The sequence below is a fragment of the Spermophilus citellus genome (assembly GCF_964194105.1).
Source record: "Spermophilus citellus genome assembly, chromosome: 13".
NCBI classification, from domain to species: Eukaryota; Metazoa; Chordata; class Mammalia; order Rodentia; family Sciuridae; genus Spermophilus; species Spermophilus citellus.
In genome coordinates, this window is record NC_138193.1 from 108,957,746 (window position 1) to 109,246,103 (window position 288,358).

Sequence of the window (288,358 nt, forward strand, 5' to 3'; positions counted from 1 at the left end):
GGCAAGCTGGAAGTGGAGGGGCAGCTGCCTTACAGTAACACTCAGGGCTGGACTGCTGAAGACAGCATTGAGGAAAATCCTCCCAGTGGTGGACATTCAAGTGCATCTGGTCATGAATTTTGTTTGAAAAAAAATTTGCCAAAGATGAGAAAAATAATCATAGCAGTGGCAAATGGCCTGGCAGGCCTGGCAGGCCAGGAGACAGAATCATCAGAGGCAGGGAGGGCTGGGGGACAGGCATGTTTGTAGAGTATATGGAAATGAATAAAGATCTTTGCATATATGTCCATTACCAGGAAGCATTGCTCATGAGAAGGGCACAAAACAACCAAATAAGCAAAATTGCTCAGCCCTTGGGTGCCATGAGCCTGTGAGCTGGCCCAGTGGGCACACGAGCAGGACGTGTCTGTGGGCCACACAGTGGCAGAGGATGGAGACGGGTGGACAACATGGTTCCCACTGACCACGCCCAGCTCGCCATGGAGGACTGTGGCTGTCACAGAGGTGCACTGCTCAGATGTTCCTTCAAGAAAGAACCTGCTGGTCAGCTGCAAGGAATTCATCAGCAGATGGCTTCCAGCTGAAGACCTGCATGATCCCCTGAAGTGCGTCCCCGCAGCCTGCGAGTGACGGGGCCACTCAGGCATTTCTGCCCAAGCAGGACCCCCTCCAAGGGCCGTCTTAGCTCTGGAACTGCCTTTTGGGTTGACCACAACTTCATAAGATCTACCTGACCATGTCGGGCATCCCATACCCACTTCTGCTCCCTCCCTTCTGCCTTGGCAGGTCTCAGATCAGCTTTTTGGTCTGAAGGCTTCCCCTGACCAATCCTAATTCATCCTCTTTATCTTTGACAAACATGTGACTCCCCAGTGGACCTCTGGCATCTCTGTCTCCATTTCAGAAGACTTGAAATAATACACTGGACCCACCTGACCTGGGAGTCCTTGACAGTGACATTGATGGTACAGCAGGGACTTCCAGGGCCTCTGCCCAGATATCTTCCTGAAGCCTAGCTTGCACTCGGGTGCTCAGACCCATAGGCCTGGGGAGAAGCCAAAATGGCTGTTTGCACGGGAACAGTACATCTTGGACATGGGCCTGGAGAACACTCCTCATAGGTCCAAAGACAAGGCCTCTTTTGCAGGAGAAGGAGATAGCAGCAAGCCAGGGTTAGGAGCCAGCCTTTCCCACATGACACATCCTAGTGGGGAATTCTGAGAATTCTAAATTTGAATCTGGCCTTTCAAATTGTTAGGGTAGGAGGCTGTAACATTATATAACAGTTTTTTCTCTTGATTGATAACTTTCAAGTGTTTATTTTAAAAGTAAGGGGCATTCATTTATGAACTTGTTCTGGGCTATGCCACTGGTAGGTGACTCTAGAGATTCATCTTATCTGGGTTAGTGGGATATGGTGACATGTTTCAAAATCATTTCTGCTAAGTTACTGCTAACCATCCCAGAGGGGGAATGGCTTCTAGGAATCTTTCTAAGGCCTTCTTTGCCCACTCACCAGGCATCATGACAGAAAGTGCAGGACGAAATGTCACACTGTGAAATGAATGTGTTCTGGCTGCAACAGTGGAGATGCAGAGACAAAGCAAGTAAAAATGAGTTCATGGAAAATTCTTCCAATCAGATGGAATTGCAATTGCAAGCAGAGAATTTGTTTCTCATTGACACACGGTCAAAACTATCAGAGCTAGGGGTACAGCTTACTGGTTTGGTCCCCAGCACTGAAAAACAGGAAAAAAAACCCACAAAACTACTGATAATGAAAAACATATTTTGATCAACCATACTAAGAAAGAGATTGAATTAACTTTATAATCTCTATAGAAAATTTTTCCACAGGAATGAAATTGATCAAATTATGTTGTGCACGTGTACAAATATATAACAAAAATTCCACTATTATGTATAATTATAATGCATTAATAAAAAATTTTAAATTCCTAGAATAATAAAAAATGCTTTCACAACATCATCGTCATATAAAGAAGCTATCAAAGTAAACGTCCAAAAATACGTAGGAAAAAACTATTATAGAAGCATATAATATAGCTAGTTAACAAAATGTAATATGTTGTTTTTCTATGTTTGTAACATTTGTCCTTTTTCTGTTTAGTTACAATTTGATGCAATACCTCCTAATTAAATATTCCCTTGTATATTGAACATTGTATTTGTAAACTTATACTCTTCTTTTTTAAAAAGGGCCCTCTAAAATGATCAAGCTTCAAGCCCCACAAAACCCGGATTCATTCCTGAATGAATATTAATGAATATCCTGTCTTCACATCTGCAGGTGGAGGGGATGCTCCTGTTTCGTAGAAAAGAAAAACAAAGACCCAGTCGTGTGGCTGCTCCCTCGTTCTGACTCTGGCTGCTTTTTCGTAGATTCTGGCCTCGTCAAGCTCCCTGCTCTTAGTCTGTGTGCAGATCCTCCTATGGCTTCTACCGCCACCCCCAGCCCCAAGAGGAAGACTTGGGAGAAGAGGCCTCTGGCAGTAGGCCTCTGCCAAGAGGGGTCTGTAAGGTCCAGCTCCACAGCAGCCCACATCGGGGAGATGGGGTGGCCCTGCAGCAACTAGGTGCCCAAACAGCCAGCTTTTGCAGGATAAAACAGGGAAGACCTCGTGCCTGGGCTTCCTGAAGAGTCCAGCCCTGCACAGAAAGGGTTATGCTGTGCTAAGCCACAGCCCCACCCAGGTCAGCATGGCCACAGAGAGCACCTGATTGTCAATCTTTGGCCATGAACACAGGGACACTCCCTTTGCTAGTCAGGGCCATTAACAATCACAAAAGCATTGCCTCTTGGAGCAGAAAGAACCTAAATATCACTGAATGCAGATTCTTGTCTACTACTTTGATAAAACAAAGAATCAGTGAGGACAAGATAGTTACTTTTTCAAAACTGCCCTAGGGTGTAACTCAGGAATAGAGTGCTTGCCTAGCATGTGTGAGGCCCTGGTCTGTAATGTCCAGCAGGGGGTGGGGTGGGGAGAGATAGTGACTTTTCCCAAAACTAAATGGATACAATTTAAATATTTCCATCTTGGCTGAGATTGTGGGGTATTTTTTTGTTTTGTATTAAACTTTTTTTGTTGATAAAATATTTTTTCTTTTGCAAAATGTTGGTGATAATGCTAATATTTGTATTAAATAAACACAATAAAGAATTTATTGGGTGTTACCATGTTCTGGCATCATGCTAAATGCTTTGCACAGTGTCTAATTTAATCACCACAAGAACTGTGAGAAAGAAAAAATAGACACTCCTATGAACCCAGTTTGACTTCTGAAGACGGTGACTCAGGGAGTTGGAGGAGGGAGGTCCTGTCCCACCGCAGCCCTTGGAGCCAGGACCTGAGCCTGGCACACTCTTAACCATTGCAGCGTCTGTGATTAAATGTGCTTTTTTTTTTTTTTAGAATATTTTATTTTTTAGCTTTTGGCGGACACAATATCTTTGTTGGTATGTGGTGCTGAGGATCGAACCCGGGCCCCACGCATGCCAAGCGAGTGTGCTACTGCTTGAGCCACATCTCCAGCCCTTAAATGTGCTTTTAGAATTCCCTTTCCTTATCTCTCAAAATAAATGTCTGGCAACACTTGTATTTCCTCCATGAACTTGACTGGCCTACAAGGGTGGAGGCCTGAAAACCACTGATGCAGCCCATACATGTCACTGGATGGTTGCCCAGGAGACACGCTTGAGTCTCCAATGTCATCCCGCAAGTTGGAAGCAAAGTTAGACAAAGGGAAAACTTTCAGCACCTGTGAGATGCAGGCATGTGGGGATTTCCTTTGGTTTGGACAATGGCTGACTCAAGGAAAGGCAGCCTCTAGGAGTAAATTAAAAAAACAAAACAAAACAGTTCTTCTGACCTTTTTCCCCCCGGGGACATCCTGGTTTTGACAATGCACTTCTGTGCAGCCCCAGGAATGCCTCCACCTTCCTCCAGGAGTGGGAATTTCCAGGCCCAAGGCCTACTGGGTGCTGCCTCTGGGCCACACAGGAATCTGGAGGCTCATGCTCACCTCTCTTGGGCTCCCCCACCTCCCACTCAAGGAACTTCTCTCGGAGTGGCTGTCTCCATGGTGAAGGTGAGAGAAAGGGAGAGGATATATGGTTTCCATGACGACTGCAAAGGAGAGAATGTTCCCTTGGAGACTGTGGGAAGGTAGAGGTAGCTGGGCTCAGAGAATCAGCTCCCTCTGCACAGGTCACACCCTGAGCTTCTGGATCAGGACCTCACATGGCAATAATGACAAGGGCTTACACATGGTTGACACTCTCCTGGCCAATAAAACAGTGCTGTATTTGGGTTCTGGTTCTGGGCAGATTCAGTTTGGGGCACATTATTTGACCATTTGGGCTCTGAGCTCACCTGCAAAATGGGCCTAATCATAGGTTCAGCCTATTTTGATGGTAAGGAAAGTAAATGAGAAGGGCTGCGCTTGTGTTGGTCAATGTGAACGGTTGTTATTATATGGTAGTTGTAACTATTAGACAGTAACAGCCATTGTTATCTCAATGCAAAGAGGGAGGCAGGTGGGATTTCATAAGAGCATTTTAGAGGTAAGGAAGCTGAAGGTCAGGGACAGAAGTGAGTCTTCCTGAGTCCTCCATTGTCAAGAGCTGGTGCTCAGGCTAGATCAAGTCCACACAAGCATCTAGATGGCTCTCAGAACAACTATTAAACACAAGAAGGGTCAAGTGAATCAGTTTAGTGAAGTCTTCCATCCCATAAATTGCTGGGAATCATTTGGGACTGAAGTCTGAACTGCTGGATGACAGACAGATGTTTCGCTGTGTCAGTGATGGCTTGAACGTCATGCAGCCTCTCATGGCTTCCTTAATCATGCGATTTATAAATGATTACGGTGTCACTTGTGTCACCTATTCATTGTTTAGAAGGTGAGACATCATTCTGGAAAAACTACCTGATTTAAGACTAAACTGATACTTGGAATCAAATTCTAAATTCCACTACAGACTAGCAGTGTGATTCTGGATGAGTTAATTAACCTCCTTGAACAATGATGTTCCGATCTATAAAATACTATCCCTCAACAGACTTGTGAGCCTTAGAGATAATGCACCAAACACCTTGTAGGAGAAGCCATTCAACAGCTGGCTACCTGCCTTATCATTGTTCTAGTTAGTCCCCCCAGAGCTGGATGGCAAAGGCAGGACTGTGCCTCACAGGTTCTGGACCAAGGTGAACCCAGGGAAGTTTTGCTGATGCCAGCATAAGCTCTTGGTTGCCTCCTGCTCAGTGCAGGGAAGCGCTGGGGCGTGATGATTCTGGTTGACAGCAGAGCCGGGGCTCTCCAGGTCAGATAGCAAGGTGAGCTGCAGGCTGAAATCTCCAAGGCTGGCTGGGAGCACGCATCCTGGGGCTGTTGATCAAATTCACAGGGTTGTGTTCCTGGCAGCAGGTTTGGACTATGTGATCCCCACCACCCGGGCTTAATAGCATCAGAAGTTAATATCCCTTCAAGACCATCAATAAATGAGTATCTCCCAGGAATTTGGGATTGGATCCAAGAACAAGTTCAGTTAGTGTCTTGAAGTGGTTAAAATGGAAAGGAGAATTGGCCACTTGCCACCATAAGGTACTTAATCTGGGGAAAGCCACTCACCAAAACACATGCAGAATCCAGGGACAGAGATCCCAGATCAAGTGCCTGATCCCTTCAGAGTCTAAGTGATGCACTCCCTTCATCAGAGAGGCGGAGGAGGAAGGCAGGCAAGCGCAGTGCTACCTGAATTCGGTTAACCAAGGTAGATGCTGCTGCTCAGACTTCGGTTTGCTGAGCAAAAAGGATTGTCAGGACCTTTTCTCATCTCCTCAGCACAAGGACCTCTCCTAAGGCAGGCTGACTTCAGTTTTCTGCATTTACTTACTGTCTTTCTCTGATGCCCGATAAGCTCACTCCCCTCAGGGCTCAGGAGCAACCTGGAAAGCCAAAGAGGAAGTGCAGCTACAACCTGCCACCCTAGGTCCAAATTAGGAACCAAATTAGCTCCTGTGAAGCAGGGAGCAGTGTCCCTCCACGCTGGAAGCCCTCTGGTGACAGTCACCTAATCTATGAGAAAGTCTAGAAAACCATTCGGCCGTCCCTACTAGCCACCCGGTTGTGATTCAGAAGCCACGGAGGGAATGGCGGAAACCCAGAGGCCCGAGGAGGCCAAGGGTGCAAGGCCACCCTGCCAGTCTCTGAAGGACTGTCTGGAGGAAGGAGGGGCAGGTGAGATTTCATGCGGGTGGTTCACAGCAGGATGTTTGTCAAGGAGTGTGGTGGAGCCTTCCCTGGGAGGAAGGGAGCAGCACTGGGTGGAGGGAGCCACAGAAGGTGCACAGAGGCTGGGAGGGCTTTCCCAGTGGTATATTTGTGTGTTCCCACTTGGGGCAGGCTGCCCTGAACCCCCATGGCCTTGGACGAGCCAGCTCTCTGCAACTGAAGCAAGCCCTGCAGAGGCTGACAGTTTACCAGCAGCTAGATAAGCAAGTCCATTAACCAAGACACAGGTAGGTGGCCCAACAAGGAGTCCACCAGGGATCATCCCCTGGCAGAAGGAAAAGCAGAAACCAGTCAGAGGAAGCTCCAGGAAGCCAGATGCTAGTGCAGCAGTCAACAGTGACCCTCAGCTGCTCATGCTGTTGTTAAAATAATTGACTGGGACCCGGACATGGGGCGCATGGCTATCATCCCAGAGAATTTTGAGGCTGAAGCAAGAGGATAGCAAGTTTGAGGTTAGCCTCCGCATTTTATTTAAGATCCTGTCTCAAAATCAAAACTAACAAGGGCTGGGGGTGTAGCTCGGAGATAAAGCACCCCTGGGCTTAATCCCTGTACTAACTAAATAAAATAAACCAAGAGATGGTTAAGCTGAGTTGGCTCCTATCCCTTGGTTTCCTGTGGAAGCAAACTGACTCCCAACTCAATGCAAACAGTGAAACGAAACTTAAGCTTCACCCATCAGAAAACTCCAACTGGCCTCCAAGTAGAGACATTCCACTTTAACCAACCAAACTTTCTTATTTTTATTTTTTGTCTTGCTTCTGTGAACACCTTATAAAAGTCTCTCCCTCACCACCTCGGCATAGCCCTGACCCACCTACATCCTGGTACAGCCTGATTTGTGGATTGCTGAAGGTTCACATAAACTCTTTTTAACATTTTAATGTGCCCAAGTTTATTTTTTAACACTTGGAACCCACGCTTAAGGAGCACCTATGGATTCCAGCCCTTGGCCCAACATGTGATGAAGGCTGTTTCTGTCCTCAGAGTAGAAGGCCTGGCAGTTCAAACACAGAAGCAGTTTTCTGCTCACCATTATGTGAGTTTCACAGAGTGAAACTGCACTGAGAAATTTAAATTTCAACAAAACTGTCACCAAAATTGCCTAGGTAACACTAAAAAAATAAAAAAGAATCCTTGTCTAGTAATCAAAAAACCTGGACTCCAGGCTCCCCAGGCTCTGTGATCTTGATAATGTCTCCAAGCCTCTCTGAGTCAAATTTGAAAGTGAAATTCATAATACCTACCTAACAGGGTGGATGAGAAATTAAAAAGTAAACACATACGGCTGGCACAGTCCATGACAAAGGACGAGAAGCAGAGAATGTCAGCCGCCATCTGGCTTTCTTCCTCTGATAACCACTCAGTCACTGTGGATATTGTAAAAGGTATTGTTCCAACCAGAAGGGCTATAAACTGTTTTTTTATGGCCTAATGAAGGCCAGATGCCCAGCAGAGAACCAGAGAACCAGTGTGCAATCCTGAAACCTTCAGGACACCTTGGTGGCTCAGTGTCTGACATTCCCACTGCCCTTGGTCTAGGGAAAACCTAACTACGTGACTTTGGGCTTTGGTTCAAATCTTGCCAAGGTCTGTCTGAGTGACCTTGCCAGCCAGCATGCTTGTGAATCCACCAAACGCATGCATAGATAGACACACAGACACACATGCACACACGGGAAAACCCAGTCTTACAACAGTCAGCTCAGTGGATAACTATCTGCAACACAGACTCAGATTAAAAAAAAAAAAAGCCTCATCTTGGGGATGAGCTGCAGTCAGGCATGGCTCAGATAATTAAGAGAATTGAAGTCATCTTTGCCACCCAAGTTTGCTGAAAGTGGGAGGCAAGCAGAATATATTTTTATTCCTGGTAACCTAAAAATGCTGTTATAAACAGAACAGTTGAAAGATTCCAAACAACAGCCTTATTTTACAGCTGAGAAAATGAAACCCCAGAGAGGGTCAGTGACTTGTCAAAGACACACAGGCCATCTGTGGCTGGTTGAAGACACAACTCAGGCCCTCCCTCGGAGTCTCCGTCCATGGCATTGTTTTGTGCTTTCTGTCAATCATGGGCTAGAGGAACAGGGTGCGATGGGCAGTGCTCCCAGCAGAGCCACCCAGTCTACAGGCACCTGTCCTAACTCACCATCCTACGCTATTTCTGGCTTTGCAAGCAGTGAAGAGAGACGGGGATGGAGGAGCACACGCAGAGTGGAGGTGACATTGCTTGCTAAGGCTACTACAACAGAGAACCACAACTTGGATGACTTAGTGACAGGAATGAACTTCCTTGCACTCCCGGAGGCTGGAATCTGAAGGCTTCCTTGGTGTTATCAAGTTGCTTTGCCAAGGGCGGAGGGCAGGGTCTGTTCAGACCCCTCTCCTTGGCTTGCAGAGGGGGTCTTCGTCTTCCTGGGATGTACTCCTGGTGTGTGTCTGCGTCCAAACTTCACCCTTTTATTAGGACACCAAGCACACTGGCCAAGGAGCCCCTCTACTTGAGGATGACCTCATCTTCACTAATTACATTCCCAGAAACCCTGCTTCCAAATAAGGTGACATTCTGAGCACTGGAGGTTAGGACTGCAGTGCACGAATTTAGGAGCCGGTGGGGACACAATTCAACCTGTAACAGAGGCCCCCTCCTTTGTAGAATTCATCCTGAGAGACAAATAGACCCACAGGCTGGTGAGCACAGGCATGGACCCATGTGTGCTTAGCCACTCCTCGCCTGACCCTGTGGGAGAAAAGGACAGAATAGCCAGTTAACAGCCCTGATGGCCCAGCACGCTGTTCCATCCGAGGTAGATTCAGTTGACTCTAGTTAGGAAGTGTGACATGGAATTGTGCGTGAGAATATTTGTTGCAGTGTTGTTCATAATACAGAAAAAAAAAAGAAAGAAAGAATGAAAAGAAAATCTGACTACAGCAGAATCAGCACATAGGAGGTCGTGAGGAACTGAATCGTGGTCCCTAAAGCTCACGTTTGAAATCCTTCCCCCAGTACCTCAGCAATGACTATATTTAGAGATGGGGCCTTTAAAGAGATAATCAAGTTAAAATGAGGTCATGAGGGGGGGACTAACCCAATAAGGGTAGTGTCCTTATAAACAGACGAGATTTGGACCCACACAAGCTCAGTGGGAAGGTTCTGTGTAGACACAGGGAGAAGACAGCCCTGGGCAAGGTGAGGAGGGAGAAGCCAGTCCTGCCGACACTGATCTTACCTGCGAGCCTCCAGATCCATTTGAAACCAAGCTTCTGTGGCCTAAGCCCCGCAGCCTGCTGAACTGTGTTCTTGTGGCCCTAACAATCCAAAGCAATGGTCTAAGTGTGAAAACATGCATAGAGAAGTTCAACATCAAATTCAAGACAGTGGTTACCTCTATCAGGAAGGAGATGGGGTGTGAGAAGAAAGGGGTCCTTAGAAGGTTCAGAGTAAGCTTGTAATATTTTATTTGGGGAAGGGTGGGCATGCTGGGAATGGAACCCAGTACCTCCTGTTGGCTAGGCATGCTCTACCACTGACTTATGCTCTCAGACCCCTGTAATATTTACTTTTTAAGCAAAGCAGTGGGCATACTCTTTTCTCTGTTTTTTATTGCAAACACACAAGAATAGTCATGAGTGTAACCACTGCCTGAGTGATCCCTCCTTCCAAGGCAGCCCAGCCTAGAGAGGCTCTGACTATCATTCACTGTGTGACCTTGGACTAGTCACTTCTCTCCTTTGGCCTCAGTTTTTCTAACTGTAAAATAAAAAGAAAAAAGTAATTCAGTGTTTCCCAAAGTGTGTTCCACAGAACACTGATTCCTTGAGATTTTTTATATATATTCCACACCAAAAAAAAAAAAAAATGTTACCTGGTCAATGAATTTTAGAAGTATTGAATCGCCAAAGCAATCATCACATTTCCCAACCGTGGAAATGTCCAAGACTTTTAATGAATAGCCAACAGGGGCTTTGATATGGGTAAGACCAAGTCTTCCCTTCAAGGAACTGTGTCAGCTTCTATTCACTCATATAAGAACCCTTGTCCCCAGTGGTTTGGAAGGAACATGAGTAATTTTCTGCATGGGCTACTTTGTGTAAGTGAAAATATTTGAAAAGTTAAAATGACAAGACTAAACCCAATAGAGACTGATTTTGGGCTTCTCACCTTTAGACAATAAGAGGCACCTCTCACATCAGCACACTGGGGACCAAGCCTCCGATGCATGAATTTTAGGGGGACAAACACATCCAGACCATAGAAAATACATTTTATCCAAGTGCATTTCTCAGAATAGCACTTCTATATAAGATCTGCAGAAAAAGGCCCCGGAGGTAAATACCTGTGGGGGACATTGCAGCCCTGTCCCTATGTTGGAAATGTACGCCCATGTTACAATACCAAAGGCTCCAAGAAGCCCTGGAAGAAGAGAAAAATAACAGTTGAACCTAGCACTTTTGAAACATATGTGCAAGTGTGTATACCTGTGTGTATATGCATGTGCCCTGGTGTGTGTGTGTGTGTGTGTGTGTGTGTGTGTGTGTGTGTGTGTGTGTGTGTTCTCAAAATGTCAGCCATCCTCAGGCCACTAATGGAGATCCTGGATCCTACAGTAAAGCTCCTCGGAGATGACACTGAGGTCCTGAGATACAGGTGAAGCAATGTTCTCCTTAGATTCTTCCTGTACTTGTCCCAAGAGTGCAGGGACATCAAAGGTAGAAATGCCAGTCCCGAGTTAGGCTGTTCCCTGAGGCCTCTGCCTTTTTAGAAATACCTTTCTAGAATCACATGTTTGAACAGTGAGCATCTGTGGGGTTTTTGTAACACTGTGGAGGAAGCCACAGGCCACTCCAAAACCCAGGGTCTCTTTTACAGGGACACTCAGAGGAAGTTTTGGCAGGAGCTTCATTCCAGGAAAATGCCTAGATCCTGCGAATCAATTTGTATGCGTTCTTTTGTCAGAAGAAGAAAACTATGTAACCCAATATGTTCCTCCCTTGGTTCTAGTGTGGAGACCCACACTTGGGATCCCTTTTAGTGACAGAGCCAGAAGACCCCTTACCCTACATGTGACTCCTGCATTCACACAGTGATCAAGGCCCTCCATATGAGCTGGGCCTTCTCAGGTGACCCTACTTCCTTGAAATCGGTCCCACCCAGTTTATTTCCACGGGTCTTACTTGGCATAGCCGATCTTTGGAAGCTTCTAGAAATCCTGCGAGGAGTGCTTCCACTCACAGTGACTTGGACTGGTCCTGCCATACCTCAGAGCTGCACTGGCAGGAGGTCTTCTGGAGAGTCTCAGCTAAGGTGAGTACTTCTGCATAACTAAGGACAGAGCTCAGGGACTTTGAGGGAGCAGGCCCCTGAATGGAGGCAGGTGGCAGTTCCTTTGAGTCACCATGTATTTGACCCAGGAAGACACAAGACCGAAAAGCAAGCTACGTATCCACAAGTGTGGTCCTGGGCTTCCGTGTTATATCACTTCTGAAACTTGTAAGCCACCGTCTGGCCTCTAACCCATGACCCAAAGGCCAGTGTAATGGGTAGGATCAGGATGTAAAAATAGTTTTTTGATCTGAAACATAGTAAGAAGAATAAAGAGGATGTAGTGAGTTTTTAAAAAAACCAAACTCATGCACCTTTTTGTTTTATAAAAACGTCCTATATTTTATGAAATGGTGATACTAGAAATTGTTTTATTGTTCTTTCAAGGCAAAATAAAATGTTCTCAATCCCACATCAGAGCCCTCAATTTAAAAAAGGAAACGCTTGATGATGTGTGAAATCCAGAAGTGTGTGAGTCCTTGTTCTAATGGCCCTGACCAGGCCAGCCAGTCAGATGTGCTGGGTGGGAAGGCAGGACCCCACACACCTGTTAAAACCAGCAGTGACCCAGGTCTTTGCCCCAGGCCCCCACAGTCCCCTTTCCTGCTAGGCCTGCCTCTCCTCCACTGCGTGCTGCCCTCTGGCCATGCTGGTCCACTCACTCCAGGCTGGCCCCTCCTCCCAGCCAGCTGGTAGAGCTCTTCCAGTCCCCAGGGTGGCTCTTCCCTCTTCTCCCTGAGTCGCAGCTTCATGACAGCTTCTGATAGACAAGGTGGCTGATTGTCCATGTTTGCACCTGGGCTGTCAGTGAAGGAGCTCCACAGCCTCTGGAGAACCTGGCAACCAGCTTTACTCACATAAAGCCTTTCCAAAAGCTTCTGATAGAAGTCAGCCCCCTCTCTCCAGCCCACAGCATTTTGAACTCACAGCCTGTCCAGATCTGTTAGGGCCACTTGTGTCCTGTGGAGACCTGGGCCCTTGGGGGCAGGGACCGTGTCTTACTCATCTTTACATTCCCCACGGCCTCCTGCAGCCTCTTGGGCAGAGCATTTAGCCAAGGAGAGTGGGTAGAGGCCATGAACCCAGCTCAGGAAGCAAGCCCCAGCAGGACCCGGGTGGCGGTCCATATCACTGCACTTTCCTCCCAGAGCTCAGTCACAAGGCAGGGGCAGGGGGCGCTGTGGGCCAGAGGACCCAGGCTGTGAGAGTGGGTAAGAAGCCTGGGGCTGTGCCTGGGCACTGCGGCTAATAACAATGACCTAGCACTTATTAAAGGCCGGGTCAAGCCCACGCCCCTTTCATATATCACCTCATTTAGTCTTCACCCCAAAATGGTTAGAAGACCAAGGACTCAGAAGGAAACAGCTTGTCCTGGTTGCACAAGTTTTACAAGCAGCACTGCAGGCCCCATCCGACTCTACAGCCTGCCCTCCCGACTCCTCCAGAGAAAGAGCCAGCCTGGGGCTGAGCAGTGTCTGCCCAGAGCCCACAGGCTAGGGCCCACAGGTTAGGGCCCACGGGTCTGCCTGAGACTTCTCCCTTATTAGGGGACTGAAAAGAACATTCTCGGAAGGTGCAGTGGCCATTTGGGGCCAAGGGGCCATTTGTCACAGCAGACAACGTTACCACGTGCCGCTACAACAAACACAGCTATTTCAGACTCTGCGAGGCTTGAAAACACCAAGGGAGGGCGGCGGTTAGTACAGCCGGGGTGTATTTTTGTGAATTGGAGAGTGTCAGCCAGAGATATATTACCAAGAGTTCAGAGGATGTTGGAAAGAGAAATATTTGTGCTCTGTCACCAGATCCAGAAACTCCGGCAGAGTTTTAATCTCTGATGGATTGTGTCTGTTTAACAGGCAAAATAATAACAAAAATGAGGGGGGTGGGGAGCAATTTCAACACATGACACATCAAACACCCACCCCCGAGGCGACACCCGAGCCAGGGTAAGGCCTTGCTGGGTGGCTTCGAAGGCTGAGCACAATTTAATGGGTCATAAATGTTTGTAACCTGGCAGCAGAGGAGGGGAACATACAGTTCTCCAGGGAAGTCAGCGGCGAGGCTCCTAATCAGAAAACAAATTTAGCTTTCAACAGGCCAAGGTTTCATACCTTACCAAATGTTCTCATGTCCTTAAATGTTCTTTTTCTAATAATTCTAAGTGTGAGCAACAGTCATGTGTTCAAGGAATATCACTGAGCCTTGGCAGAGGGACCAGGGGACTAGAAATCGCCTGGGAGGTCAGAGAAAATAATAGCTGTATCAGGTGAGGCTGAGAGGCTGGGAATTCCCCGGGATGTCAAGAGAGCTACTGGGTTCTAGGATCTCAGTGAGGAGACCATTTTTCTAAAAGCATTTTTGAAAAGGGGTTCTTTAAAAATGAATGACCCACAAGATCCAGCACGCTACAGTTAGCACTGTAAAGAAATGCAAGATTTACGTGCTTCTCCCCGAAATGATCCAGTTGCCCAAGGAAGATGTAGCAGTTCTGACCAAGGCAAGGCAGGGAGTAAAAACAGCTGAAGGATTGCCTTTGACCCTGACCCCAGCTTTGATGTCTCACTCATTCCTTTGCAAATCAGTTTCAACCCATGGTGCCCTCTGAGCTTTGGAAGAGCCCAGGGAAGAGAGACCCTGAGATTCAGAACAAAGGAAGGGCTTTCTGTACAGAAGCCAGAGGTCAATGAGATAAAACAGAACCCAATTTTACTGAAGTTTATTGTTTCTCAACTTCAATTTCTGTTCCATTGTTTTAAAATAACAGCTTCATGGAGAGAGAATGCGCATAGCATAAAATGTACCCTTTCAAGGGTACAATTCAGTGGTTTTTAGTAGTCACCGATTGTATGACCATCATGACTGTCTAATTCCAGAATATTTTCATTACCCTAAAAAGAAATCCCATACCTATTAGCACTCACTCCCTGCCACAACCTTTCCTGGGCCATCTTTTTGAAGGAAACAGCTGATCCCGGAGCAGGTTAGAATGAGGAGGTCTTCCTGTTGTTTAAAGAGGTCAGCGGGAGCCCAGAAGGGTTGAGAACTTTGGCTAGCTAGAGTCATATCAGGAGCTGGTGGCAGGGGTGAGATCTTCAGCTCAGAGCTGCAGGGATTTGTTGTCTTTGTTTTTGTTTTTTGGTACTGGGAATTGAATCCTGGGGCACTTAACCGCCGAGCCACAACCCAGCCAGGGTCTCACTGAGTTGCTTAGAGCCTCGATAAATTGCTGAGGCTGGCTTTGAACTTGCGATCCTTCTGCCTCAGCCTCTCGAGCCGCTGGATTTCAGGCGTGCACCACCTTGCCTTCCCATGCATAAACTGATGGTCCAGAGGGTACCTGGGACCTCTTAGAAACTGCCTGTGCTTAGGACATCTCTCCTACAGACACACCGGACATCAGTGGCCTCTCTGGCCTTCTCCAACAATGGTGTTGGTGGGGACATCCTGGTTGGCCTCGATAACTATTCCTGTCTCTGAATATCAGGGAGAGGGGCTGGAACAGAGGCCCTTTCCCTTGCAGAAGATTCCTGAGTTACTCTACTGATGGCTCCCCTTCCCAGAGCTCTGCAGACCCTTGGAGGCAGGGCTGGCTTCGCCCACTCAAAGCTTGCCTGCGTTCACTAAGTATACAAGACCACTCAGGATCTGGCCCACAGTGGTCTTTTGTCATTGGCTCTCTAGATAGCAGCTGGCAGATTTTTCCAAATTCTAATATGGTATTGTGTTACATAAATTAAAATCCTAAGAGAACATTCTGTTATAAACAGATAGCAGTATTTCAGGGACCAAAGGGCCTCGAGAGTGACTGAAACTAGAAACAGGAAGCTGTCAAGACCGACTCTCTGGGGTTTTGGGGGTCACCGTGTGCTCCACACACAGGCTTCCATTGCTTCTGTTCCATCCACAGGCTCAGCTGCCCAGGCCTGGCTTAACCCGCCTCCTGGTTCCAGCGCCCAGCACAAGCTGAGAAGCAAGACATGAATCAAAATTCAATAGAGTATCTGATTGGCAGCTTGGTTCTTTGGTTCATCTCTGGTCCCATTCACCAAAGCTGGGGTAAGACAAGGTCACACTGCAAGAGCAAGGCAGTGGGTGGGCTGGTTCTCAAAGTAAAGAGATGCCTTAAGCAAACAGTTGTGTTGGAAATATTGCTGTGTTTAAAATGCGGATAGAAGCACCCACCCCTGTGTTTCAGTGAGTTGAGACTCACTCACAGTGAGTTGTGTACTCAGCCCTCCATCGCCCCTTAGGGGCTGTTTACCTAGTCGCCATCTCTAGGCGGGAGCTCTTCAGGGCCTGATGCTGGGAAGGAGAGGTGAGCTCTGCAGGCTGCTGTGCCCAGGACAGCTCTGCCTGCCAGAGCCAACTGCACAGGGGGTGCCAACTCCACGTCCACAAGTTGGAGGGGCGCCAGGCAATTCACTGGTTGTCTCTGAAACACTAACAGTCGTAAATACTCAGCTATGAGATGCGCTGGCCTTGGCCCAGGCCAACATAAGTAGGCCTCTTCACTTCCTGCCTTGTGCTAAGGAGACAGCAGAGCAGAGTGGGGAGGAAGGACATTCCACAAATGCCACAGGGACTCGGGAGCCTGCCTGTGTCCACTGGAGGAAGAGAGAGGCTGGGGGCTCCACCAGCAGCCAGGGGGGGAGGACCTGTCCACACTCTGGGAGGGAGCCCCAGGGTGAGGGCAGGGCCAGGTCCTCTCACCCAGGCCAGTTTTCTTTCCACTACGTCACGTCTTCTCCAATTTACAACCGTGGAATGTGGCCACAGTGTGTCATTCTGAGTAAATTCCAGAGATGTTGGACTGGCCAAAGATCCGCGGGGAAAGGGTCTGGTATTAGTTTTAAACTGAATTGTTTTCAAACAGAGTCTCCATCCAAGTATATCAAGAATGAAGTCCTGCTTCTAACCGTACTCTTGTTTACTCAATGGAGAAAAACACTACTTTTTCAATCCTGCGGCTGTTGAGGCTCAGACTGGGGCCGCCACACTATGAAAGAGGAAGGAGAAGCCCCTCCACCCAGGGGCTGGCCCTCTGGGGCAGTGGGCAGGTCCTCCCAACCGACTGGCATCTTAATGTGATCTCTTTAGGTTTGGGAGAAATCAAAGGGAAAACCTCTACAGATAAGTGTTTCCTGGTTTGGAGGAACTAAACACACACACACACACACACACACACACACACAGCCCCTCCACTGTGAGTCCTAGTGAGTTCTATTTTTAGAACTTAATCTCTGGGTGATTTGTGCCCGCCAACAGTTTGGTCGTGAGGTTCAGTGGGAAACAGCTCTTTCCTATGCCTCTTCTTTGCTCCTTCTTGATCATAGATGAGAGGGTCTGAAGTTTGGGTTCCTTGTTAGGAGGTCAAAGAAGGGGTCCATTTGCTCCTTCTTGATCATAGATGAGAGGGTCTGAAGTTTGGGTTCCTTGTTAGAAGGTCAAAGAAGGGGTCCATGGCTTGTTTGGCCGATGTTGCCTATTTTGGAAATGGGACTTCTGAGTCACCACCTAAATTCAACACCAGGGTTCTCAGCAGCCCAGTGTGCTGAGAGATGTCATTGAGGGCCCGGTCCACCGCCCCCACTGAGGAGAGGAGAGAAGGCGTAGGGAGAAAGGCGGTAGGACTGGAAGAAAAGCACATGGACTCCTAAAATTAGACCTCCAAAGTGACATTGTGGTAAAGAATAAGTTGTCAACAGTCCTTGGCAAACTCTGTTTTCAAATCCCAATTCTAGATCCTTCTACCTTCTGACATGTGGGGCCATTTACTTATCTCCGTTTCATAGTCTATAAAATAGTTAATCAATTCACAGGCTGCAAGGTCATTACCCAGAGGAAAGATACTGACTGTTCAGTGCCCTCGTAAAGTGAGCGCTTGGCAAATGCACATCCTGCTGTCGTTGATGCTCTTCCTCAAATTGCCCATTTATGTCAGTTGTGTTTTCCATCCTCAGACCCTCAAGCTAAGCTCTGAGAGGGCAAGGACTTATTTATTCATCTTAGGAATTCTCCAAGGACAAGAAGGTGGGTAGGTAACTGTCAGTAAGTTCTTACAGAGCAACCCACCAGTACTTGGGGCTCCTTCTTCACCCTGATCCTATCTTGACATACACACCTCTTGGGCCTGCACTTCCAGATGTCCTAAATGCACATCACTGTCATCAGAGAAAGAGACAGATGAGAGGCTAGCACTGTGATTTCAGCTTATGTCCAAGTCATCAATGAAGAAGAGAGCATGGGACAGTAGAATTTCCAGGAAGGGATCAGAAGTGAGAGCTGGAGAGGCTCCTGCTGGGTGGGTTCTAATTCAAGGCCAGGGGTGAAGGATGCAAATGTGTCTGCAGGTATGGAAGTACCTGTTCACTGATTAAGTACTGTGGAGGATTTACTGTGTGCTAAGCTCTGGGCTAGGGGCTGCAGTTGTACTGGAGAATGCAACATGGCCCAGTGGGGATTGAGACAGCAGAGCTTATCACAAGGGTCTGTGTGGCACTCAGAAAAATGCGAATACCTTGAAAGCAAGAGGGAGAATGGGAAAGGGTGCAGCGTGGAGACAGCCCAGCTGGCTCTGAAGGCTGAGCACTGGAAGTAGCCTGGCCAGAGAGGAAGAACATTCTCAACCAAGGGAACAGAACTCAGAAGACCCAGCGGTACTTGGAGTGACCCATGGGAGTTGAAGCTTGCAGAAGCCTGGGGCCGCGGGGGCAGTATGGGGACAGTATGGGGCAGGCCTGCTGCGTCCAGCACTGGGTGCCTTTTAAGGGAGGTCCTTCCTGGGGGTGACAGACACTCAGCACTCAGCCAGGGGTGGAGAAGGGAAGTGAGAAAGCCCCCCGAGGAGGACAGTAGGGAGACACATAAGAACAGCTTTAGCCAAGACACGTTTGGGGCCAACCAGGTTCTGCTTCTGATTCTGGGGCTCCTGGATAATGAAGAAGGAAGTTGAGCCTTTGGCTCCGCTGTCCCCTTGGGCAGACGGTGGCAGACAGCAGATCAGATTACGTTTCAAAGGTTAACTGCATTACCACAGGCTGGCACCTCGTCCAGAGCCTGGAGTGCTCAGATTCAGGGTCAGCCCAGCCATGGTTGGAAATACCCTCATTCCTCTGTGACATCTCCCTGGCACCATCCAAGAGGCTGTACCTCCACAGGGCTGCACACAGGGCCTGGAAGAGGACCACGCGCAGTATGGATTTGCACTTGAAAGTAAAGGGAGCATGCAGGTGCACCCTCTGTCTGATCCTCTCCCCACACCCTCTCAGGGCTTACTCTTAGTCAGATGACACAGTGTGTCACTGTGGGAAGAGAATCAGGCTTCCCAGTCTGAGCCTCTGATGGTCTACATGACCCTTAGCATGTCACATTCTCACTTGGAGCCTCTGTTTTTTATGTGAGACAGCAAGGTTGGGGACTTCCCATATGGCTCATGAGGTGCCATGTGGTGGTCAGTGGATATGCAGTTGATGTATCTGCAGGACCATAAAGAACAGGAATAGATCCGTTTGCTCCACAGAAGGATTTCCAAATGTCTTCTGTCTCTGGTTCAGGATGATTGTTCCTGTCACTCCTGTGGGTGGGTTGGGGAGGAGATGACAGTTTTCTTCCCAGAGAGAAGCAGCCTCCTTTGCTGATGGAGTTGCTGGCTCAGGCACCTGTGAGCATCTCAGGGAATTCAGGGCCCTGTCCCCCATTCTCTGCTAGTACAGGGAGCTGGGGAAGAGGAGGCCGGGAAGTGGGGGAAGTCGCTGCAGGTGCCTAGAGCAAGGGCGGGGCTCCCTGGGGTCAAAGTCAGACAGAAACAGGGAACCCTGGAATGCCCGGGCTGGGAGGGTCCTGCCATGAGATTGAACAAACATTTGTGTAGTGCCTCCAGTATGTTCTGGGCACCGGGCCAGGTGACTTACATACGTTAAGTGAAGCTCCATGGCGACCTGGGCTGAGGCACTAGGTTAACTCCGTTTCACAACTTCCCGTGGCTTACACAGCAGCCACAAGCGCATGCCCTGGCCCTCATTCTGCCTACGGGGGATCCTCTCGTTGCCGAGGTCCCACCTGAACCATCGCCTTCCCAGAGGTTCCTGGGGGCTTTCTCCAGCCCAGCACCAGGATCCTTCACTCTACGCGATGCCTCTGTGGCCACAGGCTCACGGCGGGCTGCCTTGGCTCCTGGCGACCTCTCCAGCCAGACTGTGAGCACAAGGCCAGCACCCAGTCGATTTTGCCACCACTATCTTCCTAGTGCTCTAGGAGGCTTTTGAGAAAACACTTGTCTAATATAGGAAGACATGCCGGTATTAAGGTCTCACAGGTGGTCTAGTTTCAAAAAATTCTCTCTCTTGTTCATAGCTTTTCTTTTGAGATGTGGGAGGAGAAATGATGTTTTGGGTGAAATTTTTCAATAAGGCCACTTGCCGCAGTCTGGCTGGGCACAAATCACGAGCCACTCAAGCAGGAACAAACTTTATTTCTGAACTCCACCAGCACACTCCACACACGCTCCCCGGGACTCTCCAGAACACCACGGGGCTCCTCCAGGAACCACCAACTGGAAATCCCTCCTCTGGCACTTCCCCAACCAATGGGAACTCTTCAGGAATTCCCGCAAGAGCTCAACCGGAACTCAACGGGAACTCCGAGAGAACTCAAAAGTCATCATCTTCATGGCTCGCTGGCGTCACCTCTCAACCACTACTTCTGGCAAAAATGCCATGCGTCATCCCGACTCGGCTGTGGCCCTCAACAGCCACTAAACTTCCCATAATCTTTCTCACCTTAAAATCATGGAGACTTTGGCAGGGAAATAAGACCAAGACTCCACAATGGTCTCTTGCCACTTCCTAATGAACTCAGTACCTGAAGCATTGCAGGTGCTCAGGGATTCATCGTGGCTGTAAAACAAGCCATTGAAACTGGCTCCTCAGCTATCAAACACATGTGGACCATGGCTATTTATGTCCCGTCAGAGAAGCATGTTTTGTCTACACAAGCCTCCAACTTGAATAGATTCCTCTGTCGCTCAGACCGTGCTGCCCATACTTCAAGTGCACCATTTCCTGGCTTGAAATGCCCTCTTCCCGTCTCCTTCCCAACTTCAGTTGTAGGAATTACCAGAGACAACCAACTGATGTTCTTACTCTATGGCTGGTTCACAGTAGGTTCCTGGTCACTGATGCCTCCCTTCTTTCCCCCATCTGTCCAAGGTGGACCTGAGTCACACATCCTCTCCACCCCAGCCCCCTGGACAGATGTCCCTTCCTCCGAATCCTTACATCACTCACTTCTTTCCCCACTCATTGGCCACTATCCCAGCAGACCCTACTCTCTTCCCCCATCCTGGGGATCAAACCCAGGAGCACTTTCCCATTGAGCTATGTCCCCAGCCCTTTTTATTTTTCAACAGGGTCTCTCTAAATTACTAAGGCTGGCCTTAAAGTTGTGATCCTTCTGCCTCCCAAGCAAGATTTGGCCAATCCTTGGCCTCCCAAGCAAGATTTGCTTGTGTGTATCACCGTACCTGACATATCCTAGATAACTGAGACATTTCTTCCCTGGGTATGTGGTCTCCAATCCCAGTCTGTGGGCTCCATGACAACAGGGCTTCTAACACCTCAAGGCCTTACTATTCTTTTCCTCCAACATTGTTAGTTTCAGGTCTGGCCTTGACTGTGGTAGCTGTTCCACAAATCATCACTAGAACCTATTAAAGGCAGGACCTAATGGGACGTAAGGCCAGTCAGGACAGTGGACACCGAAATGTGAACTGGTTTTCCCTCTTCTAGTTCCAAATGGAGTTCTGTTGCAGACTGAGCCTTTGACCCCATTACTGGGATGTCCAATCCCCCAGCCTGAGCCCAGGAGGCTGGAGAGAGTTTTAGGACCTGCGCTGGGTCGGAGTGGGAAAACCTATGGCATCAAGACATAGGCTACGTTAGGAGGTGATGAGGATCGAACCAGGAAAGCAGAATTCTATCCACGGGGTTATCACGGGGCCAAAAGTGGGTATAAAAGTCAGAAGGTGAGAGGTCAGGCCCTCCCTGAATTCAGAGCAGACAGAACAAGAGAGCAGGAGGTGCTGGGAGAACTGCTGAGGACCTGGGCCCCCTGCGGCCCATTCATAGGGATGCAGCCACAGTGTCCAGATGGACAGCTCCTAGTCGGAAGGACACCCCGACCCCAGCTGCCCTCAGCTCACTGATGTCCAGACAAAAGAAAACAAAGCAGCAGCAGGAGAGTCCTTCTTCCTGGCTCCTTACAACCTGGGAGGGCCTTCTCTCCCGGGGCCCTGGCGTGTTCTGGCCAACTTGCAGGATTCTGTTGCAGTCTGGGGTTAGACATCTGCCAGGCTTTGACGTTTAGGTCAAATGGCTGGGGAGCCCTCCTGTCCAGAATCCACAAGTCTGCATTTTGCAAAACTGCCCCCTCTTCACAAGCTACATCCTCACTTTTTGTTGGGCATGGCTGAGGAGAACAAGGAGAACCTTCAGTCCACACACGGCCTGGTTTCTCCCGCCACTGCTGCCCCGGGCTGCAGACACAGGAACCCATTCATCACTCTCCCCCAAGGCTGCAGATGTGTTCCTCACTGCTTCTGCTCACTGGCAAACTCTTTAATGAGCTTTTTGTTTTCCCATCAGATATGCAAATGAGCTGATAACAATTTTTTTTTTAATGCAAAACAAAAATCTCTCATGTGGGAGCCAAGCCTTTGGCTTGTGAGCTCCTGCCTCACTAAGGAAATGAGTTTGAAATGGCTAGGAGGAAATGAGAAGGCAAACTTTCCTGTCTATTTTAGTTTTCCAGTAAAGTCCTGTTTCCTTTTGGCTGGTGTACATAAGGAAAGGACAGTTGTTAGTTTGGTTATTACAGATAACCTATGTCCTTAAAGTAAATGTAGTTTATCTAAGTGGGGCTCTAGAAAATGACTAAGTTTTCTAAAATAGAACTTGCCAGCTAATAGTGAGGATAATACCAGACATCACTTTATTGAGCAATTACTATACATTTGCCACACGCTTACATACACTACAAGTAGGGCTGAGGGTTTAGCTCAGTCAGAGTGCACACTTTGCATTCGTGGAGTCCTGTGTTGAATCTCTAGCACCACACACACACACATACACACACACACAAAAAAAAAAAAAGGTCAGGAGAGGAATGTTGTTGGCTGGCTAGACCTATTTCACCCAGAAGTCTCATTCCTGAAAATCTGTTGGGGAGAAATGAGACCAGATACAACAAAGGAATGTATGGATGTGTATGCGTGTGCCCATGTGTGTCTTGCTGTATTGTTCACAATGGCAAAAACCAGAAATAAGCAGATGAAATATCATCCTATTTCCAAATCATGGAATATTATGCAGTCATTAAAATCAGAGTTTTTTCTCAGGTGACCAGGAATGGAGTTCCAAAAAGTATTGCTGAGTTAGAAAAGTGGGATGCATGAAATTGTGCATAATGATCTCTTTCTAAAAATCACCCCAATTTAAAAAAAATTTTTTTGTTTAGTTTTATATCGGCTCAATGCCTTTGTTTTTATGTGGTGCTAGGATCTAACCCAGTGACTCACACTTGAGAGGCAAGTACTCTACCACTGAGCTACAACTCCAGCCCTCACCCCAAAATCTTTTAGATGATTATGTATATTCACTGAAAGGCATGTGTTTATAGGTGTTTATGATTGTATTATTTGTGAAATATGGATGGTACGGTCTTGGTTGTCAGCGTGGTAAGGTAGGAGGCATCCTGGCCTGGGTTTGGCAGGGAGTGTGCGGGGTGGGTGAGCCAGAATAGGGGAAGGGCTCAAGACAAAGTGAAGGAGAAAGGACTCTAAGATCTGCGTGGTAGACATCATCACAGTTGTGTATGTATGTGAAATTATGACAGTTATAAGTAATACAAGTTTTATAAAAATTAAAATGACAATGAATTTTGCTCAATGACATCATGAAATACTATTTTTCTCATTTTCCAGGTGAGGACCCTGATGATCTGGCTCATCAAAGGCTGTCTGATAGGTCAAGGCTGTCTGACTCCAAAGCCCAAATTCTTTTCCTAAAAGTACAGTTCATGGTTATGGGGAAAGCAACTACAACAAAAAATCTGATACCATGCTAAATTTCAAAGAAGATTGTGAAAACTCTTGAGACCCAGAGAGACTGCCACCAAAACTCGGGGAGACAGCCCGGAAGCCATTTCTCTATGCATGTCTAGCCATTTATTATACCTTGTAAAATACCAGTCTGCTGCTGAGGCTGTGGGGAGGCCCCGCACTCCTGAAGGAAGTGGGTGTTTCCACAGTCACTCATTCTGCAAAGTGGAGCCTCTTGGAAGGGAAAGATGGGTGGTCTGAGGGCTGAGGGAGCGGGGGCAGGTCCATGAGCCACCTTGGAAAGCTCAGTGAGGTACTTGTGGCGGAACCACGGAGCCCCAGCTCATCAGAATGCCAGGGTCCTTGAGTGCTGTGTAGTGGCCTTTACTTCCACAAGAGCCGTCCCCCAGGCAGCCGGACTGACCGGGCAGGTGGCCAGTGCACCCCCACCCTGGGCTCAGAGAGGGCTGTTTCTGGGTAGAGTCTGTGGCTGATCCTCCAGCTCCCCACATGGCCACACACTGCTCTGGTCGTGGGGTCTGCTAAATGTCCTCTGCTTCTGTGCCTGGAAGGGGCTGACCCACAAGAGTTGTCACAGTTACACAGAGTCGCTCTAGGAGGCCTCTTCTGAAGGTGACACTGGCTGGGAGGTCCTGCCTTTTCTCTGGAGGTACAAACCTGTGCCATCTACCACAGGGACAGCCAGGCAGGTCCTAAAGATGCTCATGCAGCTGCAGAAGGGGCCAGATATGTCTTCCAGGTCCTCACTGCTCTGGGAAGACAGCGAGCCCCGGCCCTAGGGACTGCAGTGAGCCACCCCGAGGCAGCCTGGTGACTGCCTGGTGACGTTGGCTATCCAGGGAGGGACTCAGCTTAGAGGGTTACCCTCAAAGGGCACAGCCAAGTTCATGGTCTTCAGGAGATGGCAGCAGGGTTTACTTTGCAGACGAGTCCAGGAGTATCTTGGAGATAGATTCTTCCTTCTAATCTGGGTAGATGGGAACTCCTGGGGTTATGATTTGAATATTAAGGAAGGGTGACTCTGTTTTGTACACCACACTGGGGAGGTGGGTCGTGTTAACTACATGGGTGTAGATACAGGTACAGATACCCAAACCATAAAACATGTTTTGTTGTTTCCCTGATTAAAACTCAGCCCAAACTCCTCACTGAGTGCCCCACCATGTCCCCTTGTGGGTCCTAGTGTGTGCCCTGGCACCGCTGCACTGGAGGCTTCTGGTTCCTTCTTCAAGTGTCCAGGCCTTCTAACACGCCTCTGCTTCCTGTCCCAGGCACCCGGACAGTTCACTGACATGTTTTGTTCAGACACAGGAATTCTGCCCTGTTCCCACATGTGTCCCCAGGGTTTAGTCTGGAGTTGACACCTGCCAGTACTGTTGAATGTTTGAATGCTGAGGGCACATACTTTTACACAAAGGGATCAGGATCTGTGATCTTCTTTGGGACATTCATCAGTCCCATAAGCCTGTGCCCTTAACTATGATTCCTAACGGTGGCATTTGAGTGCGGGCAGTGGGACCCTCCGCAGCTCCATCCTGTCTGCTTCTATTCCCTGAATACGGCCCTTTCTCCCACACAGTTCTGAGCACATGATAGGTACACAATAAAACCTTATTAAACTACTCAAATGAAAGGCTTTAGGGCCTCCCTCCCTTCTCTCCCTACTTTATTTCTCCTCTTCTCTGACATCAGAAATGTTATCTCTGGGCAAAGTCGAATCTTTCTCAGCAGAGGGAGTGAGGCTTCCTCTGTGACCCCTGCACCTTGCTCCTGACCTGGGGGACAGCTATGTCAACCTGCTCTCGGGCTCAGCTCTGATTGCTTATGGTTCTGGACCGTGCCTTCTTGCACTTGTTAGCTCCAGCATCTAGTCCAGCCTCTGCCACCCAACCAAAGTTCAGTATTTGTTGAATAAATGAATGAGTAAATGAAGAAAGTTTAAAGTTTCACTCCTAGAAAACTACTAAGCTCAAGACTGACTGGAATCCACCCCCACTTACTGCCTCAGACCTACAGACCCTGGCAGTTTTGATGGAAGTTGGTCAAATTATCCCAGCACCATGGGCTAGGTAAAAGATTTTCCTTTTTCTTTTTGTACATGGTGAAATTGAGGTCCTGACTGGGAAGGTTACTCAGCAAATTACATAACATTGAAGTTGACCGAGATATCAAGATTGATACCAAGCATTTTAAGACTTGTGAGTCATCAAGATCTCACTCCTATTTCTGGTGCCACATAATGTACTTTTCACTTCTCAACAAAATTATGATTATTCCTTAAGATGGTATAGCACTTTAGAGTTGACAAAGTTCTCTAAAAAGACATCCGAACTAGCTATTTGTGGTCAAGTCACTTGCCAGAGTCATTCAGCTCTTAAATGATGGTTCTGGGGCGAGCTTTCTGGCTGCAGGTCCAGTATACTTTCCAGGATCCAATATCTGCCTTTAGCATCACATGTTGATGGTTGGTAAAATAAAAGGTGGTTGAATATTGATTCTAGGCTTGCTCGTGGGAAAAAGATATTATTTCTGATTAGTATCATCATTTCCTACTTCTAAGAATTTTCTAAAGAAGACCTAGACCAGACTTGCTGAACCTTTGCATAAGATCTAAACGAGGTTACAGGGAGGAACCAGGATGCCGTGTCTGTGTGTGAACACACACACGTGAAGTGTATCAGTGACTGCACGTGAAATTCTTGGTGCTTCAGGGCACTCAAAAGTGACAGTGAACAAAATAAGGAAATCCCCAATGCGTGGTGTCTGCAGAGAGTCTGTCTTTAATATGTATTTGCCAATACATATTCATATGCCTGAGGTTAAAAATCATGATTTGTTTTTTCTTCTTTTAGCCAGTGTTTCCATAGAATGACTTTTTAAATTTAAATATGTCTTCCAGATAACCCGATCTGTTCATGAATGCTTTCATTCCATGAGGAAGGCTCACATGTGCCTAATCCATAGTTTCCCATCACCCAGCAATGAATAAAACAGACAGACACCCACTGCCCTCAAGGGGTTTACATCTGGGGGGAATGGGAGACATGGATAATAACCAAACATTAAGTTATGTATTTCATCAAGTGGCAATAAGAAAAGGGGTGCTGGCAATAGGAGGGGTTGGTTGCAATATTAATCCCGGTGTTTGGGAAGGTGACTTTGGAGCCAGGACCTGGGGTTGAAAGGTGTGAGCTGTGAGGATGCCCTGGGGCAGTCTTCATCCTGTGAACACTTTTAATTTTATTTATTTATTTATTTTTTAAGAGAGAGAGAGAGAGAGAGAGAGAGAGAGAGAGAGAATTTTTTAATATTTATTTTTTAGTTCTCGGCGGACACAACATCTTTGTTGGTATGTGGTGCTGAGGATCCAACACAGGCTGCGCGCATGCCAGGCAAGCGCGCTACCGCTTGAGCCACATCCCCAGCCCCAACACTTTTAATTTTAAAAAGATTTTTCCCAAATAGCTTATACACACTGTGCCGCCTTCTGAGCAGGGATGGAGCCCTAGGCTGTGTTATCTGATAACTCAGGCATCTCTAGGCTGGACCACAGTGTAGCAGTGTCCATAGCAGCTGAGTGTGACCTCTCACTCAACGTCTCCTTTTATCTTCTGTATTGATTTTTATCATATCCGGTCATGTTAATGACCTGTGGCGGCTTCTAGTAGTTTCTCTGCCTCACAATCCCTCAGTTTTCGGTCCTTCCTAATGCTTTGTTGTTTTGTTAGAAGTGGGTCCAGAGGAGAAAGAGTCAATCGGAAGCCTGCAGCGTGATGCACAGGCTCCTCGGTATCTGTTCTGCTTGTTCAGATGGGACTTTTCGTGCCAATTTCCTTGCTCTTAATTTCCTTCCTGACTCTCCGAATGCCAAGTGATGGAACCCCTAATTTGGGAAGTATTGCTAATGAATGCCATGCTTGCTTTCCTTTTAGGGCTCAGAACTATTTCTTTCTGGCCACAGTGCTTGATCTCAGAGGAGGCAAGCAAAGCACAGAGTCCCACCTACGTGGCCAAGCCAGACTTGGAGGAAGCAGTGTGAGGAGCAGGTTTGAAGATGTGCCCCAGGGTCCCAGCAAGGGCAGGGACCTAGCTGCACAAGGAAAGGTGCTGTCTTTATTTCTTAACCTTGCCTCCAACCCATGCTGGCACAGGGGGGTGCCAGCAGATGACAGCTCTGACACACAGGGAAGGCAGAAGGCAATGCCTTGGGAACAAGCAATGACAATGCTTCCTGTGTGAAATTCGGGGAGGGCCTGCAGAAGAGGTGACAGTTAAGTAGAGCTTGGAAGACAGCAGGCAATATGGAGGGAATGGCATGAGCAAGGGCCCAGGGAGGCAGTGACAGGCTTATTGACAAAAACCTGAGCAATTCATGGGTATAACTTAACTTTTCTAGTGCCTTTGACCTGAAACTGAGGATCCTTCAGGTAATGTTCTTGATTAAGGCACTCTTCTCTTCCCTCGTTCCTTCTCTCCCTTTCCCTTTCTTATATTCACACCCAATCACCGTCATCCTCACCCTCATCATCACCCTCCTCCTCCTCCTCCTCTGCCAAGTCAACTCAATGGCACTGGAATCTGGGATGCACGGTGGAAGAGAGGGGCAGCAGGGCGGGAGTCACCGGCCAAGCCTTCTCTAAACACTAGGAAAAACTGCTGCAGCTCAACAGGGAGCATTGCCGGGTTTGGGGCTGGAGAACAGAATCACTGCAGCCGAGCATTCTGGAATGATCACTGTGAGAGCTCTGCAGGTGGACCAGAGGCTGGAGGAGTGTCCAGGGGCCCCTCGGCCAGCCTGCTTGACAGAGGCTGAGCCCTGTCCCTGCAGTAGAAAGACAGCAGTCAAGATGGAGGGAATGGCACATTCCCTGACACATGCCTAGGTGACCTCTACCCGGAGGCCCTCGCTGGGTCCTTTCATCTCAGGCCACAGTGAGACAGAGTGCCAGCCGAGTCGCTGCTTCAGTTCTCTGCTCCTGAGTCCCGAAAGGCCACAGAGGGGAAAGAGATCAGCGGAGCTGAACCCAGAGTGGTTCAGGTTCTCTGTGGCCTCCCAAGAATGTCGTTCTCAACAAGGGGTCAGAGCCGTGAGTGGGAGCCGCTGGCCCTGTCCGGCCACCATTGCTCTCCTTTATTTGACATATGGGGAAACTGAGGCCCAGAAGGGATGGGACCTGCCTAAACTCCCTCACATAGCCCCCTTTGACAAGAGCCTCCATGTATCTCTCAGTGGCTTTGCCTTATTATTCTTACTGTTAATTTTAACTATTTTTTTTCCAAGTGCTTTTACTTACTATCTAGTACCCTCCAGGGTTAAGATTCTTGCTGGAGGAGCACTAGAACAATTTTTTTCTGGATTCCTATTTTTGCAGTAATTTAAAAAAAATCATTTTCTTTTGATGATCTTGCCTTCAACTTTGCTACAAACCAACAGACTTATAAGCAGGATAATGATAGGAAGAAGTCCTTTGCCAAGTGTGAACAGTGCCCAAAATATCCTGTACCAAATGGTTTCCTCACCCAATGAATTTTCCCCCATCCCTAATTTGACAAGTGACCTTCAAAGAAAGGAATCACAAAGGGATAGGGCAGCTACCCTTGGGAGCTGAAGAGAGAACCTGGCAACACGTCAGTGGGTTGAGCCTAACAAACTGGGCCCTCGCTCTCCACTGGCTTAGGGGCCCTGAGGAAGGCAGACTCCTTCTGTTTATGGTGTTAGTTCCTCTACCTGATGGCCAAGGCCCTACAGGTGACCTTTTCCCCAGAGTTCCCCCCATGGGCAACTTCTGTTCCAGCCAGATGCTTCTTCTGATCACCAGAACTGAATGGGCCCCTCCCACCCTTCCTCCTCTCCAGTCTTCCTCACTCTGAATGTCCTTCTACTGTCCTAGCTTTATTCTTTGGGCTTCTGCTCTTCCCAGAGCCCTTCTGTAATGGTTCTGATTCAAATTGTTGCATGATTCTGTTGAATGCTTAGCACTTGGTAGGATGTCCAAGAAGGATGGGCTCTTGCAGGTTGACCCCAGCTCCTTTGTTTTATAGGACAGGAAATAGAGGCACAGAGTGAGAAAATAATTTGCCAGAGATCCAACAACTAATGAATGGTAAAATTGGGACTCAGTTTTCCCGATTCTTGACTAGCATAGACCCTTATCAAAAGAGTTAATACTATTACATTCATTTTCTACTAAATAAGAATCAACCAGTATTTTCACACCTGATACATTAGCACTATGTCATTGATTCTCATAGGCATTCATTCATTCACTGATTTCAGCAATTAACATTTATGGAGGCCAATGTTTAGGCACTGTGCTAGAGGCTAAGTATTGGTATTATTTCCATTTTGTAGTTGAGGAACCCAACAATTCAGTTCCATGACTTGCTTTAATTGACAGAGGGAGTTGGGTCAGCGCAGGAAATGAAGTTGATTCAGGTGGCTTCCATGCAACAACTCTTTCCAGAGGCACAGACAGGATTAAGACATGAATGAATGTTGAGGCACCCTGACCTGAGTGATACTGAGAAGCCAGGGCCAAGAAGGTGGGGAGAGGGAGATGCTGTGTTCCTGGGCCCCAGGAGAAGTGGAGTGCAGGAGGTGTGGAGGGGCAGAGCTGCTGCAGTTGGGAAGAAACCTGGTCCTCACCCCAGTCTCTCTCCAGGGACTTCCCTTGAGTGAGCCCAACCTGAACACAGACCGCAAGGCAACCCAGTGGAAGCTGACTGGGAAGGCAGTGCCTAGGCAGGAGCAGGTGGACAACCGGTCTAGAAGCAAGTGGAACTGTCCAGCTCTGCCTCCGTCTCCAAATCCTGTGCTCTTTCTTTGTACCAAGAGGCTGCATTTAGGTCCTTGTGTTCATTCATTCAGACAGCGCTTTGTTTAGGCAATAAATATCCTGGGCACACATTTGCTTCATGCCAGGCCCTGTGTGCCTCATTTCCCTCAAGTCACAAACTCCTGTGAAAGACCTAGCCCTTCTTATCTCTGAGCTCCCTTTGTTGCCAGACATGGTCCTACCTGCATAGTGGAGGACCTCCGTTTTGCTGATTAAACTGTAGCTCCTCCAAAGACCATGACACCTGTGCTAAAGGGTGCGAAAAGGTATCACGTTATCGTGGGCTAAAGGGTGCTGCCACAGAGTAGCTCCCAGAGGCGCTGGGAGGGAGGGTGAGTGCCACTTGACGTCTTTCTCATTGTCTTGGAGTGAGAGTGGGTTTTATGTGAGGCTGATGCCTCTGGGGCTCTGGGCCTTGGACCATTTCCAGCCACACAAAGCTCTGGTCTTGATGCCGGAGCATCTCTGCTCTGCTGAGCTCTTCCTAGCTCTTGGCTTTCAACTCTGCATGGAGAGGTCCTAAGCCTACTTCGAGTCTGTGGGGGCAGAGCTGATGAAAGCAGTTACCCCTTTCCTTCAAAAGTGTGGCTCCCACCTTCTCTGCAGGAAGTGATAAATGTTGGAGTCTCGAGGGCCTTCCTTGTAGGTCCTGCCGCGCTGTGGCAAAGAATGACAGTGTCTAACAGCCCAGACTGTCTAAACACATCAGCAAGAATGTCAGTAAGAAAGCCCAAGGCTTCAAGGTTGTGATCACTAGCTTTCAGCCTGAGTAGTTTCCACAATATATTTCCCTCCCTCCCTTCCTTTCTTTCTTGGTTTCTTCTGAAAAGGGGCAAAAGAATCACCAAGAACTAACTTATTACATCATTTGGATGTGATAGTCAATCTTTGTTACTTTCCTGATAGATGGGGGTTATTTCTCTGTTGCTCGCCACTTGTTACCATTCCCCAAATGCCTTTGTTGAAAGACTAAGTAAGTGAAGGAAACAATACCTGGCATCCTGTCAACTTTGGACAGGTGAGAAGGGACTAGACTTTATGGAGTACATAGTCAGTATGTTGCATGCTGTCTGAGCTTTCTTTTCTTTGTTCCTAACAAAAATCCTAAGAGAAACTGAAGCTCAGGGAAGTGAGTTAGAGCTGGCCCTGCAGTGAGGTTTCTCTGACTCTACTGCAAGTGCCCTGGTCCCCTCGGCTCACTGTTTGTCCCCAGATGTGAGCCTTGACCTGCCCAGCCCCTGGTCTCAGGGCTCTGCCTCTCAGCAGACTGGCTTCCTCCATAAGCCCCAACGTTGCTTAGAGGACAGATCAGCAAATGGAATGTTATAAGGGCAACCTTAGCCATCAAAGTGCCACTCCCAAGGCCGGGAAGTTCAAAGCGGCTTCTCATTTCACAACAGGCTTTTATGGAAACTAAGTGTGCCTTTGCATTCTAATGAACTGCAACTTTAATTACATTTTTTCTTCTTTGTATGCTTTGTAAGGTCGCCACTAATCGTTAGCTTAAAAGCCTTCTAATTACAAATGGTGGCCTATGGATTAGTAAAATATCCCTCAAAGTGGCTTCTCTCCACTCTGCATTGTCACCTTGCTGCCAAAGACCCATTCCCAAGCCCCACCCCATCGTGCCCAGCACCGCTGGTGCACACGGGGCAGCAGAATTGCAGGGCAGTGCAGCTGGACACCCTGGATGGTGTCCTGTGCCGCTGTCTTCCATGGCCTTGGGTCCTGGATGGCAGAAGCTCACTGGACATCACTGCGAGTCTGCCACCCCCGGCCTTCTCTGCTCACTTCACGCACTCTCTCCATGCTCTCGCCCCTTGTGTACCCCATCATCTTGTCATTACACTTCTGTCATCGTTTGGCTGGAGGACGGTTCTCTCTTTCTGTTTCCAAATCCTGCTGAATCCTGGGGTCACATGCCACATCTTCTTCTTTTTTTTTTTTTTAAAGAGAGAGTGAGAGAGGGAATTTTCAATATTTATTTTTTAGTTCTCGGCGGACACAACATCTTTGTTGGTATGTGGTGCTGAGTATCGAACCTGGGTCGCACGCATGCCAGGCGAGCGCGCTACCGCTTGAGCCACATCCCCAGCCCGCCACATCTTCTTCCTGATCCCTTTGCTAGAAGACACTTCTTGTTTCAGGGCCCTTTGTGTTCTCGTAGCTTGTTACCTGTGAATCTCTTCAGTTACAATTATTCGTGTTTTTCGTATGCAATTAATTCAATTATTCAGTCATTAAACACTGAGTACCTATCCAAACAACTATTGTTAATTTATTTTTATTTTTTGGTGCCGCAGATGGAACCCAGGGCCTCATGATGCTAGGCAAGTGCTCTATCATTGAGCTACATCACCAGCCCTCAATCAACAAGTCTTGACTGCAAACTCTATATTGAAAGAACCCACACTCAGTTACTACCAAAGAACCAGCCCAATGCTCACATTGCATGAGATATAGGGAACTGGAATGGAAGGAGTGTACCTTCGAGGGCAGGCAGGGAGGGAAGGAATGGAAGGGAGAGAATAAGAGGGTGGAACAGCATCAACAAAGACACAGATGGTGTGGCATGGTCTCACCTGTGAATAGTGCATTCTACACAGTTTATAGTTTTGTTGGACCAAAGTGTTGGAGCGTGAAATAGGAGGGAATTACATTTTACATGATGGATGGTAAATTATTAGAAATTACTAATTCACTAGGACTACCTAAGAGATCCCATTTTTGGATGTCAAAAACACTGAAAGAAAAACAAAGAAAATATTGCTTTCTTGATGTATGAAAGGCAAGTACCTTGCTAACTATTTTGAAAACTACAGAGGAGTCACAACTCAGGTAGACTGTGTACGGTGGAGCTCGCCTGTAATCCCAACAACTCAGGAGGCCGAGTCAGGAGGATCCCAAGTTCAAAGTCAGCCTCAGCAACTTATGAAAGCCTTAAGTAATTGAGCAAGACCCTGTCTTGAAATAAAATATAAAATTGGCTGGGTATGTGACTCAGTGGTTAAGAGCCCCTGGGTTCCATCCCTGGTTCCAAAAAAAAAAAAAAAGATCATTTGATCAAAGAATAGGAGGTCATAGTGGAAGATGGGAAGGAGCTTGATGGGTGGAGCAGGAAAGGAAGAATGGCATTCTGCTTGGGTGGACCAGGCAGGGGAGAGCCAAGCATCATCCATTTTGGAAAAAAGCAAAGAGCGAAACTAAAAGAAAAGTAAGTATATAAAGGGAGGTCGTGCATACCTCGTAGAAAATCCTAGTGCCGGGATGAGGATTTCACGCGTGATCACAGACGATCCAATGTTGGTTTTAGAACAGAGAAATCACATAAATCACCCTGGAGCCATTTCTATCTCACTAATGGGGAAAGTGAGATTACCAGGTATGACATCAAGATCTCCTGCCAGACTGGCAGAACCAGAATCAAGCTTAGCTTTCCAGGATCCCAGACATTTCTTGGGACCATTCTCCTCAAACATATACAAGTATATATTTTTTGAATGACCCACTATTTACTTCTAAGTACATATTTGAGCCATGACCAGATCTCTTTGAATTGTTCATAGTGTAGTGGTGAATAATTTGTCTTGGATGAATTCAGTATCTTTCATCTAGAGATCTTAAGGAGCCTTAATGACAACCAAGCTTCATTATTTCTGCTTTGTGTATGAGGAAACTGACTCATAGAGGGTTCAGTGATTGTTCTCATTCATCCTGGGAGTTATTATCAGAACCATGAATGAAACTTAGGATGAAACTTCTCTTTCATAGACCTTTAAATCCTGTACCCCTTTATAGTAGTAGAGTTTACAAAAATAATGACACCTTTGCATGGAGAGGCCATTCCTTTATTCTGTTATTAAATCTGGCTCATGTGGGGGAAATTATCTCACAACAACTCAAGCTTGTGCTCTTCTGTGTTTTGTTGGTGGTGCCCCGACCATCACTGTCCATAGATCTCATCCATCCTGTCATCCAGCCATTCATTAATTCATTCTGTCAACACGTATCTGAGTCCCTATTACATCACCTGGAAGATGGACATAGCGTAATATTACCATTGTCAAAGGTAATATTTGGAGAATTAAGATAATTTCTATAAAGCATACTGCCTAGCACATGGTAACTCCTTGTAATAATTATTATCATTAAATAAGTCCTCAGAAAAGCCCATTGAAAGACAAAAAAAAAAAAAAAAGCCCTCTATAAATAGAGAGGGCAAAGTTGCATCTAAAGGGTGAACTATTCCTGGGGAAAAGATGGATTCCTTAAATTAAAAACTGGAACTGAGGACATGGCCCTCACCTAGATAACAGGAAGCCCTGGTCTCTTAGTTTGGACCATGAAGTGTCAGAAAAGCCAGGGAGGTATTGCTTGGTAGAAGATGTTAAATTGACACCTATCACTTAGAAATGGCTGGGAATGTGGAGTCAGATAAAAGAGATGCAGACACAATTTAAAGGAAATGGGGTGGAGCTTTTAAGTCTTGGGAATAAGATAGTTATAATAGAATCAAAATTCTTGTCCCTTGTAGGCCAGGCTGATTAAATGTATTTTCTGTGTTTATTTCCCCATTGTCCTCCTTAGCATTGAATAAAAGTTTTGTGCCGCTCTTACATGACTAGACTGCACTCAGAACTCATCAGGAACAGTGCTAAATAAGGAGTAGCCAGGCAGAACAAAGCCAGGCAGGAGCAGGAACCAGAGCAGTAGATTCCCCAGAGAAGAACAAGCACCAGGAGACGCTTCCTAAGGCTAATCTGGGAGAAGCTGGGCTGATATCTGTAGGAAACTGCCAATTCCTTACAACCTGCTGCACTTCCAATCTGTGTGACCTAAAACTGGGTTTTAAATCCTTTCTAGCCCAGACACAAACCCCAAAAAACTGTACAGGAAAATATTGACTGATTTGACTGTATAAAAGGTAAAAAAATATTTGTATAACGAAAGATACCAAATTCAGTTGGGTGTGGTGGTGCATGTCTGTAATCCTTGGGGTTTACAGGCAGGAGGATCTCAAGTTCAAAACCAGCCTCAGCAATTTATCGAGGCCCTAAGCAACTCAGTGACACCCTGTCTCTAAATAAAATACCAAAAAGGGATGGGGATGTTGCTCAATGGTTAAGTGCCCCCAATCCCAGGTACCAAACAAAACAAAAACAAACAAACAAACAAACAAAACCCCAAAACTGAATTACTAGCAAAGGAGTGGAAGAAAGTATTCATAAATTTTAATGTTTTAACATTATATTATAACAGGGAAGAACATCTCTAATGCATAAGGAGCTCCTATCATTCACCAAAAAAGATGAAAAAGCCAATGAACAAAAAATACAAATAATTTCAGCAGAAATAGATACGCAAAATGTCCATCTGCAGTTGTAATTAATGGGATGCAAGTTAAAACAAGATGTCATTTTTTTTGCCCACAAAACGTAAAGGGAAGTGGGCAGTTCCTTTCATGGATGGCGACAATGAAAATGGGTATGCTTTTTAAAAGGAATTTTGCTGTATCTGTAATATTTAAAGTATGCCTACCCCAGGCTGGGGTTGTGGCTCAAGCGGTAGCGCACTCGCCTGGCATGCGTGCGGCCCGGGTTCGATCCTCAGCACCACATACCAACAAAGACGTTGTGTCCTCCGAGAACTAAAAAATAAATATTAAAAATTCTCTCTCTCTTTCCTCTCTCACTCTCTCTTTAAAAAAAAAAAAAAGTATGCCTACCCCTTGTTACAATTCACTTTCAGGAATCTATACTGTCCAAATATCTCCACATGAAAGCAAAACTAGAAGGATGTCAAGGGCAACATAAAACACTATAAAGGGCAGGCGCTCATTTAAACAGAAGGATACTGAGACACAGAGAGAATTAGATAATTTGCTCAGGATCAAACAGCTAGTGTGTAGTAGCGGCAAGATTTTAACCCAGGCAATCTTCTCTAGTCTTTCCTCAACCACTATGCTCCTGAATAGAGAGTAAACACAATATTGGTAAAGCCCTATTTACCAAAGGATCCAGCGAAGCAATTAAAGACAATGAGAAAGATTTGTCTACTAATGTGGACATATCTCTAGGAAACAATAATTTAGGGGAAAAATTTAGGCTGCAAAATACTATTGGTATACATGTATGTATAAGCAAATATATATATTTGAGAATAAAGACCTTGAATGATAAAATAATGTATGTGGAAGAAGAGTTGGAAGTACAATTTCTGGTTTATTTGAACTTTTACAAGTATATATTCTTTCTTTTCTTTTTCTTTTTTTCTTTTTTTGATACCGAGGATTGAACCCAGTGGCACTTTACCACTGAGCTACATCCTTGGCCCTTTTTGAGACAGGGTCTTGTAAAATTGTTCAAGGTTTGGCCAAGTTGCTGAGGCTTGCTGCTGGCCTTGAAAGTTTGATCCTCCTACATCAGCCTCCTGAGTCTCTGGGATTTCAGTCATGTGCCACCATATCCTATTTGTGTATTCTTTTTATGAGACAGGAATTGTCATACTAGATAGCCAGAAGAAGGAAGGGGGTGGGGAGAAGGAGAGAGAGAGAATGTTTTCACTCCAACCAAGAGATTAGTTTTTTCTTCTTCCAGGTAGACACAATGGTGTAAATGGGTAAATATCTTTTATGCTTTTATGACTTTTTCTTAGTCTATATAAATGGCCATACATAGAAGTTTCCCAGTATATGTAATATGTTGATCACTACTCCTCTTTTAAAATGAAGTTCCCTGGGGCTGGGGATGTGGCTCAAGCGGTAGCGCGCTCGCCTGGCATGCGTGGGGCCCAGGTTCAATCCCCAGCACCACATACAAAACAAAGATGTTGTGTCGGCCGATAACTAAAAAATAAATATTAAAAAGATTCTCTCTCTCTCTCTCTCTCTCTTTAAAAAATAAATAAATAAATAAATAAAATGAAGTTCCATGTATAATGCTTGGGACCACGGCTTCCCAATCAGGCCCAATAAAAATATATAGCTGATCATTGCAAAATTAATTTGTAACCTGAGAACCACATAGTGTTCTTTCTGCCTTGCATATTATTGTTACCAGGAAAAAGAATCCATAGTTGTAATTATCTAATTATTTTGCTTCAATGCATAAGTAGGGGGAGTGTCTAGCTCACTCTTTGTGGTGGGATCTCTGAAGATATAAATAACTCAACTTACAGACTTAGAAGTCTTACCTTTTAACTTATAGTCAATGTGAGATTATCTGAGATGAAAAAGCTGTATTGGATCATCTGGGGCCTTTTCCTGCATTAACCCAAGTAAGAGTGGCTCCACTCCAAAAGGAGGGCAGTTCCAGAAACCACTTGCTGATTAAAAGATTGCTTAACATGGGCAGGGTTTAGTCCATCTGTGGACTTATCTTTGACCTGCTAGTGAGAAGGTTCTTAAGATTCTTACTACTTATGGATATCAGGTTGCAGCTTTTTAGGGGGAGTGGCCCACGTACAGTATAGTTTTTAAATTTCTTAAGTTTTAATATGCTCTTAAACATCTTCACAGAAAAAATCTTACTTAAGTACAATCGTATTATCTTCCCTTTCTCACAGCTGCTTATTTCATGTAGTTTTAATTAGCGTGCACAATTTATTTTGCATTTTAAAATTTTATTTCCCAGTACACATTTTCATGCACGTGCCAAAAATTTCACAGGTTCCTCACAGTCTGCATACTTGCCAGGATTCTTTCTGTTAATGTGACAGAGCTTGTTTGGATCATTCAATCGCTGGACAGTTGGGTCCCTTCCCAGGTCTTCGTCATTACGAACGTTCTGAATAACCCTGCTGTAAACATTTTATGCAAGCGCTCCCCCACTTCCCCTTTGGGTCATTTCCTTAGAAATGTACTTCCTTAAATGGGTTTACTGGGTCAAAGGGGCTCTATGAACAGTTTTATAGCTGTTGGCACATATTGTTCAGATTGAGCCCTGGGAGAGTGGACCAATGGCACCGGCCGCGAGCCGCCAGGAATGCGCAGGAGCGGTCCCTATAGCCTCCCCTCTCTCGCCTCCCCGCAAAAAAGGCCGCGGGTGGAAAGTGTTTTGCAGTCGCTCTCCCGTTCTCTCGACGTGGCTGGCGAAGCCCGGCCGTCAGGGAGGTGCAGGAAGGCTCCGCGAGCCCAGGCTTTCTGCCCCGGGGGCGGAAGCAACTCTTCCCAGCCCTCGCGCCCCAGGACTCGGATTCCAGCCGCCTCCGCTCTTTCCGAATTCCGGGCTCCAGCGCGCGGCGCCCCCGCCCGCCCGCCCGCCCGCCCGCCCGCGGCCTGGGAGCCGAGCTCGGCGGGCGAGGCCGCGACCCGCGCGCGCTGTTATTTTGGCGCGGGCGATGCAGGGCCCGCATAGCTGCGCGCTGAGTCAGCGGGGCCCGGGGACCCACGATGGGCCCCTCCCGGCGGCGCAGGGACAGGGACAGGGCGGTGGGGCGGGGGCTCCGCCACGGAGGCCTCAGGGTCCGCCCGCCTGGAGGGGAGCCCCAGACAGCAGTCCCACCCCCGGCTCGGCGGTGACCACGCGCCGGCCATTGAGAACCCCCAAAAAGGCGGAGGAGGGAGGCGCAAAAGAGAAGCGAAGTCGCTCGCGCAGGCAGGAGGGAAGAAAAGGCAGAGCGGACGGCGAGCACGGGCCGGCCGGCCGGCGGGAGCGCGCGCGGCGGTGTGGGCGGGCCGCGGACGCGCGCGGGGGCGGGGCTTGCAGGCCCGCGGGCACGCGCGCCGGCAGCCGCGGGCGGAGGGGCTTGTGGGTAGCGGCTGCGCGCGGCCGGGACGGGCCGGGGCGCGGGAGTGCGTGAGAGCAGAGCGGGCTCGTGGGAGGGAGAGGCTGCGGCGACATGGGCGCGGGCCGTCGGCGGCCGTAGCTGACCGCGCCTGGGCTTCTGCCTCCCGGGCCCCGAGGGCGGGGCGGTCCAGGCGGCGGCTGCGGCGCCACTTCCCCGCTCCGCCCGCGGAGTCCTGCGGGAGCTCGCCGCGGACCACTGGACCCGGCGGCGCGAGGCTGCCTGAGGGGCGGGGACGCCGTCTGCCCCTCGCCGCGCCCGGCCGTGCCGGGCCGGGCTGAGCGGACTCCGAGAGCAGTGCCCGGGCCCACGCCGGGTGCGGAGCACCGGAGCCGGAGGCGGGCGGTGGGCCCGGCGGAGCCCCGCCCGGGGCCGACGGTTCGGGGGCGGCGCTAGGCCCGGAGGCGGCGGGACCGGAGCGCGAGGAGCCGGACTGCGGGCCGGGCGGCGGCGGCATGAGCCGGCTCCCGCCGACGGGGAAAATGCCCGGCGCCCCCGAGGCCGTGCCGGGGGACGGGGCCGGCGCGGGCCGCCAGAGGAAGCTGGAGGCGCTGATCCGAGACCCTCGCTCCCCTATCAACGTGGAGAGCTTGCTGGTAGGTGGCCGGGAGCCCTGCCCGCTCCAGCCCCGGAGTCAGACCCCTGTGTCCACCCGTCGGTGGGGAGCGCCGAGGTCTCGCCCCACCCGCCCAGCTTCCGGCTGCGGGATCGGAGACCAGACGCTCCAGACTGAGCTCCTAGAGTAGGGACCCACCTCGGGTCCCTCCTTCCACCGCCTTGGGGCGGGTGTCATCCCGGCTGCCCCTTTCTTGGAGTGCAGGGAGGAAACACCTCTCCGCTCTTTCCCGCCCACCCACTGGGTTTGGGGAGGAAAGGTGGAGGGTTGGCTGTCCCTTGCACCCAGACTAGCCGATTTGAAAGTGTCATGCTGCGTGGGGCCTCGGGTTTTAGCCAGGGAGAAGGAAACCTGATGCTGGCTCTCTGTTGGCAGTACCAACCTGGGTACATGACAAAGAACTGCTCCCACTTCTTTTACTAGGAAATCTTGGAACACATAGCTGAAGTTTTCCCGTTTTCAGTTGTTTTTGAACATTCCATAGTAGCTATTTGGTGTATTTTAATTTATGTAAATGTAATTTCCTCAGAGGCCCCCCCCCAAAAAAAAAATCAGTCTGAATTGTAGAATAGAATAAATCTTGCCCCTTTATTGTATCTTTCCTGAGATGGCCTTTGAATCCAAATTTATATCTATATAAAGGCTACTAGTTGGCTCTTGATTAAGGAACACGTTTTAGAAATAAATGCATGGTAGAGTGCTGGTGTATTTCTGATTTCTCAGTCTGGATTAGTTTGCGGTAGAGATGCATTTATGGCATAAGATGGTGTGGACTTCTCTGGGAGAAGAAAGCGAAAAAGAAACTCTGACTATTAAGATAGCTCTGGAAGACTAGCCTTAGGATGGGCAATCTGACATTTTGGGCCAGAACGCAGAAGTTCAGTTCTGGGCCTGCTGGGAGAAACCTAGTGAGTATATATGATCTCCTCCCTTCCCACTGATTTTTTGACTTTTCTTCCAAGGCCCTCAGTTGTCCTTTGAGGTTTCTGGACTCATTTGCAAAGTGACTCCGTTCAGTTTGGCCAAAATGCAGCAACTGATTGGAGAGTGTGTATCTTTCTGTACATTATGTAGAATGTAGTGATGTACTATATTTTGTCAGAATGTAGTGATGTTATATCAGATATTTTTTATTTTTTTTAACTGATTTTTTGAGTTTGTGTGTTGTTCCTGTGTTCTCAGGGGAGCATGATACTCTGGACAGTCTTTGGAAGTCTTAAATTGGTAGTGGGATTGGTTGCCTAGAGGTCCTAGCCTTTCTTTAGCTGAGGCAGTCTCTGGGCTTCTCTCCCAGCATTCTCGCTTTGGTATTTTGCTAACAAAACTTTGACCTAAGGCCAGAAAGTTCAGTTAAAAATAGTACCTGTAAACCTCAAGCATTCATCAGGTTCAAACTCAATCCCAGATAGAAGTTTTTTACACTTTCATCTCTTGAGTCTTTAGTGATGTTAATTATTAGTGTTATTCAGAGGTTGGAACTAAGTTGTTTATATGTTTGATATGAATATACATTTTTTAATTAAAGTATTTTCTAAATTACTAAAAGGAAGGCTGTTTTAAAAATGAAACATTTCACATTCTCAGTAAATTTAGTCTGTTCGTTTATTGAGTGCTCAGTACCACTAAGACACATTTGCTAAGATGACACATTACTGGTATGGGCTGCACTTCAGATGCTGCTGACCTGATGGCACTGTTCCTGCTGCTTTTAGTTGATTAAGTCTTTCTGAATATGAATATGAATGGGATTCTGAAGAGCAATAAATATTACCAAGCCAAAAATTGTTCCTTACTCTTTGGACCAAGATTCCTCGTGCTTCTGTTGCCAATTGACAAAATTGGGAAAAAAAAAATCTCAAAGTTATAGCAAATTAATTTCAAATTATGTAAGTGCTAGGGCCAAATTATATTGTCATATTGTGTGCATGTATGAATATGTAACAACAAATCCCATCATTATGTACAACTAACTATAACAGTAAAAAATGTGGGAAAAAATTAAATTATACATTTCATCCTATTAAATATTAGAATAAATCAATGTTTTAATTGTGACAGCACACACATAACATAAAGTTTATGATTTTATCTTTTTTTGGGGGGGGGGTACCAGGGACTGAATCCAGAAGTACTTAACCATTGAGGCACCTTCCCATCTCTTTTATATCTTATTTTGAGACAGGGTCTCACTGAGTTGCTGAGGGTCTAGCTAAGTTGCTGGGGCTGGCTTTGACTTGCAGTCCTCCTGCTTCAGCCTCTGAGCCTCTGAGGTTATACCTGTGTGCTACCACTATGCCCAGCATTTTAAACATCTTCAAGTGTTCAGTTGAGTGGCATTACGTCCATTTACACTGTTGATCAACCTTTTCATCTTTCCATACCAACACTCTGTAAATTATAAGAACTTCTGTGTTCTGAAATAATGGCTCTTGTCACTTTAAAGATTTGAAACTTTCCATCTAGACTGTATTTCACAATTGATAAGTATTTTACTGCCATCACATTTCTTTGGTTTTGCTCTAGGAAAATAAATATTTCGTCTTTAGGGGCTGGAGATGTGGCTCAAGCAGTAGCGCACTCGCCTGGCATGCGTGCGGCCCGGGTTCGATCCTCAGCACCACATACAAACAAAGATGTTGTGTCCACCGAAAAAACTAAAAAATAAAATTCTCTCTCTCTCTATCTCTCTCTCTCCCTCTCTCTTTCTTTAAAAAAAAAAAAATTCGTCTTTAATAGAGAAAGCTTAAAGGAAAATAGTCTAATACAAACCCAGGCATGGAACTTAATACCGCATTCAGGAGTTCAGAAAGTACCATTGAAAATTGTTTATTGCAGAACATGACAGAAGTGAGAAGACAGAGTATGCCAGAAGTAAATGTATCCTGCCTGCAGTAGTCTAGGCCTAGAAGACAGACCACAGGTGGGGGAAAAGTTACAAGATGACCTGTAAAATGCTTACTGTGCTCAGTGCTTGTTACATAGTAAGTAGTGCTCATTGAATGCAGTTCCCTTCTGTGTGCATTTAGCATATTTTTAGTTAATAGCTTTAAGTTTTCTTTTTTTTTTTTTTGTTAATATTTATTTTTTAGTTTTAGGTGGACACAATATCTTTATTTTCTTTTATGTGGTGCTGAGGATTGAACCCAGTGCCCCACGCATGCCAGGCGAGTGCGCTACCACTTAAGCCACATCCCGAGCCCGCTTTAAGTTTTCTTTGAAAAAATAATTTTATTTACAACTGTTTCTTGTTACATAATTTTGAGTGGATATCGTCATTTGAATTTACCATCATAAAACTGTGAGAAAGAATAGATAAGAGCTGAATTCCAAGACTATCTTTGTAGAGACTAAGCTATCTTGTTTCTTTGCAGAAATCTAGTTGCTTTACATGGGTTCTTAAATTAATCCAAAGAAAGTATATCTCTTTAGTGGTTACAGCTTGGGAACTACTTTCAGGTGGGGAGGGCTTCAGTGATACACATTTTTCAGTTGAACCTTTGGTTAATACTTGTGTTTTGTCCAGACTCGGGTTCTCCTACTGCTTGCCTATGATGATAAAAAGAATTGTGTCATGCTGGAGCGATGTCTTTCTAAAGTCTTTACTTTTGGATTTTGATTTATTTTACTCTTTCAAGGTGTTAGTAAATAGTCAAAACAACCTGTAGAACACTGTTACTTAAGACTGTGTATCGGCAAAAGTGGTTAAAAGTTTATTTGCAATTTTCAGTGACTTAGAAAACAAAACAATTAGATTGATATCAGTATACTGTATCTGTACTGATACAGTATCTGATACTGTAAACTGTATAAAAATATTTCTTATTATAGTAGCTAGATTCTTTCAGCTTAATGCTGTTTTTTTTCTAATTAAAATAAGATCATGTGGTGTTTTTCCCACTACATAGAGAGAATATTATGAAGATATAATAACAAAGAAATAGAAAAGAGGATGAAAAATGTTTTGTTTGTTTTTTTTAAAGTTGGACACAGTATCTTTATTTTATTTATTTATTATTTTTTATGTGGTGCTGAGAATTGAACCCAGTGCCTCACAGGTGCAAGGCAAGTGCTCTATGGCTGAGCTATAACCTCCCAGCCTCTGAAAAATGTTTTTATACATGTTTTTCTTTGTGAAATAAGGGATGGACATTTGCAGCATATAGAGTAGTTTGTTTTTTGTAAAACTGTATTTTGATGATTAGGAAATCTTTAAAGAAAATGAATTAGTTCAAGTGATGCATGCAATTTACTATTTAGGTGAAGTTGAACCTCTTTTCAGGTCCACAGTCCCTTATCCACAAGACTGATACATAAAAATAAATTTTGCTAATATTTATTTGATAGTAACATCTGGCCTATCTGATGCTTGAATGTTTGTAGTCCGTTCACGCCTCTTGAGAAGCTAATAATGGCTTTCAATGGAGAAATATTAATATGTTTGATTTCAGGATGCTCCCCCATATTCCCAAAGGGCTTTAGGGAATATACAGTATATATTCTGTATTATTCTAAAAATCCAAAAAAATTGTAGTTTGAAACATCTTGGCCCCAAGGTAAGGTCAGTGTAGACTAAGGAAATGTAGGTTTGTGTAAATAGTTGTAAAGAATAGTGAATAATTATCTTAAAGTATAAGTTTTTTGTTTGTTTTTGCTTAGTCTTGACCAGATAGTTCTTTTTTCCCGTTTTGAATTCTAAGATATTAAAACAATATAACTTGTAAGTATAAGTTTTTTTTAATATTTATTGAGTTGTAGATGAATACACAGTATCTTCATTTTTTTATGTGGTGCTGAACATTGAACCCAGTGCCTCAAACATGCGAGGTAAGCGCTTTACCTCTGAGCTGCACACCCAGCCCCGCAAATATAAGCTTTTTTTTTTTTTTTTTTTTTTTTTAAAGAGAGAGTGAGAGAGGAGAGGGAGAGAGAGAGAGAGAATTTTTTTTTAATATTTATTTTTTAGTTCTCGGCGGACACAACATCTTTGTTGGTATGTGGTGCTGAGGATCGAACCCGGGCCGCACGCATGCCAGGCGAGCGCGCTACCGCTTGAGCCACATCCCCAGCCCGCAAATATAAGCTTTGAAGCATGAAAAATTCATGAAATCACTACACAAGTTAGTAAATACATCACCAGTTCATTAAAGTATCTGTGTGCTGCTGCTGCTTAATTCAGTGTTTGTGCCTCCTTTCCTATCTGCTACCCTGAAAGTTTTATTGTTTCTTTATTTCATAAATTACTACATTTGTGCATATCCCTAGAGGATATTGTTTTGTTTTATTTTTTCTTAACTTTCTAAAATGTTAACATTTGTATCTATTCTTTTGTGACTTGCTTCTTAAACTTGTATAGCTCTCAATAATGTAACATAATGCAATTTAATAGTTTAAAATTTTTACTAACATTTTATTATAGAAAAATTATAGTAGAGGTGAAAGAATTTATAAGGAATGTTTTTATGCTAACCACCAAATTACTATTTTGCTCTACTTTCTTTATTATATCAATCCATCTTTTATCCCTCTAATCCTCCATTTTTATTTTGATTCATTTTAAAGAAGTTAGAGGTATTTGTACATTTTAAACATTTCAGCAAGCATTTAATTAAGTAGAATTACTCCTCACACTTCAGATAGAGCCCTAATATCCAGAGTATACAAAGAACTCAAAAAATTAGACAATAAGATAACAAATAACCCAATCAACAAATGGGCCAAGGACCTAAACAGACACTTCTCAGAGGAAGACATACAATCAATCAACAAGTACATGAAAAAATGCTCACCATCTCTAGCAGTCAGAGAAATGCAAATCAAAACCACCCTAAGATACCATCTCACTCCAGTAAGATTGGCAGCCATTATGAAGTCAAACAACAACAAGTGCTGGCGAGGATGTGGGGAAAAGGGTACTCTTGTACATTGCTGGTGGGACTGCAAATTGGTGCGGCCAATTTGGAAAGCAGTATGGAGATTCCTTGGAAAGCTGGGATTGGAACCACCATTTGACCCAGCTATTGCCCTTCTCGGACTATTCCCTGAAGACCTTAAAAGAGCGTACTACAGGGATACTGCCACATCGATGTTCATAGCAGCACAATTCACAATAACTAGACTGTGGAACCAACCCAGATGCCCTTCAGTGGATGAATGGATAAAAAAATGTGGCATTTATACACCATGGAGTATTACGCAGCACTAAAAAATGACAAAATCATGGATTTCGCAGGGAAATGGATGGCACTAGAGCAGATTTATGCTTAGTGGAGCTAGCCAATCCCTAAAAAACAAGTACCAAATGTCTTCTTTGATATAATGAGAGCAACTAAGAACAGAGCAGGGAGGAAGAGCAGGAAGAAAAGATTAACATTAAACAGAGACATGAGGTGGGAGGGAAAGGGAGAGAAAGGGGGAATTGCATGGAAATGGAGGGAGACCCTCATTGTTATACAAAATTACATATAAGAGGTTGTGAGGGGAATGGGAAAATAAACAAGTAGAGAAATGAATTACAGTAGATGGGGTAGAGAGAGAAGATGGGAGGGGAGGGGAGGGGAGGGGGGATAGTAGAGGATAGGAAAGGTAGCAGAATACAACAGTTACTAATATGGCATTATGTAAAAATGTGGATGTGTAACCGATGTGATTCTGCAATCTGTATTTGGGGTAAAAATGGGAGTTCATAACTCACTTGAATCTAATGTATGAAATATGATATGTCAAGAGCTTTGTAATGTTTTGAACAACCAATAAAAAAAAAAGAAAAAATAATTAAGTAGAATTCAGTATTTGTTTAGTTGTTTTTTTTTAGGAGGGGTACTGGGATTGAAATTGGGGCACTCAACAACTGAGCCACATCCCAGCCCTATTTAAAATATTTTTTAAAATATTTTTTTTGTCAACAGACTTTATTTTGTTTATTTACATGTGGTGCTGAGAATCGAACCCAGTGCCTTACTCCTGCTAGGCAGGCACTCTAACAGTGAGCCACAATCCCAGCCACCCCAGCCTTATTTAATATTTTATTTAGAGACAGGGTCTTGCTGAGTTGCTTAGCACCTCACCTTTGCTGAGGCTGGCTTTGAATTGGAGAGCCTCCTGCCTCAGCGTCCCCAGCGCTGAGATTACAGGCATGTCCCATTGCACCCAGTCTTTGTTTAGGTTTTTAAAAAGATTAAATTTATGCACCGAAATGCATAAATCTTAAATGTAGGATTGATGAATTTTGACAAATGTTATATGTACAGTGCAAATTTTTATCAAAATCACTATTACCCCAAAGTCTTCCTCAGGTTTTTTCAACTAATCCCACATTCTATTCTCTTAGAGGCAATTACTCTTTGTTTTTGTTACTTATGCATTAAAGATTACTTTTGCCTTTTTCAGAACTTCATAAAATCATGTAGTGTGTCTGGATTTTTTAGCTCAGCAAAGTGTTTGAGACTTGTTATTGCATCAGTATAATACATTTTTATTGCTGAATTGTATTCTGTTATATAAACCAGTTTATATCCCCCACTGATGAACACTGGGGCTGTTTCAGGTTTTTGTTTTCAGAATGTATTATATACTCTGGCTCTTAATAAAGCTGCTAGAAACAATTGGTATTAAGTCTTTGTGAAGATAGTTTTTATTTCTCCTAGTGGAATTGCTATGTCATAGGGTAGATGTATGTTTACTTTTTAGGAAGCTGCCGGATCTTTCTTGGTGTGGTTATATCATTTTATACTCCTGTGCACAATGTTCTGGTTGTTCCATATCTCCCTTACACTTTGTCTTTTAAATTTTTGCTACTCTGTGGTGGGTAGTGATATTGCATTGTGATTTTAATTTGCATATCACTGATGACTAATGATGTACTTTTTTGTGCACTTACTCGCCATTTTTTTTTAGAGAGAGAGGAGAGAGATAATTTTTTTTAATATTTATTTTTTAGTAATTTTAATATTTATTTTTTAGTTCTCGGCGGACACAACATCTTTGTATGTGGTGCTGAGGATCGAACCCGGGTCGCACACATGCCAGGCCAGCGCGCTACCGCTTGAGCCACATCCCCAGCCCCTCGCCATTTTTATATATCTTCTTTTGTCAATCTGTTCGTGGTTTTGTCCTTTAAAAAAATTGGGTTGTTTGATGAGTTGTACAAGTTCTTTAATGTCTTGGATATATAATTAGTTTTATATGTAAAGAGAAAAATCTTTGTCAAATTTATATTTTACAAATGGTTTCTCTGATTCTGGCCTTTTTTTTTTTTTTTTTTCCTTTGGCACTGTGGATTTAATTCAGGGGTACTTTTACCACTGAGCTGCATCTCCAGCCTTGTTTTTGAGAGGTGTCATTAAATTGCTGAATTGCTGAGACTTGCCCAGAACTTGTGATCCTTCTGTCTTAGCCTCCCCAGCTGCTGGGATTATAGGCATGTGCCGCTGTGCCTAGCACATGTATATTCTTAATAAAAAATTTTAATACTTATTGTTTTTTCTGTCCAAGCTATCTGTTGCCTGTTCCTATATCACAAAGATATTCCAGCTTTTTGGTTTCAACTTTTGGGTTTAGGTCTAGAGTACCATTTCAAGTTAGAATTGGTGTGTAGTGTGAGTTAGGGGCCAAGTCTAATATAGACATATCTTCCCATATGACTGTAAAGTTATTCAGACTACCCAGCACCAATTTTTCAAAAAAAATTTTTTTTCTCTTTGAATTGCTTTGGCAACTTTGTTAAAAATCATTTTACAGATAGGTGGACTTTTGTTTCCTTAGTAGCTACATCAAATTCTCATAGTTCTGTTATTTAACTGAAGCTCTATTCAAAAGCCTTTTTTTTTTTTGTAAGTTTTATCCATACCTGAAGGAAATGGTCAGCTAACCATGGCTGATACAGGAGAAGATAGATTTTATATTTTGAAGTAAAAAACTTTCATTTTTAAATTATAAAAATATGTTCTGATTGTAGACAATTTAGGGAGTATAGAAAGTATAAATGGGGCTGGGGATGTGGCTCAAGCGGCAGCACGCTCGCCTGGCATGCGTGCGGCCTGGGTTCGATCCTCAGCACCACATACAAACAAAGATGTTGTGTCTGCCGAGAACTAAAAAATAAATATTAAAAATTCTCTCTCTCTCTCTCTCTCTCTCTCTCTCTCTCTCTCTCTCTCTCTCCTCTCTCTCTCTAAAAAAAAAAAAAAGAAAGAAAGAAAGAGGGTCCTATATACCTTCCACTTTAAAAAAAAAAAAGAAAGTATAAATGGTAGTGGCACTTATGTACAGTATTCTTATCTAGAGATAGCCACTGTTTAAATTAATATTTTGGTCTATATATTTGGTACATAAACATAACTTGGCCTAAAATATAAATATGAAAATAATTGCACTGTATATGAGCTTTGTCATTTTTTTGTAGTCACATTTATGACTTATTACTGTAGCATAATTTCTGGCTTAGGCTTCAGTGTTAGGAAATTCATTACCAACATTATAATATATAACTGAATTTTAGTACTTTGCTGACTTTTATTAATGTTTTGATTCCATTTGGAGTTTTTATGTAAAGTATGAATTAGAGGAGCAAGTATCGTATCGGGAGATTAGTCTGAATATCAGAATTCCCAAGATATTAATTGGAATCCTCTGTTTAGATCTCTGTATTACATTTTCTATTCAGATAGTGGTGGCTGGGGTGAGAGAGAGCATAATGATATAAATTTGGTTTCCATTTGAGCCTCTTGAGTTGCTTCATTGAAATCCTATTTTACAACACTGTAAGATTCTTCTTGACTTTCAGTGGGGTTTTGCCCCAGTAAACCCATTGTAAGTTGAAAAGACTGTTGAAAACTCATTTAATGCACCTAACCTATAGAACATATCTCAGCAGCACTCTATGGTTGTTGTGGTTGTATACGTGCTTGATTTGGTGGTGGACAGAGAGCTGCAGTCTGGTGCTATCCATACTGCATATCATTAACCTGGGAAAAGAACAGAATTCAAAATTTGAAATATGATTTCTACTGAGTTTGATTGTTTTTGTGCCATTGGAAAGTCAAAAACTTATATTGAACCTTAATAAATTGGGAACCATCTGTATACTTAAAACTACTTTGTGCTGATATTTAAAATATACACGGGCTGTCAGTGATAAGGGTCACTGATAAAGAGAATGTGGATGATTGAAGTGCAATTTCTAGTTTTAAAAAGTAACACAACAGAACATTTACCATTGATGGGCTAGCTTATTATACAAAACTTAACATTTAAATTGATATAAATCATGGTGGCCTTTTGGCTCCACTAAAACTACCTGTTCTTGTTTTATCCTTGATTTGATTCATTCTCCTTTCTTCTCATCTATAGCCCCCCTTTTTAAAAGTGTGATTAAATTATGTAGGTATTCTTGTAAACTCTGTAGTTGGCTGTTCTAAATAATCATTATCTTCTTGGAAAGCATTTAATTCATAATGGTTAGCATTTCTGTGTCTATGAGTGACAAAGGAAAAATATTAGGATTCTTTTTTGGTTCATTGTTGATAATCTTTTAGGGAATGTTCCTAAGTCCAAGAATTATTTTTATAGCTTGCTGCTTCCTTTGGGTAAGAGGTTGTTCTTTCAGATATCTAAAATGCTTTATAATTGTTGCTATAGTTGAATAATCACTTTGTATTCAATGTCCAATTTTCTTTATTCTTTGAAAAACATTTAGATTTCTGAAAGCCAGGCACCGTGGCACACGCCTGTAATCCCAGTGGCTCGGGAGGCTGAGACAAGAGAATCCAGAGTTCAAAGCTAGTCTCAGCAAAATAGAGGCACTAAGCAACTCGGTGAGACCCTGTCTCTAAATAAAATACAAAATAGGGCTGGGGATGGGGCTCAGTTGTTGAATGCCCCTGAGTTCAATCCCCAGAATCCCCTCTCCCGGCAAAAAGAGATTCAGACTTCTTTAGCTAAAGCAAATGATAGAAGTTTTATTTTTAAAGGATTATAGATTTGGAACTAATTTCTACCGCTTCATTATTGGGGCTGTTTTTTTTATGTTATGAAAATGAATAGGAAAGCCTTCTCTAGCACAGCAGGGTAAGTAGTACTTTAATTACTTAGAATATTTTGTTGAGGAATGCTAAACATACTAACATTTCAATTTGTGTTCATATCACTTAGTTCTTGTCTGTCTTTTGGAAGGAAGATTAAGTATATGCAGAGAGGATGGGTTTGGATAGTAGAATTAGTTGAGGTTATTTAGGAAAAGCAACTTCTAATTTGGACACTTTCTGGGTCATGTCAAAACAGTGTGTCTTGGAAAAGATTTAAGCTAATTTTATTTTCTGTTTTAGGTGAAGTAAAGACACCTTGTGTGGGTTGTACAGTCTTTATCATTTGTGCGTCATCTCTTGTGTTGTCTCCTGCCCCCCCCCCCCCCCAGTTCATCTTTTCTCTAGTTAATCCAGTTCCTCCTTATAACCTAGCTGATTCTTGTGTTGGATTAGCAATTTCATGTATAAGGACAGATGAGATGCTGGTAGTGTGTTTAAGGATGAAATCCTTTAAAATGTCATCTTGGCTCTGTTATATTAGTAATAAAGCATTTGTTTACTAATAAAATTAAAAACAAAGTTGAAGGATGTGAGAGATTTTGATCAGGAATCAAGGGTGTCATTATAAGTCATGCTGAACAACTGTTTAAAATTTTCAAATATTATCAGGCATTCTGGTTACTAACATAGTTATTTGGCTTTAGATTGTTTAGTACTTGTAATATGTTACTTTTTCTAATAAGTGTAAATGTAGTTTTTCATGTTCTTTTTGCATTATATTTAGAAAATTATAGAAAGGAATTTAGAGTTTCGATATTCTATATCTACTGGAAGTGTTCAATTAGACAAACAGTAGTAAGTCCTTGATAATCGTGGGTTGAGTGAATAAATGTAGCTTGCAGATGTTGTGCAATTGGCAAGTGTGTTTCTGTCTCTTATTTGCTGTTAGAATCAGCTCTGAAATAAAAGTGTCTGAGAGAAAGCAGGTGTTGAAAACAGGTATCATTGTTTACCAGCTTTGCTAGTTCTTTTTAATTATTATTTGAGGTATACCTTAAGTACTATAAATTTATCCAATTTAAGTGTATAATTTATTGATTTTCATTATATTTTTAGAGTTCTGTAACCATCATCACAATCCATTTTGATTACCCCCTAATATTCCCTTCAAGTGTGTTTGTAGTCATTCCCAACTTTCAACCTCAGCAAACCACTTATCTGCTTTCTGTCTATAAAATTTTTCTTTTCTGTAGATTTTGTATACGTTTAATCATACAGTATGTGGCCATTTGCATCTGGCTTTTTTCGGCTAGCATTTTTTTAGTTTAATGTTTTTAAGGTTCATCTGTGTTGTAGCATGTGTCAATGTTTTCTTCTTTTTTATGGTTGACTACTGTTCTGTTATATGAATATGTTATATTTTGTTAATGAATTTACCATATGTGAGGATGTTTTTCATTTCTGTTGGTAGATTCTAGGGGTGAGATTGCAGGATCATGTTAAACTCATGCTTAACTGCCAGTATTCTCCACAATGGCTGGACCATTTTGCCTTCCCACGAGCCATATGTGAGGGGTTCCAGTTGCTGTACATCCTCACAGAACTTTTGGTATTGTCTGTCTTTGTGATGATAGCCTTTATGGTTCATTTTACTAATGACACATGATGTTGAGAACTGTCTCATTTGCTTGTAATTTATTTATTTACTTGTTGTTTATTTGAGATAGTGTCTCACTGTGTACCTAGGCTGACCTTGAGCTGCAGTGATCCATCCTCCTGCCTTAGTCTCCTGAGTAGATAGGACTACAGACATGCCACACTGTGCTGTGCATGGTTCTTTTAATATTTACTAATGTGTCATGAGTGTGGTCTAGTTTGAATCAATGTTTAAAATGTTTTTGTGAAAGGATATGGTAATCAGCTGGTAAAGTTTATTTTATAGATTACAGACCATGTCCAGTGTTTCAAAATAGAATATAAATACTAATTAGAGCCCTCTGTATGTGGAATTATCCTACTAACTTTGTTTTTATCCTACACTTTGTTTTTAGTAAGAATTTTTGTGTTAAACTGTATTATGGTACCTTTTGCTTCTGAGTCATGAATGACTCTTGTTCAACTTAGTAGGCCCAGGTAATAACCATAGAGTCTCCTAGTAGGCTTATTTCTAAGCTGTAGATATTAAGGACTTTTCACTTAAGCATGGCCTTTCTATGTTTTTTTTTCCCCCCAATTCTGCTTTGTATTCATCTTTTGTTTTTAAGCATGTTAGGAGTAAATTTATAAACATTTCTCTCATTGACCCAGATTTTATTTTTCACTTTTCTATTCTATATGAAAGATTAAAAAACAGTTCTTAGTATGTGGTTCGTATAAAAGGTAGGTAATTATTGGTGTTTTAAACACTATTGCACTTAGCTTTATATTTATATGTTTATATTTAAATAAACGTCTGAATTTAGTCTATAGATATAAATGTTGCCTTGGTTGTACACAGGTAGCATTGGATATTGATTTGTAGGATTATGATATGCATATTTGGGGCTCTTATCAAGATAAAGTGTTCTTTTCACATGTAAAATTAGCTGCTTTAGCACATTGTATCAGGAGGTGACTGTACCATTTTACCTGTATTTAACCATGATTCCTCAGAAGTCATTCTCAAATATACTTATTGAAATTAAAATTTTCTCTTTAGATTTTGTTTATATGATTATAATTACTTTTAGTTTTTATTAAAGATAACTAACTACATGTGGACTTTTCCCCTTTTTTGACACGTGGAGGACAATTTTAGAAAAGAATTCTTTTAGTATTTTAGATGTTTCTTTGATGTAATAAAGGTGAGTGTAAACCATTTTTTGGTTGTAGTGATAGGTATTATTTTTTTAAACGAAAGTGCATTAGCACAGTTGTCAGGAACTTTTTGATTTTTGTTTTTAATTAGAACTTTATGGTTGTATATAGTAGTTAAATTCATCCTGAGGTACTCATACATACATGGTAATCAATTTCAGTTCATAATCTCCCCCTTTTACCCTCTCCGAAAATGCATTTTGATATATGAAATCCCTGCAAAAATATTTAAAATATTAAATGTGAAAGTATTAGGATGATTTTGAAAAAATGTTTCACTGTTTTTGAGATAACTTTGTTATTGTAGTTTGTGGCACTTTGGGCTCTTACACATTTAAATATGTATGGTCATGTTTTATCCTGTTGCATGGTGAAAAAAAATGAAGTCAAACAGCTGAAACCAAACTAAAATAAAACTTAAACTAAACTAAAATGTTTTTAAGTTGATTGATCTGCCTTTCATGAAAGAATAAAGATTAAAAAATGTTTCTTTGTGAATTAAATTTTATCTAGTGCTGCTAACAGGACAACAGCATCTATGGAATTAGTAAACTTGAGAGGAAAAACTATCAGAAGTTTTCTTTCAGAGAAATGAGATAGTCACGAGTTAGGGGAAGAGATAATGTGAAATATAAAGTTAATTTTCATACCAGCATTGCAACTATTTTAAATTTAGAATAAAAATCCTTTGGAGTTATCAGTATTTGGAGTTGCTTTTAAATATCTAAAACATGAACTTTGAATTTTTGTATAAGCTTTGTGATTATGTTTCTTCATCTATAATCACTGAAATGAATGTGCCTTTACATGGAATGATGTATCTGAACTTAAGATACGTGGTATGATCCTATATTTTTTTTTTTTTTGAGAGAGAGAGAGAGAGAGGGAGAGAGAGAGAATTTTTTTAGTATTTATTCTTTTTTAGATTTTGGCGGACACAACATCTTTGTATGTGGTGCTGAGGATTGAACCCAGGCGGCATGCATGCCAGGCGAGTGCACTACTGTTTGAGCCACATCCCCAGCCCAGTATGATCCTATATTATGTTCATTGGGAAACAATTTTTTTTGTCATTTTTTTTAACAAAAAGGTAATCTTAAAACTTTAATAAGTGCATTGCAAAAATTTTCCTGTAGGAATAAGAATATAGAAATATATGCTCATCTAGAAATTTCAAAACTTAATACCTATGGCTTAATACCTGACACAAAGATCATTTGAAGCTAAAATTTTCTTTTGTCTACTAAAGGCAATGATTTCCAACTACAGTATATGGAAGTCACTATGGATCATTAGAAATATTTAAGCTTGGCTTCCACCCCCAGATGTTCTAATGTAGTATGACTTGAGTACCAGTTTTTTTTTTTTTTTTTTTTTTGGTACTGGGAATTTAACCCAGGGAGAGTTAACCATTGAGCCACGTCCTCAGCCCCTTTTATTTATTTATTTATTTATTAATATTTATTTTTTAGTTGTAGTTGGACACAATACCTTTATTTTATTTGTATGTGGTGCTGAAGATAGAACCCAGGGCCTTGCATGTGCTAGGCAAGCGCTCTACTGCTGAGCCAAAACCCCAGCCTCTTATTTTTTATTTTGAGACAGGGTCTCACTAAGTTGCTCAGGTCTCACTAATTTGCTGAGACTGGCCTCAAACTTGGGATCCTCCTGCCTCAGTCTCCCAAGTTTGCTGCAATTACAGGTTTGTGCCCAGCTCCAGTACCAGTTTTAAAAAACATTCCAGGTGAACTAAGGATTACATTGTTGTAATTCAGAGATGGCCAGAAGTGGCCTTGGGTCTAGAATATATCTGAGAAAAGGAGAATACTTCTTTATTCTTTCTTTCCTTTAATTATTTGGCCCACTGAGGCTTGGACAAAACCTGAAAGTCAGAATCATCCAATGTAAACCAGAATCCTGCCTTATGATACTTGGTGGAAGTGATATCAGATCCTTTGATTTAGGTGAACTGAGGTGGGTCAGGAGTTTACATTTTAACAGATATCCCTGGTGATTCTGATGCCGGTAATGTGCAGGTCAAAATATATAATTTTGGTGTTTCACAATTAATGAAGGATGATGGGGAAAATAGTGACAGTCTTAAGTCATTAAGAGTCAATTCAGGAGGGAGAATTTCACTAGAAATATTGAATTGAATGTATGTATGGTCCTTCAGGGCATAGCACCTGAAAAGCAAGATGTTATGATTGTGCCTGTGTTAAAAAATAATAGAAAAATTCAAAAATTACTTCGAGGTGTCTTTAAAAATGAGCAAAAATAAAATAACTTTTATTTTAAAACCATTACGAAACTTTATTTATAAAACAGCTTTCAAGTTATTGGTTACATTAAGTAGTAGTCATCTTTATGATACTGTTTAGATTTTTAAAAATGTATTCTTTCAATTATTTCTCTTCACATCATTTAAAATGAGAGAAAGCTGGGTTTGATGGTGCATGCCTTGAATCCCAGTGACTTGAAGGCTGAGGCAGGAGGATCACAAGTTAGAGGCCAGCATGGGCAACTTAGTGAGATTCGATCTCAAAATAAAAAATAAAAAAGACTGGGATGTACCTCAGTGGTAAAGCACCTCTGAGTTCAATCCCCAGTTCCAGTAAAATAAAAAATAAGAGTAAACCAGACAGTTCAGCAGTCCATATGTTTCTTTCTTAAAAGTGTTTTGTGTACCTTTTCTGCTGCTTGGTCATTTGATTTTTGGTTGTTAAAGGATATGAATGTATTTAGAAGTTTGAAAGTTAAAATTTGTATTTATTGATTTTTGAGATTATACTTAACTACTAGAGGAATGACAGTCATGCTATTTATCTTCCACTTCTTATGAAGTGGTATAAACATCTTTGTGAAGGTTTTTGTATAGACATAAGTTTTTAGCTCCTTTGTGTAATACCAAGGTGCTTTATGGCTGGATTGTATATTAAGAGTATAATGTCAACATTATCACATTTTGAAAAAGGCAGGAGTATGGAGACATTAGAAAGACTAATGGTTTGGGGCTGGGGTCGTAGCTCAGTGGCAGAGTGCTTGCCTATCATGTATGAGGCACTGGATTCGATCTTCAGCACAACATATAAATAAATAAATAATAAAGATATATCAACAACTAAAATAATACTTAAAAAAAAGATTAGTTTTTGGAGATGGGGAATGAGTAGGTAGAGCCCAGAAGATTAAGATACTGTCATACCATGTATGACACTGTAATGGTAGATAAATGTCTTTATACTTTGTGTAATGTACAAATGAAGCATGTGCAACATTCTTAGAAAAATGTATACCACCAAGTGTGAATCCTAATGTGAACTATGGACTTTGGGTGATAATGTGTTAATGTAGGTTTACCAGTTTGTGACAAATGAACCATTCTGGTGGGAGATGTTGGTAAGATAACAAGGGAGGCCATGTTCATCGGGGAGCAAGTGGTATATAGGAAAACGACCATCCTCTCAATTTTGCTGAGCCCAAACTGCTCTTCAAAAAAAAAAGTTTATTAAATCAACAATCTGTCCATTAAAATATATTCTATACTTAGAAATGCTTATGAATTCAAATATGGTGGCTATATTTCTAAAAAAATCTTGAACGCTTTTCAGTAGAATAGTTAGTTGTGTACATTTTGCAAACTTCAAGAGCAGTACATGATCACTTTTATTTATAAGTCTTTAAAGGGTTTGAGTGGAACATTTAAGGGTATGAGTTGGATTCTGCAGTTTAATTAATTTACAGTAATGAAGTTGCATCTGAATCCTGGACTAGTTTCTGAATCTGCTTAGTTTCCCTTTGTTGTTGTCTCTGCCCCTCTCTCCCACTTTTGTTTTAATTGCTAGTGATGAACAATATTTTTTCATATTATTGCAGAGGATTAGATTAAGGAGGACTGCTGTTACTTTTCTTTTCAAATTGGTTGCTGTCAGCTTAGAGGATAGCTCTGGTGCTTTGAAATTGAAATATCTTAGGTCTTCTCTTACAGGTTTGGATGGGATACAAATGAAAATGGTAATAATGTCATAGAAACTTCTGTGCTTGACAATGTTTGGATAGCAACATTAAGGAGAGACTGGAGGTGATGATTAAGAATTCCTGATATAGCCAGGTGGGGTGGTGCATTCCTGTAATTGCAGCAGCTCCGGGAGACTGAGGCAGGAGAATTGTTGAGTTCAGAGCCAGCCTTAGCAATGGCAAGGTTCAAAGCAACTTAGTGAGACCCCGTCTCTAAATAAAATACAAAATTGGGCTGGGGATGTGGCTCAGTGGTCGAGTGTCCCTCAGTTAAATCCCTGGTACCAAAAAAAAAAAAAAAAAAAAGAAAGAAAGAAAAAAGAATTCCTGTTACATCCTACCTCCTGGTATTTCTGTTTTTTCTGATCTCCATTTATAAGGACACTAATCATTGCTGAGAGCGACAGCCGAGTCGGAATGGCCCCTGGCATTTTGCCAACAGTATTGGTTGACAGGTGAGGCATTACTATCTGCCTCCACCACTACTTGGGAGTTTTCGCGCTACTTTGGAGTTCTCCTTACTATCTGCCTCGGCCGCTACTACTTTGGAGTTCTCCTGGGGATTCCCGGGGGATTCCCGCAGAGTTCCCATTGGTTGGGGAAGTGCAGGAGGAGGGATTTCGGGAGGAGATATTTCCTCCTGGTTGCTGGTTCCTGGAGGAGCCGGGTGGTGGTTGGCAGATTTCCCGGGAGCGTGTGTGGAGTGTGCTGGTAGAGTTCAGAAATAAAGTTTGTTCCTGCTTCAGTGGCTCGTGATTTGTGCCCAGCCAGACTGTGGCAAATCATATTGGATTAGTGACTGCTGACTTCATTTTAATTTAGTCATCTCTTTAAAGACTTTGTCTTCAAATGCCAGTACTGGGGTTAGAATTTCAACTTGTGAATTAGGGTATGTGTGTGTGGGAGGGCGTACCAATTTCGTCCATAATTATCCAGCCATTTATGTTTCTATATCTGCCTGTCTTATCTAGTTTTAAAGCCTGTCATTTTAAAACTATAAAATCAAGAATTAATTGTTTAAAAAGTAAAATGAATACATATATAGAAGCTTCTGAGAGTTTTCATTGTGATCTGTCCTTCCAGCAATAAAAATTAGTCACTTTCCCATCTGTAATAAAGTTTTCAACTCATAGTTTCTGTGATTATTGTGAGTTAGTTGACAGTTTTTGTTTTTCTTTTCTAAAAATGTTGCACCCCCTCCAGTGTAGAGGTCTTTTATTTTTTAACACCTGTCTTGCCATGAATTCATAGGAAATCGGTTTTAGTAGCTGAGGGTTTTTTATTTCCATTGGTTCTCAGAATGTGCTTCTCTAGGTGGGTCTAGGATGGTATTTCATTGAAACCATGTCTCTTTCTCTTCAAATTCCTCCTTTTTTTAAAAATTTTTGATTTTTGGTGCTGGGGATTGAACCCAGGACCTTGTGCTTGTGAGACCAGCACTGTACCAATTGAGATATATCCTTAGCCCCTGAATTCCTCCTCTTTCTGATTATTTTGTTTTGTACATTTTAGGAAGCTGTCTCAGCTCTTAGAGTATTTAACATACTCAATATGAGTATTGCCCTTGTTTAGAGCTCACAATACCAAGCAGGTAACAGTGCAGACTCTTCTGCTTTGCCATGGTAATATTTATGGGACATTTATTCCTTGTTGAACAGTGCCCATTCTCTTAGTGTTTCTAATATCAGCTTTCTTGTGGATTTTCGTGTGATTGGCGGAAAGCATGTTCATGTTTGCTGAAAGGTCTGGGGAACATCTGGCAGGTGCCTCTCCACTTTTTCTTTGTGTGGAACATATTGGAGAATTACTGGAGGATGGTGGTTCTGATCTTCATTGTATTCTGGTTTGTGTTATTCTTCCATTTTTAATGATGTCCTTTTTTCTTTGACTTTTCTAAGAGTTTCTTTTTCTGATTGTTTTGCACCAATGTGATTATGATGTGCCTTGCTACTGTTTTCTTCATATTTCTTATTTGGGGCATTCATTGAGCATCTTGATTGTATAGTTTTTGTCAAATATGGGAATTTTGAGTCCTTCAAAAAAATTCTTTGTTCTCTTTTTTCCCTTCCCAGTGACTCCAGTTTTATGTATATTAGATTGTTTCATGGTAGTCCAATAGATTACAGAATCTTTTCATTTTATTTTGTCCCCTGTCCCCCATGCTTCATTTCGATAATTTCTTTTGCTGTTTCTTAGGTTCCCTTGTTTTTTCTTCTGCACTTTCTAGTCTCCTGTCAGTGTATTTTTTTTTCTGACACATGGCATTTTTTTTTAATCTCTAGAATTTTGATCTGAGTCCTTTTTATGTATTATGTATCCCTAGATGACATTTTCAGAGCCTCTCATTTATTGTGGTAAAATATATAAAATATGGAGTTTACAGGAGTTTAGATCCTAAGCAACTTAGAGAGACCCTGCCTCAAAAGAAAAAAGGGCTGGGGGTGTGGCTCAATGGTTAAGTGTCCCTAGGCTCATCCCCCTGTCCCCCTCTGCAGAGAGAGAGAGAGAGAGAGAGAGAGAGAGAGAGAGAGAGAAGAACATTGTTGTTTTTACTTGTTTTTTTTTCTTTTCCCCCTGGTTACTTACCTTTTTTTAGGTTAGGATGGTTTAGGTGGCTAAAAACCCTTTATCAGACTAGAATAAGACCTATATGAAACAATTTTAATATGTGCCATAATTTACATAAAGTATTTATCACATTGCTGACACATGACAGAAAATGTTGCTATCGTTGTCCTTATTGTCTCATCAAAGAACCCAGTGTTGAAGTCTTCCTTACATTTAAATGTTAAATTATTTAAATGAGATACAATCCAGTTATTTACACCTACACCATGAGATGGTGCTATTGGAGAAACCTGGTACTAGTAAGGAAAAATGGGAAAAAATAGACACATACACTAGGACAGAATCTCCTAATTGCCTAAATATCTATTATCTTCTACTTCTGTGCTAGGAGAACTCTTGGATTTAGTTCGGTTTGGGCTGAGTAGAATAAATACTGTCTGTGTCACAGTTTTTACTGCTGTCTGTGATTGGCCACATGACTAAGCTGTGGCTTCCAGAATGTGAATACCAGGGCTTGGTAAGTAGCTTTGAAAAAGACTACATTCATTTGTAGGAAGTGAATGTGCCCTTTTCTTGCCATTTCCTTTTAGTGACAGATGTTGGCACTTGCTACCTAACATCATTCAGTGGAAGCAGTGCATTCAGGTTGACAGTAACAAAGCTGAGGAACCTGGGACCTTTGTCATCATTGGGACTGCTGCATCAACACTTAACTGTTTTAACAATGGACATAAAGGCACTGATTGGTTTGGTGTTTTTCTGTCTCTTGCAGCTGAACTAATAAGATACTTTAATATGACCATCTTTTCTTTAATTTTGCCAAGAAAATAGGTGTTCAGAAATATGTAGAGAATGACCATTAAAAAATAGTTTTAAATTAATATTTAAATTAATATTTACCCGTTATAGAGTGTGTGTGTGTGTGTGTGTGTGCGTGTACATGCTGTGTTTTACAGACATTTTATTTCTTTTCAGTAACCATACTGCAAAAAAAAAATTGTATTATATTTTACTGATGCTATTGAGGTTTAGAGAAGGTATGTAACTTGGTGAAAGTTGGTAGAGCTCATATATCATTTTAAGTCTTTTTGATTAAAAAAATCACATACTTTAAAAAATTTTTTTTGTTAAAATCAGGCTTTTCTAACTCCCCTTTATTTTAAACCTTTATTCTTGAGATCCTTCTGGTTAGTAAACTAATCTCTTGTTCTAGGGATGACGTATAAATATAGCTAAATTCATTTTTTAAATTAATATATTAACATAACATAAATTATATGTCTTTTAGTTAGTGTGCATCATTGTTCCTGGGAGAAGTTAAAACAAAATGAGCTTTCCCAAATGTGCAAAATTGAGTCCCACCATAAATACTGGACAAATAGTAATTTAATCTTAAGGTACATACTGTAGATGAGGGTTAGGCTCAAACTAGCCTTTGCTTACACCTCTTTAACTATGTTAGTATCCCTCATCAGCAGAAGATTTGGTTTTATATATGGGTTGCTGTACTTAATGATCTGAGGAAAGAGGCTTGAGAAACTTTAATACATTTTTTTGGTTTTCATTCTCTTAGAATGTTTTTAATTGTTCTGGAATAGCATGATATCAGTCACAGGACAGACACAGCACATCCAAGGAACCAGAGCATGCCAAGAATTACTTAAAATGTCCATTTCTTAAAGAAATTTGAGTTTTATTATCTGTTATGGCAAAATATTTTTAAGGCCTTGGGTACACCTAAGAACCTGTTTTACCTGTTGTCTCTTATATGAGCTGAAGACTGCAGACCTGAAGGAGAAATTCATCATAACAGAGAGATGCCAGAACTACTGAGAATAAGTTTTTGTTTTTGTAACCTTTTAGTTTGTTGAGTCTTTCCTTTTTTGGAGTACAGGAAATTAGATACTGTGGAAGAATTTGTCTTTCCCAGCTACTTACATGTTCTCTATCCTATAGAATTTTTTAATGCTACCTTTATTATTTTATAAACTTGACATTTTTCTTCTTTACTAATTGACAAAGAATGGATATAATTTATTAAGTATTTGAGATTGATAAATATAAATGTTGTATACAATTTGAATTTTCTTGGGCTCTAAGACCTATGTGTTGCCTCCTTTTTCACATAACTCTGATATTTGCCTCTTTTGTTTTTTCCAAACATACCTCTTTTTCAACTTCTCAAGTTTTACTACTACTGATTGTAATTGAGGGTGGTTGTACTGAGTAATTCTTTTCAAGGGAACTGTCTTGGGATATCCAAATTCTTTGGTTCTTAATATGGTAATCATTAGCTACTGGAGATTAAGTTGATTAAACTAGTTAACATAATTTCAGTTCCTCAGTTGCACAAGCCTTATTTCAAGTGCTTAAGAACAAGGTATGTCTATTGGCTACCATATTGTACAGCACAGATATATGGAGTAATTCCAGTGTCCTATGGGGACCTGAAGTATTTATCATGTGAACTGAAGAAGGCTCCTGGTGAAACTTTTAGATTATATGTCATTTAAAACGTACTTACTTGTTTTAATTTCTGGTTGATGTTTCAAAAAAAGTGAGGTCTTCCATCTTTTTCAAACCTGCTTTCCTTACTGTAAGTTTTCATTTTGATGAATTTTCTCACTATATATGTAGAGTTCTTTTACGCTACCCAGCTTGACAGAAAAAAATTATGGGTATCTGTTTAGAGGTGTTTTAGTCATCTTTTTTTTTTTTTTTTTTTTTTTTGCTGGTGTGACTAAAAGACGTGACAAAAATAATTTTTAAAAAAATTTTTATTGTTGGTTGTTCAAAACATTACATAGTTCTTGACATATCATATTTCACACTTTGATTCAAGTGGGTTATGAACTCCCATTTTTACCCCGTATACAGATTGCAGAATCACATCGGTTACACATCCATTGATTTACATATTGCCATACTAGTGTCTGTTGTATTCTGCTGCCTTTCCTATCCTCTGCTATCCTCCCTCCCCTCCCCTCCCCTCCAAAAATAATTTTAAGGAGGAAAAGTTTATTTGGGGTTCATGGTCCTCAGGGGTCTCAATCCATAGATGGCCGACTTCATTACTTTGTGCTGAAGGTGAGGCAGAACTAAGACAGGACATGACAGGAAAGTAGCTCAGGACATGACAATTAGGAAAGAGAGAACTCACACAGCAGGGACAAAGTATGACCCCCAGAGGCACACCCATAGTGATCTATTGCCTTCAGCCACATCTTACCTGCATACAGTTATCACCCCATTAATCCATTCAAGTGGAATATTTTTAATGCCCTGATTAGGTTAAAGTCTCTCATAACCCAGTCATTTCACCTCTATACTTTCTGCATAGTCTCACACATGAGCTTTTCGGGATATACCTTGTATCTAAACTATAAGAGGTTTATTGCATTCCTTAAGAGCAGTAGATGGTCAGAGGAAATTAGAAAATGTAAAGAGAAAAAATAAAAACTTATTATGATCACCCAGTGATAATTACTCATATGGGGGTCCCCCCAAGTTTCCTCAATTTAATTAAAAATATTTAAATTGTTGGGAATGTGTTCATATTCAGTTTTATTACCTTAACATTGTAGCTTAAGAATTTCTCTATATTAACTTTTTCAACTTTAAATACTAAATTAATTGGTTATAATAATTTGTGTAACCATTTTTTTCTTGAACATTGTTCTGTATAATGGTGCTCTTTCGTAATTTAGATTATAGGATATGTCTTACTTGAAAATAATACTTTTAATAAAATATTTGTACTTTTTATTGTAATTATAGACTATAAACCATTTAAATGCAAGGACAATGCCTTTGTTACCTGTCTTAATCACTTTATGAGACAGGATAAATGAAAGTGTTTTAGTTATATTTTTATTACCAATTTATAGCACTGTTTTGATAGACACTCAGTGAATTTACTTGAGATAATTGGATTGTTCATTTTAATAAATTTTTGCTTGTGGATGGTATATGAGATTGTATGAAAAGAAAAATTCAGTTTTTTTGGACACATTTCCTGCCTTTAAGGTACAGTCTTATTTGAAAATGTACATTTTTTTTCCTTTTTTTTTTTTTCTTTTTTTCAGCTCTTTTCATAGAAGACTGTTTTTGGATATGCCATTTAAATAGATGAGTACTTTTTCAAGGATATCCATATTAAGCATCTTATTTGTCTGATTTTATCACATGCCACAATATGGTTTAGCTATTTGAAGAATGTCTTTAGTAGCAAGTACAAAACATTGAGTTGTGGGTGTTGGGATACTGGCCAAATTTAATTATTATATGACTTTGTAATTTTTATAAGTTGATTTCATCAATGTTCTGTTACAGGGATCCATAAGAAACAAAATTAATGATATGTATATAGTTTGCAGTTTTTCCTAAACTTACTGGATTTGAAAGTATATAAAATACAATAGATATGAAAACTTATTTTACTTATGTAAATAGAACATACTATATGTTGGAATTTGTAATGGGTTGGTCCCAACAAATACACTGGTAAATGAAGCCTGAAACCATTCATGTATACATTTAATAGTACTGTTTCAGTGAATAATAGTAATTGAAAAGATAGTACATGCAAAGTCTGAATCAGTTTCACTGTAACATGTAGACAAAGCATATATATCATTCAAAATAGGTATAAAGTAAACCTCAAATCAGAAAACATTTGTAGTGGTGTTTTAGTTGGACTTTGAAGAACATTATTGTTTCTGTGAGCTGCAAATTATTGACTGAGTAGTTTTTCCAGGTTATTGTGTATATGGGTGGGTGGTTACCAGTTGGATCAATTAGGTATTAAGAACAATAAAAAAAAAGAACAATAAAGATTATTTAACTTCATTTAATCTGATGTTTTTGTTTACTGCATGTAGATCAAACCTTCTAACCTATATTATTTTCCTTCTCTTTCAAGAGCTTCCTTTTGTTCAGCTTTATTGTTATAATTGACAAATTGCATGCTTAAGGTGTGCAACCTGTGTGTGAGAAAAAAAGAGAGAATGCTTTTTACTCAACAGTATATTACCCTTTTTATATTTGTCTATTAATGCATTTAAATCTTAATAGTTTTCAGTATTTCATTGCTTGGATAAATTGTTTAGCCATTAGCCCTACTAAAGGAGTTTTGAGTTATAATTACTTATATCTGGTTATCAAAGGATGCTGTTAAAAATATGTATTTGGGGGCTGGGGATGTGGCTCAAGCGGTAGCGCGCTCGCCTGGCATGCGTGCGGCCCAGGTTCGATCCTCAGCACCACATACCAACAAAGATGTTGTGTCCGCCGAGAACTAAAACAAATAAATAAATAAATTCTCTCTCTTTCTCTCTCTCTCTCTCTCTCTCTCTCCCCCCCCCTTTCCTCTCTCTTAAAAAAAAAAAGTATTTGTGTAGATTCTAGAAAAAAATGCTAAAATCTATTTTCTATTTCCTATATTTCTTTGATTAGCATTACATATTTTTATAACAAAATAATAGAATTTTATGTTTGTATTGAAAACACTTGCCTTAAAAAGTTGTTTTGGTGTTTAAGGGGGAAAGTGAGTTTTTTTTCTCACACCATAACATGCACTAAAACTCCAAGTAGTTACAGGAGATAAAGATAAAATGAAAAACCATAAAAAAAATGAAACTGCAAATTCTAACCTAATCTAAATATAGTTGAAATGAAAACAATTGTAAAGAAAAAAATAATTTTTATTTGCTGAAAGAGAAATCTAAAGAAAAAGGTAAAAGAGAACAAACTGAAAAACCATATGTCCCAAAAGACAGCTTTTAAAAAATATTTTTAAAACTAAAAAGAGCTTTTGTTTTTTTAACTAATGTTTTTAATATAAAGAGCTTACACAAATTCACCATAAACTTTGAATATCTATAAAATAATTGTTAAAAGATTTAGATCATTAAACATGCAAATGACAAATACAAATAATGCTTAGAATTTTAAAAAACTGAAAATAAAATGTCAAGGAGAGATCTTTTTCTCCTATAAAACCAAAAAATATTTAGGCTGTGGTAGCATCTGCTACAGAGGAGAATAAATTTGGCATTTGTTCCCTGCAGGTCAGAATATTTCTTATTAGTTAAAAAAGAAACAATGGACTGTTTTTTTAGAGCAGTTTTAGGTTTGCAGAAAATTGAACACACAGTACAGAGTTCCTTCTCCCTTCTGTGTTTCCACTGTGGCTAACATTCTACATTAGTGTGGTCCACTTGTTACAGTTGATGAACCAATGATACTTTATTGTTAACTGAAGTCCATAGTTGCTTTAAGGTTTGCTTTTTGAGTCAGTTATACATTTTGTGGGTTTTGTCAAATGCTTAAGGGATCATGTACCTATCATTACAGTACCATACTAAATTAAGAGTTTCTGTGTCCTAAAAATCATCTGTGTTCTCTTTCCTCTCTTTGCCCATCCACCATCCCTCAAGCACAGATCTCCATATCTCTATAGCTTTGTATTTTCCAGAGTGTCTTACTAATGGAATTACACAGTGTAGAGTCTTTTCAGACTGGCTGCTTTCATTTCACATAGATATGCATTTAAGATTTTGTCATGTTTTTTGTGGCTTGATATCTCATTTCTTTTTATTTCTGAATAATATTCACTTACAACAGTTTATTACTCATTTACCTATTCAAGGATACCTTGGTTTCCTCCAGTTTTTGGCCATCATAAAACTGCTGTAGACATCTGTGTACAGGTTTTTGTGCGACATAAGTTTTCAGCTCATTTGGAAAATACCTAGGAGTATGAATGTCAGATCACATGATATGATTATCTTTAACTTTGTAAGAAACTGTGAAATAGTGTCCATACCTTTGGAATTTCTACCAGTAATGGATGAGAGTTCCTGTTGTCATATATCCTTGTCTATAAGTAGTATTGTTGGTTTTTTGGATTTTAGCCATTCTGATAGGTATATAGTGGCATTTCACTTTTTTTTTTTAATTGCAGTTCCCTAATGACATGCACATACTTTGTAAAAAATAAATTTTATTGCGATAATTTGCATGCAGTAATATCACATTTTTAAATGTACAGATTGATGGGGTTATGACAATATTATCTATGTACTCACCACCAAAATTAATGTATAGAATACTTTTTTTCTGATTTTGTAAAAATAAAACAAGGCAAAATTGGGAAAAAAGACAATAAAAATAAACAAGAATATTTTTATCACCCTAGAAAGTTCCCTCATGGCCTTTTGTACTCTGTCATGTCCCCCCCACCCCAATGGCAACCATTGATCTTTTCTGTCACTGTAGATTTATTTTGTCTGTTCTATAATTGCATAGAAATTATGAATGCATACTGTTTTTGTGTCTGGCTTCTTTTACACAGTAGATTCACCCACATTGTTGTGTGTATGCATATCTACCAAGACTTGTGCTTGGAGGGAAATCTTACTTTGACAAGCTGGTTAGTTAGTTTGTTACCATTTCATAGATTCTGAAAGGAGGGACTATATTACTCTGGGAAACACTCGCTAGAGTTGCATGTTAGGGTTGGTTCCCTGTGCTCCAAGGATCATAGGACACCCTGAGGATGCTTTTGCATGTGCCGGACATTATGTTACAGGAACAGGGTATTGAGCTCCAGAAACCTGCCATTTATAAAAGTATGTAAAGTAAGTAGAAACAAGTCTGTTCTTTGCCTTTGGTCTTGAGTGTAATTTTACTACAGTAAGGAAATAAACTGTATGAATTTAGTCATTTGAATTTTGAGATGGCTCAGCTTATGATCTTTTTTTTTTTAGTTATAGATGAACACAATACTTTTATTTTATTTATTAATTTTTATGTGGTGCTGAGGATCCAACCCAGATGCCTTACTTGTGCTAGGCAAGCGTTCTGCCACTGAGCTACAACCCCAGCCCCTTATGATTAATTTTGATACAATTCTTTGGGGTTGTTTTGTTCTTTTTTGTTTTCTTTTCCTTTTTTTTTTAGACAGGGACTCCTGTGTCCCCCAACGTGTGTGCTGTCCTCCTGCTCAGCCTCCCAAGTAGCTAAGAGTACAGGTCCGTGCCACCATATTTGTCTATTTTGGGAGTTTATGCAATATAAAAAAAATGACACTCTTAACTGTTTTTGAAGGCAGCATTGTAAATGTCAATTAAATCAAGTTTGATACTGTTGATAACTTTTTTATTTATTGTCAGTTACTGAGAAATTTGCTAAATTTATCCACTGTGGTTTGAATTTTTGTGTTTTTCCTTTTCTGACCATTTTGCTTGATGTATTTGGGAAGCATTTTTTAATATAATTATTGAATTGTTGTAGAATGATGTCCTTTTTTCTGTTTCCTTAAGGTATGCTTTATTTGGTGTTTCTTCTGATTTTAAATAATTTGTTCATGCATTTATAACTACTATAATTATTGCCATGTTTGGGTTTAACTGTTTTAAAATTTGTCCCACTTGTCACATGTTTCTATTTCTCTTCTCATTGCATTCCAGATTATTTATTTATTATTATCATTTTATCCCTTCCCTTATTAACATGTTTATTACATCTTTTTTTCTCTTAGGGTGGTTTCCTTAGAGATTTTTTTACCAGACAACCTTGATTTATTACAGTCAGATACAGTGGTTCTCAAATTGTTACACTCTTAAAAAACACACACATACTCTTGGCCAGGCTTGGTTGCCCCAGTGACTCAGGAGGCTGAGGCAGGAGGATCACAAGCTCAAGGCCAGCCTCAGTAACTTAGTGAGGCCCTAAGCAACTTAGCAAGACCCTGTCTCAAATAAAAAGGGCTGAAATGTGGCTCAGGAGTTAAGCACCCTTGGTTTCAATCCCTGTTACCAAAACAAAGCAAAACAACAACAACAACAAACCTCTTTATACTTAAAAAAAGGGGGGGATGGTGGTTGATGTTTGGTCTTGCCCCCTTCTGTATAGCATCTTGCTGTCATGAACTCCTGGACTCAAGTGATCATCCTATTTCAGCCTCTCAAGTAAATGGGACTACTGTGTGTACTCTTGTGCCCAGCTTGGGATAATGTCTTCTGTCATAATGCTGACAATTATGCAAGAAAGAAAAGTCAACATTATTACCTGGTGACTTAGGAGAATAAAAACCTTATAAAATGAGATACTACTTATTAACCATTTTGTGTATAGAAACCATATGTTTTCAGATTTTTGGATTATATTTTTTCTTCAACAGTTTTATTTTATAACACTGTATACTAATTGAAAACATTGTGGTTATTTTAGTATAGCCTTGATAGTTTTTCAAGGAAATGTGGTAATAAAATACCAGAAATCTCAGTTGTATTTGTCTTGTTTCATACCACTTCATTTTAATGAGTTAGATGCCATTGGTTTTTTTTCCCCCAAGAAAACTCAAATTTCTGGCTGGTCAAGGTAGTACATGCCTTTAATCCCAGCATTTTGGGAGGTTGATGCAGGAGGATCACAAGTTCAAAGCCAGCCTCAGCAATTTAGGCCCTAAGGAACTCATCGAGACTCTGTGTGTGTATATATATATATATATATATGTATATATGTATGTGTATGTGTGTATATATGTATATGTGTGTATATATGTGTGTGTGTGTGTGTGTGTGTGTGTGTGTGTGTGTAATATATCTCCTGGGGATGTGTTTCGATTACTTTGTATTTTTCAGTCAAGTCTATACAGTTAATTGTTGTCTATCAGTATTTGGATGGTTTATACTGTACTTTCCACATGATATTGGTAGGTATTTCCTTGCTGTATTAACTGACTGTAGTATTACAGCTTTGCTTGCAGATGGAATCGGTTTGCTCACTAAGCTCCTTAGAGCAAGGATATTAGGTTGTTCATTTATGTTGTAGACAGATTTGTTGAAATGGTATCCCAGATCTCTCAAGTTAATAGTGGAGTTATTTTATCTTTTTCAGTATTTGTTTTGTTGGTTGAGAAGGTAAACTTATTTTATGATTGTATCTAAGTTCTTTGTGTTCAAAGAATTTTATGTACATTTTTTTAATTTTTTATTTTTTAAAAAATATTATTTTAGGTGTAGATGGACACAACACAATGCTTTTATTTTTTTATGTGGTGCTGACGATCGAACCCGGGTCCTGCCTGTGCTAGGCGAGTGCTCTACCACTGAGCCACAATCCCAGCCCCGAATTTTATGTACATTTAATCATTTAATAAGTTTATATTTATTAAGTAACTACCCCGTAGTTTTGGTCTTGGATTAGCCCTTGGAGAAATAGCAGTGAACAAACCAGATTTGTTGCTTGTTAATTTGCACATTAATGAGCAGCCAGATAATAATGATTGGGCTAAGTGTAGGTGAGATATTGCTAGGTGGTAAGGAGAAAGTGAAATAAGGAAAAGCATACAAAACAGTATTAAAAGTGTACGAAGTACCATCTTACTGAAAAGATGACTTCCAAGGAAAGATCTGGTTAAGTAGGAGAACTAGCCATGAAGATACAAGGATCTCAGTATTCTGGACTGAGGAAAATAAAGTGTTTTGAGTCCATAACTAGCCTGGTATTTTTTTTTTTTTTAAGATTCTTATTTTGAAACAGTTTTGGGGAGGGGAACTAGGGATTGAATCCAGAGCCTTGTGCTTGCTAGGCAAATGCTCTTTTCATTTGTTGACAGAGTCTCCCTTAGCTGTGCAGGATGGCCTTGAACTTGCTGTCCTTCTGCATCGACCTCTTGAACAGCTGGTATTATAGGCATGTGCCATCACGGCTAGCTTGAAACAATTAAAAACTTCTGTATGTGCTTTACATAGAGTCTCCATTCAAGTCTGTGCATAATTAATTAATTAATTTCACTTCCTTCCCAGGGCTGCCTTTTCCATTGAGATACATCCCTAGCCCCATTTTTAAATTTTTTTTTTTTTTTTTTTTTTTTAAATTTTAAGACAGGGTCTTGGTAAGTGGCTTAGGGCCTCATTAAATTGTTGAGACAGGTCTTAAACTTGTGATCCTCATGCCTTAGCCTCTTAAGTCACTGAGATACCAGGCATGTGCCACCATGCCTGGCTCTAAATAATTTCTTCATAGAAAAGAGTGGAATCCAGCATTGTGCATCTCATCCTGCTCTCATATCTCTAATCTCCTTCTATCTGGAACATTTTTGGAAAATACTTTTTTGACCTGCATGCCCTTGACAGTTTTGAACATTAAAAGTCATTATCCCTGAATTTGAGTTTGTCCAGTTTCCTGATGATTAGATATCCAGGATATGTATTCTTGCCTGAACTGTCAAAGAAACGATGTTTTGGATGGCATATAATTTATCCCATTATTGATGGTGTTAACTTTGATCACTTGGTTAAAGATGGTATCTGCCAGATTTCTAGTTAGTTCTTTCCCTTTGTAAATTATAGTAAGTAGTATTTTGTGGGGAGACACTTTTTTACCCATTAGTTTTAGCATGCATTGATGTTTCCCACCAAATTTTGGCTTTAATGGTTGCCAAATGTCATATTCTGACTGAATTATTCCTTCTACATTTGTTAGTTAGCTGTAATAAAAAGAACACTGTAATAAAAAGAACATATTTATAATTTATAGCATTCTTTTTACATCAAGAATTTCTGTTTTATTCAATGGGTTATACTCCATTATTGTCACTTATTGTTATGCTTAAGTTCTAGATTTGGGGCTGGGGATGTGGCTCAAGCCATAGCGCGCTCGCCTGGCATGCCTGCGGCCCGGGTTCGATCCTCAGCATCACATACAAAAAAAAAAAAAAAAAAAAAAAAACCAAAGATGTTGTGTCTGCCGAAAACTAAAAAATAAATATTAAAAAAAACCTCTCTCTCTCTCTTTAAAAAAAATAGTGTATAGGAACACACTTTTTAAAAAAAAGTTCTAGATTTGCCACTAGGAGGCTTTTCAAGCTGGTTTTTATGTCCTTTTGCATGCCACCATCAGCCTGTCTACTTAAAATAAACAACTTTTATCTTGAAATAATTAAAATCACAGGATGTTGCCTCAAATAGTAAAGTCCTGTGTACTTTTCACCCTATTTCCCCTAATCTTACATTACTATAGTATATTCTTAAAACCAGGATATTGGGATAATCCATGTATGTATAATTCTGTGTCATTTAATCCCCTCTGTGCTCTCTTTTTAACACGAAATGCTGCTGGCCCGTCTGGTTATTTTTGTGCTTCAGCCTTTGAAACACCCATTTCTCTAAGGAGCCCTAGCTCCTTCTAGTGGAGAGTAGTATTTTAAAACAAAGATGTGAATGCTAGGTAGGCTCATTGCTGTTGGTATATCTCTGTACCCAGGACCTTTCCAGTGGTAGTATACACTAAATCTGTATTTTTGTAGCTGTCTTTATATATTGAAATCCACGAGTTCACGCTGGTATTTCCCAATATACCCTAATACTATGTCATCGTTCTAACCTATGCCCTCATATTTGTGCTTCTTTTGCAACAATATGAGTTGATCACTGTTATTCTGTAGTTAACTGATTTGCTCTGTTCCTCCATGTGTAACTAGTCTCTCAGCCCCGACAGGGCTGTGGTGATGCTCTAGGTGTTTCTTCTTGTTAAGGCCTTGGCTGCTATTGAGCTACTGTCTCCAGTTTTACTCATTCCCTGTACAGGGTCCCTGTTGTGATTTTGAAACCTTTACAAGGTCATTGTGGCTGTATCAAAATAATTTAGAGGGAAAGCAGTAGTAAATGAGGTTAGATAGTCCAATGCTAGGGATTTGACTATTATTTTTCAATGAATTGGGAAGCTGTTGGAGATTCTCAGAGCAGAGGAGTGATGGAATCATTTTCTTGCGTTCCATTGAAAATAATCACCTTTTTTGCTACTGTGACCAAAAGACCTGATAAGAACAATTTTAGAGGAGGAAGAGACTATTTACGGCTCACAGTTTCAGAGGTCTCTTCATAGATTGTCAACTCCACTGCTCTGGGCTTGAGGTGAGGCAGTACATTATGATGGAAGGGTGTAGATGAGGAAATCACCTCAGGACATGGCAATCAGGAAGCAGAAAAACCTCTCCTTACCAAGGACAAAATATAAACCCCAAAGGTATACTCCTAGAGACTTTCCTCCTCCAACCACACCCTACCTGCCTATAGTTGCCACCCCATTCATCTACTAATTAGGTGACAGCGCTCATAATCTGATCATTTCACATCTGAACATTCTTGCATTGTCTTACACTTGAGCTTTTGGGGGGACACATCATCTAAACCATAACATAGGGCACAACTGGAAATAGGGAGACCTGACAGTAGCTATTTGCAGTAATTCAACCAAAATGGTGATTTGTCGGGGAGGTGAAAACTCTTGGAATTCTGGATTCATTTTGAAGACAGTGCAAATAGGATTTGTAGGTGTTTGAATTTGGGCTTTAGAGAGAAAGAGAAATTAAGCTTTTGATACCCAAGTTGTTGGTCTTTGGATTTGGAAGGATAGAATTGCCACTAATGGATGTGAAAGACTGAAGGAGAAAATGGTTGTAGTGAGAAGGGGTAGGGCATAGTTTGGGTCGTTGAGAGTCATGGGTCTTGAATTCAGGATTTTGAGTGGAATAGAAGGTATGAATTTATAAGTCATTAACACATAAATAGTATTTGAAGACATGAGGGAAAAAATGAGCTCCATGGATTTCCTTGGATTTAGAAGAAAAGAGTCCCAAAGTCAGAGGAGAAAGCCATTAAAGGAAACTGAGACAAGGCAACCAGAAAGATATGTGGAAAACTGCATTTTCAGCAAAGCCAAGTGGAGAAATTTTTTTAAAGAAGTAGATAGTGAAGGACTGTCCAAAGATGTTTATGGGTCAAATAGTATGTTAATTGAAGAAGGATCATTGGGTTAGCAATGTGTAGGTTATTGAGATGTAGTTGGTGGGGAAGGAGCTGACTTCTAACGAGAATGGAAGGAGAAAAGATAAAGATAGGTAATTTTTTTTGAAGGAATTTTCCTGTAAAGAGGAAGGAATGGAATGATGGCTGTATGGAAAGTGATTTCAAGAGATTTTATCAAGGATTAGAAAAATATGTTTCCATGTCACTGGCAATAATCAAGAAAGGAAGAATAAAGAGATGAAATGAGGGTGAGGAACTAGAAAAATTGTTATAGTATTGTTAGTAGGCAAGAGGAGAAGGGAGATTTTAATGCATAGATGGAAGCATTGCCTATAGCCAGGACTGTGTGTTCATAATAGCCTGAAAGTAGAAAATATGGGCACAGACGCAGGAATCTGGATAGGTTTAGTGATGAGGGCAGATTTAGCTTCAGAGGGGCATGTATTGAGCAGAGAAAGAATTGGATAACCAGGAATATTTTTTTTCTGGGAGAGTGTGAGAGGGGTGAAGGTGTAAGAGACTGTGAAATTCAAATTATGTAAAACTGAGCGTGAGAATGGAGAGAATGAAGTAGAGTAGAAAATGATAGGATCTGGATAGAAGGTCCCTGTTGGGTTGAAGGTTGTCGGAGTTGTGGTATTAGTGAGCTGGAAAGATGGGAGATGGTGTAAAAGAGGAGGATATTTAAAATTGAGACTATGGAGGTGGGTGTTGCAGTTATTGGTCATGATAAGATTGAGGACACCACCAGAGTAAATGTCTTAAGATATTGGGAAGGTACCTACAGATACAGTGGTGTCATAAGAATCATGATAGAATTGGTGCTGGAGAGAGTGACAGTGAGCAAGGAGCCAAAAGACTGAGGGTAGTGAGTCCAGGGGATGGGATCCTAGATGACTTAACAAAAAGTGGAGTGAGTCACTGACAATTCAGGAAAGTAGGAAGAAGAATGGTTTAAGAGTAATCTGGAGGAGCAAGAAGACCTACCCCCCTGTAGACTCCATCATTTGAGAGGGTTGTAGAGCAAGGCAAGTGGAGTCATCAAGGGAGAGAAAATGGTATGAAGCTGAAAGTTTTCATGATCATATTTTACCTCATCACAAAGGATTGAAAATATTTCACTACATTTTAGCAATTTATTATCACTTTTCCAGTATTGATGAGATGACAGATGATGGCATTTTGGGATGTTTAGGATTTAATTTCTTAGTTCTGAAAGTTTGTGTAGTGAATGAATTTCATGTGTAGTATATATAGTTCCAAGACAGTTTTGCATTTCAAAGCACCAGATCTATCAGTGGTGACTGTTTCAAAGGTTTTCCTTAAATATTGTTATTACAGAAGTAATTTGTCATTGAAAATCTATTATATTTTCTTTAGTTATTTCTTCATTTTAACAACTTCTAATACATATTTAAACTGATGAGCTTAGAAAATGTGTGTACTTCCTTTCAGTTGGATAGTAAACCTTTCTTACTGCACAATTATTTTCCTCATTTGTTTATTTTTTTAATTATTTTTTTGTATACCTTTCAAAGGTGTTTGCCATCAAGGAAATTTACATTTTTCTACCATATTGTCATATATTTCATTTTTTTTTAAAGAGAGAGTGAGAGAGAGAGAATTTTTAATATTTATTTATTTATTTTTTTTAGTTCTCATCGGACACAACATCTTTGTTGGTATGTGGTGCTGAGGATCGAACCCGGGCCGCACGCATGCCAGGCGAGTGTGCTACCGCTTGAGCCACATCCCCAGCCCTGTCATATATTTCAGTCACTTAAAAACAGTATAGTAATGGGCTGGGGATGTGGCTCAAGCGGTAGCGCGCTCGCCTGTGGCATGCGTGCGGCCCGGGTTCGATCCTCAGCACCACATACAAACAAAGATGTTGTGTCCGCCGAGAACTAAAAAATAAATATTAAAAATTCTCTCTCTCTCTCTCTCTCTCGCTCTCTCTTAAAAAAAAAAAAACAGTATAGTAAGAAGAACTAATATTTCCCAGTGCTGTCTTCATTATTTTTAAAGGATCTTTTGATGTTAAAGAAGTAAAATAATATAAAAACTAAAACAAAAGAATTATTTAGAATATTTATCATTAAATTTAATGAAAATTAGTAAAGTACTTGATGGAATACAGGACATTAGATGTCTTCAAAAATTATTGAGATTTGTTTTCATGATTCTATTGTCTAGGTTTTAAATGCCTTGCTAATTGTGGCAGTTTGGGCTTTGTTTGATCTTAACATGAAATATGAATTCTTAAAAAGTTTTGTATTCTGCAAAAGTCATGTATCATAAGTAACAGGGCTTATTGGAAAAAAAAGGCTAGTATCACACTGTGTAAAAAACTGCAAAGGTTTTAGCCAGAAGAGTAACAGAATAATAATAGTTCAAATAAAAATCCTAGCACAGTTATATCTATTAGCATTTGTACTCAGCTTCACAGACATGTCAGTGACTGTAGCCTTAATTAAACCCTGAGGATGGAGCTTTTTTTTTTGAGATTTAACCCTGTGGAGGTCTTTATTTCCATAGTGTTCAGTTACCTTTGTTTGTTTGTTTTTTAAACAAAGAAGAAATGTCTTCTTGTTATCTTCATCTGCATTTAATGTCTTAATGTCATGAACTCTGTATAGGGGTTTTGAAGTCACTGTTTGTGCTATAGGTTGGCACTTCTGCATGGTTTCTGACTTTTAAAAAAAAAATTTTTAGTTGTGGTTGGACACAGTATCTTTTTTTTTTTTTTAAGAGAGTGAGAGAGAGAGAATTTTAATATTTATTTTTTAGTTATCAGCAGACACAACATCTTTGTTTGTATGTGGTGCTGAGGATCGAACCCGGGCTGCACGCATGCCAGGTGAGCGCGCTACCACTTGAACCACATCCCCAGCCCCAAGGACACAGTATCTTTATTTATTTATTTTTATGTGGTGCTGAGGATCGAATCCAGTGCCTCGCACATGCTAGGTGAGCACTCTACCACAGAGCCAGGACCCCAGCCCCAATTTCTGACTTTTTAATGCCTTCCTATCTTAGGTTACTAAAGTTTTTTCTTTTATAAGAATGTATTTTATGTTAGTAGTGATTATGGATGCAATTCCTTATTGCAAATAGAGAGCATTTGTTTTAGTCAGCTTTTGTATCACTGTGACCAATACCCTACAAGAACAAGTTAGAGGTGGAAAAGTTTATTAGGGGCTCATGGTTTTGGAGGTCTCAGTCTATATAGAGGTCTGACTCCATTGCTCTGGGCCCAAGATGAGGCAATATACATTACAAGGGAAGGACCCAGTGGAAAGTTGCTGAGCTCATGGTGGGGTCAGGAAGGAAGGGGTGGGGGTGACTTAAATACATACTTTAATGATTACATACTTTATATTCATTTTTAAATGGCTTTGTTGAAGTGTAATTAACATAATAATTGTATTAGATTGCCTTTCTAATGTAAGGGACCGGTGAAAGGAAGAGACCACAAGAGACCGGCTTCATGCAATAAGCATAAGGGGATTTTTATTGAGGATCCTAATTCAGCGGGCTGAAGCTCCAGGCTCACTCAGGAAGACCAGGCTCACTCAGAAAGATAGAGCAGCCCAGAGCCCAGAGCAGGGGTTGAGCAATGCTTAAGTACACTTTTTGGGGAGGGCGGAAGCTTTGCATACATCAGGACAAATCATCATGAGGCGCGGGAAAATCAAACAACAACTCTTAGACATGATTAGTACATTCATTGGCGGGAACAGGCTGGGCAGGGGTGATTGGTCACTTCTAAGTGGGGTACACATTCAAACTGATTGGTTCTGGGGACTGGATGCCTACGTGCCAGGCTACACAGGGTCCTAAGTTATTAAACAGCCAGAGGATTAGGAGGAATATTTACTGGGCAGTTCGGGTTTTGTCCTAACAGAGGAATTTAACAATATCTGGTCCTTCACTTTTTAACTCGGGCCTTGCAGCTTGGAAACTTTACAATGCCGGGTCGTTTACACTTTAACTTCAATTTCTTTTACTCTTACACTAAGACTCATCATTTTTTTATTTCTAGGGGAGTGGAGAGAGGTTGGACAGACATTTTCAAAAGGCTTTACATTTATTTGTTTATTTGTTTAGGTACCAGGAATTGAACCCAGGGGCGCTTAGCCACTGAACCACATCTCCAGTTCTCCCCACCCCCTTGTTTTTGAGACAGGTCCTTACTAAATTGCTCAGGGCCACCCTAAATTGCTGAGGCCATCTTTGAACTTGTGATCCTCCTGCCTCAGCTGCTGGGATTATAGGCATGTGCCAGTGCACCTGGCCTTTTTTTCTAGTGTTTGAAGTGTTTAAAAAAAAAATCCTGCAATATATGGAAGAGCTGTTGTCTCCTGGGTAAGGATGAGGGGTACCTTGCTTTTATGTTTTCTTTTGAGTATGGAATAATTTATGACTATTTTTGAATTCTATAGTTGTATGTGTTTAACAACCAGGCTGGGGTTGTGGCTCAGTGGCAGAGCGCTTGTCTCGCACATGTGAGGCATTGGGTTCAATCCTCAGCACTACATAAAACTAAATAAACAAAGATATTGTGTTCGTGTATATCTAAAAAACAATAAAAATAAACAACAAAGAACCCAAACAACCACAACTGTTTCTTCCTGGTGAAGCATTCTTCATGGTTCTTAGTGGTAGTTGTATGGATGATGAAAGAGCCCCTTCTGGTTACTAGTTATTGCCACAGTCTGGTTGGGCACAAAATAACGGAGCCACCACACAGCCTTGTAGGTTCAAACAGCAACCTTTATTCCGGAACTCTCACCGGCACTCTACACATACACACACTTCCCGGGAACACCCTGCCTCCACCGGACTCCGTCTGCCAATTTTCTCAGAACCCCGTGAGAACTCAATGAGAACTCCAAAGTAGTGGGCCCTGGAGGCAGCAGGATCCGCCTTAATCCTGGAGCTGCCCTAATCCAGGGGAGCAGGGTCACCTTTCAACCATTCCCTCTGGCAAAAATGCCAGGCGTCATTCTGACTAAACTGTGGCCCTCAACAAGTTATGCTGCTTTTTTATTTCTAACTTTCCTGTTCTAGTGGAGTTTTTATGAGAATTAAGAGAAAAAGTGGCCTCTTGCTCATTACAGTATGTGCTCTATAAATGTTAATTTCCCATTTTAATCTGTGGTCACACATTTTTAACCTTTGATTATCATGTAAACTTGATTTGTAAAAGTTCTAGACGTACTTTAATAAATTCATTGATTAGATTTACTGTTTGACAAGAAAATTGAGGATTATATCTCTGGGTATAAAGTGATGTTGGAATATTACCAGTGAGTTTTTATGTGGGACAGAAAATGAAAAATTAATCTCTAGTTTTCAAAAATGTTAATAACTCTAGAGATATATTAGATTTTAATAATTGGGAGAGAGAGTTTGTGTGTTTGAAATTCCTTTAATTCCATTTCAGATTCCCGAGTAGAGCAACTGTGCACTTCTTATTCACAATTGCTGAAGTATATTAAGGGTTGTAAGAAACATTTTCTTTACCTGAAAGATGTGAACCAAAGTTATAAGGTATGTGAGTCCACACTACTGTCCCAGCACTTCAGACACAAATGAGGATTTTTAGAAGTATTGGAATAGTAAGTCTCTGTAATAAAAACCTTCACTGAAATTAGCAAACTCAAGGGTGAGTTGTTTATTAATTTTTATCTCATACTTTTCATATTAAGGAGACAACTTATTAGATAAAGTGTGTAAAGATACCTAAGCACAGTGATGGCATACATGTTTTAAAATACTTTCCTGTTATTTGCTCTTTGATGTTTTTATCTTGTCAGTCAATTCATTGTTATTCAGTGTATCTCAAACAGTCTTTACTAATAAATCATGTCTGTATATGAATACATAAAAGTAAATTATATGTATAAATTTGTGGGGAGGGGTGGGGTGGGGTTCTGGGAGTGGAACCTAGGCCTTGTGTATGCTAAGCAAGTACTTGACCACTGAGCTACATCCCTACCACTTACGTGTACAACTGAACACCCGCAGCCAGGTCAAGAAACAGGACTTCACCACTACTCCAGAATACCCCTTTTCTTGAACTATTCACCACCCATTGTATTTTTCATGAATTTTATATTCAGATTTTTAACAGGTTAAGAAAATCACATTTGCTCTTAATCACCTATGTTTGAATATCATTAATTAGTAAGAAATGGGATATGTCAGCCATTTCTTTTAAGAACTTTAAAGTTTTTCACATGGTGAACCCAACATGATGTGACAGTAGTCCAAAAGTTAAAAAATAGACTTAACAAAAATATGTGGACTATATATGAATAATATTGTGTTAAAGGAAGCAGAAAATTTAAATGGATGGAGAGATCTACCTTGTTCTTGGATGGGGAAAAGGTCACTTCTCAAACTAATCAAATAATTTTTTGTAAAGATCCCAATTCAAATGATAGATTTTCTTGAATTTCAAAGAGGAAAGAGAGAGGGAAAGAGTAGGGAGGAGGGAGCATGTGACTTGGAGGCAAAATATAATGAAATGTATTTGAGGGTAAAACACGATGTGGTTTCAATAGAAATGGAGAGCTGAATAATTTTTTCAAAAGTCTAAATTTATCAAAGCTGTGTTCCATAATACCTTAGATCTTGTTCACTTTGATTTTACTACTTTGAACTACAAAATTAACAATAAGAAATAGTGGAATAAAGGGATAAATAAAAACATTACCCCATCATATTATTATAATCGTTATATTCAGTTTTGCTGCATTTCTGTTAACATTTTTTCATAATAAGTGTTTTTCCCTTAAGTGTATGTGTGTATGTATGTGTGTGTGTGCATATATATATATATATTTTGAGGGGGGGTACTGGTGATTGAACGCAGGGGCGCTTAACTACCAAGCAATATCCTAGCCCTTTTTTTCATATTTTATTTTGAGACAGGGTCTCACTAAGTTGCTTAGGGCCTCACTAAGTTGCTGGGTGGCTTTGAACTTGTGATTCTCCTGCCTCAGCTTCCTGAGTTGCTGGATTATAGGTGTGTGCCACCTTAAGTATAATTTTTTTTCTATACTTTTCTTTTAGCGTATCAAACTTGAAAGATATTACTTCCTACATAGTCTTTATATTAATTATCATTGTTAATGTTTAAACATAGCTATCATAAGCTTTGGTAAAATTTATGTTCTAGATTTTGGGTTTCTCAAGATTATAAATAATGTTGCTGTATGTGTTGTATACAATATCTTAGATTTTTTAAAAAATATATATTTTTAGAAGTAGTTGGATATAATACCTTTATTTTATTTATTTATTTTTATGTGGTGCTGAGGATCGAACCCAGGGTCTCACACATGCTAGACGAGTGCTCTACTGCTGAGCCACAATCCCAGCCCCTACAATCTCCTAGATTTTAATTGGCTGAAATAAAATTTCAAGCTGTATCAAGTTGAATTAAGATTGAAAATTACTTGGGAATGAAAGAGTTATTTAAATTGATTAAAATATAAGTACATTTGTTAAAAAATAAACCAACCTATGTTTTATTCAGCTTTAGAAATAGTACTTGACTAGTGTTGTGCTAGCTCTGTGATTTAAATATTATATTACATACATGTTGAAGATGAAATTTAAGGGAGGAAAATCATTTCCTTTATGAAACATGAAATTACGGGACTGCTTTTGGTTTCATCTATTAGTATAAAAATGTTTAATTAGTGTAGATGTTAAAATAAAATTTAAATATCTTTTAACTCTCTTAAATTCAAATCTCTTAAATTATATAGTCTTTAATTTCAAAGTGTTTAGGTGATTCTGAAAATAATAAAATAACAATAGTAATAATAATAATAATAGCATTGAGTGAGTGATAGCTGTGAGGCACTGATTTTTCTATATTTAGATTCTTGGAGATAGAAACTACATGGGCAGACTTCTTGTTATAAAATGAAACAGAATATTTTATTGGTCTAACTAGTTAAATAATTGACTAGAAACAAAGTTTTGGAGGACTGTTTGTTGTCATTTAGTGTGAATGTGACTAAATTGGTACACTAGTTAGTAAAGCCAGTCAGGAAAGCTTTGTTTATCTATTTGTCTTATCTTTTCAAAATTAAAAATATGCTGGAGTAGCTGTGTTGCCAAAGTGGCTTGCCTATTGGCTGCCTCCTGCTGATCCCACAGAGATCCAGCAGACACTGTTGCTTTGCATTTAGTTGGCCATAATCAACTCTAGCATTCTTAGTTATACTAAATACACTTTGCAGGAAAAGCTTCAGTATGTCCATAAAGTGTAGGTTGTTCTGCTGTGAAGTAATCTTGTCCTCCCAGGACCCCTTCTCTGGTATAAAGAGATCCTGCTACCATTGTACTTAGAGTACTGCTATTGAATCCTTTGGCATAAGAGAAAGATGTTGCCAAACTATATTATTATTACTGTAACCTAAAAATATGGAGGCGTACAACTTTACTGTTTTTTTGTGTGCTTTGAATGAAAACATACAATAAAAGTAGGAAAACTAATAAGACCAGATTTTCTTAAGTATCTGTATTTTTTTATATATATATTCGTTATATTTTGCTGGGTGCAGTGGCACATGTTGGGGAAAAAGTATAACGGCAGCCGCACCCCAGGAAAAAAACCCCAACATGGCGACTAAGGACCTTCTCTTCCTATTTTCCCCTTTCTTTCACTGGCGCAAAAAGTTCCTGCCAGCGCCAATTTCAAATCTCACTGGCAGGAAACCTTAGCCCCAATAAGAACTAATTTCGTGGGTTTCGGAACTGACATCTGGAGGAACTTACCAATAAATGAGTGACCCGTCATTTACCTAAGCCCTGCCATCTCTCCTTAGATCTATATTAGCCCACAGCCTTTTGTAATAAAGTGGAACTCTCCCCAGCGACGTGTCTTGCATGGAGGAATTCTTTCAGCACACACCTGTGATCCCAGCAACTGAGGTAGAAAGGTTGTGAGTTCAAAGCTACCCTCAGCAACTTGGCAAGACTCTATCTCTAAAATATATAGAGGGCTGGGGGTGTGGCTCAGTGGTTAAATGCCTCTGAGTTCAATCCCTGGTACCAAAAAAAAAAAAAAAAAAAAGTTATTATATTTTGAATGAGCAGATTTTTTTAACCCCAAAGTCTATCTATGTGTGATATTTAATTTTTTAAAAATATTTTTTTAGTTGTCAATGTACCTTTATTTTTTTATTTATTGACACGTGATGCTGAGAATTGAACCTAGTGCCTCACACATTGTAGGCTAGCGCTTTGCCACTGAGCCACAACCCCAGCCCTAATTTTATAATTATAAACATGAAAAATACTTTTTAAAAGTTTGATTCACTATAAGTATTAGGATAGCAATTCTAATTTTATCTGGCCAACAGTTTCTCAGTTGAATACTAATGCTATATTAGGAATAAGACTGAGGCCCGGCACAGTGGTGCACGCCTATAATCCCAGCAGCTCAGCAAGCTGAGACAGGAGGATGGCAAGTTCAAAGCCAGCCTCAGCAAAAGCGAGGTGCTAAGCAACTCTGAGTGAGACCCTGTCTCTAAATAAAATACAAAATAAGATTAAGACAAATACAATTTGATCTTAATTCATGTGTATCTAAATATACTAGATTGTGAATGGTACTTTGATATTTTCCCATTGGCTTAATATTTTAGAATAAATAAGTTAGAACTTAATTAAAATATTAGAAGTACCACTGATTACTTGAAGCAGCATGGAGCCTAACTCTGCTGCTTTTTAGCTGTGTAGTTCTGGAAAACTAAGTTTTCCAAGCTTGATTTCTACAATTAAAAAATGATGATCATAACACCTACTTCCACAGACTGCTGGGAAAATTAATTAAGTTGATGTTATGTAAAGGCCCTGGCATCATTCTGATACCAGGCACTTTGTGTAAACAGCAGCTGCTTTGGTGTTACCATCAATACAGCAGCACTATCACCATTAGAACTGTAATTAACTTACCTTTAATTCTTCTAATTCTCCTTCTAAAACTTTGATCAAATCAAGAATGTGATTCTTTGCACATCTTTAAAATGTGTTGTAGTTAATGACTCGCATTGTAGAGGTGAATTCTATAAGGAAAGTATTTTAATGCAATGTTAAAAATTAATATAAAAATCCATGGTGAACAAAATATCAAATTTTTAAGTAAAGCAGGATCAGGAAGAATACTTGCTGAACCATACTGACATGTCAGGCAAAAAGGAAGCAGCAGTAATGCTGGTCCCGATTTGCCACACTGAGCCTTGTTAGAACCTGAGGCACAAGGAAAGGCCCCAGGACTTTTCCTGTGCCACCTCTTGCTGCCCCATGAAAGTGCCTCCCAAACTTCCTTCTCCTGTTTCATCCTACTCCACACCTTGCTTAACTATTTAAATAGTCAGGAGAACTGTTCACCAGAATGATTGTGTAGGTTAGTATATCTTGCTTTGCAAATGGGGATGCCAGAAATCAGGTGAAGTTACTTGCCTAGGGCCATACTGTTGAGAGCCACAGCCGAGTGGGAATGGCCCCTGGCATTTTGCCAGAAGTAATGGTTGAGAGGCGAGCCATTAAGATGATGATAATTAAGTTAAGCTGTGTATAATTGCTGTGACTAGATGATCCTGGATTGAAACAGGCTGTGTATTCAATTGTATATAGACCTCTGCTGTCCGGCCTGGGGCGCCTGCTACTTTGGAGTTCTCTCGGGGATTCCTGGGGAGTTCGCTTGGTTGGTGAGGTTCCGGGGGAGGGAGTTCCGGTGTTTGGTGGTGTTCCTGGAAGGGCCTTGTGGGTGGCGTTTGGGGGAGTTCGGAAATCAAGTTTGTTCCTGCTTGAGTGGCTCTTGATTTGTGCCCAGCCAGACTGCGGCACCATACAGCCAAGTAAGTGGCAAAACCAAGATGCTATAACCCAGGTTTCTCAGTTACTGTACTTCTTTTTTTACTTTATTATTACTGAATAGAACATCTCTGTGTTAATTTATTTATTTTTACATTCATTTGATTTTTTATGGCTACCATGTACTTGCTAAATACAGTGTTGAAAAAATGAAAATACTTATTTGAGGCAGCTCAGAAAAGGGACATTAATCTAAGGTGAGAAAAATGGAGAAAGCTTTCTAATGGTTGTTAAAAAAATAAGAAATAATTAGCCAGGCAAAGGAGGAGGAAGAGTGTTCTCTGTAGAATAATAAAGTACATAGAGGTTTTAAAAAGATTAAAGAGAAGTTGAAAGTGTAAATCTTTCAAGGAGGTTCTACCTCCCCTGCAATTCAGAGTTCAGGTTTTAAGCAAGGTTTTAATATAATTTCCTTTATGGACATTTCTCTATTTCCTGTTACTTTATTACTTACATTCTTTGGAGGTAATAGGGAGTCTTCTGTGTGTTTGAGATAGTAAGTTGCCCACACTGACCTTGAACTTGAGATCCTCCTGCCTCAGCCTCTCAAATATCTGGGAATAGAGTGTCTTGGGAGCTGATTTTCCTAAAGCTGCAGGTAGCTAAAAACTTATAATTAAACAGGAAGATTGTTCTTACACTTCTTTAAATTAGTTTCTCAGATTTAAAATTGAGTTATTCTCCATAATACAAAATATATGAGACACTTGGACCTAATATTTTAAAAATTTCTTATGTTCTTGCAACTTTTTTTCTTCTTCAAGTAAAGATCATCTTTTGTTAATAAATATATTATTTTTTGCTAACAACAGGATAAATTTAGTTTTTCATTTAATTTGACCCACAGATCTTAGACCAGTGTACTTACAAAGTGATTTAGTATTATAAAATAAGCATTCAAGCTTTTATTCAACTGAGATTCAACTGAGATTCAACTGCTAGCAGGTCAGTTAATGTAATTCAGAGTTTTTCAGGTGAAATATACTATTTAAAAATAATGTAGAGTAAAAATTCAGGTTCAGAATTTACTATATGAGCAGGTAAGTAATAGTTTTAAGATTGGATTGAGCATCCCTAATCTGAAAATCTAAAACTTTAAATACCAACATGACCCACAAGTGGAAAATTCTACACCTGACCTTATTCGATGAGAGTTCTAGCCGATACCCAGGCACATTAAAAATATTCAGGCCATATGTATAAAATGCATATGACATTTTAAATGAATTTTGTGTTTAGACTTGGGTCCCATCTCCAAGATATTTCATTATATATATTAAATATTCCAAAATTTGAAATACAACACTTCTCTGCTCTCATGGATTTCAGATAAGGAATGCTTAACTGTATTCTATTTGCTGATGATGGATTTGTTTGGATTGACTCTTTTTAGTTTGTATTTGTATTTGGAGTTGTAATAACGAGAAAATGTATTACAAATTAATTTGCCAGCCTGGCACCATGGCACATGCCGGGCACCGTGGCAGTAGCTTTCCCATCTACTTGTGAGACTCAGGCAGGAGAATCTCAAGTTCAAGGAAAGCCTGGGCAACTGAGCAAGACCTTGTCTGAAAGCGAAAAACAGAAGGGACTGGGGCTGTAGCTTAGTGGTAGAGTGCCCCAGGTTCAATTCTGAGTGCTGCAAACAAAACAAAACAAAAACCTGCATTGTTTCCCATTTCCTGGTTTCTTATCTGTATAGCAGATACATAGAAATATTTCTTATGGGGCTGGGGATGTGGCTCAAGCGGTAGTGCGCTTGCCTCGCATGCGTGGGGCCTGGGTTCGATCCTCAGCACCACATACCAACAAAGATGTTGTGTCCGCCGAGAACTAAAAAATAAATATTAAAAATTCTCTCTCTCTCTCTCTCTCTCTCTCTCTCTCTCTCTCCCCCCCCTCCCCTCTCTCACTCTCTTTAAAAAAAAAAAAAAGAAATATTTCTTATGTTTTTTTTTTTTTACTGTTTTATTGGCTCAACTTTAAAACCTGTATTTTGTTTACTGTTCTATTACATGAATAATTTATTAACTTAAGTTCAGTAATACATAAAGTAAAATCACCAGAAAATGCCAATTCTGTTATGGGTAAATTTGGGGAAGTTTTATAACTTCTGAGCTTCAGTTTCAATGCTCTGGGTGTAACAACAGTATCTAGTAGGTATGTTGTGAGGATTAAAATGTTTATGTAAAGTAGGGCTTTGCTCAGTACCTGGTTTCTGTTATTAATCATAAGTGCTATATTAACCCATTTAATTTAATTGCAGTTTCTGATACATATACTGTAAAGCACAAGATACATAATTGATGGTCACATTGAATGCTAGGTGTTATTATGGTCTCTTAATGTGAATTCATAGTAACATCTTAAAAAGGTTTTTAAAATAAAAGTGCAGCAATTAAATTAAAATCATAGTGCTATGAAGATGGTGATTAGTAATTTGGAAATAATAAATTTGTTATCTAAATCATCCTTAGAAAAGTCACTGGTACATTCTGAACTGCTGAGTTCCTGTGCTGGGTTTCGTAGGTGTGCCAGATATAACTGATTTTGTTGTTCCCTCTTGCCAGGCTGTCTTCAGATGTCACACAGCAGTCTTCATTTGCTGCCTACTGGTTGCTCCTTTTTAGCACCTTCTTTTCATCAGTATTTTAATATTAGTGTTTCCTAAAATGTGGTTCTTGGTTCTTTTCTATTGGTCTGTAATCACTCCTTTGGCGATTTTGTTTGTCTTCTGCATGCTGGGGACAGAGCTCAGGCCTTGAGCTTACTAGGAAATGCTCTCCCAGTAAGCTACATCCCCAGACCACACTTTTCATGACGTTATCCATTTTGTAGCTTTAAATACTACCCATATGCTGACAAATTCACAAATTTATGGAATTTTTAGCTAAAGGATAATTTGTACTGAATTTAACAATTTGAAAGCTGTGTCTGGCCCATCTACATACACAGTTTGATAATAAAGACTTGGGTGATAAGTTTTGTTTTTTTTTTTTTTTCTAGAGCCTTTTTTTTTTTTTTTTTTTTTAGGAGCTGAGATTTTTTTATTCCAGATACTGGTTTTCCAGCAGTCAGATGGTGGTCACTCATCTCATAGAGGTCCTTTTAACCCTTGCTGCTGTCTAACTGGAAATCCAGTAGATCCATGTGACTTTTAGTTCTTGGCATTTTTTATTCTGATCCTTGAATGTTTTCTGATGGATGGTTTTGTTTTGTTTTAGTAGGGCCATGACTTCTAAATATTCTCATCACTTCAGTACAGTTGGAAGTTTGGAAAGGGCAAATAATATTAATTTTCCTTTTGCTTTGAAATTTTGAAGGCTTTTCCTGAGGTATTTTTATTTTTTTAAGGTTTTGTTTATCTCACATTTTTAGCATCACATTTTAAGCAATTACAGTTGAAATCCTATACACAGAAACCACTTATTGCCTAGGGTTTATGTGATACTGCATAGCAAAGGAAGGGCGCTGGCTACAAGGCTTCCAAGCAAGGCCTGCTGAATCGAATCTGCCCAGGGTGGATCTCACTGTTAGCTGTATATATTGAAAACCGTGCTGTGGGACTGCAAATTGGTGCAACCAATATGGAAAGCAATATAGAGATTTCTTGGAAATTTTGGAATGGAACCACCATTTGACCCAGCTATCCCTCTCCTCGGTCTATACCCAAAGGATTTAAAAACAGAATACTACAGGGACACAGCCACATTAGTGTTTATTTATAGCAGCACAACTCACAATAGCTAAACTGTGGAACCAACCTAGATGCCCTTCCAGTAGATGAATGGATTAATAAAAATGTGGCATATATACACAATGGAATATTACTCAGCAATAAAAGAGAATAAAATCATGGCATTTGCAGGTAATGGATGGAGTTAGAGAAGATAATGCTAATTGAGGTTAGCCAATCCCAAAAAACCAAATGCCAAATGTTTTGTTTGATATAAGGAGGCTGATTCATAGTGGGATAGGGAGAGGGAGCATGGGAGGAATAGACAAACCCTAGATAGGGCAGAGGGGTTGGAGGAGAATGGAGTGGGCATGGGGTTAAAGAATATATCACAGGAATTTTGGCACATTAATTGAACATAAATTTTCTCTAATTTTTTTCTACATTCAAATAAATTAAGTTCAGATAATGCTTTCCATCTTTAAATAAAATATTTTAATTAAAAAATGAAAACTGAAGAGTTTGCTTCTTTAAAAGTAAAGTCTAAGTAGAATAAATGTGAATTGTAAAAATTAATAAACAAAATGTCTCAAGTAAAAATTGAATTTATAGTCGGGTTTGGTGGTACACGTCTGTAATCCCAGCAGCTCAGAGGCTGAGGCAGGAGGATTGTGGGTTCAAAGCCAGCCTCAGCAAAGGATAGGCGCTAAGCAACTCAATGAGACCCTGTCTCTAAATAAAATACAAAATAGGGCTAGGGATGTGTCTCAGTGGTCGAGTGCCTCTGAATTCAATTCCTGGTAGCTGCCCACTTCCAAATTTATAATTGTATGTGCCATCATCTGTATTATTGTCCTAATACCTAAAGTGAATACTACATACATAATACACAATTGAAATAGTATTTGATCTTTAAAAAATGGTTTAGAAAACAAAATGAGCAGTTAACTCTAATATTCCAGCTGATGAAACAAGTTCTCTGACTCTACATCAGTGGGGATATTATGGGAAAATATTAACTATTTCAAATTTTTCTTGGTTAGTTAATCTTCACATAATCCCATCTCTTTGAGATGTGGGGGAAAGAAGGATTCAGTCTCTTATTAATGTCAAGCTGAAGTGTTGTTTCAAAGAAAGTTTTCCTTTGTCTTCATTATATGCAAGAGAAGATTTTATTTATAATAGAGTTACTTACTTTTATTATTTTAATATTGTTCATAGTTCATTTCTAGAAAGTCTTTGAGGAATATTTATACTTGCAATAGAAGATTTTTGCCTTGTTAATTTAAGTTTTTCTTCCTGTGGAGGTTAATAGAGGGTGTACCTTTCTTTGATTTGAAATTGTAATACAGAATATAAATTTGGATACATTTATAATATAAATAACTGAAATTTTACATATAAACTTACTAAAATAGTATAATTATACCAGTAAAGATACGTTGAGTTGGGTGTGGTGATGTATACCTGTAATCCCAGTGACTCAGGAGGCTGAAACAGGAGGATCACAAGTTCAAGGCCAGCAATCCGCAATTTAGCTAGGCCCTAAGTAACTCAATAAGACCCTGTCTTAAAATTTAAAAAATTGCTGAGAATGTAACCTAGTGGTAAAGCACCTCTGGGTTCAGTCCCCAGTAGACACCTCCCCTCCAACTCCTACCCTCACACCACACACATACCAGGTTGATATTTTGGCACTTAAAAATAGCCCAGTGTGCTCAATGCTGGAATCCTCCAATGGTCTTGTCCTGGGGAGGCGGGAATTGTCTAGCACCAGGAGGGAGAGTGGGTCTCAAAGTGTGAATTTAATAATCCTGATTTGACTGGAAATTGGATATTTATTTTAAGTGTATTTTTTTTTCATTTCAGGAAAATCAAGATTATTCTGTGTGTCTGCATAAAATATCAATAGGATATAAATGATTTTATTATGATTAAAAATGATAATAGTTTTAGCACTTTTTTCTTTGTTATTACATTATATTTTCATAAAGTATTGGCATTTTTTAGTGAATGAAAATTAAAAATATGAAATGTAATGTAGTAATAAACATAGTGTGTGGAACTCTTCTAGAATTAGTAAATTAAAATCTCAAATTACCTTTCTGAATTTTACAGGTAGCAGTCCCCACATTTCTTCCTATCCTGGTCCCCCAAAGTTTTGTTTTCTTTGTTATTTTGTCTCCTGCAATCCTCCAGCTTCCTCCTTTACCCCACTAAGCTCCCATTATTTCTTTGAAAATTGAGCTTAGGGGGGTGTGAGTTGAATAGAGTAGACCTCTAAGATTTAGGTCTCATTCTACTGCTGCCTGTTTCCTGGGGGTGTGACCTTGGGCATATTAGTCATTTAATTTTTCTGAGCCTTAGTTTCTTTTATCTCTAAAAACGAGGATTTTTTCCTCCTGCCCATTTCAGAGTTATTTGGGGATAAGATAACGTATGAAGTAGTGTTTTAGAAATACCATTACCTCCTTAAGCACATCCACTGGGTAACTTGGGCCTTTTACTCTTTCACCTTTTTCATGCTCACCAAGTTACACGTATGTGCATTTTCCTATTTTGATGATTTAATGCATGCTCAATGTAAAATGTCTAGAAAAACAAAGAAAATAGAAATTCAGATAGCATATCATCCTTTTCTCTTGTTTTTAGCAGAAATTAATTTTGAGACTAAGCTCCCCAAAGTAAAGATACTATCTTACTATTTTTGGATTTTCTGTTCTTAGTGTATAGTAGGCCTCAAATTAATGTTTTTTAAATGAGTGGAAACTTGATGCAATTGTTCTTCTTTTTCTTTCAATTATAATCCCTTCAAACCCCCTACCCATCACAGTAATTGGGCATCAAGCCCAAGGCCTTGTGCATGATGGCAAGTGCCCTGCCACTGTGCTACTCCCCAACCCCTTAATCTTGGATATTCTCTGGCAGAGGCTAGAAAAACAGCTAACGGTTGGATATGGAGCTTTTGGGCAATATATCTAAGTGGGTTACCATTTATTTGTTGAGGACAATAAAATTCAAAGATTTTTTTTCAATGCTTGGAAATTATAAAAACTGTCCTTTTACTCTTTTTATTTATTTTTTTAACAGGATGGCTTAAATTCCTTGGTCCTTGATTTGGATTTTCCTGCTTTGAGGAAAAATAAGAATATAGATAATTTCTTAAATAGATGTAAGTGTTTATTACATATCTGTATTTTTGATGGGATTTGTGTTTGATTAATATTTTAGCCCATAAATTTATTAACTTAGTTAACCTGGGAACTCATTAACTTATTAAATTTTTTTCTTAGTTTACCATTTATTCTATTTAAAAATAAGTACTCTTTGTTTTCAGAACAAAACTGTAGAACTAAATTGCAATATGTAATAAGTTCAAAATTTTGTATGTGTTAAGACTCTATTGTAGGACATGTTCCAAGAGAAGTTTTAAGATAAATTTCCAACTCTAAGAAGATTTTGATTTAAATTACACAGAAGGCTTAATAAGCTTTTTGTTTCTATAAATTTGGATATTTTGGTCTAATTAAGGAAAAATAATATAATGACATTTATTACCATATATGTAGTAACCCTTGATATTTGCCAATATTGATGTTGTGGTGAAGAAGTAAGTGAACTTGAATTCTTAGAATAAGAAATTCTCAATGATTGATACATACTTGATATCACTATAGTAAACTTTTTAATTTGGAATTGTTAGACACTGGGGTATTTCCCTAATTAAATAATCTGGTCTCTAGTTACTGTTTTTGTAGTATGATCACTACATTTTAATGAAATAGACTATCATAATTCAACAGAAAGATTTGAAAATTAGAAATTAATTTTGGCATTAAAAATATTTGTTTAATGAATTGAGATGCATTTAAATATATGGAAAATTCTACAAAGAAATTTTAATAACTGAAAATAATCATCTTTATAGGTCAAAGTGGTATCTACTGGAATGTTGACAGTAAATATTATATTTACATTCAATGAGGAACTAGAATATTCCTATTTTCATCACTGGAGTGTCTAAGATTAGCCTTGCTAAGTAATCATGAGGCAATTTTCTGCCAGGATTTATAATGTGCACCAGGAGTGGTGGGGTTATCACTGTGTCAGCTGAATCAAACTTGCCAATCAACAGAGTTAGAAACAGAATAGCTTTTAACTATTGCTTTTTGGCATTTGATAGTGCTCATATGTATGTTTACAAACCATAAAGAGTTTTGGTTCTTTGATATACAGATGGATAATGTACATCTTAGTTTTTTTTTTAAACAGAAGTTTGTAAACACCAAACAAGTTTAGCCAAAAACTAAGTCCAGCTTCTTGAAATAAAAATTTGTTTACAAATATGGTGATTATTTTAAAATACTGCTAATGAATATGATGATTGATATTATAAATATGGTGGTTCTTTTTATTGTAGATGAGAAAATTGTGAAAAAAATCAGAGGTCTACAGATGAAAGCAGAAGATTATGATGTTGTAAAAGTTATTGGAAGAGGAGCATTTGGGGAAGTCCAGTTGGTAAGAAAGTATTTGTTTTGTTCTCATTACTTTTTTTGACATATGGGTTTGTGAAACATTATCAGTAGTAGTTGAATAGTTCTAATTTCTATGTCCCAGCATGATGGGAGTAAATTTTATGACTTGGGTCAAGTCACTCTGTATCTCTGAGAACCTCAGTAACCTCATCTGTAACAGGAGCCAGTTGTTTTATTAAAACTGGCTCTCTTCTAGCTCTGAAAAACTGTGATTTGGAATAACGTCAGCATGGCTTCACATATGAACTGCCTAACAGTTAATATTCTACCAGATCAACTGTGTTTTTATTAAGAATCTTGAAATTAACAACATTTCTGTTAAATGAATTGAGATTTATTTAAATATACAAGAAATCCAACAAAGAAATTTTAATAACTCAAAGTAAATCTAAAATGTATCTTTATAGACCAAAGTGGTACCAACTAAAAGTATTATAAATGTTGAAAATAAATACAGCATTATGGTATTAAATGAGGAACTATAATAATATTCCTATTTCTATCATGTAAGCATCTGAGACTAATTTTTGTCCTTATAGTTAAGTTAGAGTCAAATTCTGTTCCTTGAATACAAGTGTTTTACTCTTGTTGATGGAACACTGAGAAGAGAATGATTGTAAATCAGCATGGGTTTCTAGAAGAACAGGTTATGATAGACTAACCTTTTTCTTTTTCCTCTGTTTCATTGCTAGGCTCATTGGACTTATAGTTTAGGGTACTTCCATAAAATATGAAGAAGTCTGACCTAACTTGATGGTGTTGCAGAGAAGTGTCAACTGAATGCCTGAGAAGGCAGCATTATAACTCATTTAATAGTTATATTTTTAGGAGGCTGATGAAAGCATGGATGGATGGTACTTTGGACAGAGATTCTTAAGGGGTTTCAGGGTGTTAATGATTTTGGGGGGCTATGATTGCATATTGAATGATTTTGCAAAACTGAAGTGTATTGTGAATGATTTTAGATGATGAGCCCAAATCCAGAAGAAATGAAATTTAACCAGAATAAATGTACTTGGATCTGAAGAACATTAGGAATTCATTATTTAACAATATTGAATTAGTTATAGAATAATTTTTCCTGAATATAAGCTATGCAAGAGTCACTAGTGATGAGGTTGCCCCAGATAGTTTTTTTAAAAAAAATTGGGCTGCTTTAATATAATATCTAAGAGATTTTCTTTGACATGATTATATTATTTCCAGAAAAGTTAATTCATTCTAGCTTCTTTGTTTTTGTTTTTTCTTGCTTACTAAAAACTATTTTTGTGTGTCCAGGAATTAAACCCCAGGGCACTTAACAACCCTGAGCCATATCTCCAGCCTTTTTTTCTATTTTATTTAGAAACAGGGTCTTGCTGAGTTGCTTAGAGTCTCACTAGGTTGCTGAGGCTGGCTTTGAACTCGAGATCCTCTTGTATCAGCCTCCTGAGCTGCTGCATGTGCCACTGTACCTTGCTTTTAAAAACTTTTTAAAGAGCAGTTTTAGGTTCACAACAGTACTGTTTGGGTTTCATAATTTCCATTTCACATTGTACATGCTAGTGAATATAATTTATTTTTGAGTGTTGACTTTGTGTCTTGTTATTTTGCTTAATTTAGTCTAACAGGTCTTTTTGGTGAAATCTTCTAGATTTTCTATGTGTAAGGGCATACAAAGACATTTAGATAGAGACTTTTATTCATTTATTTCTTCCTTCCTTCCTTTCTTTTTTTTCTGATTGCTCTGACTATAACTTTGTTGAATAAAAGTGGCTCAAGTAGACTTCTTTGCCTTGTCTCTGGATTTAGAGGAAAAGCTTTAGATTTTCATTCATGTGTGTGGTGTTTGCTGTTGATATTTCACACATGAAATTTAAGATAGTTTTTTCCTATTCTGGTTTGTTGAGTGTTCTTTTTAATAATGAAAGGATGATGAATATTAAATGCTTTGTTATGTTTATTTTTTTAGTTGTAGATGAACACCATACCTTTATTTTATTTACTTATACGTGGTACTGAGGATTGAACCCAGGGTCTCAAATGTGCTAGGCGAGCACTCTACCGCTGAGCCACAACCCCAGCCCCAGTTAAATGCTTTTTCTGCCTCAGGATAATGTGTTTCTTCCCTGTGTTCTATTAATATTGTATGTTACCATCAATTGCTTTTCACTTGTTTAGCTATCTTTGCATTCCAGGAATAAATCCCATTTGGGAGTGGTATATCTTTTAATATACTACTGAGTTACATTAGCTAATAATCTGTTGAGAATTTTGGGTCAGTTTCCATAAGCAGTATTGGTTTGGAATTTTCTTTTCATCTAGTGTCTTTATATTTGGTATCGGAGTAAGATGAGTTAGAAAATGTTCCTTTTCAGTTTTTTTTTGGAAAAGTTTGAGAACAGAGAACACTCAGAAATGAAAGTGGAGACATTACTGCTGATTCTAAGAGCAACAAATTGGGTAACCTAAATAAAATAGACAAGTTCCTAGACACAAAACCCTCCAAGACTAAATCACAAAAGAATAGAAAATTGAAATAGATCTTTATAAATTAGGGGGATTGAGTCAGTAATTTTCCCAACAAAGAAGAGCCCTGGATCTAATGACTTAATTGGAGACTTCTACCAAACTGTCAATCTATTTGTGTCTTTGGATCTAAAGAGAGTCTCTTGTAGACAGAATATAGGTAGATCAAACATATGTGTTTATATGGTCAGAGCAGAGATTTCTTGTTTAGCAGGGTTCTTTTTTGCCTACCCTGGCTCCCCTATACTTGGTATAGATTCTTCTGGAAACCTAGCTACCAAGGGGCTGGGGACTACAGATAGGTACCTGCTACTGTGCCGAGAGCTGAAATTTATCCAAACTAATCATCACTTATAGTTCAAGCCTTCCCCTTTATGATGCAAGCCAGATTCTTTGTTTTTGTATCAGTAAAGTATTCTTTCTCTTCTCACCTTCTTTCAAGAATATTTATATTTGCATTTTATAGTTTGAAAATGATTTGCCTAAATATAGTGTTGTTGTTGCTGCTGTTCATGTATCCTGCTTGGATATTTGAGCTTTCTGTATCTGTGATTTTGTGTGCCAATCACAGATAATTACTTTGGAAAATTTCCAGTCATTATTGTTTCAAATATTTCTTCTGTTGTTTTTCCTCTTTATCTTCTTATATTCCCATTATGCATATATTATATCTTTTGCAGTTGTCCTGTAAATGCCTGTGTTCTGATTTTTTTTTAAGTCTTCCCTGTTTCCTTTCAGTTTTAGAGGTATATATTGAGGTATCCTAAAACTCAAGCAGTTACTCATCTATATCAAAATCTTCTAATAAACCCATCAAAGGCATTCTTTCTTTATTTATTTTTCATACTTATTTTTTCCTGTCTTGCATTTCAATTAATTAATTAATTTTAATTAGGTATATATGATAGCAGAGTGCATTAAAATTGTACACAATTGCAGCACAACTTTTCATTTCTCTGGTTCTACACAATATAGTGTTGCACCATATGAGCAGTCATGCATTTACCTAGGGTAATGATGTCCATGTCATTCCATCATCTTTCCTGCTCCCATGCCCCTTTCCCATCCTTCCCTCCCCTTTGCCCCATCAAAGTTCTTCCATTTTTCCCATGTCCCCTCGCCCCCCCCTCCCCCCATTATGGATCAGCATCCACTTAATAGAGGACATTCGGCCTTTGGTTTTGCGATTTGGCTTACTTCACTTAGCTTGATATTCTCCAACTCCATCCATTTACCTGAAAATGCCATAATTTTATTCTCTTTTAATGCTGAGTAATATTCCATTGTGTTTATATACCACAGTTTCTTTATCCATTCATCTATTGAAGGGCATCTAGGTTGCTTCCACAGTTTACCTATTGTGAATTGAGCTGCTATAAACATTGATGTTGCTGCATTACTATAGGATGCTGATTTTAAGTCCTTTGGGTATAGACCAAGGAGTGGGATAGCTGGGTCCAATGGTGGTTCAATTCCAAGTTTTTTGAGGAATCTCCATACTGTTTTCCAGATTGGTTGCACCAATTTGCAGTCCCACCAACAAAGTATGAGTGTGACTTTTCCCTCACATCCTCGCCAACATTTATTGTTTCTGTATTCTTGATAACTGCCATTCTGACTGGTGTGAGATGAAATCTTAGAGTGGTTTTGATTTTCATTTCTCTGATTACTACAGATATTGAACATTTTTTCGTATATTTATTGATTGAATATATATCTTCTGAGAAGTGTCTTTTCAGTTCCTTAGCCCATTTATTGATTGAATTTTTTAAAAAGTGTTCTATGACGTGTGTGGCAAATTTTCCTCCCAAAATGTGGGCTCTCTCTTCACCTCACTGATTATTGTCTTTTGCTAAGAAGAAGCTTTTTAGTTTCAGTCCATCCCATTTATTAATTCTTGATTTTATTTCTGTGCTTTAGGAGTCTTGTTAAGGAAGTCAGGGCCTAATCCGACATGATGAAGATTTGGGCCTACTTTTTTCTCTGTTAGGCTCAGGGTCTCTGGACTAATTTCTAGGTCCTTGATTCACTTTGAGTTGAGTTTTGTACATTATGAGATACAGGGGTCCATTTTAACTTTGCTGCATATGGATTTCCAGTTCTCCCTGCATCATTTTTTGAAGAGGCTGTCTTTTCTTCAATGTATGTTTTTGGCACCTTTTATTCATGTGGTTTTATCTCTGTGTCTTCTGTACCATTGGTCTACATGTCTATTTTGGCCTTTATTTATTTTAAAATATTTTTGATCTCTAGGATGTCATTTTAGTTTCTTAGAATTTGTCTGTTTGCTTGCATTAGCCCTCTATTCTTGAATGATGCCTACTTTATCCTTTAGAACCCCTACCGTATTAATCAGTTCTTTTAAATTCATATAATAATTCCATCATTTCTGTCATGTCTGGTTCTGATGCTTGCTATCTCTTCAAACTGTTTTTGCCTTTTGATATGCCTTGAAGTTTTTTCTTGATAGCTGGACATGATACACAGGGTAAAAAGAACTGTTGTAAATAGACCATTAGATAAGTTGTGTACAGTGTGGAGGGAGGGGAAGCATCTCTAGTCCTGTGATCAGATCCAGTCTGTTATAGTGAACCTTTCTCTGAACTGATAAACTCAGAAGTGTTTCTCATCACCCTACCACCTTTTTAGGTGGGAGAGAATGATTATAGTGGGTAGGGTCATGTATTTTCTTTTCCCAAGGCTCTGGTTAAATACTTTTTCCTGAGAGCAGACCTTGTTAAAAGAGCAGAGGATTCTGGCATATTTCCTTCTTCACTTTTTCTGCTGGAAGCATAAGGAGATTTTTCTCCAATATTTAGTATGAGAACCCAGTTGACTCCCTGAGATAAAAACTCACAAAACTATATGGGCTCCCCATGACTGGGTCCCCTCTAGTTTTTAATTCTCAGATTTGACAACATTTAGCTTCTGGCAATTTGTCAGTTACAGTTCAGATTTCCTCCTCCTCCTCAGGTTGTTTCTGCAGAATCTCTGATTCTGTTAGTCATGACTCCTCTTCAGTCTTGGGAGCAGTGCCATATCACTCTTTCAGATGCAAAAAGAGATGCTGATTTTCAATCTGTTGAACTTTTTAATTGTTATGATGGAGTGGTGGTGACTTCCAAGCTATGTGTGTAACCAGAGGCTTTTTTAAAAAATTATATTTTATTGCTTCTTTTTAAAAGTTATACATGACAGTTGAGTATTTTGATGTATTTATACAATCATGAAATATATCTTATTCTAATTATGATCCCAGTCTTGTAGATGTACATGATGCTGAGATTCACTGTGGTATATTCATATATGTACATAGGAAGGTTATGTCTTCCACCATGTGGCCAGCGCAATGGTTTCACTAATGAGGTTCTTGGCATAAAAGTTAGCTAGCGAGATCGAAATAAAACACACAGACTCAGTTACCTTATTCTATGACCAGGTCCCAGATGGCTCCCCTCTCTGGTTCCCACCACTAACCGCCTGGTAGGGCAACAAGGATTATTCAGGGCTAGCAGGAGAGAGAGAGAGAGAACGAGCATGCCAGGGAGTAGCCTTTTATTGGGGAACAAGAAATTCATGGGAGAATTCCATCCAATGAAGGTTGGGGGGGGGGCGCAATCCAAGGTCAGGGTCAGTGATTGGGCCCCCAGGGTCAGTGGTCAGTCACACCCCCACACAGACGGGTTCTCTCATCAGGAGAGGGCCGGGAAAGTTCCCACACAGCCAGAACGCCTCAGACCCAAACCGGGAGTCGCCCAGTCACGTGTGAGAATGGCTCCCCACAATGTCTGATTCATTTCTCTGTCTTTCCAATTTCTGTTGCCCTTTCTTCTCTAAATTCCCTTTGTCTAATCCACTGAACTTCTATCCCCGCCTCTCCTATTGTGAGTTACCATCCACATCTCAGAGAAAACATTTGACCTTTGGATTTGGGGGATTGCTTATTTCATTTAGCATGATTCATCATGCTAAGTGAAATAAGCCAACCATTCTTTCCCACCTAAATCTCCACATCCATCCATTTACTGGCGTATGTCATAAAGTCATTCTTCTTTATGGCTGAATAATATTCTATCACATATATATACCACAATTTCTATTGATGGGCATTTGGGTTTTGGAACCAGAAGCCTTAAAGGGCATATTCTTAAGAATGTACTCAAGGGATGGAGTACTTAGGAGACTTGAAACTATACCATGTGAAGTATGGCTAAAAAAATTGAGGGTTAGTTTAGTGTAGACTTAAGGAAAGGACTACGTTGGAAAGTGATATTTTATTATTGTTTATTTGGTTTTGTTTTTGTGTGTTGGTTGATTTTCAGTGAAAATGCAGAAACCTCAGATTTTGGATGTTCTAGTAGGATAACATGACAGTGGAGATATGAAAGATTCTATAAGATAGGGAAAATATAAAGTAAATGAACTTAGGCCCTCCCATTTTCTTTTCCTTTTTTTTTTTTTTTTTTTTTTTTGACTATTGAACCTAGGGGCACTTTACTACTGAGGTATATCCATAGATAGTCCTTTTTATTTTTTATTGTGAGATAGGGTCTCACTAAGTTCCTGAGGATCTTGCCAAGTTTCCCAGGCTAGCCCCCAACTTATGATCCTCCTGTTTCAGCCTCCCAAGTTGCTGGGATTATAGGCTGTAGCTCTGCCGTTTTCTAACTCAAAGATAATGGTCACCATAAGCATAAATCTCTCTCTGAGCTCTAGTCAATAGAATAGAGAAAATAATACCTATTTTATGAGGGTCATTAAGTGGATTTATAAAATAAGCCTGGTTATATTCCCGTAGTGTTAACTTTAGTTATTGATGCCTATTTGATATATAAAATCATGCTACATATATTTTACAAAAATACATTGTTTTTGCATACTTAAGATTCATTGTAGTATCTAGAGATACAATAATTTTGGAGTTGAATTTTGAAAGGAAATGTGACAGACCTTTTCATGTTTAAAGTCATTGTATTTACTCTCCTATGTTAATTTGGTCATTATAATTCAATATGTCAAAGACAAGGAAAATATATAGATACAGAAAGCTTTTATGTTTGTTTTTGTTAATTTTCCATCCTAGAATTTGTTTTGTCCACAAAAAAATGCAGAAACAAAATTATGTTTTTAAAAATAAAAAATATTTTAACATTCCATTAATCTGATGACCGACCCAAGAGCCTGTGGCATGTCTGTTTGCGCTTTACTTCTTGGCCCTATTACCTTAGTTAGGAACTTTTTGAAAGAAGGATAAGATTGTAAAGGAAAAGTCCAAATTCTTAAGCCATCCATAGCCTTTTGAAGTTTATTTTTATATAGTAGATAAATTAGCATGGTGGACACGTAGGGAATGCTCCACATAGGGTACATCTTTATGTTTATGTTTTTCTAATTATTTGAAGGCAGTTTCATGATAATTAGTGCAAATTTGTCTTTCCATGTGAAATGCTTTTTTTCCAGTCAAGTTAAAAGTAAATTTCCACAGAGGGTTCAGTAATCAATTTTTACAAATAAAATTCTGACTGTTAAAGTAACTTTGGTTCAGCACCAATAAGCCATAATCTATAAGATCATTGATTCTAGAGTCAAAATATTTGTAATTGAAATCTCCTTCCACCACTAATTAGTATGATTTTAGCCAAGTTACTTAATCTCTGTCCTTTCCTTCTTATCTATTAAATGAAGGTAACAGTAGCATTTATCTCTTGTAGGATTTCTTTCAGAATTGGTTGTGATATTTCATATATAAAGCCTGTGGAACAGTCTGAGGATCATAGTAGTGTTCAGTAAATGTTAGCATTTAATTGTCAGACATTTAATGGTTCATTTGTTCCATCTACTCATGAAATATTCAGTGTCCATGTGTCCTAGGAGCTGTGCATGTTTCTAAGCATATAACCTTTTTCAAAGTGGAGATTCTAGGAGGAGGTGAAGATTAAGTAAGTAAAATTGTTTCATACTGTGGTAAATACTATGAAAGGAAAGATCTGGATGCTATGAGAAAGAACAATGGAAGGATGTCCCTAATTGAGATTGAGGACATAGTGAAGGTCTTACTGTGAGAAAGTGACATCTGAGTTAAGACAGAAAGGAGTTAGCTACTTGAAGACATGAGGTTGAGGTGGGAGTTGAAACTCAAGAACAGCATGTGAAATTGTAAGCCAGGGAAGTGCCAAATCATTTAACTTCTTTGGTGGTAAATTTTCTCATCTGAAAAGGCATTTTTTTTTTTTAACAGATTGAAAAGTTCTATAATTCCAAGATGGCAAAATTTGCTTAACTTACTTTCTCCCTCACCTAGAAAGAAGGTGTAAATTTATTTTTTAATAAAAAATCTATCAAATGAATCATTTTTATATGATATTATTTTTGCTCTTGGATCCTGTTCTGTTTGGATCTTTTCCACATCTCATTTTTACGGAAAAAAATAGAATTCAGTATATTATTCTGATTAAGAGTGAACTGTATAGTTAGACTTCTTGATTAACTATCAGCATATGGCCTTAGGCAACTATTTAGTCCCCGTGACTCAGTTTCCTCATTTTTAAGATAAAGATACTAATATGAATATAGTTCATGGGTTGTTATGACCATTAATGAGTTAAATATGGGAAAAAAATCTAGAATAGTATTTGACACAAAGAAAATATATATTATAAGCTTGTTGAGTTTAATTAAACACTAAAAGTAGTAATCCAACTTGTTGGTTTAAATAAACTCTTTTTTTTTGTAGTTAAGGTAATAATGATAAATTTTTAATAGACATTTTTGATTAAAATACTCTGGTTCTGTGGAAAGGAGCCAGAGTCAACTACTTATTTTTCTTGTTTCCATTCCATGATATATTGATTTGCTGTCATCAAAGCTGCACTTTTCTCATCTTGAAGTGGCATTAGTAATAGAATTTACTTTATAACATTTTTTTGTGAGGACTAAATTAGGTCATACATATGTGGTTCTTAGTATAGACCTAGTGCTGTGTGGTGACTGACAGCTCAGGAAATACTAGCTTTTAATACTGATGTCAGTTTCTTTGTCATGGATTTAGGTGGGTTTTAAATAGTCAGAAGTCTTATTCTAACTTTCAGATGTATACCTATGTATTAGTGTACATCTAGGGCTGCCATAACACTACTTCAGGCTGCAAGGCTAAAACAAGAGGGATTTGTTTTCTCACAAACTCTAGAAGCTGAAGGCCAAAATTAAAGTCTTGTCAGTTTTCAGTAACCAGCCTGTTGGTATTTATCCTTTTACTGCTTTGATGACTAGAAGCAATTGGAGGCTGTCTCAAAATTAGTGTCAAATTATTTAGTGTCAAATTATTTTATCCTAGTTATTTTCCTTCTAAGAAAGTAAAAAATCTTTCCCTGTGGAGTTAGAAAAATCAGATCAGTGCTAATTCTCCTCTAAAGTTAGTAATTTTTTATGTATTGTTCATAGTTGAATAATGAGAGAGTAAGTCAATATTATATATTTTTAAATAAACCTATAGACCCATCGCTGAGATATCTATCGTTTATTAGTTTGATGCATAGTTTGCTAACTTTTCCATTTCTAAGGATATGTGTAATATATGTGTTTGTTAAGTATATCTATATAAAAGAATCATATACATGGTTATGGTTTTTTTTAGTTGTAGTTGTACATTTATTTATTTATTTATTTATTTATATGTCGTGCTGAGGATTGAAGCCAGTGCCTTGCACATGGGTAGATGAGTGCTCTACTACTGAGCTGCAACCCCAGCCCTGTAAGTTATGGTTTTTACGTCCACAATAAATGGTAGCACATGTTTTTGTAGTAGTTTCAACATTGGGGGCATTTTGTATACAGTTACCAATTTTCACAAGTCTTTCTAGATAAAAATTATTATCATTACCATGATGCCCATTTTGCAAAAGGGGTAATTCAGTTCCACAGATAGCATAAATAATCTTCAGAAGTTCATGTAATTACTGAATGGCAGAGTTGAGATTTGAATTTAGGCAGAGGATTCCAGTGCATAGTCTCTTGTATGTGGTCACAACCGTCTTTTTCTCTTTTCTTGAAGCATCACTTTTCCCTATTTCACCTATTCTGACTTGTCAGTTTCCTTTCTGGTTTGTTCTTCAGCTTACCTTAAAATATTGTAGTTCTCAGTGGCCATTCTTACTTCTTTTAGTTGCATACTCTTTCATGGTGGGCTTCTGTATTCCTGTGACTTTAACTAGAATATATAGGCTGCATTTATAACTATTACTCAGAACTTTCTACTTCACTCTTGAGTTCATACTCACAGTGACTTATTTGACATCCTTATTAAGATGTGTCATAGATGCTTAAAACATGAAATTAAAGTGCTCAATCTCCTCTGTTCTTCCTCCTATTCCTTTTCTTACTCCCCAACTTAGTAAATGGCTGCAGCATCAAACTAGTTGCTGAAGCCAAACAAGCAAGCAAACAAAAGCCAGAGGGGAATCAGAATTGATTTCTTTCCTTTATCCCTTATATGTAATTTTTTTAGTAAGTCCTGTTTTTGCCTTATTCAGTGTCTCCACTTTTGTTTTATTTTTTTTTTCAGCATTCAGGGCTGCCCTCTCATTATGCTGCATTTTTGTGTTTGCCATGTTTTTCACTTTTGCTAAATAAAAAATTTCCATCATTGTTACTGTTGATCTCAAGCTGTGAAGTGCTGATGGAGAAAATAATCAAGACCAGGCTTATTAAATTTTCTGCAAATTCATGCAGTCTAAACTCAGCTGGACCCATGTTACTGTTTGGTAGACTGTTCCCTCATACATTATGTCCTTACATTGTCATGGACCGTGAACCATGAACCATTTCTACTCCCATTCCTGATGTGGATATAGTGGAATCTATTGTGAGGCTTTCCTAGCATACTTGTTTTGTTTTCATTATTTCTGTACCTCCCTATATTAACTAAAAGAATGGGAATTTTAGATCTCATCTGACTAATGTAACGGCTACCAAATTGACCCTTCTAAAATACATTCATTATCTCCCCTCTGCGTATAATGGATCCCTTCCCTACCAATATTAAATCTCCGTCCTTATCTTGTAGGCCCTCTTTTAAGACATCACTGATTTTATCTTTTAGTCCTTAAGTTCCCCTTGTGCTCTATTATCATTTCTCATGCTTTTTGTTTTTTCCCGTTTTTTCAATCATATAGTTTTGCTCTATCAATACTCTTTTTAAAAGAAAACTTTTACTCTTTTTTTCTTTTACTCTTCTACCTTTGATCTGAATGTGGTTTCTCCCTGTGTTCTTTAATTGTTTTATTTTCATTTATCATATTATGCTTTTTAGTTTATATGTAAGCTTCTTTGATTGCTTCTTTTGTATTATAAACTTTCTGAGGGCAAGAACTGTGTCTTTCAAGTACTTTTGGTGTTCCCACCAGGAATCAATAACTCCTCATTATATCTGGGAATATTATCTTCTTTAGTCAAGTACACAATTTAAGAAGAATATTTGTAAGGCAGTGTAGAGAAAAGGGCAACCCTTAACTATGTAACCATTTGTCAGTTCAGCCCTGTGGATTGGTAACGTGTGTGTGTGTGTGTGTGTGTATGTGTATGTGTATACACCAGGTGCATCTCTGGGATTGGATTCATCTCATCCTTTTATATCCTTTATAGCACAAAACCTTGAATGTAGAGAGTCTTCATTGAAAGGAAATTGACTGTTCCTTCTTGATCCCTGGGCTCAGGTTGCATCCCTGGACACCTATTGACTTGCTTTTAATGAATTTTAAACCTACCTTTTAAGTAGAATCAACTAAAGGCTAGAATATAGGGCATGATTACCCAATCCTTCTCATATGAATTCAGCCTTTTGATTTTTTCTTTTCTTTGGGGATACAACTGGCCCTTAACTGCTTATAGGGTTATTTCTGAATTGCAAAAAGGAACTCCCTCCATGTTTTTAAATTCTTGTATCTGCTATTTAATCATGGCTGCCACAAACAGTAAAAGTGACATTTTTTTCTTGCATGTGTAGTGTAAGTTTCATTAGCAGAAGAAAGTAACCCCTCTGGGTCTATCAAATGGATGCACTGCATCTTCTTATAAAAAATCAAAAATATTTTTTTATAAAAACAATAAACTTGAAAGCCTCAAATGAGGTGCTTTGGTTAGAATGGTTTTAAATTGTTTTTGTCCCTGAGTGTTCCAGCAGGTCCGTTTTAGGATCATCTAAGCATGTCTGTATTTACACATAGGACTGTCTCATCTATGTAAGTTTCGTTTCTCTTTCTTTCTTTCTCTCTTTCTTTCTTTTAAAGAAATCAGTGTATATAAGCTACAGAAAATACAAACAAACAAGTAAAATGATGAACATTTTTCTCATATTCAAAACTCTAATCAGCTGGGAATCCTCCCCTTTCTTTTTTCTTTTCCCCCTTTTATAAATAGTCTAAAATTAGATAGTGGGTGTTTTTTTTTTTCACTCATTCACTTTAACATTTAACGTGAGGAATATGACAAGTCTTTTCTGTAACAATTATAAGACTTGGAACATTGTTTTTGTCCTTCAGGTAGATTAGTGACAGGGAAACATGTTTAACTTTGTAAGGGAACAAACTATCTTCCATTTGTCAGTGGTGAAACTAGCTGACATTTTCATAGAAAGTATTCTGTATGCTAAGTCTGTATAGTCGTTATCTCATTTTATATTTGCAGCGACTGCATGAATTCTTACATAGATGAAGTCACTGAAATTTAGAGATTAAATAAAGTGACCATATAGTTAAAAAATATCTAGGACTCTGCCTAGGTTTGTTGACATCTGTTTTTAAACGTGACTCTGCATAGTATGATAATGAATAGCTACTATATCTGACTGTTTGTTCATGTATCTATCCATCTATATTGAATAGAGGAGAAGGAGTTGGAGAATAAAGGGGAATCTAAAGAGTTGCTGAGGGAGATTATAATAGAATAACTCAGAGACATCCTCAGAGGAAGATCAATGGAAACCAGCTTTCCTAAAGTAACAGCACTTATTGTGGTACTTTATAACATTACTGCTAATGAATTTTAAAGGTATGGTGTAGACATTTGGCATGAATAAGAAGAGTATTGCCTCTTAATGTTTTCTCCATAAATTAGAGTTGTAAGAAAGACCACAAGCTGGTGTGGTTCCCACATTTTGTTTTTTGAGCTGATTACTGTCCTGTCCAAGCAATTTAAGTGAAATTCAGGTCTGATGAATCATACCATCTAGCCAAAACATTCTTTTCATATTCAAAGTTTTATAGATATCATATGGATATAGACAATGATTTACTGAATGGAAAGTTCAATACTGGACAGTTGAATCAGACTATTTAGCACTGTACAAACCTCTAGGCAGTCCACAGTGAATGCTTTCTGTTCCTGAAGGAACTTGTGAGGCAAATATCACATATCTCGTATGTTAGACAATGGTGAGGGCTGAGCAAGTACAGAGTGGAGAGTATTTTCACATCACCAAAAGTGAAATGATGAACATTTTTCTCATATTCAGAACTCATCTTTTGACTGTTATGTCTAACTTTTTGTTTATTTGAATGAAACAGCTGTTTCCTTCTAGGTTTTTTGTTTGTTAAAGTTATCTTATATGTAAATGTTGCTATTTAAAATTTTAACTTTTCTACCAGCTTACCTTCTGTTCACAGCCATTCATTATAGCAAGATTCTTCGTGCCATTTTTGTCATCCACAAATAATAATATTGTATAAATTGACTTGTGTTTTATGATTTGCTTTTTGTAATAAAATTAGGAAACAATTCAAAATTTGATTTGTTAGAATAAGTGAAAGTTTGAAGAATGGTGTGTGTGTGTGTATATATATATATATAAGAGGGATTACCTCAACATTTATTGTTAGTAGTAAATTTTTAGTAATATTGTTAACATTTATCTTCACTTTTTAATAATATCATTGGAATATTCATTTGCTTTGAGATAATCTAATTCAATAAAAAGCAATTAAAAATCTCATCTAGGGCTGGGGCTGTAGCTCAGTGACACCACTTGCCTAGCATGCGTAAGGCACTGGGTTTGATCCTTAGTGCCACATAAAAATAAATAAGACATTCTTCTCATCTACAACTACAAAATTTTTTTTTTAAATCTAATCTATCTGCTGTGGCAGAGATTTCTAGTTTAAAGACTAGGATCTTCCCTAATCTACTCCCCTACTGGGTTTTCATATTGCTTTCCATTGCATTTATTTTCACATTCTATAAATTTGATGACCCTACAAATCAAGGGAGCCGCTATTCCAGCCTACTACTTTAATATAGAAGATGACTGTAATCTGTTATATTGTTATCACTTAATTGGCCCTTTGCATTTAGGCCTCTTTTCACATGAAGTTATAGTGTATCAAAATACTTCTGGTTTCAAAATATCTAAAAATGAGAAATGATAACACTTTAATGTATTATAATAACCTTTGTAATTAAATCCAGTAACCCTTGTAATTAAAATTTGATTAAGCACTTTTCATTTTGGAGTATATTTTCTTTATATCATTATGGATATTTTATCTTTTTGTTCTTTCAAGTACTGACATGGAAAGATTAAACTTTTTAACTGAAAATGGGATCTCCCTCCCTCCCTCCGTCCCTCCCTCCCTCCCACTTCTGTTAGTGTTTGCTTCATGAATTGTCAAGGTTATTTATTAAAGATGTACACATTTAGAATTGTTAGGCCTTCCTGATGAATTACCTATTTTGTCCAAATTACCCTCCTTGTTTCTTTATTACTTATATTTCAAAGCCAACTTATTCTTGCTGTTTTCATGGTATATTTTCTTCCATTCTTTTATTTTTTGGCCTTTCTAGTTTTAAAGTTAAACTGTATAAACTTGGAGCCAGGTGTGGTGATCCTGAAATCCTAGCTGTAGGGAGACTGAAGCTGGAAGACAACAAGTTGGGGGCACAGCCTGGACACCTTAACTGAGTGAGACCCTGTCCCAATATAAAAATGTGAAGAGAAGAGTTGGGAAGTAGCTTAGTAGAACAGCACTTGCCTAGCATATCGAAGGTGGTGGGTTCAATCTCTAATAATATGAAAGGGGGAAAAATTTAGGACTTTTTTTTAAAAATGTTGATAATTTCTGGTTTTTAATTGTATTGTTTACTCCATTCATTTATGCACATATTTTAGACTGTTTAAAATTGTCTTGAGCCCCCCAAGTCTGCTTATTTCCATTTATTTATTTTGTCTTTGTTCTTCAGATTGCTTTGTGCTCAAGTTCACTGATATCCAGTCTGCTTGATGGTTATGCCCTTCTGGTGAATATTTCATTTCAGTTATTGTAGTTTTCATGTAGAAAATTTCATGTTGTTTTTTTAATAGTCCTTTATTTCTTTAACAATTTTTTCTTTATTTCTTTGAGCATTTTCTTTTTTTTGAAGAGTATTGGTTTTCATCCTAATATTCATTTACTTGCTGATTACCCTTAACTTGTGCAGGCTTAGTTTTATACTTTATAAAAGTATATGTGTAGAAAGATGATGGTATTTACCAAGTTCTTTTAACTCAGTAGGACTGAGCCTCCAAATTGTATCTTTTTAATTTTTTTTTTAATATTTATGTTTTAGTTATAGTTGGACACAAAGGTACTCTACCTTTATTTTTTTAATTTATTTTTTTAACGTGATGCTGAGGATCAAACCCAGGGCCTTACACATGCTAGGCTAGTGTTCTGCTGAGCCACAACCACAGCCCCCCCCCCCAAATTGTATCTTTTTGATCTTCAGAAGTTTACAATTAGCCTTTTTAGGTAGTCCTACTTTAGAGCATTGTTCTTTCTTTAGCTGTGTCACCTAGATGCCCAGGTAATTACCAGGGTTTCTTCAATTTTGTTTGACTGGAAATCCAGTATTTTTCCAGTGTTGCTTAACTTGCAGTGTTTCTATTCTGCTGTCAACCCCATAGCAGTTGGGGTATCCTCTGGGATACTTTGTCTCTCTAGGTAGCTGATCCTTTCTAGGGATCTGATCTCCCTCTTTTACAGCTCTTAACTTTACTTTATTTCCTCCCCGGCATAATCCAGATTCCTCATTTGTTCTGAACTCTGTTTCCTTGACTCAGCAGGATTGCTGTGCTTTGCTGTTCGCTGGTTGGGATATTTCAAGTAGTTTCTGGGACATTATAGGGTGGTTGACTTGTCGATATTCTCTTCTCTTAGGGACCAAAGTCTGTGCTGTTTATTTTACAAAGCCTGGAAACTGTTGTTTCATATTTCATGTTTGATGGTTGTTTACAATGAAAGAGCTCACTAGTACCAGTCATTCCATCACAGCCAGAAATGCATGACTCTGGGTGATAAATAGTGGTGTATATTGTGCCTTGCTAGGATTATCTGTGTTTTCCATTAGTGATTTGTTATTTCCATGTAACAAAATTTCTTATCTGTTCTTAGAGGGAAAACTTTATCTATTAAACATAATTTAACTATTATCTATTAAACTGGATTTATTAAACAATGATTCTCTAAAATTTTATTCATTTTATGTAGCATTTGATCTGTAAGTAAAATGGTTCTTCCTTGTCTCCTCTAGGGAAGAGAAGTGTTCCATTTATTTTTATCAATAATGTTGATTCTAGATGTGAATAGTGTTTGACAAGCAGTAAATAGAAACATTACTTACTGAATCTTTATTTAAACTGGAAATTTAGTCTTACCTGTCACATCAAGTTACTAATTAATTCACCAAATATTTAGTGAGTGTCTTTTATTGCTGATGCTGACACTGAACTTGGCACTGAGGAGACATTGAAGAACAAAACATTATGAAATAATCCCTGCCCTTGGTGAGTTGACATTGTCATATGGTAGATAGGGAATAAGTACAAAGAAACAAATTATAATTTTGGATATACTAGGAAGAAAACAAATGGAGTTCTGAAGTAGAGAACACTGAGCTCCTACTTTGGGTTTTGTGGTCAGAAAACCATTTGAGGAGTTCTGTTTCAACAAGGTGATTAAGGAGCTAGTATACTTGGGAGAGAGGTGGAGGCCAGGACTGATGGGTTTTCTAATGCTTTCTATAGTACATGTAAAGATCCTGAGAGAAAGTTTGTTATATTACAGTAGTTGAAAGAAGGTGTATGAAATAGCAACAAAATGAAAATAGCAAGATGTAAATTGGGAAGTTGGGCATAAGTAGATCCTTTAGGACCCTGAAGACTATGGTCAGAGGCTTAATTTCTTCCTAGCTTCCCCCCCCCCCCGCAAAAAAAAAAAGTAGGGTGATCAAAACCTGGCATACTTCTGAGGGAAAAGGAGCACAAAGTGAATGGAATACTGTGTTGGCAGATGTAATCTGGCCGTGTTTGGGGGAAATCATCCTAAATGTGGGCTTACATATGTAGAAATAGCATATAGATTCTTAATGCTTCATTCTTCATGCCATCAGGCAAGTTAACTTCTCTGTGCCTTATATTTGTCACTTGAAACTGGGGAATATTACCTCATTGGGTCTATTAAGATGAAATAAGAAAATACATGTTTCAGAATATATAGTGAGCTGGTCATGGTGTCACATATGCTTGTAATTAATTCTACCTACTTGAGGATGAGGCAAGAGGATTGCAAGTTCAGGGTCAGCCTGGGCATTTAGTAAGTCCCTATCAGAAAATAAAATTTTAAAAAGGAAGGGTATGTACTTCATTGTTAGAGTGCTTGTCTAGCACGTGTGAATCCCTGAATTCAACCCCGAATTCAATCTTCAGAACTGCCCCGAAAAAGAAAAACCACGGTGCCTGCCACCTACTAAGTACTCAATAAGTTCCTTCTTTCAGAAAATATTTATTAAAAGGTTGTTATGTGCCAGGCATTAACTAGGCATGGGGGATTAAACAGTGAAAAAACATAAAAGCCCTTGCTTTTATTGGGTTAAATTCTATTGCTGTGAGATAGGTGCAAATTATTATTATTATTATTATTTTAAGAAAAGGATGTAAGATGATTAATAAGTGCAAGGGAGCAAAAGCAAGGGAGAATGAAATAGGAAGCAGTGCTGGCAGCAGAGGGAAACAGCAAGTTGAAAGTTTCAGAAGCTCCATCAGATCATGTGTTTCTGAGAGGGCAGCATTTGAATGGGGATTTGAGGGAAGTAAGGAACCGAGTGTGACTAGAGGATGGTTGCAGGCAGAAGGAATAGCACATGGAAAGATGACAGGGAAAGCCTCTTAGGGGGTTTTAAGCAGAGGAGGGTTCAGAGGAGGTTTATGTTTCAGAGGGATCATTAGGTTGTAGGTTTGAGTGACAGCAGGGAACCTAGCTGAGACTTGCTGATAAGTGAAATAAAAGATGTTGGGCCAGGGTTGTAGCAATGGAAGTCATTAGTAGATTCTGAAACTAGTGGGTGGTTGGATTTTGAAACAATTTGAGGTAGAATTGAAATGATTGACTGATAGAATTTTTTAGTCCAAGCTAAAAGATGGAAGCTGCCATTTATCAAAATTGGGGGGGTTGGGAGGTATTATGGGAGGAATACATTCAAAGGTGAAGTTTGAGATTTTCCGTTTTGGATGTCCTGTTAGACACTGCGTTATAACTGCTAGCAATTATTTATCATTAATTTTCCAATAAAGGTTAACTATTATAATCTTTACTAAGTATTTGTTGACTCTGTAATAGATAATTTGCTCTCTACTACAGTGGCAAGGAAGTTTGGAAAATTAAAAGAGCAGTCCAAAGTAGAGACCATTCTTGCCCTTGTGGAACTTAAAGTTTAATATGGAAGATAGAAATTGATTTAATAACCATATTTTAACCTTTTAAATAGGGTACCTAGAAAGAAATAAGGATGGATTAATAAAATCACAGCTATTCTTAGATATCTAAATCTATTAGATTCACTTAAGTTCTGATAGTGAAGGATGTACACATGGATGTTTCAAAAAAAAATAAATAAATGTTTTCCCCAGTGACTTATCTTGGATGTTTTTATTTAACAATATCTTATTCTTGAAATTGGCTGATTGGTGGGCACAGTGGCTCATGCCTATAATCCCAGAGGCTTGAGAGGCTGAGACAGGAGGATCACAAGTTCAAAGCCAGCCTCAGTAATGGCAAGGCGCTAAGCAACTCAGTGAGACCCTGTCTCTAAATAAAATACAGAAAAAAATAGGGATGGGGATGTGGCTCAATGCTTAAGTGCCCCTAAGTTCAATCCCGGTAACCCTCCCTCCCCCACCAAAAATTGACTGATTAACACAAGAGAATTAAAGTTCATGAATTTAGCTTTATTTAGAAGAAATGAGATACTGCTATATTGAACTCAATGTTGAAAATTATCTGTTTCATGAAATATTTAGGCTGTTGTAAATTTTCTCCTTTATGTTGAGTATGCTTTTACTTTTTAATAGTTAAGGATCCAAAAAAAAAAAAAAAGAAAAAGTTAAGGATCAATTTATTTTGCAGCAGAAGTCACTAACAGTAGGATTATAGTATAATCTATTTACTCTCCTCATAAAATTATTTATAATTTTTATGATTAAAAATTCCACAGGTTCGTCATAAGGCATCACAGAAGGTTTATGCTATGAAGCTTCTTAGTAAGTTTGAAATGATAAAAAGATCAGATTCTGCTTTCTTCTGGGAAGAAAGAGATATTATGGCCTTTGCCAATAGTCCCTGGGTGGTTCAGGTAAGCATACTAACTTTTTACAGTTTATTTTATTTTTTTAAGTGCTATTATTCATAAGAGTTCATGTGCTGAAAGTCCTTGGTCTCACTTACATAGTAATAATGCAGTTGTTTTCAGTGAGTCAATGTGCTTGTTTAATGTTCCTGAACAGTATCTGTATAGACACATGTAATAATCACTTAAAACTGATGAATGAATGAAAGTATTACTTGCAACTTTTTCCTTTTTAACTTTCTTCTGTAAAAAATTTAGCTTGATCATCAACATGTCATTACTCCTGCCTACCTTTTCTTGTGGTTTACATCATAGAAATATAGTAAATTCATTGAATCATTTGGAAGGATATATACATATTAATATCATTTAGAACTTGTTATTACATTAATTAGCCTATCTCAGGAAAAAAATTACTTAAACAATTGGAAATTCTCCTACAGTCCTTTGTATATTGCCTATAATTTAAGATAGTATTAGCATTCCTGATTCTGCATCTTATTTGAACGTGGGTTAAGAAATTTTTGGTTCTGTTTTGCACCAGTTTTACTTCTCTTAAAGATTTTGTAATACATATCTAAATCCACACACATTTTTGAACAAGTGCCATGAGTAAGATTAGGTACATGCCACTGCATGTTCAGAAAATTTAAATGATCTTGGGAGTTTGATACCTTGCTTGTGGAAGGCACTGTGGAGGTTTAAAAAAAAATTGCCATATTAGTGACTTTGTCTTTTTATTTTTATTTTTTTATGGTACTGGGGATTAAGCACAGGGATGCTGAGCTATATCTCCAGTCCTTTCTATATTTTATTTTATTTTATTGTTTTTAAAGAGAGAGTGAGAGAGGGGAGAGAGAGAGAGAGGGAATTTTTAATATTTATTTTTTAGTTCTCGGTGGACACAACATCTTTGTTGGTATGTGGTGCTAAGGATCGAACCCGGGCCACACGCATGCCAGGCGAGCGCGCTACCACTTGAGCCACATCCCCAGCCCTCTATATTTTATTTTGAGACAAAGTCTTACTAAGTTGCGTAGGGCCTCACTAAGTTTCTGAGGCTTGGCTTTAAACCTGTGGTCCTCCTACTTCAGCCTTCTGAGTTCCTGGGATTTCAGGTGTGTGCCACCTCACCTGGCTTGTGACTATGGCATTTGAAACCTCATTACTCTTGTTTTTTTAATATTTAGTCTTAATCTCCCCCTCCTCTTTATTTTGTCGATTATATGTATCCAGTTATTAGAAATTCTAGTAAAACTAAAAATTTTGTTTCAAATTATGTATCACAATAATTTACTTGACTAAAGAATGAGTATAAAATATTATTTGTTCCATGTTCAGCTTTAAATTGCTTTTATAGTCATATATTCATTGCTATTTCCAGATATTATTTCATATATTGCTATCTTTTGATCTTTAATTCTGTTAGGTGGATCCTTATGAAGTGTTAATTGAGAAAGAAAGGATCTGTCAATAGTTGAAATAATCTGCAAAAGCAAATCAACAGTAAAAACATAGTGCAATTGAAAAAGTAATTCAGATTATGACTGTGGTATTCATGTGTTTCTCTTTTTAACTAATATGCCATGCAACATTACACTTACATGTATGAAGTGTTTTAATTTGGGGGGAAACTTGCCAAAGGGACTGACCTATTTTTATTTATTAATTTCATTACTCACATTTTCAAAAATATATTCACAGAGTTGTTTAATCACTACCACTGCCTATTTCTAGAATGTTGTTGTTATCCTCAAAGGAAACTCTGAATCATTTGGCAGTTATTTCTCAATTCTCTCTGCCCCAGCCCTTGTCAACTACTAATGTCTCTATGGATTTACCTTTTCTGGATATTTTATTTGCTAGTTAACTTTCCATTGCTGTGACAAATACCTGATAAAATTAACTTAAAAGGAGGAAAATTTTAATGCATCAAAGGTTTCAATCCATGGTCAGTTGACTCTGTTTTTTTCTGGGCTTGTGATAAGGCAGAACATCATGATGGGGAGTGTGTTGTGGGGCAGAGCTGCTCACTTTATGGCAACCAGGAAGCAGAGACAGAAAGAGAATGGGTCTGGGGACCCTTAAGTAGGTCCCTACTGATTTATTTCCTTTAACTAGGCCCGCCTTCTTAAAAGTTCCTACTTCCTCCTGCCAGATAGCCCACTAAGCTATTCATCATTAGTGGATTAATGCATTGATGATATCAGAGCCCTCATGATCCAAGTACCTACCTGAAGCCCCTCCTTTAAACAGTGCTGCATTGGGGATCAAGCCTTCAACACATGAGCCTTTGGGGGACATTTGAGACCCAAACCATAACATTATATAAATGGGATCATATGATATGGTATTTGTGACATCTTTAAACATTCATTCATATTATAACATATATTAGCACTTCGTTCCTTTCTGGCTGAGTTATGTACTGTTGTCTGGTTATACCACATTTTCTTCATTCATCACTTAATGGACATTTGAATTATTTTTATTTTGGGTTTTTTTTTTTTTTGGACTGTTTTGAATAATGCTGCTATGAATTTTCTTTCATGTGGCTTTTGGTGACTAAGTTCACACATTCCTTTTAGGTGATCTACCTTGCAGAGAAATTGATGGATCAGAGAGTGTGCATATAATCAGTTTCAATGGATTATTTCAAATAGCTTTCCAAATCTCGGCTCTTATTTTTTAATGACTATTCAGTATTTAATTGTACAAATGGTCCCATGATTTGTTGGTGTACTATGTTTGCTGAAAGTAGCTCTTTTCATTTTTCTTACATAAATTATGCTGCCATATAACTCTTTGGTCCATCTATATTTCTTACATATATGTTTTTAGTGTGATTTTTAAAAATTCAACAGATGTATATTGGCACATTTAAAAATCTTATTCTTTTGCTGGTAGAGAGTACTTTTTATTCTTTAAACTGTTTATCTAGTTTGTTCTGTTTTTCTAAGGATACTAGTATTTTTCTAGTGTCCTTATTTTGTCGTAACTCTTTTTATGGTAAGCTCTTCCTTGCTTTCTTTTCCAGTTTTATCTCCCAAATGTGTACTCTAAGTACAATATTTTAGTTTTTGTCTTTTTTTTTTTTTTTGCAGTGCTGGGGGAAATAAAATCTAGGATCTCAGACATGTAAGGCAAGCACTCTACTACTGAGCTAAATCCCCACCCAGTTTTTGGTATTTAAAAAACTTTTTTTTTTTAATTGGTTGTTCAAAACATTACAAAGCTCTTGACATATCATATTTCATACATTTGATTCAAGTGGTTTATATACTCCCATTTTTACCCCGTATACAGATTGCAGAATCACATCGGTTACACTTCCACATTTTTACATATTGCCATACTAGTGACTGTTGTATTCTGCTATCTTTCTTATCTTCTACTATCCCCTCCTCCCCTCCCCTCCCATCTTCTCTCTCTACCCCATCTACTGTAATTCATTTCTCTCCCTTGATTTTTTTTTCCCTTTAAAAAACTTTTTAAATTTAGGTATATCTTTTACCTTTTGTCTCTCAAGCTATAGTATTCCTGTTCTTTGATAGTTTTTTTGTCCCCAGGTTGAAAACCTGGATTTTGATAATTTTGTCCTTGTGATATAGTTCAACATGGTTCTCTCTCATTTGCATTTTTGTAAATTGATAAAGGGTTTGATTGGATTCAGATTTTATTTTTTAGGAGGCTATTTCATAGGCAGTATTTTTCTTCTTTCAGGAGGCCAATGTCTGATTATCCTGTGTTATCATAACTATTTTTATCAGTGTCTTGATCTTTTAAGGATTGTAAAATGGTGATGTTTCAATTTCATCATTCCTCCTTAATTGTAGTGACTGGAATGTTTCTATAAAGAAAGATATTCCCCCATTTACTAGTTGGTTACTCCATGATATAATTCACATTGGAAGGACAAAAACTTTATTATTTCCCTATATTTACCAGTTTCCAAAAAGGAAGGACATAGTTTTCTTTTTATCTCTTAAGGGTGACCAGTTTGGGGGGGAGGGTGGAATCAGTATGAATGCATGGACCTAAAAAATGTAGTTAATATATTTTAGTCCTCTGAACACCTTGTTTAAGCTTATGTTATGACATGTTTGGCCAGTGTAATCATATTTAAATTGGTTCCTGAGACCTTTTGACAGAGCCTTAGGTGTTTTTAATAGTTTGCTTTTCTGTCTGGTAAAACAGGGTGTTCCAGACTTATGAATTTTGCCCATGATATGGAATTAGCTGTGCTTGTCCATCTGTCTGTATATAAATATTTCATGACTATTTCTTTAGAATAGGGTCCTGGCAGAAGCTGGGTGCGGTGGTGTATGCCTGTAATCCCAGTGGCTGGGGAGGCTGAGATAGAATGGTGAGTTCAAAGCCAGCCTCAGCAAAAGCAAGCTGCTAAGCAAATCAGTGAGACCTTGTCCCTAAATAAAAATACAAAATGGGGTTGGAGATGTGGCTCAGTGGTTGAGTGCTCCCTGAGTTCAATCCTTGGTGCCCCTTTCACACACACACACACACACACACACACACACACACACACACACAAATAGGGCCCTAGCATTGGAATTCATGGGTCACATAGTATGCACCTTTGACATTTGATTGAAAGGACCAGATTACTTCGTAAAGAAAGCAAGTTGTTTTATGTTTGTTGTTGTTGTTGTTGTTGTGTTACTTCAGATTGAACCCAGGGGTGCTTACCCACCAACGTCCCTTTTTATTTTTTATTTTGAGACAAGATTCTTTCTAAGTTGCTTAGGGCTTTGCTGAGTTGCTGAGATTGGCTTTGAATTTATGATCCTTCTACCTCAGCCTCCTTAGTCTCTGGGATTACAGGCATATGCCACTTTGCCTAGCTAAAAAATTTTTTTAGTAAGCTTATATTACCGCTAATTGCGTAGAAAGTTTTCTTCTACCACATTTTAAGCAAATATTAAATATTGTACTTGTTTTAAACTGTCAGTTGCTTGCTTGAAAAAAAGATGTTATTGTGTTCATTACATTGCCTTGTTACTTGCAAGATTCAGCATATTTACTATTATTAGTAACTTATACTCCTTACACATTGCATGTCACATTTTTCTAACATTAGAAAATTAACTTGTTTTTAATTCATTTGCTAATGTTAATAGATCCTAGGTATTAATCCTTTGTTATATATGTTGGAAATACACTCTCTTGACTATTACTTGTCTGTTGCTTATGGAAGTTTTAAATTTAGATGTAGTAAAATCTGTAGATTTTACATTTCAATTGTTGAGCAATACCTTCCCCATGCCCAGGATTATAAAAATAATGTTCTATACTTTCTTTCCTTCTACTTTTTTTTTTTTTTTTTTTTTTTTTTTGGTACTGGGGATAGAACACAGGTGAACTTTAACACTGGGCTATGTTCCCAAGCCCTTTTAATTTTGAGATAAGGCATATTCTTTAATTTTTTTATATTTTAATTTTTGGAGAGAAATCTATTTCTGTGTTATCAGAAAATAATTTTTATATGAAATATGATTTGTTGTTTTCTAAATGGTTAGCCAGTTTTTCCATCATCATTTATTGAAAAGTTCCTTTTCCCCAAGAAATGAATGAAATAGTTTGTATGTTACAGATTAAATCACCATATATACATGAATTTCTCTTTGAAGCTCTGTTTTATTATATCGATATGTTAATTGTTCCTGTGCTAAAATCACATTATTTTAATTTCTGTAGTTTTTCAAATAGTTTGATATCTGATAGGATAAGTCTCAATGTTTTACTTTAAAAATATTTTTCCAGAGGGCTGCAGGCGGCTTAGTGGTATAGCACTCGCCAAGCATGCATGAGGCCCTGGGTTTGATCCCCAGCACTGCCAAAAAGAGGGGGAAATTTTTTTTTCAGCAGCAATTTTTTCATACGCTTAACCATATCACTCTTTAGCAGGAATCCAGAAGTAATAGATTGAATGGGAAAGCACTTCATATTTTTGGGTGGGGAGTAAAAAATTGAAATGCCTCCCATGTATTGCATATTGTGGAAGTAGGAAGTTTCCTTATTCACCCTTCATTTGCTGCTGTTTGACAATTTCCTTTCCCCATTAACATTTACTTACACCTCCCAAAACAACAAATAATATGTAGCAATTCTTAAAAAATTTCTCTGTGAAGTTAGAATTAGCTGAACAAAATGGATTTTGACTTACATTGTTTTAATTGGTACTTTTTTATTGCTTTGATTATTTTGGATTTGTCTTCTTTTAACAATATAGTATATCTCTTCATATAAAACCTGATCTTCAGTGAAGCCACATTTTTTACCTTTCTAAGTAGGTTTAGAAGAATTTATACATAAGAAAGCTCTTTATTTTAATAAGTAGTTATTACAAAATGGCATTGGCTAATTGTTTCAAGGTAGTGTTGAACAATAGTTCTTTTTTCCCCCCATCCTTGTCCTTTTTTATTGTTTTAAATTTTATTTGGGTTTACTGCTCAGGTCTTTCTGATATTTAAAGCTTTCTAAGATGGGTAAATGATTAGGCCTGGTCAGGTCTTTCCTAGATTACCATTGTTTTCTTAAAGTATTTAAAATGTTTCCTTCAGTGTCTTTTAAGATTTACTGTTGTTGTTTATCTGTGATTATAATTCACTAAAAGTAAAAAGACTTTAACGTAGTATAAATTCTAAAGTAAATGCTATCTACTATAATGTGATATTTTCTTAATAGGCTATTAAATTTTATTACTAATATTTTGTTAAGCAATTTTTTATCTGTATGCATAAAGGAGACTGGACATTTAATTTTTCAAACAATGGATCATGGTGCTTTTCATATCAGAGCAAAACTACTCAAATAGACGTAGTTGGGAAACACACCTTTTTTTTTTTTTTTAATTTTTAGTTGTAGATAGACACAGTATCTTTATTTTTATGTGGTGCTGAGTATCGAACCCAGTGCCTCACATGTATGAAGCAGGTGCTCTACCACTGAACTACAGCCTCAGCCCCAACAAACCATTTTTTTCCCTGTTCTTTTTGGTACTGTTTATATAAAATGTAGACTGTTCATTCCCTAAGGTTTGACTGAACTTGTTTGCGAAGAAAACAATGTAAATATATTTAATATTGTCAATTTTAGGATTTTTTTTTTGGGGGGGGCATGCAGGGACTGGGGATTGAACCCAGGGGCACTTAACCCCTGAGCCACATCCCCAGCCTTTTTTATATTTTATTTAGAGATAAGGTTTTCCTGAGTTGCTTAGAGCCTTGCTAAGTTGTTGAGATTGGCTTTGAACCTCCTGCCTCCGCCTCCTGAGTCCTGGGATTATAGGCGTACACCGCCATGCCTGGCCATTTTTAGTTTAAAAACTTATTATGATAGGTTTAAGGACATAGCTGAATGATAGAGTGCTTGGCCTAGTCCTTGGGTTTAATCCCTTTCACCGTGAAAAAAAATTATAATAAATTTTAAAACATTTCTTAAAGTAGAAACATTTCTTCTACCAGGAATTGGCAAATATTTTTGTAAGAGACCAGATGGCAAATATTTTAGGCTTTGCAGCCCAAGAGGCAAGATCGAAGACATTATATGAATTCTTCTACAATAAGAAAACAAAGTTTTATAGATTTTTTTAAATTCAAGAAATAATAATAAATATAATTTTTAAAAATAGAGGTACACTAATGATTAGAATGGAATTTTTTCCTGGGAATGAGAACATTTCCTTAATTGAGGTTCACAATTGGTGTTTTTTGTCATCAAAATTGATTGTATATGTTCATTGTTAAGGTTTACGTATAAGAAGGTCTTATGCATTTGTCTTTGAAAATATCTTTTCATCAGGGTGTGGTGGCACATACCTGTAATCCCAGAGACTTGGGAGGCTGAGGTAGGAGGATCACAAGTTTGACACCAGGCTTGACAACTTAGCAAGAACCTGTCTCAAAATAAAAAATTAAAAAAAAAAAAAATAGGGCTTGGGACATGGCTTTAGTAGTAAAGTTCCTCTTGGTTCAGTCCCCATTACCAAAAAAAGAAAAGTCTTTTCATAACCACCATGTGGTTATTTTTTATACTAGGTTTTATTCCAAAGACACTTTTGTAGAAAAATATTTTTTTCATTGTAGATGGACACAATGCCTTTATTTATTTTTATGTGGTGCTGAGAATCAAACCCAGTGCCTCACACATGCTAGGCGAATCATACTGAGTCACCACTGAACAACAATCCCAGCCCTTTTTGATTTACAGAAAAATTGAGCAGATAATATAAGAGTTCACATCTACCCCCTGTGTAGTTAGTTGCCTTTGTCCTCTTACAAATGTATAAACCAGTAGTGGTACATTATTATTTACTAAGGACTATAATTTATTCAGATTTTCTTACTTTTTAACTAATGTGCTTTTTCTGTTCCAGTACCCATCCAGAATAACCATGTTACTTTTAGTTGTCATATCTTACTTAGCCTCTTAGCTGTGACAGTCTCTCATACATTTCTTATTTTTGATGACCTTGATAGTTTTGAAGAGTATTTGTCAGGTATATTGTAGGGAGTGAATATTTCTCTATTTAAATTTGTCTGATGTTTTTCTTATTATTTAGACTAAATGTATATGTTTTTGAAGGAACACAATAATAAAGTATCATTTTAATGATATCATTATTTATGACTGTTAATGTTGACCTTGAGCATATGATTTTTTTTTTTTTTTTTTTGGATCAGGAATTGATCTCACGGGCATTCAACCACTGAATCACATCCCCAGCCCTATTTTGTATTTTACTTATTTAAAGACAAGGGTCTCACTGAGTTTTTTAGTGCCTCGCTAAGTTGCTGAGTCTGGCTTTTGAACTCCAAATCCTCCTGTCTCAGCCTCCGGAGCAGCTGGGATTATAGGCATGTGTCACTGCACTCGACTGAGCATGTGATTTTGATTAAACATATTTGTCACTTGAAGAAGTCATTTTTAGAATTCTTTTAAATACCTTTCTTGATCTCTGCCATTTGGCAAGGTCATTACATTACAGATGAAGCACTTCTACTTGTACTAGTCTGAGCTCAGAAAGTGCATCAGTGGATTTTATATAGAAATGGAGATGTTGTTTTTAACTTTTGATAGCAGGAAAAGTATATAAAGCAGCTTGAGGTTAATTACCATCAAAATGACTATATACAGTATAAGTTTTATGTATAAGCATAATTTTAGGTCACATTATGAAACCTTATTAGTTTGTAGCAAAGACTAATTTCCAACACTTTTTAGTGTTGGATACAGTGGTTGTTCAAATTTCAGTCTCAACTCTGAGCTCAAATAATTGCAGTAAAATTTCACCACTGCTATATGGAATTGAGGATGTTCACTTCTAATTCTGACAAAAATTTATAGAACTGATGAAGTCCAGGAGAGCAATTGACACCAATCATTTATTAACAAGAGACTTAAAGTTTTCCATTGGGTGCCTATTAATAAATATTACAGACTTTAAACATCTTACATTATCACAGACTTTTAAAATTTGTCCAACTAAATCTTTTTCTGTGCCACATACATTTTTATCACCATCTGTTCAGGTTGTATTGAATCAGTGTTTTCTTAGATTCTTTGAAAATATTCTTTCTGTGCAGACTATTCAGAGGTGCAAATTATTTACTCCAGCATTTGCCCTGATTCCTCAAATAGATACTATGCAGTAGTTAGTGTTTATCAGTAACCTCTGTGGCTCCTCAAGAGTCAAGGAAAACCATTCAAATTCTTTGCCTTATTTTTAAACTGACTTGATACTGCTCTCAGTATCCTTAAATCTTTTAAAGGAACTATTGACTAATAGTTCTTAAGATAGTTTTCTCTAGATATTTTTCTTTGTGTAGTCAAACACAATTTAATTAATTAATCATTGGTAGATGGCTTTCCCTGCTTGCTGTTGGATTTGACAAATTTAAAACATTTTCTCATAATTCATTTTACTCTTTTAATTTTAAAGTAGTAAATTAAATACTTTTGTTCTTCTACCTGTTTTTTTCTCTTCTCCATTCTTTTTGAGAGATTGCTGCTGTCCTGAAATTAGTATTTCTCCTTGTACCATCTCCATTTCTCCCTTCCTCCTCTACTAGCTTTTTAATTTCTATTGTGATTGACTGATTCAGAGTTTTGATTTCTTGAGTCTTTTTGTACTTTATGTGACTGTATCTGTCTTTCACTTTTCTATTAAATAAGCTTGCAAATTATGTGAATTATCTTAACAATTTTTTTGGTTCTGTTTACAAAATATGTGCAACCAGAACAGGTTTTTTAAATAAAGTTTTTCTGCTTTTTTTTTCATTTTTCTTCCCTTTCATTTTCTTTATTTTTCTAGTTTCTTTAGTTATCTGCCTAACTTACTGTCAGTTTTTGATTTCCAGTTCAAATACCTCTTTTTGCTTAAATATTGAAAAGGGAAAAGATAATGAGAAATATATGTAAACTCATTTGAAGTTATAAATTTCCCTTTGAGCTCTGCTTTAATCTTATTACAACTTAAAAAAAAAAAGCTTTGTGAGATCAATTCACAGAAGTGCATCAAACAAATGTCAGAGTGGCTTTTCACAAAAATAAATACCTGAGTCTTAACTGCCATGTCCAGAAATACACATTTCCAGCACCCAGAAGTCCAGAGTGTTCTCTTCCGGTTACCACCTCCACTTGTCCTCCTGGGAGCCACTCTTCTTGTTCCTACCAGTTTGCCCCCTAATTTAACCAGCCACAGTAGCTGTACTTTCTCTGTTCATTGAACTTTATATCAGTGAAATCATTGAATAGATCTTTTTTGGTTCAGCTCCACATATATCATTTTCCGTCAATGTTACAGTATATTAATTGCATTACTATATTTTATTCTGCTCCATGCATATGCCATAATTTGGTCATTTATTTTCAAAATTTTGTTTACTAAAATAATGTAATCATCCATGTTCTTATGGCTTATTTCTGTTAGGTATATTCTTAGAATGGCATTCCTAAACGCTTTCCATTAGTCTTAGTCTGTGGGGCCAAGTATTCTTTAGTATGTTTGTGGCAATTTCAGTTTTAAGTTTCCTTTGCCACATTCTTTTGTCAACCCTTTTGACAACTCTTTTGGTCTCGTCCATTTTAAAATTGTTTGTCATTTTGTACATGAGACATAGCATAACACAGTGGTTTAAGTTTCCCTTTCACTAATAAAATAAAAAGCCTTTTAATATTTGACTGTCCTCTTGTGGGAAATGCCATTTAAGTCTCTTGCTTGTTTTCTCATGAGGACATCTGTCATTTAAGAAAATTTTTTTTAGTAGAAATTCTTATTTATTTGGGGTATGAATCCTTTACTGTGTATGTGGTAAAAATATCTTCTCCCTAACTGTGACTGTTTTCTTTGGGGAGGGTTTACAGTCAGACTTATAGAAAGGCTGAAAGTATGAAGGAACTGTTTTTCTGAAGCATTCATACTTAGGTTGCTGACTTCCTACTTCATCATCCTTTCTCAGGCTGCTATAACACATTCCCATTGACTGGGTGGCTTCAACAACAACAGCAACAAGAAACATTCATTTTTTGCAGTTCTGCAGACTGAAAGTCCAAGATCAGGTGCCAGGACGGTCTGGTTCTTGGTGAAGCCCTCTTCCTAATTACAGACAGCTACCCTACCCTGTCTTTGAGTCTTTACTTGGCAGAGAGTAGAGAAGGAAGCAAACTCTTTTTTTTTTTTTTTTTTTTTTTTTTTTTTGTAATAAGAGCACTAGTCGGGCTGGGGATGTGGCTCAAGTGGTAGTGCGCTCGCCTGGCATGCGTGTGGCCCGGGTTCGATCCTCAGCACCACATACCAACAAAGATGTTGTGTCCGCCGAGAACTAAAAAATAAATATTAAAAAAAAAATCTCTCTCTCTCCCCCTTTAAAAAAAAAAAAAAAAAAAAAAAGCACTAGTCTTGTTATGAGGCTTCCACTCACAATGTAATTACCTCCCAAAGGCTCCATCTCTACCCACATACCATCACATTGGGATTTAGGGTTTCAGCATACACATTTGGGGGACTGAACATAAACATTCAGTCCATGGCACTCTCAATACTTTACTGTTATTTCCAATAAGCATGGACAGTCTCCTTTATAGCCACAACATTCCTTGAAATGAGGAAATTAACATTAGTACATTAATAATTAATACTCAGATCTCACTCAAATTTACCACTTGTTGCAATAATGTCTTTCCTAGAAGAATCTGATTCCAAATTACATCGCATGTATTTTCTTTCAGTTTTGAACATTTTCTGTCTTCCCTCAACTCATCTCTTTTGGGCTCTATATGCCCCACTAGACTGCCACTTACCTGGGTGCCCTTCTCACCACTTGAGCCTTGATATTTGATATCCATGGCAGCCATCCTTATGTACAAATGCTCCTCCTTCACCTTTTGAGCTTTGATACCTTATGAGTAGCTTGCCATTGGCTCCTTTTATAGTGTATTTTTATAAATAGAAATATAATTCTTAATGCAGTACAGTGCAATTTAATAAAACTTTTATGATTAAAGGTATTTTATATTCATTTAAGAAATTATTTTCCTACCATGACATCATGAAGATATTCTGATACATTTTTTGGCTTTTTATTTTTTGCCTACTGGTCTGTCATGTCTGAGTCCTTTAAGACTACTAAATAGAATATTGTAAAGTAGGTAGTTTACAAACAACATAAATTTATTTCTCAAAGTTCTAGAGACTGGGAGGTCCACAATCAAGGAATTGGCAGAGTTGATCATGGATCAGGGCCCATTTTCTCATAGATGGCATGTTCCTGCTGTGTTCTCACAAAAGAAGCCTGAAAGGGGTCAATGAGCTCCCTGGGGGTATTTTATAGGGGAAGGGGAACTAATCTCCTTCCTTAGAGCTGAATTCTCAGGACCTAATCACCACCCAGAGGGCCCTCCTCCTAAAACCATAACTTTTAAGATGCTGGTCTTATGATATCAGTAATTATTAAACTATTGTTAAGGTATTACCATACCTTAGTGTTAGGATTGCATATGATTTGGGAGCAATACAGACTTTCAGACTGTAGCACCTGGAACCAATTTTTTAAGAGGATGTTGTTACTTGGTTAAATTTAATTTGTTTTCATGTGGCTATCCAGTTGTTCCAACATCAAATATTGAACCACCCTCCCTCTCACTGGTATGCATTGCCTCCTTGTGTTGCAATTCAATTGTCCAGATGTGTATGGGTCTATTTGGGGGTTTTCTTTTTCATTCATTTGTTTTGTCTAGTCCTGCCTCCACCAGTACCATAGTGTTTTAATTAACTTGTTTAACTTACTTAGTATTGATAGAATTTTTCTTTTTTAAATGGTGCTAGGGATCATACTCAGACTCCTTTGTGCCAGGCAAACATTCTACCACTTAGTTACATTTCCAGCCCATGGTTGAGCTTCGTTAAATTATGGGTTTATAGATTTCATCAAATTTGGGAACATTTGGGCCATCATTTCTTCAAATATTTTTTTCTCTCTCCTGAAACTTCTGCCCTATGGCCCCCTTTTGAGACTGGTTACACATATATGATCTGCTTGATTTTGTTCCATGATAACTAATTCTTTTTCCTTCCATGCTTCATTTTGAATAGTTATATTTTGTTTCTCAGGTCACTGATTGCTTCTCATCTTTTTTCTTTTACTCACAAATTGTTTTGAGATTTTGTAATATGTAATGTAATGTAACATAATGTAATGTAATATCAATGGCTCATTCCTGGTAATTACTGAATAGTACTTCATTGTAAGGCTAAATGACAATTTGTTTATTCCTTTAGTTGTTGATGGACATTTAGTTGACTCCAGTTTTGTTCCCTTATATATAAAGCAATATTGTTAACTTACTTGTGGGTCGGCCTGACTTTTTGAAGGATTGTTTTTAAGCTGTATTAGGGTAGATTTAGAATTGCCTTTACTCTGATGGAATATATGTGATTCTTTTATGTTGTTGTAGTAGCCATGTTTTCCATCTTAACATGTATATTTAAGTTTTTTAGAATAATTTTATTAAACTTATTAAGGCATAATTTGATACCATAAAATTCACCTAAGTAAACTATTCAGTTTTTTTTTTTTTTTTTAATTTTAGAGTGGTACAACTATCACTACAATCTGGTTATAGAACATTTCTACCTTCTCAAATGATTTCATGCCCATTTACCCTATTACCCGCTCATCCCAGGCAACCTTTTCTAGACATATACCATCTAGATGTTTTAAATGAATAGAATTGTAAATATGCTACCTTTTGCAACTGATATCTTTAGTATACTTTTCATTGTTGTTGTTGTTCTTTTGTTGTTATTGTTGTTTAGTACTGAGGATTGAATCTAGAGGTGCTTTGTCACTGAGCTACATTCCCAGCACTTTTTACTTTTTGAGATGGAGTCTCAGTAAGTTGCTGAGGCCCTTGTTAAGTTGCTGAGGCTGGCCTTGAACTTGCATTTCTCCTGTCTCAGCCTACAGAGTAGCTGGGATTATAGGCATGCACCACTGTGCCCACCTAGTCCATCATTTTTAAATTTAGCCTCACATAAAGTCTTAGTACATGTGTAAAGTCTTTGCAGAATATAATATGAGTGACTTCTTGGCCAATTCCCAGGAAAGTCCTCATTTCCCTTAAAAATCTCATGAGCACAGTCTGCATTCCTGCGGGCATTCTGGTCATCTGAGGTCCCACCAGAATCACCATAAAGCTCCTTTTACAACATTCTAAAGCTTTTCCAGTCTGTATCTCTAAACTTGTGAAAATTCTTCCCACAAACCAGCTCCAAAGATTTTTTAAAAATATTTTTTAGATGTTGATGAACCTTTATTTTATTCATTTATTTATATGCAGTGCTGAGAATCAAACCCTCACACATGCTAGGCAAGTACTTTTACCACTGAGCCACAACTCCAGTCCTCCAAAGATTTTTTAACCACACGGTCAGGTTAGTCACATCAGTGACCCTAGTTCTGAGTACCAATTTCTGTTGTCATTTTTTTGTGTTTCTGTGACCAGAACATCTAACAAGAACAACTTACAGGAGGAAATTTTTATTTGGGGCTCATGGTTTTAGAGGTCTCGGCCCATAGAGGGCTGATTTCATTGCTTCAGGCCCAAAGTGAGGCAACACATGATGGGGTAAGGACCCTGTGGGTAAGCTGATGAGCTCAAGGCAAGGTCAGGCAAGGTTGGAGAGAGAGGATGAGGAAGGGATCCCATGGAAGAAGCAATTTTCCAGGGCATACCCCCAGTGATCCACCTTCTCTAGCTGCACCTTGCCTTCTTGCAGTCACCACCCAGTTTACTCAAACTAGGATGGGTTAACTGGGTTACAGCTCTCACAGTCCAATCATTTCACCTCCAAACATTGCTACATTAACAGGAGCTTTTGGGGGACACCTCATATTCCAAACCATAACTCTCTTTTACCACTAAACTGCCTCTGTCACCTTTGTCAGAAAATCTTAATTAACCATAAATTATAGGGATTTACTTCTGGACTGTTTTGTTTTATTGGTCTATATCTTGATTCTTACATCAGTACTAATACTGTCTTTATTACTGTAGTTTTGTAGTGAGTTTTGAAATTGGAAACTGTAAGTCCTCCTATTTAGTTCTGACTCAGGATTGTTTTGGCTTTTCTGGGTTCTGTGTATTTCCAGGTAAATTTTAGGATTAGCTTTCTGGGATTGGGGGGAACCCTAGGATTTAGATAGCGAATACATTGATCAATTTGGGGATACTTGTTATTTTGATAATATTGAGACTTCTAATCCATGAACATGGGATATCTCTCCATTTATTTACATCTTTCCTTCAACCATTTGGAGTAAAACACATTATACACAGCTACTGACAGACAGACATATACACACTTTTTCTCAATTCAGTAAGCAGCATTATAATGCTTTTTCATCTCTTCTTTCCGTACATCCCACTGCCTTCCATTTAAAAATTACTGTGACTTAGTAAGATTTTCTATACTCTTTATGTTGCCCTTTCCTATGCCTCACATAATCATTTTCTTGGGTTTATTCTTCATTTTGTCAAACTATCCTTAGACAGTTCTTTTAGAAATGATTTGTCACATATGAAATTTTATTTTGCCATCTCATTTGTTTTCTAGCCTGCCATATTGTAACATAAAAATTATTTTCCCTCAAAACTTTGAAAATATAGCTGTGCTGTCTTTTGTATTTAGTATGTTGAATGAGAGATTTGTTGTTGATGGTATTTATTTTGTATTTCTGCATATAAGGCATCTTTTTGGTAACTTTGGGTATTTCTTTTTGGTTATTTGAAAATTCAACACTAGCTGTCTAAGGTCTTTATTTAATTTAAAAGTCAAAACTTTCAGTTTAGTTTTTAAATTAATACATATCTAGAAAATTTTTACTTTCTTTTTCTTCTGTTTTCTATTTTTAGAACTTTTAGATGTGTGTTGAACTGTTGCTAACCGTGGTCTATATTTTACCTCTTAATCTTTCAGTGTGTTCAGAGAAAGCTTCTTTGCTCAGTTTTCTGGGTCTGTAATTTGTTCTTAATTCTTTGGCTTCAGGATTTTTTCTTTCATATCAGCCCACTATTTAACTGATGCAACATCTGTTACACTTTTGTGGTTATTGATCTTGCATGCTTAAAGCTGTCCTTAGTTTGTCTCACCAAGTATTTTCTTGAAGATTAATTTTGTTTTAATTACTTTGCTTCTTTTTCATGTTGCTAATTTTTCTCAAATGTTGATTCTTAGTTTTTTTTTTCTCATCTTTTTGTAAGTAGAAATCTTTTCTGTCAGCATTGCTTGTTTCCTGAAGGGGTTGGACATGTTATTTGGTGGGATATATAGATAACTTTTGAATTTGTGGTTTTTCTGTCCCTTCTGGGGACCAGCAGTAACCTTGTACCACTCCTTAGATAACAGTGCTACTTGCTGCTTATCATGAACAAGAGAATGGGGAAAGGAAGAGAGGAGCTAGCTAGTCCTGTTCCAAGTATGGCCACTATTTACTCATTCTGTCCCTGGGAATGAGGCTTACTCCTTCTCATATCTGTTGAATCTGGTACCTTTTAGATGTTTCTAAATTGCTTCTATTTTCTCAGCTCTTCTATGTGAAGTGTGTGCAGTAGTTTGTTTAATTTTCAGAAAGCTGTTTTTAAACTGTAGTGAATTATTTTATCATTCCTTTGCCTTTTATATTCCTCATTCCTGTTCTGTGTCTAATTTTAAACGTTTCTACTTAGTTTCTTGTATTATATTTTCCAAGAGAGAAATTGTGCATTATTTTGTGCATATTTTATAGTATGCTTTATATAGTATCCATATAAAAATTTTGTTGGCTACTGTTTTTCCATTGGATATGTCCAAGTCTAAAATAAGAGTTAATAAATTTTAACTCTATTTTATATTTAATAGTTTTTGGATTTTTTTTTCTATTTATGATTTTGGTTTTTAGGCTTAAAAACTTTTTTTTTCCCTTTCCTTTTGTTTTCCAGCTCTTTTGTGCCTTTCAAGATGATAGATATCTGTACATGGTAATGGAATACATGCCTGGTGGAGACCTTGTAAACCTTATGAGTAATTATGATGTGCCTGAAAAGTGGGCCAAATTTTACACTGCTGAAGTTGTTCTTGCTCTGGATGCAATACACTCCATGGGTTTAATACACAGAGATGTGAAGCCTGACAACATGCTTTTGGATAAACATGGACATCTAAAATTAGCAGATTTTGGCACATGTATGAAGATGGATGAAGTAAGTAAGCAGTTTTTTTAAAAAGCAAGTTTTTTGGGAAACAGAAGGTATTGTAATACCTCATCAGGATGCCACCACACCCAGCAGGTCTTTGTAGTTTTAAATAAAGATAAATTTAGTTTTGCTTATTGTGTAACAAACAAGATAAAACAAAACAAAACCAAATTAAAATACTTCCTTTACTAATAATTCATCTAGATTTTTTAGAATATAAGAGAAATAAAAACTCAGTTATCTTCCCCATAGAATATTGACAAGCATTTGTTACCAATCAAAACTGGTTCATGTGTATAGTGACCTAGATGTAGGCTGAGGACACATAATCTAAATTAAGGCATGTGGGTATTTCTCCAACCATTGTTATTTCTATGTTTTAGGAAAGGAGATAAGGAAAGAAATTTTATGTTACCACCTTCTACCTGCCCCTCTACATTAACCATATAGAATAAATATGGGGACATCAACCGTTGTGATACTTTACCTATTGAACAATCCATATTATGAAGATAGATTCAGTGACATTTATTTTTGCATTTCTTTGCTGAATATAAAAGATGACTTCTAAGTGTTAGTACATATTGATAACAAGTGTGTATATTATCTTTGGCATGGTTTTCATAACCTTTCAATATGCTCATATAACTAATTTTTTTTCCTGTTATTTATCTAGCAAAGACATATATTTGGAAGTAAATTTCTTCTTTACCTCTTCGTTATTTATGCTAACCAGGTGATATTTTTATTGATTATCTTACCTTTATAAGTAATCATCTTTTCTCAAAATCAGCCCAGATTTTAGTTCATCTAGAAAGTTCTCCTTGATAATCCTAATCTAACTGATTATTCTTTTAATGTTATATTCAAAATTTATGGTATATTTCTAGGCCATTTCTGTTTTAGTTTAAGCTAAAACTTAACATCCATCTTAACATTTTGTTGTGCTTTACAGAATCTGTTACTGTGTCCTATAGCCATTTATTAATGTTTAATAGGGGGAATTTTTGATTGCTCCCAAAGCTCCCTTTTGTGGAATTTACCATAAAATAGTACGAAATGATTAATAGTGAAAATTAATCTATAATGAAAATCAAATACAAAATAGTTTTCTGATAGAATACTAAACCTTTCTGTGTCTGGGATATATAATTTATGATATTTATGTACTGCACTTCCATGAGTGTATTCTGATTTTAATTAAATCAAAATCTTTTGTGGATGGGGAGGGATGCAGGAAAATGAATCATACCATGTTTATAGAGGAAGGTTAAAGGTACTTTGCAAAATAGAAATATGTTACAAGGCACAGTGGTGCACAGCTGGAATTCCAGCACCTGGGGAGGCAGAAATAGGAGGTTTGCAAGTTTGGGGCAGCCAGAGCTATTTAGCAAGATGTTGTCTCAAAATAAAAAGGACTGTGATGTAGCTAAGTGGTAGTGAGCATGACGTGTAAGTCCCTGAGTTCAGTCCCTAGTATACAAAAGAAAAAAAGTGGCATAGAGTACTAGAGTATGGGGAACAGGAGAAATATGGTAATTATAAAATAATTATACAAGCATGCAAGCAAATACTGAAATAAGCTATTGAAATATCTTAAATTGTTTAAAAACAAAATGTGGCTTAATTTTGTTTATATATTTTTTTAATTCACATAAAGAAAGTCATGTTACTTATACCCCTTGGCTTATAGTTTATTGTCATGAGAAGTCTACACATGTTACCATTTTATTTTTATTACACTTTTCTTCTTTCAGTTTCTAGTTTGCCTTTACTCTCCCTATAAACAACCAATGTAATGTGTTTACCATATGCTTTTTGAGTATTAGTACGATATAAATATACTTAGTTTGTATAAATAGTATTAGAATTGGTATCATTTTGTTTACTCCTGTCACTTAGCCTTGTTTTTATAACTATCCCTGATTAATATAAGTGAGTTCATTGCTTCTTTTTTTTTTCCTTTGGTATCAGGGATTGAACTTAGGGACACTCAACCACTGAGCCCTATTTTGTATTTTATTGAGAGGCAGGGTCTCACTGAGTTGCTAAGCATCTTGATGTTTTTGAGCCATCTTTGAACTCATGATCCTCCTGATTTAGCCTCCTGAGCCACTCGCATTACAGGCATGCACCACCACAGCTGGCTAGTTCATTGCCTCCTACTGCTGCATTCCATGGTACCTTATCGTTTGTCTTATTCCCCTGGCATTGTTTCCTAGGTCATCCCCAGCTCCCTCTCATCAACAAAACAACTGCTTCTCTGAGTATAAACTTAGAAGTGATATCACCATACCAGAGGGCTCATTAATAAAATATTGCCTGATCTCCTTAAAGCTATAAATGTTCATAACCTGTTCCTAGTAGTGCGTGACAGATCTTGTCTCTTCATATCCTCAGGAACTTTTCCCATTATTCAGCTAAGGTTACCATTTCCATTGGTATAAAGTAGTGTCTTTTAAAAATTGTGTTTGTTTCTTTTTAAAATTATATTTATTTATTTTTATGTGGTGTTGAGGATCAAACCCAGTGCCTCACATGCTAGGCAAGTGCTCTACCCCTCAGCCACAGCCCCAGGCCCCTAAATTGTGTTTCTTAACAACTTATGATGACAAACCTCTCTTTATATACTTGTCATTGACTTCTCTTTTGTGAATCACCTGTGTATCTTTTGACTCTTTTAAAACTGACTTCTTGCTGACAGAACCTGTTGTGATCCAGAAAACTTGAGATAATTTATAATCTAGCCTTTTGGAGAATAAATTTGAAATCCCCTTATCTATAAGAAGACCAGATGCTCAGATCATTCTTCAGTTATGTTGGCTTTCTATAAAACATTATGTCATGATTAAAGACAAAAATAAAACACAACTGTGAGATTATAATTTAGGAGGACTAAAGTAAGTTGGTTCTATCACAATTAAGAGTTGGTATTTCTCTGATTTCTGACATAGATAAATAAATAAAGGGTTAATCACCATTTTCTGGATACCATTCTGATATTCTCTCTCTCTCTCAGAGGAAAAAAAAAAAAGAAAAAAACTTAGCACTTGGGGTGTAGCTCAGTGGTAAAACCCTTGCTTAGAATGCGTAAGCTCCTGAGTTTAGCACCCCCACAGCACTGCAAAACACACACACACACACACACACACACACACACACACACACACACACACCCCACCCACCCTCTACCTGGGTGTGAGAGTCATATTGTATATTGCAGTGGAGGTTTCTAACAGCTGAGAACAATTGTTTTAAATGACTTAAATTAATTGGATGTGTTGGCCTCATTCATTGTCTGAACTCCCTTTCAAAACCTTTACCACCTTTTATGACATGTTCTAATGTGTACCATTTGATTAAGTTGCTATATTTTTTCTTTTTTTTAAGTCTATTAATATGATGAATTGTGTTTATTGATCTCCATATATTGAACCAACCTTGCATCCCTGGAATAAATCCCACTTGATCGTGGTGCACTATCTTCTTGACATAAATTACTGTATGTTTTAAAAAGCTAATTAATAAATTGTTCATGTCTTAACTCTTCTACAAGTGACATCAATTTGTAAAATATAGGTGTGGCTACTCATGTTTCTGAAAAAAAAACTTTTTTCTGAAAAATGTATATTAAAAAAAGAACAGAAATTGGAATTGCTGAATTATTGGAGCAGTGCAGGTAGATTATTCAGAAGCCATTCCTCTTTGTAACCAGAGCTCTGATGAAAACAATAGGTGATAACCCAGCAGGGGGACTGGGATAATCCAGGCAGGCAGCTTTGTGTGGCTGTGGGTACTACAGCAGTAGAAGTGGAAGTGGATTCTAAGCCATTTGGACTACTGTGCAAGGCATAACAGGTGTATATCTCTGAAAAGAATGCAAGTGCTCATTTTTAAAATTTTAAAATTAAAAAAAAAAGTTAAAACAGACTGAAAAGCCCCTGCCTATTCAACCATTCACCTAAGGCTTTTAATGCTTCTGATGAAGAACTCCACATACAATGTTTCTTTTCCACCTTCATGGGAAGCATTTTGAGTGGTTTCTGAGACCAGCTCTTTAATATCTCTGATTGGCCAATTTATGTTTTCATAAACTCTCGTTTTATGAAATTTTGTCAGTTATAAATACCAGATATACTTAGCAAATAAACATTTAGTCAGATGCATTTAAAATAATTTTGAGGAACCTTCTTGAAAATCTTGCTCTCTAGCTTAAAACCCTTCAGTAGATTTCTGACACCTGCTGGATAAAGTCTCCACTCCATAGCTTGTCTCTGAAACCTCTTATGATGACATGGCCCTGCCTACTTTCACCTTCTTTCTGTATCAGCACAGAGTTCAAGAGTTACCATACAGTTCTTTTTTTTCTGTGGCATTATTTCCTGATTCCTAGTCTTCAGATATGCTGTTTAATAGTCTGCCTGGAAAATTCCTGCTCATACATTGAAACTTGGTCCAGAGTTTGCTACCTTGTAAAGCTTGTTAGGTTGGTTCCACATGTTGGTTTCTTTTTAGAGCATTATCCTTTTCTTTCTGTTCTTTTTGTTTTTGACACTACAAAACATATAAGACTTGACTTACACTTTCTCTGCCTCAGCCCTGGAATCAGCCACTTCTTTATATTCTCATTTCTTTTATTAGAGAAGAGAGTTTTAAGTCAGTGTTAGGGGCCCACATGCTCATTGCTCCTGGAGTATCATCACTTCTAGGCTGTCAGTACACAAACTTAGGTGTTACATACACTTGATGTGCTAAATCACATTCCCACATGTGTTTATACTTAATTTTGCAGCTCTGTTTGTGCATTATATATTCATTGTGGTTCATATAGACACCTTTGACTCATGTCCAATACCACAGGGTTCAGTCTAGTCTTCTTTCTTTTTTGTAATTTCTTAGATATCAAAAAACTGCTGAGCTGGGGGGGTCATGGCTCAGTGGTAGAGCGCTCAACTGGCATACATGAGGCACTGGGTTTGATCCTTGGCACCACATAAAAATAAAGTAAATGTTCTGTGTTCATCTACAACTAAAGAAAAAATATTAAAAAAAAAAAAACTCTGCTGGGTTTTTTGGGGATGTGGATGTGGCTCAATGGTTGAGTACCCCTGAGTTCAATCCCCAGTGGCTCACACTTATAATCCCAATAGCTCAGGAGGCTGAGGCAGATGGATTTTGAATCTAGAGCCGTCTCAGCATCTTAGTGAGGCCCCAGGAAACTCGGTGAGACCCTGTCTCTAAATAAAATACAAATAAGGTCTGGGGATGTGCCTCAGTGGTTAAGTGCCCGAGTTCAATCCTCGATACCAAAATACAAAACACCTGGTTCACATTATCTGTCATGTATTTTCTTCTACAACCCTAGTATACACCTAAAATTATTTCATAACTGCCAAACCCAACTGTTGTAGCTAACAGATTTGCTAACATTGTTATGTATTTCTTTTGTTTTTAGCCTTAGAGTATCCTATTAAAATGATGTTTTCTTTGGGAGGCTGACAGGAGGATCATGAGTTCAAAGACAGCCTCAGCAAAAGCGAGGTGCTAAGCAATTCAGTGAGACCTATCTCTAAATAAAATAAAATAAAATGGGCTAGGGATGTGGCTCAGTGGTTGAGTGCCCCTGAGTTCAATCCCCAGTACTACCACCCCTCCCCAATGATGTTTTCCAGAGTTACTTGGGGCTGCTCTTCCAGTTCCCATACAGTGAAGTTATGTGATTCATTTATAAAACAGGTTCAGTTTTTACAGTTTTGTATGTGAATTTTTCCCTGATTTTAAGAATTAAAGCTGTATAAGATGTATGCTCAGAGTAGGGTCTCTTGCTCTTTATCCTTATTACCTTATTCCTATTACTTCTTCTTTCTACCCCTTTCCCACATACTCCCTGCAGGTATAAATCAATCTCTTTAGTTTCTGATTTATCCTTCCCATATTTCTTTTAAGCAGAATCTGACTTGTCATAAATGTACATTCCATATCCATATAATTTGAGAACTTTTCCCATGTGATAGTTCCTAAATATCTTAAATATCTTTTTCAAATATTTATTTAAAAAACCTTAATGTGTTATCCAAATATTCTGGGGGTAGAACATTAATTTTCCAAAAGGAGAGTGCTATTTGCATAGTTTACTCAAAAGTGTTTATTCTGCAGGCAGGTAGTTATTGAAACTGATATTCAACTTTCCCTTCTGACCTTCATCACATGGAATTTTCCATTTAACTGATTTGAACTTTATTGCACTTTATGAACATGCTTTATATAAGGTCATTCTTGTTCTTTTTTTAAAATGCTCTTTTTCTGTTCAAGCCATAATATATCTCCATTCCTTTAAAACCTAAATTTTCCATCTGTCGCAGTCTAACTTTATATCATTTCTTTCTTATATTTTGCCCTTTCTCTCCTGCCTTTGAACCTTTTAGGCTAAATAGGCTTTTGTGTGTGTGTGTGTGCGCGCGCGCACATGTGTGTGTATGTTTAGTAAGAGTTTAGCTCTGAAGTCTCATATTTTAAATTCTAATTTCTATGAAGCCGTGCAAGTTCAGAGGTTTTCTTTAACCTAATAAGTCCCTATTAAATTTTTCTGCAAAGTATAAAATATAGGATAGTCCTTGGTAAAAATGAATTGTATTGGCTCCCATAATCCAGACATTTTTATGCATTTCATAATACATTTCAATTCCCTGTACCCAAAGCCATGTTGGCAGTGAAGCTCTGTTAGTGGCAGTGTGTAGTCACTCTCTACCTAAGAGTAAACAAATAAGTTTCATTGATATTTCTGTATATTCACAATGGTCTCTTTCTCTGCTGTTTGTAGACGGGCATGGTACATTGTGATACAGCAGTTGGAACACCTGATTATATATCACCCGAGGTTCTGAAATCACAAGGGGGTGATGGTTATTATGGGAGAGAATGTGATTGGTGGTCTGTTGGTGTTTTCCTTTTTGAGATGCTAGTAGGTGAGTAAATATTTTAAGTTGTTCTTTTTTCAAAACTCTTTCATAACACTTTAGTTCAATCAAGGATTTGGAAATATAAGGAAATGGCATGTGTCCTAGGGAAGACTGAAATTTCTGGAAATTTTGATATAGTAGTAAATAACATGAACCTGGCACAGTGATTAAGTGGAATAAGTAGAGCATGAAAGGAATTAAAAGTATGTTGTTAGAAAATATTTCTTCAGTAGACCCTTTTGAGTTAAGAAAATGGTAGAGCAAGAACAAGTTTACAGCTACTCAATTCTAAGATTTTTGGGGGGTAATTAAATATAAGATTTTACTGTTTGTTATAACAAACAGTAACAGAGAACTAAAAGTAACTTTTTTTCCTGTGGTGCTGGGAATTGAACCCAGGGCCTTGTGCATACTAAGCCAGTCTACCACTGAGCTACAACCCCAGCACTAACAGTACTTATTGGTTTATGTAGTTTTGTTTTGTATTGATTTTGTAAAATGTATTCCTTTTATTTACTACTTGTATTTTTTGATTTGTAATTCAGTGGAATGAATTTTTTTTTGATATTTCAGATTTAGAAAACTCAAGCGAATTCAGTCATTTCTTTTACTTTGACCAAATCAAAATTTGAAAAACTTAAGTGTTTCAAAACTTTTTTTTATGTGTCATAGACTTCATTTCTAACATTTTCTATTCCTAAGCACTGGGGTCACAAAACCTGGATGAGGACAATTATGATTGCTTTACTTGTCTTGGGATGAGGGAAAATATAACTAAGATTTAATTACATTTAGTACTTTTGTAAGTATGATAAGGCTAATAACATTACATGGAGTTTTTTGGATAATCTTATTTGTTATAAATATTTTAAACATAAGGCTGATAGAAATATGTTTTTGGAATTACAGAATTTATTTTCTAGATGAGGACCCTAAAAGAAATTGATAGTATAAGAAATTGATAGTATAAAATCTATAAGAGTATGATTATTGCTTAAAAAATTAGAAATGTTTAGTAAATCCCAAATTTAAATGAATACTATGGAGCTTTTTTTGGTATAAATTGGCTTGTTTTAGTGATGATCCAATATATGTGTCATTGATCTTCTTATACTTGGTTTCATATTGTAGTATGACCTACTTTGTTTTGGGGCCTTTGTTGTTGTATTAAGTCTCTTTTTACATACCATCTGGTACCAGTAGCTGTCTGTTCTCCCTCCTCCGGTATGTGATCTGATGAAGCATGAAGATGTATCTTGCAATCTTTTGAAAGTAGAATATATTCTCTTACTTGCTTTGCCTCTTCCAGGGCTTTAGAAAATAGGTACCTTTGAACAAGTAAATTGGCTCATTTGAATAGGCCATTTAGATTTCCACTACTATTTTCAAGTCAGAACTAAATTAGAGTTTAATGGCAGTGATTTACAGTATTCTGAGCCTACTGCAGTGCTTGCTTATGTTAGTTGGCAGTGATCTTCATTTAGAAGATTCTACCACACTAGAAAAAATTACACTAGAAAACTCTTGAATTCAGTGCTCTCCACCCCAAACCCACCTTTGAATTCAAACAACAATCTGAATATACCTTTTGAAGTTTTGCATTGGCTGACTTAGAATAGTTGGCCAGCACTCAAGTTACTTGGCCTATAGACATATAGGGCAGGGCCTTTACCTGCTGTGGTTTTTGATGGGTAGTGACCAGAACTGTTCCTTTAGGATTTTCTGTCTTTACACTTGCTTCAGGGGCTCTTTATGATAATCAGTAGTTGGCGACAACACTACGTTGGGAGATAATTTCTGTCCCTTTCTGGCTCTAGCTATTTGTCATTTTAGGCAGGTCACATGCAGTCACTCTGGGCCCTGCTCCCTCTTATGTGGAAGAATAGACATGCTCTGACTCTCAGAGCAGCACTGTCCAGTTTGTCATGATAAAGACAATTTACATCTACACCAGCCAGTGTGGTTGCCACTGAACTGTGGCTGATATATGTAACTAGGGGGCTGCATTTTTCACTTTTTTTCAATTTTAGTTTAACTTTAAATTGCCACATATCACTAGTGGCTGCTATATTGTATAACAGCTCTAGAGACCCATCTCAAGATGCCGATCCAGCTCCGGCATCAAAATACTCTGGTCTCATCCCACTTCAAGACCCTTTCTTTTCTTAAGTTAAGAACAAATTCTAGGGCTGGGGATGTGGTTCAAGCGGTAGCGCGCTCGCCTGGCATGCATGCGGCCCGGGTTCGAGCCTCAGCACCACATACAAAGAACAAATTCTAGGCAGGCACAATGGCGCACACCTGTAATCTCATCAGCTTGGGTGGCCGAGGCAGGAGGGATTGCAGGTTCAAAGTCAACCTCAGCAAAGGCAAGGTGCTAAGCAACTCAGTGAGAGCCTATCTCTAAATAAAATACAAAATAGGGCTGGGGAGTGTCCCTGAGTTCAATGATGCATGAAGATGTATCTTGCAATCTTTTGAAAGTAGACTATATTCTCTTACTTGCTTTGCCTCTTCTTCTAGGGCTTTAGAAAATAGGTACCTTTGAACAAGTAAATTGAAAAACATAGAAAACACCAAATTTTAGAGTTAGCATTGATTTTATTTTGTTTTTAAGGGTAGAAGGATCATCATGAGTCTAGTTAAAATTTAAATGTTTTCTTTGTACATTTCTGTATTAATTGGGACTCCTGTCTTTGTTTTCCATGCATGTGGCAAATTTAAAGTTAACATTTAAAAATTAGGTGAAAAGTGTTTAATTTGCATCCACTATTACATTCAGCATCTTCTTTCTTGGAATTTTAGGGGACACTCCATTTTATGCAGATTCACTTGTAGGAACTTATAGCAAAATTATGGATCATAAAAATTCACTATGTTTCCCTGAAGATGCAGAAATTTCTAAACATGCGAAGAGTCTCATCTGTGCCTTCCTGACAGATAGGTAATGTACAATGGATTTCTCTGTAGAGAAGCCCCATTACTTTTAAATTTGTAGAAATGAAAGCATGTCTAATTTAGTTACATATGAAAAACATCTCTCTCATTAACCAAATTGCATTTAATTCTGGGTTATCCTTTTCCTACTGTTTAGCCTTGTGTTAGGTTACCTTTAGCATTTTGGTTGGGCAGCCCAGTTGTAATTTAACCTCAATCCTCATGCCTAAAACCATTAAAAAAAAAAAAAAAAAAAAAAAAAGCGTAGTAAGCTTTAAACACATTTGAAAGAAATAAAACCTTTGTCTTCTTCCCATTTTACCTTTTTTTTTTTTTTTTTTAGTTAGAAACAATGCCTTTATTTGTTTTTATTTTTATGTGGTGTCGGGGATCAAACCCAGTGCCTCATACATACTAGACAAGAGCATTTAACAATTTATAATCTTAAAAACTGTTTGTGTTTGATATGAGAGTACCTCCTTCCCAACTCTCTTATTCGCATTTGAATATGAACAAGTCTATTCTGAAAATTTTATATTTTTTAAAACAAATAGATGAACAAAGGTGAAAACCTGCTTCAAAAAGAAAAGCTAGCCCAGCAGCAGTGATGTGCCTGAAATCCCAGTGACTCGAGATACTCAAGCAGGAAGATTGCAAGTTCAAGGCCAGCCTCAGCAACTTAGTGAGGTCCTAACCAGCTGAGTGAAATCCTGTCTCAAAAATAAAAAGAGTTGGAGATGTGGCTCGGTGGTTAAGTGCCCTTGAGTTAAGTCTCAAGTACCAAAAAAAAAAAAAAAAAAAAAAAACTAGAAAGCTATTTTATTCCTTCATTTCTCTTCTGATGTCCTCTTCTATATTTTATACTTGTGATAGAGGTCATCCTAGCAAAGGTCATCCGCACTCCAGTCCAAACTCATTCATCAGCTTTGTAATCATGGGGAAATTATGTTCTTTCCTTGGGAAATAATTTTGCTCATCAATAAAATGATGGGCTTAGATTAGGTAACTAATATTACCTAGCTTTTCTAGCTCTAATATACAACATGCACACCTTATTGTTTATAAGCTAGTTGCTGTTAGTGCTGCAATAATGATGCTTATACATTCATCATTACACATTTTTTGTGGGATAAAATCTTGAAGGTAGAATCCTGGGATATACATTTTCAAATTGAATGATTTTATAAAATTGACACCACCACCTGCCCCCACCTGAAGCTTTATTGGCACATTTTTTTAAAAAACAATAACTGTTTTTTCTCATCAAATTTAATGTTGTTGTTATTGTATTGCAGTACTGAGGATTGAACCCAGGGCCTCATATATGCTAGACAAACTTTCTACTACTGGTCTCCATACCCTTTTTAATTTTGGGACAGAGTCTTGATATGTCGCCCAGGATGGCCTCAAACTTGAGATCCTCCTGCTTGAACAAGTAGTTGTGATTACAAGCATGCATTATCACATCCAGCTAGTATATAATTTTTTTCATCAAATACAATTATAAGTTATTTTATCTTTATTCTTTAGGCAAATAATTTTTGAGTTAGTCATTTGTATAATAAAATTTTAAAACTTGTTTATATGAATAATGAAGAATCAATGCTGATAAACTCAAATAAACTTGTATAATGTTAGATTTGGGGATTCAATAGGGTGGGTGGGGATTGCATTGTAAAGTAGGTACAGCATATATTAATGAATGGATTACGATTTGTAGATTTGCTTTAGCAACTTGTTGGGAGAGGAAACATTCTAAGGATGATTATATGTGAATATTTTGAACTATTTTGAAAATAATATAATGTCATAAGTTTGGCTAAGAGTATGTCCTTTAAAATGCACAATTTTTCTTGTTCATGTTAAACTTAGCTCCAGGAATACACTTAAAGCAAATGCTTTTTATTTCCATCCAGTCTTTTTTTTTTTTGGTCTTTTTTTTCCTTACTGTGCTTGGGCTCAAATACAGGGCCTTGTGTGTGCTAGAAAAGCCCTCTACTACTGAGCTACATTCCCATCCTATACAGTCTTCATTGAACAGTCAAAAGAATGAAATCCTTAATCATATTTTTCTTATAGAGTGATAATTTAATATAAATGAAGAGATAATTTATCAGAATAAATATGTATAGCTCTAAACTTAATATGTGAATTTTTTTTTAAGTTTGAAACATGTAGGTGAATCTTTTTACTTGACAGTCTCACATATTTCCATTTTTCATAAACAACAGAAGGAAGTATATTTTACTTCCATATTGTTTGCTTTATGTCAAGTCTTTTTAATATATCTAGAGCAATCAATTGCTATAAAACTCAGATTATTTTAGAGAAACACTTAGGCTGAAGCTGTTTTTTAAAAATCTTATTCATTTTTTATCCTTATTTTGGTTAAACTGTTGAGATGAGTTAATATTTTTTTATTATTTTATTGTAATACAGTCTTTAACTGCATTGTTTAGGGAGGTACGACTTGGGAGAAATGGGGTAGAAGAAATCAAACAGCATCCTTTCTTTAAGAATGATCAATGGAATTGGGATAACATAAGAGAGAGTAAGTCAATAAATCTAATATTTCCATTCCATTTAAAAATCTCATAAATTAATTCCACTTTTTGCATAACAGGCATGTTTGATACACTTTATGCTAACTCATTTTTAAATTAAGATTACATTCCAAATTTTTCCTGTGGCAGCATTTATAAATAAATTACTATTTCCTCAATATCTTAGCAAACCAATGTGTACTTATTAGTATTTCCCAATTCTTTTATAATAAGTATTGTATGTTTCTTTACTTGCCAAAGAAAATTCTTATATGATTTTATTTGGACTAACAAATCAAATAATTATTTATGGAGACTGTACTCTGGTAAAGCATAAAATAATAATTTATTTTTACTTTGTGTACCTATGGCATTGATTCATTTTAAGGGTAAGAAATATTTCTATTTATGCCCTTCAATAAATGAATGGATAAAAAAAATGTGGCATCTATACACAATGGAGTACTATGCAGCAATAAAAAATGACAAAATCATAGAATTTGCAGGGAAATGGATGGCACTAGAGCAGATTATGCTTAGTGAAGCTAGCCAATCCCTAAAAAATAAATACCAAATGTCTTCTTTGATATAATGAGAGCAACTATGAACAGAGCAGGGAGGAAGAGCAGGAAGAAAAGATTAACATTAAACAGAGACATGAGATGGGAGGGAAAGGGAGAGAAAAGGGAAATTGCATGGAAATGAAGGGAGACCCTCATTGCTATACAAAATTACATATAAGAGGTTGTGAGGGGAATGGGAAAATAAACAAGGAGAGAAATGAATTACAGTAGATGGGGTAGAGAGAGAAGATGGGAGGGGAGGGGACGGGGGATAGTAGGGGATAGGAAAGGTAGCAGAATACAACAATTACTAATAGGGCATTATGTAAAATTGTGGATGTGTAACCGACGTGATTCTGCAATCTGCATTTGGGGTAAAATTGGGGGTTCATAACCCACTTCAGTCTAATGTATGAAATATATGTCAAGAGCTTTGTAATGTTGTGAACAACCAATAAAAAAAAAGGAAAAAAAAAGAAATATTTCTATTTAAAGAATGTAGAAAACTGAGGACCTTAAGGAATATATGTGCAGGTTATTACTTACTACTTAAAATTTTTGACACCTAGAATAATATCATATACCTTTCCTTATATAACTGATTAATTGTATTAACTTGTATAACTAATTAATCTATTACTGGTCTTTAGTAACAAATTATTCACAAAATCTTAATTTTGTGAAATGATAAAATGGAAGATGTGTTGCTAAGATTTTGTGTAAAACATGATTTAATCATATTAATAATATGTCACAAACATAGAGGTGGCTTGTTTCTTACATTTTGCTTATGAATAATTCTTTTCTTTTAATAGCGGCAGCTCCTGTAGTACCTGAACTCAGCAGTGACATAGACAGCAGCAATTTTGATGACATCGAAGATGATAAAGGAGATGTAGAAACCTTCCCAATTCCTAAAGCTTTTGTGGGAAATCAGCTGCCTTTCATAGGATTTACCTACTATAGGGAAAATCTGTATGTGGATTATTAAATGTTATTATTTTCCTAATCTAGCTATAAAGTGACATTTTGAGAACTATAGGAGATTAAATGTTAATTTGTTTTAAATTCCTAAATTTAAATTTAAATTCCTAAACTCTCAATTATTTTTAATTTTACTATATGATTTTTTAATGTTATACTCATTTACACATTATTGCAAGGCACTGTTGTATATGAAGTAAGAACAAATACCAGTTTTTGAAAGGAGTTTGTCATTTCATGAAGGATACAAGAGAATTGTATAGTCATAATGGAGGGTAGAATGTGATGTTGCCATAAGGAAAGGATGCCAAGAGAATCTGAGATGGACTGGTTGTGGTGACACACTCCAGTAATCCTGTTGACTGGGGAGGCTGAGGCAGAAGGATCCCAAATTCAAAGCCATCCTCAGCAATTTTAGAGAGAGAGACCCTAAGCAACTTAATCACATTTCTTTTGAGTGGGTTAAGGGGGGAAGGTCACATGAGAACTCGGGGAAAAGGTAGCATTTTAAAAGCTGGTAGGAAAGGGATTTGAGTGGCCAAGATATGGGAAACTTAGGAGAGGATTGTGCCAAGCCAGGTAGCTAAAGAAAAGTTGAGAATGTAAGCCTATCTTGAGCAGAGTAGTGTGGTTCAGTGCACCTCATACAGAGGGTGTGTGAGCTGTATTGTGACTGGAGGACTTGTTGAGACTGAGATTTTCTTACCTATAATCTCTGCACAAATCCTGGCCAAAACAAAAATCAATAATTGTTGACTGCAGTGAGTATTGGATGTAAGATTAGAAAATAAAATTGGCACTTGGGATGAGCAGTGGAGATGATTGCTGTGTGCTCTACAAAGAGACTTTTGACTGAAGTTGTTTCTTTCTAGAAGATGGAATAGAAGAAAAATTTAATAGTTAAAGAAATTAAAATGAGTTGATTAAGAGGAAAATGGATTGCATGTAATGACTCCATGTCCCTATAAAATTAAAGACTTGGTCACCCGATAAGAAGGAGCGGCAGGAAAGTTTGCATTTTAAATTGCTGGGAAAAGTGTTCAGAGGCAAAAATACTGCTTTATCTAAAATAAAGTGAAAAGAAAGAGAAATCTTTGTGGTTAATATTTAATTCTGAGAATAACTTGGTTGAATAAGACAAAATGGATTAAAATGAAATGCAAAAGATTTTATTTTTCTCCTCCCTTCTAGGTTATTAAGTGACTCTCCATCTTGTAGAGAAAATGATTTGGTGCAATCAAGGAAAAATGAAGTACGTATACATGTTTACTACTCTAGTTAAGTCACATGTTCAAATATACATATTTTTTCCTCATATTTATTGGTACTGGGAATTGAAGCAAGGGAGTTTTTACCACTAAGCTACACTCCAGCCCTTTTTAATTTGATTTTGGGGGGTGGGCGGTACTAGGGCTTGAACTCAGAACCTCATATAAGCTAGACAGATACCCTACCACTGTGCTACATTTCAGTCTGCCCTTTTATTTTGAGACAGTCTTGCTGAGTTCTGAGCCTAGCCTTGAACTTGAATCCTCCTGCCGTGGCCTCCAGAGTAGCTGGTATTACAGATATATGCCACCACGCCCAGCACTCCCGTGGCTTTTTAAAAGTTCATTTGATGCTACTTTTTAAATCATGAGATGGTATTCCTTATATAATACAGTTCACCTTAACATTACAGTGCTTAATTAAATGAAGAGTATCATTGTTCCACACAGGATGGCTAGTAAGAAGGTGAATTATACATTGGTTTAGGCTTAGTTTTAGTAACAAGTGATAGAATAGGTTTGTAAACAGCTCTGATGCCAGTTAGATAATTTTATGACCTTAGTGCTTAAAAGTGTACAAATATTAACCTATCAGGTACAGAAGAAGGAGGAGAGAGATTCAAATTCTGAATTCCTTTTAGGATTGTGTTTATATAAAAGATTTTCTATCAAACTGTATTTTGTGACTGCTGTAATTTCTAACTGCATACAAAACTAAGCCATACATGTACATCCACATACATGTAAATCAAAATCATTTTCTTCAAATTATGAAAAGTAAAAAATCAGGTTGGATAATTTGGGTATGACTTTTATTAGGAATTTTATAAAGTATAACACACATTTTATTCTTTTTTCTTTTAATAGGAAAGCCAAGAGGTATGTTGTCAACTACATTGAAAAATGAGCGGAAAAAACATCACTCTAGCAGTGTTTTAATATAGTCACAGTCCAGCTCCCGTTTGGAGCACTTCATCGACCAAAGAGATGTTTCCAACCTTTTCCCTACCAAGTATTTCTTTTAATATTCGTACTGTGAATCTGTTATTTAAAATATACATCGTGTAATTTTCTGATTACTTATTAAGGGTATGTAACTGGTAGAAAGAACATGTAAAGTGTGATAACTAGTGTGCTCAAATAAATGCAGTGGCAGCCCAAAACACTTAAACTTGATTAGTTCATTAGCCTGTTTATTCTTATAGAGATTTTAAGATAAATGATTAAGAAACCATGGAGAATATAATCACTGGGAAGAATAATGAAAAGAATAGTGGCATTGGAATCTAATAGTTCTGGGTTAATTTTTACATTACCACTTACTAACTGTGATGTCTTGACCTGGGTTACCTGTTTTGAATTTCATTTTCTTGACCAAGTGGATGTAATGCTACCATTTTCTTAGGGTTTTTGTTAGAATTAACAAGACAACATTTGTAAATACCTGTCATTGTATCCAAGACACCACAGGAACTTAAAAATCAAATCCTTAAAAAGGAAATAATATTGTAATTTTGTTTGCTTGAAGACCAGCATAGCTAGGGAAAGCTACTGAGGAGAAAACTTGGAAGAGGAAGATATGAAAGAAGAGCTTATATTCTCATTTTATAGTATTTTTTAGTATATATATTCAATTAAATATTCTGAATATTTGTTTCAGATGTAGATCTTTTATCTTTATCTCATAAACACAAAAAAGTAACCATATTTTCAAATGATAATCTATAGAAGTGTGTTAGAAGAAAGTGTGTTCAGACAGATGTGTAGTATGACAGAAAAAAGAATGGGGAGAGTTTTTTTCTTTATCAGTAAGGGTCATACTAACCAGGCACAATTATACCATTATAGTGAAGATTGCAGAAAAACAAAATAAGCTTCTCATTGTTGTCTTTTAGTCTGTTGTCTTTAAATATAACCAAAACAAAGTTTCTTGTTTTTTGACAGATTCAGAAGAAACTATATACGTTAGAAGAACACCTCAACACTGAGATACAAGCCAAAGAAGAGTTAGAACAGAAGTGCAAGTATGATTTGTAGCTAAATATTTTATTTGTTTTTTTATTTATTGTTTGTACTGGGACTAGGACCCAGTGGCACTCAATCACTGAGCCACATCCTCCATGCTTTTTATATTTTTATTTAATGACAGGGTCTTGATAAGCTGCTTAGGGCCTTCCTAAGTTGCTGAGGCTAGCTTTGAACTCAAGATCCTCCTACCTTAGCCTCCCAAGTCACTGGGATTACAGGCATGTGCCACTGTGATTACAGACATGTGTCACTGTTTAGTAAATGTTCAAGCATTTACTAAAGAATAGAATAAATAAATAGTATTTATGTAATTATTTTTAACTTTATAATTATTTTATTTATTGTTTCTTCTTGAAATTATTTAGATCTATTAATACTCGTCTAGAGAAAACAGCAAAGGAACTAGAAGAAGAGGTAAAGTTGCCCTATACTTTTTATTAACTTTTCCACCCCCTGTGCGAGAGATTGTACCCTGAGCCTCATGGATGCTAGGCAAGCGCTCTACCAGTAAGCACATTCCCAGCCTTTATTAATATTTGTTGATAAAAATCCTTGATGTCTGTCTGGCTTACAGAGTTCTGTTAATACCATGGTAATATGTATCTTGATACAAGATAGTAAAACCTACTTTGTACCACTGGAGGACAAGACTGAAATTATAGGGTAACTTCTGTTTAGGCTTCATTCTATTGTTTTTGCAAACTTGATTTTTTGCAAGCTTGATATTTCAAGTTTAAAAAAATGCATTTCTATTTGTGGTTAAAGGCATGGTTTAAAAACAGAAAGGGACTATCGTTTAATTGCTATTTATAATACTTTAGACCCATAGTTAGTATAAAATAATGATGGCTAAGTAGTGATGGAAGGTTACAGGAAGTTTGACATTCAATACTAAAGAAAACATTTATGATCTTGATTGTTTAAGAGTAGTGTGATATTTTCCAAACAAGGAATATATTTTATAGTTTTTCAAAAACAGTGGTAGTTTGTTTGTTTGTTTCTTTCTTTCTTTCTTTATTTCTTTGGTTTCTTGCCTGTGTGAAATAGCTGAAGTATTTTGTTTTGTTTTAGTTTTTATACATATTTCTTTTTGATAATAATGTTAATTATTATTTCAGATTACCTTAAGGAAAAATGTGGAATCAGCATTAAGACAATTAGAAAGAGAAAAGGCACTTCTTCAGCACAAAAATGCAGAATATCAGCGGAAAGCTGATCATGAAGCGGACAGAAAACGAAATTTGGAAAATGATGGTTTGTGGAGTATAACATTAAATACTTATCAGGAAAATAATTGGAGTGTGTGTGTGTGTGTGTGTGTGTGTGTGTGTGTGAGAGAGAGAGAGAGAGAGAGAGAGAGAGAGAGAAAGAGAGAGAGAGAAAGAAAGAGAGAATGTTATTGTAGCTTGCTACTGAAATGCCTTTTATATAGTTAACAGCTTAAAAGATCAACTTGAAGATTTGAAAAAAAGAAATCAGAACTCTCAAATATCTACCGAGAAAGTGAATCAACTTCAGAGACAGGTAAGTTGATCTCCGTTTGTAAAAAGAGATTTGAGTTTTATTTATGACTGACTGTTAATATTAATTTTAATTGGCAGTGTTTCAAAAGGCCTGTGCCTCTAATTTTAGAAGGAAATCCTTTAACATTTTTAGTAAATGAATGTATTTTCATCTTACACCTCTGTTTTTTTGTTTTTGAATGAAATAACAGCTGGATGAAACCAATGCTTTGCTGCGAACAGAATCTGATACTGCGGCTCGATTAAGAAAAACCCAGGCAGAAAGTTCCAAACAGATTCAGCAGCTAGAGTCCAACAATAGAGATCTACAAGATAAAAACTGCCTGCTGGAAACTGCTAAGTTAAAACTTGAAAAAGAATTTATCAATCTTCAGTCAGCTCTAGAATCTGAAAGAAGGGACCGAACCCATGGATCTGAGATAATTAATGATTTACAAGGTATATAGATTGTACCTGAATTACTCTTAATGATTTGCATTTTGGAAATAACTTGAAATGATGGATAATGTTCTAGAGTAGCACATTTCTGAAGGAAGCACTTTGTTGTAGAAATATGTTGATAAAAAACTTATAAAATTTGAATTTATTTATAAATTATTTCATTTAATTTATGAACTTTTTCATATACTTTCAAATATTATAAGTGTTGAATTCCTTAGGTGGTAAATTCTGGTTGTAGGAAAACTGTAAAGCACTATGCCAGCAAGTATAAAACTCTTGCTCACAAAAACGGCTTCAAAATATGAAGCAGTGGGGCTGGGGTTGTAGCTCAGTGGTAAAGCACTCACCTCCATGTGTGAGGCACTGGGTTCAATACTCAGCATCACATAAAAATAAATGAAATAAAGGTATTGTGTGCCACAGTCTTGGCTGGGCACAGAATCACGAGCCACTTACAGCTTTGTAGATTCAAACAGCAGTTCTTTATTCCCGAACTCACACCGGCCTCTACACACACGTTCTGGGGAAATCCAAGTTCTGCCGCACAATTCACGCCCCCAAAATACTTTCTCAATTCCACGAGAACGGGAACTCAGGCAGCAGGATACGCCCTATTCCCAGCAGGAATAACCTTAAACCTGGAACTGCCTTAAATCCAGATTGTCCTAAACCGGGACGCCCTAAACCCAAATTATCCTAAACCGGGATACTTCCTAAAACTTGCAGGATACACCCTAAACCTGGATCCACCCTCGTCCTTGAGCAGGGTCACCTTTCTCAAACACACATGCAATGTCACAGTGAATTTCCAAGGCAAGTCCATTTAACATGAGGTATGCTGGCAAGGAAATTTCGATGCGTCATTCCTGCTTGGCAATGGCCCTCAGCAGTTGTGTCCATCTATAACTAAAAAAGATTTTTTTAAAAATGCAGCAGGTTCCAAATTTTTTACTCTTAATTGAATATGTATAACTTTCTAGGTATGTTGTTTTTTAAAATGTTGCAATTTTTAGGTAGAATATCTGGTCTAGAAGAAGATTTAAAGAGTGGCAAAATCTTACTAGCAAAAATAGAGCTGGAAAAGAGACAACTGCAGGAGAAATTTACTGATTTGGAGAAGGTAAGATATGCTGAGCATCTTTTTGTGTAAGAAAATCACAGTAGAGTTTGAGAAGAGTTATTTGAAAGTAAGGGAAATCACTAACTGGAATATTTTCATATGCTTACTTCCATTTCAATGTGGTTCTGTAGACAAGGTGGTCTGCCGAATGATAGCGATATGGCAGGGATGTGTATTGAGGGAATAGGCTGAGTCTTCAGTCTGAGAAGATCAGACAGGTTGGCAAGGTAAAGGTACACTGATTGGAGAAGATACTGTGAACAGAGGCAGGGAGGAAAATTAACAAGGCACCCTTTGTTTATTTAAGTACAGATTATTCAGTATTTATGGAGAACAAAGTAGGGATCAGCAAATTTTAACATTTTAAGGGGGGAAATGGTAAATATTTTGGGTTTTGTAGGCCATATACTTTCTGTTGCAACTGGTCAACCCTGCTACACTTTCTAGAGTAAAGGATGTGGCTGTGTGCCAGTGAAATTTAAAAAGAAAAATAAACATCAAGCCAAAATTGGTCTAAAGGTCACTAGTATGCTCCTCATGTAAGACTATGGGGAATTCAGAGGCCAGAGTGAGGGTACAGGGCTAGGCATAAGCTAGATTAGGTAAGATATTAAAAACTCTATTAAGAAATTTAGAAGGGGTTGGGGCTGTGGCTCAGCATTAAAGTGTTCACCTAGTATGTGTGAGGCACTGGGTTAGATCCTTGGCACATAAAAATAAATAAATAAAATAAAGGTGTTGTGTCTGACTACAACTTAAAAAAAAAAGAAAAGAAACTTAGAATAGAAACTCTTAAGGGTTAGCCACACAACGACATAACATCGTATGATCTTACTAGAGGTATAGGTAAAGTAGATCATTAGTTAAGTGTACTATGCAGAGAATAGATTTGAGAAGGATAAAACTAGAGGCCAGGAGGCTAGTCAGAAGCCTTTTTCACTAATTCAGATAAGGGATAATAGAAACTTAATTAGGGCAATGGCTTAAAAAATAGAAATGTCTCAAAAATTTGAGAAAGGAATATTTGACAGCACTTAGTAATTGATGAGATGTGGTATGAGAATAGTAGTTAAGGATGAGTCCTGACATGTTATTTAGTGATGTCATTAATCAATAAAGAATAAAGGAAAATCACATGCAGAGGAGATAATGATAAATCCATTTTAGTCCTCTTAAGTTCTTTGGAGATACCACCTTAGAATGTCTACAAGGCAGTAAACTCTGGTAAAAGCTAGGAGTATTTGAGTCATTGGTATATGTAAGTAGCTGAAACCACATGAGTGAAAGAGCGCACCTGGGAAAAGACTGGGTAGAGTTGTGATTATTCAGAGCAGAGTAGATTATTCTGTTGGTAGATTATGTAGTTGGAAAAGTCATTTTAGTATTAAAGATTTTATTTTTAAAAAAACTACCTGCATCATATTTGTGATATGAACAATAGAGCTCAAAGAATTAGAAAATATTGACAGTATATATAGGAAATAGACTGCTGTTATCAAAATTCTCAAGTTAAAATAGACTTCTCTGTGGGGATTATAAGTGTATGGTAGAAGATCTTAAGGGTTTTTCCCTTTTTTCTCCTTTTAATATAGAAGAGGGAAACATTAGATATGTTTTTAAAAGTTGCAGAAATAATGCTGTAGGACAAGAAGCATTGTGGCTGAAGAACACCAGCAGCTGAGGGCAGCTGGAGGAACTGCAGGAAAGACAAGAGCCTGATGGGAGCCAGGTGAACACAGCATCACCAGTGCCAAGGGACAGCGTCAGGGCTGCAATGAGTTCAAATAAGAGAAGTGTCTTGAATTTGGTATTGAGAATAGTGCTGGTCACTTTGATATTCAACAGTCTTAATGCAGATCTCCAAGCAGTAGAGGGGAGGTGTGGCAGAGGGAGTGAAGGAGTAGAGGGAACAAAAGTTTTGATGAAGAGGGGAGGGAAGATGCTCAGCATTTTTGTTAAGCCTGATTCAGTTTTGAAAGTTTTTAGAATTGTGAGCCTTTTTTTTTTTTTTGTTTATAGCTGTTCGTTTAAATCTTTAATAGGAAAAGAGCAACATGGAAATAGATATGACATACCAACTAAAAGTTATGCAACAGAGCTTGGAACAAGAAGAGGCTGAACACAAGACTACAAAAGCACGGCTAGCAGATAAAAATAAGATCTATGAATCCATCGAAGAAGCTAAATCAGAAGCCATGAAAGGTATGCACATTTAAAAGTTTTCCTGCAACATCTTCCCCCAAAAAAAGATTTGAAAATGATACTGGTCTAACTAGCATATAAGTTAATGAGTATTTTGGACCCAGGTATGATGAAGATGTTACCTGAAATTGCTCTGAGCCATTTGATGCTAATAGATAACAGAGTTAACTTTCCTGCAAACCAATTTTTATCTTGGAATTAGGGTAATTTTTAAGGTAATTTAGGTTTCCCAGCTGACCATTTATAATTATTATGGATTTTTTAAAAAGTTCTTTTTTCTTGTGAAAGGCTTAAAACTCAACAAAAATTGCATTTCATATTTAACAACTTAGCAAAAAGTAGTCTTTTAATTTTTACATGTAACTGAATTGTAGATTAAGTTTTTGTTTAAAGCATTAATTCAGGATCATAAGAAATAAAATGAGTACTTTATTTAGAAGTATCTAATTAGAAGGAAATTAATGAACAATGTTTCCTTGTCCATGGCTTAGTAAAGAGAATTGAATTTTTTTATTACAGTGTAATTTATGCACAATAAAATATGTATTTATGTAATTATCATCCAACACAAGATATAGAATATTTGTCACCTCAGTATATTCCTTTTTGTCTTTCTATTCTGTGCCCACATTATGTGATTGTTTTTCTAAAATGAGTACATTGATTTATTGGTTACACTCTGAACTGATGAAAGTGAACCAATCCAATGTAATATAAGTACCATTTTTCAAACTGTTCCAACACTAATAGAAGATACTTGATGACTTCTGTATGTTACGCATGAGTGTACAAAAATTAGATGGTATTCAAATCGGGGTCTGAAGCATTTGGTCTTTTTGCTGCATGTCATTGCCTTCTTGGATTAAGAACATACTAACCAAATAATTATTAGCAGCATGATCTTGTCTAGTTAAACTTTGTATGCTTTGTTTTCTGTAAAGGAACAGTAATGGTGTTGTTAGGTTACTGTGAAAATCAAGTGTAGTTACATGTATTATTAATGATACATGAAGAATTTTCATTTTTCCTCACTTCCAAATACTGTTCATTAACTGAAAATTCATAGGTTTAATTTTAAACTAATAAAACTTTAGATGATAATTATAGGTATGAAGGAGTGGAGGAACCTTAACTGAATTTGAACTAAAATTCTAATCAGTACATCAAAAGGTGATCCTTTAATGACTTGCAATTCATATTGAAATCACTTTTTTAGGTATAAACTTTGCTTTTCACTTGAAGATTAAAGAACTTTAAAAGCTTTTTTTATTTATGAAACAAATTAGGAGCTTACAGCTAATCATTTACAAAAATAAAAGAAGGTATAAAGAAAAATGCAAAAGATGACCCATAATCCTACTATTCATGATAATATTTTGTGTATTTTCTACACTTTTACTGTAAAAAAAAAAATGATGAATATTAACGAGTGCTACACATGTATTATCTCACTAGGAAAGTAGATATTGTTCTTTTCCTAGAGATAAGAAACCTGAGTCCCAGAGAGGTTAACTTGCATGATAAATAGAATCTACCCTGGAGTGTTTCAAAGTAAAAATAGTAACACTGAGAGACATACTAGCAGAAAGTAGTAAAAAAGTATTTATTTAAAGACATAAGCATTTTATAGAATTACAAAATGAAAATATTTTGTTTCTGTGAGAATTGGTGTAATATTGCGAACTGTGATATATTTTAAACCCTGCAAATAAAACTTTATTTTCAAGCATAAAATTTTTGCTATTTCAAATGTATTGAGAGGAGTGATAAATATTCTAGAAATGAATAAAAATATAATAATGAAGTAGCATCATTTACTTTCGTTTTTATTGGCACTGTATCATATCTTTGATACGCTCTTTTATTTGTAAATTCATGATCATGTTTTCTCACTGTAATAGAAATGGAGAAGAAGCTTTTGGAAGAAAGGACTTTAAAACAGAAAGTAGAGAACCTATTGCTGGAGGCTGAGAAAAGATGCTCTTTATTGGATTGTGACCTCAAACAATCACAGCAGAAACTAAATGAGCTCCTTAAACAGAAAGATGTGCTAAATGAGGATGTAAGTATGAATTTTACTAATGAATAATAAGCTAGTTAATGAATCAATAATAAACTAGGTTTATTTGTAAAGGTCTAATGGTGAGTTCTTAATATTTTATAATTTTTAAAATTTCCCTATTGCTGGGTATGGTTGCTCATACCTGTAATCCCAGCAAATTGGGAGGTTGAGGCAGAAGGATGGCAAGTTATGAGGCCAGCCTCAGCATCTTAGCCCTGTCTCAAAATAACAAACTGTAAGAGCTGGAGATATAGTTCAGTATTAAAGTGCCCCTGGGTTCAATCCCTAGTACCGAAACAAACAATAACAACAAAAAAACCCCACAAATTTTTCTTTAAATGTTTTATGCAATCTGTAGGATACATATATAAAATATTCTGTATAATACACTTGTTGCTTTTATTAGATTTTGATAACATAATAAATGAGTCATAATTTAATAATTTTAAGTTATTTTTACTTCTAAACTGTGGGGGTCTTGTTTTTTGTTTCGGTTTGATTTTTGTTTGTTTTGATACTAGGTTCAGCTGAACCTTGGGGTATTTTATCACAGAGAGACATCCCCAGCCCTTTTTTTATTTTGAGACAGGGTCTCACTAAGTTGCTTAGAGCCTTGCTGAGGCTAGTCATAAACTTGTGATCCTCCTGTCTCAGTCTCCCACATTACTGGAATTAAAGACATATGTATAAATTTCTTAGAAATATTTTACTGTGAAATGAATGGGCTACCTGAGGGCAGAAATCTATTTTTCATCACCATATTTGCTGCCAACTTCATTGATAAGAAAAATCAAAACAATTTACTTATATACCAAGTATTCAATCTATTTTTTTAGGTTAGAAACTTGACATTAAAAATAGAGCAGGAAACTCAGAAGCGCTGTCTTACACAAAATGACCTGAAGATGCAAACACAGCAAGTTAACACACTAAAAATGTCAGAAAAGCAGTTAAAACAAGAGAATAATCATCTCATGGAAATGAAAATGAGCTTGGAAAAACAAAATTCGGAACTTCGAAAGTAAGTTAATTGAGACAAAGTTTTAATACGCATAATTATGCACATGTAAATCATATTAATTTTAGTTTATCTGGGGATTTTCTTTTGACTATTCTACTTTCTTGATCACATTTTCTCTTTATTTTTATACAAGTATTATGTTGAGTGCTACTGTTGTCTTTCGAGAAGATTTTGTTTGCCCACCAATTTTTATTTTATTTTATTTTACTGCCACCTAATCAAGGTACAGTGGTAGGGAAAGTATACAATTCATAAAGGTAAATCTCAGTATATTTGTAAAAGTGTCATTTTCCTGATTTAGATCTAAAAACAGGATTTTCATCCTCCTGGGCATTCTTTACTCACCCTGAGAAACCTAGTTTTCAGATACTATGAATCATAGTTGCTTGACATAAATGGCAGATCACAGCTCACATATGTGTTCATTAAAACTGACAACAATTGGCTGGCCACAGTGGTACACATCTGTAATTTTAGCAGCTTTGGGGGCTGAGGCAGGAGGATTGCAATTTCAAAGCCAGCCTCAGCAACTTGGCAAGACGAGACTCTGTTTCAAAGCAAAAAATGAAAAAAAAAAATTGCCTGGTATGTGGCTCAGTGGTTAAGCATCCCTGGGTTCAATCCCAAATTGCACCCCGTCCCCCAAATGACAGTTTAAAATACAAGCATACATTTCATTTAGCTCGTGTATTGATGACATCATCAAATTTCATCTCCTCTCAGGGAAAGGAGTAGCAACCATGAGCTTAGAATTAGCATGAAAATGATTTGATTTCATGGATTCTCTGAAAGGGCTTCAGGGGTTTCCTACACCTTAATTTCAGAGTAAATGATTTAAAATGTGTTATTACTTATTTAAGCCTTTGTTTTGATGTCTTCACAGAGAACGTCAGGATGCCGATGGGCAGATGAAAGAGCTCCAAGATCAACTTGAAGCTGAACAGTATTTCTCAGTAAGTTCCAGATATATTAATTTGAAGTTGCTGTATTTATAGGTCTTTTTTATTTCTTGTTTTAGAACCAGGAGAATGATTTTGTATAAACTAGAATTAAATTAGATTTTTAGATGGGATGTGTAATATCCCATAACTCATTAAAAATACTGAGTAAAAAGAAATGTAGATAATTTAACAGAACTCTGTTGTCATTGCTAGAAAACTAATTCTAAGCACATGCTATACAACACCTATAAAACTAATTAAAGGCATTGCTTTTTGAATAATACACTTTTATTGTAAAATTGTCATTTTAACATTTGAACTTTTTAAAAAAATTATTCTGGGTATTGAACCCAGAGGTGTTTAATCACTGAGCAACATCCATAGTTCTTTTTATATTTTAATTAGAGACAGGGTCTTGCTGAGTTGCTTAGGGCCTCAATAAGTTGTTGAGGCAGGCTTTGATCCTCCTGCCTCAGCCTCCCGAGCCTCTGAGACATTTGTACTTTTTTGAGATCAGTTTTAAAATATGAAATGACAATTATCACCCCTGCTCCATTGATTTAAATCAACAAAATTTATGTTTACAAATTAGTAATATTTTTCCTTGCTTTTTCATCCTACCAATCTATACCATTCGGTAAGAAATATCACTATATTATTCAGTTGGAAATCATGCTTTTAAATTATTAACTGACTTTTGGGGGGAAGGTGATGGGTACTGAACCTGGGGTCTAATGCATGTCAACTGTGCTCTACCAGAGCTACGCTTCCAGCCCCAAGTGAACTTTATCATATCAGTTGATAACTAGAAAATAGGAAAACGTATTAAACTATTAATTTTCTCAGGAGCACAACATTACTCAACATTAAGAAAATATTTGTATGTGGTCAGTGATTTCTCTGGGTAGGTGTTAGATGTAGACATAATATTTCTGATGATCATGATACACATTTCTTTGTGTTTTGCTTCTTAGACCCTGTATAAAACACAAGTTAGGGAACTTAAAGAAGAATGTGAAGAAAAGACCAAACTTTGTAAAGAATTACAGCAGAAGAAGCAGGAATTACAGGATGAAAGGTAAGGACAAGACTTTTGTCCCTTGTTCATAGATACATGTATTGCTGCTAGAACAGTGCTCTGTATTCACCAAGTAAAAATGTGTTGATAAAGTGAGACAAAAATATGGACTTCTAAAGTAAAAATTGAACACTAAAATGACATATCTTTAGGAGGGGTGGAGGTATGTTTAGCATGCACAAAAACTGTGGGTTCAATCCCCAGCACTACCCCCTGAATTTTTTAATGATACATTCCTAAATTATAGGGATTCCTTGGCTGCCCAGCTGGAGATCACCTTAACCAAAGCAGATTCTGAGCAGCTGGCTCGTTCAATTGCTGAAGAACAGTATTCAGATTTGGAGAAAGAGAAAATCATGAAAGAACTGGAGATCAAAGAGATGATGGCTAGACACAAACAGGAGCTTACTGAAAAAGATGCTACAATTGCATCTGTAAGTAAAATTCTTGGGGTTTTATAATAAGTAAATTGCTAATGTCATAAATTACTTAGTAGCACTAGTACAGTATTACAGATGTACATGAAAAATTGTTATGTTCTAGCTGTTAAGATTTTTAGTTCAGTTAATCGCTTACTTCTCCCCTTGTTTCACACAGAGTCTAGCTAAAGAAAATTTCCAAGAAAAGTAAAATATCAAGTAGTTGGGTTTCCCCTATCAATTATGCAGGCATGTCAAAATGATACAGTAAATTGCAAAGTGTGACATTAGAACAGGTCTGTCCAGTCCTGCTAGAAATGAATAGTGATGCTAAAGGAAATTTTATGATCTATAAAGGAACTTGTATATGATGGAAATAGCAATATACAAACCAGTAGGAAAGGACACAAATTTAATAAATGGTTGTAGAATAACTATATTTTTATGTGGAAAGGAATAAAATTAGAACCTTACCATTTCACACACAAAAGTAAATTCTAGCTATCTTAATAATCTAAATATGAAAAATAAAAATTTTGAGCTATTAGAAATGAATCCAAATATAACAAAAGACAACATAAATAAATGACAGGGACAAGATACATGTAATGTATTTATTAAACAAGGAACCAGTAGTATCTAGAATATACAGAGAATTCCTGCAGTTCAATAAGAAAAGGTTAAACAGTGCAGTAGAAAATTTGGTCAAAAAGGAAAACTTATATATGTAAGAAAATGCTTTGCCTCCTGCTCTCCTAGAAAGGGCTAGATAAAGCAGCTTTGAAATGCCAGTTCACACCCATCAAATGACAGAAATTCAGCACCTCACAATGGCAGTTGTTTGAAAGATGTCTGGAAAACAGTATTCTCTTTCACTGCTATGGGAACTTAAATTCAGTATGTGATTGTATAGTCAGGTATATAGCATGGCAGTGTCCAGCAAATTTTAACCATACATAGAATGCAATTCAGAGAAAGTCCACATTAAGATAAGTATGCTAATGAAACTTTAGCACAATGCTTATAGCAGCATAAATATTTATAAATAGCCAAAACTGATCTCTTATTAATTGAATGAATGGATTTATTAAGTGTGGTAGAGGGAATTACTGTATCTGTTAAAATGAATTAGATCTTTTTATTAGCCATTTAATTTTTAAATATGATGCTGAGTAAAAACAATTGCAAAAGCTGGGCCCGGTGGCGCACTCCTGTAATCCCAGCGACTCAGGTGGTTGAAGACAGGAGGATCACGAGTTCAAAGCCAGCCTCAGAAAAAAGCAAGTTGCTAAACAACTCAGTGAGACCCTGTCTTTAAATAAAATACAAAATAGAACTGGGGATGGAGCTCAGGGGTTGAGTGTCCCTGAGTTCAATCCCCAGTACGCCCTCCCCCACCCCCCGCCAAAAAAAAAAAAAAAAAAAAAAAAAAGGAGAAAGATAAATACAGCGTGTCTTTAAAAAATCACTAAATGTTCTTCAGGAAGGAAGAATAGAAATAGAATTTGGAAGGAATACAAAAGGCCATCAACATCTTCAGTACTATTTCATCTTCTGTTTCAAAGTAATGTTCTGAAAAAATATTAGTTTTTATATTCATTTATTCTGCATGATGAGAATGCAGAGTTTGTATTTCCTTTTCTTAGTTTTTAAAATGTTTTTCTCATTTTAAAAAATGCTAAGGATTTGTGAAAGAACAGCAAATTTTTGGCTTCCTTGGGTGGTATATATAAAATTTGCTAACAAAATTTTCATCAATAATAAAGTTTAGTAAGGTAGCACATGGGCAAGAATGTAAAGATGGATAAGCTTAGAAAAGCAAGAGATTTAGTAACTTTCTGGGGTTTTCAATTTGAATTACTGTTTTATGACTTACATTTTGTGTTTTTTTTTTTATTTCCCCCACTTTCGTTTCTTAGCTTGAAGAAACTAATAGGACACTTACTAGTGACGTTGCCAATCTTGCGAATGAAAAAGAAGAATTAAATAACAAACTGAAAGAAGCTCAAGAGCGTATGTACTTACAAAGAATATAGTTTAATATATCTGATGTCTACCACTTGCTATAGTCACTAGTGTAATTTTCACATTTTCCTATGTTTCAGAACTATCAAGGTTGAAAGATGAAGAGATAAGTGCAGCAGCCATCAAGGCACAGTTTGAGAAACAGCTATTAACAGAGAGAACACTCAAGACTCAAGTATGGAATCTTGAATCTTATTTTCATTTTTCTTTTACTTCCAGCATTACAGATTGGAAGCAGTCATTGAATGTATGAATATTTGTGAACAGTGACCTGAATTTTCTCAGATTGGGAGAAGTTAGATTTCATTAACATTGTCCAATTCAATGTCTGTTAAAGTTTTTCCTAATTTTCCAATATGGAATCACAGTTATTCCTAATCTTTTATTGTAATCTAATAAGTTGTTCTGCCTTTTAGGAAACTGTAGGGCATGACTGTTTGCTAATAGCCTGACAAAATTTTTAAAAGAAACCTATGATCATTAACCACCCCTCTGCCAGTTCCTCCGGTTATGTATACAGCTCAAATGAGTGTAGGTAGTAGGTTCTTTTCTCTGTTGTTGAGCAAAGTATATTTTACTAATGTGATGCCAATGCTGAATTCTGTTCCTCCAGATAGAAGAAAAAAAATCTTACTATTAAAGTCTTCCTTGGAACAAAAGTTGAAATGGTAGACAATGACATGAAATCAAAACGATTATTATTTATTTATTGACTTTTATGATGCTGAGGGTCAGACTTAGGACCTAATGCATCTAGGCAAGTGCTCTACCTCTGAGTCACACTTCCAGGCTCCTATAAATATTTTAAATTACAGTTCTCAGAAACCATGAGAGTAAAAACCAAGTATGAGTTAGGATAAAGAAGGACAATGAGTAATAAAGTGTAGCGTTCAAATAGTGTAAGGAGTGTTTCTTTGTAATCCTGTGCTTAAAGAAGGACATTATTAATGGTTATATTACCTGGAATTGGTGAATTACCAAGAAGTGATCAACGTAATTTATTTCATTTGCATACTTATTTTTACATTTTTAAGGCTGTGAATAAATTGGCCGAGATCATGAATCGAAAAGAACCTGTCAAGCGTGGGAATGACACAGATGTGCGAAGAAAAGAGAAGGAGAATAGAAAGCTACATATGGAACTTAAATCTGAACGTGAAAAGTTGACCCAACAGATGATCAAGTATCAGAAAGAACTAAATGAAATGCAGGCTGTAAGAATACTATTTGGACTCTAAATTGAAGATTTCTTTTTAAGAAATAGAATTACTCTAATGTCTGTGTGTTTGACTACTTATAGAACATTTCTATTAATAGTTATTAAGATAAGAATAAGAAAGACAGTAGAATGAATTGGACATCACTTTCCTGTGTTCTTACATGTATACATGACAAGTGTAACTCCACATCATGTACAACCACAAAAATGGGAAGTTTATTCTATGTATGTATGGTATGAAAATACATTCTACTGTCATGTGTAACTAAAAAGGACAAATAACCTTTAAAAAATCATTAATAGTTATTATTGAACAAGATGGAAAATATGAGATGTATTCTACCTCGTTAATTTAATCTAATTTCTTACAGCAAATAGCTGAAGAGAGCCAAATTCGAATTGAACTGCAGATGACACTGGACAGTAAAGACAGTGACATTGAGCAGCTACGATCACAGCTGCAGGCCTTGCATATTGGTCTGGATAGTTCCAGTATAGGCAGTGGACCAGGGGAGGCTGAGGCAGATGATGGATTTCCAGGTACAGATTTGCTTTCAGCCCTTAAGTTTGTCTTAATTATAAATTGTTTGATTGTTTTAAATCCTGCGCCTAACTTCCTTCTTGAGGAAAAATGTTTATCCTGTCTTTAAGGGGAAACCTACTTCTCGGAGTGGTAGTTCAAATAACATTTTGGACTTTTATTGATTTTTTTTTTTTTACAATATTTTTCATAAAGAAGCAAACATGCAAAAGAAACCTCTACATGTTTAGATATTTAATTCGTTATACATTATATTGTAGCTCTCTTTTAAAGCTTTCATTTTATTTTCTCTTCTCTCTGCATTCTTACTTCTCATATGTTGGGTGTTTAGTTCATATCACTCAGTCACATACTATGGAATCCATGTCATTCACCTACCAACGTTCCTCTACTTCTCTCAATATTGCCACTAAGCCTTCCAGTTCTCACATGCTCCTTGACTCTGATTCTGACTCAGAAGAAGACTCTTTGCCTAACTTACCCATATCATCGGAACCTAATGGTACAGGTGATATCCTAAAAAATTTTTGTCTTTGGAGTTTTCCCCACTGCCCTTAATTTTAGTCTCTTTGAAATTTTTTTATAATATTAACTGATATTCACTAACTCTGACTAACTGTAGACTCAGTTAATAATGAACTGCTGCATGAACAAAGTATTTTTAAGGCATTTTTATAATGAATTGCTATTTTAATAGATCGTTTATTGTGCTGACATAATTATAAGAACATTATATTACATAAGAGTGTATGGAACCAGGGATAGTGGTTCATGCCTGTAAATCCCTGTGGCTCAGGAGGCTGAAGCCTGAAGATCTCAAGTTCAAAAACCAATCTCAGCAACTTAGCAAGGTCCTGAAGCAACTTAGCGAGACCTTGTCTCTAAAGGGCTAGGGATGTGGCTCACTGGTTAAGCACCACTGGATTCAATCTCTGGTACCCAAAAAAAGAGTGCATGGTTTTATTGCCTATTTCATCCATTTTTAACTAAGAAATTCTTCCTGAAGTTTCATGTCAGAAGTGACAGAGCAAAAATACCTGTAGGCTATTGGAGAGAATGTGTTTAGGTTTGTCATTGAGCACTTAAAACCTATTGGACACTCCACTGGGCCTTTAAAGAACATGAAAAAATCTGACTGAGCCTTGCCCTAGAGGGGCTTGTAGTTAAGCCTCTAACACAGTTGACACATAATGGATGTTAAATAATTGACAGTTACATCTATTGTTAGAATAACCTCCCAAAATAGTATTTCACTTACTTCAATAAAAGATACTGATCAAGCTGAGTGGGTGGCTCATACCTGTAATCCTAGCAGCTTGGGAGGCCAAGGCAGTAGGATCAGGAGTTCAAAGCCAGCCTCAGCAGCAGCAAGGCACTAAGCAACTCAGTGAGACCCTGTCTCTAAATAAAATACAAAATAGGGTTGGGGATGTGACTCAGTAATTGAGTGCCCCTGAGTCAATCTCTGGTACCCCCCCTCCAAAGAAGAGATATTGATCAAATGTACTAGAACAAATTCCAAGGACTTAAGACACTTTCTTTGTGGAACTAGAATTTTACTCATTTTGTTATTTTGGAGTTTAGAAATCTTTTGATTATATTGTTTTTTTGTTTCTGGTATAAGGCGTTGAATCCAGGGATGCTTAACCACTGAGCCACATCCCCAGCCCTTTTTATATCTTATTTAAAGGCAGAGTCTCACTGAGTTGCTGAGGGCTTGAGGCTCCAGAGCCACTGGGATTGCAGGCGTGCGCAACCACGCCTTATTGTTGTTTGTTAACCAAGTTTCATCTGCTGCAATTTTACTTCATTTTATTATAGCCATTTTGAAAGACCATATTCTCTGAAAACATTACTCACTTAAAATGTTTTCTCAAGGATGCATCTTATATTTTTAGTTAGGCCTTCTTTCAAAAGAAAAATAAAAGATCCTAATGCAAATGTTATCAGTGAGAATAAAGAGCTGTTAAGTTTTGGTGATTTTGTGTTTTGGGGGTTTGTTTGTTGTTTTGTGTCTTGTGTCTTAGATTTTTGCCAGTGCATGAATTTAATCAGTGGGACATTTGACTACATAAAATTGCAGACTATTTATTTCCATTGTGCTACATCCTGGGGGCTGGGCATGTGGCTTAGTGGTAAAGCACTTGCTTGCCTAGCGAGTGTGAGCTCCTGAGTTCAAGCCTCAGCACCACTGTGGAATAGCCTGGATTTTGTTTGGCATTGCATAACTTGCTTCTACCAATCCTGCATTATTTGTGTCCCAGACAATGCACAGTGATAAATTCTGAAGGGACTGTTTGATTGGTTTTGTAGCTTCCATATTAAAATTATGCTAAATTCTTCATTATATGAAGAAAATTATCATATTTATCCTTACAATCTTGTGCTTATTTATAGAATCGAGGTTAGAAGGATGGCTTTCCTTGCCTGTTCGAAACAACACTAAGAAATTTGGATGGGTTAAAAAGGTAATTAGTACTTTTGAATATGGTTCGTCTCCCCCACCCCCCCACCCCCCTTCTGGTTTAACTCCAGCCATTTCATTTTCATAGTTGTAAGACATACATGACTAAACCTTTTAGACACATAACACTTGTTTATACTTTCCAATTTAGAATGATGTGATTTTATTTCTCACTATCAAATTTTTTTCTGGCTAGGGCTGTAGCTCAGTGGTAGAGCACTTGCCTTGCATGTGTGAAACCCTGGGTTCGATCCCCAGCACCACATAAAAATAAACAAATAAAGATATTGTGTCCATCTACAACTAAAAAAAAAATTTAAAAAATTTTTTTTTCTTCTGTTTTTTATGAAGTTAGGAAAATATAAGCCTGTTGACTTTGGTGTTTTTGCTGTTTCATATCCAAAACAACTCTGGATATGATAGAAAGATCCATTTAGTTCTTTTCCTCTGTTACTGTAATTTTGATGTCATTGTGGGGTTTTTTTGTTTTGTTGTGTGTGTGTGTGTGTGTGTGTGTGTGTGTGTGTGTGTGTGTGTGTATGGTGCTGGGAATTGAACCCAGGGCCTTGTGCAGGCAAGGCAACCCCTCTACCAACTAAGCTATATAGCCCCAGCCCATTATGTTCATTTTTTTATGAGGTTACTAACACTGTTGGATCCCAAAGCTATGTTCAAAAAGTAATTGACTTTATCCCCCTGTTTGCTTATTTAAAATAGCTACAAATTTATTGTTATTTTAAGAAAGACTTTCCTGAGGCTATATTAACACTTTTTAGGTACTTAGGTATTTTGTGATTCTTATTGCTAACAGAATGTATTTTCAAAAAATCAATAAATATGGTGTGTAACTACTTTATTCATTGATTTCTTTCCCTCCCTCTTTCTAACAGTATGTGATTGTAAGCAGTAAGAAGATTCTTTTCTATGACAGTGAACAAGATAAAGAACAATCTAATCCTTACATGGTTTTAGATATAGAGTAAGTATTTTTACTAGAATAGTTAGAGACTATCTCCTCATATCTTTTTAAAGTGTGGTAAGAACGTTAGCCTGACCTTTTCTCACAGGGTAATACTGTTTGTTATTAGTCATGGAAAAGCTCAGCTAGCTCCTCCTGTCCTGATGTTATTTTCCTTACAGTCTCCTTCTACCCAGGAAAGTCTGGAGGATAGGATTATCTGAAACGTCTTTATTTCATGGGTCTGTAATGTATTGTTTTCTGAAACTAAATTAGAAAATTTGGTTTACTGGAAATTTCTGAAAATATTAAAGATTAATAGAACAAGATACTCTGTGAGCTTCTAACATGGGTCAAAGTGTTTAATTTCTTACATAAGTTAGGGTAACTATTGGAATTTGATCCTTGGATAATATTTTATTCTTTTATGAAAAATCTTTTGCAGCAAGTTATTTCATGTCCGACCAGTTACACAGACAGATGTATACAGAGCAGATGCTAAAGAAATTCCAAGGATATTCCAGGTAAACATAATCTGTTTTGTTTTTTCACCCTTGGAGGTTCCCACATGACAAAACATATTAAATTCCTTTCTTCTCTGGATACCTTCAGATGACCTTTCTGTTTCAGTCCCATTTAAAAATTATTTTCTTTTGTGCTTATTCTGTTTGGGACATCTCCATTTCTCTCTCGATAATTTTACTTATTAAAAGCTGTGTAGTGTGTTTACACCATGTTTCTCCCCAGGTTGGTTGTGATTTTTTTTTTTTTTTAAAGCATGAACTTTTTCCTGTTTTGGGTTTTATAATCAGCTCTCTCTGGAGGCACTTATGAAGTTAAACTTTGTACCCAGTGGCCCTTTTATTTCCTATTTAACATGAAGCCAAATGATTCCCAGCAATTTAGTATTGCGTTCCCTCTGTATAGACACTACCTGGTGTCTTGTGGGAGTTGCCCTCTTGTTTTCTGGGTGCTTACATTGTTTATGTGGAGTATATTGTACATCCTTTTCTCTTTTTTCCCTCCTTCAACTCTCTAAGCATATGTCATTTTTAAAAAGGTGTACAGGGCTGGGGCTGTAGCTCAGTACCAGAGCACTTGCCAACTCTCTGTGAGGCACTGGGTTCAATCCTTAGCACCACATAAAAATAAATAAATAATATAAAAGGCATTTTGTCCATTTACAACTACAAAAAAAAATTTTTCTTTAAAAAGCTGTACATATGGGAATCACTTTGTTTTCTGTTTTTAAGAAGAACATATATGTTCTTTGTATATGTGCTGGGGATCAAGGCAAGCACTCTACTAGTGAGCTGAGAACCTCTACCCAGTTCTTATCAGGTGATTGGGTTTTTTTTTTTTTTTTTTTTTTGGTTTGTTTATTTTGTGAATCTGTTGGTGGTTTTTTGAGGGGGAGCGGGTATCCTGGAGAGTGAACCGAATGCCTGGGTCCACCAATGACCTACTACACTCCCAATTCCAAGGTGATGATTTTGAACAATCTTTTGAGGATTGGACCTGTGATTTTCAAATTTATCTTTTGCTGGTCCATTCTGATAGTGTTGCTGAAGCATAATAAGATTTCCAGAAAAATCTATGAGACAGCATTTGAACAGAATTATTTCTTTTGAAATGCAAAGCTAAGTGACCCTTAATGACTTTTCACATAGCTTTTCTTTAGGCAGAACCTGCTTAGATTTGAACTTCAAATGCATTTTATTTTTACAGAGTAATTTAGGCTAAATTGATTTTATTTACACTACCAGAGTTGTTTCTACATTTAAAAAAAACTTACGTCTAGAAATGATTGTTCTTTTGATAGATTCTGTATGCCAATGAAGGAGAAAGTAAAAAGGAACAAGAATTTCCAGTGGACCCAGTGGGAGAAAAATCTAATTATATTTGTCACAAAGGGCATGAATTTATTCCTACTCTTTATCATTTCCCAACCAACTGTGAGGCTTGTATGAAGCCGCTGTGGCACATGTTTAAGCCCCCTCCTGCTTTGGAGTGTCGCCGTTGCCATATTAAATGTCATAAAGATCACATGGACAAAAAGGAGGAAATTATAGCACCTTGCAAAGGTAAATGAGAATTTCTTACTGCATTAGTATTATTTATGTTCAGATCATTTTAAGCACATTAATTGATTCCAAATATTTCTTTATAGTGTATTATGATATATCAACGGCAAAGAATCTATTGTTATTAGCAAATTCTACAGAAGAGCAGCAGAAGTGGGTTAGTCGGTTGGTGAAAAAGATACCTAAAAAGCCCCCCGCTCCAGACCCTTTTGCACGGTCATCTCCTAGAACTTCAATGAAGATCCAACAAAACCAGTCTATCAGACGGCCAAGTCGACAGCTTGCCCCAAACAAACCAAGGTAATAAATTAAAATTTGTGATAAAAGTTCCTTTATTAAAATTTTGCTATTTTTGTCCATACTAATTCAAACTATAACTTTACTTCTTTCTTTTAAATTTTTTTTTTGTAGTTGTAGATGGACAGAATGCCTTTATTTTGTTTGTTTGATTATTCATTCATTCATTCATTCATTTTGTGGTGCTGAGGATCAAACCCAGTGCCTCGCACATGCTGGGCAAGAGCTCTGCTATTGGGCTATAGCCCCAGCCCTCCTTTTTAAAAAAATTCTATTTGTTTTTGCATCATTAAGGATTGACCCCAGGGTCTTGCAAGGCTAGGCAAGCCCTACACTGTACCACCAAGCAATAGCCCCAACTCTTACTTGGTATTTTAATGAACAATGGAATACCAAATATTTTTAAAGGACTTGCTTTTGACATATTTTTGCATATAAACATAGTGTTTTCAGGTTTAATAAACACATTGACTAATTTGGTGACTTGGGAAATGGCATTTCATTGCACCCAGATCTTCCACTGTGTTTCATACCGCTAACTTTCTTTTCTGATAGGTGACTTGGGAGGCAGAACTGAAATCAGATTCAGGCTTAATTTACTTCTATTAGTTTAAAGCAGTGACTTGTCTGTGACTTAAACAGAAACATAGACAAGATTTTAAAATGTAAATATTAACTAGTGACTTGAAATTCAATAGAGTTAAGTTAGGAATGTTCATTAAGCACAAAAGCATTATAATGGAGCCATTTTCATGTGACTACAATAAGTCATTTAATAACTTTCCATTTGGAATATCCATGTCTTGGCTTACTAGCTACTGCAGGGTTTATAAGCATTAGTATTAATTGAGCATGAGGATTTGGTCGACTAAGGAAAAAGTATATGCTTAGTTCAGAAATTTAATTTCAGGTATCCTTTTTGTTCCCTAACACAAGACCTTCAGTATATGAATAATGATGATTGGCTGTATTATCAGAAATCTTACTCTAACCACAAACAACTTATATGAAACTTTCTTGAAACAAATATCTAAAGGAAATAATTTAGAATAACAGAGGTAGAATGGGTGTGTCATCAGTGAAAATGTTATTTTGTGTGAGGTATGATAAAACTAAATATTTAAAAATAGTGTTTATATGATAGTAACTAAGTTAAAGAAACAAAAATTCAGAAACAGTAAAGACCATTTCATGTGTCTCGTGTAAAACATAAAAATTAAGTTTTTGTTATTAATTTTGTTGAACTATTAATGCATAAGTGCTATCTTAATACCTTATGTCATAGTCTGTTTTCTCTTGTTTAAACTCAGTATCACAGACAGGATAATTTACAAAGAAAAGAGGTTTATTTAGATGTGGTTTGCTGGGAAGTCCACGGCACCAGCATCTGATGAGGGCCTTCCTGCCGTATTATTACGTGGCAGAGTGCCTCATATGGTGGTACAGCCAGCTGCCAAAGAGAGCTTGCTTTTTACAGTGTAGCTGTTACCATAGTAACCTGTTAATCTAGAAATGGACCCTTATGACCCAAATACCTCCCAGAGGTCCCACCTCTCAACACCACTGCAATGGGGATCAAGGGGAACATCCAAACCAAAGCACCTTTTAAATGGGTAGTGGTTTTCAACTTCATATATATTGTGCTCTCTGCTTAACTTCCTTATTTTCTCTCATTTGATCTTTACAATGGTGTCATGAAGTAGCACAGTCTTGTTATCTTTTTTTTTTAAATTAATATTCCAGAAGGGCAAACAGTTTGTTTAAATCTGAAACTGGAGCAACCCTATTCCTTTTGATATAAGTTAATGATTTCCCTGAATGTGATAACATACAGAATTAGTTTATGAACCACTTTTTAGACCAAGTGTGACATGCTTTCGTTGACTTAACCTTCTGTTTTCATGGTCACTGATTTATGAATAACTTCTCTTGCCTCCACTCCAGATTATCATTATGGTGTATTTGAAAGCACATTTACTTTTGATTTTTGTCACTTTTTTTTTTTTTTAACTTGCCCTGCCCTTCAAATTCTTCTTCTTCTTTTTTTTTTTTTTTTGATCTATTGTACCAACAGTAAGTAATAGGGATTTCTTTCTCTCATAATCATGCATATAGGTAAAACTAATATTAAAACTAAACAATGTATGGAGTATGCTTTGAAAAATCTTAAATTTCATATACTCTAAAATTCTAAACATAAAAGATGGGCACATCTAAAGTATAATCAGATTTTGGGCTAGGATTGTGGCTCAGTGGCAGAGCACTTGACTAGTGTGTGTGAGTCATGGTTTCAATTCTCAGCACCATGTATCAATAAATAAAATAAAGGTTCATTGACAATTAAAAAATATTTTAAAAATATATATAATCAGGTTTTGTTATGCCTCTGAAACATCTCTTCCACTGTTTTTAACATCAGTGTCTCCATTGTTCCAATAACTCACAAATTGTGAGTTTTACATGTCTGTTTTCCAGGAGTCACCTACAATTGGTATTTTTTTTAAGAGAGAATTTTTTTAATATTTATTTTTCAGTTTTCAGTGGACACAACATCTTTATTTTACTTTTATGTGGTGCTGAGGATCAAACCCAGCGCCCCCGCGCATGCCAGGCGAGCACGTTACCGCTTGAGCCCACATTCCCAGCCCAACAATTGGTATTTTATTTTGGGTGTTTATGTTTTCATTTTAAGAGCCATGTACATAAATTGGAAGGCATATAGAAGAGAATGAATGAGGTTATTAGTAGGTCATATGAAAGTATTGTACATGTGGCACATGAAAGAAGCAAAGATATTTTATTATTTGAAAAGAAAGAAGAATTTCCTTGGAAAATGTATTGGAACAAACCCAATTAGAGAGGTACATTTTCAGTTCAGTAAGGGAAACCTATCAGGCATTCAGGGGTTTCTAAAATTGGAAGAATTGGCTTATTCTGGAGCAGTGAGTTTCCTATCACCAGATATTTGCATGACCTTCATGCCCTCTCAGTGGGCCCTAAGTGAGACTTTGCTGGAGCTGCTTACCTCTGTATTTTCTGTGCAGACATCAGGTTTGAAGACATTAGATGGAATGTTCTCTAGGTGGTCTAGTTTCAGACGAGATGACCTTTAACATTCTGCCCATTCATAGCATACTATACAGATGGGTAGAGATGGTAAAGAATCATCCAAGAAAACTTAGGGATAGAATTTCTGGTGTTTTAACAGCAGTGGTTTAATATCTAGCTCTTAAGGTTTTTTTGTTGTTGTTGTTTTGTTTTGTTTTTTAATATTTATTTTTTAGTGGCTGTTGGACACAATATCTTTTATTTATGTGGTGCTGAGGATCAAACCCAGGGCCTCGCACGTGCTAGGAGAGCGCTCTACCGCTGAGCCACAACCCAGCCCCTCTAGCTCTTAAGTTTATGTATACTTAATATTAGTCTTAGTACTAGCCAGTCTGGCTTTAGTTGAACTAATACACTTGGTTTTCTTCTTAAAACAGCTCTTTGGCTTTGTTAGGCACATCCTATGCATATATTTGTATACATACTAAATAAAGCATGTCCATAAATATTTGTCTAATCTTTTGATGGTATCTTTCTTTGTTAACAGTTGCTCTGTTATCTGTTTTCCTTTAGCATCTGTGACATTCTAGATTCCAATCAGCTCTTACTACATCACTTCCCCTTTTCTCTAGTGAAGTGATTAAAGTAATAGATGAGTGGTAGCTATTATTATTACATAAAAGAACTGTTTTGAATGCTCATTATATGCCAGGTCCTCTTCTGAGAGCTTTTGCTGTACTTACTTACCCTCAAAACCACCGTGAGGTAGCTATTCGTACCTCCACTTAATAGATAAGGAAACTGAGGCACGGTTTTGCCCTAGATCACACAGCAGAAAGCTGTAGGGTTATGAATTTAGGTCCAAACAATTTGGTTTCAGAGCCTGCACTATGAACTACAGCACTCCACTATTGGCTTCTCTGTGGTATAAATAGAAGTTAATTGACCATTTAAGAAGAATAATGTATAGAAACAGTATTCTAAATGAGTGCTACCTTGATGATTTTTCATTAAAATTAAGATACTGTGCTGGAAAGTAGATTTTTTAAAATAAAATGCTAACTTGATGAAGACAGAGAGATAATAATTTGTTTCAATACAAGACACAAAAGTACTGGCCTGGCTGGGGTGCATTTCTTGCTCCTTTCCCCCTGGGGTCTTTTTTAAAAAATATAATATTTAAACCATTCTGGAAAGTATAAAGCAGAAATTCAACTAGTGCTCATTGTGGTGCTATCTGGTTTTAAGGGGGAAAATGCCAGCATAATTAAAACTTCAGGGTGAGGAGAGCTTTTGTGTCATGGTGATCTTATATTCATTCTTTTCTACTTCTAAGTGCTAGAAAGCTAGCAGACTAATTATTTGGGAAAAATGATAAAGTCATATATAACTTAAAAGTGTTGAAATAAGCCCACTAAATAAATGGAATAAATTTACTATATAGAGACTACTATTCTGAAATTAAAGCCTTGTAAAAGTTTGAAACACCATTTTACAATAAGTTAAAATACCAAATATTTTCAACGTATATATGAAAAGTCTGGGTTGATATTTTTGTATATAAAAATATTTTAGATGCTGTTGGGTGTAGCTCAGTTGCAGAGTATTTGCATGCAAGAGGCCCTGGTTTCAGTCCCTAGCATTGCAAAACAAACAGGATGTCTTTTAAATCATTAACTGCCTTATCTTAATATAAAAGTAGTGAAAACCATTGAGGCACTACTCTAGAAGTAGCTTTTAAAAGTAAAAATGTGATCAAAATAATTATTAAGCAAAGAATTACAGCTATAACATAAAACCATTTCTCACCTGCCAAACTGGCAAGGATTAAGAAACTCAGTATTGTAAGATAGAAGTGAATGTTCTTGTGTATTGCTGGTAGAACTCAAAATTCAGTGCACCCTCTGAAGCATTCTTTGATAGTTAGTCTCGAAGTCCTGAGGTGTAACTTACCAGTTAATGGAGGAAACAGGCAAACGGATAATTGAACTGCCCTATAAAATGTTGCCTGCAATAGAGACATGGAACACCAAAGGAAAGCATGGTGGATTCTGCTGGAGGTATGAAGGGAGGTCTTGAGCCCAGCACAGTGGTGCACACATGTGATCCTAGCAGCTTGGAAGGCTGAGGTAGGAGGACTGCAAGTTCAAGGCCAGCCTCAGCAACCTAGGGAGACTCCGTGTCAATAAATGTGGCTCAGTGGGTAGAGTGCCTCTGGGTTTAATACCCAAAATTGGGGTGGGAGTGGCGTGAAAGATTTACAAAAAATGGAGAATCGTTAATTTTCCAGGCAAACAAACAAGGGCAAAAACAATTCCAGGCAAAATGTCACATGCAGAAGAATGAAGCTGTCCGAATTACTCATGTGTGAAACGAGCCACAGTGGGGTCAGGAGCAAGTGACGGTAGGAAGTGGTAGAAGATGACATGATGGCTGACAAGGAAGTTTTGAACCTAACTTAAGAACCAGCTACAGGGGCTGGGGATGTGGCTCAAGCGGTAGCGCGCTCGCCTGGCATGCGTGCGGCCTGGGTTCGATCCTCAGCACCACATACCAACAAAGATGTTGTGTCCGCCGAGAACTAAAAAATAAATATTAAAAATTCTCTCTCTCTCTCACTCTCTCTTTAAAAAAAAAAAAAAAAAAAAAAAGAACCAGCTACACATTGCTGAGGAACTTTGATTTTGTTCTACAAATAGAGGTATTTCAATGAGGGATTGGTCTGTTCAAACTTAATGAGACCCTGAACTGAGAACTGACAGTGAAAATGGAGGAAAGAAACATAAATTCAAAAAGATTTTTTAAAGTTGAAAAAACCAAAGTTCAATGACTGAATAGAAGGGATGAAAGAGAGGTCTTAGGGAAGTCCTATCATGTATTGCACACAGCAACTGTGTGACTGGACTGTGAAACTTGAGATTGTGGCACTGACATACTTCAGAGCTTCTGGAAGGGTATGAAATGCTGATTTTTCATAAAATGTGCTGAAACTGAGGCTTACCTATAGTAATCTTCCAGGAATCTAGGAAGCCCTACCTATAGTAATCTTCCAAGTTGAAACAAAAGGTAAAAGTTACTTTACCTCATACAATTAGTGTATACAAAGCTGTGATCTGCAAATAGATAAGTAAAATTATATCAAAGTTTGTGTTTATTTATTTATTGGTACTGGGGATTGAACCTTGGGGCCTTAACCACTAAGCCCCCCAACCCATCCCTTTTTTATATTTTCTTTAGAGACAGGCTCTTATGCTTAGGTCCTTGCTAAATTGTTGAAGCTGGCTTTGAACTCGGGAGCCTCCTGCTTAAGCCTCCTGTACCACTGAGATTACAGGTTTGCACCACCGTGCCCCACAAAGTTTGTTTTCTCAGATTTTCCTTGTTCTGCCACTTTAGAAGACAAGAATTTTAGTTGGTTTGTTTAGTTTTAAGATGACATCCATAAACCTGTTTTGTCAAAGTTTCAAAGAGCATTCAGAAGATCATATTCTCTAAAGTTGAGAACCACTGACATAGTGATCCCAGGTGAGATTTTGGGGACCAGATGAGTTCCTTGGCACAAATCGATGAATGTCACAGTTATAAATAATGAACGATAACTCCTATTTTTTTAATACAATGATTTCAGTGTTACTGATCATTGGATTGGAGAGAAGACAAAACCCCAGCACTAAGTAAAATTTATTTAGCCAAGATAAGTTGTCCATGTCGTTTATATACCTGTAGCCTTTCCTTTGTGTCTACCTTTTCACATGTAGAGCATAGGTGTTGGTGACCCCCTGAGCTAGGTAGGGCACTGTTGGTATTGGAAAGACTGTGTTCCTAGGGTATCACTCCCCTATTCTTCTAGGCTTTGTGGTGCTATTGTGGAGAAATGTGAGCGGATAATCTAGGCACTGCTATGAAGGGAATATTGGCAGCTGTTGAGCCTTCATGTTTCTCAGACTGAGTAGCAGGACAGTTACATCTTTATCTGGGCAGTGGGGATGAGGAGGAGGAAGCAGATTGTATGATATTTTCCCAAATATTATCTCTGTCTTCAGTTAACTAGTATTCTAGAAAGCGTACCTGGCCAACATAATTGTGTACATTTACATACAAAGGGAAAGTTTTCTTTTATGCATCCATCTTAATTTTAATTATGTTATTGGTGAAGGGAAAATGAAAATGCTTACAGCACATTTGAAATACGATTTCTCAGTCATAGCATTAAGCTGTAGCTTATAGAGAATGTTAAGAGTATAAATTTGCAAACCTCCTATTGCAGATTGCTTGATTTGGCATTTAAAGACTGGGATTGGTCATTTGATGATGTTGATGATGGTGATGATGATGACGATGTTTTTGATTTCTGAAGAAATAAATGGGGTAAATCAAAAAAATGGAAAAAAAATTATTTTAGCACTTCCGTGTAGAGCATGTGGTTTGCAGTTGGGCTTTCATTATTTTTCCGCTAGTTTTGAAATTTTGTAAAGTTGCTTTTAATAGTCTATGTTAAAAAAGAGTTTACAGAAAAGTTTCTAACTGAAATTTCCATGTGAAGTATAAAAGTAAAATGCTATGTTCAGATTCTCTATTGTCTATAAATTCTCAGTATTGTCAAAATTAAAAATTTTTATCTTGGGAATGAAACATGTAGAAATAACAAAAGGAGCTAATTCTGGTACTTTCTATTCATTCCAAAGAAGCCGTGTTCAGAGAAGTAAAATTACAGTGTTCTGAAGCTCCTACAGCTGCACTAGTTTGTGAACATAGCATGGGATTACTTTCCTCCTCCATCCCATTCTCCTCCCTCTTTCCTTCTCTACTTTGCAAGAATTCAAACCATAAAAACTATAAGTTTGCTAAGTGCTATGAAATTGCTATTTCTGATTTGGCTTTCTTTGTGATGTGATGAGATGTTGCAAGAACTGTGTTACCCTTGCTGAAGAATGCTAATGATATGCTGTGAAAATTTCTGTGCTTTTAGAAAACATCAAATAGTGTGGTTAATAGTGATTAAAGAAAATGGAATGAAAGTTGAGCCTCATGACCTCAATCTTTTACGTAGAACGCGTTTAGAGGAAGAATACCTGTCTTACACTAAGTCAGCATGTTGCAAAACGTGATATTGGGATCTGTTTATATGCAGGTTTTATGGAGCATCTTTACTACAACATTGTGTTTGTTCCTGTTTCATAAATAAGAAAAATGTGGCTTAGGGCCAAATAGCCAAGTAGAACTTGGCCCTTAAGACCACTGCTCTTTCAAATACATGAGGCAGCTAGCAGTTAAACCTCACATCAAACTTCAATTCAGATGTGTTATTAATGGCATATTGTTTAACCCTAATATCTTGTTAACTGCATTAAAACTGTGTGTAATGTTTGTAACCACTATGGGACTTCCAAAGTCCATTGTTGTATTGAAAAGCAATATAATTGCATGTACCAAAAAAAAAAAAAAAAAAAAAAAAAAAAAAAAAAAAAAGTAATACAGTTACTATGCTTATGCATGATTTTAGGTGTTAAAAATATAGCAGTTGGAAGACAGTATAATTTAAAAGTATGAATTGAAATGCCTTTTCAAGGAACTTAACAGTCTCTTAAATTATTTTACTATCAACTAACTTTTATCTTTCCTTTCTTTCCAGCTAACTGCCTTCTATGAAAGCAGTCATTCAAGGTGATCATATTCTTCCAGTTAAAATAAGACTGAAATATGATGACCCAAAATTTATTAAAAATCTATATTTTCCAGAGAGACTGATGTATACACATACATATATGTGTTTCCTTTTTCCTGTAATATCAATGACAAGTCTTGGAGAGGTTTTCCGAGCTTCTTTCAAACAAGTTGAACCAACAGCAGTTGGTTAATAGAATAAAGATATCATCTGCAACTCTCCCAAACTTGTTTCATAAAGCTCTCTTGGCAGTCACTCACACTACATTGCACAGAAGAATTGAGAAGAGTTAAATATTGAAGAAATCATCTTTTCAGCTTTGATAGAGAGATTTCACCAGCACATTTGCCAGAAGAACCTAGGAATGGATTCCACTACAGTGATATTGACTGCATCTTTAAGATGTGACCATGATACTGTGTGTGTATGTATGTGCACACACACATATAGTACTGTAATACTGCAAGAGGGTTTTTTTAACTCCCCATTTTATTTTTTTATACACATTAATCAGATATCATTATTTCAGTTGCAACTATGCACTTGTATAAAGCCATAATGTGGAGTTGATTCACTTTCCCCTGCACCTAATTGGAAGCTGCATGTTCATGTTTAAACAGTTGCTGTAATAAGAAGTTTGAAGTTAATTATATCAGTTTCCTAATGCTTCATAATGCTTCATGATAGACAACCTTACCCATTTTGAATGCCTTAATTTAATTTTTTTTCAAAGTCTCATCCCTTCTGTATTTAAGAAAAAAAGAACAAGTGTTTACCAGCTCTTAGGATGCAAAGTTGCTTAGGGTAAAAAAAAAAAAAATAGTGCACTATTTTTACACATAGTAGTTCCATCAATGTCAGCCTATTTTGATTGTATAACAATTTTTTTAATGTATTGGTCTTAGAAACAATAATGGCTAGTATTGGAACTAATATATCTTTGTTGTATATCTTTATTCATCTATCCCTTTCTACAGACCTCAGTATTAGTCTGTGACTACAAAATGTTCTCTTTGCTTTGAACTTACTGGCCACCTTAGATGTGTTTTTATTTCTGGTAAAGACATTTGTGACTATTTTTACATTTTCACACTCAAGATTTAAAAATTGTCTCAAATATAAAGAAAACTAGGATATACTGTAGATATATTTTAAATATTTAAATGTGATCCTCAAACACACAACTGGGTCTGGTGGTATCTCAGTATTGGGTTAAGAAAATCACTGACTGGGGGGAAGCAGCCTCAAAGGCACCCGATTAAATTTTTATTTTTAAAATGTTCTCAAGACTAAAATTTATGCAGGACCATTCCTGCTATGTTTCTCATTATCCCAGATAAGTATGTTTTGTACTGCAACAGTATGCAGCAATGGTAGGCATCAAGTTTTAAAAAAAATCAGTCTTGTATCAGGCTCTCCTGTGTACACACACAGAGTTTGGTATGATCGAAATGTATCATCCAGTATTTCAATGAAGGAAGTAGACATTTCTCATTGCTTCCCTCTGGGGTTAATGCAGAGATGTTTGAAGAGTTGAGTCCCCATTATAGATACTTTTGTGGGAGTTACAGAGTGCACTTTGGCCTACTGATATTCTGAGCTGAATTCTGCTCTTCTTACGCTGTTGGCTCTGCGCTCTTCCCTGCTTCTGTGCTAACACTCGACGTGCTGCCACTTCCCTCGCAGGTGTGTCCTGCAGTGCTGACTGGGACACAGCTTTTTTTTTTTTTAAGATTAAAATGAAAAATATATAAAATTTATATAGAAGAAATATTTCCATTCATTAGAGTTGTTAAAAGGAGACTGAATTAATATTTTATATAAAGATTTTGTTACACTATGGGAGGTTCTATCCTATTATTCTGAATTGGAGAGTATATATATATATTTTTAATAAACTTTATTAAGGTGAAATAATTTCAAGTTTACACGAGTAATTGAAGTATCTGAGTAAAAAGCAAAAGTTTGAATTTTGAATGCTGTACGTGTATATGTATATACATATATGCATATGTATATATATATGAACAGGGAGAATCATGGTGTGATACAACTGTACAAGAAAAATTAATGTGAAGTATTTAGGGGAAAAGATTTTCTGAGTGGTGAGAAAAAAAATCTCTCCCATGGAGATTCTTCACATTATATGGTTTGATAAAAAGATTTATAAGGTTGTTTGTCCAACTAATGGAAATGTGCTTAATAAAAAATTCTGACCTTGGGTGAGAATTTGCTTTTTCCCCAGTTGCCACCTTCATGTACACATCTGTCCACATTTTCTTCCCAACACTTGGTAAATATGAAACAACCTGATTTTGTGCCAGTTTCTTTTTCTTGAGGTTCCAGAATTTCTAAGATATTTATAAGACCAAATTCTGTTTATTTCTTCACACCTGATTTCTCCTAGAGCCACGAATACCTCCTATGGGAACTAAGAAAGAGTGAATACTGGGATTTTCTTAGTTTAATTTTTTTTTTTTTACTTTTGTGGGGATAGCGAGACAGAAGTAAAACTAGTGCCGGTATTACTGTTGAAGATTAATGTATAATGAATTTTTTTAAGTATTAATTTTTTAAGACCTATCTAGAAGCAAGATTTTTTTTTAAAAAATCTGAAAGTTTAAAATGCTGTAGCTGACTAATGGGTAGCACCTGATGGGCATGTGTAACCAGTGAGCGCTTTTGGAACTGCAGCAGTGCCGGGGCCCAGGACGCGCCTCTGCGGGGCTGCTGGGCCTCAGTCAGTACATGGATCCTACCCGGGAAGCCCTAGGTCACCACGCGCAGTTTCACAAGTCCTGCTGCTGCTGCTCGTCCTTCTCATAGGGTTCTGAGGGTAGAGCAGACACTCAGACACTACACTCACCTTACTGAGAAGGCTCTGAGTAGGTGTCTAAAACCCCTCAGCACACTCCTGAGCCTCTCAGTCCACGGTGACACTGCTACTGACTCGCTCCCTCGCCTGGCGGAGGCTTCAGCTCCCCTAGCTTGTGAAGGTGCCTGGGCCCTAAAGCACTTTGAAGAGCACTGTGTGACAGTGCGGGTGTCACGGCTGGGGCCTCGCCTGATTCCCTTCCCCGTGGTGACTTCTGTTTGGGATTGTAATAAGTTATGAACTGCATGGTTTAGATAATCATAAATAGCTGATTAACTGTCCCCATGAACAAAAATCGTGCCCCCTTGATTTTTTTTTAAATTTTATTGCATCTTTGTAGAAATGTAATTGTATTTTATGCCTGCTTTTTATAAAAAAATAAAGAAATGAAGATGTAAGCATTTTCATACTTTGCCTGTGAAATAGTCCTGGAATGCTACAGCTTTCTAAAGCTTACCTAAAAATTTGTCTTCCCTAAAACCTGGGTATAAAGCATGGGCTGGGCGTGGTCTAGTCCACAGCTGCACTCACCTCAATGTTTTTATCTGTTAAATGAAGGATTAAATATGTGTCTGGAATAATTAAAATGTTTGTTCCTTCCCAAAGAGGAAAAATCGGAGAACTCTTCTTAGATATGTTCTTAAGGGAGTTATTTTAAGCAGTGATAAAGTATATCAAAATCTTCATTGGAATAAAAAATCACATAATTTGCATTTGCACTAATAGGTTATAAGTGTATATGAGGAAATATCAACTTGGATTTTTTTTAAAGGCCATCTATGATCAAAACAGCTACATGAGAATGATTTTTTTTTTTTTTTAATTTTAGTTTCTGCTACTGGGATTGAACCTAGGGACACTACCATTGAGCTACCCCCAGCAGTTTTTTCTTTTGAGTCACAGTCCCACTGTCTTTCCCAGACTGGCCTCCAGCTTGGACCCTCCTGTCTCTGCCTTCCGAGTCTTTGGGGTTTTCAATACGATATTTTTCTTCCTCATGGTCCCAAGCGGTAGTTCTGAAATAAGTAATCGGTTTATTGAAAAATTAAATAATTTCAAAAATTACATTAAAGCTCAGTGGTAGAGTGCTTGCCTAGCATGTATGTGACCCTAGTTTCAGTCCCCAGCATCAATCAATCAATCAGAGTCCAAAATATGAAAGTTTATTATACACAGGTTCACAGGAAAGTAAACGTATACTAGGAAACATTGCTTACTTACTGCATATAACAGAATAATACCATTCACGTAGAAGGGGGATTTGAGCTTTGAAATGTTAGGGAATACTCTTAACATGTTTAGGACAAGGTACTATAAGAATAAAATCTATAAGCTTTAGACAGAACCTAGCACTGCTCTTTACTACTGTATTTTCAATAGCTAAAAAGTGGTCTTATACCGAAACCCAGTAATGATACAGGTGTAGCCCTTTTTAAATGGTAGCACTGTGCTTAAACTGGGAAGTTCCCTGGGATACACTTCCTCATCCTCAGTGGAGATTACAACTATTAGTACCTTTTTATAGAAATATTCAAAGGCACAGGGTGAAGCCAAAGGACACTGAGCACAGAACACCAGCCTTTCCAGGAAGTGCTTAGCTCTCCTTGCTTAGCCGGGCAGGTGTGTGGCATCAAGCCAGGCCGCGGTGTTTTATTTGTGTTACAATCAAGCAGGCCCAGAGCGAGCCCTGCTGATATATTGCAGTTTCACCTCCCAACTGAGCAGAATCTCATTCCGTGTTCATTTTAGTTGTGGAAAGAAGTTATTACTTAAAAGATTCTGAAACCTGAAAAATAGATGTAGTTGGCTTTTCAGAAAGTACTTAATCATGACTTGAAGAACGAGGGCTCGTAGGCTGCTTGAGCATCTTCTGTGGGTCACTGCAGATACCAAAGATGAGCTGTCAGCCTGGCTGTGGCCTCAGGAGTGGGGAGACCGAGGGAAACCCGCCTTCTAAGACGTTTCTCCCTGGTCCTGGATATTGATCCCTGGGCCTCACATATGCAAAGCAAGCGCTCTACCACAAGAAACACACCAGCCCTTATTTTATTGTGAAACAGGGTCTCCCAAGTTACCCAGGCTGACCTGAAACCTGTCACCCTCCTACCTCAGCCTTCTGAGTACCTGCAATTACAGGCATATGCCACCATACCCAGCAAAATTGGTATTTTTTAAAACAAATTTAAGTACTCTTTGAAGTCCTAAATACCTCTGACTTCAAAGTTTCCTGAAATTATTGACTAAATACATAAAAGACCTTCACGTAGCAATGAGCTGATTTTTCCTTTGCTTCAGTTACTCAAAATCCACTTTTTGTGTAGCAATAAGGTCCGTCATTCAGCCTTTATGATGGGCTTCCGATAGCGAAGTACTGTAGCTGTTACCCATATGTTTAAAGCCAGCATGATCACAAAACGAATAAGAACTAAAAAACCAGAAAGAAGGAGAATGTGGGTATTAAGAGCTTGTCACATCAGGGAGGAAAACCACTTCCTGCTCTAGCAGCAGCCACATCAAGTTTCACCCCCAACCCAGAATGAAATCCAACTGTGGATCAGACACGCCGGGAAATAAGCTTCCTGTCATGATGTCTGCCTGCAGCCACCCATCTGACCTCACGCCAACCCCTAATCACCTTTCATGCTTGAGCGAGGTCTGGTTCTGGCTGAGCAGTACAACTTTTTAAATCCCTTTCCTCATTTCACATAAGGGGCGCCGCCGTCTCAAGACGGTTCTGTGTTCTCTATAGCCTAATGCATTCCATTAAGGTTAATTCTGAAGAACGGGCCAGATATCGAAGCATATTTTATAATGAAGTCACCATAAAACTGTGATTCTGTGAAATAAATAGGTCGCTGTTACAGTGCCTTTAAGGCAATACCACTCGATAAATACGGTTGATGAAGTGTAAAATACCTTTGTGATGGTAAAACAGGTAAGCCACACTATTTAAAACAGCCACCAAACACGCTGGTCATTTTCAGGAACAGCAACCACAAGCAAGAAGCGTTATTCTTGGTCTTTGAAACTTGGTTTCAGATGAGAAGACTTCTTAGCAGGGAGAGTCAAAGGGTAACTAACCAAAACAGACCTGCTAAGAAGTCTTCAAGTCCTGAGGGAGACCCAGGCCTGTCTCCATCCTCACTCTCCCACCTGATCTAACTGGATCCTTTCATCAGAATAGTGTTTTTTTTTTTTTTTAAATAGTACTAAATTGAACCCAGGGGCACTTTACCGTTAAGTCACATCCCCAGTTCTTTTATTTTGAGACACGGGTCTTGCTAAATTGCCAAGGCTGGCCTCAAACTCACAATCCTCCTGCCTCAGCCTCCCTAGTGGCCGGGATTACAGGCATATGCCACCATGCCTGGCTTAATTAGAATAATTTTAATCCTACAACCAGAGCTGATAAAAAAGAGTCTGGGCCAAAGGTACAGCTTCTGGGAAAGGACAATCAAATGCATTTCCCTGTTCTGAAGCAATAAGTCTCAAATAGTTAGCTTATTTAAGGGTCTGTGTGCTGGGGACGTTTTCTAATTTTCATTGGATAGGTGAACAGATACAACCATGTGTTCTAATTTTTTTCCAAAGATTTATAATATACACCAGGCTCGACTTGGGAGTTGAACATTAGCCTGAGGAACTACTAAACTCTAACCAGAACACTTTCTCCTCAGCCAGAGAGGAGGCCTCTCCCCGCTCTACAGAGCTTCAGAGGCTTCTCCCGTGGCCCTTCTTCAGCTGGGAAGGCCCTACCCCAGCCCCGCACTCTCCTCCTCCTCCAATTTTCTCCCCGCTCTCCTGCTCAGTGCTGCCAGACTCAGGGGCCTCTCGGCCTCTCTAGGCCTGAGTCCTCTTTGCTCCCAGCCTTCACCTAGGCTGTGCCTTGTAAGGGTCTCTCTACCTCTCTGACCAAGTCTCTCTTCTGCTGTAAGATCTCTGTCTTCTTCAATCCCCTCAGCTCCCGCAGAGGTCGGGTTCCCATCAGGTGCGCATCCTGCCCTACTCCTACTCTTAAAAAAAGACCTGGTTTCATATTGTCCAGACCTGCCTGGCTCCAGCCATCCCCCTGCCTCAGCCTCCCGAGCAGCTGGGACGACAGATTCCAGTAGCTAAGCGTGTGGTTCCTGCACTGCCCATTTTCATTCTGCAGTGGAGTCAACCCTCGTGCCTAGTCTATCCCAGGTACTCCAAGTAGTCGCTTAGCAATAAAAATGGTGACCGATGAGGAACACGCTGTTGCCATCCTGACTCTATATCCCGAGAGCCAAGCAGATCTATGAAAGGCAGTTTCCAAAGAGGCACAAATAGAACACCAACAGGAAGAAAAGTACTTTTGCTTACTTGTAAAATCATTGGTGGTCATTAAAGTTGTTATTATTCTTGCTGTAAAAGAAAATTGGCAGCAATAAATAACTTGCTTGTCAGGCATTTGGGTGTTGAGCTAATGTCGTTCCCTTTTAACATGCCAATATATACTAACCAGTCTTGGAAGGTTTTGTTAGGTCAGATCACTAACTAGCACTACATTCCAGAACCATCCAAACACCAGCCATGCTTCCTGGCACAGTGGTTTACAAACTGCTCCTAAGAGCACAGTTTCTAGGAAGTAGCTAAGTTCAGCCAACTACAGAAGAGGAAGAGGAAGAGGCTGAGCTCTCCTTCCACTGTTTTTGTGCCAACCCACAACCCCCACCCTCAAAAGCAACTTTAAAAGTCTCATTTGCATATTGAGCTTCCTGGTAGTTTCATTAAAGAAAGGCTCCTACCAACTTAAAACAGTGCATTGAAATCACTGAGATTTACCTTGGATTTCACAGGTAAGGAAACTGAGGGCCAGAAATGGGTAAGGGCACCTGAGTCTAACCAGAACTGTTCAGTTCTAGCTCATTTTTCTGGAAGAAGCTTTCACAAAATAACCAGGATTCTGGGGTAGCAATTTAAACCAGCGCACCTCAGGGTGAATTGGGATCAAGAACCCCACCTCCTGCAGCTCAAAGCACACATTCTCACCAAACCAACCCTCCAGAGGCGCGTGCCCTCTGCTACCATGCTCTGCATTTAGTGCATATTGACATGTAGCTTTTTGGTCTCATCTTCCGGCTAAACCACAAGCCTGAAGGGCAGAGACCAGGCACCTGGGGTGGAGGGGGGCAGCTGGAGAGATGGATGGCCAAATTTCAGTGTGACAAGTTCAAGAGACCTCTTGGGCAGCACGGTGACTAGAGAAGATGTGCTATGTGGCAATGACTGGCTCCAAGGGCTAAAAACAGTAGCCGGGGGAAGGAACCAGGAGGGATGCTAAAGATGCAGACTCCATGCTTTCCACAGCGGTGTGGAAGTCCTTGGCCTCATCTCTCAAAAAGAACACTGGGTTTAAAGCAGTTTACTTTTTCCCATGAAATCCTAAGGGCCTAGGGATGTAGCTCAGTGGTAGAGCACTTGCCTAGCATGAGGGAGGCCCTGGGTTTGATCCTCAGCACTGCAAAGAAAAGAAATGTATAGTCCTCTGTGCATTTTTCACCTATTCAACAAATACCTAAGTCCCCATTAAGCACAAAGTGCCATGGGAGAGAGGTTGTGATAACAGACTCATCTCTGCAGTTACAGGACTTTCTAAAAGAAAATTTAATAAGCAACAGGTCTGAAGATAAATTTGGGAGCTAATAAGTAATATATCTAATTAGCAATTCCAGAAGAAATCATAGCTGTAAAACACATTAATCCTTAAACATTTGAAAGCTAAAAATAAAACTTAAGAAGTCATTTTAAGTAACTTTAGACATTGAAAACCTCAAACCAGCAATTTCTATGGAGAAGTTGGTCCTATAAGTTGTAGATGAACCATGAATTATAATTAAAATATTTAAAATAGTAAAACTAAAGTCCTATAAAGCCACTGTGGTATCTCTGAATTATAAAAAATATATCTATTTACATGTAGCATATATGTTTATGTATTCTAAGTAGTTCTTTTTTTTATTTTTTTATTTTTTAGTCCTTGATGGACTTTTATTTTATTCATTTATTTATATGTGGTGCTGAGAATTGAACCCAGGGCCTCACACATGCCAGGCAAGTGCTCTACCACTGAGCCCCAGGCCCAGCCCCTCTGGGTGGTTCTTGTAAGAGTCCAAATGAATAGTGGAAATTCTAAAATGAAGACCAAATGATATGACAGCAGAAAATCTCCATTGGTACAAATTGGTGATATTCATTCTCAAAATACAATGTGTGATTTTCTCCCTCCCTCCCTCCCTCCCTTTCCTTCCTTCCTTTCTTTATGGTACTGGGGGTTGAACCCAGCAGCCCTCTACCACAGAGCCACACACCCAGCCCTTCTGTGATCCTCCTGCCTTGGCCTTCCAAGTTGCTGAGACCACGGGTGTGCACCACCACTGCCAGCTGATAACATGGTTTTCATCTGTTTAATTCATTAAATTGTTAAGATTCAAAGTTTAAAAATATATCAGTGGTCTCAATATAATCAGTCTCCGTGCTTTTCAGAGGACTATTAACATGAGGCCAGATATTTGGAGGAAAGTGTACTTTCACCTCCATTTATTTTTTGGCCACTAGAATACAAAATATGGATCTTGCAGAAAATGGTGAGCAGAGGACATTGAATCCACTTGTAAATGTGGATACTCTTAGTTAGCAGGTTCTATCTGAATAGCTGTTTGCAAAGTATCAAGGCTAAGAGACCACAATGTTTGGAAACCAAGTTCACCACTTCTGGAGAGTCAGGATGCTGGCAGGGGCCACCCCACGTCCTTACTTGCACAGGTGTACGCAGCGAGGCCCCAGGTCAGCGCGCTCACAGCCCCCGAGTCTTGCACTTTCCACAGATACTGGAGCTGGGCGAACTTACTGGCCGCGCTGATGAACGTACATAAGTTCTGTTTGCAGATGAAACATAAGAAAGTCAGACCCATCAGAGCACCAGATACAGTGCTTTTAAAGAAAAATCACTCCTAAACTCAAAGCAGCCAGTGGCAGCCCATCCCCCTAAAGTCCTGGCTGCTCTAATCCACATGGAGATGCACTTGGGTCCTCTGCAACCTGTGAAGTCAGAAAGCCTCAAAAATTAGCCTGTGGCCAACCAGGGCCAGGTCTACAGCACCTGCAAGTCCAGCCACTGGGTCCACTCTAGGGAGGCCACTGAGGTCACCCAGGTGGTGCCAGGTGCAGACGGTGGCTAGACTAGCCCCAAGCAAGTGGACCTGTGAGGAAAGAGGCTGGCGGGCAATCTGGAGAGCTGGGCAGACAGAGGAGGGAGGACTGCAGAGGGACACTGGCATCTGAGGCCAGCCCCAGGGCCCGAGGCCACACGGAGCCTGGGGAGGAGCCAGGAGACCGACCTGCTGCACAGAAGCTTGCCCTCCGGATTCTTCGGGGCTCATCTTTCCAGGAGAAAAGCATCTGTGAATCTTGAAGTGGTCTTTTTTTGGGGGGGAGACCATAACTGAGAAGTGTCCCGTCTTAATACACATATTACCAGGACAGCATGGTGCCCCTAAGACCCTCCAAACTAGGACCAGAATAGAGAGGAGCAGGGCAGCTCCAGCTGCTGTGGGACACTCTGAAGAGCCTCGTCCTCCTCTGTGAATAAACGGGGGGTGAGAGTGGGGTTCAGGTCTCCCAGGGAAGCCGTCCACTGCTCGGCTGCTCTGCAGCTCCACGACATGCGGACACCCACTACCCTGCCCCCAGGCCCCCGGGCTGCCATGGAGCAGGTATTCGGGCATGAAGGACGGACCACAGAGGGGAAGGGCAAATGGAGGTCATGAAGTGTCATCTCACGGAGGGCTGGTGAGAGCACAGAAGAGCACCAGGACCGCGGCCTTGACCTTCGGGCCTGACTCTCAGGAGCCTGCACCGCCAGCTTCCCACCTTCCGCAGGGTGAAGGCTCACAGCTGCTGCAGCCTCCTCAGCCCCAGAGACCAGAACACAGCAGCCTCCTGCAGGAGGACCTGCTGCAGGAGGCACCCGAGTTCCCAGCGAAGACTCCCAGGTCGGCAGGCAAGAGAATACCACCCTGGACCACAGGGTAGCCAGGCTCCAGGCAGCACTGCTGCACCCAGCCACCAAGTCAAGGACAGGTTGTGGGGGTGGGGGTGAAATCCATGAGTTTGCACGTGGCAGACAGTGGCCTGTGACCACCAGTGAGCTCCCCTTCTCTCATCGAGGAGCGACATTCGCTTCTGTCATCTTGGAAAGATCTGTGGGCAAGGGCATCCTGACCTACTCTCAGAATCCCATGGGAAGTTTTGGCTCTGAGCTAAGTTAGGAAAAAATCAGACCTTTCTCAATGAGGAAAAAGAATGTTTGGGGTGGGGCAAGGCTAGAAAAAGAATGAGTATGTGGCCAATACACAATTATCAACCCAGAAAGAATTCTCTAACTCAGTAAATCCTTCATCCTCTGACTATTCCATGTGCTCAACAGTTACACACTGTGGGATGGGCCGCGGGTGCGTCATAAGAGCAACACTCACCATGGCCAGGTCAATGATCCACTTCTGTAGGCTGAGGATGAACCAAGAAGACACAAATCTTACCACGTGCTAAGGGACACGGCAGCAGGTTGCTGGCAGCTCCACCCCACTCCCATCCCCTCTAGATGCACCAAGAGGATAAGCCACGGGTGGAACTGGGGCCTGTTCTGCTAGAACTTGCTGGACTTGGAAAAGACCAAAAGGGCTGCAAGTGAACATGAGCTTGAAGTTAAAAGAGCAGAAGCAGATCCCAGAAGAAAAACACAAAGACCTCAGTGCTGAGGGACTATTCCCTGGGGCTGGAATGTTCCTTATTCCCCACGAGGCGGACATCTCCAACTTATTGTCTAAAGTTAAGCACTTATGCTGGGCATGGTGGTGCATGCCTGTATTCCCAGTCTCTAGGAGGCTGAGGTGGGAGGATCACCAATTCAAGGCCAGCCTCAGCAACTTAGCAAGTCCCTAAGCAACTTTGTGAGACCCTGTCTCAAAATAGAATGGAGGAACTTTGGATTGGGCAAAAGGGAGGGTGGGGAGGGATTATGGGGGTAGGAAAGATGGCAGAATGAGATGGACACCATTACCCCAGGTACACGTATGACTGCACAAATGGTGTATCTCTACACCATGTATAACCAGAGAATTTGCACTCCGTTTGTGTATGTTGAATTGAAATAAATTCTGCTGTCACATACAACTAAGTAGAACAAATAAAAATCATAATAATTAAAAAATAAATAAAAAATTAAAAAGGCTGGGGATGTGGCTCAGTTGTTAAGCACCTCCAGGTTCAACCCCTGCCCACGGCCCCAAAGTTAAGCACTTACAAAAGAAGTCCAACCCTACAAAGTAGGAATTTCTGCAGAACGGGTGCAGTGACCTTCTTACTGACTTCCTTCCCCCTTTCCCACCAACTCTCTTTTAAAATTTAAACAGCAGGGGTGGGCAATGCTGGGGGGGGGGGGACGATCTGGATTTCCATTCTGGCCGGTGTGAGGAGCTCAGTGACGCTGCAGGACCAGCAAGTCCAGGAGGGGTGGCCAGGTGTCCCTGGGGGCTGGCAACTCACTTTCCATGTCTTAGTTTGCTCACCTGCTCAATGGACTTGCCATTCTCTGCCCTGCCTACTTCCTAAAAGCCCTCAGTGCACAGGAGCATCCCAAGAGATGGCTGTTATTGGAACTCATTACATTAATAGTGCGAGGATTGAATCTGATGGTGCCTTGTGCTGCAGGGTACACCAGAGGCAGCCGGAATCCAGCTGGACACAACCCACTTTCACAGCACTCTCTAACTCGATTCCTTCAACTTCTTCTTGTGACTTTTTCTCCCCTCGATTCTGTACCAGCCCACTTCATTCTATTTATTCTCAATATGCATGCAGCACTTTATAAAATCTGACCAGTAATAGAAGCCACTGAAATTCCACATATGACTCATTTGCAGCATTGCCAGATTCCCCAGAGAAAAACACGGGATGGGGCTGGGGTTGAGCTCAGTGGTAGAGCCCTTGCCTAGCATGTGTGAGGCACTGGGTTCGATTCTCAGCGCCGCATGTAAATACAAATAAATTTCTATCAATAACTAAAAAAAAAGAAAAAGAGAAATACAAGATGCCGAGTCAAATTCTGAATTTCAGATTAACCAAAAATTTTTTGGATTAAAGTATGTCCCATGCCATATTGGGGATATACTTGTGCTAAATATATATGTTTATTATGACTATGGTGACCTCCTTATTTGCTTTCTGTAGGTCTCCACCGTCAGAAGGGTAAAAACATCTGCAGATATCCAGACTTCAGTGCCCAGTTACGTGAATAGTTTACTGTCAACATCCAAGTGTTGTCATCTGCGGTCTCAGCGTTTGCACGTCAATAAGCTGCTCTCTTTTGTTTAAAAAGCAAATCACATAATGCTTTTCATCTTCCAAGTACTATTTTCAAAACCCTTAGCCCACCTGGTCTAACCTGAGAGTACAAGCGGCACAGCTCTGGGGGCCCTGTGCTGCAGGAAACAGAGCCAGAGAACAGGGGGAGACAGCAGAGGGTTGGGACTCGCTTAAGCACCACCTTCCTCCCCGTGAAAAGGGCGTGAAGCCCTGCAGGAAAAGGGTGCGGAGGATTAATGAGCTGGCCCCTGCAGTGAAGGCTCCCCCAGCCCTTCCAGGGGTGTGAAGTTGAACAAGAGTGACAGCCAGTCCTCACAAACAGCTGAACCCAGGCCTCGCCCTCACTCAGGTGAGAGAAGCCAGGCTCCCACCATGACATGCCCTGCCTTGACCCAGAGTGACTGGCACCGTGAGTCAGCCATCACAGGCCCACACACCCTGTGGCCCACAGGCCAGGAGGTCAACGGGGTGTGTCAGTGGCAGGGAGTTGGATGCCAGGTGCTCTCATGGCCATTACTTAATAATCTGGCAGAATGTTTCGGGCAAGGAAGAAAAGTCTCAGATAAACAAATAAGATAGGAGATGCTACTCTTGGCAGGGCTGATTCTATACGTCAGCAGGGAGGCGCTAAGCCTACCTACCAGGGGATGCACAGCACACCCAGGCGCCCTGTCCCGGGGAGGCCGCTGGCAGGGCCTGTGCGAGGGTCCGAGTACACAGACATTTTAGTTTAACCCAAAACCTTACAGCTAGTACCTGACCTGCTTCAAAATGCGTTGCTGTTAGCAAGGACCCCAGACCCCATTTCTTTCTTTCTTTCTTTCTTTTTTCCCCAACAGGGAGCTGGGGACGGACCCCAGGGCCTCACACTACTAGACAAGTGCTGCATCCTTGAGCCACACCCGCCCTCCAACCTTCTCACTCAGATGCTGAAAGGATACACAGCCATGTAGGGCGCCGCCTGTTTCATGTTTCCGTTAAAATGAAAGACACAGAGCAGGAGAGCGGCATCTGAAAGGAAAGCTCTGCGTGAGAGGAGGAGGGGCTCGGAGGCGGCCGGAGTGGGGGCCAAGGGCCTTACCTTGAGCGATGAGAATGGGGTACTCCAGGTAGGTGAGCAGCGGGTTCCCGTAGTAACACTGGTAGCGCAGGAAGACCAGGAACCTGCAAAGAGGGAGCACAAACGTTCCCGGACCACCCTGCCCCCAGCCAGGCCCCAAACACAGGTGTGTTTGTTGCTAAGAGCTGATGGCTTGGAACCCATGTGCCACGGAACAGAAGTTGGAATAGGGTGGATGAAACATGCAGGACCTGGGGCACCCAGAACTGGCTGGGTGCTGGGCGGGAGTGCAACACAAACCATGGTTATGGGGTCCTTGAAGATGGCTGTTTACCAAGAAGGGTCCACAGAGGGCGAAGCGCTGACCAGGTTCACAAGGGTGCAGCTTCTGGACCCAGATCCGCCAGTCTGCAACGCTGGGCTCTCTGGAGCCCCCTGGAGACGCCACTCCCAAGGTGGCACTCACTGCTGTCACCCTAAGAGGTGGCTTCCTAGAAAGGATCCCAGGGGGGCAGGGACATCCCTGGATGGTGGGTGGGGCCTGAGGGGGCTTAATGGAAGGCTGGCAGAGGTAGGGCTGCTCTAAAGGGGAAGGATGCTACCTGTCGCCTGAGGTGCCTCCCACAGCCTGGGGGAGAGGAAGGAGGAACACCCTCCAGGCCACTAGGAACTGCCTAGCTGGGTAAGAGGTTGGGGGGTAAGGGGCTGGAGACCCTGCGATCCTGTCCTTGTCGAGAGTGCAGCTTAGAGCAGTCCTGCCCTCTGGCTCACACAGGGCCTAGCCCAGCCTCTTCCCTCAGCCAGAATCCCCTGCTGTTCTCTCAGGCGCTGTCCCCTGCCCAGCTGTATCTCTCACGTCCATTGCTCCCCAGGGACAGGAAGGAAGGGGCCCTCAGGAGGGGCTGGTCTTTCCACAGGGTCCTTCCTAAGCTGTAGGCGCAGCAGAAAACCCTTGTTAGCAAAGCATATGGTGGCTGGGGCCTGGGCCTGGGCTCCTGTTCCTGACAGTATCTAGGCTTAGCTGCAGGTGGTCACAGATTGGGAGGCCAGACCCTCAGGGGTCAGCCTCTACATGACTAGCAGGGTCCCCAAAGCCTGGCTGCCTGCAGGGTCTGGGTGGGGTTGCTTTGCAGTTGACTTAGCTTCAAGGAGGAACAGGTGTATTTGGGGGCTGTTCCCAGACTCTCCTCCCACCCTGCCCCCAGGGCCCTGGAGGAGGGGAGGCTGCTGCTGAGCTGAATGCCAGGACCTGGGTCTCTGTCACAGTGTAAACCTCCTGGAACACAGCCAGAGACCTGCAGAACAGGCTCCTGCAAGGTCAGAGTGTGCACACCTTCAGAAACCTCCACACTGGTCCCCATACCTTACAGACCACTTGGGGAAACTGAGGCCCAAAGAAGCCAAGGCCATATAGGAACTCAAGGACAAGATGAAAAGCTTGGATTTCCTCTTGCCAGCCAGGGTGCTGCCTGCAGCCCCAAGCTTGGTCCTCTACTCCCAGGCTGGCCCTCTGATGCCATCTGCTTTTAGAGGGGGCTCAAATTTCCCACCTCTCCTGTGGCCTGGGAGGGTGCAGCAGTTTTTTTTTTTTTAATTTATTTTTAAATTATTATTTTTTCAAATTAAAAAGTAATAGTTAAAATGTTCATTATAATAAAGCCAAGCCAGACATCATCTGGCACCCAGCCACTGTCCTGTTTATATCCCTTGTCTGCTCTGAGGAGTCATCTGAGTTTTCTGCTACCACACACAGGCTGGAGGTTTAAACAAAAAAAAAAATACACAAAGCAAGTAGCCCAAGAGAAGGGGACAGAGTCTGTATTTGAACCAGTTTTTTTCCAAAAGAATCTTCCCCAGAGGCCACCTCTGGGTAAAACTGATAACAGCTATCAGCAGTGAGCCTGTCCTGGGGTGTGAAGCCCCAGCCAGCTCCCAAGCCCCTTCCTGAGACCTCCTGGGCTCCCTTCCACGGTAGGTGTTCACTCGGCAGCCTCGGGATGAAGGTCAAGAATGTGGAGCCCTAAGAAGGGCAGGGGGGGGGCTGGGGATGTGGCTCAAGCGGTAGCGCGCTCGCCTGGCATGCGTGCGGCCCGGGTTCGATCCTCAGCACCACATACCAACAAAGATGTTGTGTCCGCCGAGAACTAAAAAATAAATATTAAAAAATTCTCTCTCTCCCCTCTCTCACTCTCTCTTAAAAAAAAAAAAAAAAAAAAAAAAAAGAAGGGCAGAGGTGTTCAGAACTACCCTGAGCTAGATCCCTGGGCACACTTCCTAACACCACTCAGAGCCTGGGTGTCCCCATCTGTAAGTGGAGATGCTCCAAGGCCTGGCTCCTGGTCTGTCGGACATGCACAGAGAATACTTTAAAAGGGGTGAAGATGTCTTCATTTTCCTTCTTTGGTCTGAACACATCTTCTAGTCTCACTGTTTCTGTTTCTGCCTGAGCTTCAGTTCCAGAAGGCCCCCAGCCGGGGGAAACCCTTGGTCCACACAGCCCTCTCCTGGCCCCCCTGAAGACCCGGCACAAGTGGCTCCCCTCCCTGAGTCATCAGAGTGCTCTGACTTATCTGGGTCTCCCCAGGTCCCTCTGGCTCATGCTCCAGTTGACACCGGTATCTCAAAAAATGTTTTATAGTTTGTTTGCTCAGAAGGGGGTCCAAAGAGGGTCCATGTCCTTACCAGAGACTGTCCTGCCTCTAAGCTGTCTGATGGTGGTAGACCCTCCTGCTCTCACTTTGTTAGCCCCCTGGTCAGGTCCAGAAAGCTGGGCATGGCCCAACAGGGTTCAGGCCTGCAGTGTCTCTGCTTGGTCCTGACCACCTCCCCAGGGAAGGAGGGGGCAAGAAGAGAGGGGAAAGGGTTGGGGGAGCAGCCAGGATGCACAGGGCAAGTTCCTGTGGAGATGCCCCGCCAACTCCTATTGTTCTGTTGTCTGGGGATAAAAACAATCCGTACTTCCTGAAGCAGTTGTGCGGATTAAGTAAGGCAAAACCCAAGGTGCCAGGAGAGGGCTTGCAGAAAGTGCTCTGAGCCCCAAGTCCTGAAGAACAGTTGCTGGGGAGGGAGGCAGAGAAAGCTACTGGAATCCAGGATGGAGCCTAATCACTTCATCAGGCCTTGGAAGGGAGGTGACATCGGAGGTGGGCTTTATCACAGCCGGCTCAAATACAAACGTCTGCGGGCTGGCAGCCAGCGAACTGAAGAGCCTCCTCTACCTGAACTGAAGAGCCTCCTCTTCCTCTACCTGCACGGTGATCAACAGCAAGACAATACGCTTGAAGGCGCCACCCCACACCCAACTTTTGGGCTGTCTGGCCCAGGAGAGACCACCTTGCCAGGGCGGGTTTGAGCTAGGTAAGCCGTGGGATGAGGCGTTAGCTGACACCGGATTTAAGACAGGCCCACCCCTCTTTGTCCCCCAAGTCGATTAGCGTTTCCCAAGCCATGCAGCACTAGCGGGAATGTGGGCTGAGCAGGTGTGCGGGCTGGGACTCTGTAGGCATCAGTTTTCATCCAATCCTGCACGCGGGCAGCCACCGTGTCTTAGCAAGGGATCGAGCCAAATCCCACTCCTGGCTTTCCACGCCCTCATTCCCCATCCCGCACTGTCAGTCAGTGGGGCCACTTCTAACCCTTGTACTGTGCCCTATCCCTCATTCTGCCAGCTTCTCCACCTCCATACCTGAAATGCAGGCTGCCTCCCACACTCCGGGCCCCACGCGCTCTCTCCAGATTTGTCCAGCCCGGGTGGGAGGCACCCAGCGTAAGGTTATTCACAAGCCCGTGAGGGGGTCACAAGCCCTCGGGTCAGCCCAGCTTCTCGGGAAAGGTTTCCTCCATTGGTGGGAACCCCATCGGTGCCCCACACCGAATGCTCGCGCACCGACCGGCCCCCCGCAGGGTGCGTGCAGGACCACCCTAAGAGGTGCTGTGTGACCGTGGGGACGGGCCAGGAGGAAGGGGAGCGGGAGTCCAGCCGGGACTAGGGTCGAGACCTCGCGTTTCAGGGGCGTGTTTTCCCAAACAGAAGTTGCACAACTCTGCTCCACACGTTCGTCTTTAACTACAGGTCGGATACCCGCCCATCTTTCTAGCGCCAACCCACGTTCCCTTCCTCCTCTAGCTTCAAAGACGTCTCCATGGTCTGATTCCCCAAATATGGACCTTCTACCTTGGTCCAAGCTCTCGTCGTAGAGGTCAGGGAATCGAGACCAGAAAAGACACCGACGATGCAGAGTAAGTTTAGGGACGATGAAGGGCTCAAGGCGCAAATGGCTTTGCTCACAGCGGTGGGTTTTGTCACTACAGGACCAAGCGCTGATCCCGCTGGATGTCAACTTTCCCACGTGTAAAATGGGCGTGAGCAGTCAGTTCCTACCTCACCTGGCTTGGAGGAGGGCACCGAGGAGGGTGAGAGCGGCCCCGGGAAGTGGCCCCAGCCCCAAAGCGCCCGACAACCCTCAGCTGCCCGGTGTACTTGATAGCCCGGCTCTCCGGGCTCCCAGCTGCGGCCAGGCCGTCTCGGGCCTTACCCGGCCAGCTCCAGAAGTAAACTCGGGAGGCTGATGCCCCGCGCGCTGCGCGCCGCCAGCTGCGCGTAGATCTGCGGCAGCTTGAGCCCGGCGCACACGCCCAGGGTGCTCCAGTTGCAGAACCACAGCAGCGCGTCCGCCATGGCGCCGGCGGGATCGCAGCTGGAAAGCCGGGGCTCAACCCTCTGCAGCCAGCGGCGCACCCTCCTTCCGCCTTCCCGTCCGCCCGCCCCCGCCCAGCTGCCGCCCCGCCCAGGCCCCGCCCTGGCCCTGAGCTGCAGGGACCACCCCACTCCAGACTGCCAGAGTCTTTCGTCCCGCCCGCCCCGCCCCCTTGTCACTCCGCTCCTCGCCTCTCCTGGATCACCGGCCGGCTCTGCTGGCTCAGCCCCAGGATCGCCCGGTCCCGGGGCGGCGGCTCCCCGCACCCTGCCCGGCCCCGCCCGCTGCTGATTCACTTTTCCTCTTTCCACCCACCCGCACCCTTCCGAGCCGCCGGGAGGCGCCCCAGCGGTTCTGCTTCCCCGCGGTTGGGTTGGCACGGGGCAAACGGGCGCCCTCGGCGGGAGGAAGGGCCGTTCGGTAGCGATTCACTCTCTACAAGTGTCTTCCTTTCTTTTTCTCCTTAGGTTTTTCAGAGATTAAAACTTTGCATGACGCTTAAACTTCGTGTGCGTGCATTCTCCCAGTTTTCAGAAGGACCCTGCAACTGACCCGGAGAGGCAGCAGGACTCTCCGCGGCCCCCGGGACCAGCTGTCACCGGAGCTGGGTTGGAATCAGTGTTCCCAGGACCACCTAGGGAGTGCACCTGCTCTAGGGTGGGACAAAAGCTGGCCCTGGCGGGGACAGAAGCCCCTGGAGCTGTCTGCTCTGGAGTTCTTCGGGTGAGGCAGAGCCGTAGGAGGAGGCTTTCTGTGTGGCTCCGAGACTTCTCCCCACGTGGCTGTTTGGCGTGAAGACAGAGATGTGATGATGTGAGAGTGTGGCACTTGGGTGTGGGCAGACCTCAGGTGTCCTCTCAGCATAGGCATCAAGATCTTCAATGAACAAACGCTTGACTTCTTCATTTTAAAGTGGGAAAAACCATCCGCACCTCAGGAGGTATTGAGAATCACTTAGTAGGTGCTCAATATATGGTAGTCCCCCCAACAGGTGCAAACTAGAGAAAAAGTATTGGGATTCTTGGACTCTGACTGCTCTCACAGCTGTGGGAGGCCCTAAGTGAAGTCAGGTTTGGGCCTCAGGACAGCTGACCCTTGAAACTGTCTTCTGGAGGTTGGAGAGTGCCTGGGTGAGGGTCTCCACAGTTGGCTCACTGGGATAGCTCTCCGGATATGCCCCCCAGGGCACAGAGCGTTTCTCCTCTCCCCTGCACATTCACACTGGTCGGGCACCATCCTGACCCTGCTCCTCAGCTACAGCTGAGCACATGGGCTCCCTGCCTGCACCTGACCAAAGAATACCTTCACAGGGGTCTAGAAATGGAGTGCTGATTATCTCCCTGGCTCTTCTCTACAACCCAGGAGATGCCAACTCCAGAGCCATTGGTGGTGGCCATTCTCCCACCTTTATTTTTTATTTTCAATTCTCAAACCCTTGGAATGTTGGAATGGTATTTAAAAAATAGTACAATGGACACTCACTCTTCATCTAAATTAACTAGCTGTTGACACTTTATCCACATTGCTTTATCTATCTCTACTTACACACCAAACGTTTGTGTTAAGCTATTGGTGAGTTTGTTATAGACCTCACAGCACTTTACAGACTGCAGCGGGGCCTCCTAAGAGCAAGAGTGTTCTATGTAACCCCAGAAAAATCATCCCATGCTGCACACTTTGCAGGCAGTGGGACCCTGATACAATGCTGTCACCTCAGGTTTAGTCCATCTTCTAAGACTCAGCAAAGTGTCCTTTATAACCAGCTTTGCTTGAACCCTGGAGCTGGATCCAGGATGGTCTGTCCAGTCTGGTCTGGATCACTTTCCAGCCTTCCTTTGCCTTTCATGACATGTATGTTTGGCAGAATGTCCCTCCGTTTGAGTTCTTTGCTGACTACACTTAGGTTATGCTATTTATTTACTTATATTTGGCAGGAGGGCTAACTACCTTGGGTCAGTTGTCTTGCTCTTTGTGGGGTTGAGTTTATTAAGTTGGTTAAGGTATGTTTTAGATTTCAACATTTACTGTTCCCTAAGAATCTTTCGCCTAATGTTTTTAGTATCTTTTATTCTTACCTAAATTAGTATTGCTATGACAGGCACCAAAAGGTGATTTTAGGGTATGGTGGCACACACCTGTAATCCCAGTGTCTTGGAAGGCTGAGGCAGGAGGATCACAAGTTCAAAGACAGCCTCAGCAACTCAGCAAGGCCCTAAGCAACTCAGTGAGACCCTGTCTCTAAATAAAATGCAAAAAAGTGGGGCTGGGGTTGTGGCTCAGTGGTAGAGCACTCGCCTAGTATGCATAAGGTACTAGGTTCGATCCTCAGCAAAAATATAAAGACATTGTGTCCACCTAAAACTAAAAAAAAGCAAAAAAAGGGTTAGAATGTGACTCTGTGTTTGAGCACCCTGAGTTCAATCCCCAGTACCATAAAAAGGAAAAAGTGATTTTGTTGTTATTTATTCTATAACTTCTTATCTTCAATTCTATAACTTCTTATCTCCTCGGTACCTGAAATTTTAAAAATTATGAGTTTTATTATCATTATTATTATTATTATTAGTGTTATTGAATGTAGTTCGTGGGTACTACCATGGGAAGTGTCTTCTCAGGTGTAGCCAGGTATGGCCTCTTCTTTTTCTTTTGTTCCTGGGGCTTGGACCTTGGGTATCATGCACGATGCCAGGCAAGTGCCCCACCACTGAGCTACACCCTAGCCCTTTCTATATTTTATTTTGAGACAGGGTCTAAGTTGCCCAGGCTGGCCTCAAACTTGTGATCCTCCTGCCTCAGCCTCTGGAGTAGGTGGGATTACAGGTGTGCGCCATCTTGCCTGGTGGGTATGGGTTTTATTGTCCTTCATTTTCCATATTTGTTGTCCCAAATATGTCCCGTGGGATCCCCTTCAGATTGGTTCTTCTGTCCCTTTTATGTTCCTCATCGAGTTTGAACACTGCCTTATTTCCTAACACAGGAAGGTGCTCCTGGCTTACTTGGAAGGTGGTTGTTTTGTTTTTTATCATGTGAAAGCGGAGATGCTGGGTCTGCCAGAGAGCAGAATGAGGCCGAGGCGCTCAGAGAAGCAGTGATCAGAAGGGAAGGAAGAATCCTTCCAGGCTTCACGATGGCTCTTTGGCTCCTGCTTCCTGTCCCTTCCAGATCCCTGCCGCTGCCCAGTCCTTGGCTCTGAGACACCACACATCTCTCTGTTGACAATGCCCCTTTTGCTCTTGCTGTACCTGGGGCCATGAGGCCTCCCAGCCCAGCCAGCCTCCAGAACAAAGCAAGACACTGGGTCAGAACCTGGTCCCAGTTCCCTTGGTTCTGGTGGGTGGCTCAGGGGTGGGGAAGGTCAAGTGCTCTTGAAAAGAAGGCAGGTGGGGCAGGGATCAGCGGGAGTGTGGCTGGTCATGAGCATCTCCAGGGCCACACAGATTGGCCGCAGAGTGCAGACACATGCTCTATGTGCAGAGGCCACTGAGCATCCTGTGGTTCAGAGGGGTCCCGGCCCTGTGGTGGTGGGCTACGAGATGACTGCTGCAGGAGGCTCTGGATCCAAGAGAATGGAACATATGTAGGCAAAATTTGTTTGCAGTTGAAGCTTGCAGCTAAGGTCAACCGAGCTCCAGTGACATGCGAACCTGTGGGCTAGACAGTGGGTGGGACATTGCATTGTGTCCCTGCCGTCCCTGCGGCTGGCTGATGCACTCAGTACTTACTACCTGAGTGCTCAGAGGCTACAGTCCCAGAGCTGGTGCTTCCTTGGGCACCCGCCTCCTCCCCCTCTCCCTGTGACCTGGAGCGGGAATGAGCCGAGTCCCACTGGCTCCTCGTGAGCTGGATGAGCCTGACCAGATGGATCCAAGCCCTTGGCTCAGTTTAGAGACCAAACGGTGACAAAAACAGCCACGAAAGAGATCTGGGCACCATGCCAAGCAGAGCCTGTGCTTATCCACTGCACTGTGTTCCCAGGAGTGGCAGAACCACCCTGGCCCTGGCCCCCTCCCTCCCTCCAGGGGCAGGTAGAGAAGCTCTTGGTGAGTCCTTCCAACCTACACAGGCACCACCACCTGCAGTGGCAGTTGGCCTCAAGGTCCCTCATACCTTTTGCTCCTCTCTGTTCTCTTCCTCAAGTGGAAACTGTCTTTTTTTTTTTTTAGGGAGCTATAAAAAATAATATATATGCATGCTCATGGCAAGAACTCAGACGGGGTCTTTAAGGAGCCCTAGAAGCTGGCTTTGGACCCCTCCAGACTGAGGACAGGCATTTGACCTTCATTTGATGCTGCCATGGTATGTCCTTGACCCCTGATTGTGCAGGCTGCTGCCTTTAGCCTAACATGTGATCTCAGGTTGGAGGGGAGCCCAGCTCCCATAGCAGACTCTGAGAAAGATGCTGCTTCTCCCGAGCCAGCTTGCAGGCTGTGTGCTGCGCCCGCCCGTGCCTCCTGCTGGCCAGAGAGGCCTGGGGTCTTGCTCCACACTCTTTCAGGGTCAGGGTGTACAAGTGGAGTACCTGGGGGAGGGGGCTGCGTGTGGACGCAGTGTGCCCTGCAACTCCTGGTAACACCTAGGACCTGTTCTTGTGGTGGTGGGATGCTTTCTCAGGGACCTGGAGACTTTCCTTAAGCAGAAAACCCTATAACTTGCTAAATATTTGGGACTCTATGAACTGAGTGAAGGATGGCATATAGTCTACTACTTAAGTATGTGGTACTAGAACTAAGCTGACCTGCTGCTTTGAACCCCATCTGTACCACTTGCCAGCTGTGTGACCTTGGGCCAGTGATTTAATTTCTCTGTGCCTAGATTGCTCCACCTGCCAGGTATCATAATATTTGTCCCACATGGTTGCTGAGAAGATCAAGTGCAGTAATACACATAAATGACAGTAGCACTTAAGGTTAGTTGTAAGGCTGAATAAAACCCAAGCAAGTGTCAAGGAAAAAGAGCCATTCCAGTCCCTGCAGTTTCTGCTCTCCTCAAGAGCCGTCTAAAGACAGGGGTGTGTGCTTGAGACTACCTCGAAGCTGGCTTTGAAGACTGGAAGAACCTGCAGGCCAAAGAAAGCCATTGACCTCTGGAAACTCGTCCTCAAGGAGCTCCAACTCTAACCCTCACAGCTCCGCGGCCCCTTGACTTTGGCCCAGTGACACCCACATCCTACTTATGACCTTCAAAACTCTAAGATGATACGTGCATGTCGTCTTGAGGCACTCAGCAGCTGGAGGGAACACATGTCTCACAGCTGGGCCAGGAGGCACCGAGGTTCAGCGAGGCTACAGGCCAGAGTGGGCAGCAGGACTGGAACCCAGGCTGTCGGGGCGTCCTGGTTCCTGAGCTGGAGCAGCTGGAGTGGCCGGGGTTCTGAGGTTCTGGCAGGTTTCTCATCCTCCTAATCTCCTGTGAGCCAAGAGAACCCTCCGGAGGCTGCCGAGGGCCCCACCTCACACCCACCTGCGGAGGCCGGAGTTGCTCCTACGCCGGCTGCAGCTCGTCCTCCAGCTTCTTCTTCCTAACTCCTTCGGTGAAAGAGAAGTCCATGCGGATAAGGGTCCTCCCCAGGGGCGTGTCCACCCTGCTGCCCACAACCTGGTTTGTGGAATTGGGGAGTGTGTCCGAGAAGAGGGGCACGTAGTCCGGCAGCTTCTCAGGCTCCTTCTTATTGCCCTGAGGAGGGGGGACAGGGTGGGTCACAGGCTCTTGTGGGAAGAGGAGAGACCTGGCTGCTCAGGGCACCCTCAGGAAGGGAGAGGACAGGGGTCAGGTGGCTTGCTAGGTAAGTATGTGGTACGAGAACTAAACTAAGCTGCTGGTTTGAGCCCCATCTTTACCACTTGGTAGAGGCAACTCCAGCCTCCGCAGGTGGGTGTGAGGTGTTTCTGTCCCAGTTTGGACACAAGACTCCCACCAAGAGTGGGGTGACTGCAGCTGTGGCAGGTCTGCCCCTCAGCATCCTGGGCACCCTCAGGCATCCCAGGCCTCCTGACTTTTCTTCTGTGACTGGCAATGGAGGGAGGGACCTTGCCTTAGGCCTCTTCTTCCCACATGGAGGGAAGACAGAGGTGTGTGTGTGTTTATATGCGTGTTTTTTTACTTAAAGTGTAACATTCATACAGAAAAATGCACAGATCATAGCTCAAAAGTTTTTCACAAACATGTTCGCTAACCCAGTCTAGATTAAAAAAAAATCAGCTCCCCACACCCCTCCTTTCAACCCCCAGCCACTGTCTCCACCCGCAAGGCAACCTGATCTGACCTCTAACTCCAGCCTGTTCCTGCCTCTTGTGTCTGCCTCCTTCTTCACCACCATGTCTGCGAGGGTCCTTCTGGTTTAGCGAGTGGCTGCAGCTCTCTCACTCCTGCTGTTCCACCACATGAGTTCTGTGACTGTCCCCAACTCCTTAATCTATTGGGGTGATTCCAGATTGTGGCTCTGATGCGTCGGCCCTCTGAGCATCCGAGCACAGGCCTTGGTGAATTCTGCTGCTGAGTGCACCAACGAGTGTGTGTGAATTAAGAATAATCTGAGAAGCTGTCCCTGCACCTCCTTAGGGTCATCTTGTGCCACCCTTCATCTGACAGAAGCAACATGACCAGTCAGATAACGAGATCCCGGCTTTCACCCGGGACAGCCCCTGCCCATGTGGCCTTCCTTTGGGGATTGAACCCAGGGCTTCCTGCATGCTGGGCAAGCACTCTACCTCTGAGCGACACCTCCAGCCTTCTTTTTAAAAATTTCAGGCAGAGTCTCTCTAAGTCTCCCCAGCTGGCCTCCAATTTGCAATCCTCCTGCCTCAGTCTTCCAAATCCTTGGGATTTCAGGTTGGTGCCACAGTGCCCGATTTATTGAAAGCTTTTAATTGGGGGAGATACAGTTTCTGGTGGCAAAGTGGAGGGCGGACTGGAGGTGGGACTACCTTGATCTGGCTTTGAAGACAGGAAGGAGCTGCAGGCCAAGGAAAGCCAGGACTCAGTGTTTTTACCCAGGCTCCCTCTCCTCCTTGGCTGGGCACACGCATGTTATACATCTTGGACCAGCAGAAGGGTCTCATCAGCAAATGCCTGCCATTTCCATTGACTCACATTAATAAAACCAGCAAGTACTAGGGGGACAATTCTGAATGTTCTGTATAAATATTTTCTTTTCCCTGTGTTTCTTACAACTATTTTATTCCTCATTCCAGTATCAAGCACAGAGTAGATCCTTGATAAATGTTAGATGAATGTAGGGGAAAAGTTAATAAATTTTCACACTAACAGTGTGTTTCACAGGAACGTGTTTTGCCTTACCATCGGGTCATAGTCTTTCAGGAAACTCCAGTTCTCAACCCTGGAAAGGAAGAACACGTGGGCAGCGTGAATTCTTTCTGAGACATTTTTTTTTCTGAGACATTTTTTTTTTTTTTAAAGAGAGAGTGAGAGAGGAGAGAGAGAGTGAGAGAGAGAGAGAGAGAGAGAGAGAACAAATTTTTAATATTTATTTTTTAGTTCTCGGCGGACACAACATCTTTGTTGGTATGTGGTGCTGAGGATCGAACCCGGGCCGGACGCATGCCAGGCGAGCGCGCCACCGCTTGAGCCACATCCCCAGCCCCTTCTGAGACATTTTTAAGACTGACTTTCACTATGTCAAGTAAACCATTCCATGTCACTATGTATTACATCACCAAAAATTCAAATAATTTTCCTTTTTTTTTTTTTCTTTTTTGGCACTGGGGATTGAACCCGAGGTGCTTTACTAACCACTGAGCTATATCTCTAGCCTTTTCTATTTTATTTTATTTTTTTAATTTTAAGACAGTGTCTCCTTTAGTTGTTGAGGGTCTCACTAAGTTTCTGAGGCTGGCCTCAAACTTGCGATCCTGCTGCCTCAGCTTCACCAGTCTGGGATTACAGGCATGTGCCCCAGGGCACATATATGTATTAGGCTGGGCCCTGATAGAAACTGGACCCAGGGTGCTTAACCACTGAGCAACATCCCCAGCCCTTTTTATATTTATTTTGAGACGGGGCCTCATTAAGTTGCTGAGGTTGGCTTTGAACTTGCCATTCTCCTGCCTTAGCCTCCCAAGCTGCTGGGATTGTAGTCATGCACCACCAAGCCCCGTTCTAAAATAATTTTTAACTGGAACAAATGCCAAGTGTCAACCAGGTATTTATGGTGCATTCTATAAAGTGAACAAACATTTTCATGACTGATGACTTCCAGAGTGGTAACTCTGTTGCTAAGGAAACCGATGGCTGCAATTTTACCACATCTCTGCACTTTCAGAAGGCCACATTAGGAGACCTCAAGTATTTTGTGAAGGAAAGCCAATTTCCACACCCCAAGCCTTGGGAACCTTGCAGGGTGTGTGCAGAGAAGGTGGGGGTAGGAGAAGGGCATGACAGGCCCTTGTAGTTGGATTTTTATTGGAATCTACTTTTCTATAGTCAAATAACGTGACAAGACATAATAAATACAGCTTTCTCTGCACCTAGCCTCACAGCTCCTGAGCCCATGTCCTAGAGTCAAATTGTCCCTAGCCTTTTAGCTATTTCTTCAGCCTTCTGCCTTCATATTTTGAAACCCTATGCTAACCTTTGCTTGATTTTAAAAAATTATGCTTTCTTTTGACTTCCTGTTATAGGAGACGATGACCTGCCTCCTCTCCCGCCATCCTTCCAAACTAGTTGTAGGTCTTGGTTAGCTTGATGTTTATTATTTACGTGGGATGGTCATAGGAATGCTGTTCCTTGGGCCGGGGTGTGGTTCAGTGGAACCCCTGCCTAGCATGCTCACAGCTCTGGGCTTAATCCCCAGCAATGGAAAAATAAATCAAAAATACTATTCACTGATGAACTAAGGAGCAGAATATGGTCTCTGTTCCTTTCTTATGCAACTTGGTCTTTTTTCTAGGTCTAATAATTACATTTATTTCCAATTTTCTAGGTGTCTATGATCATTGATTCCAAATGCTCCAATAAAATCCTAAAGCCCCTCTCAAGAGTGTCCACACAGTCAGTATCCTCAGGTGGCCCACAACTCCTTTAACAGTGCCTCCTGCAGAGACCTCCTGTGGAGCCCAGTCCTCCTGCTCTGGACTATCCCTGCAAGACCACGTGGCTGGTCCCTTTCTTCACCCACTGCCCTGGGGCCTCTCTCTTTGGGAACCCAAATCTGTTTTTGAGGAACACATCCATCATCATTTGTGGAGTTTCTTTGGTTCTGGAAAATTCCCACACATTTGCTCTTCAAATATTTCATTTCGGCTTGTGGAGCTCCAACATCTTGTTCAGTTTCCCTCTTGTTTTCCTGAGTGTTTTATGAGTCTATCTTGAGTTCGTGAATTCTCACTTCAGTTTGTTTTACTTTTCAGTTTTTTTTTCTTTTTTTTAAATTTTTTTTTAGTTGTAGATGGACACAATACCTTTATTTTATTTATCCATTTTTTTAATGTGGTGCTGAGGATCAAACCCAGTGCCTCACATGTACAAGGCAAGCGCTCTACCACTGAGCCTCAACCCCAGCCCTACTTTTCAGTTTTATATGTTTTTATTTCTAGAAGTTCTACTTGACTTTTCCAGGTTGTCTAACTGTGCAAGGCGCAGACTCTGACCCACACCTTGTAATACCTGGGCTCTCCTGGGCGCTCTGTGTCCCCTTCTGCTGCCCCCGTGGTTCCTCTTTCACCTCCCCTGACTCTGCCACTGTCTTGACATCCCCATCCCATCCCCCCCTGAGCTGCTCAAGGAAGGGCTCTTGCCGTCATTTGGGCTCTCAGAGCCATGCTGACCCCTAGGGAGAGCCAGGGAGGGCCGAGGAAAGGTGCCAAGTCCTCATGCTTGTCCAGCTGCCTCCTAGGGGTCTGTCTCCCCACTGGTGAGGTGGGATGGGGTTGGCTCGATGACACCTGGAAGGTGGCAGGTCCTCATGAGGGTGCTCTTGGTGTAAGTACAAACTGGATTTCAGACTTGGCACGAAAAGGGATATAAAATGTCTCTTCAATAACTTTATAGACTGGCCTCATGTAGACATGGTAATAAATTGGATATTTAGGGTTTAGTTTATTATTAAAATGGTCCTGTTACATTTTTAAAGATGGCTACCAGAAATTTACAATTGTGTATGTGGCTTTTATTATATTTCTACTGGCAAGCTCTGCTTAGGGCTCTCCTGGCCTCCAAAACCCTGGCCTCCTGGTCTCTGTGCCTCCTGGCCTCCTGGCTTTCTCCTCTGGCTTCTCAGTCCCCTGGTGACTTCTGGGATCTCAGGGAAGGTCTGCAAGACTGTCCTGGGTTCTCTCTTATGGATGCTCTGCGTTCTTCAGGGGAAGCCTGTTCTCGTCGCTGGTGTCAACATTGGGCTTTTCCTTTTAAAAACTGATATTGAACTCACGTATCACAAGATTCACCCTTTTAAAATGTACAACCCAGTGGTTTTTGGTATGTTCATAAAGTCCACGACCATGGCCACTATTGAGTCCAGAGCATTCTCACCATCCTAAAAAGAAAGCCCATCTCCGTTAGCAGTCACTGCTTTCTCCCTTCCCTTAGCTCCCAGGAACCAGGAGCCCTCGTCCTCCCCAAGGTCTTCAGTGTCTGGAAGCACACATCCCACTGCCCTTGGGGAACTCCATTTTCAGTGACCCAGGCACTAAGAACTCATCAGAGCTTGGTCATGGACCTGCTCCTCTCTGTTAGTTTTTCAACTCCAGTGTCTAGGCTGGGATGTCTCTCCTCCTTCACTCCTTCCCGCCCCTCTTCCTGCTTGGTGTGCAAATCTTCTGTGCCATTCTGCAGGAGGCCTTTCAACCTTCCTGCTTCCTTAGTAGTGTACAATAGATTTGGACCCTTTTCTTAGATGGTCTCCAAAATCAACTCGAAGCCATAGGAGAAAGTTTCATGCCACTGGTCTTGGCAATGACTTCATGGATAGGATATCAAAACTATAGGTAACAAGGGCAAAAGTAGACACGAGGGGCTGAGAGCACTTCTGAGCAGCAAAGCACACAATCAACATGAAAGAGCAATGTATGGAAGGGGAGAAAATACTTGCAAAACACCTATCTGATAAGGGGTTAACTTCCAAAATCATGGCAAACTCCTACAGCTTAATAGCATAAAGCAAAATAATCCAGTTGAAAACTAGGCTCGAGATCTGAATAGCTACTTTTCCAAAGCAGACATGCAGATGTCATCAGGCATGTGAAAAGATGCTCAAAGCCAAGCCACAATGAGACCCTCTCACCCAGTCAGGAGGATGGCTGTTATCAGAACACAACAGATACCAACAAGTGTTGGCAAGGTCGTGGAGAAATTGGAAACCTTGTACACTGTTGGGGGAAATGCAAAATAGTGCAGCTGCTATGGAAAACAGCATGGATGGCTCTCAAAACATTATAAATGGAACCACCATATCGTCCAGCAATCCTGCCTCAGATATTTATCTGAAAAAATTTGAAGTTTGGATCTTGAAGAGAGATATGCACTCCCATGTTCATTGCAGCATGGTTTACCATTGCCAACATGTGGGGAGTGAACCTAAATATCTATGGGCAAATTCATGGGTAAACAAAACTGTGGTCTACCCCTGTAACAGAAGCCAGCCTCAGCAATAGGGAGGCGCTAAGCAACTCAGTGAGGCCCCCTCTCTAAATAAAATACAAAATAGGGCTGGGGTTGAGGCTCAGTGGTCAGGTGTCCCTGAGTTCAATCCTTGGTTCCCTCTCCCCATAAATAAATAAATAAACAAATAAATATTATTCAGCTTTTAAAAAGAAGAAAACTCGACTATATGCTGTATCACAGATGAACGTGGAGGACATCAGACTAAGTGAAGTAAGCCAGAGGCGGAAAAGCACAAGTCGGGGTGATGTTTGCATACTGCACGGCCACACTGATATCAGAGGCACTTAAAAAGTCAGAAGGTGGGGAAGGGGAAGCAGGCAGTGCTAATGAACAGGTGTAAAGTTTCAGTTTTGCGACAAGGATAGATTCTAGAGCTCTCTTTAACTCGTCATTTAATAATGTAAACTAGAACGGGTGTGCAGCACATTCTTCTGTAATCCCGGTGACACGGGAGGCTGAACAAGGAGGATCTCAATTTCAGGGCTAGCCTCAGCAGCTTAGCAAGGGTTGGGGATGACTGAGCCACAACCCCAGCCCCTGCTGTTTTTTCTTAAATGCATGGAGTTCATCCTCGGCCCCTCCTCACGCCTTCACCTGTTGGTCACCTCTCGGGAGAGGTCTCCGTGAGCTCACTCCCCCGCAGCCATCCCCTGCGAGGACAACGTGGAAACTGTACCGATCTCCCGGCGTGTCTTTGGCTGTCCTGGGAATGCGCCCCCGGGGTGGCGACCCAGGCGGGGCGGGGGGGGGGGCTGCGCCGAGCGCTCGCGGGGTCTCCACGGAGTGGGCGCGGAAGGCGGCCTGTGCCCGGGCGCAGCGCAGCGCAGCTCCAGCCCCAACCCGGCTTCCCCCCCCCTCCTCTGCGGGATCCAGCCCCAGGGCAGTTCTGGGGGACTGGGGACCTCGCGCCTCCAGGGGCTGCCGGGACCCGAGGGCTGGCGGGCCTCCCTCCTCCCGCAACCTCCTCTGCTCTTTTGCCCGGCCTCTCTCGCACCCGCGGCCCCGATCACTTTCCCACCCGGGCTCCCTTTCTCGGACCTCCCGGACGGACGTCGTCTGCAGGCGTCGGGGAGGAGGAGGCCGAGCCCGACACTCACCAGCGCCGCCGGCCGCGCCCCTCGGCCTCCACCAGCTCCCGCCACAGCTGGTCCTGCTGCACGCCCTGGGCCTCCCGCGGGGCCTGGCCGCCACCAGCTAGACCCCTGCCGGCCGCAGGGCCACCTCGGGCAGCCGGGGAGACTGAGGCCGGCCGCCTGGTGGAGGGCAGTCGGTAGCCCGCTGAGGTGGTTCTCTGGAGCCCGGGGGTGGGGCGGGTCCCCATGGGGGCGCTGCCTGAGGTCCTCCCTCCCTTTCAGTCCTGGAGGGCTTGACAGGGGTCCTCCTCTGTCCCCTTGCGCCCCGAGCTCAGAGTGGCCGGTGAGAACCCAAGCCTCCAGGCTGGGAAACGTCTTAGCCCCGGGGCGGATGGAGCTCCTGCCTGTGTTGACTGTCGCCCCGGGAACGGCAGCTCCCAGGGTGCCCAGGAAGGGGCGGACCCGGGCGTGTGTGACCGCATTGTGTGGGACACCTGAGCCCTGGTGGGGGGCAGAGTTCCTGAGCCTGTGTGATGCCCAGTTTAGCAGCCGCCACCCCCGCCCCCAGGCAGGAGGTGTCGCCACCGTGGGGAGGAAGCGGCAGAGTCCAGCCTCCGGGGATCCCAGCAGCCCGGGGAGCAGGGGATCGCCCGAGGCCCTTAAGGTGAAAAGTGCTAATAGCCGGGTTCTGCCCTCTGGTGGTCGCCGCAGGCTCGCGGGAGGGGTGGGTCAGATACTGCTGCTGGGCTTTTGCTTCCTGTTTGGGAATACGGAAGGGGTTCTGAATGTGGGCCAGCCGCGGGGACTGCGTGATGATGATACCTTATTAGTAGCTGCTCCTTCTGTGAACCCGGAGAGTTGAGAGCATCACCCTTTATCTTGCTGAGCCTCCCAACCATCCAAGGCAGGCGCCTCCAACCCCATTCTACAGATAAGCCATCTGAGGTCCTTACCAACAAGACTAGTAAGACTCTCCAAGGTCAACAGTTCCCACCTGAAAAGCTGGACCTTGAGATTAGATTTTAGGAAGGAAACCATGAGAACTCAAGGCGGGGAATTGTTGTTCTGGACTGTTTCTGCCCTGACCTGGTTCAGGTGCCCTCTCTTGGTGGCACCCAGGGCCTCTCCTGGTCTGCCTCAGTCGACCTCCTCAGGCACCCCCATCACTTCTGCCCAGGCCTCCGGTGCCTGGGCTTCTCTGGGCTTTGTGCCATTCCCTCTTCTCTTTGGCAGATTCCTAGTTCCTCCCCTGAGACTTCCTGTGGCTGATGCAGCTGGGCCTGCTGCTCCCTTCTGTCCAGCTGGGCAGGAGACACACAGTAGCTAAGGGCAAAACTGTGCCAAGTAGAGGCCTGCACAGGTGCCCAGGGGTGCAGAGGCCAAAGAGCTGGCCTTCACAGGTGAAAAAGATTTATCTGGTAAAAAAATCCAGGAGCGTGTAAAAGCTCAGATGTAAGAGAGCTGGATATTTTGAGAGAAGTGGGGAGGAGGCAAGGCCTGAGGCTGGTGTGTGTATGTGTATGTGTGTGTGTGTGTGTGGGGGGGGGTCTAGGGCTATTTTGGACGTATCCTGCATCCTGAGAGAGCTTCAGGGCATACAATCATTAGGAAAAGGCCAAAACCCATGTGAGGTTACCATGCCCTGGTCTGGGTGGAGGAGACAGGGAAGAGTTGGACAGGAAGCAGGAAGAACCCTGGCTTCCTCATTTTGTGTGAGGAACGGCTGAGTGGCTGGCACTTCTGACCTTCTGAGCAACACCATCAGAAGGCAGAGTTGTGGGCTGCAACTCTCCATCTCTCCTCCGTAGCTGGGGGAAGACCTGCCTGTATTTAGCTACTCTTAAGCTTGATGGAAGACTGGTTAAATTGCAATACCATTACTTACAAAGATGTTCTCGATATGATATTAAACAAAACAAATATTGGATGAAAGGATAACAACAAAACAAATAAAAAACCAGTGCACGTGTTATGATTTTGTTTTCGTTATTGTATTTCTGTGTTGGATTCACAGGAAAAAGACCGATAGGATGAACCTCCTCGTTTCCAGAAGATATCTTTAGAGAGCAGAGTTATAGGGAGCTTTCACTTTCTGCTTTATAGTTTTGTGGTATTTGAATATTTTTCCATAGCATACCCTACTTAATAATTTAAAAAGATGTTCTGCATATAAATGCCTTCGTTTCTAATATAGTACTCTAATCAGGTTAACAATTTTATTTTCTTTCTTTCAGTACTGGAGATGGAACCCAGGGCCTCATGCATACCAGGCAAACACTCTACCACTGAGCTACCCTAAGTCCCCCGTCCCAGCTTAACAAAAAAAAAAAAAAAAAAAATTTTTTTCTTGGTACCAGGGATGAAACCCAGGGGCACTTTACCATTAAACCATGTCCCAGCCCTTTTTGTTTTTTAGTTTGGAACAAGATATCACTAAGTTGCTTAGGGCCTCACTAAGTTGCTGAGGCTGGCTTTGAACTTTCAGTCTTCCTGCCTCAGCCTCCTGAGTTGCTGGGATTACAGGCGTGGGCCACTGCACCTGGTTTGTCAGATTTTTATCAAGTTTTTATTTGCTCACTTTATCACCCAACTTTCCTCATTCCTAAGATGATGCATTGACAATATATCTTTTTTTTTTTATTAGTGCATTATAACTATACATGATAGTGGGATTCATAATGCCCTATTAGTACATGCACATGACAAAATTGTTCCGTCTTATTTCCAGCACCCCCCTTTCTCTCCCCACTGCCCTCTCCTGACCTGCACTCCACGTTGCTAGTTTCCCTTCTTTCATTGTGATTTTAATGGATGCACTATCCAGAGAGGATTGTGGTGGCTCCTCACGTGCAGGTAGAGCTTGGTTCGGCAGATTCCCTTTCCCTGGGCCTCCCCACCCTCTCCCTTCCTCTCTTCTGCTTATTGGCCTTCTTCATGGATCCACCCCTCTCCTCCTTTTGGCTATAATGACTTTTTAAAAACTCTTAAACGCATTTAAGAGAATCATGGGAGCTTCTAAGGATGGCCTTCAGGGGCAGGGGAGAGAGCACTGTATTGGGAGTCCAGAGAACTGGGCTTCGGTCTAGGCTCCGACCGGCCTGCTGGGCCCACTGGTTAGGATTATTCAGAAGCAGACATAGCTAATGAAGTCTCTTGGGTCGTGTGTTAGTTTGCTGCTGTTACAAAAGGCCACACACTGGGTGGTTTGAACAACAGTAGTCCCTCCTGGCACAGCCGGGAGGACAGAGGTCTGAAGTTGAGGTGTCATGGAGTCCCTTCCTCCCAAGGCTGAGGGAGAATCTGTGCCAGGCCTCTCCCTTGCTCTAGGTGGTTTCCTTGCCATCTGTGGCATTCTTTGGCTTGTGGAGGTGACACTCTGACCTCTGTCCTCATGTCAACATGGTGTCCTGAGTATGTGGGTCTGTCCAAATTCTCCCTTCTTATAGGATTATAAGGATCACAGCTACCCTACTCCAGTGTGACCTCATCCTAATAACGCTGCAATGGTCCTGTTTTCCAACAAGGTCACATTCTGGGATGCTGGGGGCCTCACTATATGAATTTGGGGGACACAGTTCAATCCAGAACAGACTATAGGGATTCAGGCTCCTTCCAGGATGTATGATGCATAAACCATCTTGCACTCAGTCCCCACTGTGTGCCAGGAACACATGATGTTCCCTTCAATCCCGGTCATCTCCTAGGAACAGCATCAGCTGCATTTTATGGTTGAGAAAATAAACAAAAACTTCAAGGGATCAAGTGACTTGTCCAAGGACACAGGCATGGGTGGAGGGCCTGGCAGAGGAAGCCACTCCCGCTGGATTCCCGGAGCCAGCGCTTTGTTCCGGCCTGGGGCAGGCACAGCTGACGAACACCAGACTACTCCCGAGTCCCCAGGTGCTTCCTTGATAAATTCCAGCAATTAGACACATTGCATTTGCAATCCAATCGAGCCTCTGGGATGTGATTTTAAAACTCCCAGATAGATAATTACATTAAAAATAGCAGTCAAATGGCACGCTCACTGGCATTCCTCACTGAAGTGTGGTGGCCGTCACATGAGCTGGAGCTGGTCACATGTGGACGCAGGGACAGAAAGACCTGGCCCCACCGCACAGCAAGGAGCACCCTGCCAGGGCTGGGGACCAGGGCCTCTACATGCTAGACAAGCACTGTACCATGGAGCTACATCCCCAGACTTCTAATTTTTTTTTAGACACGATCTTGCTAAATTGCTGAGGCTGGCCTTGAATTTGTGATCCTCCTGCCTAAGTCTCCTGAGTAGCTGGAATTACAGTCATGTGCCACCCCGTCTGGCTCTTAACATTTATTTTTTTCCAGGGGAAAAGCATCCCACATAAACAGCTTTACTTTAGCTGTTTATATAAAAAATATAAACTCAATGGTTTATCTTTGGAAGACTAGATTCCTGGTGCTTGTGGAAATGTTAAACATTCGAGAAAATATTCTGGGGCATGATCCTTATTTTCCTTATTCTGCAACTTCCTACTGATGGGCAGCTGACTTCAAGCTGGGAGAAAAGTTTTGGGTGGATTATATTTCTGAAGATCTGAGCCCTGCTGGGATATCTGCGGGTGGTGGTGGTTGCAACCCCCACCTGGAGCAGCAGGGGGCAGCCTGTAGCTAGGAATCCTCCACCAGGCCTGCAGAATCACTGTGGTTCCTCCAGCCCTCCATGGTCAACTGTGGCTGTTTCTGATCCAAGACAGAAAACAAGTGCGACGTCCAAAGAAGGTGTCCATGGAGGAGGCAGCAGTGGGCTGGGGGGTCAGGTGCTCACAGAGAGCCCTCCTCAACAATGGATTCCAGCAGGGTGAACAGGTAGGCCCAGGCAGCTGCCAATCAGAAGGGACGCAGAGCCTCCTGCTGCTGAGGTGTGGGGGCCTGGGACTGGGCAATATGCAAGCAGCCGAGCCAGTGCTCCCAGGCCACCTGATGAGGGCTGTGGGTGCGCTCTCTGTGGTGGGATTGCTAATGAGGACGTGAGTCTGGGGAGCGGCCTAGGCTGCTTTGCTTTTGCCCTTCCAAGCCTGCATCTGAGCCCAGGACTTGCCCTGCCCTGCTGACCTGTGCAGGGGGCCCAGCTGGCTCCCACACCTCAGCTGGGATTAGCCTAACTCCTGGCTGAGTAGCCTGGGAGCCCTGCTTGTCCCTGGCTGCTGTGTGTGGGGTCTCCCTGGGGGTCTGACTCAAGGAGTTGGGAATCAGCCTCTGATTCTGCACAGTAGGTGTCTGATGGGATGCTCTAATAAGGAGCTTGGGAATGGGGTTGCTGGGGAGGGGCTGGAGACACTGCCAACTAGTGACAACTAGGAGATTCTGTCTCAGAGTCCACCTACAGTGCTGCCCTTTGCTGTTGGGGCAGGAGCTGACCCCTGGCCTGACCCTCAGGTGAGGCTGCAGGGACCAGGACAAGGGCTGTCAAACAACTCGACTGGCAGGTGTTTCTGAGCCAGCAGAGACCAGGAGAGAGAAGGTTGTGGGTGTCCTGAGGGAAAGGCCAGCATTGTGGCAGAGACACCACCATCTGGCTCCATCTGGCTCTGGAACCAGGGGCTGGGGGCCAGGTGCGCATGTCCCTGACTGGCTGGCTTCTACTGCTACATCAAACATGCTCTCTTGCCCAGTCCCACCTGAATTTGTGCTGTCCTTCTGGTGGAGTGCTTGAGTTCCAGCTGCTGAGAGGAGTGGGCGAGCTAATCCTGCTAAGGCTCCAGGCTCAGTGTCAACCACTGGGCTGAAAGGACATGAATGAGGTCATATTGCCATATGAGCATCACTGTCCTCAGATCCCTCCCAGCTACCCTGCCTTCTGTGTCTATAGAGGGCTACGGTGTAGACCAGAGAGTGGCAGGACCGCAGGGTGTCAATGACAGGGCTCCTTTGCTCCCTGTCAGGTGGGGCTGTTGTGCTGTGACTGGCCAGTTGGCTGCATCCCTGCCGCCTGTGCCTTCTCGATGGAGTCCTCCAGGGACGGGATGCTTAAGCCCGATACCTGGGGCAGCTTGCCAGGTAGCTGGGTCAGGCGGGGAACAGAGGAGGGGAACAGCATAGCAGGTAGAGGGAACAGCATGGACAAAGGAGTGAAGATAAGGGTGGCATAATTTGCAAGTAGTGCCTGTGGCTGGAGCCCAGGTGACGGAGGAGGTGGATGAAGATGGGAAGGAACTAGAGGCTTTGAGGGGCAAGAGGTCTCCCGTGGGGCAGTGGGCAGATGGTAGAGTGGGTGCCCCTGATGGATTTGGTTGAGGTGGGCACACCTGCTTACAGCTCAGCATTCCCTGTGGGCCATGGAGGATGGATGGGAACAGCCTGGGGCTGAGGGTCCGGCTCTTACTCCTGTAGACTGATGCCTGTGGCCTTAGTCCCTCTCTGACCCAGCAAGACAAAAGGCTGCCCCCTGCGGTGTTGGCCTGACTGTGGTGAAGGAGCAGATTTGGTTACTTGGAGACAGAGGGTGTGGCGTGGTGGTTGGTTGGGGCAGGTGGGGGAGACCTGGCCAGGTGGAGCGTGGAATCTGTGTCAGGCCAAGCTTCCTCCTAGCTCCTCTTCACCCAGAAGCCCCTCCTCTTTTCCTCCCTGGAGAATGGACATCCTCATCTGACCTGCTCCTGAAGGACAGGAGGAGAAGGCGGGTGCCAGGGCCATTGCCGTGCTCGTCCACAGTGGGGCTGTTCTTGACTCCAGAACTGAGCATCAGCTCCCAGGCCTGCAGCTTGCTGAGCACGGACCTGGGCCTCCTCAGCCTCGAACAGTGTGCGGCTGCCCCCTCTGTCTCCCTCTTTCTCTGCGTTCTCTGGTGCTGGGGCTGGAACCCAAGGCTGTGGCTCGCTAGGCAGGCACTTTGCCACTGAGCTACACCCCAGCCCCCTCTATCCATACGCATCCCATTGATTCTGTTTTTCTGGAAAACCTTGGCAAGGAACATGGGGTTACTGTAATGACCTCACCCCCGAGGAACGGCCAGGTCAGATGGTGGAGGGGCTCTGTGTGGCCTTGACCTCCTGAGCGCTCAGGTCCTGGGCTCTGGTTTCCCAGCAGGTCTGGGTCGGTGCTCCCCCTCTGCCATCTCCCAGAGGAGTGCCCGAGCCCGGCTTCTGAAGGAAGAGGAGCGTATGCCCGAGGGCCACGGAGAACATCGCACCTCTAAGGGTGAGGACTGGGAAGTGGAGAGGGAGGAAGAACTCGGGGTCCCCATGCTTGGTTTTCAGAGGTGTGAGGTTCTGGCAGGAGGGGTCCACGCTCTCAAGTTGGTGTGGGGGCGGTGGGGCAGGACGCAGCCCTGGCTCCCAGCTGCTTGGCAGGGCCAGGTCCTCTTAGGTCTTCATGCTGACGGGCACTGGCGATGCATGCTGCCGTCTCATCGTCTTCACGTAACCCCACGAGGACACACTGCTGTGCCCCAGTTGATCAGTGAAGAAAAGAGGCTCAGCCAGAGTGATTTGCCCGAGATCTCCAGGCTGGTGGGTGTGCGGATTGGACTCCTTGTTCGGGGGTCTGAGGCCACATTCCTGCTCCTGTTCCTTACTCCCTGAGGGGAACTGTCTTCCCTAATCAGAGGAGGCGGGGAGGTCTGTTAAAGGAAAATGTCTGACAATGATTTCAAGGAGGAAGTGATACTGGAGGCAAATGATGGTGGGAACAAGGATTTGCCAAATTGGGTGGAAAAATATTTTGTGTGCTGATGGAACGTTCATGATTCCCGGCTCGTTAGTATGCCAGTGTGAATCTTGTCTTCATCACTGCGAAGGCCAATAGCAGCCTCCTAAGATATATTGATTCTATAAACTGGAGAGGAATCTGTCAATCAGGAGGGGGCCCCTGGGGGTCTCCACACACAGTCCAGGGAAGATGTTTGCTCCAGAATTCTCCACCCCAGTCACGGGCTTGAATTATGAGCCCTGCTCTTGTTAGAGCCATTCTGCCCATTGGGAATGAGAATGGGTTTGCACTTAGAGCTCCTGTAAGTTCTCCCAGGCCGAAGGGCAACTGGAGTGGGACACCTCTTGCATTGTGCATGAGGGCTGAAATTCACTTAGTGACTCTGTGCAGAAAGGTGGTAAGACGTGGTGATGAAGAGCCAGCACTTAGAGGGAGCCCCGGGTGAGAGGCTCCTTCCCCCCGGGCTCTAGAGCGTTCCTAGTGCGCGCTGGCCCAGGGCAGTGCTGGTGGCTGGGGCGGTGTGCGAACACCCTCCTTTAGGGCTTCGCTCTTTAAGTTTCAGTCCAGCCCTGGTAAGGTGGGAGTGTGACAGGCCCCCCAGGGTTATGGCAAAATGAACCCCCCTCCAGGGTTCAGTTCCTGTGAGGCGCAGGCATCCGGTCGGCATGGTGCTGACTGGCACCATGCCAATGCTGTTGAAGCCCACAGACTGTGAGTGATCCCAGGAATGTGGTCCCCTGTGCTGGGTGACTTGGTGCTGTCACAAAGCAGGTATCTGCTGGGGAGCTGTGGGCAGCTTGGACGGGGCTGGTCTCAGCAGGGAGTGCTGGTCATTTCTGCAGCTGCAGGGTGGTCCTGCCAGGAGGCTTTGTTCTTCCGGCTTCATCTGTGCTCCATCGCTCCATCGGAACCCTGTTTATCCCAGTTTGCCTGCAGCGTGACTAATTGTCTTGTTCTCAGCTATTATGCCCATCTGTACAGATCTTCGCCATCAGAGCCTTGGGTCTCATTTATTATTACTACTTTAAATGCATATTATGGTGGCAAGAGAATTTGACATGAGTCCCACCCTTTCCAGAAACTTAAGTGTGCAAGATTGTGCGGTCCCCGGCAGGCCTGATGGAGCCCCGCAGTCCCGGTTCCTCTTGCATAACTGAAATTTCAGGCCTGTTGAGTAGCAGCTCCCCACCCCCCTCCGCCAACCACTTGCTCTGCTTCTCAGCTTCACTGTTTTAGATGCTGACTCCGACGCTGGCTGGCTCCGCTCACCTACATCCTATCCTCCAGGTGCCCATCCCAGTCTAGCACAAACAGGATTCTCCTTCTTCTCTCCTCTCCCTCCTCTTCCTCTCCCTCCTCTTCCTCCTCTTCTCCTTCTCCCTCCCTCATTCTTTTCCTTCTTCTTTCGCTCCCTTCTCTTCTTCCTCTTCCCCTTCCCTCCCTCTCCCCTCCTTCTCCTTCTTCCTTTGAAAAAAGGCTGAGTAAGGTTGTGTTGTGTGTAACACCACATTTTCTTCATCTATTTATCCACCAGTGGATTCTTAGATTGCTTTCGTGTCTTGGCTATTGTGAATAGTGCTGCAATGAACATAGGATCCTGATTTCAATTCTTTTGGATAAATAAGTGGTGTTGGTAGTTCTATTATAACTTTTTTGAGGAACCTCCATAATGTTTTCTTTTGCTACTGAACCCAGGGTGCTTTACCACTGAGTTACATCTTAGCCCTTTTTATTTTTTATTTTGAGACAGGGTCTCACTAAGTTGCTGAGCCTTGCTAAGTTGCTGAGGCTGGCCTTGAACTTGTGATGCTCCTGTCTCAGCCTCCCAAGTCACTGGGATTACAGGTGTGCGCCACGTCACCTGGCAATCCACACTCTTTTCAATAATGGCTGCATCATTCCTATCACCAGCATACAGTTCAGATATTGCCACATCCTTGCTCTCATTTACCTTTTGCTTTATTTTTCTTTGGTAGTAACCCAGGGGTGCTTTGCCATTGAGCCACATCCCCAGCTCTTTTTATTCCTTTTTTTAAATTGTAGATGGACACAATATCTTTATTTTTGTTTGTGTTTTTATGTGGTGCTGAGAATCGAACCCAGGGCCTCATGCATTCGAGGCAAGCGCTCTACTACTGAGCCACAATCCCAGCCTTTTTTTATTCTTTATTTTGAGACAGGGTCTTGCTAAGTTGCTTAGGACCTTGATAAATTGCTGAGGCTGCTATGAACTTGCTCCTCCTGCCTCAGCCTTATTTATTATTATTACTATTATTTTTTAATAATAACCCTCTTAGCAGGTGTGAGTTTATGCATCTTGTTGTGACTTTGATTTGCATTTCCCTGATGATTAGTGTTGCTAAGCATCTTTTCATATACCTATTGGCTATTTGTATATCTTCTCTGGAGAAATATCTATTCAAATCCTTTGCCTATTTTTAAATAATGTTATTTGCCTCTTTTCTATTGAGTTGCAGGAGTTCCTGATATACTGGGGTGTTAATCCTTTATCAAATATATAGTTTGCAAATATTTTTTCCATTCATTAGATTACCCTTTTCAATCTGTTTCCTTGCTCTGTAGGAACATTTTATTTTTCTTTTTAAAAAATATTTTAGATGTACATGGACATGATATCTTTATTTTTTATTTTTTAATGTGGTACTGAGAATCAAACCCAGTGCTTCACACGTGCCAGGCAAGTGCTCTACCACTAAGCCACAACCCCAGCCCCTGTAGGAGCATTTTACATTCAAAAGAGTTAGGCCGGAGGCTGAGGCAGGAAGATCGGGAGTTCAAAGCTAGTCTCAGCAACCTGAGCAACTTAGCAAGACCCTGTTTCAAAACAAACAAACAACAAAAAAACAGAGTTTGGGAAGTGGCTCAGTGGTTAAGCTCCCCTGGATTCAATCTCTGGTACCAAAACAAAGGAATGAAGTTGGAGCCTGTTAGGAGCCGAGCTGTTCGTGGGTGGCACGTGGGTCACTGTGCATGGAAGCCTTCTGGGTAGAGACATCTAGTGTCTGGGAATAACCAGTGGACATTTCCTCTGGTCAATTGCCCAGGGACAGTGTGAATCTCTTTCCCGCTCTGCCATGGCCCACTCAGCACCTGAGATGGGTGTGACCTGCCAAGATGTCAATCCACCTGCTGACTGCGAGACATCAGGAAGCAAGACTCCGCCTTTGAAACCTTACCCCTGCCTGTGATGTACCCCCTTAAATAAACCACCGAAGCCGTTTTCTCTTTGTCTAGTTCCGGAACCCATGTTCTTCGCATTATGTAAATATATTTCTGAGTGTCTGTGTTTTGTTACTTATTAATTATCTGAGATTGTGACTTTTAGGGGGCTTGGATTCACCTGGGCAGAAAGAACCCTGCAAAGAGACGCTGGCCCCGTCGTCCCCTCGAAAGGCAACTTTGTCTATACCACAGACAGAGATCAACTCAAAATCATTTAAAGACTCAAATGTTTTTCCTGAAACTATAAAACTTCCAGGAGAAGACGTAGGTGAAGAGTGACATTGATCTTGGCCATGATTTCCAGGGTCTTGACCCCAAAAGCACTATCAGCAAAAGTGAGAATGAGCAGTGGGGTCCGTCAGGGCCTTGGAGTTCATTTAACCAGCGTGCGGTTCTCTTTCTGGGGAGAATTGAAACCAAACTTCTCACGACTCCCCTCAGCCCTGTCCTCGCCTGGGCTCTGGCCTTGCCAGGTGTCCACCTTCCGCCTGCGCTTCTCCCAGGACTCTGATCCCAGGTTGGCCCCACTTGCCCTTCAGGCTCGTTTGAAAGCCTTCCCACAGCCAGGTCCCCCCCACCCCCCCCCGGCTCTCTGATGGCCTCTGTCACTGTCCCCTCATGGCCTTCGTCACTCTCGAATTATTTTGCTCACTGGCTCTTTTCTTTGCTAGAAGGAAAATTCCACAGATGCACTTCCAGGTCCACCTGTGACATGCCCGGTGCCGGGAGACACCTGGAGACCCAGAGGGCAGGCGGGAGGTGGCCCCACAATCGTCGCCCCTGTTTGATCCCTGGATCCTGAGGAGCTGGCCCGGAGCCCCAGGTCCTGCATTCCTCGGGAGCCGCTGGTCCCTGGGCAGCGCCCCCAGGGCCTCACTGTCCTTCTGCATCACCGAGGACAGCCAGATGCTCTCCCTTTAGAAATGCTCTCTCAGGACCCCTGAGCCCTGCCGCCGGCCTCAGTTCTGACCCCTAGAGCTGCCGAGAGCAAGACCTGCCCAGGACGGCTCTCCAGCCCCCGAGGCTGTCTCTCAGATTCTGAGGGGGCAGCTCTTCTCAGGACGGGCCCCAGGCTCCTAGACATTGTCCTGTGGCATGCTTTCTAGATGTCTTGCTGTCATCTCCTTATATCAGGGTCCCCAGGATCCTGGGAGGGTTCCAGGAGTCTTTCAGGGTGTCTGTGAAACCCTGACATTGTCTGTGACCTTCTTGGCAGGTGTGTGGTTTGGGGGTGGGCAGAGGATCTGGAGGCTTCCTGGAGGCTCTCAAATGGGATCCAGGCTGTGCCCCGGAGCTCTGGGCTGTCCCAGGCTGGCTTGCCTTCCACAGAGTTGCCTTCTCCTTAACAATGACCACTTACTACAGTGGCACTGTCTTAATGACACTCTGTCACTTTCGGCCTTTCCCTGGGTCCTTGCCACTCCCTCGGGGAGCTCAATCCTGTGAGAAAGAAGTCAGGTCCCGGGGGTGTCTGGGTTTGTCCTGGACGTCCTTAGGTGTGCAGGTTCAGCACCGTGGTACCTTCCCGGCCTGCTTTGCGTCACTAGGAGGTAAGTTCACTGTCGACAAAGCTGTTTCCTCCGTTAACACGGCTCTGCTGTTTTCTTTTGGTAAATATTTGCTGCTGTTTCCTCCCATCAGTTTATTTTAAAGATGAAGCTTTATGTTTAAGTATGTTTCTTGGAAATAGCAGAAGCCTGTTCTTAAAAAAATTCTATTCGACGACTTCTGTCTTTCACCTAGCAAGTTTAGTTCATTTATATTTATTGTAATTGTTGATAACTTACATTTATTTCCTACCATCTTATTTGGTACATATTTGGTACTGCCCTTTGGAAACTCATTTCCATTCTCTGTTACTTTGAAGGTTAGAAATTGTATTTCTCTTTCTTAGCTCTTTGAAAATTGCTTAATTGCCAGTGGAGTTCTTTAAAATCTAACATATGTATACATATATATTTTTTCTAACATATATTTAATTTCTGAAGTTATGCAATTTTTCTGTCCTTCTCTCATCTTGTCTAAAATACAAGAATTTTAGAATGCTTTTTACTATAATTACCTAGTTCCATTTTAAGCTATTTTTTTAGCCAGTTTTTTGGTTCCTTTTTATTACTCCTCAAGTGAGTTATGGTGGCTTCATTTAGTCCGAGCTTATTTAGCCTGTTGGCCTATTTCCTTTCTTTGCTAATCTGGAGCCTTTCTTCTGGGTTCCACCTTCTTCTTTTTGAAGACTTCCTTTAGAATTTCCTCTACCGAGGACCTGTTGGTAAGTTCACTTAGCTTCTATTTCCCTGTAGGTACCTTCGTTTTCCATCATTCTCAAGGGATGATTTCACCAGTTGTACAGTCCTACTTTGACGATGATTTTTATTTAGAGTTTTGAAACTAATATCACGTCATGTTCTGGCTGATGCCGCTGTACATCATCTGCCCGCCTCACACCGTGGGGAAGTCCCCTCCCTGTTGCTGTCCACAGTGTCCCTCCGGCTTTGGGATCTTGCTTTCGACCGCATCTGGGGTCTCAGGACTCTCCCTGGCCCTTGGCAGGTGGATTCTCCTTTGCTTTCTGCATTTTCTTATTTTGTGCAGAACCTGCCAGATGCACGTATGCTGGTCCCTCTGATCCTAGCCACTGCCTCTCACCTTCCCATCGCCCCCCAGTCGCTGTCTGTGGCTCGCCCTGCGAATCTTTGGCTGCACCTCCAGCCCACTCTCCCCACCCCACCAGCTCATTTGTGCTTTACTCATCCATTGAATTTTTATTTTTAGTCATATTTCTTACTCCAAAAAATTTTTGATTTTGTTTCTTATTTACTCTTTTTCTTCTGTGTCTTGTTTGTTTGTATTTTGAATTTTAAATGTTTTAAATGTATTTTAAATGTTTTAAAACTTGATTTGTATGCTGCACCCAATCCTTCCACTCCCTGGAAACCCTGCAGGCTGGTGCCTGGTTCTCGAGCCCGTGATGGATCCTCTGGGGAGCACTGGGTGGAGAGGCAGCACAGGTTAGGGGTTCAGAGAGCAGACTGGGACCAGACTTCCTGAGTCTTCTCCTGTTCTTCCCTCTCCTTCCTCTCCCTCCTCCCACTCCTCCTCCTTCTGTTTATGCAAAGAATTGTGAAAAGATGAGAACAATTTTATTGCTAAGATGAAGACAGGTTGTCACCCTGATAGCTCGTCCCAGTGAGATTTGGTCAGTCCTTGGTGACCAGACCGGTCCCAGAAATCAGTGTTTTCATTTCCCCATTAATCATTTAAATATTATTCCAACTGGAATTTTGCTTAAAATTGGCCGGTCTTGTTGGTTTGCTTCTAGAATTCCCACGCTTGGAACTTGGGGTGGTAGTTCCTGTCTTCAGACCACGGGCCTCTTTCTGGTTCCCTGGACCCCCTGGTCCTGCACTGGCCTTGCTGGGAGGTGCTCAAGCTCCTTCACTTGCCTGCTCCTGAGCCGTCCAGTTCCGAAAGTGTAAATAGTGAAAGTGTCCAGGAAGTGCTTGCCCCTCTTTCTTAGGAGATTGCAATTTCCATGATATGAAAAATCCAGTGATGAAATCTGCAGATTAAAGCTGCAGTGGTATCAGTGGAGCAGGTGGGTCAGCTGGTGAAGGCTGAGGATTCAGCTCGTCAGAACACCAAGCCTTCCCAGTGGAGCAAGTAGGTCCAGGCGGAGCCTCCCGACCAGGAAAGGGGAGGCCGAGGGTCCTGGGAGTGGTTTACCCCTTCCTTTCACGGGCCACAGGCTAGACACTCAAATCCCACAGCCACCCAAAGTATTAGGCATTGTAGTGCTGCCTGAGTAGGGACAGTGACAGCCGCTTCTAACAAGTTTTGTAACCTGTGCAAGTCAGTTATTCATTTGATAGTTATCAATCTTTTAAAAGTATCTTATCTCATTTTTACTCCTTGCTATATGCAAAGTGCCCTGTCTGGTCCAGTTTTGTCACATGTAAAGCGAGGAGAAGGGTTGGGCTAAATGGCACCTTCTCTCCCTGAGTTACTGTGAGGCCAGCTTTCAAGATGGGAAATAACCAGGACTGGACACAGAGGGGCACGGTCAGCAGGAGGCCTGACTTGTCCTCATGCAGGGGCTCTGTGGAGACGGATGGGGCCTCCTTACCTATCTCCCTGAGGCAGTAACATCGGGTTCACAGAAGGCACAACACGTTCTGGGCTTAAGCTAAATGGCAGAGATGGGAGTAGAGGCTTCAAGTTCAAGTTGGAGGTGCTGAGGAGAAAAGCACTGCACACTTCATGGGGAATGGCCTCCGGGTCGCATCCACGGTTCAAGCCAAACTACAAGAAGGCATCAGGGAGGCAAGCCAGCGTGGTCACAGTCCCTGGACCAGGGCCCTTGTTCAGACGCATTTCCACGTTAAGAGTCTGGGGAAGATCTGACTGGATCTTAGACACATTTTAAACCACGTGCCAACGTTTTGGACCATGGTGTGGGTCCGATGAGAAGCTGCCCCACAGCTTGTGTTGATTTCCAGTCTGGAGCCCACCTGTGTGCTGTTCCTTCTGGACTTCCGCCACCCACCTGTGGGTAGCCACCCTGCTGCATGAATCAACGCAATCCATGGCTCTGTCGTCATGCCCTTGTTAGTTGTGTTTGGTTTCTACCCTGCATGGGCTCATGGACCACGAAGCCAGTGACATCGCCACTGTCCTCTCACTGTTGAGACTTGTGCCCACTTTTGTTTTGGTATGAAAGTTACATTTCAATATTGGGTGCTATCCAGTGTAACCTGAGTCTGTTTTCTTAGAATATATAATGGTGAAATGGCCTTCCAAAGGTTTGCTCAAAATATGGAAGGCTTCTCGAATTTGCAGGTCACCCTTGCACAGGGTCCATGGTAATCTTCACTGTATGGTTCCAATTTTAGTGTCTGTGCTGCCGAGTGAGCAAGCACTCCTGCCCACTCTTCCGACCGTGAGGGTGACATGGTGATGCGTTGCCAGGACAGGAAGCCCCTCCCAGCGCAGTGTGGCTGCTGATTTGTGAACTGGGAACTGCCACCTTCGTCCTTCCCCTCTGCAGTGCTCCCTCAGCCTTCGGAGGAGCTCATAAAATTGTCACAAATGCACAGCAAGATTCTGGCAAAGCAGAGACTGTAACACAAAAATATTTCTTTTAATATTTTAGCTGGGAATGCGGGCAGCTGTGAGAGGCAGATGCCAAACTCCGCGCCGACTGACTGACAATCTGCAGCGCGTGGCCTTCGTCCCGGGGAGAGCTGCCCGCGGGGATGTGTTTGCAGACTGCGGAGCCCGCGAGCCTCGCGGTGTCTCTGAGGCAGCGGTCCTTTGGGCTTGTGGTGGTGGCTTCAGTGGCTGGGAGGGACACAGGGCTGCCAGGCCTCTGCGGAGCCGGGCTGTTCTGTGCGGTGGGAGCGCTGCGCCCTGGTCCTGGTCTCTGTCCCCCGAGGCACGCTCATCCCTCTCCGCACAGCGCCTTGGCCTCCTCGGCCCTCTGTCCCCCGTGCCCCTCCGCCATGGACTGAGCTCAGCCCCGCCCCTCCGTGTTGGGCGGGGACCTTCCTGGTGGCCTCTGCCCTCTCCGCCCACGGGTGGGAACTGAGTCCCCAGCTGACAGTGCTGAGGGGGCCCTCAGGAGGCGCCAGGGGGTGGGGGCTCGGGCCTCAGGAGGGGTCAGTGGTCACGGTGCGAGCTGTGTTCTCCGAGGGATCTCGGCTCTCTCTTCTGTTGCCTCGCGAGGCCCGGGGCCCTGTGAGCGCTCAGCTCCAGAGTCTCCATCTGGGCCTTCCCAGAACGCGGCCCCCCAACTTCTCTTTGAGTTTCCCGGGCTGTGCTGTCTGTCACAGCAGCAGAAGGCAGACTGAGGCGCCCCCCAGCCACACAGCGTGGTCACTCCAGATGCCAGGAGTGTCTGCGTGTCCTCTTCCCTGGGGTCTCTGGGGAGCCTCCCTGTGCCCCCTCCCTTCTGGGTGTGAGTCCCTTTCCCTGGACTCCCCCTGAAGCCCCGCTTCCTCTCCCACACCTGTCACTCTGTGTCATAGACACTTGCTCGCAGGCCTTTCTCCTCGGCTGTGTTTGGGCTCCTCGACGGCAGGAACCCGACCCCCATGTGCCCTTGGCACCTAGCATGACGCACAGCAGAGGCCCAACAAATGGCTCTTGCATGAAGAAATGGACAGACAATGGATACCAGCCAAGGACTGGCCAGACCAGGGTTGCAGACCGGGAGCGTCACCTGACGGACCGGGAGGGTGTGACCGCAGGAGGGGGTTCTGTCTGCTGCTGAACGGAATCCAGGTGCCTACTCAGGGTAGTTTCTGGAACTTTCTGGAGTGTGCACCCTCACTCTGGAGGCTGAAGGGAGGCTCTGATCTGGAGGCCTTATGTGTGTGCTCTTAGATTTCCAGTGACCTGCCTGCATGGCCTGTGTCCCCACAAAGGGTGAGTTAATGATACAGCCTTGGTCCCCAGGGAAGTCACTTGGAGACAGAGTAATGTTGGGAGTTGTTTGGTGGTGGGTGGAGAGCTGTTCTGCTGGAGGTGAGCGGGAAAGCCAGTGGACGGGGTGGAGAGCCCTGTCCTTCCAGGACTGGACAGCCCCTCCAATGACATGCTCCAGCCTTCACACCTGTGTCGGCCTCATTGGGTGTAGGCTGCCCTGGGAAGGGACAGTATTATGGGTCAAATTATATCCCCCCATGAAGACGTAGTCACGTCCTGACCCAGAACCTGTGAATGTAGAGGGGCTCTGCAGAGGTCAGCACTGGAGCTATCTCGCACAGCTGGTGACCGTTTTCAAGAGCAATGGACTTGCCGTGAGTTTGGGATGGCAGATGGGGTCGTCCCATGTGCACTCTCTGAACCGGACACCCCAAGCTCATTCGTTTTATTCTTGGTTTCTTTAAATGAGGTAGATTAGACCCAGGAATCAGACTGGTATGCCGGAAGGGACGAGGTCTTCACTGAATTGAGAGCCTGGCCATTGATGACCATGGGGTCAGGACCCCATGGGGGCATCCGCTGGAACTCCAAGTTCTAAGTCAAGCAGTGGGTGACAGGCGCAGTGAGTGAGGTGGCCCCCGCCCCAGCTGCCCTCCCCAGGTCCCTCCTGGAGTTGGGGCGGCGGAGTCTCCTCCTAGGAACACCTAACAGGCTGCCTGCTCCTGCCCTCCCCAGGGCTGCCTGGCCTCAGGCACTGGTGGCTGTGTTCAGGAGGCCACGAGGCTGCTCAGTGCGGCTGCGCTCACCTCTGGCAGGGCTGGTCTCCAGGGCCCGTGACTGACTGCTCACCAGTCTCCTCCTTGTGCCTCTGGGCCGGGGCTGGACATCCTTCTTGCACACAGTGGGGAGGCAGAGGCCTCTGTCCTCACCAATGGCAGCACTAATCCCCTCCACACAGCTCAGCACAGGGCCAACAGCCTGGGGGACAGCAGGCCACTCGGGTCCCCATGAGGGTGCAGGACAGGTGTGCGGTGGCCCTCCTTTGCCCAGGTTCCTTCAGCGTCTGTCTCACAGACGTGTCCCAGGACTCTGCCCCGCAGCCTTGCTTCTAGCAGGGAGCAGAGCTGAGAGCTTTAGAGAGAATCTTCTCTGGCCTTCCTTCGAGCCTCAGCAGACTCCCCTCTGGAGTGGGGTTCTTCATCTCCGTGGAGCCTCTGTGAGTGGCTTGAGGCCACCGACTTCCACGTGGCGCCCGATGGCAAGTGGGAGGAGGCCTCCGTCCCTCCTGAGGTTGCTTCAGTGCCATGCTCCACACGGTTGGCATCAAGACCTCCTCTCCCTGCCCCCCTCCTCTCCCTGCCCCCCTCCTCTCCCTGCCTCCCTCCTCTCCCTGCCCCCTCTGGGTGGAGTGGCTGGCCTCCAGGTGTGAGGCTGGTCTCCCCTGGGTGGGCCAGGCTGCCAGGGGCCAAGGTCCATCTCATCCTGCACCAGTGGCCTGGGTTTGTGGCAGAATTCGTGTCTGCAGTCGGTGGAGCTCAGCCACCCTCCCTGGCAGATGTCCTGGGGCCCTGCAGGTGCCCTGGGTCTGACTGGACGTCCATTGGTCTTGGGTTTGGGGTCACTTCACCTTCACTGAAGTGGCTTATTCTAACTCCCCACGCCAGGCTTTCAATTGACCCCGACAATCACTAAACCCAGGGGTCCCCTCTGTGTCCTGTGAGGCCAAGCAGGGGTCACAGAGCCCCCACTTTTCTGACTATTTTGGCCCAGAAGGGGGTGGGGTGGGGTCCCAGGATTGTGGGATAGGATTCCCTGGGTTGGGGTGGACAGTAGAGCAGGTGGCCTTCTCTGGGAGTCCCCAGTAGGATCAGGGTGGGGGTCTGCTCTCCAGGGCAGGTGGCCTTCTCTGGGAGTCCCCAGTAGGATCAGGGTGGGGGTCTGCTCTCCAGGGCAGGTGGCCTTCTCTGGGAGTCCCCAGTAGGATATGGGTGGGGGTCTGCTCTCGACTTTCCCCAGCTCCTCCCTTTAGCCTCCTGGTTTGGAAGCCCTGGCCTAGCAGGTAGGTGGGAGGCCCTGGCCCTGCGTGTGCCGTCTGCCTCTGTCCCCTCCTTCCTTGCCGCCCACCTAACTGAAGACTCAAGCTCTCAGTGATTCCCCCGGTTCTGAGATTCTCTCTCCTCCACATCTTCTGCTTCCGGAAGTGGGTGTCCCTAGGCCCAGCCGAGGCTCCTGGGCAGCGTGGATGACTTCGGGAGCTGCTCCTGGGGCCTCCCCACCCCCTGGCCCCTGCTGCCTGCTCCACTGTCTGTGGTCAGTGAGGAAGCCCGGAATGATGTAAGGTGTTCGGGTCACTAGGTGTCCCAGAGGCTGTGTGCACAGGTATTTTCAGACTGGCACTGACCGAAGGCTGACTCCAACCCTCTAGAAAACGCACTCTCCCAGCGCAGCCCTGGGAGGAGCCTCCTGCCAAGCCCTGAACAGCGTGAGTTTCCTGGGGCTGACCAGAAGTAAAGCTCGCCACCCTCAGAGTGAACCAGTCTGGGGGTGGGTCCAGCAGTGTTCTCCTGACAGGCAGGAGGTCGCTGTGCCTGTATGTGCTGGTCGGGGACAGAGAGGCGTTCGGGAGAGCCCCGTGGGTGAGAGAGGTCACCCAGAGGAGGGGATGGGCCGGCAGGGCCAGGCTTCTCATGTTTCCAGAATGATGTGGCCAGGGAGTCAGACCTTGCGCTGCAAGGGAGCTCTGGCCAGAGCCATAGGTGAAGAGTAGAGGAGTAGTGTGGGCGGAGGTCATGGACGCTGTGAGGAAGGGGTCCTCTGGGCCCCTCTGGAGCCCTATGGGGTCCCCTGGCTTCTGGCTTTTGTAGCATGGATGTTCGTCCCTGAGAAGGCGTGGCACATTTTTTGAGCGGTGCTGGATGTTGCTGGAGCTAAGCAGGGTCCTCCTGTGTTTCAGACGAGAACCTTCTGGAATCTTCCTTGAAGTCCTTCTATGAAAAGGCACGGCCCCGGAGCAGGTGGAGGGAAGGACTTGGGACAGATTGCAGAGCGGGCTTCATGGGGCACTTGGCCAGCAGGTCCAGTGCTTGTCACCATTGCTGATCAAGCACTGGCCAGGGGACGATGGCGTTTGTGGGAGAGCAGCAGAGTTCGGTGAGGCAGGGATTGTGGGCCTCTGCGTGCCCTCCAACAGCAGAAAGGATGGACCAGGCCTGCGGTTGACCTTTCCTGGCTCGTGCGACCTGGTAACCCACTGGCTGGATACAGAGTGGGAGGGAGCCTGATGAACCTGTCTCCTGAGCTCTGAGACCTGCGACATCTGTCACCCCAACGGCCACCTGCTACCAACATTGTCCCAACCCACTTGGCAGGGAGCTGGTGACTGCTTATGACCCTGCAGCTGGACCTCAGACACGGGGTGCAGGGTTTGAGGCCAGGCCCCCGACAGGGAGGTGACCTGTGAGACAGGAGAGAGACGTGCTGTGAGCCGGGAAAGCCCCAAAGCGCCAAGTGCCTCTCATTAGTTACCCTGTTTCCCCACACGCTCTGTTTATTTGACAAATATTTATTGAGCACCTGCTGTTTGCTGAGCTGGAAGGATAGATAAAAGTTCCTCAAGGATTTCTCATGCGCTTCTCAGTCACATGAGAAATGGCTTCTCTGGGGTCCCCAGCTGGAGCCCTGGGTGGCGAGCTTGGCCATTCTCCTCGGGGAGGGGGAGGCGAGGACCCGTGCGGGGGCTCCGGCTCCCACCCTTCCCACATGCTTTCTCTTCCTGTGGGATCTGGCCTCATGGGCTGTAGTCCCTGGGTGCTGGCTTCGGGCCTGGCCACGTACATTAAATGTAACATGATGACATAATTATGGAAATGGAGAATACCCAAGTTTACTTAACCTACTGCTCTCTTCAGACAAGCCCAGAACACACTGTAATAATTTGTCACCCGTTTTTCTGAGGTAGGACGGGCTGACTCTTAATTACAAGCCAAGGCGAGAGATGAGCAAATAAATATGCATGTTAGTCTGAATGCTATAATTAGAACTAGCATTTGGCTAAAGAAAAGTAGAGACGTGTTAATTCCAGGCCTCTGCTTGCATGTTAAGTCGCTGCTAGGGAACAATCTGTGTTAACACGTTAAGCCCTGATGAGGCAGGAATGTCTGGAGATTTTTTTGTGAGCAGAGCTGAGATGCACTTTCTATTCCACTAGATATTCCAATTCAGTGTTTATTTCCTGGAGCCAAAGTTAACATGATAATTAGTGTTTTTGATGTATCTGACAGCTACTCAGAAGGATGATTTTGCATGAAGTTTCCAACGGTATCTTTGTACCAGGTTGGCACCATGTGCTGGAACTGGTGGGGTGGCCGGTGGTGGGTGGACATGGAGTCTACTCATGCCTTTGACAAATAATGGGACAGACATGTCTGTTATTTCTGATAAAGCCAAGAAGTGCATTTTCCGCAACATCTTCACCAATACCCTCCAACCCTATTTTTTTTTTTTTTTTTAAAGAGAGAGTGAGAGAGGGGGGGAGAGAGAGAGAGAGAGAGAGAGAGAGAGAGAGAGAGAGAGAGAGAATTTTTAATATTTATTTTTTTTAGTTCTCGGCGGACACAACATCTTTGTTGGTATGTGGTGCTGAGGATCGAACCCGGGCCGCACGCATGCCAGGCGAGCGCGCTACCGCTTGAGCCACATCCCCAGCCCCACCAACCCTATTTTTGACCCATTCAGTTAACATTTCTGAGTGTAATTTCTTCATACACCACCTCCTCGGTCGAGTGCTGGGTAAAACTGACCAGAACAATCCAGAAACAGAGACCTACTCTCTCTCGCAGTGTCCCAGGCCAGCTGGCTGGTGGGTTCACGAACTCTTGCTGACTGAGGGAAATTGCCAGTGAAAGTGAGGAGAACCCAGAGACCCCGATGCCTGAGCCCAGGGGCAGAGGGGCCGCCCTTCACACCCATCATGGACCCAGCAGAGGGAGGGAGTAGGGTGATCCCAGGCGCCCAGGGGTGTCCCTGGAAGCTGCCCATCACCACGTGGAAGAAGCCTCCTGGTGAAGAAGGCACCTGCCCTGTGCCCTGTGTCCCAGCCGGCCCCCAGTCTTGCTCCATGGTAATGGTGACAGCTATGAGCACACACGGGGTCCTGTGGTGAACTTGGACACATCTGCATTTCAGATGGACAACAGGCAATTGTTTAGGCACTTCTGCCCGGCAAGCTGCGTGGATGGTGTTTATCATCCATCTGATGGTCACACCTAACTGGAGGCCCTGTAATCCCACGCCCAGGTTTCTGAAAAAGTAGGTGCTATGGTTCGATGTGAGGTGTCCCCTAAAGCTCAAGTGTGAGACAAGGCAGGGGGGTTCGGACGTGAAACGATTGGTTAGGAGAGCCTTAACGCAGTCGCTGAATGAACCCCCGACGGGGATGAACTGGGTGCTAACCGCAGGCAGGTGGGCGTGGCTGCCGGCCGTGGGTCGGGGGAGCCTTGGGTTTCTATTTGGTGAGCTGAGCTCTCTCAGTTCCCCAGCAGCCTGCTCCCGCTGCTCCCCTCGGCCACACTCTTCCGCCCTGATGTCCCGCTTCACCTTGAGCCACGAGGAATGGAGCCGGCTGTCTATGGACTGACACCCCTGAAACCGTGAGCCCCCAAATAAACTTCTCCTCTAATGTTCTTGTCAGGTGTTTTGGCCGCAGCAGTGGGAAAGCTGACTGAGCCAGTGGCCTGGGTTTTTCTAGTGGGTTCCAGTGAGGTGGGGTTGTGGCCCGAGGTAGGGCAGAGAAGTTAAGAAACTCGAGCAGACGATGCAGCCAGTGTTGGGGCCTGCTGGTCTGGCTCCGGGAGCGGGAGCGTTACGGGCCACCGTCAGAATGAGTCATTCCCCTACCCCAAGGGCCTCCCCTTACTCGCATGCTCTACCCGAATGATCCTTCTAAAGCGCGGGTTGGATCACACACTCTCCTGCTCCAACCCTGCAGTGGTCCATTTCCTGAGTGACATGAGACCCTGCGAGGCTCCCCCCGACCCAGGCCTGGCTTCCCCTCTGGTGCTCTGTCCTTCCCACCTCCCCCTTGTCCTCGTCTCAGGAAAACTGCTCTTCTTGATGATTGCTGAGTACCCCAGGCAACTCCTGTCCCAGGGCCTTTGTACATGCTCTTCCCTCTGTTTGGGCACTCTTTCTCACACGTCCCCATGGGTCCCTCACTTCAGATCTCTGTCACAGTGTCACTTCATCTGAGTCTTCCCCACGGCACAGCTGAGACAGCACCTTCCTTCCCCTCTCCCCGTCACTTGCATGTCTTGGCAGTTTTCACCCTTCGCCTGCCGACATGCTGTGGGTACCGTGTACTTAGGTGTTCACCTGTTTGTCATTGATGCTACGTGTCTCTATCCGTGTGACGGTAAGCCTGTGAAAGAAACCGTTTGTGCACGTACCACCTGGAGCTGTGCCCACCACACCATGGGCACTTGATGAACAAAAATTTGCTGAAGGCTGGTCCCAGGCTCAAGTTAGCCTCCCAGGGTTCAGAGTTGATGAGACACTGTCCCCTGTCCCTGAGGGCTCCACCCAGCATGGGAGAGACACATGAGAAGAGCGTTATACACGTGTGTGGGGAAAACACAAAACCTTTTGTGTCTCAGGGGACAGTGTTCCTGTCCAGGTCCGGCTCCGTAGCAGCGCAGTCAGTGTTGGTTCTTTTGAGTGGACAGACACTTCCATGGTGTGGCGGGACTCTAGTTTGCTTAGCTATTCACGAGTAGTGAAAATTTGGGGGTTCTGCTTTTGGGGTGTGGAGAACAGAGCTGATGTGATCACCAGGGGGGCTCTCAGCGGCATTAGTCAGTGTGAAAACCCGACAGCGCTGAATGTTGCCAGAGGCAGGTACAGGAAAGTGCGAGGGAAGGCTGTTTGTGTGCACCGAGCGTGCAGGTAGAGAAAATGGCTGCTTGTCACAGCCCTGCCAATCAAGGGAATTGTTGAGTCAGGTGGGAGAGCAATTAATCCAAAACCCACTTGTACTTTTCTTATCCACAAAACGCAATGTCTTGGGACTCCTAAGAACGGCATGAGTGATGTACACTGTCATTTCATTCTGAGTGCTAATATTTACTTCTGCAGAACTTGGATCTGTCCTTTAAAAGGTGACAGTGTTGCAGGAAGTCCAGGGAGGACAGCGGGAATATTAAAGTGGTGGCAGCTTGTGGAAGGCCCCAGCTTCTCAGTTCCGCTCACCTGTGGTTAAAGGTACCACTGCCTGCTGTCTGACCCTGGCCAATTACTTGCCAATCTTTCTGATCCTGTTTCCTCATCAGTTAAAATAAAAGTGAATTTAAAATGTGTTCTGCTGATTGTTGCTGTGGGGATTTGAAGAGATGAGGGAGGGATGAGAATTAATGAGTACCACGGCAGGGACTTAGTAGGTGCTCCCTAAACCTTAATTCCCCATCTTGCTGATCAGGATCACAGCAACTGCAGTTCTCCAGCAAGGACTTTAAAAGGCAGGTGGAGGGCTGGGGCTGGGGCTCAGTGGTGGAGCATTGCCTAGCACAGGTGAGGCACGGGGTTCGATCCTCAGCACCACATTAAAAAAATAAAGGTATTGTGTCCATCTACAACTCAAATAGAGAGAGAGAGAGAGAGAGAGAGAGAGAGAGAGAGAGAGAGAGAGAGAGAAGTTGACGACTAACGGACACAAGCCCTGTACCTAAGGCTTTACGATGTAAGGTGACGGCATCAATGAGGATGATTTCTTGAATTTGTCCAACTCCTTTGAATGGTTGGTTGGGAGGAAGCAGCCAGTTCTGGGGTGTGCCTAAGGCAGCCGGAACCTGGGGGTGCAGGGCAGGAAGCAAGCCAAGCTGCGCGCACAGGAAGGGATGTTCCCTGAGGACTTGGTCCCCCTCCTTCCCTCCCCTGAGCCCCAACGGACCCTGCTGTGCTCTGTCTTGGGCCTTTGGTTCTGTCCCCAGAGCTGCTGTTCCCTGGGTCTGACCCCCGAGTCCACTCTGCTGGAAAACCGCTAGCCTGGGGCTCCTGCGTGGGTCGAGGCTTGTTTTAAGACCAACCCCAAGTCCTCCTGTGAGTTCTCCGTCACAGACTGGGGCTGTCAGAGCTGCCGATGGGCTCCTGGGACCCCTGGGGTGCTGTGCTAGGCTGAGCTCCCACTCGCCAGCTACCTCTGTCAGTAGCTGCGCAGTTTTGGCCCCGTATGCTTTTAGCACAAGAGGCCTCTGTGTCACTGGGTGTGGTGGCTGTGTCACTGGGTGTGGTGGCTGGTGTGTGCCACCTCTGTGGAAATTAAGGTGGACAGGGCTTCCGGTAAAGCCTCAGGCAAAGAGGTTTCCCTCCGTCCCCTTCTTCTGAGCCCAACACACACTAGAGGCTGGAGTTGCAGCAGCCAGGGGCCCTGGGACCACGGAGGGCAGGCGGCTGAGGTGCGGAGGACTGGGCTGCGTTTCCAGGGCCAAGGAGGCACAGGCGTCCCCACTCGGGGTGGGGTGCTTGTTAAAGGTGCTCTCTGTGCGTCTTTCCCACCAAGATTAAGACTCCATGTCCTGCAGGTGGCCTTCCTGGGCCTCACTGAGCCAGTCACTCCAAGGTCAGCCCTTGCAGAAGGGGGTTTAGGGATGGGCCCCCATCCAGTTCTTCTCCCAAAAGGTGCGAGTGACAGATGCCACTCATCAAGAGAAGTAGGGAGCCACGCCCACATCGTGGGCAAGCAGGGCAGGGGATGGCAAGCCCAGGCTCCAGGAGTGCGGAGGAGCGGACCCTGAGCCGCCTCCCTTGGGCTCTCTGTTACCCTGGGTAATACATCCTGCTGCTGCAGCCCGCTGAGTCACAGTTTTCGATTACTTTTAGTCAAAACTTCCTGATGCATGTTTTAGAAGAGCGTGTCTTAGGGCTTGTCATAGGAATGTAAAATGAATGTATGTCAAAGATCTCACCGAATAAGGAGGGAGTCAGTAAAATGTTACAGTGGTTCCAAGGATAATTCAAAGAGCCAATCACACAGGCAAAGGGTTGCTGGAAAAGAATTCACAGGCGGGCGGCTAGCTCAGGGGTGCAGCGATTGCCTAGCCTGTGTGAGGTCCCAGGCTGCAGCCCAGGGCAGGGAAAAACATGGCAAGCAGATCCCAGCTGCCTTTTCCTGGGGGAGGGAGGAAGGAAACCAATTGTCCTTCAACCTCACAGAATTAATTTGCATGTCTGTGGACAAGACTCACTTCCTTTGGTAGTGTTATCTACAATTTCCAGAACTGTGAAGTAGCTCCAAAAAAATGAAAGATGTAAAACCCATGGAATAAAAAATATATATATATATATCTATCTGCAGGATTAGACAATGCCTGGTTCTCCAGTCCCTGGAGACACCCAGTCATCATTTGGGCCATTTCCAAGTTTGCCATGCATCAGTCGCACCCATCACGTCTAGAAGGACCATGGCCCTTGCTCCCTCACCTCCTCGGCCTAGTCTGAATGTCCTCTCCAGCCGGGTCGAGGGGCGCTTCCTGTTCAGCGAGGGGAGAGAAGCCCCAGTTGCTTCGAGTTCTGGCTTGGGTTTTGGTGATGGATGGATCATCTCCCTCTCTCGTATTTTCAAGTGGTTACCAGGCTGTGATTTCCAGCCTCTTGCTTGACAGGATGCTGCGTCTGGATTTATTTTTGCAAGAATTTCCAACCTTCTGTCCACACTGTCTGTAATAAAAGTTATGAAAGACATATGTCTTTAAAATGGCTTCCCCTTGGTTTTGGCAAACGTAGCCTCTTTCTGGACCTCTCTAGAGGTCATTAGCAACCCCTTCCCGGAGCCCCAGGTGCGGGGGGGCTCGGTCACAGCGTAGAGGACTGAGTGACCTTGTAAGTTCCCGGATCTTGCAGGTTCTTGGGGGCCTCTGACTCCATCGCAGGCTGCTTCTCCTCCACTGCTCTTCCTCCTCCCCGTCTACAATCAGTGGACAGTTCCCTTCACAAGCCCAGTGCGAGATCTCCCGCCTCCTGCAGGTCACAGAGATTCTCTGAGCCCGACATAGTCTTGCGCCAGGTAAGCCTGTCACACACCTGTATACGGGGACACAGGGACCTGATCCTGCTTTCAGTTTTTGGACTGGCTATTTTCCAGTACAGAAAAAAGGTGGCCCCGAGTCTTTGTAAGAAAGGACTGAGAGTTTGGTGTCCAGATCCACCAAGGGTTGGGACCTGTGTTCTGGAGAAGGCGGAGGAGCCACGGCGCTGGGAACAGGGGTCATGGTGGGGGTGAGAGGACGTTGGGGGGAGGTCAGGGTGGCCCCCCCAGCTGTTTGTCCTGCTTTGTCAGCCCCCTGCTGTGCTGCTGGGGACCGAGCCTGCACACAAGCACGTGTTTCCTGTTTTTAATATTGATTGCCTAATGAGATGACAAATCCCAGCGTCTCTTCAATGAGGAAGCAAAGCAATTACGTGTTAAATGACATTGCTTCAGTGCCCCAAGCTGTGCGGGATTCGTGTAAATTGAATGACAGTAAAGACCCCCATGCTGGCTTTGTATACAGCCTGTCACATCCTGTGGGGAGGGAACGCCACAGTCACCAGGACCTTCTCGGCTTCAAATGTCAAAAATGACAAAGGGACCCTGCTTCCCTCCTTCATAACGGTCATCTATCACCAGCTGGTGGCAGAGGAGCAGGCTGGGGCTGCTCATTTGCCTCATCTGCTGGAGAAGACACCATCAGGGTAAGCCGAGCTCCCGAGGGGGCTGGGACAGCTGGAGACCAGGTTTGGTGAACAGCAAATCCCAGGGGATGGGCTTCTCTGGATCTCCTGGGAACCCAGGCGCTCTCCTTGCCCACAGCTCTGCCCACGGCCCCTCTCCTCAGGGCGGATGCAAAGACCAGGGGACGACCCCGGCCGCTGGGCTGTGAGTGTCAGGCTGGGGCAGGGCATGATGTAAAAACATAATATTTGTCCTTTTAGCCACTCACAAGTGTATGGTTGGCTGGCACTGAGGACATTCACAATGTGTGGAGCCCCTACACCATTTATACCCCAGCATGACCTACCCCCACATCCCTAGCATCTATATTCTACTCTCAGTCTGTGAATCTGCCTATGCCGAGCTGAGTCACACCTCCCTTAGGGTGGAACCCCATGCCCACCATGTGGGGGTGAGTTCATGGAGTGGCCCCTCCTGTGAATGGAGTGGTGGGCATCTGTTCTACTGTGTATGGCTTATTTCACTGGGTGTGATGTTCCTAAGCTCTGTGGAGTTGTCACATATGTCAAAATTCCATTCCTTTTCATGGCTGTGTGATATTCCTTTGTGTGCACTCACTGCCAGGTTGCCTTTGGAGGGAAATTGGTACCTGCTGCTCAGCTACAGCCTCAGACTGGGGTTGAGGCCATTGTGGATGGTGCAGAGGCCAGGGATTCCTGCTGCCCTTTACCCCAAGGACGTGGCTGCCTCCCCACTGTCCTCTCTGACCCTGTGTTCACAAACTGCAGGGCGCTGGGAGGGATCACAGGGCCTGGATGACAGGGAAGAGACCAGGAGCCAGTTATTCCCTGGCTTTTGGAAAATGCTGATAAGATGCTCACAGACCCTGAGTACAAATCTGTTTGCACTTAGACAGCTGGCCCCCGAGTGACCCTTGTGTCTGTTGCCATGGGGACAGTGGATGGCACTGCTCTGCTGATCAGAACCCCCCCGAGGCCCCGCAGGGCGGCCAGGGGGAGACCCGGCATTGCTGGTGCAGGGGCCGCTCCAGGCCCTGGCCGGGTGTGAGGGGCGTGGGGGTCCACCCTGGCGAGGTGGGGCTCGGCTCAGCACCAGCTGCTGGGATCTGGTCGCCAGGCACTGACCAACGACCTCCGCCGGGACCCTGGACTTCACAGACGAGGAAACCGAGGCCCAGCAGACCAACGGCTGAGCCGGGCCCCTCTGCAGGCAGTTCCTGCTCGCGCTCCTCCGGTCCCGGGGTCACCCCACCCCACGGGACAGCAACTTCTCAGCTGCCAGCGGCAGGTGCGTCTGGGGGAGGCCCCCAGTCGGGGACGCAGAGGCTCCAGACGCGCTCTTGAGCTCAGGGTCACCAGCACTTGGCGGGAAGGACCTGGGTCCTGCTGAAAGGTCCTCGCTGCGGGAGGGCGGCGGCTGGGTGGCGTTGCCAATCCAGCGCTGGTGCTCGATTCTTTGAAAGCAGAAAAAGGGCCAAGTCCAGCACCTCCGGCTTTTTCAGTGCTGTCTGGTGGACAGCCTCCCCGGGTGAGGCCCGCAGGGCTGCTTCTTCCCCGGAAGGTTTATGGCTCCCTGGCCGCGTTTCAGCCTGGCAGAGAAGGGGGCGAGGCCTCTGGAGCCGTCGTCACGTGGCTTGTTTACTTGGCCACCCTTCCGCATGTCCAGCCTCTGCTGTCCTGCTGGAGCCACAGGCTGTCACCTAGGAAAGCCCTTGCAGGAGGGTTGCCTGCCTCCCCCTCCCTGGAGCTGTGGATGCTGAGGTTCAGAGAAGCCCACTGACTGGGGAACTCTGGGCAGAGCGGCCTGAAGGGCTCCGGCTGCCACTGCGTGAACTTCGGTCCCTTCCCTGCTTGCTTCTCACCCCCACCCCCTTGCCCCTCTTGCTCACCTTTCCTCCTCCCTCTTCACTCCAGCCATGTCCTCCTGTGGGTTGTACCCCGACTCCCTCCAGCCTGAGGCTCACCAGTTCCCCTGGGCCCCACTGCAGGACATCCTCACCGTGTGTGGCCTTTCCCCAGTCTCCTCCCTCTGCCTCCTTTCCTACGCTCTCACCCCTGTTTCCTAGGATCCTCTCTCAAATAAACCACTGTCACCCCAGTGCCCGTCTCAGGGTCCACGTGGTATCAGAATCCCAAAGTGGCCCTCAGACTCCACCCTGAAATCACAGCCTGGCAACTCCCTGACCTCAGCCTCTGAGACTGAGCAGAAGCCACCCTGTCCTGCCCGGACTGTGACCAACAAACACTGTGGGCAAGAGCGGTTTCAAGACACCACCTTTGTGACACTTCGCTCTACAGAAACATAAAGCAGGTACATGGCGTTTTTGTGAAACCCAAACTGAGATGTCTTCAGCTGTTGGCCTCACCAGTCCTGGCTCAGGCACCGAGCCTTGCAGAGGATGCAGGAGAAAGGGAAACGCGGTGGGAGAAGACATCAGTCCATCTTTTTCAGCACATAACGTATCCAGTAGACAAAGAGCTAAATAAGGATGAAAGACTAAATTACATAGTTAACAGAGTTTTAGACTTCAATTGCGAATCAAGAGGAACTAAGCATTTCTCTCCCACTGATTTCAACCAGGACCTCTGGACAAAATGTACTGACAAGGTAAAACTGCAGGCAGATTGGGAAAGGGAAGCAAAACTTGAAGAATGATGTATCCGGGTATCTCCATTTCTAGGATGCAGCTAAAGAACGTTTTACAGCATTATATTCCCATGTTAGAAAAGAAAATAAAGAACCTAAGCTTATGCCCTAAAGAATTAGAGGACAAAGAGCAGATTAATCCAAGCAGAAAGATAGAACAAATAAAAATATCAGCATAAATCAATGAAAATGAAAATAGAAAATAGTAGAGAAAGTCAGTGAAGGCTGAAGACAATGTTTGGGAAAGATCAATAAGACTGTTAATCTTTCAGCCAAGCTGTCTCCAAGGAAAAAGGAGAAAGAGAACTATAGTCCAGTGTGGTGATTGCAGTTAATAGCAGCGTGGTTCCATACTTGAAAATTGCTAAAACGTGTTTTATATGTTCTTACCACATACACAGAAGACCCGTAGGTAATGTATATGTTAATTAGCTTGGTTTGGTCATTCCATAAAGTCTGCATATACCCAAACATCATGCATATGCCAAAAACCCAATTATTGTCAATTAAAGTATTTTTAAATAAACCAATTTCTAAAATAAAAATGAAAGTAAAGACCCTATAGACATTCAACTGATAAGGGAATAGTATGAAAAACTCATGCTTATGAATTTTACAACTTCTATAAAATTGGTCAGCTCTTTGAAAGACAAAATAATTTAATCAAGAAGAAATACGTAACCTATATCTAGTTGGGTGCACCGGTGCATACCTCTCATCCCAGCTACTTGGGAGGCTGAGGCAGGAGGATCTCAGGGCCAACCTCAGACCTGGACAACTTAACAAGATTGTGTCTCAAAAATACAAACTTTAAAAAGGGTTGGGGCTATAGCTCAGTGGTAAAGCACTCCTGGATTCAATCTCTAGTGCCAGAATAGACAAACAAAATTCCTATATTTACTAAAGAAGCTGAATTAATGACTAAAACTTTCTGGAACAAGAAAAGCCCAGAATCAGATAGTTTCATTGGCAAATTCTACCAAACATTTGAAGTAGAATAATATCAATTCTATACAATCTCTTGTAGAAAATTGAAAAGGAAGAGACATTTTTCAGCTCTATTTGTGAGGCTGGCATTACTCTGTTATTCAAACCAGACAAAGACATTAGAAGAACAGAAAACTACAGACGAACATCCCCCATTAACCTAGGCAAAGTGCTTGATGAGATATTAGCAAATCGAATGCAGCAATTCATAAAGAGAATATCCCCTCAAGATGGTGTGGGTCTTGTCCTAGCAATTCAAGGGTGGTTCGACACGTGAATCACTTACTGTCATTTACCATACTAATAGACTACAGATGATAAATTATATGATGATCTCAAAAGATGCAGGAAAAGCACCTGATAAAATCAAGCCCCATTTGTCATAAATACTCTCAGCCAAGTAAAGAAGAAAGCTTTCCTAACATCATGCTGCTCAATGGTGAATTAGCTGAATGCTCTCTCCTGTGGTCGGGAGCAGGGCAAGGATGTTCACTCTCACCACTCCCATTCCACATTTTCTGGAAATTCCAGCCCATATAATAAGGCAAGGGAAAGAAACAGAAACCATCCAGACTGAAAAGCAATAAAGCCTTTTTTATTCAGAGATGACATGACTGTCTATATAGACAATACCATGGAATCTATGCAAAATTTCCTAGAACTAATAAGTTTGTCAACATCACAGGATAAAGGATCATTTTGTAAAAATCACTCTTCACACATATTGGCAATAAACAATAAAAGTTGGAAACTTTTGGAAAATGACATTTATAGGAGTTCAAAAAATGAGACACTAAGGTAGAAATCTAAGGACATAGGTTCAGAATTTGTTGAAAACTGTTAGAGCTGATGAAAGAAATCAAAGATGACTCAACTAAGTGGACAGATGTTATGTGTTCATGGATTAGAAGATTCACTATTGACAATATATTGACAATCTTCTCCCCACATTGATTTATATGTTCAGGAAATCACAATCAAAATTTCAGTAGGACTTCAAAAATATCAACATTATATATTTGAAAAAGAAAAGAGTTGGGGAATTCACATGATCTTTTTTCAATGTTTACCTCAAAGCTCTTATAAAAAAGACAGTATGGTATTGGTGAGACAATATCTCAGAGGAAAGAAACTGTCCAGAGTAGAGCCTCACAAATGTGGAACATTCATTTTTGACCAAACACCAAGTACAAATCCTTTCTCATCTTCTTGTGTATATATTCTATAGCTATTTTTTGGAGGTTACGTGGGATCATATTTAACTTCTTGAACACTAACATTCTATGTTGAATTTATATCCCTTTAGCCCTAACACATCCAAACTTTGCTCTTTACCTCTGTGTTCCCACTTCATTCAGTCACTCACCTCACAACACTTCATCCTTGTGTCCTGTATGGGAAGTGGTCAGTGTCATTCCTTGGAACATGCCCTCCTCCCCGTTCTCTCGTGGTCACCTGGGATGTCCACAACATGTGTGTTGGCTTGCTGGTCCTGCAGGTCTCCTACGCTTGGTTACTTCTCTGTAGTTGTCTTCCTTCCCTGAGATTGAATAGTGCCCATTGTTCTGTCTTCACCAATTCCTTCTCCTACCTGCTCAAATCTGCCTTCGAATCCCTCCAGTGAAATTTTCATTTCAATCATTGTACTTTCCAACTCCAGACTTTCATTTTGTTTTCTCTTCAGGTTTTTCATCTATTTTCCATTTGGTTCACCCATCCATTTCCTTGACTTTCCCCACGTCTTCTTTTAGTTCCTTGAGTATCTTTGTGACAGTTGTTTTGACATCATTATCTACTTGACCTGCCAGCAGGACTTTTTCAGAGAGTTTCTGTTTGTTATTACCTTTTCCTTTGAATGAGCCATGATTTCATTTCTTTGTATGCCTTGTAAATTTTTTGCTGAAAATTGGACATTTGAATCTAATGATGTGGTAACTCTGGAAATTAGTTTCCCTTTTTCCTGGGCCCACTGTTGTTGGACTGCTGGCTGCCCCTGTGCCCAGGATCAGCCTGTGATGTAAAGCAGGTCTTTTTGGGTCTTGGAGTGTGTGTGATCTCTTTCTAATCTTCCCTGCGTGAGGTTGTTTATAATGACCTAGTGTTTAGCATCTGGATCCAAAAAGGGAGAAAGGGGAAAATAAAGAGGGGGGTGGGGAAGCAGCTCCAGCCCTATGAGTCCCCCGGAAGTCTCCTTGGCTGGAGGAGGAGGGGCTTGCACCAATGGCAGGAGGCACAACAATACAGACACGGCCTACCCCCCCCCCCCCCCACCTCAGAACCTCTGTGATCACAGTGTTCAGAAGACAGGGTCCTTTGAGCTCAACTGCTCCTGGGGTTCATGCTCAGCTACCTGCCATGGGGTTGGGAGTGGGGACAGGGACGGGTAGCTGCTCTTGTGCTAAGAGCTAAATTTGATCAACATTAACTGCACTTAGTGTGCAAGCCTTCCCCGGAAGTTTCCAACCTTCAGTAGACTCCGGAGCTCAGTTATATCAGACAGATTCTGCCGCAGTAATTGTTGCGTGGGTGGGAGACAGATTCTCAGAGCTGCCTACTCAGCCATCTTCTCAGTTGTTTCGTCTTTAGTGTGATTATAATTTGCTGACTTAAGCATATTTGATGAGTTCCAATCCTTTGAAACCATTGATCTTATTGACACTCCAGGGATCCCATTTGGGGCCAATGGGAGCCTCTTTTTAAGTTCAAGGATCTCATGTCTGTATTTCCTTGTTCCACTCCAAAAACCCCAGTTTCACTGCCTTCAACGTAATTACCTACTTTCTTTATCCCACAAAACATACACCATAGTTTCATAATAATGGTACTAAACTACGACCAGCAATATGAATAGCAAAAAGTAGTTTCAGACCTTTATCCCCAAGCAGGGAGGGTTCTTTTATTCAGAGGTTACATCCTCCTGGGGGTCAAATCAGAGCACTGTTCTTTGAAAGTCACTTGGGTTAGTGGCTGTCCACGGGGGAGTCTGCACCCCAGTGATGAGAGAGAGTCATGTGTTTCATTTTGCTTTTGACTTCAAGGGTTGGTTTTTAAAGTTTAATGTTGCTTTAAGATGAATAAAATATTAATGTCAACTCTACAAAGCAGACTCAAGGATGCCTAGCTTCTCAACTTGCCTTCTCCACCCTACTCCTTCCCTCTTCCTTTAAGTAACCATTTAGAATACTTTATTATCTATTCTTTAGTTTAAAAATGCAGACACACACACATCTCCTTCCTTTCTTAGATAATAGCAGCACACTGTGGTTTTCTTTACCTTGCCTGATCTCCATAGTATGCTCCCCCACCTGCTGGTAAGTAGTGCTCCTTTGGTTTTAGCTTTAGTTCAACAGACAGTTCCATCTTAATTGCTGAGGGCCATTACCAAGTAGGAAATTTCCTTGCCAGCGTACCCCATGTTAATTTCGCTGTTGACATTGCATGTTAGGTGACCCTGCCCAAGGACGAGGGTGGATCCAGGATTAGGGTGTATCCTGCAGTTTGAGGAAGTATCCCAATCCTTGGGTTTAGGGCGTTCCCGGTTTAAGGCGTTCCCAGTTTAAGACCTTGGATTTTAGGGAAGTTCGATGTTGAGGATTATTGCTGCTGGAATTAGGGCGTTCCTGCTGCCTAAGCTCCTGTTGAACTCTCGTGAGATTCAGAGAGCATTTTGGGAAATAAGCCTCGTGGAGTAGGTGAATTGGGCGGCAGGAGAACTGGGATTGCGAGAGAACGTGTGTGGAGGCCGGTGTGAGTTCGGGAATAAAGAATTGCTGTTTGAATCTACAAAGCTGTGTGGTGGCTCGTGATTCTGTGCCCAGCCAAGACTGCGGCACTTAATGTCTGAGTTGTTTCTAGTCTTCTGCTCTGCGATGATGGGTCTGCACATTTGTCTTATCTTTTGGGGACAGACTCCTAGAAATGGGATTGTAGGATCAAAGCATTTATAATTTTCTTATATATTACCAAAAACCTATAACGGCAGTCAACCATTTGGCATACCCATCAGCAAAAGTATAAAAAAGCATCCCCCTCGGCCCCTGTCCTTGCCAACAGAGTTGTCGAGTCTTTGCTTGCCAGCGCTGTAGGTGAGAAACAGAATCTCGGAGGAAGTTAAACTTGCATTTCTCTTATGAGCAAGGTTGAGCATCTTTTCATATTATTAAAAGTCATTTTAACTTATTTTTCTGAGATATGATCATTCACATTTGTAGAGTATAGGCTTTGTTTAGTGTTTTTTTTTTTTTTTTGGTCTAACTTTTTAGAAGCTCTCTATATGTTTTGCCTGTGAGATGTTTTCCCAGATTGGTCATTTGCTCTTCTCATGGCTTCTGCCTTTTTAATTCTTTGTGTGTAAAAGTGTTTATGCATTTTTAAATATAATTGAATTTGTCCTTCTTTTTCTTTGGAGTTCGAGTCATGGTGAAGCAAGTTATTTGTATTCTCAGATTTTGAGGTTTACCCATGTTTTCTTCTAGTACTTAGGAGGATTTTTGTGTTTTGTGTGTATCTTCTCCATTCAGTGTCTACCTGGAGTGTGGTATGAGAAATGGACCAATTTTACCTGCATTTTTAGAAGGTTCTGCAGCTGTACTGAAGCCGCCTATTTTGAAAGCCCATCTGCCCCCATTGCCTCGCGGTGCTGCCTTGACCTTGACCTTGGTGGGGTGCGGAGGTCCCGAGTTCTGGCCGGTTTGCTGGGTTTGTCTGCTCCTTCTCTACCACATCACACGGCCCTTCCTGTTTTCCTTCTGCTGCTTCAGAATTCCTCTGGCTACTGCTTGTTTCTTGCTTCCCGCGGGTTTCATCGCCAACTTGCTCAGCTCCACGGGAATCGTCTGGATGATGTTTTTTGGGGATTGCACCGAATCTACCATTCATTCAAGGAGAAGTGACATCTTGATGACGTTTCCCGTTGAAGAACACAGGGAGTTTTAGTAATGGTTCAAAGCTCCTGTCTTCTCCCAGGAGGGCTTTCTCCTTTGTTCCTTCCCTGGACACTGGGGAGACTAGGGATGTGCTGCTCAGATTTCCCTTCCAGGACGGCCTCTGCCGGGCTGGGAGCAGGGGTTAGCGGGTGGCCTCCGCCTACAGTCTCTTCAGGGTCCCCCTCAGCTCCTGGGCCAAGGTTCTGCTGTTCTCGGGGAGGTCCTGGCTCTGGACTAAGCAAGGCCAGCATGAAGGCCTGGCCATTTCTGCCCCACCCAGAATGAGCTGTGGGTCTGGGAGACCCCACGATGTTTTTCAGGTGTGAGCTGAAATTGAATAGTGGCGATTCTTTCCTTTACCCCCCAACACATCTGGGTGTCCAGGACATCAGGGTCCTTGGGAACAAAAGAGGCTCAAGAAAAAAAAAAGTTAACTTTATATAAGAATGAGAGGAGAGGGCCCTGTGCTGGGAGCGCAGAGCGGGCGCCTGAGGCCTGTGGGGTTGCTGGCGGAGGCGGGAGGGGGGGAGGGCTTCTGCGCAGGAGCAGATGAGGCTGGAAGGAAGGTGGTTCCTTCCACCAGAACGAACAGGCCCCCCAGGGAGGCAGCTCCGTTCTAAAGCTGTCTCAGAACAGACCGTATTCCTGATCCAGTTTTCCTAAAGGAACTCTGGGAAAGAGGCGGATGATTGATGTCTGCAGAGTTAAGGCACCCCCCATCCCCGCAAATAAACAAATAAACTAAAAACCCAAACCAACCCCCCCCCAAACAAACAATGAAGCAACAAAAATAACATCATTTGGGGACCATTCTGAGCACTTGATTCAGACTTTATTTTTCCGAGAGAAGATTGAGGTCTCTGGCCTCCCAAGCTCTGAGAGCCTGTGGTGCTCCTGCCTCAGGCAGCGCATGGCCCAGAGCCTCCCTCCTCTGGTAATGGCCTATTATCGCTTTGCCAGCCCTGCTTCCCTCGTTAAGGGAGCCACCTGAGTTTCTAAGTGCCCCTGCCAGACTTTTTCCAAAACGTGGCAGATGCACAGCCGCTTGGAGTCAGCCCGACCAACCGACGGCCAGAGGAGCAAGCGCAGCCTTCTGAGGGCTGGAGGGACTCCTCAGTGGGCCTCAGCAGGGGCTGCCACCAAGGTCTGTGGGGCTCAGAGCGTCTTCAGTCGGGCCCCAGGCTCTCCATCACCTGTGTCAAGCAGCAGGTCACCAGCCCCCTCCAGCTCGGCTCCCGTCTGCTGGGGGAGAGCCAGTGTCATTGCTGTGACGGCTGAGAAGCACCCCTCCCGCCGTGGGGAAGCGGCAGCACGGGGCGCTGTGGGTGCCAACGCCCGAGTTGGCGTCTGTGCCCGTTTATGGGGCAGTGGACCATCCACGGTGGTCTCCGAGGTCCCTGAGGAATCATCTGGGAGACAGAAGAACAAGGCAACACAAAATCCTAACCAAGCCTTGCGCCTGCTCCAGGCTGAGCGCCTGCAGCGCAGTCAGCATTCGGACCTCTCCCCCGAGGGCGGGAAGCCCAGCCTCTGACCACCAGCAGGCCCAGTGGCCCAGCCCGCCACGCTCCGTGCAGCAAGAATGGCCACAGTGCTGCCAGGAGGATGTCCAGAGCCTGCCAGGTCCCCATGAGCTCCGTCCTGTAGCCCCAAGTAGTGAAGCATCGGCTTTTCAACCCGAAGCCAGCTGTGTCCCACACCAGCCTGTCCCCAGCTCCCAGTCTGCTGTCCTACCTGGTGACACTTCAGGCCCCTCTCAGCAGGGGCTCCGCTCTGGCTGCCCAGAGGCTCTCATGACTCTAAGTGCAGGGTGACCCACACGGACAACCTCCTGGAACCCAAATTCAAATCCATCGTCACCAGGATGGGCCCTGAGCGTGCAGGGCTGGTGCCCGAGCCCAGGAGGAAGCCCGCGGCTCACCCGCCCGCCGACTTGGCTCCTTCTCTGACCTTGGTGGGTTTAGGATTCTTGAGCTTCCTGGGTTCCTGTGGAAAGTGGCCTCACAATGACTGTGGGCCTGTGACTCCCGGGAAACCAGACCTGCCCCCTTCTCTTCTCTGACCCACAGCAGGAGAGACACCCCCTACTGCGAGACACCTCGGCACCCTCGCTTCCCACACAGCTCCGGGTGCCCCCTGGGCTCAGGTGCGCCCTGTCAGGAGATGGAGGGGGGGGCCTGGCCAGGCCCCGTGGCTGACCATTCAGGCAGGCATTCTGGTGCTGGGCCCTGGAGCGTGGTCCAGAACAGGCAGGGGCCTGGGGAATGGGCCTGTCTCCTTCACCGGCACCCTGGAGAGGGGTGACCTGGGGCCACAGCAGTGCCCATGGCAAAGCTGGCCCTGTGGCAGAAGGAGGGGTGGCTCAGGGCATGGAGGAGTCACCACGGGCTCCTGCAGGCTCCCAGGCGATCAGTGGCAGGTGGGGCCTGTGCAGGTGGTGGAGAGGCAACCAGGGGAGCGTGGCGGGGAGAGGAGGGAGTCCATGCCAAGGAGCAGGGAGCAGGACAAGCTGGCCGTCAGAGGACGCCTGAGTCTGGCAGACAGGGCCGGGGGGTGGGGGGGACGCCGGGGAGCAGAGAGGTGGGCCTGAGCCTCCTGGGCACCCATGTGGGCAGGGACACGAAGGCTGTCCATGGCAGAGGAAAACCCCTGTTTAAATAGGAGTGGCCCGCGTGTCCTTGGGCAGCACTCAGCGGTGCCCTCACTCGGGGAGACGCTGCTGTTTGCAAGGTATATAAAGAGGATCTGAGGCCGCAGCAGAGACCAGACCCAGCTGGCGGCCCAAGTCAGAGCTGGCACACTTAATTTTTACTTGTAGCTTTGTTTGCCTGAACTACTGAATAACAAAGAAATTCAGTTGCCACAAGAATTTTGTTTTTAAGAGCTGTATTTATTAGATGCTTTTTATTGTGCTGGGAGGTTTACAAGGCTTTTCAAGCTACAGTGCTGTTCCAAATAAATGAATCCAAGCCCTGCCTCAGGATATTGGGGACAAATAACACAGAAATCGTTCTTGTTCTCATTTTCGTTTATGTCATCTGGGAGGCACGCAGGAGTGCTTGTTTGTGGTCTGAGTCTGAACAGCAGAGACGCCTGGAGGGAGTGAGTTTTGAACAGGACTTTTCCACCCAACAGAACAAAATGGGATTTGAATCCATCATGATCACCTCTGTGGGACAGAGCTGGGTCTTGGTGCAGCAGAAGCCCTTTGTGATGGCTGCGTGGTTGGCGTTCCAACTCCTCACTTCTGGAAACTAAAAATGAAATGGTACAGAGGGACAAGAAGAGGTCTTGGAATCTAGGGGCAGGTGATTCCTTCTTCAGAACCCATCCCCCTTTCCTCTTGGCCAATGTTGTCCAGATGTCCACTCAGTCTACACAGGGCTCAGGAGGGTCGAATCCAGTCACTGAGGTCTCATTCTCCTTTTCTGTGATTGACCAATGAGAACCTCTTCTAGCCATTGTTAAGTCTGGTTGTAACGCCTAGACCTCTGCAGCCATATTGCAACCATGAGGAGAGCTAGCTTAAAGACAGTCGATGGGGAAGGTGAAAAGAATCCAGGTCTTTGAAGATGTCATTCCATCACTGAGCCAACCAATCCTAAGACCCATCTTATCTTGAAGAGTTTTATGAGGTCAGGTAACACATTTTTCTTCCTGTAACTGGCAAAATTCTCCCCACGAAGGGGAACAATATCCTCTTCCTAAACCTGCAGTGTGTGTCTCCCTCTTGGTCTTCATGCTGTAGGATTGTGGGAAGGGTGAAAGGGAGAGAGGGTGTTCCGCTGTCTTGTTCTCCAGTCACAGATGTGTTTCATGTGTCCCAACTTCCCCTTCCTGCCAGCAGCTGGGACGTGTAGCCGAGCCTGGGGCCCGGAGTGTGTGAAGGCTGATTCCAGACTCTGCCTTCTGGGGTGGAGCTGGTGAAGGGTGCTGCTCCCCCTCTGCAGAGCAGAGGCTGGCTCGCCCCACCCCTGGGGCTCTCTGGCTCCCTCAGTCGGGGGTTGGCCACTCCTTACCACGTGGCATTGTCCTGGGCCTTGTCCTGTGTGTACCTGGGCTGCCCGTCCCTCTGCAGCAGGGGCAAGAGGTCTCCGCTCTGCGTCTATCGTCTATCGGTGCTGACGCGGTGCCTGGCGGGGGGCTACGGATCTAGGCTGAGCCCTAAGGAGAGGGTTCCCTTGGAATTTCCATCTGGGTCTTTTGGGGGCTTGGGCTGGTGCTGGCCTGAGAAACTCCACAGGGCCAGCGTCACAGGACCCTGTCATTTTGTCAAATGTTGCCACATGAATAGTGGCAGGTGTGTGCAGAGTGGTGCTCAACCACCTGCTCTTCCCACAGGCTTCCATCTGCACAGACACCGTTCGGGGCCTCAGAGGGCATGCGGTACTCACCCTCCGGGCAGCGGAGGAAAGCAAGTCCCACAGGAAGGCAGGGCCCCGAGGACTGCAGAGTAGGTGTGCAGTGGACCTGGTCAAGGTGGGGGGAACGGAACGTGTGCGCAACCAAGGCTCCTTCTAGAAATGAGAACTGGGATCGGTGGCTTGTGACCTTGGCTCCACCGCTGTCACCTCTTGCCCTCTCTCCCCTAGCCCCGCTGGCCTTTCTTCCTTAGCTGTGGTTGCTTCCTCCTCCCTGCCCTGCCCACCCAGCCTGCTGGACTCCCCCAGTCTTTCAGGGCTCAGACCAAGTGTCCCCCCCCTCATTATTTATTGAGCACTTACTACATGCAAAGCCCAGGGCCAGAGGTTGGGAAGCCTCCCGGCCTCCTCACCCAGAGCCCTGGTCCTGGTCTTGGCCTTCACAGAGTCCACCACAGCTGGCAGCCTCATGTTTGTGTGGCTGCTGGTTGGTGTCCGTGCCTCAGGCTGGACTGTCCCATCCTGGTGGGCAGACGTCCTGTGCGTGTTCTGCACAGGGCTCTTGGCATGGAGCTCAGTGCCCAGTGCACCTTAGGGAGCCAATGAACAACTTTTCTGATGTTATGCTCGAATTCAGGACCCCCCAAAGACCACCAGAGACCCAAGATCGATTTAAGCAACAAAGAGGTGTTTATTGCGAGCTAGCTCGGTCCTCCGCACGCACACAGCAACAGGTGACACTGAGAGGCCCCGAGCCCAGGTTTTGCAGCAGTTTTATACATTCTTTGGAGAAGGCAGGGACCCCCACATACATCATAGCATCTTCTAGCAAATCATCACACACCACGGGAAAATCAAATAACAACTCTAAAACATGATTAGCACATTCCCTGGCGGGAACAAGTTGGGTGGGGTGATTAGTCAGTACAAGAGGGAGATTCATTTGAACTGATGGGTTTAAACAGTGAGGTTGTCACAAGGGGAGCACGTGCCAAACTGCAGGGCTTCTAGATTAGATACTGGTCACCACACCTAGGTGGAAGCCATCTGGAATTTCAGATATGTGGTTATCTTGGCCTATCTGCCGCTTTCCCGGCTTTTCAGAGAACTGTTTCCACAGAGCTTTTCTGTAGTTTTTTTTCCTGACTTTAGGACTACAATAAGTCAGAGGTTAAGTTTCAGAGCAAAATGAGGTCCCAAGCAGAATGAAATTGCTTAGGTCTTTCACTGAAAGAGTGAATGAACTTCGGAGGGATTTGGTGGTGACCTAGTCAATCCCAGGACCCGTGCTTGTCCTCCGACAGGGATTTTAGGTAAGGAAGCCCCTCCCCCGGCTGTAGAGTACAGCCCAGGACCTGAGTGCGCATCCAAGGACTTGGGCACAGATCTTGCTCTGAAAGATCAGGGATTTGTATATTTTAAATTCAAATTTGTTCCATCTTTAATCAGTATTTTGACCTTAAGAAAGTGCCGGCACAAATGTCAGGCTTTTGTTCATGGGGAGGCTATGGGTGCTTGGCATGGGGAGTGAGCCCTGGGGCTCCTGTGCTGGGGGTGAGCCCTGGGGCTCCTGTGCTGGGAGAGAGCCCTGGGTCCCCTGTGCTGGGAGAGAGCCCTGGGTCCCCTGAGTTGGGAGAGAGCCCTGGGTCCCCTGTGCTGGGAGAGAGCCCTGGGTCCCCTGTGCTGGGGGTGAGCCCTGGGGCTCCTGTGCTGGGAGAGAGCCCTGGGTCCCCTGTGCTGGGAGAGAGCCCTGGGTCCCCTGTGCTGGGAGAGAGCCCTGGGTCCCCTGTGCTGGGGGTGGGCCCTGGGTCCCCTGTGTTGGGAGAGAGCCCTGGGTCCCCTGTGCTGGGAGAGAGCCCTGGGTCCCCTGTGCTGGGGGTGAGCCCTGGGTCCCCTGTGCTGGGGGTGGGCCCTGGGTCCCCTGTGCTGGGAGAGAGCCCTGGGTCCCCTGTGCTGGGAGAGAGCCCTGGGTCCCCTGTGCTGGGAGAGAGCCCTGGGTCCCCTGTGTTGGGAGTGAGCCCTGGGTCCCCTGTGCTGGGAGAGAGCCCTGGGTCCCCTGTGCTGGGGGTGGGCCCTGGGTCCCCTGTGTTGGGAGAGAGCCCTGGGTCCCCTGTGCTGGGAGAGAGCCCTGGGTCCCCTGTGCTGGGGGTGGGCCCTGGGTCCCCTGTGTTGGGAGAGAGCCCTGGGTCCCCTGTGCTGGGGGTGAGCCCTGGGGCTCCTGTGCTGGGAGAGAGCCCTGGGTCCCCTGTGCTGGGAGAGAGCCCTGGGTCCCCTGTGCTGGGAGAGAGCCCTGGGTCCCCTGTGCTGGGAGTGAGCCCTGGGTCCCCTGTGCTGGGAGAGAGCCCTGGGTCCCCTGTGCTGGGAGAGAGCCCTGGGTCCCCTGTGTTGGGAGTGAGCCCTGGGTCCCCTGTGCTGGGAGAGAGCCCTGGGTCCCCTGTGCTGGGGAGTGAGCCCTGGGGCTCCTGTGCTGGGGGTGAACCCTGGGTCCCCTGTGCTGGGGGTGGGCCCTGGGTCCCCTGTGCTGGGGGTGGGCCCTGGGTCCCCTGTGCTGGGGGTGGGCCCTGGGTCCCCTGTTTCGGGAGTGGGCCCTGGGTCCCCTGTCTGGGGAGGAGCTGGGTTGGTTTTGTTCTGGGTGGATTGTTCTGGAACCTCAGCGGGAGAAAGACAGGCACTGGGCAGAGCTGGCCCAGGAGGACTGTCTCGTCACAGGTTCCTTCCTGTCCGTGGCAGAGCTCTCTTTGGCTGGAAGGCAGCCCCTCGGCCCCTGCACAGGGCAGTCACTGACACACTGCAGAGTTGGGTTCTGGGGAAGAACCAGGATATATTTGTTATTAAGTTGTGCTGTCCACAGACTGTGTGGCCGTGGCTCATGCTGGAGACGCCTGGTTCCTTGTCACCCAGGAACATACCGTCTCCCGCGGCTCCATCGTCCTTTCAGGACCAGGCTGTTCAGTCCTCTGACAGCCCTGCCCAGGAGGACGTCCCTTCAGACCAGGAGCCATGGTATAGCTTGCCTGAAGTGCCACTGCTCCTGTGTGGTGCAGCGGGGCTAGAATCAGAGCCTCTGGCCTCTCTCTGGGGCCTCCTTTTGAAGCTGGGCGAGCTAAGCCAAGAAGGTGGCAGGGAAGGTGGGTGTGCACCAAACAAACCTTGCAGAGTGGTTCAGTGCGCACACTGGGCTGCAGGTCCAGTGCAGCTTGCAGAAGACCAGACCTTGGGGAAGAGCCATTGAGTGGGCCCCACGGGACGGCTGGCCCCTGAAAAACAGCGACAGCAACAACAGCATTCCCTTCTGGACCCAAACGTGAGTCAGGGGAGGAAGCAGGGCTCACTACTGGGGACCAAGGTATTTGAGTCTCTCCCGAAAGGGCAGGGCCTTGCCCTAGATGTCCTGAACTGTGAGAGAGTGTCCAGCCCTTCACTAATAACATCTCAACATCTTCTAATGGCTTTGACTCACAACTGGCCGGAGTTTAGGTGTTTGACTTACATATCCATCTTCCATGTGGCAAACTGGTCTGTTTTCATAACACCTCGGCAAGTCCCATGGTGCCTGAGCCCGATAATCACCACGCTTAGACTCGCGTGTTATAAACACTGCGTCGTTGGAATGAAGTCCGGTTGTTCATTTCTTAAATATTTTGTGAATGTGGAATTGTGTTCTGCTGGCTAACATTTTACGTGGTGTGTTCGCATTGATATTCATGAATGATAATGAGTCTGCAGTTTCCTTACATTTGCACAGAGTTTATCAGGCTCAGGTATCCATGCAGTATTGATGGCTCTTAGTAGGAGCTAGAATGTCCAGTGCCCTGGAAAAATCTGTAGGTTAATCCTCGGGGAAAAGAAAGAAAGAGAGAAAATAAAAAGAAAGCAGAAAATACCCCAATTTTAGAATAATTATAATTTAAAAGAGATCAGTATATCAAGGTGCAGGATTTCTGGTGCTTCTGTTCTACCCCCACTCCCTGGAGGCTGAGTGAGGCAGGCCTGGGAAACCTGCCATCGGGCAGAAGAGGAGCCAGGGGTCTGAACCCCCCACGGGATATGTGAGGTCTGCCCTAAATCTGGACTGCATTTGGGCAGGACTCACATGGACTCCAAATAAGGGTCTTCAAATTGTGCCCAATTTGAAGGAATGATTCTCAAAATGCACAGCTTCTGGGGAGAAGAGGTGAAGAGGAGAGAGGTGTGTCTCTAGCAACTGGTGATGGGGGAGAGGAAGCCAAGGGGAGTCCTGCAGGACGGCACAGAACCCGAGGACCAGAGGACACTTGGACACTCCCCTCTGCCCTCAGGAGCGGACAGCGAACGCACCAAGTGAATGGACTCCACCAGGCTGAAGAATGGGTGCCACTGAGCTCCAAACCCCCCACCACAGAGAGACCACCACCCCAAGACTGCGGCCTAGGGGGGACTCCTCACCAAACCCCAAAACCACATCGCACACCACTGAGGAAATCCCCCTGGAGAGCGGGGGATGATACCTGGGAAAGAAGCACGTGCTCCACATGCACTTGAAGATACAAAGAATCACTTAGAATCAGAAATTCAAAAAAATAAGATAAATGTAAACCAACAAACAGAACGAGGAAGAGTTGACCGAGTTCTGGAGAAAATGGAAGAAAAAGACAAAACCGTCTCAGACGTGAAGTGACAAGGTCCCCGAGGGAGAGTGTCCTGGGGGAGGCTGACCCAGAGCCCTGGAGAAGGGGAGGGACAGGACTTGGGCTTTCAGAGGTGGGGCAAGGCGACAGTGACCTGCGGGAAGCCCGTCTGTCCCCCTTGGGCTGGCTGGAGAGCCACGCGCTGCCCTCCTGTCAGGGCTGCAGAACCAGCTCTCTGCAGGTGGGGCAGCATGTCCGCCCTCCCCCAGCGGGGTCTTCCAGGGGCTCCGCGGAGAAAAACCAGCAAAGAGCCCGACGGGAGGGATCTCCCTGTCAGTGCTGGTCTCTGACCAACCCCGGAGAGGACAGGGGCCGAGGGTCCGTGGGTTGCATAGGCCCAGTCCAGGGGCCAGAGTGGGTGAGCCACCGGAGGCCGTCTCTCACGTCAGAGCACAGGACACACACCAGCGAGGGCCCTTACTGGGGAGTCACAGAGAGTGGACAGGGAGGTCCCACGAGGCCGAGGCCCAGTGACCCCTGCTGCTCTGTGGGGGGGTGTGCAGCGGGGCCACCCACAGACCAGGGCCTCAGTCCAGCCCTGTCCCCACCCCACCCCTGCGAAGGCAGCACCCCTCCCCCAGCTTGTAAACACTATTAATAAAAGTACAAGTGGACAACATTGTGGACACGTTATACTAACCATGTACTCAGTTTAATTGTCTCATTTAGTGTGATTCTTGGGAAGCCCTGGAGCTCCCCAACCCCCAACGCAGAAGGGGGAACACGTGTGAGACCAAGTAAGTGCCTGCCCAAGGTTCTCAGGTCCTTCAAAAGCAGCGGCAGCTCCAGAATCTGGCCGGTTTGCCTGTCTAGACCTTTGCTGTCCCCTCCCACCATGCCCCTGGCCACCTGTCCCCCAGGAGCAGTTATGGACAAGGAGAGCCTCGGGGTGAGGCTGCCCCGTGCTGACCACACACATCTCTCTTTGGTGGCCACTGCGCTGCCTGAGCTCACCACCTGCCCAGAGCAGGCGAGGTCACCCCGACATACAGGGGAGGAAGTGAGTCCAGACCTCTGAGAGGGGCAGGGCGGAGAACAGGACTCGGGCCTCCCCCTGTCAGGCCAGCTGCTTCTTACCACCACAGGCAGAGCCCCCTTGAAGTCTAGCTGAGGGCAGGGACCCAGGGGACAAGGCTAATGTAAAATTAAAATCAATTAAAGTAACCTAAAGTAGATATTGATCTACCAAGCAAATCAAAACCTGAAAGTAGCTTTATCCTAAGCTTGAAATACAGAGGGCCATCGCTGGGCTGGAATGGCCCCTGAGGGCACCAGCTGGATGTGTCCTGTGGCCACCAGCCCTGGGATTTTCTTCTGCTCTTCTTTCAACATAAGGCAACCCTCCTGGCCATCTCACAGCCAAGCAGACCTGCATCTCCAAGGCCAGCGCCCCGCCCACGGTGCCCGTCATCTGCCAGCAAGGAGGAATTCTCCCTGAGGTTCCCAGCTCTTGTTTTTCAAGTTAGAATTGATTTTACTTTTATTACCATTTTTACTTTTTAGTGGAAGTTCACAGCATGCATAACACTTTAAAATACAATTTGTAAAAGCTGTCAGATAAGTTGAAACAACACATTGGGCATATTATACAACAGTGTATCCAATGTGCTCTTAGAGATATACCAAACTGGGTAGTTCCACCATGCATGTATTTAAAAGCCACTGTATCTTCCAATTAAAGATTTTATTTTGAGGTAATTGTAGGTCTCCAAGCCATTCTGAGAGACGCAGAGAGCCTGCGGCTCTTTGTCCATTTTCTACCAGTGGCCTGGTGATGGCACAGTGTCACAGCCCAGACATGAACCCTGACACAGCCCACCCAGCTGGTTCAGAATCTCCTTGGTGTGTGTGTCTGCCGTTGAGTGCAGCCGGTCATGTGTCCAGGTTCCCATCTCTGCCACTGTCACGAAGCACACAGTCCGTCACCACCAGGGACCCTCCTGGTGCCCTATCCCAGCCATGCCACCTTCCTCCTGCCACCTCTGGCCTCCATCCGTCTGTCTTCCATTCTAGAATTTGGTCATTTCAAGAGTGTGACACAGTGGGGTCAGACAGCAGATAAGCTTTTGGGACTTGCTTTTCATCTGAGCGCTGATAGAGCCACCGTCATCACTACCCCTTGATCAAGTGACTTAAACTCACAGTCCTTGGTTTCCTCCTCTATAAAATGGGTGATAACCACCATTTACACCTCATAAGACATGATCTGGAACTTGGTGTTGTGGCTGCCGGGCGACTGTGACCCTCCTTGATGCTTTGCCATGCTGGGTTGTGAGCCTCCTGCAGCCCTCCGCCGCACACCGTCCAGAAGATGCCGGCTGTTGAGGCTCTCCGTCATCTTTGTGGGATACGGTCAGCACTTTGTGGTATCTTGTGAAGGTGGGCTGTTCTGGAAAAGACCCTCTGAACTGAGAGGCTGATTGCTGTTTGCTTGTAGTGAAGAGGAGAACAGGTACTAGAGGAAGACGACACATACAGGGGGCCAGCAATGTCACTGTAGGACGTGGGGACACAGCATCAGAGGAAACAGACCAGAGGGGGATCCGGGGAACATAACATCTCAGAGAGGAATCCTGGGAGTATCTGAGGGAGAGACGGATCCTGCAAATTCCCATCAGAGATGGAAATGTCAGGGATGCGGCGGCAGAGAGAAGAAGGCTGGGGACATGCTGTTAGGTCTAGATCCTGGTGACTAGGGAGGCAGCTCAGTCCCCAGCCCTTGTCCAGCAGGTGAGGCTCTGTGTCTGACTCCTCAGTACCACTCCCCACCCCACCCAGACATAGGGATCCTGAGAATACACCCTTGGAGGAGTCCTGGGAATTCCTGGGACTACATCATCATTGGAGACAGAGACACTGGGTACCCCAATCAGAGAGGGATCGTGGGAACACACCATCCAAAAGAGGGATTCTGAGGATGCCCATCAGAGAGAGGCTCCCGGGAATGGCTGTGTTAGCTAGCTTTTCATTGCTGTGGCAAAACCCTGAGAAAATCAACTTGAAGGAGGGAAGATTTATCTTGGCTCATGGTTTCAGAAGATCCAGTCTAAGTCCAGCCAACTCCATTGCTCTGGGCCTGGGGGGAGGCAGAGCATCATGGCAGAAGGGTGTGGGGAAGGAGAGCTGCTCAGCTCCTGGCAGCCAGGAAGCAGAGATAGAGAGAGAGGGGCAGGGGACTGGGGCATTCCCAAGGGCATGCCCCCAAGGACACACTCCTTTCACCTAGGCCCCATCTCCTACTCACCTCCCAATAACCTCATCAAATACTGAATCAATAGGTTAACCCATTGAGGGGATCAGAGCTTTCATGATTCAGTTACTTCCCCAAATCCCCACCTCTGAACATCGCTTCATCTGAGACCAAGCCTTCAGCAGAGTCTCTGGGGGACATTCAAGATCCAACCATAACAGGCCATCAGAGAGGGCTGTGGGGAATGGCTATCAGAGAGAGCTCCTCTTCAGAAAGCCAGCTGCCCGTCACTTCCTGCCTCTGACGTTCTCATTCAGAAGTTTAAGATCTTAAGATGTTTAAGGCATTAAAGGCTATAGACAGGACTGAGGGTGAAGTTCATTGATATAGAGCTTGCCCGGCATGTATCAGGCCCTGGGTTCGATTCCCAGAACCCACTCCCCCAAAAAAGCTATGGACAGTCAATGTCATTAATTCTCTGAGAAATTGAAGTATGAAAGGTTTTAATCTTATATATTTAATTAAAGTTCATATTGTCTTTTGACAGCTAGGAAAAAATGCTTTGTTATTCCTAACAATGGTAGGAATATTGTAAATCTCACTGGAGAACCTCAAAGTCACACAATAAGGACCAATACTGCTTCTTCCAGGTAACTAAGCGACTATTACAAACCCATTTGCATAGGAATATACTGCACCGTGTCTAGGCAGCACTTAGTGCGTTTGCTCATCGTGGGGGGCAACTTCTGGCACTTTTAATGCTTTCCCCCAAAGAACCTCTCTAACCATGCACAAGCAATTGGACCTCCCAGTTGGGATGATATAAGTGGAATTAAATCTTTTAAAATGATGTCCTGATGGCTGTTGGAATTCCTGGGCTTCTGCTGTGACTTGACAGCTGGCAACTGCTAATTTGCTTTTATGCTAATTTAACTGGATCTTTCATGACAGGATTCTGCTAAACTTAATGACTTGTGGGCTGCTCCTACAAGCTGCCCCAGGAGTGGGCTAGACAGTAGACACGGACGAGGGGGAACTAGGTGCTGGCCTCTGACTTGCTAACTTCAGGCCCTGCTGCCCCAGAGCTTTTGCATGGAAGGTGCTCAGTAAATGCATGCTGAGTAAAGCCCAGGAAAGCTGTTGGTTTTCCCAGGGAATTAGTGAACAATCACTAACAGGCCAGCAACATTCCTAGCTGTCCTGGCATCAACTCTTGGAAGGAGACTAGGTTTTGGGATGAGACCCAGCTGGGTTCAACTGTTTTCTTTAACATTTAGTAACCGAGTGTCTTGGGGGAAATTACTTAATCTCCTTGGATGTGTCTCCTCAGCATGCAGTAGGCCTACCTTAGGGCACAGTGTATATTTGAAGAGTTTATACATGTTAATGCCTGAGGCAGTGAGCCCATGGCACCTCGCATCCAAGAAACACTGGCTTCCTGTTTCTTCCTCCTTTAAAGCGTTTATATCTCCGTCTTCCGCCATGTTGCTCATGCCTTCCCCACCCCACACGCTCAGCAGCATTCAGTCAGAGAAGTCTGACTCCATGCTCAACTCTGAGCCACTATGCCGTGTGTGAGGGAGTCAGAAGCACAGCTGGTCCCCAGAGGCTGAGAAGTGGGGTGGCATTTGCCAGGCAGGAGGCTGAGGGCCAATCCCTGGACCCTCATGGCGCTTTGGAGGTGACCAGGAAGTATCCGTGGGCCTTCTGCTCTCCGTGCACACTTCCACCCTGGCCCCTCTCCTTAGCCCGGTATCCATCCTGGGCAGTTCTCAGGATACACACCGAGGAGCAAGCATTGCCACATTTCTTCTCCCCAGACTTACTCTCTGCACAGCAGAGTCCTGGAATACAAGTTCATCACATGCAATGAAGACGGCCTGGGTGGCAGATGGTGACATACCAGGAACAGAACTTTCCTCGTTGTTCTGCTATTAACTGAATTTACCTTTAGACTTGTCATCCCCTTGAGTGGCAGAAACTTAACTTTGGTTACTTTGGGGTCTCCTCACTCTCCCCAGGTAGCACCCTGGTACCAGAGGCTTAAGCCACACCAGGGTGTATATGGGGGCCAATCATGGCTGGCTCTGTGTGTCTGCCTGCCAGCCCACTTGTTCTTCCTGTCCCCTCCACACAGTTCTTCTTCCTGCCTAGAAAGGTCTAGAAGCCTGGGTTGTTGCTTATCCCTTGCTGTGCGGGGGCCATCCTTCCTGGCCATCACTCTGGAGGACCACTATCCCAGGCTGACCATGGCCTAAGCACCCTGGACAGCAGGCACGGCCGTTTCCTCTGTGGGTCCTCCTGCCTCCCGGACACACATGCTGGAAGGCAGCTCAGGAATCCTCCACATCTGCTCTGGGTTTGCTCAGGCCCTGGGCTCTTGGCTTGGGCTTGGTTGCCCTTCGGGGGGTCTCCTGACTCAGAGTGAAACTGCACTCTCCGGCTCTTGCTAAAGCCAGGCCTGAATCACTTTGGGGCAAGATGTGGGCAACACAGCCACCCTCTGGCCCTGTCCTCAGAACCAGGCCTCCCTGGTAACCGATGTGCTCCAAGCACAAGTGAGGGCCTTGCTGCCGACCTCACGGGGCTGGGGTAGGGGCTCTTGGTAGCAGAGGGCAAGCCCTGGTTCTCTGGGTGTGGGTTTGGAGCAGGCAGAGGGAAGCCCAGGAACGTGCCCCACAGTCCTCCGTGTCCTGCAGCAGGAGCCTTTGCATGGTCTCTAGCCACACGCTTCTCCTCATCTTCTACTTCAAAAGGGCTTTGAAATGCCTGGGGTGAGTCTGTACCTTAAGATGGAAATATAAACCTTCCTGAGGTGACAAGGACATTCAGCCACAAGAAAGGACATACTTTGGGAGGGTGCTTTGCCCTTCCAATCAAGTTTTCCTGGTTGCTCCCTCCACCCCCCACCCCCACCTCCTCTCCAGGAGGATTTGTTGGTCAGCCTCCAGGGGTTTCCTGGGAGTGACTCTGCGAGTCACCCTGATGATCTCACCGTCTTCAGTACCTTCACCAGTGCCTATAGGGAGAGAGAATGAGGGTGATGGCTCTTTTCCTCTTCTTACAGGGCCACCAAAGCTGCCGAATGAGGGTTCCCTCCCATGACCTCGTTTGACCTGACCACCAGGCTTCACCCTGTGGATCTGGGGAGACACAGTTCAGCCCGGAGCGGTGTCCTCAGAGTTCCCTCCACCCTGGGCTCAACTCTTTAGCTCTTGTGCCTTCCCCCTGAGCTGGAAGTTTCTGGATTACAAGAGGCACAGTGTCCACCATCTCCATCTGGATCTGCATCCCAGCCTGGCCTCCCCAGGTCGCCCTCAGCTCAGGTGGGGAGGGTGCAGGTGTGGGGGCTGGTGCTTGGAAGCCAAGAAGTTTAGTGTGCAGAGAAGACCCAGGGCCTCAGAGTCTGGCGCTCCGTGGTCTCCTCTGGTGGCTGAGGGCCCTGTGGGAACCAAGCCTGCAGGTGGAGCTGCAGGAGGCTGAGGTTCTGGGTCTTTCCGATGACTCAAGTCTCCTCTCTGAGGAGCTTCCTTCTCTTGGACAATCAGATCTAGAGTCCACACGATGCCCAAGGCATGGGAATGTAAAACATATGGTAGGTTCATCCACATACAGCAAGGGCAGTGGGCAACGGCAGGGCTGTTTTACTACAGAAGCTGGTAAATTTGGAAAACATCATTTGGTCTGCTACACGTCTAATTCTCCATAATAACGAGAGCTTTGAGAGGCTCAATATACATACATTTGGTTGGCTTAAGCCCTTGAAATTTTCTGGTGCAATTTTAACATTTCTCATTATATCCAAGTTCCTGTCTTTAGTTTGTAAGTCATGTAGGGAAACATTTGCTTTCTGATAGACTTTTCCATGGTCTGGAATTTCAGTGTTGGAAGAGGATGCCCTCCCCTGGCCCCGTTCATGTTCGGGCTATGCAGCAGAGCTGCTGGAAGGGTCTGTGTCAATCATCTCTCCATGGGGCTGGTGGGAGCTTGTGCAGGTACACTGTGGGACTGAGATAAGAAAACAATCAATTTTTCATAATTAAAAAATTTCCTATTTAATTTTCAAATAGGAAGGAGAAGGAAGGGTTTTGTCCAGTATTTGTACAGACCCAGTCTTAAAATCCAGGCATGACATTAACTGAACTCACTTGTTCAATCACGCAATGCTTGTTTTTTAGAAAGCTGTCCATCACACCCTCTACTTGATGCTGGCAAGAAGAACTCAGTCCCAGCCCTCCCAGATTTGTCCCAAGGGTAGATGCTGACAAAGTGCAGAAGGAGAGGGAGGGGCACCACAGGGACTCATCACTGCTCTGACGAATTCCCTGGGTGACTCTCCAGAAGCAGCGTTAAGACTGAGTTCTGGTTCAAAAGATGAACTGAGTGTGAGCATTTATCCTGCCATCTTCAGTAGCGCTGTTGAAACAATATTAAGTGTAAAATAAAATGCAAAAAAAAAGGACACGGTGAAGAGTGACCATTAGGAGCCAAGAGATTGTCATGGATTTTCAAGAAAATAGGCTGAGTCGGGAGGGCTGCCATTGGGAATGAACCCAGAGAGGGCAGACATGGTAGCTGCTCCTTTCCTTCAAGCCTGGGGGCAGGAGGTGTGGGGCACTTGCAGGACTGGGTGCTAGCCAGGGTGTTGGCCCCAGATTAAAAGAAGAGAAATTAGGAAACTACCTATCAGGAAGGACTGGGTCATGTGTGTGAGTTCTGACACACCTGATAAGCATCCTGCTGCTGGTACCCAGGTGGGGCACTGCCCAACTTGCCTGCTTCCCACCCTTGAGTCAGAATAAATCTGTGAACACAAGCTCGTCCGTCTAGTACCCGGGTACCCGAGAAACAACTAGGAAGAGGATGCGTTTCATGTCAGTGATTTATATGACTCGACCAAGACCTGTTTTTGTAGATATTAAAAAGAAAAGTCGATATCATCACACCCCTAGAAACCAAATGGCAGAAGAGAAGGAATCAGTGGGAACAAATGCAAGGAGACTGGCACGGACAGAGACAGCCTCAGGAAAGTACCATTGAGGTCTCAGCCTGATGTCCTAAAGTACTTTCCCTATAAAAGAAGAACCAGAAACCAAGAAGAAAGAACAGGAAAGAGATGGTTGCCCTGCTGGGGAATCCAGGCCATGACAGTTCTGTCTGCTCTCCTCTTTGAGAAAATTCCCAAACAAAATGGGCTTTTTATCAGATTCTATCAATTGACCACTTGGGCTAGTCCAATCTGGCAACACAGGGGTTGAAATCTGAAAATGATGACTCAGATTTTTTTCTTTTTTGGTACTAGAGATTGAAGCCAGGGATACTTAATCACTGAGGCACATCTCCAGCCCTTTTTATTTTATTAGAGACAAGGTCTTGCTGAGTTGCTCAGGGCCTCGTTGAATTGCTGAGGCTGGGTTTGAACTCATGATCCTCCTGCCTCAGCCTCCCGAGTCGCTGGGATTATAGGCATGAGCCGCTGAGCCTGGCTGACTCATTTTTTAATTGAGGTTTGATTGTATTGTATAAACTTACCCATTGACGTGCTCAATCCAATAGCTTTCAGTATGTTTGTGAAGATGCACAGCCAACGCAGATACGGAACATTTCCTTACACGTAAGAGGAGTCCTACCCCCAGAGGCAACCGTTCCCCAGACCTCTGGTTCCAGGAGACAGCTCCCTACTGTCTGTCTCTGTGAATTTGCTTCTTCTGGACCTTTCATGTAGAAGGAGTCATATGATGTGTGACCTTTTGAGTCTGATTTCTGTCACGTAGCATGGTATTTTCAAGGTTCCTTCAGGTTGTAGCATGAATATGTACTTCATTTCCTTTTATGGATGAACAATATTCCATTCTATGCATAGAACACATTTTGTTGATCCACTTAACCAGCTGATGGGATTTGGTTACTGCTTTTTGGCAATTACGAATAAAACTGCTATAAACATTTGTATACAAATTTTCGCACAGACATTTTTTTTTTCAGTTTTCTGAGGGATATTTATACACCTACAAATGGAATGGCTCTATGGTAAACGTATGGTAAATTGACATTTACGTTTTTGAGGCCATGCCAAAATGTTTTCCACAGTGACTGTGTCACTTTACATTCCCAGCAGCCGCCTGGGAGGGGTTCCGGTTGCCCCACACCTCTGCCAAGGCTTCCAACGATGGCCATCCCGGTGGGTACGCCGTGGTGGTGGCTCCTTGTGGTTTCCAAGACTGAGCCTGTTGGCCATCTTTTCCTGCCCTCCCCACTCGGTCAGATACTTGATGCTCTTAGCCATCTATTTTCCAGACCAGCCAGAGGGGAGAACCTAGGCCCCTTCCAGGGCTTCCTGGGACGTGCAACACTGTTGCACATGGCCTCAGCCTGTGGGTCCTAGGAACATGGCGGAGCTTCTCAAAACCCTCCCCCACCCCCGCGTCTCCTGGACACCTCAGCTTATCTTTTTAAGCTTTTGGGCTAGCTTCGCGTTTGTCCCACTCATATCCCTGTGGCAGGCAGCTGTCATGTTAAACAAATGCTGCTGGATGCTTCTGAAGAACGTCCCAGGGAAGAGCTGTCCCCAGTGAGTGAGCTCTGGAGGACAAGCCCTGCCAGCACAGCCTGCTGGGGAGCTGCCAGCGGCCACACCGAGGAAACCTGGGGACGAGGCTTTGGGGAGCACCACGTCCATTCCGCCCTTTCCACGGCCGCTGGACTTCTGGTGGTCGTGGCGATCGTGAACTTTTGGTTTCCAAGGGGGAAGGCAACAGGGAATCCAGCACCACCCAGTTCCTGGTTCCTCCAGAGACTTTGATAAATGTCCTTCGCCCCAGCGGGGCTTTGCGCAGCTTCGGGAGTTCTAGAGGCCTCATTGGGGGCATCTTGTGCAGTGTTGTCATTGCTCCTAGGGAGAAGTGGGTCCCTACTCTGCCATTCCTGCTGGTGCCACTCTGGGGTTTCAGATTCTTGACCGCAGCAGGGCCTCGTGGTCAAGGCACTGAAGGATTTATTGTTGATCCAAGCAGATATTTTCCTCCAAGCAACGCAGGCTGTGGGCTGGGGATGGGAATTGCCTCTCACACCCCACAGGGTGGGTCTTCCTCAGGGAAGCAGAGCCACAGACCCCCTGTAGTTTGTCCCTGTGATAGGACTGGTGGACCTTAGTTCACCAGCATGCCTCAATGTCTTGGGGACAGTTGCAATATCCTTGCAGTCTCCACAATCCAAGGATGCTCAAGTCTCTCTTATAAAATGGTGTCGCATTTGCAAAGAACCCACACACGCCCTCCTGTGCATTTTAAATAATCTCCAGATCACTTATCATACTCCATACAGTATAAACACTATGTAAAGAGTTGTTACACTGTTTGGGGATAATGCAAAACAAAAAAAAAAGTCTGTAATATCCAGTACAGATAAGATTCTTTTTTTTTCAGATGGCTGAATACACAGATGTGGATTCCACAGGTTTGGAGGGCTGGTGGTATTTGACTTCTGGGCTCAAATGCAACCCAATCAGCCAATCAAGCCCAAGGTTTAAGCAAAAAGGTTTTGATTATAAGATATACCAATTTTTAAAAAACACTTGATTTCTTCTGCCCTAGAAGACATTCTATTAATGTCATTGAGTGCACAGGTGCACTAAAAGCATTTGATAAAATTTAACATCCACTTATGAGTTTTTTTAAAAGGAAAGTCAGCACACAAGAGTTATAAGAAAACTTTAATGTAATAAAAAAATCTGTTAAAAAACCAACTTCAGATATCATCTTAATGGTGAGACCTTAAAATAATTCCTATTGAAACCCAGGGGAAAAAGAGAAGCTGAGGGTACCCACCCCCATAGTACAATTTAATGTGGTACAAAATGTTCTAGCCACAGGAGTAAGAACAGGAAAAGGACGTGTTAGAGATTGGCAGCGGGGGACAGAGAGTTTTTGTTTGTTCTTTATTTCAGATGTTAAGAGTTGAGGCCGAGGGCTGGGGTCGTGGCTCAGAGAAACAGTACTTGCCTATCATGAGTGAGACCCTGGGTTTGATCCTCAGCACCACATAAAAAAATAAAATAAATATATTGTGTCCACCTACAACTAAAAAATAAATGTTTAAAAAATAAGAGGCAGAGCATTAGAATTAATCTGACTTAAGTAAGATAATAGTTTAAATTCCAAAAAAAATGCATTTCCATACACTTTGTGTCAGTTCTAAAATGTTATTTAGAATAAAAATACCATTTATGGCAGCAACAAAACAAAACAAACAAGAATAAACTCAGCTCCTTAGACATAACAAAGATATGCAAGATTTTTATAGAGAAAATGGTAAAATTTACTGATATTCAGGAAAACCTAGAGATACATATGGTTTATGGATAGAAAGACCCAATATCATGAAGGTGTTTATTCTCTTAAAAGTGATCCAAGGGTTTAATGTAATTCTAATTTTAAAACCCTAAAAGGATTTTTTCTGTAAACTCAACAAGATGACTCTAAAATTTTCTGGAAGAACCTGAAAAGCCGGGGAGGTGGTGGCGGGGAGGGCTTATCCTTGGATCTCAACACATCTCAAATGGAGCGTGGTTCACGTTTTGCGTTAGCTCATGAGGGACGAGCAGAACTCTGGGACAGAGTGGAGGAGCTCCCAACGATTGCCATGTGTGGGGACGTGCCTTTGACAGAGCTGGTGATGGAGGAAATGGAGGAGGCATGGACCATTTGGTGGATGCTGTTGGGGTAGCTGGTTATCCACAGGGTGAACTGCGGGATCAGATTTTTCTCTTTGCAAAGTCAATCTCAAGCAGAGTATATGAATATGTAACAATGAATCCTATGGTTACGTACAATTATAATGCCCCCAAAACATGAAAAAAAAAAAAAAACAACTCCAACAGATTCAAGTCTTAAATGTTAAAGTCCAAACTTGAAGAATAAGATATAGAAGATGATCTTCCTGGTCTCAGAGCAGAGAGGGATTACTTAAATCCTAAAGGAGACTGACACATTTAGCAGCATTATTGTTTATCCAAACATGACAATGAAGTTTAAAAGATAAGTCACGAACTTTCAGAAGGTATTTTCAACACATGACAAAATATTTAGAATATATAAAATTTTTTCAAAAGACAAAACCAAATCACGTAAGAGAAAAAAAATATATAAAAGACTGTGTCCCAGAGGAAGAAGCGGGAACAGCCATTGATCCACAGAGAGATCCCACCACCCCAGCACAGGAAGCCACGTAGTCGTGAACACTGTAGGTCTCATCGACACCCCACCCACTGACGAAAACTTATCAATGACGATGCGGACAACCCATTTATATTGCCGGCAGGGGCTAAAGATGGCACGACCCTTTTGGGAAAAAATTGACACTATTTGATCAAGTTGAAGATGCACAGACTCAAAGATTCAGCAATTCTTCTCCAAAGACAAATCCTTATGTACATGAGCACCAGGAAATGTAGAGGAATATCCACAGGGACCTTAATGTGGCTTAAACATATACTGGGGAAAAAAATCAAAAGGTCACTGACAAGAGAATGAATAAATAAATCATAGCATATTTACACAATGCCGCCCAAGCCATTGGCTCCAGCAGAGGTGCATGTGGCCTCATATGGGGCAGAATGTGTCACTCATAGGGGAAGGAACACAGCAGATCATCACTTTTATACAATTCAAAGCCACGCAAATCCAAGCAATGCATAGAACCACACCTGTAGCCAAACTGTAAAGAACAAGGAAGGACGATAACAGGATTCAGGTGGGCACTTACCGCTGGGGAGGAGGCGGGGCATGGGCCGAGGTAGGCACACAGGGCACATCCCAGGGACTGACACGGTTCTTCATCTGGGCACTCAGGTCGGGTTCTTCCTTCTATCATCCATTCAGACGCTACCTCCTGAGCTCTTTAACACTCTTCCCCGTGCCCGCTCAGTGTCTCGCAGAAGGAATTAACAAATGACCTAAGTTCAGACACATCTTTGAGAAAAGACGAACACCAAGGTAAAAGGAAAGATTTTTAAAGCTTTCAGAAAGAAAAACACACAAACGTTTGCTCCTATAAAGAAACAGGAATCCTGCTACAGAAACACCAGACCCTAGAGATGGTACAGCACACTTACCATGTCACTCTCACGGGTACCAGCAGGGAATTGTGGGCCAGAATCATACATAGGCCTCTTCCTTCTGCCGGGATGGTGTGTGTGTGTGTGTGTGTGTGTGTGTGTGTGTGTGTGTGTGTGTGAGACCTGTCTCTGGTGGAAATTTAGGGCAAATGTTTCTAGTCTTGGTCAGAAATAAAATGTGGACGGCCAGTCCTCTTTTGTGGCTTCTCTTCTGGGCTGAGGTGGCGCACCTCAGCCCCATGCAGGACCCTGCCACACTGTAACTGCAGTGCAGGGATAGAGTCCAGAGAGGGGGAAGACCAAGAAGCCAGCACAGGTCCCACCTGGCCACACAGACCTAGCTGCAGGTGGGTTGGGGAGGTGTTAAAGCTGTCACTTTCTCTAGCGAGGCTTGTGAGTTCTCTGCCATCACCAACAGCCCTGAGGTCAGGGATCTCCTCCTGCAATTCCTTCATGAGCACATCTCAACCTTGGTGTGACCCTCAAAGTGTCCCCCAGGATATGTGTCCACCCCTCCAAGTGGTCTAAAGATGGGATGAATGGCCCTCTGCATGGGCCCAGCTGATCTGAGCACGTGTCTGTCCTCCCCAGTCCCTGAGGAGCTCATGAGCACGTGTCTGTCCCCCACAGTCCCTGAGGGTGAAGACGGGCCCAGGTGGCCACTCTGGCTTTGCTTCCAGAACAGTTAACTCTTGCCCTTTTGGTGTTCCGTGGGCCCCCTGCTCCCCCAGGTGGTGGGGACCACGCTCTGAGCTCACTCTCATTACTCTCCTCTGACGCTTTTCGACTCTCACGGGTCTGTATTGGTGAAGGACTGAAGTTATAATTTTTTATATCCTCTCTGGGAGAAAAATGTAGGCCCCTCCCCCAAGACGTCCAGATCCTGATCCCCAGAATGAATTGCAAGCTAGAATATTCTAGAAGGTGTGCATGTATCACCTTCTCAGGCAAAAAGAACTTTGAAGATGGGGTTAAGGATTCTGAGGTGGGGAGATTGTCCCAGATGACCCAGGGCAGGTGGCAGCACAAATCACACACGCCCCTGTGAAGGACAGAGGAGGCAAGAAGCCAGGAGAAAGAGCCCCCAAGAAGGACAGAGAGGTCACAGTGTCACCATTGCTAGCTTAGAAGGTAAAAGGAGCCATGGGCCAAGGAAAGCAGGTGGCCTCAGAGCCTGGAAAGGACAAGGGAGCAGCCTTTCCCAGAGCCTCCAGAGGGGACACTGCCTTGTCACGAGCCCAGGGAGGACCAGCTTGGACTCCTGGCCCAAGACTGTAAGGCAGTGAGTCCCTGCTGTTTTAAGCCACTCAAACGTGGTCATCGACCTCAGCAACAGCAGGAGGTGAGTACCATGGCCTGTCCTTTCCGTTGGAATGTGGTATCTATTTTCTTTGGTACTGAGCCAAAATGTTCATTTGAAATAATTTTGAAATCAGAATTCTGGGTCCAGTCAAACTATCATGAAATTTAAGGGAAAATAGAGATCCTTTCCTACATCGGAAGTAGCAAAACTATTTACCTCCTACATTAAAAGGTGCATTGGCGCGCGTGCGCGCGCGCACACACACACACACACACACACACACACACACATTTATTAAGAACACACCTGTAAAACAAAGAGGCGTCCACTAAGAAGGACTGGGCTCCAGGTGACTGTGGAATAATCGAGGTGTTCGAGGGAAGAAAGCGTCAGGATCACATCCTAGCAGGCAGCCTGGAAAGCAGGAAGGGAAGTAAGAGACTGAAGAAGAACAAGTTCAAGAACAAAGCACTTCTGCTCAATGAACCCTGGCGGAGCCGCAGGAGAGCCGCAGCTGCACTGAAGAAACATGACTTTTCCTTCAAAGAACCAGGAACCTCAGAAGAGCGCAAGCCCACAGGAAGGCGGAGGCAGGTACTGTAAATCACCTGCCCAGCCCCTTCCAGCCTTCCTGGTACTTCCCAGTGCAGGGTTCTCAAGTGTGGGCCTCGGCCAGCACAACAGGCTCACCTAACAATTGTTAGAGATGCTAATTTTTTTCTTCTGGGCTCTCCCCAGATCTGCCCAGGCAAAATCACTGCCTCATTGTATGTGGAGCAGGAAAGCAAGCCCCCCGCCTCCCCCCCCGCCGGGGATTCATCCATGGGCTCATCTGGTGACTGTCCCCTGCCAGGCAGATGCTTGCCCTCAAGATATGGCTGTGTATGTGGCGGGGTCCCGCAGGGGGCTAGCTTCAGCGAGGCGTTGGTTTCTGCAGAGGGGCTGGCAGACGGCTCGGCCTCTGGCCCCCTGCTCGTGGGCATCAAGAAGATGGGCACAGGCCATCTGTGTTGTTGGCACAGACTGCGCGTGAGATGGTGAGAAACTGGGGCCCACAGAGGGGGACAGTGGCTTGTGATCCTGGATGGGCAAGAGGCAGCGGGACCCTGAGACCAAGAGTTGGGCTAGTTCTCCTCTCCCTGGTCAGCCCCTGCTCACGGGGACAGCTTCCTGGGTGACCTGTCCTCAGGGTGTGATTCTGAGAGTCATTTCTAGAAGCAGGGCCTCCAGCCTCCCAGCAACACTGTAAACCATCATTCCAGGACCCAGCTTTCCCTTTGCCTAAACCAGACAGAGTGGCTGCTGCTCTCCGGGACTGAACCTCAAGGAGAAAATGATCATGGCTCAATCAGTTGTGACCTAAGGCAAGACGTGGCACTGGACACAGATCAAGTGTAAGAAAAGGCAATCCGTGGACCTAATTGCAAGGAAAACCCCTCAGGAATGTCCTTGGGGCGCCCAGCTCTCCTGGGTAAGTCACACACACAGGTCCTCATTCCCAAGTGTCAGTTCTCCATGCTTTGCTTTATTAATTGCAGGCAGTGGATGTGACTCTCCGAGTTCTTCTATAATTAGATGCATTAGGAGAGAAAATAAAGGGGGATTTTATGACTCAGTTTGTGTGATAGTCCAGAAATCAGGGCTGAGGGGCAGCAGGAAGTGCAGTGGAGGGTGGGCTACCTGAGGACACAAACTGCACAGGACAACATGACATCGTAACACCAAGACACGGCTCTGGGTCTCCAGCTTCTCAGGCATCGATGATACACAAGCCCCTGTGGTTGGCTGTGTGGCTGGTTAATAATTTTAAGCATCATATTCAACTCACTTAAGCTACCCTGATTCCTTTGCAGAAGACACTGATGGAGACCACACAAGGTGACAGTGACCTTGAAGTGTGGGATAGGGAGGACCCCAAGCAGGGACCTCTGGGGGAAGCTCCCAGTAACATGGATTTGTGTTGCTCCTGGGTGACACACACCACAATAACTTACAGAAACAGGTGTTTATATAATGATCATAGGAAGCCTATTGGCTTTAGATTAGCCTACGGGCAATTAGGTTGCTAATTCAGGATTTACGTAACAAGAGTCACAGGTAGAAAGCAAATTGTATATTCTAAGATCTGACCAAAGTAATGAAAGAGAGGGAGGCTGGGGGGATGGAGGACGGGGTGCAGGCTGGTGGAGAGAATTATTTCCTTCATCTTTCATAATAAGCAGTTAATGTTGCCTACAGTTAGTTGAAGGGGCCAGAGACAGAGGTTTCTGTATGTTTTCAAAGATATTAAATTAACTAAACTCAGACTATTGTAATCTAAATAATCTGGAAGGGAGATGGGAAAGCAGATGGCGTGAGCGGATGTTTCATCTTCAGAGTGGGGAGTCCGGTGGGGGTCCACAGCTGGTGGGGGGAGAAGTGGGAGACATGGGAATTTTAAAACAGCACCCTTGTTTAATTTTTTAAAACCACGTGTGAATACGCCCGCCCTCCTCTCTTCTGCCTCTCTCTCCTCTCCCCGCCCCTTCTAGCCCTCCCTCTCACATATCCAAACACCCTGTGGATATGAAAAAATAAAAAGCAGCTGGTCTCTTTCAAAATCTGGCCTCTCAAAATGCAAAGATGTGTGAACAGAGCGGCAGAGAAGGAGAACGCAGCACACCAGGTGTTCAGGCCAAGGGCTCTTCAGATGGATCTGTGATCCCAAAGGAGACTCCGTCATGTCCCTTACTGACGACTCACGGAAAAGTCTGGGGCCGGGAGTGTTTTCTGTGTCTGCGGCTGAGCGCTCTGTTGTTGTGGGCATTGGCACCTGTCCCTGCTTTGGCCGCTCCCTGCCCACTTCTGTTTGTAGTCCCCGTGGTCTGTTCTGGAACCTTGCTCTCTGAAGCCAGCTCACAGGGCAAAGGAGGTGCAGAACCAAGGTACCTGCAGCTGCTGGTAGGGAAGATGTTCTCTCTGGTCCACTCTGGTGGGTTGTACAGCCTGTTCACAGGTCTCGCTCTGTGTGCCCAGGACCCCTGTGAGTGTCTAGGGAGGCCAGAGGCTCCGGGCAGGCCTGGGAAGGAGAGAGGCGGAACTCCTCCGTCCAAGGCCTGAACTCCTCACAAGGACCCCTGCTGGGGTGAAGGGAGGCAGAAGGCCTAACTTCTGCTCCAGAGACCAGAGCATCCCAGGGAACATTGCCCGGCAGGGACAGCTGGAGGCAGAAGGCCAGTGTGCACACAGTCCCGATGACCTTGCAGGCAGCCAGGAAGCCAACAGGAGTCGCTGTGGCATTAACAGAGGGGAGTGACTCTCCTGATCTGTGACCATGGCTGAGGCCCACCTGGCCTCCTCCAGGACCCCGTGAGCTGCCCTCTGAATGGTGCAGCTCTACCTGCAGTGCCTGTTCTGGGGCCAAGTGCCATCATGGCCAGGGTCATCCGCACCCCCCATCCCTGTGGACAGTGACCTAGGTGTCATGTGGTCGGCAGGACAAACCCAGGGCTGGGGGCCAGTCCTGCCACCCGGGGTTCTTTGCTCTGCCAGCGGAAGGCTTTCAGAAGTTAAATTCAAAGTTGCTGGAGGTTTTGAGTCACTTTTTTTTTTCTTTTTTCAATAGCGCCTCTTGAGTGAAAATCAGGCGGCTGTGTGGGCGGCCGTTAAAGGTGCCTCCTTTCCACATCGAGAGCTACCCACACAGCAGATTTTAGTGGCACTGAAGTGGAACCTGATTTTGCCTCTCAGCTGCTATATTAAAATAAAATGCCCTTAAGCTGATTATAAAGATACCAATTTAGATGTATGGATACCATTTCCCTGAGGGAAGGAACATCTTCATTGATTCTGAGACCTCACATCACCTCATGCGCCTGGGAGGGTGCATGTCACTCCATCTTCTAGCACCTTCTAGCAGAGATATGGCCCCACAAGGAGGGGTGGCCGTGGGAGGAGCTCTAGACTGCCAACCTGCTGTGTGATTTCAGTGCCTCTGTCCCCACGGGGACATTCACTCTGTTTGTCCCCCTAACCACATCCCCGGGAAGCCTGGATGGGCTGTGAGGGCCCTTTTCCCCTGAGCTGCCCTCCATTTGTCATGTCCCCACCTTCGTGGTGATGTGGAGATGGCAGGTGCCACCAGTGCTTTTACATTTGCCCCTGGCCCCAATTTTATTTTGTTGTTTATTTGGAAGAATTTCATGTGTCCCCTCCCCTTATTCAGCCTGTTGCCATCTCTCTCTCTCTCTCTCTCCATCTCTCAGCACAAATTAAGCTTATTTTATGTAACTTCACATTCTGAATTTTCTTTGATAGAAAAAAATTTTATAGGGAATAAAAGCATGCTAATACAAACTGATAATTATGGACACTTTTGAAAGCAATTCCATTTCCATATGCAAACATAGAACCTTATTCCATTATGATGAATACAGTGTTGCAACAGCCTCTGAACCGACCCCCTCCTCCTCATTTCCCCTTCCAGGGAATGGCCTGAGCACTGGCTGGCAGCAGCCGTGAGCGTGCAGCCCCCTTGTAACAGGACACACTTTAGACTCTCCAGCTTGGCGTCCAGGACTGTCCATCCCACCTGCAAAAGGAGGCTTTTGCAGCCTCCTCCAGGCAGGCAAAGGGTGCTCCCCACCTCCACCGTGGGGCCACCCTGCACAGCCTCCCTGTAACCCTGGCAGCTCTGGCCGTCGCTCTCCATCAAGCTTCCCGACAGCCACAGGTGACACAGATCCATTGCCGTGTCCCTCCCAGGACCATGAGTTCACAAGTGACTGGACGGAAGGCGTGCTTTTTGTGAGGAGTGTCCTCTCTTTTCTGCTGTCCTTCTAGATTCAGCTCACCACGGGCCACATCCCCTGGTGGACAATTCTCAAGAACCCCTTGGGGACGATTGTGGTAGGGCCTGGAGGCCAGCTTAGAGTCCTTTTCTCTCTAGAACTGAGGTCAACTCAAGGCCCTCCACCTGCCTCTAACAGAAGACTGCCCACGCCCTGCTCCCTGGGGGGTTCTGTTCTCTGTGGAGTGGCCTGAGCCTGCTGAGGTGGCCTGGGATGGCCCCCCTGCTTCCTCCTCCACCAGCCCACGCCAGATCAGTTCTCCCAGATGGCCAGCTCTTCTCTCCAAGGAGGGGAGACCAAGGCCAGGGGGCGGGGATGACAGGGTTGGAGCTTGGTGACTGCCATGCTGGTGGCCTGGCTGTCCCCTTGTACCGCCTCCAGATGTCCTTCAGCAGGGGGCTCTGACCTGTTTCTGTCACCCTAGCTCCTCTCCCGCCTAGCAGCCAGCCATGGCAGGCTGGGGTGGTGGCTCTAGTCCATGGTTAGGAGAAATGTGAGCACTCAGGTTCCAGCTAGAGTTCCTCCCCAGGGCACATGGTGGCTGGGATGCTCAATAGGTAGCCCCAGCAGCTGGCACTCCTTGCCAAGGGCAGCCTCGTGGTTCTGGGAGGCACCAGGGCCTGTCTCATTTTGAGAAAATGCTGCGTGTCCCTTTGGCACTGGGCTGGCCCCTCTCGGATCAGCAGGTCCCAGTGGTATCAGGCAAGCAGCCTGGGCTCTTTCAGGCCTTGCCTGGCCTGGCTGCCTGCCCAGAGAAACACTGCCATCTTGGATGGCTTCTCTTCTCCTTACCTGGTGAAATGCTCCCGTCTCTGATGTGCCTTCTGATTAAATTCCGGGGGCTTCCTTCTCCCCCTGATGATCAGAAGGCACAGCCTGCTGACTGGTTCTGCAGTGTGTTTGCTTCTCTGCTGGTCTGGGGGCTGGAGCACCACTGATCCACCCTGTATCCCAAGGCCCTGCCTGACTCGGAGCGCGGTACATGTCCATGGAAGGAGTGAAAGAGGGGTGAATTCGGAGAAACCCAGGAGGACATTTCAGGTGACCATGAAGGAGGGACTCTGGCCAAGCCCAGGTAGGCTGGGAAAAGGGAGAGGAGAGCAGGGGGAGGGGAGCTGGGGGAGGGGAGCAGGGCAGCACAGGAGGACCCTTCCCGGCTGCACTCCACAGTCCTCCTTGGCCGCCTGCTCCTCCTCTGGGTGCTTTCCCACGTGGGGGGCAGAGGAGCTGATTGAGCCCCAGCAGAACCATCCCTAGGCCCATCTTGGGGCAGACTTCAAGGTCTGCACTTGATGCGGCCTGAGATTGTCACATGCAGGAGTGAGATGCTCCCTGGGAAGAGAGAGAGGTCATCCTCCCCCAAACCAAGGACGGGCTCTTTGAGAAGCACTGTAAATACTGGGGTGACTGCGTGCGGCTCCCTGTGGGCACCCACTTGGACAGTGGCCAGCTGGGCTGACCTACGGCTGGGAGTAGGAGAAGCAGAGAGAATGCAGGCTGTGGTGGTGACAGCCTGAATCCCCACGGCTGGCAGGGTTGCTTGCACCCTTGGGAGGGGAAGGTGGCTCAGCCGGGGGTCTTCCTGGTCAGAGATCCCACTGTGAGCAGAAGAGGCAGAGCCGGAACCATGGGGCCAGGAGGGAGGGAGGGAGGGCGGGAGGGAGGGAGGGCTCAGCAAGACCTTCACGGGGACCAAGGCAGATGAGGTCCACCATCTGGACCTCAGCAGCACAGAGGGTATGGCTGGGCACTGGGGGTGGGCCTGAAGAGTCACAGGTCCTCACATAAGGGGACAAACCTTTCTGTCCCCACTCCTTCTGCTCCAGGGAGGTGAGAGGGGTCAATACTGGAGGAAGCCTAAGGGATCGGATGTCCACCTTTTCTCTCTACCAGATGCTGGATCATACCTGGGTGGGGCAGGGCAGAAGAACACTGCCTGGCCAGGTTCAAGATGGACAGGACCGGGCTTCTGAATGGACTTTCTCACCATGGGGAGTGGCTCCAAGAGGCTGGGACTTGGACCAGAAGTTGTTATGGGAGATGCAGCTTGCGGGGGAAGGGGGTTTGACCCAGCAGAGGACACAGGAACCCATCCGTGCTCCTCCTGTCTCGATCTGCGCACCGCACGGTGCAGTTGGAAGCACAGAGTGCCAACACGGCACGCGTTCCGCAGGCTCTCCTCTAACCTCTCCAAGATGCTGTGGGCCCCTCTTACAGCGAGTGAGGTCAAGATAGGACAGAACCTTGGCCGGGGCTGCCCAGCAGGCAAACGACAAAGCAGAGAACTGAACACAGAGCTGTCAGGCTCAAAGCCTGCCCCTCAGGGACTTGGGCTCACTGAGCATCTGCTACGTGCTGTGCTTTCTGGAGTCCCGTCTCTTCCTGTGGGGAGGCCGCCTCTGCATTATATTACCAGCGAAGACTCTGAGTCTCAGTTATCAGACCAAGAGCAAGTAAGTGTGAGGCTGAAGTTGGCTCCCCAGTTGGTCCAGCTCCACCCAGGACTCTCCCAGTGTCTTCTGGCTGCTCCACCCAGAGACCTGCAGGGTTCCTGGAGAAGTTCCCAGTGGGGAAGGCAGGGGGGATCCTAATGGAATGAGGAGGTCCCTGTGGCGTTGGATCTGAGCTGAAATGCAGTCCTCGGCTGGGCTGAACTGTCTTCCGATTTTGGAAACTGCTCCCTCGACCCCAGGTCCCCGTGTTTGGTGTGAAACCACAGGGTGCCGGGAGTGTGGACAGAGAGCCTGGGTCCCGCCACACAGTGCCCCCCCCCTCCAGTGCTGGACAACGAGTTGTTTCTTCCAGCATTTTCCTGTCTTATGGGGAAGGGTTTGGGCAGCATTCAGTCCCAGGAGCACCGTTTTTAAAACAAATGTTGAGACCCTCTGCTTTTGAAAGCACACTCCTCTGAGTCTCATCTCTAGCTGGCAGGGGCTGGGGGGTGCTGGGTGGGGCTGATCAGGGTGGGGAGGGGATGGGGGCCATTTCCCTGGGCCACTGGAGGGTGGTCATGGAGACCACTTGTACTGCTTTAATTACCAGTCTCCTGGCAGAAAACTCAGCTTTTCAAAGTGGGGATCATGCCAGCAGTCAGAGATTTCCTTCAGAGTGCTGAAGTCCAAGTATTTGTTTTTGGTGGTTCTTGGAGTCCCCCTGGGTTCTCGGCATCAGGCTGTGGGTAGTTTTGCCCTTTGGTTCCTCGTCTCACTTTCCCCCTGGCTTTTCATTTTGATGGGCAGCTGGGGGCAGGCCGGGCCTGTGTCTAGCTCCACCCTGCTGACCTGTTTGCCCTTGGGCTAGTGTCCTGACTGGGGGGGGGGGGGATTCATTCTCCTGCCTACAGAGCCGGGCAGGGGCGGGTCCTGGAGCTGTGTAGAGGCAGGAGGCTCAGGGGCCAATCCCAAGCTCCCGGAGCCACAAGTTCTGAGTCTTATCCTCCCTGTTCCAGTCTGAGTCTTCGCTTTCTGTTGGGCATCCTTTGGGATGCTGCTTATTTTATTCTCTCTCAGATGAAAAAACAAAACCCACCTCCTTCCCTCTCTACCTTTTGCCTTGCGGGTCCCTTTCACGGGCTGTGGGTGTTGGGCTTCTCCCTCACCCTCCTGAGTGGCACGTCCCTCGCGGTAGCCTGGTCATTCACATGGTTCTCCTTATTTCTCTGTGAGTAGCATTGTCCTGTGCCTCTAGGCACCTCTGAGGTGTGTTCTCCTGAAGGTTCTCCTTGTTGGCTTCCTCCTGCTTTCTTTCACCCAGAACATGTTGAGATGTTCCCAAGAAAACACTAAAATTGACTGTATGTGAAAGGGTGGGTTCGAGGTCCCTTTCTTGACAAAGGTCTTAGCAATTTCTACTTCTCTCTTCCAACCAGGTGTCTGTCTGCGTGGATTGTGGGGAGGGGGCCCGGCTGTGAGCCCCAAAGTGCTTTAAATAGAGATAAAACCCAGGAGGCCATGGGGGAAGATCCTCCTCTCAGATACTGGGGAGACACAGCCTTGGAAACAGGAGACACCTCGCTTTGAACCCCTAATGGGTGTTTTGGCTTCTTTTCTTTTTAAAAGATCATGTATTTCATTCCAGACTTGAAGACATATGTTTCCATGTTGAACCCAGAACTGTTCATGGAGAGCTATCTTTGCTTCTTCTAGATGGACGATGCCATTTGTTGATTCGTCTGTCTTTTCCCCATTGATTTGAAATATCATCTTTACCAGATGCTACATAAGTAACCTATAGATCTGTTCCTGGATTCTCTGTTCTGTTCCATTGATTTTCTACTCTGTGTTAGCACCATGTGTTTTAATCACCATTGGAAAGCTGGGGCTTCTGAGCCAGAATATTCATGGACACTAGTATTCAGCATTTTTTTTTACAGGAATAAAAGGGTAGTTGCAGAATCCGTTGTTCCCACAAGCCATCTGGCATTCCCCAATACTTGGAAAAATGATGGAAAACAGTCAGTTAGACTTCTATTTGATCATTTAAGAAATCTTAATGATTTCCTAATCAGATTGTCTCTAAGTCTTTGTGCTGAGAAGTAGAATTCCAAATGTTTAATTCATGAGGTGTTTGCTCCATGGAGACCAGTTTATTTTCAGGTCTGGGAAAACAAACCAAACTTGGGCAAATTTTCTGTTAGTTCCCGGTTCTGGCATAGAGTTTACACACACTCTGTGCTGTGCAGCTCTGAATTTAAGGGTGAAGTTTGCACGTTCTTCCATCCTGGCCCTGAAGCCCCCCTAGGATGTGGAACTGGTACCTTATAGCCACAAGGTTCAGTTGTCATGGGTTCCCGGGTTGGAGAGGGGCCAGTCCCGCACCATCAGCTGCCACCTGCACGGCTCAGCTTTCTGGGTGCCTGGGAGCCAAGTCTCCCACCCAGATTTATCCTAAAGTGCGTCAGCAGCCCTACAATGCTACAGAGCAAGCAGAGTTTGGGGTTCTTTCAGGAGAGGGGTGTACTTCTCAGCACCTGGTTTGCCCTTGGTCTGAGAAGCTCTTCTGTGTTTTCTGATTGAATTCCTGGGCCCCAGGGTGGGTGGGCAGTCCCATGAGAAAACAGGCCGAGAGAACTTCCCTCTCTTGCCCAGTTGACACCCTCAAAAGTGATGGACCAGGGACCAGGGCCACACCCTGCTGGGACTCCTGCCCCCCTGGCCACTGGGAGAGTTGATCCTGGCTCCAGGCCCAGTGCCCCAAGCAGACTATGACCATAACGTACTGGAACTTCAACCAAGGCCAAGGCCAGTGCCTGGTCTTCTTCCTAATATTTTTTATATTGAAGTAGGGAAATAGCCTTGGATCTTAGGCACAATTATGTATCTGACATCCCAGATTCGGGAATTCCTTTCTCTCCTTTTCCCTCTCCTTCCCTGCAAGACACAGTGATGATGTGGCATTTCTGCCCTCCAGGGGCCCATGGGACACTGACAGCCATGAATAACAGCGGCTGACTGTTCCCGGCCGTGCCAAGCGCCTATGTGTGCATTTCATGAATCCTTCACAACAATCCCATGAATATTGGTTCTATTATTATCACGCCTAATTTGGGTGTGGGATAACTTGCCCAAGATCATACACAGGGAGAAAGGAACTGAATGCTGGTGGTGTGACCAGGAAGGCCATGCTCCCTACAGCCTGTCACATAAGGACAAGGGGAGGCACATCTGAGGCTGCCTTGGAGTCAGGAGGTTCCATCTAGAAGGCGAGGAGCAAGGTCTCACTGAGCCAGGGAAGGCTGTCCTGGCAGAGCAGGCAGGGGAGTGTGGGTGTGTTCATGAACTGAGGGACCTCACGGTGGCCACTCATCTTCAAGGTTTATTGTCCCCTGAGGTCAAGGCACCAGACTGAGTGCCCAGCTTTATCCTGCAGGAATTTTAACACAATCCAGCTCCTGAAGTTTGAGGGCGGTTCTGGACCACGGGGAGCGCACAGAGGAGTCCTTATCCTGCCTGGAACACGGTCTGCTCCCGTGGCCACCTCTCCCAGCTCAGCATGGCAGAGTGACCCCCGTGAGCTTGGCAGAGCAGGCGGCAGGCAGGACAAGGCGCAAGCTGAGCCCAGCTAGAGACAGGCTGCAGCTCAACCACCGGCCCGTGCTGGCAGGGCTTCCATTCTCAGAGAGTGGAAGGCGACGGGTGCAGCGGGTGCAGCGTGGAGCATGGGCAAGCTGGGGTTCCTCACAACTGGGGGTGCCCGACCCGCCCAGCAGGTATAGGAAGCTTCTCAGACGAGTCCCAAGAAACCCTGCAGGGACCACCTGCGGCAGGGCACTGAGCTGAAGAACAAAGGGCCTAGGTCTCTGGCCAGCGTCAAGCCCCCCTCATCACACCCTGGCCAGACGTGACCATGAGGTGAGGTGAGCTGGAGAAGCCGTCAGCGTCAAGGATGAGCAGGTACACAGACGAGCTTCCCAGATGCACCCAGGCCTGGGGGACGGCATGGGGATGACGGGAGGGTTGCTGTGCAGATCAGGGACAGCGTGGGAAACCCTGGGGAGGGCATCGCCCTCAGTGTCCGCAGAGGAAGGGGGCCAGGGAGACTAGTCCAGGCTACTCAGGCGGGGTGGGTGGGACGAGGGGGACACTGCTCTACCTGGAAACACCCAGATTCATCCTTCAGGGCCAGTCTGATGGCATCCTAGGCCACTGAGGCCAGCACTTGTGGTCAGCTCTCCAGGACCTGCCCTGGGCTCCCAGTGGTCTGAGCCTCTCACTGCTCTTGGGCCAGTCAGCTCCCAGAATTATCCTCAGTCAGCCTCCTTCCCTGGGCCTGGTGAAGCAGGTCCACTGGGCACTGTGACAGTTGTCCAGGTCTGAGGGACGGAGCACTGCATGCCACCAAGTCTGTGTGGCTTGCCCATAGGTAGCCACCACCAGCAGGAGCCCAAGGTTCACCATGAATGGGTCCCCAAGGCCCAGGGGGCTTCCCAGTGGCTGGGTCTCCTCTGACATGTACCACTGGCACCCGCTGGCCCCCCTGGAGGTTATCTTCGGGGCTTTACTCCCAGGGCAGCAGGACGGCCAGGCTAAAGCGTGGCAGGCCATCCTGTTTCTAGGGCACGAGAACAGGGCCTGCCGGTGTCAGTCCCTTCTTGTCTCAGCATGTGGCACTGCCGCTGCTGTTAGCTTCTCCTAAGAACTACGAGGGAGACCGGGAGCACAGAGCCCTCCAGAGACTGTCTGGAACCCCAGGGTGCAGTTGTCACCCAGCTGTAACCTCCTCAAGGGCAGGGTTCTGATTCTTGCTGGAGCTGCCAGGGCCTGTGCACATGGACGCACTCCCCCTCCCCCATTATGTCCCCTCTGTGCTGTGGATAAGAGTGTGTCTAACACGGGCTGCCCATCATGGGCCCCTGTCACTGTTCGGCTTCATCCCTTGACCCTGTTCCCCCTCCACGGGCCACCACTCTGGACTCCATCACAGGAAGCACAGCACGTGGGCTCTCCCCGATACCCCCTCACGCCTTCTTCTCCCTCTTCCTGGAACCCAGCCACCCCACAGCTCTTGGTCTGAGCTCCTCTGCCCTCTCCGGATGCCGCCTCCTCCAGAAAGCTGATACCTCCTTGCGTGCTCACAAATGCCAAGTCACTGGTCGAGTCGTTCAAGTGCTACCTGCCCCCATAGACCTGAACTCTGAATACAGGATCCAGGCCTTGATTCTCTTTGTCCCCAGTGTCTAACCCTCCCCCACCAGGTCCCTGCACCAGCTTTCAGTAGCCTCATCAGGAGAGGAGCTGCTAGGAGGTGTCTGTCTCCTTGGCCTTTACAGACCCTGCCTGCCCAGCTAGGACAAGCCCCTGCCTCTCTGCAACACTGCCCCAAACCCCGTGAGAGCAGATCCTCCCAGCTTGCCCAGACCAGGTGGGCTGAATCAGGACCTCGCCTCCGCTGAGCCTCTCCATCCTCCAAGCACACCAAGAAAAGCAGAGCCCAAGGAGGAGCCAGCAAGCTGGGCCTCACCACAGGAAAGAAGGGAGTGCATTCGAGTGTGGGCGGAGGAGCCAAGCAGGACTTGAACTCACCATCTGGCCCGCTGTCCACAGGCCCTTAAGCTGCTCTAGACACACCCAAGGGAGAAGGGACTGTGCAGCCCCACACTTCAGGGTGATTGCTGTGTGTCCTGAGGAGGGACAAGGGCTCCTGATGACTTTCCAACCTCCTGGAAAATCTCAAATGTAGTCAGACAATGGGAGAAGAGTCATGGATGCTCATGTGCCCATCACCAGCTTCGCCAACCATCAATCTATGCTTGCAGTTGTGACTATCTACTTAGATACATGGTGATTAATTCAAAACATTGAATTTTATCCAATATTAATGTTAAACATCAATGTCAAGTATTTGCACTAATTTTAACATTAGTTATTAATATTAGCTCAGTTAGGGGTATCTCAGGTGCCCGTCCCTGTACTGCAAGCTATCTGGGCCCAGTCCAGAAGCACCTACTTCAGAGTCTCCGAGGAGGTCATGCTCTGCCCTCTGCATGGCATGATCCAGCGGTCCCCTGCCCCAGAGCCATCCAGTCACTCTCTGGACTACATGAGTTCAGAATGAGCCCTGGAGTTCTGGCCCCTGAAGCCTCCCATCCCCTCATGGGAGTCAACCCTTGCCAGGGTGCAGTCGCTCCTGTGCCAGCTCTTGCAGCCACCTGGCATCAGGAAGTGGCACAGAGTCTGTGAGCGGTGGTGCAGGGCCTGGCCCCCAGCCTGCTTCCACCCAGCACTCGACGCAGCCCCTCCTGTACCAGGGGATCCGCCCGTGGCAGGCACAGTGGGGCTTTGGAGTTTGGAGACTGGTGTCTAAACCAGGTCTGAGCTGTAAGAGTCCTGAGAACTGAGGTCAACCAACACCTGGGTGAAGTGGGGAGGTGAGTGCAGCCAGCAGGAAGCCGCGTGGGGGAGCCCAGGGTCAGGGATCCTGCCCCGCCTTCAGCTCAGGTTTATAGAACATCCTACCTCACAGGTGTGGTGGGAGGCGATGTGACCAGGACCTTAGAGGCCTGGGGGAGGGGTGTCAGTGGGTTCCCTAGGTGAGCCCTAGGAGGCTTCTGGGGTCAGGGATGAGCACCCTACTGCTCTGCCGTTGCTGGCTGTGACCTGCAGGGTGGACCTCTCTTGCCCTCACTGTTCAGTTCTACACAATGAGCAGAACAGAGGACCTTGCAGACTAAAGCCCTTTGCGCCCACACAGGTTCATGGGCATCCAACTGGCTGCTCCTCAGCGTTTTGACTCTTGGAAAACCTGAGTCAGAGATGAGGGATCCCGTGTATCGTCAGGCACATGCTGGAACCTTTCTGGAATGTTTTGGTTTATGGAACAGAAGTAACACCTGTGCCAGGGCCCAGGCAGCTTTCAGAGGGAGGGAATGGAGGGTTAGTACCAGCCCCCAAACCAGCCACCCACCCCCCGCACCTGGCCTTGAACCCCGAGAAGCCCTGGGAAGGCCTCGCTGTGCTACTCTCCGGCCCAGCAACCTCGTCCAGAGAGGCGGCCTCACCCCCGCTGCAGTCCAAGCATCCCCAGTGTGAGATGGCTTGGACTAGCGACCCTCACGGGGAAACCTGCTCTTTCCCATCAGCATTCGCAAGGGCCAGGGACCCTTCCAAGGGCCGTGGGGCTCTGGGATTTTCCACTGTGGCCAGTGTCAGCTACAGGATGGAGAGAGGTTGAAATTAGAGATCAGGACTCAGAGCCAGCCCTCAGGGACGCCCCACCTGACCTGTCCCTGGCGATGTTAAGTGCCTGAGGCCCGGCTGGACCCCTGACTCTGCAAGGACAGTGGGGCCAGGGTGAGCTGCTCGTGGTTTGCTGACTGTTTAGCGCACACTGGGCCCGAGGAGGGATGTTAAGGGCTGTGTTCTCCTGACCGTGGATTAATTAGGGTCGGCTGTAAACCTGTAATCTAGTGGAGGCTGGAATTACCGTGTTCCGTCAGAGCTTAGTGATGTAATTCATTCTTACATCATTACCAAAAAGGGCCCAAACTCAGACAGCTGCTGTCCTGGGCAACAAATCAAATCACTGATAAGAAGCCGCTGGTTTGACTGAAAGCAGATGAGTGACGGCCTGAGGGCTGGGGTGGGCTGAGAGAGGTTGGGGACACTTGGTGATGGAGAGCTGTTATCGTGACCATGATGGTGGTCCGGGTCTCACATGTGTCCATCTCATCGGTGTCCACTTCAAATGGGTGTAGCTCGATGTCCTGGAGTTGAAGATGCCCCGTGTACTGTGTCCACAGAAACCTCTTCATCACCCCAGAAAACACTGTCACCCCAAACAAACCTCAGGGCGCTAGGGTCTTCACAGTGTCATATTGTCAAAAACCTACATCAGCTTAAATGCAAGCAAAGGTGTACAGAGCAAGACCACAGCCTGCCCACAGGGTTTCACACTTGAGCCCCTGTGGACGGTGTGTCCTATTCTGATCTCACAGGTGACAAATGGGGCTCTGGGAAGCTAGAGAATGTGGTGGTGTCTGGTGGAACCTGCCTGCCTGTCTAATGACATTCTGTCTGTCCTTTCAGCACCCCAAGCCATGATCCAGGGGGACATCTCCACGTACAGGAGCTCACAGAAGGACAGGTGGGACCCCGTCCCGACCACATTGGACAGTTCCCTGTTTCCTCTTTGTCCTGTTCCAGGCTTTGGCACGGGGTCATCACAGGGTGGCTGGGCTCCTGCCTTCTTCACCTGGTCTGTGAACGTTTCCCCATGTGGCTCGTGTGGGTCATTTCGAGACCCTCCACGAAGTCCCTGGAGCTCATTCAGGGCACTCTATCCTGAGGCTGCCCAGGGAGACCGTAGCCAGGATTTTGCTGCTGTCCATGACCACACAGAAGAGAACACAGCCCATGTATGGTCGTTATTTAAATTAAACAAAAGGGGAAATGTTAGAGTCTGTAAACAAGTCAGGATGGTGCCTGGCATTTTGCAGAGGGAGTGGTTTGTGAAGTAACGCCAGCGAGCCATTAAGTGTGGAGATTCCTTATTGGTTGACTGCTGTATCGAGTTTATGTTAATTAGATAAGCTGTGTGGAATGTATAAATACCTCTGTTGTCCTACAATAAACGGCTTCCACTCCTGCTGTATCAACGTACACAAGTTGTTTGTCACCCCCTGGTTATTTTGCTGCACCTGGGCTGCAGTCCCAGGGCTGCCACAGAACAGCTTTCTGACTTGAGGCAGGTCACTTGATCTCTCTGTGCCTTCTGAAGACATAGAGATAATGATGTCACCTCTCTCAAAGGCTGTCGGTCCCTAAAACAGGGACTAAGTTCTATGGGGCCTGTCACCTCTAGACCATCTGCCTCCTTGCCCTGGACATCTTGATGGTTTTCTAGTTTGTATGAAGAAGCTTCCTGTGGGTTAAAGGTGTCTCCTCTTTGTTCTAGTCTGGCCTGTTTTGTTCTAACAAGGGCCAAGGGCTCAAAGTCCACCCCTGTCCCAGGACAGGGGGCCCCCAGCCTTGCTGCCCTCCCCAGTAAAGCAGAGACACCAGAACTCCTTGAGGGGTGCCCCACAGGTGGGACAGGTGGCACCTAAGTGCCTAGTACCTCACCTGATGCTTAATGCATGCCTAACACTTTATAGTTACACGTGGTTTTCAATTTTAGGTTTGTTGGTTTTGCTGATCTAAATTTTCAATGAAGGGCTGGGATTGTGGCTCAGTGGCAGAGCACTTGCCTCACAAGTATGAGGCACTAGGTTGGATCGTCAGCACAACATGAAAATAAATGAATTTTTTAAAAAAGATATTGTGTCCATCTACAAAAAAAAAAAAATTTTTTTCAATGAAGTAGTCAAATACTCTTTTCCCCTGGAATTTCTTCCATTGGTTCCATTTTGAAGAAGCTGGCTCTCTCTGCAGGTGACAGGAATATGTCCACCTCGAGCACATTTGCCTCTAAGTTCACATGTTTAAAGTCACTTCACTCTTTCAAGTATCCGGAGTCTGTTGTAGGCGGCTGATGCTTGATGTGGGTCTCACCTCACTCCCACCCCCTGTGCAGGGCCCAACGTCACTGAATCACAGTGCTGTCTTCCCCACCTCTGCCATTGCTGATTTCCGAGCCCATCAGGTTTCCACGTGCAATGGGACCGTGTGGGTTCTGACGCGGGGAACCCCACAGCCTCATGAGGACATTCTGAGAGGTGCTCAGGTATGAGTGACCAAGTGTCTGGTAACTTGTTCTTAGAGCACACCCTCTCTGCTGAGCAGGGCCTTTGTCTTTAGGAAGTTAGGTTATTGGAGGAATCGAAGGCGGCTCATTCACATCCTCCGTTGTACCTTGCCTCTTCTGCTTGGGTGACTGTTGAATTCCATCTTTTCCCTTGTGATTTGCGAGTTTTCTGGGACACTGTCTTGGTGACCCTCTCTGCTTGTAAATCCTAGCTCAGACTCTGTGACCTCCCCTGTGTGTCCTCGGTTCTTCTGATTTCCCCATCACTTCTCCCCTCCATCTCGATTTTATTTTCCATGTGCTGGTTCTTCTTGTTTCCCGGTAGTGGCCTCCCTGGGCCTGTTGTGACGTGGGGCGTGGCTTTCTTTGGAATAAGCACAGGCACTGGGTTATTTTATTTGCATGCAATGCTCCCCCTCTTGTTTCTTTGAGGAGCGACCCCGGGGGCTCCCCACTCATCTTCTAGGTTGCAGACCTGGGCACGTACCCCAGGGTGGCGAGTGACGTCCCCTCTGCCTATTTTTGCCATGGATGGGGTGGGGACACCATCTCCTCACTCTCCTGAGATCCAGGCCTCGTCCCCCCAGTCCTCCTGCACTGCTTCCAGGCCTTCCCACTCTCAGTCTCTCAGACTCACCAGACCAGCACCCCTGTCAACCCCACACTGGGTTCCAGGGTCATCAGGAGATGCGGCCCTCCCTGCCTTGCTTTCTCCTGTACCTTTGTTACTGAAGTAATGTCCACCCGAGCTGGACAAAGCCCAGGTGTGACTCTTCATCACTCTTCCAGAGGCCTCCTTGGCCCCCCGCATAGCCGTCCCCGTCAGCTCTACTTCTGTGAGATGCTTTTTTCCATCTCTACCACCACAAGCCTACTTTAAGTAATTAAGAGTCATGTGAGTCAAGGTAATTAATGACTCAAAAACCGTCTTAATCTCCCCCAGGGCACTGTGAGAGTCTTCATGGCCCCCAACACATTCTCCATGCGGCTTCCACTCACTAGACCAGCATTGCCCTGTCAACCCCATGCTGGGCTCCAGGGTCCCCATGAGATGTGGCCCCTCACACCACCCCTCCCCGCCTTCCCTCTCTCCTGCAGGTCTTCTCTGGCTGTTCACAACCCTGGTCACAAAGATGCCAAGTCACCCTGTCTCAGGACCTTGCCCTCAGCCTTCTGCTGTCTCGCTGTCTCTTAGGGAAGGAGAATGTCCAGGACTGGCTTTGATTCTCTGAGTGACTGGCTGCTTTTGTGCTCCCTGCTCACAGTTCGTCAGGAAATTAATGAGCAAATTAACTGGGAACTAACTTTTCCCAAAATAAATGATAGCTTCAGCTTCTTTTCTTTCTTTTGGTTAAAAGCCTTTGAAGTCCCCTAACATTTCCTGATGAGAGTGAAATGAACAGGGATGTTTGCAAGTTTAGCTCTCCCTTCACTTTTATGTAAAACTGCAAAGGAAAGAACAAGAGCTATCAACAAGATCAAAGGAAACGGGGAACTTGCAAAGCGGGGGAAACAGCTTGTTTTGCCATTTTGTTTGTAGAGTATTTGGAAAGACAAGGCTAAGATGGAAAAGATCGTCTGACAGGCTCCGGAGAGTGGAGAGTTGCCCTGGGTCGTCTGAGAGCCAGAGCCTGATCAGGACAGGTTCCAGAAGGCTCGGGCTCCGTCCGGCAGGGCAGAGAG

At 43.0% G+C, this 288,358-nt stretch overlaps 3 protein-coding genes across 10 annotated transcripts; 1 reads left to right on the forward strand and 2 right to left on the reverse strand.

The window, feature by feature from the left end:
* The first annotated feature begins 38,198 nt into the window (after positions 1-38,198).
* ROCK2 (Rho associated coiled-coil containing protein kinase 2) lies at positions 38,199-179,915 on the forward strand. Of its 7 annotated transcripts, none has more exons than XM_081264357.1 (34): positions 38,199-39,978; positions 91,949-92,030; positions 93,279-93,379; positions 113,419-113,556; positions 131,050-131,310; positions 138,125-138,269; positions 141,069-141,207; positions 143,660-143,751; positions 145,122-145,281; positions 146,482-146,554; positions 148,503-148,582; positions 148,952-149,000; positions 149,705-149,840; positions 150,019-150,110; positions 150,301-150,547; positions 151,564-151,670; positions 153,713-153,872; positions 155,774-155,934; positions 156,771-156,955; positions 157,839-157,908; positions 158,871-158,974; positions 159,222-159,408; positions 161,313-161,406; positions 161,499-161,593; positions 162,453-162,632; positions 163,009-163,177; positions 163,510-163,686; positions 165,576-165,646; positions 166,533-166,621; positions 167,046-167,124; positions 168,423-168,684; positions 168,771-168,984; positions 176,297-176,397; positions 177,662-179,915. In XM_081264357.1, exons 1-33 carry the CDS (start codon positions 39,838-39,840, stop codon positions 176,382-176,384), a joined length of 4,428 nt encoding a protein of 1,475 aa, XP_081120483.1. In that variant the 5' UTR covers positions 38,199-39,837; the 3' UTR covers positions 176,385-176,397; positions 177,662-179,915. The 7 variants fall into 7 exon arrangements, with proteins under 7 accessions (XP_081120483.1, XP_081120485.1, XP_081120487.1 ...); XM_081264358.1 differs by having other exon boundaries at positions 38,200-39,978; positions 163,510-163,680; XM_081264359.1 differs by lacking the exon at positions 176,297-176,397.
* Positions 179,916-180,303: 388 nt separating this feature from the next.
* SLC66A3 (solute carrier family 66 member 3) lies at positions 180,304-196,807 on the reverse strand. Of its 2 annotated transcripts, XM_081264375.1 has the most exons (7): positions 196,551-196,806; positions 192,037-192,119; positions 191,897-191,966; positions 189,068-189,125; positions 187,348-187,468; positions 184,914-184,955; positions 180,304-182,994 (listed from the first exon to the last, which is right to left on the reverse strand). In XM_081264375.1, exons 1-7 carry the CDS (start codon positions 196,691-196,693, stop codon positions 182,903-182,905), a joined length of 609 nt encoding a protein of 202 aa, XP_081120501.1. In that variant the 5' UTR covers positions 196,694-196,806; the 3' UTR covers positions 180,304-182,902. The 2 variants fall into 2 exon arrangements, with proteins under 2 accessions (XP_081120501.1, XP_081120502.1); XM_081264376.1 differs by lacking the exon at positions 184,914-184,955 and having other exon boundaries at positions 196,551-196,807.
* Positions 196,808-202,151: 5,344 nt separating this feature from the next.
* CIMIP5 (ciliary microtubule inner protein 5) lies at positions 202,152-209,917 on the reverse strand. Its single transcript, XM_081264985.1, has 3 exons — positions 209,426-209,917; positions 204,009-204,048; positions 202,152-202,385 (listed from the first exon to the last, which is right to left on the reverse strand). Exons 1-3 carry the CDS (start codon positions 209,647-209,649, stop codon positions 202,194-202,196), a joined length of 456 nt encoding a protein of 151 aa, XP_081121111.1. The 5' UTR covers positions 209,650-209,917; the 3' UTR covers positions 202,152-202,193.
* Between the last annotated feature and the right edge of the window lie 78,441 nt (positions 209,918-288,358).

Bases quoted from the DNA above. Each gene is read 5' to 3' on its own strand.
- CIMIP5 (XM_081264985.1), bottom strand. From the start codon at position 209,649: ATGGGGACCCGCCCCACCCCCGGGCTCCAGAGAACCACCTCAGCGGGC. The intron at 204,049-209,425 runs GTGAGTGTCGGG...CTTCCTTTCCAG, and splicing joins GGGCGCGGCCGGCGGCGCTG to GGTTGAGAACTGGAGTTTCC. The intron at 202,386-204,008 runs GTAAGGCAAAAC...CCCCCTCCTCAG, and splicing joins TGAAAGACTATGACCCGATG to GGCAATAAGAAGGAGCCTGA.
- SLC66A3 (XM_081264375.1), bottom strand. From the start codon at position 196,693: ATGGCGGACGCGCTGCTGTGGTTCTGCAACTGGAGCACCCTGGGCGTG. The intron at 189,126-191,896 runs GTATCCTTTCAG...GCACGTGGTAAG, and splicing joins GCGGCGCCCTACATGGCTGT to ATTTGTGTCTTCTTGGTTCA. The intron at 187,469-189,067 runs GTGAGTGTTGCT...ATCTGCAAACAG, and splicing joins GGATCATTGACCTGGCCATG to AACTTATGTACGTTCATCAG.
- ROCK2 (XM_081264357.1), top strand. From the start codon at position 39,838: ATGAGCCGGCTCCCGCCGACGGGGAAAATGCCCGGCGCCCCCGAGGCC. The intron at 148,583-148,951 runs GTATGATTTGTA...GAAATTATTTAG, and splicing joins GAGTTAGAACAGAAGTGCAA to ATCTATTAATACTCGTCTAG. The intron at 167,125-168,422 runs GTAAACATAATC...TTCTTTTGATAG, and splicing joins AAATTCCAAGGATATTCCAG to ATTCTGTATGCCAATGAAGG.